This window comes from Lepisosteus platostomus, chromosome 2 (assembly GCF_059453375.1).
Source record: "Lepisosteus platostomus isolate fLepPlt1 chromosome 2, fLepPlt1.hap1, whole genome shotgun sequence".
Lineage (NCBI taxonomy): Eukaryota > Metazoa > Chordata > Actinopteri > Semionotiformes > Lepisosteidae > Lepisosteus > Lepisosteus platostomus.
Genome location: NC_142612.1, coordinates 3,805,664 through 4,060,592, shown reverse-complemented (window position 1 = coordinate 4,060,592; position 254,929 = coordinate 3,805,664). Strand labels below are relative to the sequence as shown.

The following is a 254,929-nucleotide window of genomic DNA, read 5'->3' as shown; positions in this document are numbered from 1 at the left end:
CATGGAGAGCCAGCTGGGGTATGCGAAAAAGACAAATTCCTAATGCAAGAAATTGTATAGGGCCAATAAAGTGATCTTATCTTATATTAATCTTCAATCATCAGTACCCACAACTCGTTCCATTGAACCTTACTGTCTGCCTATTTTGGTGAGTATTGATTTATTTTTAGTTTAGTGTTAATTCTTAATGTATGTTAGCATGTATTTATATGATTAAAAGGCATTTGGAACACTACATTTAACACTGTTCCACACAACCCCTTAAGGGACCATAAGACCCAGGCGGACAGCAGAAACACCACTGCATGGTGATCAAAACATTGACCAGAGGAGGTCAGAGGTCATGTCAGAAAATGGAAGATCATAAAATACCGGCCTCATTCCCATTCCCATACCCATCTTAAGAGCTACAGCAACAGCAGGAATTCAGGAAAAGGAGAAACGGACATAAAACGTAAGAAGAAAAAAATGTTTTCTGTAGACATGGCACTACGGAACTACCAACAAATTGTTAAGGCTCAGGTTTGAAGGTTATTTGCTGAGCTATAATCGCTCCAGGTCAAGGCTGGGGAATAAAAACCAGTTATAAGCTTCCTCTTCAACAGCTGCAGTAAATAAAGGTGAAGACTATCCTGTATTACTGTGTCTTGAGAATTATCTTCCATTCTGCAGCTCCCTGCACAGTATTAACTCATCTGACAAACTGAACGCAGCTTAATTTTATGACTTGGACCTAAATTTAAAATCAAAACGTGCACATATACAAAAGATAGGCATGATTTCAGTACTGATTTAATTAACACATAATGACAAAAACTTAATGTTTAGCATTTCAAGGTTATTTTCTGAAGCATAAACATTTTCTGGAGTGTTAAAACGACCTCCGATTCGAGGGAAGAATGTGTGTGTGCACTTACCCCAATATAATATGGAGGCATGGTCTTTAAGTAGTTTTCAAATGACTGTCGCCATTTCAAAGTGGGCTTCAACTTATGCACTTTGAACAAATCATCTGTAACAACAAAACTAAAGTGTAAAACAGGATCCGCATTCAGCCTCAGCCTGAAATGCAAATATTTCTCTCACAGCATAATAATAAATGCATTTAAATATTGCAGTAATGTACAGTACATTATAATACTGCACTGTGATTCACTGTGATATTCAGTGGAATATAGTAAATTCCTCCCAATTATATGACACAGTTAAGCCCACACGATCTCAAGTGCTTCACACGTCCCAGTTTCATTCACCACTGAATTACAGCAGCCACCTGCATCATCAAAATGTCCACTAGCAGTCTCACGACATGGTAGATCAGGCAGAAAAATAAGGAATCACAACACCAATTGAATTAAAGTGGAATGTTAGACAAGACAGACTGAGCAAGTCTAGAGTGATTTTAGCCAGGATACGCTGATGGGTTAACATTTACTCACAGGGAGTGTTCCTTTTGTATTGAGCAAAAGGATAGAGGGCTGTACTCATTTAGTACAAGCTATATTAATGCTTCTATACTCAGTGTGTCTGCAAACAAGGCACCAGAAAATTAGCAGCACTGTGCTTTGTATTCTTACACTGGTTCAGAGCAATTTCAGCGTGAGAGTGCAAATACACACAAACAACAAGGTTTCCTACTTTCTCCTTCTTGTTACAACATCCATTAAAAACCGATTCCAAAAAAAATTGAGGAAGAGTGTGGGCTTGTAATACTGTTGGCTGGAATACAGAATGTGTTCTGAAAACAGTCAGCTCTCACTTACCCAGTAGCGGCAGGAGCACAGGGTAGTTGTAGGGCATGACGAAGAGATTCACACAGTTCAGGGCTGTGCTAGCTTTCAGGTAGCCGAACGGATAACCCAGGTCACTGTATTTGGCACTATTGCAGACGAACACCTTCAGTACAAAATGGCAAGAGGGGGGGGGGGGGGAATCAGTTCTAAAACTGGATCGCCAGCTGCTGCAGCACATCCAGGTCGTCACACCGAAACAACAAGGGACGTCACCATCTAATCAACATCACCGGCGAACTACGGGCGACACTCAATACACCCGGTGCCGGCAGCTGCGGCTTTAAACCGGGGCACAGAAAGGTTCACGTGCGTCTCTGCAGTGTCCCTGCCGATCTGCGCCCTCTCTGGCGAAACAGGCGCGACGTACCTGCCAGCAGGTGTGGGGGGACTTCCTCTCCAGGATGAACTGCGTGAGGGGGGAGGGCTCCAGCTCGTACTTGTCGAAGGGCAGCTTGTCGATGACCATGAGCTCCGAGTCCACGCAGGAGAAGTGCACCTGGGGGTGGGCCGAGCGGGGCGGCTGGGGGGCGGGGGGGAGAAGGGGTTGGAAACCGTCAGCCGGCATGTCCCCACTTCTGCCCCCGGCTCCCCCCCAGTCGTGGTTGCAGGGTGATTTGGGATTCTGGTGCTTTGAGAACCGGGAAGTCAGGACCTTGACTCCCCTCCAAAGGCTGGTACCACCCACAGCACCGGATTTATCACCTGTTAACACACTGGGGCACTGGTTTGGAAAATCTAGCCTAGAGAGAAGAGCGCCACCTACTGGTCGCCCAACACTGCTTTCGGTACCAGCCTGGCTCTTCTTTGGAAGTCTCCTTTCCCATTACTGACAAAACAACGCCAAGCTCAGGTCCTGAGATCCAACGAGATCGGGCTAGAAAGCGGCAATGCTGCCGGTCAGGGTAATATTCCCTACGTGCTATATTGTCTGCAACAGTCCAATCACACCAGCGTACCATAAACCATAGAATGAAACCATAACTCTCATCATAGCAAAGCAACAAAAGAACAGTGAGGTATTAACGATCGTTTTGCAGTTCTTCAGGAATACTCACCAGAGTGGGAGAGTTCTGATCGGGCCAGAAGGCCTCAGGAATTGGCCAGTGGCCAATGGGGACTCCTGTTTTGGGGTTGGGGCGCACATAAATCAGTTTGTGGCAGCAGTGCCATGGCTGAGGCCCGGGGTTCACAGCATCAACAGGTGCATCTTGGAAGTGGGGGGGGGGGGGGAAAGGTTAATTTCACTCTCATCTTAGCATAGAGTACATAAAGACAACGATCTTACTTTCAATACTAAATACACTATGAAGGCTCTTATCTATACTTCTGAGCTGGGTTTGGAAAACAAAGAAACGCATCGGGTTTCTGTAAGGTACCTTCTACAGGTGGAGGATCTGACCCCGTCTTCTCAAAATTGATCACCACCCCACTCTGAATTTTTTGTACCAGTGATTCCAGGCATTGGTTCAACATTCTCTGGGAGCACACACTGTAGGAACGGCCTAAAAGACAAGGAAATAAAAAAAAATGTTCCTTTAAACATTTAACTTAACTTCTTCATACCAACGCAAATGCAGTACTTTGTGGCTACACTGAATATGCTTTGGGCAGTCACAGCTACTTTTGCTGTTCAGCGAAAATCAGCAGCTCATATGCGCTATCACAGCGTAGGGCGTCCGACAAAAGATACGGTCTGAAAGGAGCTGTGCTTTCAGAGCAGGGAGTGGGAGGTCTACTGCTGCCTGACTGCTGTCAAGTACCATTGCCTCTCACTTTTCATCAGCACCGTATCCACAAACACTGGGCTTGAGTGCAGCCAGTGCTATTGTCTCTAGTCTTTCATCAGCAGTGAGCTGACAAGTACTATGCTTGACTGCACCCACAGCTATTGTCTTTATATTTCCCTACTCATTATAGAGACTAGTCCAGGCCATTTTACCTTACAGATCATCAGATCATCAGCATTATTTTCACAATAGCTGTATCGAGCTGTAGCCAGTCTCACTATCTCTAGCCACTGAGCCCAATGACCATAAACAGAGACTGTAAATGGAGGAGAGACAGCAGTGCTCTGGAGAATAAACCCAGGCAACTAAAATCCATTTTACTTTTGAAGAGGGCAGGAGTACAGGTCTCCGGAAGGAAAAGGCAAGAAAATGAATACGGAGTCAACGCAGGTTTATCACTACGCCGAGACACCTCAGGCTACAGCCTTGTGACTGCTGGAGGCTGGGCACTTGAAAAAGGATATCTAAGCACTGACATCAGGGCGAGTTTTACAGGCTGCCACTGTTCAACAAGCCGGACCGACGTGCGCACGGTTTTAAATACGCACAACTGAGAGCCTCGCCGCCGTGCCGTGTGAATGTGGAGGGGAAAACTGCAAACCGGCCCGCTCGGAACAAAGAAACGGTCGTTCGCTTTTGTGCTTTTATTTTGTGTGCGTCTTTTGAACGTGCTGATGTAGCAGTCCTGGAGTAACATGAGAAAGTTACCTCAAAGACAGGAGGGGGAGGGTGTCGAGAATGGTATCCCCTATTGGTACCGATAGGTACTATAACTATTATGGTCCTGATTGTGGTTCCTTGTATGCACACAATAAAGCTTGGCTGGACGAACGAACACTTCAGGCTCGAATTTCTTGGTTTCTACAGTGCCTACGTACAGTAGGGACGCTCCGATCGCCTGCGACCAGCCAGCTCTGGCCAGGGCTTCGAAGAGACGGAGCTCTCCGGGTTGGCATTTCAGCCCCCCCCCCAGGCCGAGAGGACGGCCGTCTCAGCCGCCGGTCCGGAAAGCGGCTCACCTCCCGTCACCTCGCACATGGGGGTGATGGCGGAGTCATCCTGCGGTACCCCTGCTGCGGCCTCGGGCTCCGGGGCTGCGATCCCGGGGATCCTCAGGACCAGCGCAAAGAGGCGCTGGTCCCAGCGGAAGGGCTCCTGGGTCAGCTCGCTGCCGGGGAGCGGCGTGTTGAGGGGCAGATGAAGCTGCAAGACCAGGGACAGCAGGGGGGGAGGTCCAGGATAACCAGTGGCGGGTTACTTGGAACAGCATCCTCAATTCACTTTTAAAGCAATCCCGAAAGACAATCCCGAAACAGCATGACAGATTCCTTCGGGATCCTCCGCTTGCAGATTTATCTAAACGTGTGTTTGTTAAAAGCAAACTTCGACCAACTTAAAAATGAAGTTGAGGCTCAAGCATTGTACTGAAGATGCATACTATATAAACCAGCACTGCATTTCCTTTTGTCTCAATAAACAGATTCCATTTTTTATGCTTTGCATTCTATAATTTTACCTAAATAAAGAATGCTAAACCACCTTCTTAGCCCACTGCTGCAGTACATATAAGTGAATGTCATTGTTTATTCAGGTCTTTCTTTAGCTTTGTTTTATACCACTAATAATTACGCCCTCATATCCAAACAATGCCTTGGCAAACGGAAGAAACTCATCTAGAACAAATGTGATCATTTTCTTTAGAGGAGCTGTCTGACCTCTTCCTGAACTCCACTGCTGCTGGTCAGCTTATTCCCATCTGTGATTGTGACTATAATCGCCGGCTCCAAGAAAAACGGATTCCTTCCCTGTGAAGAAATTTGAATTAAGGTGAAACGCTAGCCACAGAGTTCACAGAAAGTTTCAAACAGGAAAACATGAGCAATCAGTTGTGCAGCACGTTCCCCACTGTTTCAATGATATAACATACCCCGATCTCTTTCATCTGAGATCCCCCTTAATAAAGCCTATTGAACCGTTCATTAAATTATTAGTTTTTTTCCCCCATTTTCCCCAACAGTGTCAGGTCTTAAATTGTTCCTTTTAAGCCTGTGCTACCATGTGCAACATTTGCAAGATGGCAGATTTCAGACCTCCGCTCCGAGACTGAACACAAACTAGGAGGCACGGGGCTCCTCCAGGACAAGGGCTGGGATTTCCCGAGGAGAGAAGTATTCCCTTCCAAGCCAAAGCCAAAGAAAAGACTAAGTGCAACAAAGAAAACAGGGGCACGTCATTAAGCACCACCGGCCCAGGGAGGCAGTGCGCTGCGATTTGAAAGCAGGTGTCAGTCATAACCTCAATGGTAAGGTTTCACAATCCCTGTAGCACCCGAGGAACTAAATCACTGGGGACACAATGCAGCCGCAATCATCTTTACCGTATCCATCACATTTAAACGCACGAGCCTGGTGACGCATCCCAGCGCGGAAACCTGAAGCAGGGAGGAGTACGGGAGAATGATGCGCCAGGAATCGCCGCAGGCGGGCGGGCACTCGGCCTGCTCGGCGGCTGATCCGAGTAACGACCCAGGGGGACCTGGGTGTGGACGCCTCAGCTTAGAGACGGTCCTCTGGGGGGGGGGGGGGGGGCAGACTCCTGCAGTGAGAGCACTCTGGCCCCTGGAAACAACAGCGCAGCCAGACCCAACACTACAGCTGGAGTCCACACAACCACAGGGAAAGGGCCGGGGAGGCCTGCGAGTGTACAGTTTTGTTTTCATTAAGAAAAAAATCTTAAACAATTCCGTGTCCAGGGAACTAGAAATTAAAGAGTCCTGGAGTAAACCTCTCAGACGTTTAAAAATATATAGTTTTTTTAAACAAATTTGTACATGAGTGTTAATGCCTTTCTAGATGGGAAAAAAAAAAGACATTCAAAACAAGGAGGAAATGGCACTGTAAGCCCTTAATCCCCATTTTCACCCACGGGCTCCAACACGCTGTTGGTTTCATGCTCAACAAGCACTAAAATGAAGTTAACAGCACAAAGGCTTTTCAAACTTGATGACCCGTGGGGCACTGCAATCCCGTATCAAAGCAGCACTGTTTGTTAAGTACAGGAAGGGCCCACTCTTGAGTCTCAACACACCAGCACTTAGTTTCCAAGCCAAGTCAATTTCCTTTTTTTTTTGTTGTTCTAAAACACTGCAATGAAAAAAAAAAATCGCTGTGCAAACAGTAGGATATAGATGCCCAACTGCATGGTGAAGTAACCATAGCAACCTCCATACTGAAGCCCGAGGTTGAGGATACAGAGGTTGGCTTCAGACCATTTGGAAGGAATCCGGAGGTCCTCTGGGACAACCTGAATGGGATGTACAAAATGATTGCTCCTTTAAACGCTCGAAAAGAATCGCCACTGTGCAGCCCCAGTCCAATCCCGATACGGACAATATAATCGGTGCCCAATTAAAATCGTGCTCCGGCTTAGTCTCCTCATATAACAGGCATGGCTTTGAACGCAGAATCATGCCGCCTTTAACAGTTAGCTGCTTGAACACTCTTAAAACATGCTGCCAGTGCTTAGCAGACCTTTGCAGTTTTTTCAAATCAGACGTTTCAATACAGTATGCTGCCACATGTCAAAATGTGCAGAAACAAAATACTAAATAACTGCTACATATCAGATCTACCATGTCTACTTTCATCAGAGTTTCTGTACAGAACAGCCGTCTTCCTTACTTAAAAAAAGCTGCCTTTAAATGCCACTTATGTCAATATCTACTGTAAATTCATAATAAAAATCTTAATTCCTACAAACTGTGCCTCCTGGTACTATGAAGTACACAGATGGCTCAAAATCAGTTTGATTTGTAGGTGTACTGGAGAGCAGATACACAAAACAGGAAACAGGTGCACAGAAATGAATATAATGAAGACTTATGGTGGAAAAACCCCAAGGAGAAGTGTCAGTCAGCTCTAAAGCCACTTCACACAAGGGTGAGATGAGATACAACAGATCCACTGCCTTAAGCACAAAATATAATTATAACCCCATCTAGACCATACACATGTACATGGAAGAAAGATTTCTGCAGAACGTAAGTTCCACTAACAGACGTCAGCTCAGATACATGTTAATTTCTGAAATTACTATTTTAGCATCAGACTAGATATTTCAGTCCTTCAGTTCTTAAATCGCCTGAACACCAATCAGTTTCAGTCTCAGAGAGAGAAACCGCTTTTAAAAAAAATCTTGTTTTTGCAATAAAGGTCAAATTACGTTACTTGTTATAGAAATAAAAGTTATTCATACGAACAAAGACAGGGGAGATAAAAGCTTGATGCCCGTGCCTGTTAAGGGAAGCCTGGATTTTCCCCCACAGACTACAGTGCTACAGAAATCATACTTTGGTGGTGTTTTAAATAAAGTTAAAGTCAAATAAGTTATAATTCACAAAATTATAACACAGAACAAAACAGAATATTGCACCACCATTCAATGCGAATAGAATGCCTGAAGTCGTGGCAGAACCCAGTTTTGGTGAAAAAACCTGTGAAAACAACTTTTTGGCGTAAAGCAAACTGTTCCTTTTGGATCCGAGGGGTGAACAAACGGAAAAAAAGCAGCGGCTTGATTTGTGAAAGGAAACGACGCCCGTCGTATTCTCAGAAAATGCTGCAAATTCGGTCGACACATTCTGTGTGGCGATTTACAGTTTCAATCTCTAGCCTGCGACTTTAAGCTGAGTGAAGACGTCTGGGTGCCCGTGAAAACTGTATTACCTTTTAACGATGGTAAGTAAAGCATTTTTGCCTTTTTTTTTAATTTTTAAAAAGAACCATATGTGAGGAGTGGGTCCCGGCGTGTCATCCGGCCACGCTGACAGGTGTAATGCTTGGAAGACTGTGAGATTGAGAGGGGACAGGAGGCGGTGTGGGGGGTGGTGGTGTCACACAGGCTATTCGGGGAGCTACACATTCTCGAACCCTGCTGTGAATGACATACCTGTCCATAGTTGTCTATTCCAGTAACTAATCTATTGAGATTTAGTAAATCAAAAGCTGTCCTTAACGAATGACCGAGAGTTGTGAGTCCAACTGCCTGCAAGTTCTTCAGCTCACTCATAAACGTTGCATGGTTTTCTTTCCATCCAGCCTGCAAAAAAAAACAACATATATATCACACAAATATACACATTTAGGCCAAAGGGGAAATACTGGGCTACGCATCTACATCTGAAGTAATTTGAAATGTTACAGCCGTGCAGTGCACATCTTGAGAAACTAAGAAAAACAGAAAACACTGAACACATCGATGTAGATGGCATCTGAACATGAATCTTTAACAAGTGTTTCTCGCCATTCTCTTATCATATCCTGGGTCAATGCAGGACTCTGAACTGCTTAAAACTTGACACGTAAAATAAGACCCCACAGAGACACGGCCAAGATGCCCAAACACCGTCGTTTCCCTTTAATGCAAAGTACCCCTGGCTCCCTCTCTCAATTGGACACTCATCTGTTTGGGTAAATATCACCCACAGTTCATTGCTGTACACTGGAACAAGATGTCGGCCATGTTTTAGTACGGACAGAAACACTCTTCTGAACAATTTTTCCGAAATAAGTCTCGCTAGTAGCGCCGGGGAGCGCGAAAGGCCGATTCCAGAGCGGGCGATCAAGAAGGATTCAAACGGGAACAGAAGAGGAAAAACCAACCACAGCTTTTACCTTGATCCCGCTGGCCGCTTCTTCGAAGGACAGCAACATGTACCTGTCGCCTCGGCTCGCCGGATCTCGGGATCTGAGCTGTCGAGAAGACGAAAAAGATTAAAAAGGTGCAAAAAAATAAATAAATAAGGCAACCTCTCAACTTTTGCACTAGGAATGAAGGAAAGGCAAGGCGTGCTGCCACTCCGGGGATCGTTACAGTACCTTCATGAAAGTCTCAACAGCGCCCTTAGCAGTGTCCAGATAGGAAGTACCCAGATGGGTGCGCTGGTTCATGGAAGCGGACGTGTCTATCAGGAATAGCAGAACGGGCATTGTGTAGTAGGCGATGACACGTCCTGCATGGACTCACTGTCGGTACATGCCGCCCCAGTGAGAAGGAGGAAAAAAAAAAATCTTTTTTTTTTGTTCGCCGCCCCGCCCGCTGCTTCGGTAGTTATGAAATCCTACACACTGTTTGAAGAGTGTTCAGTGACTGTTGAGAACCCCTTAATTATTTTAAAGATACCTCTGACTCTGGGGGGGGTGGGGGGAGGGGGGGAAGTTATAGATTTGTAAGGGACAGTTGTTGGTGGTGGTGGTCTTTCTTTATTGGTTCTCCTATAATTTTTACGTCTATTAAGTTTTTAAGGAAAAACAATAAAACTACACAGCGCCACCCCCCCCCCCCTGCCTGCCTGTCCGCCGCCTCACTCTCCCTCCAGCTCTCCCAGTACTGAAGTCGCTCCGTCCGGCTCCCTGGATTTAAGTCCAGCTCGAGCCGTGGCGCCGCCTCCGAAGCGGCGCCCGCGGGGACCGCGTGCCCGGCAGGGCGGCCTCTGATTGGCTGGCGGGCGTCCCGAAATTAACATATCTAAATGAGGCCGGAGGAGGGGGGGGGGGGGGGAGAGGGAGATTGGTCCTGCGTTCTGCGCATGCGCCAACCTAAGGCGACTGGAATGTGTTAAAAAAAAAGTCGCTGACTGGCGCATGAGGTCTGTCTTTTGTGCGGTGGTTTCACACGTGCTGTTAGACAAATTCTCTTGTGAAGTTTATGGTTCTGTTTCAGTGTGGCTGGGGAGGGGGTGCACGGTGTTTTAATTCTCACCTGCGACGGTTTCTTTGCCGGGTGACCCACTGCCTAGTTGTGGCAAAGCGGTGGGAAAAAAAAAAAGTTAAATCCGGTGACGATCTAGCTGAACTAGCTAAGCACGCTGTTGACAAGCTTTAAGCGTGAAGGTGTGCAACCCGTGTAGGAATTGACAGTATCAGGACAGAATGGTAAACGTTTTTATTTCTGACGATCTAAAATCGGATTTGAGAGCGTTTCATTCAACGTCTGTGCAGGGCGCCGGTGGTGATCCTAAAGGCAAGGACGTGAAGCATTAACAAAACCCTTTTTTTTTAAATATCCTTTTATAGCGTTCGTTATGTTCTACATACAGCGCCAATAGGAACATCACCATGTATAGCATTCTCGTTATCTTGTAACACGTGGCTTCATGTGACTACAGCCAAGGCCTGTGTCATAAAGTACAGTGTGCTGCTCAAGTCAAAATCCTTCACATGTGTGCTGTCTCACCTCAGTTCACTGAACTGTCCGGTCTCCTACCTGAAATCTGTAGGAATTTCAGAACTTAAGCTCTACCGGCAAAATAAACAGGAATAAAAAGGTGGTTTTCTCTCACCCAGTGGTTTAGTTAGTATAAGTGACTGTGAGCTGTGTCTCTGAACCAAACAGCTGCCTCTCAGTGGATCCAGCACCTTTTATTGCTGTGAAAACAGTTCTACATCTCACAAACTGGCATCATTTTCTTCTCATTGCATTAAAGATGACGATAAAGATGGGCAACCTTATCCTTAGGGTGACCAGCTTTTGTAAGCAGTGGTTTACACTTGCTTTCAATTGCCATTCCAGTTGTTCGGCACCAGTACAAGACTTTGTATCTCTATCTGGTCCAAGGAGTTCATCCTTGCAGAACCAGCTTGACAATGCTTCTGACCCTGACTTATGTGTTACATAATATGCTGGCTTGCCTCTTATCTAGTACACATTACTGAACAAGAGGAAAATAACAAACACTATACTCATTGCTTCCAAATTCCACTGCAAACCACTGGGAGTTTTGCTTAGCGTTGTCTGTGGTGACTGTGACTGTGACTCCTCTGTAGCTCGTCACAACACAATTAGCCCAGATCTTTCCCGCGTGACTCACTGCAGTCTGGACTGTCATTTCCTCTGCTTGTTTTAGTTTTCGTGCTTCAATTGGAGTTAGCCTTTTTTTTGGTTAACATTCCTCTTCGTCTTTTTCTGCAGACTGATATACTTGACTTGTCGGTTTTTCCAGTTTGCTGGAGAGCCGTTTGCTGTTTGCATTCCAGCTTCTTGTCATTTTGCTGTTTGCATTCCAGTTTCTTGTCATTCAAAGCAGGAAGGCGAAAGGAAAAAAGACGCAGCTGAGAAGCTGCCCCGAAGGTCGATGTGTTGAGAGGGGGGCTGGGGGAATCGCAGCACATCTGAAACATCTGAAAGCCAAGTGGTAGCAGGGTCCTGAGTAATACTGTTCACTTCCCCATCACACCAATGATCTCTCCAGAAGATCTTCCTATGTGTTTTTAATTAATTAGGACAAAAATACCCCATCTTAGCAGAGGAAACCAAGACCGAAAGTACAACACCCATATAACGATCAGTCAACATAAAAATTCTACCAGATCAAACAGACTCGTTGGTAGAAATTGAGTGGGGAGCTGCATCATTGTGCATTGGGTGGAAAAGAGCAAGTAAGGATTAATTCCAGGCTGAAATGTAGAAAGTAAAAAAAGCACAACCGTCCAGCTGTCGAGCCGTCTTCAGGTGACCCAAGCCACCTTGTGTTTCGTGTTTGGGAATTAAACTTTCTGTGTTTTCAAACAGACCCGTTGTTTTTAGGAAACAAATTGCAAAGGTTTTTTTTTTCTAGTCCACTCCCTGGATCAAGATCCAAGGCCCCTGAGCAAGGCCCTTAACCCCAGCTGCTCCAGGAGTGCAGTATTAAATGGCTGACCCTGTGCTCTGACCCCTAAGCTTCTCTCTCCCTGTCTGTGTCTTTAGACACTCAATCTGTATATACCTTTGCACATTTTGCACATATTTTATTGTTTTTACAATGCACACACCTATGTATTTATTTTATATTTATTCTGTATTACTGTACGTATTTTAATTTTTTTGTCTATTCTGATGTCTATTTTTGCTTGTCTTGGGCTGGGCTGCTGTAACACATCAATTTCCCTTTGGGATATAAAGTCTTATCTATCTACTATCATGCATGACATGTAAACTTTTGGTCTACAAAGGGTTGTGGCACCGACACAGAGTATTGCAGGACGTGACTCAACATCAATCAAAGAGATTCCCTCCATCCACTGTCGCAATAAAGCCCCATCCATCACTCAGGACCCCAGCCATCCCGGCCACGAACTGTTCTCCCCCTGCGCTCTGGCAGACAGTACTGTGCCATTAAAGCACAGACCGCTAGGCTAAAGAACAGCTTCTCACCCTGGGTCCTCCAGTCTTGCCCCATGACTTTTTAGATCATGTTTATGCTAAAGGAACTCAAATCTTTCTCTCTTTCAGTCCCAGGGGTGCTGTCTGCTCTCCCAGCACCCAGGGGGGGGGGGGGAGTTTGTATACTCTCTCCGTCTTCGTGTGTGTGTGTGGTGCCCTGCGATGAACTAGTGTCCCATCCAGGGTGTACCCTGCCTTGCCCCCATTGCTTGCTGGGATAGGCTCTGTCTCCCCCCAGACCCTGAATTTGAAGAAGCAGTTAGAAAATGGCTGGATGGGTCAGCCATCACCCTACCCCCCCTCCTCCTCTTCCAGGAACCTCAGTGTCCCTCTTGACCTCCTGGCTCCTCCTGTTTCCTACTCCCTGCGGGTGTTTTTTTCCCTGCTATGTGCCGTTCAGAGACTTCTCCACAGCTCCTCGTTAGTATAGTGGTGAGTATCCCCGCCTGTCACGCGGGAGACCGGGGTTCGATTCCCCGACGGGGAGAGGATTGTTTTTATTTTGTAAAATAAAATAAATAAAGCGAAACTCATACCAACGGCAGTAAAATGGACTCAGCCTAAGTTAAACTACAAATCTAAAACACTTTAAATACACGATGGGGGGAAGTCCCGTACGCTTCCATGCCACGCTCGCACCAGGCCTGTGCTCTGACTGAGTCCATCGCTTCCAACGCTGCCTACCCACTCCGCAACTTTGCAGTTCGCCTTGCGTGTTTCTCACTCCTCGTTTTTCTCATGCTACGGCCTTAGTCCGGTGCCTCAACTGGCTCCCGCATCCTAAGCACAACCCCACCGCTGTCCCACCCGTCTCTGTCTAACGCCAGGCCCCGACCTCTCCTGCCCCCTCTCCGCGCCTCCTCTCCCACCAGACCTTTCCGCAAAAGCCCTCGGTGGGGGAATGGGATAGTATTCCCATCCCCCGACATCAGAGCTGCTTTTGGCAGCGGCTCAGGGTTCATCCACGACAGCACCCGCGATGTCCCGGCTCCAAGAGACGTCCTTTAATAACCCATAACACGGTGGCGCTCTCGTGTTTTTAACGCTCACATAGGCAATGTAAGCTGCTGTTTACACCCCCGTGAATAAATGATCAGAAAGCCTCTTATAATTATTATCGGGGGCTGAAGCAACGCCGTTGGTTATGTCGTGAGCACAGGATGTAAGTAAGGCAGGGACTAGTACCACCCATCCTGGACCGGACTTCCGTCCATCTCGGGCCCCGCACAGACAGAACCACCACCAGACAGGGGATAATGAGAGATCATGCTGACAAGCATGTCCTTGGAAAGTGGGGGGGATATTTCCACAAACACGGAGAGAACACGCAAACTCCACACAGAATGTGCTCATCGGACGTATGCACTTCCCACGCACGACGTTAAAGGGGGTGCTCACGCTGCATTTCTGAACCCGACTCCACGTTAGGTGTGCACCGCTTCTGTCCTGACGGCGGTACTGGCTCTTCCAGATAAATTGTTTTATGACCCTGTGGCTTGGCCGATCGCCTCTTTTACTTACACTTCAGGTCAATTTGCTGTCTTTGCCCTAGATACGGTTATCTAAGCAAATAAAGCTATTTACAGAAAAAAAAGCTTGATGCAGTTTATTGGGAGAAAAAAAAAGCCGTCCTGCCTTTTTAAGAGCCGGCTGTGATGTCGGTATGCCGAGTGCGCAGCCTCACACGGTGTTTTCTGTGGAATGATCTATGAAGATGGACGCAGAGAGCACACTAGTCAGCTGACAAGCAGCATCATTGACTGCACCGCGCTGTGTACAAAGAATTAAGGTTTCAGACGAGGTCGGGCAGGGGTGTTATGCCACTCAGGGAAAAACGGCTGAAGGGACGATTGCATCTCCATGGCGGCGGGAATCCACCCCAAACCTCTGACCCGCAAACCCGTTCTCCTCAACAAGATCGAGGCGTCGCAAGACGTCGTGAACACCGCCGTGATCATCCCCAAGGAGGACGGGGTCATCAGCGTCTCGGAGGACAGGTGAGACAGGCGGAGCCGCCGGACCAACGAGTGACCGCACACGAGAGCCGGGGCTGACCGACTGTACTGTGCGTTAGGGAAGTCGTGGTTCATAGGAATGCCGCTTATCACGCCACTCAGTGCCTTCCATAATTCGAGTGTAAAATGTTGATCGTATACTTGGAGTAAGAGCAAGGGTGACCGCTTTGCATTTGATTAACTTGAGATCCCGGAGCCTTCGGTCGTGATTAAGCTTGCGATTGCCATTGTACGTGACCTCAAATAATTCATGCATTTAAGAATATCAAGGGCTGATCTCGAAGCCTCCGTAGAAACGTAGTTTCCCTTTCTGACAGCTAAAAAAAAAAAATCCGACGTGACTGTAGTGTGCCAGCTGCCCGACAGGCTCCGAGGAGCTGCGTTAGAGACTGCTCCGGTCCCAGTGCGCTTAGCTATGCAGGAGTCAAGTTCCAGCACGAAGCCACAGCACGCCAGCCTTGCCGCCGATACGCAAGTGTGCCAACTATACATTAGCTGGTTAATTTCATTTTCGGCTGAGCTCTTACTGACCCATTATGGGTTGCTTTAAGATTAGGATCGATGGGGCATTATTTCGTGTGGGAGAGCTGAAATCGAAAGTAGTGTCTAACCTAAAAAAAAAAAAGTAAAGCCCAGCTTCTCTTCCAGTGGTATTTGTGGTGCTTAATCAGCGCTCCGTGTATTAAGTCGTGTACAGTGTGTGTACTATAATGATTCCCAGTGCAGGGTCTTGGCAGTGCACTCATGATAGGACTTCAATAGTTCATTAGGGGAACAGCACCTTGGCATCGCCACTGGGCCCAGAAGGCTGTCTCGCAGTAGCCATGTAGGAAAATGACTGGCTTTACATTTAAAATACAAATTATTGCACAGAAGATAATATGCAATGGAGGTAGTACAGGCAGTGGACGAAAAGAAATGGAAACGCCAGAGTGAACAAGGGACACCAGATATATTGGAAGCAAGGGCTTCTGGACAGGTGTGGCTCCCGTATTCGTTAATCCGAAACATCCCAGCACGCTTAGGGTTATAAATAAATCTGTTGGACAGGCTTGACTGCCGATAATCATGGCTGCAGGAGGAGATCTCAGGGACTTTGAAAGAGGGGTGACTGTTAAGGTGTCCGGGTGTCCAGGACAGCTCATCGTGCTGATGTCTCACAAGCAGTGTGTCCAAGGTGGGGTCAGCATGGGACTGGAACTGGACTGGAAGTACGTGCGCTAGGATTGTGATAGCCTTGGCTTTTTCTCAAGCTCCTTCATGATCACAGCTCCCCATCGCTGCATGCATCCGATCCAGACCCCGCATCTGAAATTCAGGGGCAGAACAACGAGTGAACAAACTGCAAAACCCGGTCCGCTGAGGACCCTGCACGGGACCACCGCTCATCACACCTGGCAGCACACGTTCGAGATGACACTGGTGAAAGAGCACAGGCAGTGGTCTGCTGACCACTGGAGAAATGTGATGTGCTCAGACGCACCATCTTTCCCCGTGATCTCGACAGAAGTGGCTGAGCGCACGCGTGGCACTTGCTTCAGGAGCTCTGCCGCTGGGTCTGTCGTGTTGGTGGGAGCGTGTTCCTGGCATTGTTTGGGTGTCCTCGTTCTCTAAGAAGGCAAGGGCTTCACCCCATGATGCATCATTTCCTTCGCCGAGGAGGGGTGTCTCCCAGAACGACAGTGTCTCCTTTCACAGAGCGCGTGTGATCACCTGAATTTCAAATGCTGGTAGCCACTGTGCCACAGTACATGACGTCCAGCTCCTTGATAAGTACTCTAACTTTACATGGGTTTTTACATTTTTTTGTCCACTACCTGTATATTCTCAGCTCTGTATATGGACAAAGAAAATCAATGCCCATTACTAATGTGTTTTGTATTATGTAAAGTGGTGCATTGTACATGATTCTACAACTGCTCATCTTAAACCTCTTTTGAAAACCTTCTATGCTGGGTAAAACAAGCATGGGCATGCTGATATTTATTGGTTCAGCTGAGTAACCTGGGACAACCACCTTGATTAGCAACATTTGTTTTCCATATTTGCATTCATGGTGTTTGCAGACAACCACAGAAATACAGGCTGCCCTGCAGCAGATGTGAGGTTGTTTGTGAATCCTTGCACACTAGATAGGTAATGGGATGTTTTTTGAACCACTTTGCTTTGTTTTCAGGACCATCCGAGTATGGCTGAAGAGGGACAGTGGCCAGTACTGGCCTAGTATCTTTCACTCTATGCCATGTAAGTGCACTGTTACTCACTGCTGGTTTCCTTGTACCAGGAAGCTGTGCTCTGCTGCGCACTGCACTCGGTGCTCTGGTGTTCTCTGCTGTGCTCTGTGCTCTACAGTGCTGTGCTCTGGTGTTTTCTGCTGTGCTCGTTGCTCTACAGTGCTGTGTTCTGCTGTGCTCTGTGCTCTAGAGTGCTGTGCTCTGTGCTTTGCTCTGGTGTGCTCTGGTGTGCTCTGTGCTCTACAGTGCTGTGTTCTGCTGTGCTCTTTGCTCTGCTGTGTTCTGCTGCGCTCTGCGCTCTGTGCTCTGGTGTTCTCTGCTGTGCTTGTTGCTCTACAGTGCTGTTTTCTTCTGTGCTCTGTGCTCTGTGCTCTGCTGTATTCTACTGTGCTTTGCTATGGTGTGCTCTGGTGTGCTCTGTGCTCTACAGTGCTGTGTTCTGCTGTGCTCTGTGCTCTGCTGTTCTCTGCTTTGCACACGTGCCTGTTGTTCATTCTGTGTTCCTCCTGGTGCTTCGGTGGTGTTGCAGCATTTTGCAGAGCAGACAGATGACTGGTTTTCATAAAGCTCTTCTTCAGCACTCTTGAATGAAAAAAGGAATGAAAAATGAAAACCAGCCTTAGTGTCACAGATTGAAAAAGAAACTTTGACACACGCCAGGTTTGCTCTTTAATTGGTGTTAGGAAGATTAAACCCTTTTATAGCTTGTCTGGACTGCTTTGCAAGGAGGTGTAAATAGCAAGGCGGTAAATGTTTTATGAATATGGCCAGGAACAGAAACAGACACCCTGCTTAGCCTTGCTGCTTTACTAAAATTTAATAGCAGAAGTAACAGTGTAGTTCCTGCCTAAATAAGGCTGAAGGTTAAATGTTTTTTGCAGAATTTCTGAGCATTTCAAGTTACTAAATAGCACTTACTAAATAACGTCAGCCTCCTCTTTCACATTACCTGGACTCAGCATTTCTTAAGGACAAAGGGATATGAAACTATTGCCTGTCCTGATCATGAAGATATAGTATTGGACTGCACTTTGCTCTAATTCCCAAGGTGCTTCTGGTGATGATTTCTGGATTGCGCTTCAGTTTTATTTTCCAGGGATTTCTGTCTGTGAGTGTAGAACTGTATAGGAGTGGTACTGTTTGTACAGGCTCATTCTAAGTGTCTGGTTGACTACTTAGTATTTGAACAGGTAAAGGTTTATTCCATGCTGAAAGATGGAAAAAAAGGAACACTATGTTTTGGCTGTGGAGCCTTCAAAATGTTTATTTTCTTGGCCTTTCAGCATGAAATACACCTTTACCTGTTCATTTGCAGTCTACACACACTGACACAGCTCCCTTCTTAAACATACTTAGTATTTGTTCCGAGTCAAAGTATGTATATTATTCACCAGCACATATTGTAATTAATCACACATTTAACACATTAATTAACAGTGCAACTGATTGTTTTGATATATTATCTATTGCACGGCATCAACCAGTATTTATACTGTGCATTCGGGGCAGTCAAGTGTTAGCGCTCATCAGTATGCAAGTACATTTTCAGTAGACCTTACTGATGCTTTTCTATGGGGAGTTCCATTGATATGCAGCAGTAAAAAGACAATATATTTCAAAATCCAATGCAATATTCTGCAATGTGAGTGATCCCTCCTGGTCCTGCAGTGCCACAGTACAGCACGTCCCCTGTAAATCACCATTTTGTTGCAACCTGGTTTACACGTAAGTTTGGATCAATTTAGTAAATTTATTGTAAATTAATATTAAGCAAAGTAGTTTAATTAATAATAATAATTATTATTATTATGATGTTAAGACGGGTCATGTAAGGCTGGTGCTGAGCTAGTGGCTTTTGGGATTTTCACTTTCATTTTGCATGATCATGTCTATTCATAATGATCTTCCTAAAATGACCACCCATCTGCGGTCTAACAACGTAAGGATGAGCTCTAGGAACTGTGGGGACTCCAGGAGAACGGCCATCCCGTTCATTACAGCGCAAAGTGCTTTCGAAATTCACCATTAAAATGAGAATTAAGACCATTATTTTTAAAGTATATCAGTTACATGAACAGTTCTTTGTGTGGCTGACTCCTACTGTTCTCTTTTCTTAGTCTTTAACAGAAATCTGAGCAGTGCAGTAAGTGCTGTGTTCTTGAACATAGTCTTTAATGTCTTATTTTTAAGTATCCTGTTGTGCTGGGGTATTTTAAACAACATAGTGGTGTGAATGGAGGTAGAGGGAACATGGGCCTTGACTTTCTCTTGTTGCTCTTTTGCCTCCTCTTCCAGCTCCCTGTTCCTGCATGTCTTTTAACCCTGAGACGAGGCGCCTGTCTGTTGGAATGGACAACGGCTTGGTTTCTGTAAGTGATGTGTCGGGAGTTCCTTCACTGCCCACAGTGAGGGTATTGAGAGGAGGCCAGAAGGAACCTGTACCCCCTCAGAGCAGCCCCTAATGTTATTCACCTACGCCAGTGTTGGGGGAAAGTCTTCATCAGAGGAGCAGGACACAGTCTTGTGCAGATTCAGTTTTATTCAATAATGACAACAACCCACACTGGGTCTGCCCCACAGAACAGACACACTGCAAGGGTTTCCCAGCTCTTATATACAGTCAGAAAGAAGTCTGTTTCACAATCTGAGTGCTTGTCCTGTTCTTTGATATGTAATTACTGCTTGTCCACCTCTGTCTTGCTCAAGGTTCTGTCCTTTGATAGGCAGCAGACATTGGTCTGCTTTGTCCTGTTTGTGGGTGTTGTTCCTGTCTTTTATTGTGTAGCGTTAAGCCACTGGGGCTGCTAAAGCCAGTCAGCTTTATGGCATCTTATCATAACTTTTGTTGAAGGCGAAATTAACAGACCCCAGCAACACCTTTAACAATGTGCTTAAGTGCTGATATTGCAATGCTGGATAAGTAAGATATATACATGTCCCACGTCACCAGTAAACTGTAGAGGATGTAAAAAGGTTAGGTTAATGGTTCTTAATTGTACTAAAGATAGTGAAAAGCATAAGCACTTAACTAATCTTTCATGAGTTAATTAAGAAACAAATATGCTCTCTCAGATGTGGAATCTACAAGTCGAATGATGCTACTGTAGAAAGGTTTTAACAGGTTTAAAGAAAACTGGTTTTAACAGGTTTAAGGAAGCCCAAAACTGTACTTTAATCCTAGGAAGGCTTGATTGTAATATCACACCCACTGATCGAGCTGTGTCAGTGAAGCTGGGCTTCTCATTTCCTTCAGCAGAGACGTCATTATGACAAATATTTTATTTCTCATCTCAACAGACATTACTATAACCCATAGTATAAAGATAAGTTACAACATTCTTAAGATGATAACGTGACAAGACAAGGGCATTTTTTAAGATAAGCATGGAAAATTTGTAGATTTGAAGAATGCTTGTTTTTTCTTTCACTGCTTGATAGCTTTCGGTTTTGCATCTCTTCCAACCTGTGTTAGCATGTATTTTTCTGTCAGGCTACCTCAGTTCTAAAATGTGATTTTCCTTTCCTCAGGAATTTCTTCTTTCTGAAGATTATAACAAGATGACCCCTGCTCGGAGCTACCAGGGTGAGACAGGATGTGTTGGTTTATATAACTAATTTCTGCAAGTTTTCCCAGTGGAATGGTAGCAACGATACAGATGAGTTTGATTATTCAATGAAAATGCTATTTTCCCCTCCACAGAGATACTTGTGTTTTCACTTATTTTTGGGATTTGTCTGCTAGTTGGTTGCGAACAGACCCATGCGATTTCTCATCAATGCGAAACAATTAATTGAATCGGTTCAATCAGGAATGACCAACTATGCTCCACGAGAGCCGAAGGTTCTCTTTCTTTCCCTTTTAAAATAACTTCCAGACTACTTCACCTTGCAAATCACCTGCGTAGGTGGTTAAAAGTGAAGTGTTCATGGTGTGTGTGGCTGATGAGGATTTAAGGATGACCTCTAAAACATGTTGGATTGTGACTCTTTAGGACCAGGCTTGGCCACCCTTGATATAACGTAACAAAGAAATAACCATTCTAATAATTTTTCAATAGCTAATTATGAGAAGTTTACAAATGACCAGGCAAGCTGAGGAATGAAATTTGTCCTGCAGTGTCTAGTTCTACTGTGTGCAGGGGGGATGAGCTTCTCTTGTCTTTTTCCTGGTTTCCCAGGACAGGGCGTCGGGTTACCGTGAAGTGGACATGCTCCTCTTGTGCTTCTCCTTGTTTTCCGTGAAACGGATGTGCTTCCCTTTCCTTTTTTCCTGGTTTCCCCGTGACGTGGCCTGTTGTGTTCCGCAGCTCACCAGGGCAGAGTGACGGTGGTGCTGTTTGTGCTGGAGATGGAGTGGGTGCTGAGCACTGGGCAGGACAAGAACTTCACCTGGCACTGCTCGGAGAGCGGGCAGAGGCTGGGCGGGTACCGCACCCCTGCCTGGGTGTCCGGCCTTCAGTATCTTTCTGCTGCGAAGCCTGTGTAGCGCTCCTGCCTGAGTCTGTATGACGAGCTTGTTGATGTACTGGGGTCATTCTGAATGATTTACAGTATTTCCTTGCTTCGCGTACCTGCCTCCTGGAGTGATGGGTAAAAAACAAATGGGAATCCCAGTTTTGCAGTTATCAGACACTGCTTAATACAGAACAACCAGGCAGCTTGCGGAAGAGGGAAGTGGTGATAACAGCAACCAGCACAGAGTGGGAGAATTGCAGCCTGTGAGATAACAGCCCAGGCCCTGTTATTCACTCCAGGACTAAGCTAATGGTACTATGATACAGTGGTCCGAGTCATGGACCTGAGACCTTCATGTCATAAATAAGTGACCACTGGCCCTTGATTCGTCCTTTAAATAAAATGGCACGCATATGAGCCTTGCTACTCCTTTCGTGATTTATTTGTGCTGATGGATTGAACCAGGATCGAGACACAAATCTAGAGTCCTTAGTCCTTAACCAGGGCTCCCCAGGTTTGATGTGGAGACGAGACATGCCTTCGTAGGCGATCACTCGGGCCAGGTGACCATCCTGAAACTGGAGCAGGACAGCTGCAGCCTTGTCACCACATTTAAAGGGCACACAGGTCTGTATCAGTTTCGTCATCTGTATTGACACCTTGTCAGACACAATAACAAGAGCAGTTATTTACTGTCAGGGATGCTAGTACAGTACATTAACCCTATTCACATGTCTAGGCTTGTATCTGATTTGCTTTTGCAAACATTTGGCAAAAGTCATTTGTTCATACATTTCTCACTCCCTTCAAGTTGATGTCAGGCATTTGCTTTACATACTGTAGCATCTTGCCAGAGATTTTGTTGAGTAATTATTTGTATATTTAAATTTAGGCAAATGTTAGTCTGGAAGTGAATATATCTGTCCTGTTCTATGCAGAGCAAGCAAATACATTAAAACAATAATATTATATATAATATATAATTATAACAATAATAATAGCAGCTTATATATATCTCAGTTATATGGCACTTCTCAGGTTCTCAGTGCACTTTACACTTACTGTAGGTGACTCACTTTATCCTTTGTTGAAATGTGTCATTCCTAATAGTTTTCATTTTTAAATTTGTATAACCATCATTTATCTCTGTTTTACTCAGAGTCATGGTCAAGAGTTAAGCTAAATTTGTCTATCACAGCCCCAGAGAATCATGGTCAAGTTAGCGTCACCTGCTGCTGCCCCAGAGAATCATGGGCAGGTTAGAGACACCTGCCGCTGCCCCAGAGAATCTTGGTCAGGTTAGCTACACTTGCTGTTGCCCCAGAGAATCATGGTCAGGTTAGCGTCACCTGCCGCTGCCCCAGAGAGTCATGATCAGGTTAGCGTCACCTGCTGCTGCCCCAGAGAATCATGGTCAGGTTAAGAGACACCTGCTGCTGCCCCAGAGAATCATGGTCAGGTTAGCGTCACCTGCTGCTGCCCCAGAGAATCATGGTCAGGTTAGATTCACCTGCTGTTGCCCCAGAGAATCATGGTCAGGTTAGAGACACCTGCTGCTGCCCCAGAGAATCATGGTCAAGTTAGCTTCACCTACTGCTGCCCCAGAGAATTGTGGTCAGACAATTGTTGTCTTGACAGACCTCAAGTTGTGCCGTTTATCTGAGTCAGTCAGGAGGGGAGTCGTGCTTCTGTTCGGAGGTGACCAGTGTTGTCTTGCCTCTCCAGGCAGCGTGACAGCTGTGTGTTGGGACCCAGTTCAGCGTGTCCTCTTTTCGGGGAGCTCGGACCATTCGATCATTATGTGGGATATAGGAGGCAGAAAAGGAACAGCCATTGAACTGCAGGGTCACAAGTAAGTGCTGAAAGATTTCCCTCCATTTTATAGACAGGAGCTGAATATGTCCCCTTGCCCTGCCAGACAGATAGCCTGACCTTACAGGGCTAAAAACATGTTTTGCTTAACCCCTTAACTGACTGGAAGAAATTATCTTTCCCTAAGGTAGATTGCTGGGCAAATAAAGGGTTTTCAGCTATGACTGCTTAATAACAGCTTGTTTCAACTCTGCTGTGCTGAGGTTATCATCAGTGTTTCTGAATCGAGGAGAAAATCATTTCCTTTCCCTCACAAGGGAATTTAAATGCTGTTTACTTTGGAAGTACAAGTGGGGTACAGGTGGAGGATCAGTTCACAGCAATCGCCAGCTCTGGGGTAGAAGTACAGGTTTCAAGACCACTTCTATTGGAGTTGGATATGTTAACGCGTCCTGTCCATTCAATAACTCTGCTGCGGATGGAAACTCCTAATGGTTTACGGCGGAAGGGGGGATCCACCATCCTTGTCCTTAATGTCCAGACAGTCATACCTCAAACCAAGAGGGGTACGGCCACAGATCAGTAAGGGCTCTTTCTGCAATCACATACGAGTGCTTGCCTGTGTCATCTGTCGTCTTACTTAGACATGCCCAGGAAAGAGCTCTAGGCTTTATTACAGTCAAACTACATTCCTTTAGGAACACACACTAGGTGAAAGTAAACAACAGGAGGCTGGCAGTGACAGCGGCCATCTGTGCAGCGTGCCAGAAGGAAGCCGGGTTTAAGTCAGACTTCCTCTGCTGTTGACATACTGTCAGATCTGCTCTTTCCTTCCGAAATGCAGGCCTGTTTTACATACAGGGGGTCCCCATCTCACGTCCTTAATAGAGACTGTAGAACGGCGATGTCAAGCCAGTCGATAGTGAGGGGGAATACTGGAATTCGGCGTTAATGGGACTGAAAATGGGGAAAATCAGGAAATGAGCCAAGAGGATAAATCAATAAATAAATTAATCGTAACACCTAACTTTTCCAAGAATGTACCTGAGCGACCAGTGTAGATAGAGGCATGTGAATTCTTTGTTCTCTGGCACAGCTTTGGTGAAAAGAGTAATAATTCAGAAACATTTGGTTAAATAAATATTTATTAAAAATGACAATCCACACACTTAACCACACACAACATAAGCACACAACATATGTTGCGCTAAATTTACAAACAAGGTGCCCCAGAGGCCTAACGTCCCAACCACCCAGAAAAATCCCAGACTTACCAAGTATTCAAGCTCTAACATACATAAGAGATGAGGTGCCTTCTAAACTAAAGAGAATACAACTTGCGGTTAAATCTCTCTCACTGTAAACCTAGATGTCACTAAATGAAGTGTAACCTACCTCCCTACTCTAAAAATGCACCCACTAACCAGGAGAGGACGTTTTTAATGGAGGGATTTTTTTACACAGGAAATCAGTGTTTCCTGAAAACCCCAGAATAGCGAACTCTTTTAACCAGGTTCAAAGATTTGGCTCCAGTCTGGTCTTGCCAGGTGATCTGGAACAAGGATCCCTCTTTCTGAGCTGTTTTTCTGGACTGTTGATCGACACTTAATCTTTTACCTAGAACCTAATTAACCCAGGCTAACCCAAGGTAAACTTGGAGATTGCTTTGATCACTGAATCTGGACCCCTTGTATCTCAGGGTTTTTCTGCTAATATTTCCGTGACCCCTTTCTTTTTAGAACAATTCACTTTTTTCTTCACTTTTTCAAGGCAGAGACTTTATCCGTTGAGTTCTCCCTAACTGTTTTCAGACGTTGAATGAAGGGGAGAAAAATGTTTGTGCTTGGGTTTGTTTGGCCTATTACAGGTCATCGGTTATTCGTTGGGGGCACTGGAGTAGCTCTTCAAGGAATAAAACAAGTAAAAATATGTTCTGCTGTGCTTGTGAGGCGCTGTGCAGGGCGGGCAAGTTAATATTAGACTGTGCTGAGCAATGTCACCTTTAACTAGGGGCCTGATTTGTTTTCTACTGTGTGTGTTTGCCTGTCTCCTCTGCAGTGAAAAAGTCCAAGGCCTTTGCTATGCACACCACACACGGCAGCTGATCTCATGCAGTTCTGATGGAGGGATCGTTATCTGGAACATGGATGTTAAAAGGCAGGAGGTCAGAAAGCTCTTCCTAAAGGCGCTTGGCTCCTGCCTATCACTGGAGCGACTAATGAGTTCAAGTCATGACTCGTGACTGGAAAGGGAGATCTCTGGAGCTGCACTCTGTATGATCCTGCTTAGGATATAAGGAGGTCCGAGGAATTCACTGCCGTTGAGGATCAGCACACTTTCCCTAGAGTGTTTTGGCTTGAATCTGTCTCAAGCTGCAGATTAAGTGGTTTTAGTCAATATCTTAAATCCGTGTAAAAGTTTTACCAGTAGTCCTAATTTTAATGCCACTAAAGCTGATCTCATTTTGAATTTTAAGCTGATGGGTATGTACTGTATCTATAGGGAACAAATATTGCTGAAATTTTCAGTTTCATTTCAGAAAGGGGTTGCTGTGTTGACTCAGTATTTAATTGTCTTTCTCGGGTGGTGCTTGTTGAGTGAGCAGTCTGCCCGCAGTGTTGTGTGTCTGCAGAACTGGGCTGTTCTGTTGCCCTCGGCTCCGAGATCGAACTGCTGTTCCTGTTTGGTTCCAGGGTGGATTATTGTGGAAGGATGCGATGTAACTCAATGTTCAGGAATTTGCTGCAGAAGGCAATTTTCGTGTGAGATTTACAAGTGGGACGGGTGATATTTTTATTAATATTCTGCAGTATACTTCAGAAAGTACAAGAGTTGCGGTCATTTCCATTGGCCCTGTGAAGTGAGCTCAGTTTTTGAGGCTCACTGCCCCATAAATGTCTTTATGTTTAAGGCAGTCTGAGCCCAAGCTGCTGACTCTTCCTGGGCCAGTGCGATTTAAAGCAAATACAGTAAAACTGACCACTATAAGAAACAGAAATACATTTATTTCCTGTTGCCTTCTGTAGACTCCAGAGTGGCTGGACAGTGACTCCTGTCAGAAGTGTGAACAGCCTTTCTTCTGGAACTTCAAGCAGATGTGGGACAGCAAGAAAATTGGACTGAGGCAGGTAAGCAGGTTGTTTTTATCGCTTACGTGGGCGTTAGGGTTAGGGTTAGGGGCTGTAAGGTGTTTGGGGCCTAAAATATTGAAATTTCATTCAGACTCCAACTCCGAATGAGGTATTTTAGAGTGACAATTCACGGGTATTGCCAAAGCATTTGTGCAATATGGAGCCGTATTACAGAATATTAAGTGTGCATCATGTGTTGTCATATAGTATAATGTATTGTGTAGTACAATGCATTTTAGTACAAAACACCACAGCCAATCAGGGTGCAATATAATGTAAGTGCAGTAAAATGGCTTGCATTTATTTGGTACATTTCATCCCAAGTGATCCCACAGTGCTTCACATACAGGAGGTCACCCACTTCATGAAGCAGATCCGGTGGAGAAGTGAGAAATGTCTTCAGCTGATTTAGAGAGGAGCTTTAAACAGGCCACATTGTGCAAACCCAGAGGCATTTGGACAATGGGATTATCACTCCCACTCTTACAAACAATGGAATACAGTATTTGCATCCCTACTCTTGTGGAAATAAAGCCCCAGTGCCCCCAGAGGACCGCACAGTGTTATTTACAGTTTTGGACTTCTTTGACAGGAACTCTCGGAACATGAAATACAGTGTATTATCAGAGTCCCAAAGTTAAGCGTTAACAGTTCTGAAGAAATGTTCCCTCCTCCACTCCTGGCATCTTTATAAATTGTTGCTGTCCTGCATCATTGGAATGTTTGAAATTGCTGCATTTAGCATGAGCACTGTAAAGTGAGAATCTGAGAAAGTGGCATGACTCCAGATTTCACCGAGAGCTGTTTTTTGCTGTCGGATTCGGGAGAATAGCTGGGAGGCAGGAACGAAGGCATTGCTTCCTCTGTGAAACCTGACATTGTGTAACCTGACTGTAAATGTAACTGAACACATTTCTTCTGTGAAGCACAGTGTTATTTATTGGCCTTTTGTATTGTGCAACACTTTACTTTTCTGTTATTACTTCACCCTAGATCATGGAGTTATTAGTAATGACTAATTAAAATGGCGTTTGCTCAAATGGACATGGACATCATTTCTGGTCTGTACTTAGGCTTCTTGAAATTCCAGGTGGAATGGGCACCTTTATTCTGTCACTTAACAGAGAGCACTCATGTATGCCAGGCAGGCCAGTCTTCACATGCAGGAGGTCTCCCTCTTCATGTAGCACACGAGGTGGAGAAGGGAGAGATCACTTTAGCTGAGTTACACAGGGAACTTCAGAGAGAGCAGTGTTACTGTGAGATTATTTGCCTGAGTGGTCGTAGGTGTGCAGAAAGTACTGTGGTGTGATTATCCCATAAAACAACTGTGTTTTATGGGAGTAACAAGACAGAATGTCAAAACACCACACAGGCATGGACTATGTCAACTTTATTTTCTTTACAAGGACCTAAATAAAATACCAAAAACCTTCATAAAGATGAACTGGCATTGTTTTTTTTTTCTAGTCTGAAATAGTGGCATTACCAAGCGCTAATCGTGCGAATGAATTACGCAGTAGGAAGCTTCAAACTACATGCTTTAACTATTTCTATATTTCCTTTAAAAAACACTGCAGTATTTACTTTGCAGGTGCTGATGTCTCACAATGATGTTGCTGTGCGGTCATTTTCAGGCACAAGGAGTTGTACAGTAGCACTCTGGTATCTCACTTGTTAAGAAAGAAATTGACTCTATTATTCACATGGAAATACAGTTTGTACTGTATGTTACTGAGGCAGATACCAGGTAAAGCTTTAGCTTTAGTACAAGACTGCACCATTCCTGTACGAGTGTTGCTTCTGGCTTCCCTCTGAATTCTGGGGGAAGTGTTCTGTTTCGGTAGTGGGCATGGCAAGAAAATGTTATCGGCATCACGAAGAAAGCAAAGCAGACATTGTGTTTCCTGCGTCAACTGAAAAATGGAAATATCTCCCAGCCCGTTCCCAGTCAGCTTTATACAGCCGTTATTGAGAACATTCTCACGGCGTCTGGCAACGTGTGTGTCCACTCTGGTGGCTAATTGCAGTGCATTGTATTTAGAGTCATTAGCAGCCGTTTGGCATATAAAGTCACGAGTAAAGAAGCAAGCAGAATAGATCGATGACTAGGACACCACCTGCTTCAAACATCCGCCACGGGGAGACGCTACTGGTCAGTCAAAACCCAAACCACCCGGCATCTGACCAGCTTCGTCCCCATGGCCATCACCCTGCTTGACCAGAACACAGGAATACAGACGTAGTGTGTGCCTTTATAACTATGGGCCTGTGCATGTTCTTTATCTGCAGTGTAGGCGCACTGTTGAACTGTTTCTATCTCTGTTTTTGCACCAAGACACCAGATCAGATTCCTTGTACTTGGCAAATCGAGGCGTTCTGCTTTTCCTGCTCCCTGTTTCCCTGATTGCGGTCTCCTGTCTCTCCAGCACCACTGCCGGAAGTGTGGCCAGGCTGTGTGCGGGAAGTGCAGCTCGAAGCGCTCCACCATCCCGCTGATGGGCTTCGAGTTTGACGTGAGGGTGTGCGACAGCTGCTACGAGTCCATCACCGATGAGGAGTGAGTGGCCATGGAGCCATCGCCGGCGCCCGCGCTGTCCTGGCCGCTCTGAACGTACTCTTATTATCCCGTCAGCTAAGAAAAAAATGGTCATCCAGCAGTGCAGGAGCTGCGCCGCAGGCCGGTTTGCACACAGTTGACCTGTCCCCCTCATATTGTCCCCCTTCACACCTGGGATGGGTGACCTTCACCCTTCCAGTTCATTCGCAGGGCTCCGATCCAACCACGGCCCTTCATGATTGAACTGACCTGGGACTAAAAAAATTAAAGGTCAGCTGGAAAAAGAGAGAGAGAGAGGAGTTTATTTGCCATGTGTACGTGTACATTGGGCTTCGTGTTCATCCTGTTCTCTGGAGACGTACACGGTACAATAGACAGCACTTTCACACCATGCGCATGGTGTGAAGGGAGAAAATCAATCATCAATAATAACGTAATAAGGGCTCTCAGGGAAGGATGAGCCGTCTGGGTTAATCGATCTGACCAGCTGCCTCTTGTCATAATCCTGGGCGGGGCTGTCAGCACCTGGTTTTGGAGGACTGCTGGCCAGATCTGCTACTGGCTTAATCAGACAGTTCCTTCTGTCTCTTCAGATGCTGCTGGTTTAAAGAAACAATTATATCTGTAGACACACAGACCCCCCCAGGACCCTGATTGGATAGCCCTGGTCCGGTTTATCAGCGTTGACGAAATCCATCCGTTTGAAAGTAGTTGATAGATCTAAGAATCTCACCTAGCTGCCGTCACCTTGCAGTCCTCCCAGTTACAAACAAAAGCATTAGATTTTAGGTTATCACTGCCGGACATTGCTTTGAGCAATTTGGAAATGTGGACTGATTCCAGAGCAACCAGATCTACTTTGTAACGTGAAAAATTATAATTATACACAATATTCTCGATGTGTTCAAGTAGGGAGCTGCGTCGGCATGCATAGGCTGCAAAGGAACAGGTAAAGGTCTATTCCATGCTGAAAGGAAAAGAAATGAGACACAACAATTCGGCTGTGGAGCCTGCTTCAGGTATGGCGCCTGAAGAAGGCTCTTTTCAGCATGGAATAACCTTTACATATTCTGAATGTGGTCTCAGTAGTGCATTGTATAATTTTAACGTAACATCCCCATTTTCATTTCTACACACTGAGCTGAATAATGGAACTATCGTCTTTTTATTGCTTCCCCACTTTGTCTAGCAAACAAAAAATACTCAGGCTGATTGTAAATACCTTTTAACCTCAGTGATTTCCATTGTATGTTACACACATTTTTAGGTGAGGTGAAATGGCTCTTTTCTGGACCCTCGGGGATCCTTTGTAGTGAGACATTACAGAGATTGCCCTCGACCCTGTGACCCGTCTGCGTACGAAAGCGATTCAGTTTCTTGTCTCCACGGTTTGTTGCAGCCGAGCGCCAACCGCCACATTCCACGACAGTAAGCACAACATCGTCCACATGCACTTCGAGGCCACGAGAGGGTGGCTCCTGACGTCCGGGGCTGACAAGATTGTAAAGGTACGTTACCGGCCAGGAACGACAGCTGTTTATCTGAGAGGCAGTGGAGAAACCTGAAGAGTCCTGCGTCAAGTCTTTGGTGTCCAGTAAAAGAAAGCTAGAGACTGGTGCTCCTGAGAGGTTCACCCAGTGAAGGCACAGGTCTGAACGTGCCATTAAGTCCAGAGGTCAGCAGTTTAATGCTACTGTGTAATGAAGCGAGTGTGACTGGAGGTTGGAAGCTGTGGTCCAGGTTCAGCTGGCATGCTGGGAGCTTGTACAGGTGACCCCTGGGGGCCTGCAAGTTGGCTGAGCCGTCGGAGAGGGCCCAGAGATCCCGACTCTGCTCACTGCACCGAAACGGTGAATGTCTCCAGCAAGTGAGGGTGCTTTCATTTGTCCTTGATACCTTCCTGCAAGCAGGAGAGTCCCAGCCCTGGGCTGGGGTGGTTGGCAGGTGATGATTTCTGAATGTGGGAAAACATGAAAAGAAAAACAAGAGCCAATACTAAATTATTAAAAAGATGTGTGGTGCTTCATCCCTTTAAACTATAGGAGTTTGAGATGCATCAATGTCAATTAAAAGAGTGCAATCTCCGGTATTTTGGTTATGTATTCAGAAGAAAAGTAGAGATTTGTATTTTAAAGATATTCCCAGCGATGAAATAAAGATGACCCTTGCGAGAGCTCTGTCTTAGAGCGCGACTGGAACTCCAGCACGTGGGCATTGCCTGTTCATATACAGAAGTGAGAAAGGAACACAGAAAGAGCCAAGTGTTCCTCACAGGCGTCTGTTTCCTGTTGCAGCTGTGGGACATGACTCCTGTCGTCTCCTGATTCCGGAGAGAGGGAAGAGCCAGCACTCAGCTCAGCCCGACAGCCTCTGTAACCCAGGCGGTGGTCACAGGGACAAAGTGTCATATTGAACAAGAAAACATACCAACAAGCAAAAAGCAAGTAATCGCACACCCTTGAAAACAGCAGGCCTTGTGAAAGGTGTTGTTTCAAGAGGGGTGCAGAGTTGTTGTTTTTATTATTGTCCTCGCATTTTATGAGGGATGATGCCATGTGGAGTCCTGGTTTCTTAATAATGTGGTGTAATATATTGCTGCCTTTTATTTTTATGTTAATTTATAAACTTCTAAAGATCTCTAAAGAAAGACAGTATCCATATTGGAAGCACAGGAGAAGTTTAACGAATGGCTACTATCTTTACATGTCTTTTAATAAACCATCATCTTCTCCTTCCTTTTCAATGGAACTTCACAGCAGTGAAATCTCTGGGAAGTTGGAGGGAACTTGCAGGGGACTGATCATTCGTGGCTCTTGAAAGAGGGAGGACACATTAAAGTGTTGCTCAGTTCCTTTTCCATGCTCTGTGAGAAAATGAGGCTTTAATCAGTGCAGATGGGCTGCCCAACTGTTTTTGATATGTGAAGAATACACTGACGTGAAGCTGTAAGATACAATATATTCACACTGTATATTTCAACAAAACGTTGAAACAGACTTTGGGAGAATACTCAAGGTTACATATTCAATGACTATCCTTTGGCATCTGGAAAACTGGTTAATTGCTGTGATGTATCAGTATATGACGTACTGATGCGTTGACATTTTGCTTGTTCACAAGTGCTCTTTACTTGCAGTGGGTGTTCACAGCTGGTTAAAAGAAGATATTCCTAGGGAGACATTATAATCCAGGAGACTTTTGTATGTGCTTGACAGAAATGGATACCTGTTTGTAAAGTAACACAGCGAGCACATTATCATGTAGCATTATTTCTCTTTGATTTTTAGATTTTGTGCATTTTGTAGTCTAAACCAAGGGTTTCAATCACAGTTTTTGGAAGGTATAGAGTGTTCTGGTTACATAGCTGCTCTTATTGTTAACTGCATCATTGTAATTCTTTTAATCAGGCTCTGACATATTCAGTAGGTAACTAAAGTGATAGTTTTGAATAATCAGCTCTAAAATGTCTTAAGAAAAGTTCTAGACATGTTTAATTGTTTAATTGACTTATCTGGTAGTACAAATGTAGACAAGACGGTTAGCCCTCCAGGAACTAAGTTTCTGACCATTGGTCTAAAAGGTCCATAAGGGTTTGATTTTTTAAAAAGAAATATATACAAATTAAAGCACACAATTGTACACTTTCAACTTTTGAGAAAAATCCTTTGGTTTCATTTGGATTCTGTGGCGACGGAGCTCAAATGAATGACTTGGCGTACTGTTTCAAGACTTGGTCCTTTTATACCTAATCAGACTTGTGACCAGGAAACTACAGGATCACTTAATTATGGCTCATGCACACTAGGGTTTTAGTCAATTGCAATTATTTACCTACTTCAATATTTGTCACTTTAATTAGAGGTACCACAACTTATTTTTCTAACGGCTAATTAAGCTTGATAGCGTGGGGTTATGTGCACTGTAATTGGCTACAACCCCATATAAAGAGACTGATATGCAGGGGATTTCCACAGCCGTCGTTCAATTGGCAGACAAAGAGTTTTTTAATAAGATATTGGGCTGTGAAAAATAAAAAATCTCAAACTGGTATATCGCTGAATATCGCTGCTGGTAGAAGAGAGAGGGTATCGTACAAAGCTGTGAAAAGCAAATGTGGTTGAAACAGGTTGTACTAAAAGAACCAATTGCAGACAAACAGATATCATGAAAGTTAAATTGACAAATGATTCTGAATCTGCATTAACAGATTTAAACTGCAGTTGTAAACTGTAGGCAATAGTGATTCTTCCATCCATCGCTAGAAAGTAAGGATTGCAGCAAGCTGGAGCTTATTCCCAAAACTGAGGGCTTAATAGCAGGATATAAACACACATGCACACATACACAATGGACACTGGGACAGGGGGACAATTCGAGACACAAGGTTACCCACCCAGTGTGTCTTAGCAAGCTGCGCTGAGCGTGGAGGAAAAGTTAGGAAACTGAAGTACCGAACAAAAACCCACTTTACAATCCCATTTACACAAGTACAGCAAATCTCATACATTAAAACCAAACGCTTGCTGTTTACCCGGTTCAAAATGACTTTCTCAGAAGTATTTGATATCACTTTATTTTGGCCATGGCCAGCAGGGAGGGTCTCAAGATCCCATCAAGAGTAAGCAGACAGGAGAGGTACCTGTCAGTTGTCTCATGTAATAAGCCATGAGAGACTACAGCCCAGGCAAGGAGAGTCTGACTGATCAGTAGCTGCTGTCCCCTCTCGGTGAGGAACAGGGTCTCTCTTTGCCTGTTGCTTTGTTGGGTAGCAGTTTACATTCTCATGTGAATCCCGTTTTCCCTAACACACAAAAAGTGCACAAACAGTAAAACAAAAAATATATAACAAATCCTGAGCTTGCACTCAGCTGAAGAATTGTAGTTTGACACTGTGTTGCTATCTGCTAATTACAGTCCTCTTTCTTTACCAGTCAGCTTAAGATCTTTCAGAGCAAAGCAAGACAGTCTTTGCTCCTGATTGCTAGGCACTAGAGGGCGCCACTGCCACAGATACAGGGCAGTGGGTTCTGGAGTAACGAGCCTGCTACTGTACACATTCTGTCTGTAATTATTCTGCATTATAGCAGAGCTCTTTAGTCCAGAACAGAGAATGTTTTTAGAAGATATGTCTAAATGAAAAGCAAGTTGCTGCTCATAATTAATAATTCCTTGAATTCCTACAGTGCTTTTCATCCCTAAGGATCCCAAAGTGCTTTCATACAGGAGAGGAGCCACATCTTGTTTAATTGCAAAACAACACTGCTGAAACAATATACATTTAATCAAGGAGAAACATTATATTCTTATGTACTCTTTAGGGCACTAAGCTATGTAACATTAGATTTTCAGGAATTGATCCTTTAGCAACAATCTTGCATGTTCTTTTGTAGTGTTACAAAATTGCAGCTACCTGCATGCTGTTTAACAGCCCCGAGCATTTAACATAACATTGTGCAGATCTACTGTAACTTTAGAGTCAGCTGGAGTGGAGTTCCCTTCAAATTTCCCTTTCAGAAAAGCAACTGTTAAAGTTAACACTACAGTTAATAGTATAATGGAGAAGCCATTGTAAAGAGCCAGTGTGTGTCTTTTCTTTTCCTTTAAGCATGGAATAACCCTTTACCTGTTCCTTTGCAGCCTACGCATGTTGACACAGCTCCCTACCTAATGGAGAAGCAGTGTCTTGGGTCTGTTTCTTTCATTCTTCAGCCACCCTTTGTGAAAGGGAGACTTGTATAATTGAGCAGGAGTGTAGATCTAGGACAGAAATATTGGATATTTGTTTAATGATTTTGAATTGAATAAATTAAAATATGTAGTTCCTGTAAAACAGGACTTAAATCCAGGATGTATAAATTTCTGTATGTGAAAGAATGAATTGTAACCACCTTCCCATGGAGGGTGAGAAGGTTTCCACATGAAAGGAATAATAAACATGTCTATTTCACAATGTAAACAGACTGAGGAATAGAGTATGACAATGTCCAGCTCTAGACAACGATGAGTTGGACTGTTCAGGTACCTTTGGAAACCTGCTGTGTTGAGGACAGCAGGTGTGGTTGGTTACTGACAAGGACTTGCTGTTCAGAGGGAAGGAGCTGATAGTTAGACAATAAGTTGTGAGGCTGCATACTTGAAAACACTTCAAACACCTAAAATGAGTAACAGTTACAATACCTCTGCAAATATTTACTTAATGCAAAAGTATTTTCAGTTACAGTAAATATTTCAAATGGAAATGGGTTGCGTTCAGAGTTTGGAGTGGATTTATGTCAGAATATTATAGATTATAGAGGAGCAAAGGGAATGCCTGTGAATTGTGTAACATAATGGTGTGATAAGGTGCTGCCATTGAGGAAAAAAAAAGATTTACAAAGCATTGATAGCTTCTACTAGGTTCCCTGCACTTGCTTATGTTCAATCATACCATTAAGCAAATGCAGATCATCAACAGGAGTGAACATCAAACAGGGAAAAAAAACCTCCTGCCATTTCTTGGGGGCAAGCAACTTGAGAGGCAGTTTTTTTAAAGCAAAACTATCTATGTAAATGGTGTGATTTCTTACAGCAATCTCGTGGGCAAAATACCAAAACCCGGTTTCTCTGAATCTGTTTTAATAACACAATGACTTACAGCCTCCCTGCTTCCTTTTGGAACTTTCGAAAGAGAAGAATCAATGGGATTTTGTAAGTGCCACACAAGGGTGACTCACCATGGTGTGTTACACAAATACTTGGACTGGGCCTGGTTTTCTTCCAGCTCTGCTCTTAATGGCCTAATTGAGCTCATCAGTAGCTTAACTGGACTGATTTAACACTTTTCAAAGGCTGACAGCTGTTGATCATTTTAAAAAGAAATCCAGAAAACTGGAATTGTGTGTGTCTGGATCATAAAGGACTACATCAACATGAACACTTTCAGTTTATTTTAGTAATGGCAATCCTTAATTGAAAAAATTATCTTTGGCACCAGCACCTGGTTTAATTAAGGATTAAGAATGAATTCAGTAATTAATTTATTGGATGTTAAGGACTTGTAAAGGCATGGAAAACAAGTGCCAGAATTAACTTACCCCAGGAAGTAGGCAATGTAACAATGTTGCTCTCTAGAACTTTAATCCTGCCAGTTGTGTCCAGAATATTCCATACCAAAAACTTGAAGATTGTATTTTCGTAACTGTTACTTTTATCGTGGACTGCACAATTGCAGTGCCAAGCGTTTTTTTTTTCTGGCCAAACTAAACTGAGGTTGTTTCCTCAAACAGTCCCCCATGCTCAGAGAGTGAGACTGAACAGCACACGCGTGTTTCCAACAGAGGCTTGGGGATGATGGAGTGTAGAGTTTTTAGATGTTGTTTTAGATGTTGCTGCTAATGTGTGTGTATTCGTTTTAATTCTTGAGATGGAAGACGTGACCGAACATGAACATTCCTTTTTGGCCTTTTGGTTTGTAATATTGAACGTGTTTTAATTTTCCCCACTGAATTGCCTGACCATTCATTCTGCAAATAAGATTTTAATTTTGCTCCCCCATCTTAAAAGCAGATGGTAAAATTCATTGATAATATGGATTATCATTAATCCTTAATGTGGATTTTTAAGACTTTATTTAAGACTACACTACTGATAAAAGATCCAAAATTTATACCATACAGTATGCTTTGAAAAATCAACTTTAAGGTTTCTAAATAAAGACCTTGGTCTACCAAAAACTGGCCATCAAGACTCAAAATACTGATAAAAAATAAAATCTAACGAGGAATATTGCTAAATATAATGGAGGCATTTCTGAGTGTATTTGTTCTTAAAAGATCAAAATTTGCTGTTTTTTTGTGTTTTTAAATTTTCTACAAGCCGCTCTGTGGCCAAGGCCACTTCTGTGTACAGACGGAGCAGTGACAGTGTGCTTTCTCAGGCAGAAATTCCTCAGACGTCTATGAAAAGCGCACGCCGTGGTTCTTGAACAGGCAAACCAAGGCAATTTCAGAGCCCATGAAGACTTCAATCTTAACTAATGTGAAAGCAGTTCCTGTAGGTAAACAAATACTGTATGTCCAATAGGATCCTACTGAAATACAGGCTTGTCACCTACTGTAGGTGCACTGTTTGGGTAAAATTATATACATGTAGTATAATGTGAATACTAACTTAGGGGGCCTGCAAAGTTTTGGATTGTGAAAATTGAATACGTGTTTTTCCATCTTGCCGATGTGAAAATGAGTTGTCCCATTAATGTATGACATCCATGTCATCCGCCATCTTTTTTTGTATTCTGCTATTAAGTATTATATTAGGTATTATGTATTATTATTGATAGTAAAATACACAGGACATTCCAGTTCCGCTGCTAAAAATGTGTAAACATGATGAACTGCATAATAGAATCAGTATGTTTTATCCCTGCCTGAAATTCCTGTAACCATACTGTCACATTAAAAAATAAACCGTAAGTTATTTTTTGACACCTCATCTGACTTTTCTTTGTGTAAAATTTGCCATTATTTCTCAAAATAGTTATATTGTTTTACAATTGCTCACAGACGTACATGAGTTACATCTAAATAAACAGCGTCTTAGAGATGGCACAGACATAAGCACTGTATTATTCAGCTGTCAACTTCCACAAAGTTAGTCAAACATACTCACACTTTGATGTGGCCATGTGAATTGCAACCATGTGGCTGGAGAATAAATATCCTTTTCACATTGATGTGGAAATGGTTACCATGCTGTTCTAAAGCGACCCAAAGTTATTACATGTAGCCGTTTCTAGAAGGCACTTTTGTCACTCTGAAACAAGTGACTGCTTTCAGCTGACTGACCCTATACTTCTCCCCAGCGAAGAAAAGTCTGGCCTCGTTCAAACTCATTATTGAACACAATGAGTCACCTGTTTATCAAACCACTGCAAAGTATTTCTGCCGATTGAGCAGCCTTCTATAAAGGTGGAAAGTCAGTACTGAGGTTTTCTAGTAAAGTGGTATTTAAGGTTGCATTATAATAAATTAGTTCTTTATTATGATGATATGAGCATTTAACACACCCTGGACAGCAAACGTAACATAGTATTAATTTGATATTAATGTATTAAACAATCTAGCATTAATAATAAGTTGCTTTTCTGTAACAATTAATATGTGTATTTTAAAGAAACAATGCAAAAACAAAATCAGTTGATCAAGAATTTGTCATCTTAAAGCAATTACGTAATGGAACGCCTGCCTTTTCGTGAAAACACAAAATGAAAAAATATAGTACTGGTACCAAAAAGTGATGAACCATTAAATACTAGACTGGGAAACAAAAACAGAGTATTTCTTGCAGAAGTTTTGACTATAAAAAGTGTGCAATGAACTGTGTAGAGTGACCAAATGACATGATATTCTGATTAAAGGTGTATTACAAATGAAAGCAACAAAAATTGACAGATTTCACAGCATCTGCATAAGACCTGAAAAGTCTCAAAGGGACACCAAAACAGGTCACTTCATGATGGATATAAGGCTGAAAAAAGCATTTTAAAAGTGTTATTTGCCTCCTTCAATAGACTTCAGCTCCTGTGTTTTAGTGTTGGCATTGTTTTGAGGTTCATATTGCAAATTCTGTCTAGCATGTGCAGCTTAAAAAAAATGAAAGAACGTTCTACGCCGCCCACGGTCTCGCTGCTCCGCGGATGACGGTGTGGGGCGTCAGCAGACGGATGGGACACCCGTGGGGGCGCGCCGGTGCCCGCGCTCCCCGCCGGCCCGGGCCCTCACACGCCGGCAGGCTTGAACTCCTGCGCCAGCTGCGCCAGGGCGTCCTGCAGGCGCCGCCGCTCCTCGGGGGACGCCCTGGTGAAGGCCAGCGGGAGGTGGGTGGAGACGGCCTCGCGGTCTGTCGGGGAAGAACACAGCCCGTGAGCGCACGGCGGGGCACGGCCCTGCTCCGACGGTGCCACCGCCCTCCTGCTCCATGCACAACACTTCGGAAGCATCTGCGTGGGGCGTCCCCCCCTCCCCTCCCCTCCCACCTCGTTTTTGGCAGCACGACCTTTCCCGTTGACAGCAATGCGAGTCTATCTTGTACTGATACGCCGCGGGTGGGCAGGGTGCCAACCACTTGTCAACTGGTGCCGGTGCTTGTCCACAACCCCACAACCCTCAGCGGGGAAACAGACCAGTTTTCTGCATGTCACCCCTTCGTACCGGAGCCCACAGAGTTGCGCGATTTAAAAAACGAAGGGAACAGGGGAAAGGATCTTTCGAACGAGGTGGGGGAGGGGGACAGTGGAGCAGCGACAACACAGGCCGGGCGGCTGAGCAGAAATCACCCCCCCCCCCCCCCTTCAGCCCATCTCCTCACCCTGGAAGAACTGCCCGCTGGGCTGCTGGACAGCCGCCGCCGACACCGCCAGCCACACCACCGTGTCCGCGCCCTGGGCCTCCGTCCGCAGCTTGTTCTTCATCTTCTCGTAGAAGTCCGGCATGGACGACCTCACCGCTGCCACAGAGACAGAGACACAGAGACAGAGACACAGAGACAGAGACACAGAGACAGACACAGAGACAGACACAGAGACAGACACAGAGACAGAGACAGAGACAGAGACAGAGACAGAGACAGAGACAGAGACAGAGACAGACACAGAGACAGAGACAGACACAGAGACAGACACAGAGACAGACACAGAGACAGACACAGAGACAGACACAGACACAGACACAGACACAGACACAGACACAGACACAGAGACAGACACAGACACAGGTCAGACTCGCGTCAGCGGACACCCCACACTCCTCAGCCAAGCGCACGGTCGCGTCTGTGTTTTTAAGGGCAAAAGGTTCTTAAACAATGTTCCCTTTCTTTTTTTCATGGCCTTTCTGCGCCAAAATTTCAAGTTGTGCCATTTTTCCCCCCCAGTGACAAAAACGTTATGATTTTTTGTCATTTAATTTTTTGGGCGCAGTTCAATTTCCTATGTCTGCTAATTTCATAGCCTGTGTGCAGGCGCACAGCTTAGAGGGAACATTGTTCTTAAATTTCTTCTTTTTTTTTTTAGGAAAATTACTAAGTTTATGTCCAACACAATAAATTGTGATTTAACCGGACCTTTGGTTATTGACATCCTTTCTTTACCTTAAAATCTTTATTTTAACACAATATTCAGGTTTCAACCCTGAAAAGGGAGTGGTTTTCAGTTCTTTTGGGCATTCTACAAAGATGTCTTCACCCCCTTATTATTGGTCGGGTTAGTGCCGGTACCTGGTGTGTCTGCCCAGCCAGGATGCATGGAGGAGAAGTGGATGTCTGTGTGCTGCTCAGACCACAGCTCTGTGAGGATCACCTGCTGCCTCTGTGACCGAGAAACGGGAAGACAGGTTCGGTTATTCAGGTCTTAAGCCAAATTGCAGTGTTGCAGGTGCAGTTAAAATACTCCCTTCTGAACAGCAGTCTAATTCCCATGTTTTTCCCATTCCCAGGCAGAGCGGTGGCTCTGTGGCTAAGGATCTGCGCCTGTGACTGGAAGGTTGCCGGTTCAAATCCCGCGGCCGGCAGAGGAATCCTACTCCGTTGGGCCCCTGAGCAAGGCCTTAACCCCAACTGCTCCAGGGGCGCCGTACAATGGCTGACCCTGCGCTCTGACCCCCAGCTTCTCTCCCTGTCTGTGTCTCTGTGTCTCCATGGAGAAAAGCTGGGGTATGCGAAAAGACGAATTCCTAATGCAAGAAATTGTATAGGGCTAATAAAGAAATATTATTATTAACATTATTTTTATTATTATGTTAAAAAGGAAGCTGAGTTTCAGACAGGACACTAGCTGGGAGAGTATACACCTAGAGCAGAGAGAGGAAGGAGCAAGGACGTCATCTCCATCAGACGTCACCACAGAACCCATGGCATTCTGCTGCTCTGACCCCGGGACACACAGCTCTGGCCAAGAGAACCCTCAAGTGGGACATAAATGTATATTGCAGATATCCAGCACTACAATGTCACCATTTAACCACATTGTGGAAAGTATTTGGGTAATTCCTGGGACCTGTTAAATCAGCCTTTGTCAAAAGGTATGTGAAGACAGAATAAAGCTGTCTTGCTTTAACTGCTGCATTAACTAATTTCCTTCTACACGGTGTTAAGAGTAAAATCACTCACATATCAAAGGACAGAACTAACTTACAATGTGTAAAACCAACTTCTGCCACATATCATTAAACAGGGCAGTCACTCCCAAGTGTGACATGGAGTCACACTTGTGCCTGTCCTGAACATACTGTAAGAGCTGGGAAATCCTTCTGGGGGAAAGTCCCGTATTTATTAAGCCCAATAAAAACCAAGTCTACAACAAACTGTGGACTGGTCTTTTTGTGAAAGATTTCCCACAACAGCCTTAATGGTGAAAGGACAAGAAATATCACACAAAACATCCATATGCTCTCACTTTGTTCTGTGCATAGGCCATGGTCCCATCAAACTGCCCCTTCTCAAACTGCAGATCATCCACATTTAACTTCTGAACCAGCATACCCCCTGAAGACACAGTGATCTGCAAAAGAACTGACATTTCAGTATCACATGCTACACTTCGTGAAGAAGCAAGTTGACTTTAACATACTTAAACCTAATAAAACAAAACAATTTAAGTGTTCACTGGGAAAAATAGCTTAAACATGCTGAGAAGTAGTGTGTGTATTAGATAAAAGAAAATGTAATTCCTACATTTTATTTTATCATGACATGCTCCTATGCATCTGAAACTACACTCAAGAGATGCCAGATAATTTTTTTTTTACTTCATTGTTGAACAGTAGCTTGTCATGGATTTTTAAATTCTCTCTGAACAGTAGCATGGCTTAAATACCACAGTTTAGGTGCACAGCTGCACATGAGGTTTACTGTTTCTTCTTTGTGACTGAGCCACTTAGACGCACTTCTTCTGTGAATGCGTTCATACTAATGAACATGAAATCAGAATTCATACTGGACATTCAGAACAGACACATGTTACACACAGTCATGAACTCACCACTCTGGGGTCACTGGATGCTTTCAGGGTTGGTATCAATGCTTGGGTCAAAATATATGTTCCTAAAAAATTAACATGGTCATACAGCATATCAGTGACCTGCGGTACATACTGTATATGAACATTAAGAATGGTTATAAATGACGGGAGACCAATTTGCCCATCTAACCCATTTGCTCGTTAGTTTTTAATTGATCTAGTGGTCTCATCCAGCCATTTCTCGAAAGAAACCAAGGCGTCAGCTTCAACCACATGACTGTATTTTCTTCTTCCATATTCTCACGTACCCTATGCTCCCTGTGCTCAGTTTAAATGCACTTCCATAAGGTTTCCACTTGTGACCTCTGGCATGTGATGTACTGTATAACAAATCAATTCATAACACTTGGTTTTTTTCACAATCACTCTACAGACTTACTAAGAAGTCCCGACATTTTAAAGTTGCCCCTGTGAGCTGCAAGCGAGCCGATGATTTAACATGTGAAAGGCCTCGTTTTGTCATTCACAAGAAGGGAAGACTGAGAAGAGGAGATCACAGTCACAAGTTAAGGCGATCTCAACAACAACAAAAAAATCGGAGTGACCTAAAATGAGTAAAAAGTCGATGTCTTGTACGTGTGCATTGAAAGAGAAGTGAGTCGTGATCACATTTAGTTTGTAATTCTCACCTAAAGTGTTGGTAGCAAAATTCTTCTCCAGTCCATCCTCCGTCAGCTCTCTCTGGTTCACCATGCACCCTGCATTGTTAACCTACAGACAAAGACTTGACTTGATCATCTGGGCTCTCGCTCCACACAGCAGTGCGACTCCACCTGGAGAGCCCCGGTCACAGTCGGCAGGTGGCATGACCAGGGGCAGACCTGCGACCAGACAACAGCCTGCGCTCGGGCAAGTGCCTTTAGCAGGTGGGTCACCCACGACACCCCAAGCGACAGCACTTTCAAAGAAACATTAGTTCAAACTCTGTTTATTCCAATTCTGATTACACATCCTGCCATTCTTGAGAGACACAGCACTCGTTCCTTATGTATGTATTTGAAAAGGGACCACACATAATGGGTTTGTGTTTTCTTAGCATTTATTCAATGATTCCAGCATGCTTTATTAAAATAGGGAGTCACGGTATATCCATAAAATAAGAGAAACAAAGATGTTTAAGGATAAAAAAGAAGAATTTTAAAAGGTTTTATTTTGATTTGTTAAAAAAATTGCACACATCTACATACATAAGGACTCACAGCATGAAAATCAGAAATATTTTGTGATTTCAGAATGAAATATATCCAAAGGAACAAGTAATAGGTTTATTCCTTCCTGAAAAGAGAAGAAAGAAAACACAACGTTTCGGCTGTGGGGTCTTCTTCGGGCATTTGGGTAAAGAAGGCTCCACAGCCGAAACGTTGTGTTTTCTTTCTTCTCTTTTCAGAAAGGAATAAACCTATTACTTGTTCCTTTGCAGCCTGCGCATGCTGACGCAGCTACCCACCTGAAATATATCCATATCATTTTACAGGAATGTACAGTATGCATGAGCAATAGCAAACAGTAAATGTACTTGACTTACCAAAACATGTAAATTGTTGTCCTTCTTGAATTGTTCTGCAAACTCCCAAACCTTTCTAGGACTGGACAGATCCAAAATGTGAACATGGATATTCTAAAAACAAACATTAACATTGTAAATGGCCTGGTTGAACTATCTGTCATTAGGAATGGAAAATAAATACAAATGTTTCTGCAAGATCAAAATGAAAATGATCCGTCAGCCAGGGCCCATCAGTGGCTATAAACCGTAGCTTTAAACCATCCGTTACGAAAAAGTAACTGACTGCTGGAAAGGGTGCAATGTGAGAGACTTTCGACGAGGAATTAGGAAAAAATTACTAAACATTTAATCTTATGAACTATCAAAAAAAATTGGCAACCCAGATGCTTTTCGCATTGCAACATACTATATAAATATACATTTTATATAAATGTATGTCCTAATGTTGTGATATACACACAGGAGCTGTCACTGGACAGTATCCCCTTGCTTTTCTAGGGTATAAAACTAGCATTTTGTCGTTTACTGCTGAACACTGTAGTACCACCTCATTGTTACTGTTCTTCACGATGTCTCCCTTCGCCTGTTCAGCTCTGTCCTTGTTCCGGCAGACTAGATGAACGGTCCCGCCTGTAAAACAGCAAACCCGATTACCACACTGCCCCAGAGGAGGCCCGGAGCCCGCGTCCGAAGATCTTCCAACTGCTTGTGCCCTGGGCCAGCTGGGCTGCCAGTTGCCTTGACAACAGGGCTGCCCGTGTGGTTTCAGCTCCCGTTAGCTCACCAAGTCAATGCGCCACATTCACGTCTCACTCGGGCCCCCCAGACAACACTCTGTGTTAAACAGAGGCCAAGGCGGGATGTGCATTCGAAACGTTTCTTTCGGGTCTGACGGTGTTCCACCAACAGTATCAAAAGAAACGAGATGTTATTCCCTAGACTGTTACCAAAACGCTCCCAATCACAGGGATAACTGACTAGCCAGACTCTAATCCGCCCTCCATCCTCAAAGCCCTGAGCGAGTTTGCTCTGGCACCACCCAGCAGGCCGGCTGCTGGGGACCTGGTGAGCACTCGAGCGGCAGGGTTCCTGCACGGCCCCGGATCCGCACCTCTCTTTGCGATCTCAGTTGCTGCAGTTTTTCCAATCCCGCTGTTCGCCCCGGTGATCATGAAGGACCTCCCGGCCAAATTCACATCCAGGTCTGCTTGGGCAAAATGTTTTGCGGCAGCTTCGTAGCCTCCCCTGCAAACACACACGACGTCCGAAACACACTGAGCTCACAAGTAACAGACACGTGTCCCCTTCCACCCCTTCCCTGCCCTCTTCAGCCTTCGAAGTCATTCACATCACATGCTTCTTTAAGGCTCACAGAATGTGACAGGAATACAAAATACAGACAGACCAATGACCACTCTCTACCAAGAGCACCGCCAAACATGTGTCAGCTTCAATCAAAGTGAACCTGGGAAAGGGGGAATTGTAGTCCTGTGTAATTGCTTGAGCTCAACTGTAAATTCCACAAACAAGCTTTCTGAATTCAATTACCTCATTTCTCTGTCCCTGCAACAGATTTCATGAGCGGAGGAGTCTATATGAACAGACCTTGCACCCTGCAGGAGAGTCTCTCAGGTGTACTTCTATTCGTGACCTGTGGGTAAACGCTGCCATTCTGTTAGGACCTACAGGAGACCTGCTACTACAGCAAGGATTTGTGGATCTGGAGTGTGTTCTGTGAGAGGGGCATTACCAAACAGCACATGACTGACACAGTCTGCTTATCAGTGCTCTTACTGTTGCAGGATTTTTACACTGCTATGATGCGGCAATAATCTGTCTAAAATGCAGGACGATCCTCCTGAAATCTCTTCAGAAAGCATGGCAACGAGCTTGAAAAGGACTTACATTAGCAATCATAATTTTCCATGCATTACACACCGTCTTTTACCACGAACAGCATACAGTGGGTTCCTTGAAGATACAGTACATCAAAATGACATAACAGAGAATACGACAGATAACTACTCACTTCGTATACTCCTGAAGTCCTTTTACGAACCAGACAGCGTTCCTATAGAATGTCATGTTTCTCTCGTCTTTCGGGGGTTTTGTTTAATGGAAAGGCTGAAATGAACTTCTCGCCCGAAGAGCACACACGCACACAGAGGCGCGCCCTCCTGCTCATATGTAACGACGCCTGGTTGAGTAACAGCGTTGCGCAAAGCGACTGGTTGTGCTGTTGGCACGTGGTGAGATGTTGTAACAGGGGTCGACGGGAAGACCGGCGTTGCGGAAGCCGGCGCGCTTGGGATGAAACAATGTAACCTCCGCTGTTCAAAAACATTCCGGATCGATCCGCAATACAGTGGAAACGAGGACGCTTCCCTTAGGGAGATGGGTGTTATGTCACCTTTTATGCACGCGGAAAAAAAACCCAGTAACATCGTTTTGTTATTGATTTAATCACTGCACTTGCTCGTCATTATGTACAAAAAAAATGCAATGGTTTGAGAAGAGACCCACAGTCGGAACAGTTTTAAAATACACATAAGCGCGTACACCTCAAAACCTTTTCAAATTGGGAGAATACGAAAGCTGTGCGTACTTTATAATTACCTCACTTAACGTTTTTTTTTGTAAGCAGCGACTTGATGATATTTGTCATCTTGCACGTATTTGTATCTGTTATTGTTGTTGCAATAAAAAACAACTTTACAAGTAAGAGCCAGGACGTTTGGATGGTGTCCTTTCGAGGTACTGAAGTGCTGGAAGGCTATTAGTACGATGGATCAAAAAGAAACATGAAAATGAATAGTTTAAGCCTGTTGAGCAATCAATTGACTTAAAAAAAGTAGATTATTAGCACTGGCAGTAGATGCTGTTTTGAGGGTAAACAACTAAGCTCTGACCATGTTATAGTGAAATAATTTATTTTGCGTCAGTCTTAAGTATTGCAGACAATACACACCTCTACAAGAATGCTCGACATGCTGAAGGAAGAGGATTTAAAACAAGTCAAATTTGTTATTGCATGCCATTACAAAATGTACCATTAAAAAAGAAATAAGTTACAAATGGAGAAGAATTATTGGAAGAGTGCAGACAAATAAATCAGGAAGAAACAAAAATATTGACCATCCTTTACAGTATAAAACCTATAACGCTCGATATTCTCATAGCTCACATACTGTTTACGGTATATTATTTTGGGCTGTCAAACCCTTCCACGCAGGGTTTGTGTGAGTGTGAAGCTACCCAGCCATCTTGTTGAAGTCATTACCTCTCAGGAGACAGCTGGGTGAGATCTTCATGCCACCTACAGTAGCTACTAAAATCCAACTGATCTAGATGGGCCACATCAATTGCTAACTTTCAGATGCTCTTATCTTCTTAAAACGCTGGTTAAACCATTTGTGAAAAGTTTAAAAAAAAACCTTCGGATGTTTTCTTTTGCACATAAGCACTGCAATGTGGATTATATGAGTACCCATAAAGAATGATTAACAGATTTGCATTAAACACCAGCATCCACTAAAATTACAACATTCAATTGTAGTTAAGCTGATGTTAAAAACTTTAAAAGCTCTGTAGCGGTTGATTGGCACTAAAGTCATTATTCGTGTTCTTGAATGAATACATTGCAGTGTATTCCTCACTAGGAATGTTTTGATTATTGTACTTAAAGTTCAGACAGGCTTTCTGCCTCTCCCTACTTACAACACAGAGCAGACAGGTGAAAAAAAACTGCCATTTTAACTAAGATGACAATTTTCATTAAAAGCCCCATGCAGTTTTCACCTACTTTATATACCAAAGTAATACAACAGCAGAGCAAAAACACCACTAATAATAAAAAAAACTACTTTTGATCTGACCCTTCTCATGGGCATTGCTGCTGAAATATATTTACACAAGAGTGTAATCTCTTTCATCTTAATGCACACTCCTGAATGCAGAATTTCTCATTACAAGAGATGAGAAAAAAAGCCAGACCAAGTTACATTTCAAGTGCGATTAAAAACATCAATGCAATCTACCCCGCATAAAAAAAACAAGACTTGTTAAATCAATACATGAAATGCTATAGAATCACACAGCTTTTCTATTAAAAATTAAAGCAGCATTTTTCACATTTCAAGGCCACTTCTACAAGCAAATGTCTCACACAAGACCTTCAACACATTAACAAGCAATTTCCATTCCAATATACAGTATAAACCACTAGGTCTGTTGTGCCCCCCCAAAAGTATTGGGACAACAAAGTCAAAACTTATTTTTTAATATAAGCTGTCACTTCCTGTTATTTTTTATTTACAAAAGCAATTTTCGTTTGTGATTGTGAGACTGACATGTGAATCGATCCCTCCATTTTCTAACTGCTTCTTCCAATTAAGGGTCGCTGGGGAGCCAGAGCCTGTCTCATCAAGCAAGAAGTGCATTAACAGGGCACCCCAGATCCGACACCAGTCCATCGCAGGGCACACACAGACACTCACACCAGCGCTCATTATCCAAGAAGGAACCAGTATGTTTTTGAACCGTGGGTGAAGCACCTGGAGGAAGCCCACACCAACACAGGGAGAACATGCAGACTCCACACAGACAGCACCCCAGGTCCAGAACTGAACCCAGGGCCCCAGCACTGCGAGGCAGGAATGCTGACCACGTGCTGTCCAGTACTGTGTATATTGATTGGGTAATTCACACTCAAAGTGGCTGTAGCAAAGCTTAGCTATATTGATTACCTTGCTTATTGAAGTACCTTGCTGTCCCAGTATTTTTGGAAGGCATTGTAATGCTGTGCTGCTGTTACTAAAATCTGATTGTAATAGGGGCAAACACCCTGATAAACTAGCCAAACTGCTCACGGCTTTGGAAGGAATGTTAATTAACATGAGTCCTCACATGCTATATAATATCAATGGTGAGAAAACAACAAAACCCATTTTACACATAGCACTGTAAGGGTTAATTTGTCAGAATGGGATGGGATCTGTGTCAGTTATATTGTCACATAAGATTATTACATAATACCCTTTTTGTATAAAATGTAGAACAGCACTTCATGTGACAAATGACATCCTTTCTTTATATCATGCATATTTAAAGGACTTTCACTCTGCTGAAAATATGAATCCTTGTCAAGGTGTTTAAATATTAACGTGACAAATACGAAAGGTGGAGTAGAGAAACCCTCTGACCGAGAATTGATACTCGACTTTTCTCACTGAAACAGCTTTCAACCTGCAAATAAGGGCTGTCAAAGACATGGCAAATACTGTAAAACATTCAATAAGCTCCACTTTCTCATTCTGCAAAGCATCCAAGTCAAAGACCTGATGGCAGAATGGAAATGTACAGAGGGAATTACTCAGTATTAACACCATGATTAGTGGTATTAACCACCATGACTTTCCATTGTCCTCCGTCCGCTAAGGTGCGGAAATCAATTGCGTGCCGATACAGCGTGCTTCACTGGGAATAAAGCCCTGGCCCTTAACAGCTGTATGTGTGTTCTGGTTTCACATTGCTGGAGAGTGGAAACGACTCCTCAGCGCCTCCCCCTGTTTGCAAACACAGAGACGTGCACCGGCAGGGCTTGACCTCTCCAGCCGACCAGAGCCTCAGTCGTCCTCCGCCCGGGCACCGCGCCGGGAGAGGACGTGCAGGCAGGCCGTGCAGAGCAGCAGCAGAGCCAGCACCGTGTAACTGAGGCCCAGGACGCAGACCGCGAAGACATACAGGGACTTCTCGCAGTAGTCGCTGGGGCGATGGAACGGTGGAATGAAGTTGGGCAGGTAGACGGAGAAGACCCAGTAGTTTCCCAGGATGAACCAGATGAAGAGGAACAGACTGAGGACGATGTGGAGGTAGTACTTGTGCGCGTTCAGCCGCCAGGGGTACTCGTCGTCGTCGTCGTCGTCGATGACCACGGACTTGGAAAGAAGCGACCTCATCTTCGTGATGTCATACAGCAGGAGCGTCACCTGTGAGCGGGCAAGCAGAGCGACACGCCATCTTAGTAGCTGCAACCAGCGGCCTCTCGCACTCTGGAGTGTCTCGCGGTCCTCTCTAAAAGAGGATTCCCAAAACAGCCACGCTGACATCGCTGCCGAAGCTGAATGAGAGGGTGGCATTTCACAGTGGGACAAACAAACTGATCCTAAAACTTTTCAGAAATCAGGGACAGGGCAAAAAAAGAATTCTAGTGATAATGCAAACAGGCTTTTGACAGCATAAGAGAGCACAACGCAGAATGTGTGCCATTAACCTTAAGCCCATTGAAACAGGCAGAAATAGTCAGTTCTCTAGTCACTGCTCTTAATCTTATTCAATATGATGGCTGAATAACGAAACTCAGGCCAAATTAAATTGATAGAATTGAATTACACAAAACATAGCTTAGGTTGATGGATCAAAATAAAACCTCTATTACATAACACTGTATTAGGGATCTTTTCCTTACTCTTTATTTACAAAGAATCCCCCAGTATGCTGAGAATTGCAAGTTCTTCCAGTGTTTTTCAGTGCTTTTTAAGTGGCAAAAGAAAATCCCCACTCATGTTCACATATACCACCTATTTTTGAAACCAATAGGATATCTCTCCCAGAAAGGTAAAAAAAAACTCAATTGATTCGATTTCTGAATTTAAGCCCTATTGAATCTTCCAAGAATGAAAGCAGGCCATGTGTGTATACGGTGATATCTTTGAAATCTCAGATTAAGATACCTAAAAAACTTGAACAAATCACCTTTAAACTGCCAACAACTCCTCCGACTAGCAAATACAGAGGTATCATGGGCTGAACAGGACAGTCCTCCAAATTCTTTATTCCTGGAAACAAAATAAAAACCAAACAGTTCCATAAACATTATGCCCTCAGAACCAAACCATATCATCCTACAGTACTATAATGAGGCTGGGTGGAAATTGTTTTTTACTTTAAGCAATGTTGGTATGGAGGGAGTCCTTCTCTTACCTACTAAAGCCATGGTGAGAGGCACAGCCAGAAACGCCAGCAGTCCAAAAATAAAGCATGCTGGAAAAAACAAGGATTGAATAATCAATCAGGTTCTTATTTTGGATTTAGCATCGGGGAATTCTTAAAAAATCGAAGAACAAGTTCCCAGTACATGGTGATCTGTGCTGTGGCTGATCCTTCTGCCTAGAGAAGCTCAGAACAGCACCTGGACTGGGTCAGACTTCTTCAAGGAGATTCTTTATGGCCCCACTCCCCTCCCCCAGCATTCCTTTTCCACCTGGACTGGTATTAACGAATCACACTTTGAATTGCTTCATGAGCCAGTACCAGCACACCATTGACTCATGACACTCATTTCACATCCTGAGACTCCGACTCCTCCCAGCACACATAATGGGCCTGTACAGTGGCCAGAGAGCTTTTCGACCTCCGTTCCTCTATTGAGGCTCTAGGGAGCTGTAGTTGAGAGCAGTCCGCAGGAAATCATCATTAAGAGCACTGAGTGCAGTTCTGGTGCAGGGCTGCAGTGTGTTCAAGCTTTCATTCATACTTTGTTCTGGATAACTCGTTATGATGAGCTAAATTGGACGAATTAAAAAATATCTACCAGCTCTTCAGGTACTAGTGCAATAAAGAGGTGTAACACAACCACACATACAGTGTCCCTCTACGGTCCAATCTGGATTAAAAGTTTCAGAATACATCAAGGACAGCAAGCTATGTTATTTTAGTGCTACCAGCACTCACAGCAACCATTGAATTTACAGAGGGGTCAATTACAACTTGTTTATGTTTCTTTTTCTGACATTTCTTTCTCTCCCACATCTTCCAAATGATAATTGATAAGTCAGATAGATTTTCTGGCCTATGCATGTACTAATCAGCAATAAAAAAATAATGAAATGTGCTAAAGGCGGTGGAGTGCATTTTGGAAAATGTCAAACAGGAGCTCGGTGGGTAAGTGCCGGCTGAGGACGAGCTCTCTCATGAGATTAAAAAAGTCACGCGCCTGGGAGAGGACTCACCGTTACTGGCAATCCGGGAAATGCACCTGTGACAGGCTTTCTCCAGTCCAGCAGTCATCCTGGAAGCTAATCTGATGTTCTCTGCTATAAAAGATAAAACAACAGTTTCATTTCGGTTAATCAGATTGGCCACAGAACAGAGAACTCTTAATAAATGGATTAAGATTCCATATCCCTCAAAAGTCTTAAGTGGAAAGAATACAAGTTCTTAGTATTCTGGGAAACGATGTGGATTGAAAACGGGCTAATTCAAAGAAAGCTCTCACATGGAAGCAAACAATCCTTAGTCTACAGTTGGGATGTTCAGGTACTGCAGCTGCTGGTGTGACCGGTGAGCTGGAACATCCTGACTCTTGGAGGACCACTGCAGTGTCTGTTATTACATGTGAACCTTCAGTTCCTGAATTGCTCTAATTACTCTATTGAAGTGGAAAATATTAGGTTTTTGGAAATGGGCTTTCAGTAGTTAATAATTTGTGCCAAACAGTACCTGTACTTTTCCATTCATGGTTATTTTACAAGTTAGGCTTTCTTCTTTATGACCTGTCCTGGACATGCTGTTGCAGTCTTCTCATATTGTGCCTTTCCCCTAAGTTATCATTGCCTTTTTCTCTTGAGTTTGCATATTTCTGGATCTTGGGTTGCTTTTCACAACCACATCCTTGAAAGCTGCTGTCTGAACCTCCTAGATTAACCATTCTCTGACCCTGCTTGTAGAGAGAAAAGTACATGTTCTGAAAAAGCACCTGTAACAGATAGCTGAGCTGTAATCGCTACAGGTAGAGCCTGAGGGGTGAAAAACAGTATCTCTCTTATTCTCCCTGAGCTGCGGAAAGCTGTAAGCTGTTTACTAAAGCTTCCTGAGTGGCGATTTCCCCATAACATTCATTAATTATACAAGATGTATATCTCCCTGTAGGCATCAAACAACTTTACACTGTATCTAGAACCAGGCATTGCTTCCATCACAATCTATTTTTTTAAGTTGGTAAAGACTAACATACTTATTTCCCATGTCAATAGGCATCAGCTCATAAATACAGAGATCCAAAAAGGGGGTAGTTTCAGAACTTGCATACTCCTTATGATGACCAAGAACGTGCTTATGAAAAGACTGAGCTAGAATGTCAGCTTTTTTGCTATGTAAAGGCAACACTTTTAATCCATAGAGATGGCTTGTTGCAGAGGACAGCATGTTTTTTTTGGAGAGAAGTATATGTACAGCATATGACTAGTACAGTTCTGTAAATGAGACCTGGAAGCTGGTGAGACACCACGAGGATCCTGTAGCTCTTGAAACTGGAGCTTAATGACCACACTGAGAATTAGTTAAGAGGAACAGTAGAACTTAATTAAGCACTTGAAAAGGAATGAGTACCACAAACCTCCTATCAAAAGTTAAGCTAAAATACCTGATCCAAAACTCCCTGGTGCATCCAGGTTATTTACAGGTACATGCCAACATCCCCAAAAACTCCAGCGATCAAAGTCACTTACATGACGCATCTTCAACTTTTCCACTGTTTCCAAACTTACATCAACAGATCCTCACCATCACGTACTGTACTCTATCAATGCAGTGAGACACCGTACTATACTTTGCAAATGTTGCTGAGCAGTTTCCTTGGCCCTCACACGCTTTGCAAGCAGAGTAGAGAGTGAGGTTACCAGTGATCACAGAGCTGATCATACCTGCTTTAACACCTGGGAAATTACCAATGTCAAAGCCGAACTGCGCAACGCCTGTGAACTGGAAAGATCGGCAAAATCAGAAATATGCAAACTTGAAGATGTGCTACAGTGACAAGCACGTCTACAATGATGACATACAAATAAGAAGCAGTGTGGTGGTGACAAGGAAATTGAAAACAGGGCATTGCATTGTGTGCAGCTCCAACATGCGAGCCAAAAAATGTGGTTCTGCAAACCAGTTTAAAAAAAGGAACTACCCCAGTGTACTCCTGATTTCCATATCCCATGGAATCCCTATTCCCCGTGAGTTCTCACTTGCATTAAAATACACATTTGATTATTTTCAGTGACAGCAATTTGCCCCTGCTGTGTATTTTTAAGTTTATATGGCACACATTTAATGAATGGGAATGGCAATGGCGTGATTGATGGTGATAAGAATCAATTGCAATGCACAAACACACAGGAAAAAAACTGCATTATGCACCATGTGTAAGCTGCTGGCTGTCAACATATGAGAGCAAAGTTAGACCTAATCTAGAAACCACTAGTTGCCCTCCCGGAGGATATAGGAGAACCAGATAATTTTTATCATTGAAAGGATCATAATAACAGGGTGTCCATCAAAGGTGACAATTTTGCATTTCATATGCAAATGTCTTACAATGAAGAGCTTGTGTGAGCACTCTCAGGCACTCATCTGATAAGCTGCAAAAGAACTAAATGCACTATTACCAAAACATCACAGACTGGGAGTAAAGCATGTACTGCCCTCATATAACTGAGGGTGTTTGTCTCTTTCTATAGAATAATGTAGATATAATGGATTTGGAGTCCTGTTACTTGATTTAAAAAGTCTCAGTTATTTTCTTGAAAACAAATTACAGTACATGCAATGTCTCAGAAACGTTGGCACCTCTTTGCCAAAGTCAATCCATTTTTTACTGTTGAATTTTTTTAGTAGTACAGTATTTAATATTGACTGACTAGCAAACAAGGCACCAATGCATACCTGGAGCAAGAATGGATTAGGTTACCCTGCTCTCCTATTTTCATGATGGAATTAATCACATCAAGAAAGAAACGATCAGCAGACTCATATTTATTTGTGGGTGTATCAAAGGTGCAGTAGAAGATTTGTAAGGTTTTCAAGCCAATACCAGAATAGTGGTCATACGTATATGTATAAGTATATGGACCTTCATTTAATTAAATACACTGTCATTTCAATTTGCCCCAGAGATGATAACTGTTCCTCTTTTCATAATATATACATTAAATACCGCGGCACTGACTTCAGAAGGTCCGAAATAAATACCATATTAATATTTACTGGGCTTTATGAAATCATGTTCCACGACCTGTCCAAATCAATCGTAGGTGAGAAACACCGGGTCAATCTGATAGGTCTTGAGGAAGCCTTCCACCCTCGTTGGTTATTGTTTGTTTGGTTGTTTTAATGAGACCAATGATTAGTTCATTCATTAGACTTAATGAGTCAAAACCGCCATTTGCACAATGGATTAACTGGCTGGTCATACGTGCATCTCACTGGAGATATGAGATCCTATGAAACAGCGCTGGACACAGCCCGGGTCCCTGTACTCTGGACGCTCTTCCCGATTCACCAGGCAAACCTGCACCTACTGTACTGTATGCGCTGGAAAACGCTGCGAGATAACAAGTCTGTTCCCAGCCGACTTCTGACTGAACCCCCTCACAGCAAACATACACTTTCTACCGCAGGCATCGCGTTGCGTTGAACGGCTGAATAACTTGAACCTGCATGCACAGAACTTGACATACTGTATAACACATTCTTTATATCATTCTCAACAGTTCCTAGATATACAGGTTCAGCTTTTGAGGGAAGTCGTCTTGAAACGAAATAAAATAGCAAAGTGTGAAATGGCCGAACTGTGCTTAACATTACATTTTACATCTGTATTAGTCTTACGGCAACCGACAATAAGTCTTCATGAAAGATGAAGTATAACCAGTGAACATCGACCCAAAGGCTTATATCAGGCGAGATGTGTCGGTTAATATCATCAAGTAGCGCTTTACTTGTAGAAGGAAAAATGCTAAGTCTCTTAAAAGAATGAAGTAGTGAAAACCAACCTTGCAGAGGATTTGTAGCAAAGATTATTCACTGAAGGCAATCACTTGGAAATACTGAGCGATGTGAAGTGCAGCATTTATCAAAGACTCGACGGATTAAACGATGCCAGAATAGTTCCTTTGCTCGACCTGCCACCTTCATGCGTAGTTTTGCCTTCATTTATTCAGAGGTGAACGCAGCCGCTGGATATCCTCTGTGCTGCAGCTTGACCAGACGCATCTCAGTGCTCCACTGCGCGAACTGAGGCGACTGGGAGTCGTCCTGCGGATTCGAGGCTTCAAGACAGTTTCCCACGTTGGTATCGACATGGGATACTCGCCCTTCAGGCACGTTAAACATCGTGTGACATTTGTTAAAGATATTCTTGTCTTTGACAAATGCCTCTAGCAAATTACTTATTTTAGACTTAATATTGCTTTTCCACGAATGAACACGTATGAGAAAGAAATCTGTCGCATTTCTTTTTTTATGTTTGCGTTTGGTTTTAGGGGTGCAAAGGAAAAAAAACGTTATCCTCGCAGTGTATAAAAGAACTGATCATGAAAATGATAGCGATTTGTGGGGGTAAATCTGGGACCTCTAAACTGTACTACCGTTTAGACTGAAATCAAATTTTCGATATCTGCAGATTTCGTGCGAATAGAAATATTTTAGTAACGGTTTAATCGTAAGTCACTACAATTACGAATATAACTTACGGCTACAAGTTTCTACATATACAGTAACTGGGACATACTGTATCTATAAAAACATAAAGATGATCGTAAAGGTTGTACGAAGATGTCGTGCACTGTTTCAGCAGAGTTTTAATATTCACTTGCAACTCTGACAATGGAAATCGACAAAACCTGTCCTAATGTTAAAGGGAAACAATAGAATAGTGTAGCGTTTCTTTTCATGGAATATTCTCTGATGTGCTAATACCAAACTGTTTAAACTCCCAGTTTTGAGAGCAGATCATTTGTATTTCAATCAAGTGCGCCCACACTATGAATAGATTATGTAATTTTTTTTGTCTTTCTAACATTCAGTTAAGATCCGAGTTCATGAATAAGTGGAGTCTTTTGCCTTTAATGAATGAGCAGAAAGATGGGACCCTCTGTTGTAAAACCTGATACAGCGGGTTAAGCAGAGCGACTGCAACAGAAACCTGTCAGCACTGTGTGTCGGATGTATCCAGTCTTGAAGGAAAGACCTCAGGAAGGACCCAAACCCAGAATTTTAACGTACAATCAAGCTGGAGACTGCAATTCCAATTTTATGGGAAAAAAACACACGCGCTATTAGGCTATTAATTATACTTCATGCGTTGCTTTTCATCATATCCTTTCCTGAACTGAACACTATCTTGGGGTCAAAGATAGGGGTCGTCGTACTGTACACCTTACTACAGTACACCTCTAGCTTCTGGCGCTCCGCAAAACTGCAGTAAAAACAAAACAAAATGATACAAATACATATCAGTCATCATATCATTTTCGACAGCCGCTTGTCCATTTCTGGGTCACGGTGGCCTGGGAAATATACCCGGAGGAAACCCACCTTAATACGGGAAGAACGTCTCATGCTCATGCTTTCATCCATAGCAGGAGAATGTGAAAGAAAATACAAGCTTTCCGATGTTCTTATCTTCCTGTACAAAAATAGGCTGGCCGCATGAACAGGCACTTGAATGACAGTAGTTAAACGTCCCTTTATGAATTACAGCATTCATTGTAGAAAGAGATGTTAAAACAAATGAGGTCTGTTTCGCTTTTCTCTTACAGTAAATACAGTTTCATTGAGAACACTGAGAAGTTGAAAAAAGTATATTAAGAAGGTAAAGAGCTGAGATTTTGACTACACATTGAAATGCAGTTTCCTAAATAAATAAGAGATAAATATTCCTAAATAAAAATATTTTTTGGGAACAACACGTTTTTCCCCTCTTCATATAAATCTAGATAATAGAGGTCCCATGTAGGATACCTCCTCTGCAATCTTTAAAAATCAGATCTTTATAAAGCTTTAGTGCTATTCTCACCTTCCCAGAGCAACAAACAACATCCTCTGAAAATCACATGGAGAATTAGGATCAGTATAAAAATAAAGTTATTACAAAATTGCACAGAGAAAAGTGTTCACCAGGGAAAGCAACTACCTGCTCGTTAGTGGTTCTTTAGTGACTATTACAGAGACAAGCAATCCACAGCACTGCTTGGGAATGCATGAAGCTTCAAATACCATCCTGGGATTCTTTTAAATTATTTTAAAATCTAAGCTCGTTATTTAGAGGCTCAGTTAAGTGTTATCACGACCAATTCAGAACAATTTACTTCATGATCATACTTATTTTGAAACAGAAAATGCATAGATCCAGTATAACTTACTTGCAGTAGCTGTTGCATGCACAGCCAAGTCTGAACTAACGAAAAAGTCAGAAATAAGAAAATAAGAAATAAGACGTAAGGTTGTGTAAAACAGTCAAAGAGTGAGCAGTGTTGACAGGTTTTGAGTTTGGAGAAGAAATTCCTGGATGAGGACTGCTCCATTTTCCAAGTGTGTTCTTCTTAATCACTGGAATGTAAACGTACACATTCAGTAATAAATATATATACAGAACCTTACCACAACATCATCTCTCAAACCTACTGCACTTTAACCTGTTTACAAACGAACGTTGTACTGTGTGCAGAGTGAGGACCTGAATCGTTGACTGAGAGTTGAGGGTGGAGTGGTGGCTCTGTGGCTCAGGATCTGCGCCTGTGGCTGGAAGGTTGCCGGTTCAAATCCTGCGGCCGGCAGAGGTATCTTACTCTGTTGGGCCCCTGAGCAAGGCCCTTCACCCCAGCTGCTCCAGGGGTGCTGTATAAATGGCTGACCCTGCGCTCTGACCCCAAGCTTCTCTCCCTGTCTGTGTGTCCCATGGAGAGCAAGCTGGGGTATGTGCAAAGACAAATTCCTAATATATATATAATACATTTATCATATAATATATAATAAAGTGATCTTAGATCTCTGCACACAGTCAAATCTCTTGCTCTTGTCTATATTAAGCAGTGCATTGCATAACAAAGCACACAGCAAGAAACCTCATTAACGTGATATGGAAATTAGAACTGACTAGAGGCTATGATGCCGTACCACACTGGTATTTTATGCACACACATAATTATAAGCTTGCTTCTTCCACACTTAATCAAAATGTCTACTTGAATATTAATAAGAACCAATTGAGAAGCACAGCACAAGGATGACCACCAATCAATGGTTCTTTACTCTGCTGCACAAGTGTTCTTGCACCTGCTGTAGAAAAGACTGAGACTCATGTTTAAAAGCCTCTGGATGTACAGCTCCCTCCAGATTTTTTCAGATTGATACCCCTGATGAAAAAGCAACAAAAAACATAAAATATCAGATTGAGTTATATACTGGTTTCACATGCTACAGTACGTGGAATTGCACCTCAAACATCAAAAAATGATTTGTTGTAATTGCGATAGTGCACAGCCCAAAGTCAAATTTGACAAAAAACTGAAGTCCAGAAAATGTGAGAGCAAAATTCACACACCTAAGTATTCCTCTCAATAAAATCCAACAACAACACTCTGATCTTCAGAGTTACACTGGAAACCCCTAGGACTGTACAGAGGCTCTGAAGTTTTCCTGTTTCCCTGGGTTAAACATGGAGCAGAGACACATGGAAATCATTCAGCAGTAGCGTGCTTAAGGTCAGAAAACTCTCCTAAGGCTGCAGGCAAACAGTCACTTATCTCCACAAGTTGGAGAATGTCTTCAAAAGAATCCACATAATGCAGAATCCACAGCTCCACTTTGTAGTTTAGGGACTGAAGAAGTCAGGGCGCAGTTCAGTGTAGTTTTGAAGTATGTGTTTTTAGAAGGCCCTCCAGAGAGCCAAGCAGAGAGAGATCAGCACATCTCCTCCCACTCTGTTATAAAACACAAGCGCAGTTTACTGTATATTCACCCTAACAACCACTCGGCAGTTTTAGACCTGGACACATGTACTATAGCCTGAAAATGAGAGAAGAGAGAGGGTGGCCCAGTGGATCAGCGGTGAGCATTATTGCCTCTCAGTGCTAGGGCTCTGGGTCCAGTTCTGGACTTGGGTGCTATCTGCAAGGAGTTCGTACGCTCTTCCTGTGTGTGCATGGGTTTCCTACAACAGTCCAGAAACTGTTAGGTTCTGGGAGAATTGGTCCAGGTGTACGTGTCTGTGTGTGTCGGTGTCTGTCTGAGCCCTGTCCAGGGTGTATCTTGCCCCGAGCCTGTCTCCGGCTCCCCCACAACACTGAATTAGCTGAAGCGGTAGGAAAACGGATGCATGGAGGTAAAAGGTATAAACATATCTTTAAACACCAAAACATAGAACAGAAACGCAAAAAGAGGAGACACTTATTTTCCCAGCTATGCCTGAAAGACATTTAGGAACTATGTCTTAAGGTAAAATGAAATGAAAATTGGGCTTTTTGGACATGGTTATCAGCATGTTAATTTAAAAATGTTTAAGAAAGGTGCTGGGAAAACATTCCCTCTGTGAAATATGGCTCAGTGTTTACTATGTTTTGGGGCTGTCTTGCTTCCGTAGGTTACATAGAGGTTATAGCAAACTCAAACCAGGACATTTTGACTTAACAACCAGCCAGGCCAGTAAAAGGGGGATTACAATTCTCTTTAAAATAATGTCTATTTTTCAGAGCTTTACGGCAATATTATTTTTCTTAAGAGTCCTATTTGAGCAAGAAGATGTGATGAGCTCTACGGTTCTGCCAATGCATAGTTCAGCACAGCAGGTGAGTAAAAATATCTTTGGATATTTTCTCCTGGCTCAACATGTCTTCCTCATGCTCAGGCCACATACTGTACAGCAGCAAGTGACAGCAGTGGAAACAAAGCAGTACTGCTGTGTACATGACACGTTATTCTTTGTAGACACAACAAACCAGTACAAGAGATACTGTACAGGGAAGAGACAGGGCATGGTAGTGCTCTGTTACTGCCTGGAAATGGAAACTGCTCTGTGGTAATGCTAAGCACACCCTGTAAATACTGTGGCCGTGAAGAAAAAATACTTGTTAAGTAACGACCATGATCCATTGATGGAGAATAAAAAAACTGAAGGGGCGGAACGCACAACAGCACCAGAATAGGATACATTCAGGGATAACCAATCGCATTGTTGCCACAGAACAAAGAGAAGCTGTTTGTGCACAAGGCTCATAATTACTGTAATTACTGTCTATTGTGCCACCACGTACATGAGCACAGCTTCTTATAATGAGACACCTTCAGCTTTTAAAGAAGGAGGTTTGCTATGAATGCCAGTTAAATGTGAAGATTTATTTGATTCAAATTTTAATGCAGTGGAAAGAAGTGTGGATTTTTGAAAAATTGTAAGAAGGTTTGTACCAAACCTCTCTTTTTTTTCCAGTCTGAAGAAGTAACTGGGCAGCTTTACCAGTGAACCGCGAACAGCAAAGGAACATGGACTGGTTCATTCCACATTGAAAAGCATTCTGGCCGAGTACCAACTTTACAAAATCCTATTTCTGAACTCTGTCCCTCTCTACCAACACACCTGAAGAAAACCTTGTCTCCACAGCCAGAATTTTCTTTTTTACTTCTTAGCTTGACATTAACCCTTTACATGCCCCTTTATCAGATGCATTAGCTGGCATCTTGTGTTGGAAATAAATCAATTCACACTCTCGAGCTTGCCCAGTCGTTGATTTTTTGTCATCGTTGCTTGTCACACGCTGCAGGTAACAGAATGCATTTTACACGGCTGGAAAAGGGTATTTTGCTCAGACAGCACAGCGGTAACCCTTTAAATCCACTTTATTCATAATTTTGTGATGCATACTTTCAGATATACTGTACCATCTCAAACAGAGTACAATGAATTATACCCCCCTCGCCGACAGCTCACAGAGCAATTTCGGTGTTATCAACTGGGTGATTGAGGAGCATCAATAAAGAGATCAATAAATCCTGCACTACTTTGCACTGATATTTATCAAACATCCTTCTTGTGGTATAAAATGTACCAACCATGTACCCGTATTATCTTCAATTTACATATTGTTGGTCTAAAAGTAGATTTTGCTTCATATATAACAGCTATTAATCTTCATGTCTATATGCAAAAAATAACTTTGTTCAAAAAGCAAATGAAAACATATTTGTGTAAATTCACATTATATGTACATCAAAGACAAATATTAAAAAAATTCCTTGAAAAGCCAAATACAGTAGAATACAGTAGAAAATAAAAACACAAATATTGCCAATCTGTATATGGGATTGTCTTTGAGTCAAGTATCTTAGGTTCTGTTAAAAGATAACTTCTTATACATTTTCATTAGGACCCTGTTTTTAACATTAATTTAAATTCACAAACACAAGAAAATGTCTGGATCATACCTGGTATTAAAATAAATCCCGCTTATATATAACAATAGAGGTTTTCCTAGTAAGACCTGCAGCACCTGAAAAAACCGAGAGACGCTGTGGAACTGGTCCCATTCAGCCCAGAACAAGCTGGTTCAGGCTGTGACAAGCCCTCAATCAGAACCAGGGATTCCCGAACCAAAAGAAAGAAGTCGAAGATGGTTTAAAACATGGCCCTCAGTCCTAGTCCTGCAGTGCTTTTTGTTCCATCTCGGCTCTTGACAGCCTGAGTTAGCTCATTACTGGCTGGACTGGGCCAGTTTTACATCCTCTCCCAGTTACTAGAATACCTGGACACATGCTGGATCCCCCAGGCGTGGAATTGGAGACCACGGTGATGAATCACTTAGAAACGCGGCTCTGAATCAACTGGTTCAGCCAGCAGCCTTTTTGTTCACTGGGTTTATAGCTTGTTTTTCCCTGGTGCTATCGGGTGCTAAGAGCATTACGATCCTTCTTATTGCACTGAGTGGATAACGCAGGCTATAAATTAGCACTATTGCTGGGCATTTAAATGTACTTTATGTCAGAGTGCCGTAAACAGCAAGTTCAGGCTCAGCGAAAACTACTGGTATTACAAAGACATATCCAAAACATGGCAGTTTGTCTGTCAAGATGTGTGAGACCACCCATCTTGGACATCATGTCCCATTAAACACGTTTGAAAAAAATGTACGATTCCCTCGTGCACTTAGTGTTTTAGAGGGATCCAAATGCAAGTTTCAATGAAGGGATACAACTAACAAAAAAGCCAAGATTGTTGCAGAATCTTTTTTGCAGGCTTAATGGCTTTAATTCCTCCATGTCATGAACCTTTGCCAATCAGTAAGCATGGCTAGATGACTATTTTAGATAAATAACCAGTACCAACCACCTAAAGTAGCACACACTTATATGTTCTGTCATGGTCTGGGAACTTGATTTCATTCAGTAAAACTTACATTCAGTAAAATATGTAGTCCCAGACCTCTCTGACACAGTACTTAAATAAAAGCCTTTCTGATAAGGCAGGTTTGGAGTCTGCATTTTAATGCACTCAGAGTAGATGTCTCTCTGATATCCTTGGGGACAGAATTCCAGAGCTTTGGGGCGCGGCAAGGGAAGATCCTGTTACCCACAGAATGTAAAGGAGCGTGAGGGACACATTGAAGACCAGAGTCAGATGAACGAAGTTTTGCGAGGTGGGGAGAAGGCAGATAATAAGTCAGACAGGTACTGAGGTGCCAAGCCATGTAGAGCCCAATGGTGAGCATGAGGACTTCCAAACCTGGAAAGTCCACTCCAAACCTGATAGGAAGCCAGTGCAGGGACTCCAGGACAGGAGTAATGTGATCACTTGCATGCCACCTGGTCAGGATTCTGAATTCTGAACATATTAACGTTTGTTCGGTGTGGATTTAGACACCCCAGTAAGTAGGGTATCGTAGTAATCAATTCTGGAAAATACAAATGTGTTGACTAGCTTTTCTGCAGCAAAGACAACAACGGACATAATAATAATAATTCCTTGCACTTATATAGGTCTTTTCTAGTTGATTGGTAGGGGCCAATGGGAAATTTGGCCAGAATGCCGGGGTGACACCCCTATACTGGGGAACACCCTGGGATTTTTAATGACCACAGAGAATCAGGACTTGGTCCTCATCTGAAGGACGGTGCCTTTTTACAGTACAGTGTCCCTGTCACTATCCTGGTGCATTAGGACCCACAAAGACCGCAGAGAGTCAGCGCCCCCTGCTGGCCCCACTAACCAATATCTCCATGACTGATAATATTTCTGAGACAGAAGAATATTATTTTTATCACATTCTGTATGAGGGCCAAAATTCAAAAGGCTGAGATCAAATATCACACCTGAATTCTTCAATTTTGATTAACTTGAAGCACACAATGCCATCCACAGATAGGTTAACTGCATTGGCTTTGTAGAGATGGTGCTCTATCGCCCTGCATCTCACAACTGGCAACCCACTGGAGCTCAGCAGGTGTGAGCCTGGTCAGTACCTGGATAGGAGACCTCCTGGGAAAAACTAAGGCTGCTGCTGGAAGAGGTGTTGGCTGGACCAGAAAGGAGCACTCAGCAGATTATAAATTGAATCTGTAGGGAGCTCACCCTGCAGTCTTGTGAGTAGTCAGTGAGCATAGGGACATTATGTTGTAAAAAAGGAGCCATCCTTTGGGTGACTCTCTGTGGTCATTAAAAATCCCAGGGCACTTCTCGAAAAGAGTAGGGGTGTTACCCCGGTGTCCTGGCCAAATTTTTCCATTGGCTTTTACCAGTCATGGCCTCCTAATAATCCCCATCTCTGAACTGGCTTCATCACTCTGCTCTCCTCCCCACTGAGAGCTGGTGTGTGGGGAGTGTACTGGTGCATCTCACAGGTGGGGCTGCACACTGGTGGTGGGGGGGATCCCCATGACCTGTAAAGTGTCCAGTACAGCGCTATACAAGTGTAAGGAATGAATTAACTGCGGTCCCATACCGCACCACCTTAATGGAAAGCCAAGCTGCTGCTGCAGGCGGTGCTGGTGGACCAGGAGGTGGCGCTCTTTGCTCTGGGCCAGAACTTGCAAGCCGGCGCCTCAATAAGACACCTGGGGATGCCCAGCTCTAGGGGGCGCTGTCCTAGAGAAGAGATCTAAGTCCTAACTGCCTGGCTGCACGGTCATCCTTTGGGATGGAAAGTTCTGTTTAAATGCAAGGATTTGTTATGACTAAATTTAGGACTAAATTTGGAAAATAAACTTAAAATGTATGGTAGAATCATGACAATGACACAGAGAAACATTTAGCAGACACAGGAGGACGTTATGATGGCACCTGTGTGTAAAATATATAAGCTGCTGGCAAAACCTTACTTTCGTCGTGACACTGTATGTTTTTTCTCTACCAGCAGCAAAAAAAGCACATTCAACTTGAAACATGTTGTTACGGTAAAGCACTTTTGGCGGGATATGTCTAGAAAAAGCAAAGGGTGGGAAATGGCAGAATGCCCGTTTGTCCTGGGGCTAGAACTTCAAAGCAGCCTGGCGACGCCTCCGGCCCATCTTGACCTGTCCTAGCGCCACCGGGGCCTTCAAATGACCAGAGAAGTGCTGATCGAACCCGAGACTCCACAGGACCGCTCCAGCCCTTTCCCCGAGCAGAGAGCGCCGCCCCCGCCGCCGGCCAGCCGCCTAGACGATGAGTCCTTCGGTCCTCTCGTGGCCCAGTAAGGAGCGAGTGTCGCCGAGGGAGCCCCCCGGCCCAGGACCCCAGTCAGCGCGCGAGGACAGCAGCCGCCAGCTGGCGCGGCTCGACCGGTCCCACCCGCTGCCGCGATGGCGGTCGTCCAGTCCTATGTGCACGCTGACCTCAGAGGGACTCAGGCTCTTCATGTGACCCTGGGCGCGGCTCTCGTAGTGCTCCACCGAGGTCTTCTTGTAGCTGGGGAAACAGAGGCCACATCACACCGGGCGAGTGAGAGGCCGACCTCTGGCCTGCCCCTTGCAAATCAACAACAAGTACGTGTGGATGGATATTTGTGTTTTCTTTAGGCAGTTTAGTTCAAGAATGGCAAACATCTGTGGCAGACAACCCTGGTTCCGCAGGGCCGAGTGAGGTTCACGTTTTCACTCCATCTCGAACCCCATTAAGTGGAGAGGAAGACGACTTAGCTGTGCTTTTCCAGGTGCTATTGGAAAGGTGCCTGGAACACCTGCAGGAACCCAACACTCGTGGGCCAGAGCTGCCTGTTCCTGGTGCACACGAAACTCACGGATTGAACTGTTGAGCACCGTGATGACAATAAATTGGCCATGAGAGAGGCCGTCTCTAAGACTGCTTCACATGCTGGAATCAAGACACTCGTTAACTGGAAAATAGGAATGCTTGAACGTCACATGGGACTGTTCTATGTAAAAGTTATGTCCGTATGAACAGTTAACCAGGCCTGTCAGACCTGGAAATCTGATGGGGTACAGTAGGGTAAAAAGATTGCATCCATCCATCTTCAATGATTTAAAAAAATTGATTATACGATTATTGTATATTATGAAATGACCAATGTGCCTCTCGGTCGTTGATCCAGTGTTTGTAGCCTGGATCTCTCACACATTCATGGTCCAGAATATGTAAATTAGTAAAGGACCACCTGATGTATTGTTAACAATTTATTTAATAAAGTTGATTTTATTCATTAACAGGAATGTTTGGGACTACGTCAGCGCATGAGAAGTAAATGGTTTTCGGGAACTGACATTATCTTCACCCGTGAAATAAGAAATGGATAACTGAACAGTCAATAAAAACAAGACACTGGTAATATCACTGTCCTGAAAGCAATTGCATTTAAATTAGTAATGAGGCAGAGTGTAAATGTCAAACAGCTGTATAGATGTGGGAAAAGGGCAGTGCCCTGAGGCGAAGGCCCCTTTTATTAAGTGCGTCCGAGGTGAGGCTCCTACCGAGAGTGCAGGCTGTTCGCTCAGAGGAAATAACATTTTCTGTGACCGTGACACCTTCTCAATCTAGATTGCTTTCATTAACGGCCTATCACAGAGTATCAGCCCTCTCCCTGACAAGCAGCTCTTTCCTGCAAACACTCCATTTCAGAATTACAATGCTGCCCGGTGGGGAAGAGGGGGTTTTACTGTATAACATTCAAAAATGTTCAAACACAAATCTCTTCTTTTAAGAAATTTCCAGCTACAGTAGAACCAATGATCAAAGTCTCTGGGTCCCTTTCGCTCTTACTCCTTGCATGGTTCCTTGTCTGTTCTCATTTATTGATGGTTTTTGTAGTGGCTGGGATTGTGAATGGCCATTTCTTGGACTCTGAGGTAATGTGAGGGAGACAGAAGAGGCTGTGGGCACTAGGTTTTGTCACAAACGACTCGTTTAAAGATTACAACTCCTTACAGTATGTCAGACTCCTTTCTCAGGGGCATTGTGGTCACATCCCAAACAATCTAACAACATTATTCTCATGACTTCCTTACAAGGCGAATGTAGCTCTAAAATGCAAAATACTAGGCCTTCATACAAAGAACACCTCGGGGGTTATTACTGTGCTCAAGGCAGTGTGAAATTCATTTTCACATCATGTCATTATTCTCTCTGAACTTCATAAAGTCCTGTTAACCTGACGTATACCGCCAAGCTGGTTGATTACTATTGTGCCTCACTCAGTTCGTGTCTTAATCAGTGAGAGAAAACAGAATTAAAACTTCAACAAGTCAAAACAGGAGAGAAAATAAGAGCAACACAAGGCACATGGGGATATATTGCATAATCATTATCACTTCAATGGAATTCCCAGGTGCGACAACCAGTAAGGGTGTTTGGATAGACAGCGGGATAATCTCTATAATCCGGAAGCTGCAGGTTTGACTTGTCACTAGCCAATCGTAACTTGGGATTCCCAAGTGTCAGTGTGCGGCTGGTTACGGGTTAGGGGTGGAATTAGCCTGCTGTGGGCTCTCTCCATTCTCACACAAATAGGGACTTCTGTGACCTGTCGGACACCTGCAGACTCGCAGTGATGTCAGCAACTGCTGCTGCTCCAATCAGGTCTCACTCTCCTGTCCACCGGGGGAGTAGCTCTGAAAGGCGGGTGCGTCGAGGAGCATGTCTCACTGTCCCGTTCTCTGCTGAGCACTACAGGAGCAGCTCCCAGCGATCTTCGAGGGAAGACCGCCTACTGCGATTCGGGTGGGCACTAAATCCAAAACAATTGGGCGATTCTAGATGAAGGCCGTCACAGGGACGTTAGCGCGGACTCACAGTTTGAGTAAGAGCGAAGACACCACCACAGAGACAGAGGACGCTGCCATAGCTGCTGACCCCATCCAGGGCTGCAACACCAAGCCTGCTGGCATGAACACACCTGCAAGACAACACGGACAGTTCTCGTGACACACACCCACAACGCCCTGCGCCGGCCTCACACGGCCGTGCAATACAGACTCGCAGCACGTACTGTACACACATCTCGCAGCACAGCGTAGGAGAGAAATTCATAGTGTTCGTACAGTAGTATAGGGCTGCGAAAAAGCCTTTACTCAGAACAGCAAAAAACAGTCAGAAAAGGCAATAGTTTAGCCTAGAAGCTAAAAAGACTCCTCTGGGGAAATTAATAAGCTTCATTTCGAAATACACAATTGCGGAGCGATTCCTAAGTCTGTGGGGCCCGGAGCTAAGAAGGTTCATTTTCCTAGTAACGGTTGTTAAGTTGTTAAAACGCATGATTTCCCACCACAAAAGAAATAAAGGGGAGGGCAGATTCACACTTGAGGATTCAAATGAAGCTGTTTCCAACTGAGATGGAAATGAAAATTTTATTGTGTTGCCAATTAGATACAGAACTTTCTCTTTTAACAGGCTGGAACTTAATTATTTTCTATTCATAATAGCACAAATAAATAATTTATGTTCTATCTCACTGTAATGGCGATAGAATTATTATCAGATGATCTTGATGTTGATCTTGATCATCTTAATTGACGGTTCTTATTACGAATTTCCCTTCAGTGACTTTGTGAGATTTCACTTGAACTCAAAACATGCTTTAGTATTTGATGAAAAACGCATCTTAAAACATTTCACAAAATGTATTACAGGGGACAACTTTTCTATTGTAATAATTCACAAATTTTTGGTTTTCCATATTTTGCTATAGCTCATCTTTTATAAGTTCAATTAACTACATCCAACCAAACAGAACTGCGATCAGCCTCCTCTCTTTTTTAACCTTTTATGTAGTTATAGTGTAACTGTAAACATTAGTTCTTAAAATCTGATTTTCGGTGCTCTGCTTCATCTCACTTCTCTACAGAAAGAATTCACTGTATTACAGTGTCTTAGAATCTCCAGATTAGACTTCTACCCACCTGCAGCTATAGGTATTCCCAACAAGTTGTAAATCAGTGCAAAAACAAAGTTGATTCTTATTCTTTGCACTGTTTTCTTGGATACTTCAATACTGGCCACAACATCTAATAAATCATTCTGAGGAAGAAAACAAAATATTCTTTAATGTACACACAATTATATACAGTATATATAAACGCTTGTGCAATAAAAATCAATTTAGGTGTTGTTCTATCCAGTTCTCAGGAATTGAAAAAATAGGAAAAGAGGAGATATTATAAAGAAGTATACAATCATCTGAAACTGACAATGCATAAAATATCCTGTCGACTATATGTAGATTTAGAGCAGATGCAAACTACAAATGTAGAAAAGTGGCACATTTTCTGCACAAGCAGTTTAAGGGCTCAGCCAAGAATGCTGACATCCTCATCTGATTCACTGACCTGATCAGAAGGATGTGTTGTTTTTGCTAGACTTTGGTGCACAATACGGTACCGCCACCTGTTCATTAATCAACCGTGATGATGGCTTTGTTGCCCCAGAAAAGGCTGTTTCTGGGACCCAGCCAGAGAATCTAAAATATGGCATGTCCCCTCGTGACATTGGACCGCACACTTGTAGTGAGTTTTTTTGGTTGCAGTTCCAGGTCCAAATCAAGCCTGGTTTCTACAGTGAGGTGAAACGGGAACTCGGGGACACTGGGACGCGAACTGGACCTTGGACCCAGCCCCGCGAGCCGCGGCTGCCCCGCGCGCAGCCCAGTGAGACGGGGGGGGCGATAGCTCACCCGGATCAGAACCACGTCGGCGGCCTCGATGGCAACGTCGGTGCCGGTGCCGATGGCGATGCCCACGTCGGCCCTGGCCAGGGCGGGGGAGTCGTTCACCCCATCGCCCACCATGGCCACCTTCCAGCCGCGCTCCTGCAGCTCCCGCACCTTGGCTACCTTGTGGGACGGCAGCACCTCGGCAAACACCTTCCGGATGCCCACCTGCGATCCGGACCGTCGCCGTTACCGACCAGAACACAGCACAGCTGCCAGCTTCAGCGCCGCTCCTCACAAAGCACAAACTACCCGTGACTGGGACCCACGAGACACACACGTTCACGTGACTTAATGAAATCCAACCGAGTGTAATTAAGTTGACACCGGTGAACCTGCCCAGCAAGGTGAGATTTTAACGAAATGCTTTAACAGTAGCTTGCTCTCAAGTACTCTTGCACGCTAGCTGGCTCTGCACTGGTGAAGGAGCATTTCAAGCGAGTTCCGGTCCTGTGTGTGAGAAGGCAGCGGTTATGGGAGCTTCCTTTTAAGACAGAATCTAAAACAGGGGGGACCACAGTCCAGAGAACCAACAGAACCAACAGAACCAACGGAACCAACGCATTGCATTGTGGGGGAAAAAACAGGACTAGTGTTGGTAATGTTCATGGCAATCAGGAACAGCATATATAATATATAGAATTATATAGCACCCAAGCTTTGGGTGACTTGAGATGTGTCTCTTAGATCTCAGATACAGTTTGTGACACTGGGAAGAGTAAATACTTCTAACTTCAAAGGAGAGAGGATGCTTGCTGAGCTCTGGGGGATCCCTGTGAGCAGAAACAATAGTAACGTTTATCTTGGTATGCCTAGGCAGGCTGTGGATTGATGATTGCAAAGGAGCAGGGCAGAAAGACACAGTATAAGTTCACATTAAGAGAAGCGGGAGAGAGAAAAGAGGAGAGGCAGGAGGAAGAAGCAAGGGGAAGCTGGGAGAAGAGAGAGGAGTCCAGAGGAGTTGGAACCTGAAGCTTGCGCCAGGCAAGGGCTCCTACTTCATGATCATCCAAACCAAACCCGACTGGAGCTGAGTATTTGAACCTTATTGGAGAGAGCATGCTATTCTGTGTTTTTAGGGGCCTTGGGTTCCTGGTACTTCACTTAGAAACGTCTTTCCTGATTAGGGTGCATTTTATGGACAGGGATATAGGCTCCCATTTATTTTGTGGCCTTTAGGGTGCAGAGAGAGAGATTCAGTCAATTCCTGATTTTCACCAGTTTCATAGCCCCCCAATTTGCAACAATATAATATAGCGTATATAATAATATTGTGTATTAGCCATGTCAAGAAGTTCCTTGTTTTCAAATGAGAAATTCTAATTCTAATCAGGAAATTAGCCATCAGAGCAGAAATATCTGGAGGCAGCCTGTTGTTTTGGTCTTTCGGGGCTGGTGGCTGTGTGCCCCAGTGTCCGGCGGCCGGCGGCCCACCTGCGTGGCGATGGCTCTGGCGGTTTTCCGGTTGTCCCCGGTGATCATGACCACTTCGATGCCCATGCTGTCCAGGACGTGCACGGCCAGGGCCGACTCCGTCTTCACCGTGTCCGCGACGGCAATCATGGCGCACAGCACGCCTGCAGCGAGAGAAGTCGCGGCCAGGGAGCAATTAGCCTCCGCTGGCGAATCCTGCTTGCTGTGCGAAGCCATAAAAAACAACAACTTTGTGCCAAAACTGCAACTGAAGCTTCCCAAGAACCTGCACATCCTTCCAAAGCCGGGGACCAAAGCAGACATGAAACAGGGTCTGTGCTCTCCTATGTCTGGAAGAATACCTGTGCTTCTTTCATCCACGTTATACATTTCTCAGGCATTAGTGTACAATCAATATTTCTAACCTTCTGACATGGTGTCATCTCTTTTGTGCAGGGGGAACGTTAAAATGAGCCCCCAAAACGCATACGATGCAACAAATTTAGTACAGCTCTCAGCAGAAGACAGCGTGATGCGCCGTTAAAACAAAATCCCACTCTGAACAGGGTAAGATTTCTGATTTATAACTGATCATTTTTTTTTTCTTGGTCATTCACACAAGAACCTTGACTCAGATAAAGTGCGCTTCTCCTCGCAGCTGGTGTCCACTGTTTAGTGAAAAGCAGGGATCGGCTTCCTGGACAGAAAGCCTCCGGCCGGTATACCGTTAATGGCCACCAGAATGGCCGTCTGCCCTTTAACCTCATGGCTGCACATGGCGTCATCCACGTCTCTCCGGACAAGCAGCCCGTTGCGTCTCATCCACTCTCGATTCCCGATCAGCACAGAGTAGGTGGGACAGGGGGGCGGACCTGGAAAGACACCGTGAGCTGATCAGTGCACAGCGCCGCACGCCGCCAGAGAAGAGCACACAACAGCAAACGCTCCTGAGCTGTGAGCCCTGCTAAGTGGTTTGCTCTTTCAGGAATCTCCAGATATTGCAATTTGCCTCTCATCAGGAACAGATGCTGTTTTAGAGCTGCTAAATTTAAATTAAACAAAAGGCAACACAATTTATGGTGGGCGGTGGGCTATTTATTTGAATAGCCCACCGTCATTCACTGTGGCTCATTTGTGTTATTTTGATAAAGGCGCTTCCATAATCTTCTCTCTTTCTGAAGATAAACACCAGGATTGGTCCCAACACCTCAGGTCATGACTCCAGTGTTGTGTGGCAGGGTGTGGCAGGAGAAGAGCGAAGATGCGGAGCAGAGGGAACTCCACAGACCTGCAGTGTCAGTGTCGATGACCAGGAGGCTCTCGTCAGTGGGGGCTCCTTCACTGTGGGTAAGCTGGGTGTTCTTGGTGTTCTTGTTCCCCTGGTGTGTCTGCAGGAGGGCCTCAATGTTGGTGACTTTGCAGCTGATCCCACATCCTGGTACGGCCTGGAAATCTGTGCAATATCCCAGCGCGTCCGTCTCCAGCTCCTGAAACAAGGCCGAACAGAGGCTGTTCATTCTGGGAGCCCTTCCTCTCCGTCTCAGGGGACGAGGACAGATTGTCACAGTCATGCCACAGGGCAGTGGTTCGCAAGCCTGCTCCTGGAAAGCCAAGTTATCATCTGGTTTTCATCCAAGCTGAGCTCTGAATAACATCAATGGAAGAATTACTTTCTTGACTGGCTGAATTTAATGCAACTAAATTAAACTAAATGCAACAGGTCTAAGAATAAAAATTAATAATTCCTTACACCTTCTCTGGACACTCCATTCAAAAATACACCGGGGTTACACCCCTACTCTTTTCGAGAAACTCATCTGGATTTTTAAAGACCACAGAGAGTCAGGACCTTCAGTCTCGGTGCCTTTTTTCAGTATAGTGTCACCGTCGATATACTGGGGCATTAGGACCCACACAGACTGCAGGGTGAGAGCCCCCTACTGGTCCCACTAACACCTCTTCCAGCAACAACCTTAGCTTTCCCAGTCTGTACTCATTGACTATATGAAGCTCCCTACAACTCCTGCAGGGTGAGAGACCACTGTCACAGGGTGAGTGCTCTCCTATGTTGGGAGGAATTCCTGTGCATCTTTAATGAAATATTTAAATATGAAATATTTCTCATGCATTACTGCACAATCGATATATCTATAACTTTCTCTCTGACACAGCTCAGATGAGATTATTATTAAGGCTTTCTTTTGACAGATGTTGATGCAAACGATGCCGCTGTAGAACTATAATGACTACGTGCATCGCCACCTTGAACATATTATTTCTTAGCGGCATGCAGAGGCATGTGGGCTTTCAAGCAATGCCTTCTGGGAGAGGCTGGTACTACTTTATTACAATGTTTTGCATTAAGATTATAGGCAATCTAAAACAATAACTTTTAAAGCTGCCTCACGAGTCTCATAAATTCAAGTTTATACTATTATATACTAATTCTCAGTGTTCCATGTCAGTGGATCTGGTTCCTCTAAGGCAGGCAATGAAAGGCACCAGTGCTTCATTTTACTGACTACTGAAAACAATCGCTCACAAACATTCCTGAAGTAAATACAACAACTAGCAAGAAAAAGAATTCAACAGCTCTTCCTGAGTACTTGGAAACTACCTATGCAAGACTGTTCCTGCTCTCCAGCTTGTCACAAAACACTTCCCTCTTTCACCTTTTAAAGCCTTTTGTGTATACGCTTTAACCAACTTAACCTTAACACATTTTACCTTGAGACAAAATCTCTTGCTTTGCTTGAACAGCCGAACATTTCCATTATTCATTTCAGAGTGAACGACTAATGATCAGAGCCTCCAGATGAGAAATATTATTTTTCTTAAATGCATGATAGTTTTCGACTGCGACCTCTCATTATGCACCCAGGTGACTGTGGTCTGTTGTGCTTTTGTTACCAGTGTTATTCCACATCTCCAGGGAGATCTGGGACACCCTGAGGACACCTTCACCAGTTTCTTAATGAAGGGTCAAGAGACTAATCCTTCTGTTTACCTGTACTGCAGAGAGAGTGAGGGATGTCTAATAAGGCAGCTAGGAGATGAGTGTATGTATATCCCTCATGCAAGGGCTGTTTGAATTTGCAGGTGCTGATGGTGGAGGCCTGTACCAGTCCTGGGGGGTCCTTCAGTGACCGAAGGCGGCTGTGCACTTGCCTCTTTGCAGTACTTGGCGACGGCGACGCCCAGCGGGTGCTCACTGCTGGCCTCCGCTGTGCCCACCACTGCCAACACCTTCCTGAGGGGCAGCAGCCGCCCGCTGTCCGGTAGGATCAACACACGCATCACCCGTGGCACGCCGTTCGTGATTGTGCCCGTCTTATCAAACATCACCGCCTTGATCTGAACAGGCAGGGAGAGGGGCACAGAGCAGAGACTCAGGACCCTTGAGATATCCAAGATTACAGACTCCTCACCGGTCTGCCTCTGTACTGCTGCAAGACCTCCGGAGAGCATGGTTTTAAATTATAACACGAACATTATATTTCATTCCTGTAGCATATTAGATATTTATTGTAAATGATATTTATACTATATATTAGATGTGTATTGTATGTTTATAACATGAACACGTAGTGCTTATTTTCCACCCTGGGCAAAGTGCCCCCTCCAAAGCAACTCTAAAGAGTTAGAGCAGCACTTTGAAGTTTTTTTCTTTTTCCCCTATAAAAGAGGAAGTTTCCAGTCGTGGGGCCACTACAGCCGTTGGCTCGATTGTCCGACGGCTCACACAGAAACGCAAGAGGCAGGACAAGACAGCGCTTTGCGCTTGCTCTGAAGCCGCCGCCTCCACGGTGTGTCGTGGGGGGAGGAGGAGGAGGAGCAGGAGGCGGGCGCAGACTCTACCTTGTGGGCCATCTCCAGGGGCTCCCCTCCTTTGATGAGGATGCCGTTCTGCGCCCCCACCCCGGTGCCCACCATGACGGCGGTGGGGGTGGCCAGGCCCAGGGAGCAGGGGCAGGCGATGGCCAGGACCGTGATGGAGGCCTGGAAGGCGAAGCGCACCACGACATCGACGCGGGGGGTGTCCCTGTCGTAGCCCTGCCGACAGCAACGCCCGGCGTCAGCCCAGCGCCCATCACTGGGCTCCCGGAGCAGCCGGGATAAATCACAACACGGCTGTCGCTCAGCTCCGCAGAAAGCAAAGCGGTAAGCAGATGCATGTTAACTTCCTCACTGCAACTCTCTGTTTCACCTTAAATCAAATTTCCTACATATTTAGGGTTAAAAAAGCTGTTATAATTTGCATTTCAAATTCATGAAGTAGCTGAAGAGACATTAGGCATTTCCACAACAGACACAGACACACATTTTTAACAGAGAGGTTAGAGAAGAGTTTATGGAGATAACAAAAAGATGCACCAAGTCTTCTAAGATTGTGACATTTCTTTTTACACTGATTTAGTTGCTCATGAACAAAACAGCCTCATGAACCTAATCTTTCCCATTGTACTAGGTTTTAAAATGTAATAAACTGTGTGATACTTACGGGAAAAAAATCAGCTACTATACTGAAGTTCACGAAACCAATGATGAGCCAGACCACTAACGTCAGAACAGAGATGATGACAATGAAAGGCACAAAATACCCGCTCAACTTGTCTGCAAACTGCTGTATAGGTGCCTGTTGAAAACAAAAAGTCACACTTCTGTTAAAGGAATTGATTCAACTGTTATGACTATACCTTTTCAAGTTTCAGGGGTAGATAAACCAAAACATTTCTGCCTTCAATCAGGATTATGGCTGTAGTCCTCATGGCTTAATTTAGGTATTGTGAAACAAGATTTACGCTCACTTCAAAGGTCTTAAATTAGCAGGATGGAGGATTCAACCTAAGTACACAATTGTACTATGTCTTCCAACTGCAGCCTGCCCCAAAATTTAGTGAAGGTGTAATACGAAACAACACTCAAACTTTGTTTATACTACTATTCCAAATGCGGTTTTAATATTATCAGGATGGTAGCGTTAGGTTAAATAGGATTAAATTATGGGGAAGTTTAACCCTAACCATAGCTTCGGTTCTTAAAAAAACAATCTACCTGCATGGTTTTTGATGTATTAATGTTATAATTAAGAAAAGTTTGAACAATTTCTATCACTTTCAGAGTTAGTTTTGGAAATGATGACAAAAGAGCACAGAAAATAAGTTTAGAAATAGTGGCTGATTAAGGTTAGGATGAGTAAATCATAAAACTTTCACTTCGGTCAGGGATATGGTTGTTTTACTCATGGCTTACCCAAGTGTGGTATAAGATTTCATCTTAGGTTCATCTTAAATGTTTTATAGCTATTAATCTATAAAAGCACTCTAACCAACATGAGCCTTCCAGATGAGTAAACTCGATTAATTCTTCTTGACGGCTCATGAAACGACCAGCTTCCCCACGTGTGTTGGGAAGCTGCTCCATGCATTCTAAAAATGTTCTTAAAAATTCGGAGAAATGAATTTATAGTTGTAATTAGAACCTATGAGTGCTCTCTAGTGCTTTAGGGAGGTATATTACTGTTTTCTAAATGCTGCTTGCTAAACATAAAATACATTATGTGTGACTTTTATATCGCTATACTAAATTATACATTTCTGTAACATCTTTAATAGTATTAACCTGTAAAAGCTTTACAATCATTCCTGCAAACACACTAATGTTCTTAGAAACTAATTCTGGTTTTGGTTTCACTGACACCATGAATACAGAGGACCATTAAGCAGGTAGATTTTGTTGCTAATTACCTAGAACCTCTCGTTTTGTGGTAATATTTATGAGGGTGGGGCTCATTAACGCTGCTTTTCCCATCTAAATCAATAAGTGGAACGAATGTTCACTAAAGGCCTTCGGAATGCCACGAAAATTTTTAAAACATAATTAGCCAGTTTTTCAAAAACCTTAATGTGCAATGATTTTTCTTCTTGTCCACACAGGCCTTTAACCATTTGACATGAACCACGTTAGCAGGGAAGGCGTTCGGACGGCTTTCTGTTGGTATCTACAGTACCTTGGATGTCTGGGCTTCCTCCACTAGTTTCACGATCTGGGATAAGGTGGTGTCGGCCCCGACGTGCGTGGCCTGGACAAGCAGAGAGCCGTGGGCGTTGATGGAGCCAGCAATCACCGTGCTGCCTGGCTTCTTGGTGACGGGCATAGGCTCCCCTGTGGGGAAACACACACACTGCAGCCCCGCTTCCTCACTAGACAACAAGGCCATAAAGACATCTTCATTTTAAAAAAAACAACCCCATTTGATTAAAAGCTGCCTCCCTGCGCTTGCAGCTTGAGACCCTGGTGTTATCTCACACAAAGGTCAAGGCATCCAATCAGAAGGAACGAGCTGAAGCAGGAGCAGGAGAGAGAGGGGGTTCACTGCCTACCCTCACCCGCCTCAAGCTTGTATTGAAAGGGAAGTGAAGAGAACGACACCCAGTTCCCCCAGGGAACGCAGAACCCCACTTCCAGCAGGTACCCTCAGTTGCTAGCTGTGCCGAAATTCACTTGTGTTTTCGATCGTCATCCCCCGGCAGAAAGAACGATTAAAAAATAAACCTGAAATCTCTTCCAATTGACCCGGGTTAAAAAATTCAAGCAGTTGCAGACTCTTTGGAAAAAAAGAACAGCTGAATTCCCCTGAGGCCAAGCGCAGGTTCTTGATTGTGAAGCAGGCTGAAGCAGGGTCTGGGTGCCACACCAAGTTATCGTAAGCACAGCTTTCTGCTGCGATATTAGCCAGATGGGCGGTGGGTAACACTGTATTCAGTGCAGTTCAGTTTGTTTGTCATCTGCACACATGCAATGAAATGCTTATTTCCATGAATGCGCTGCCACAAAGACATTTAAAGATTCACCAAAACATAAACACAGACCAGCAGCAGCAGCAACAAGATCAACAACACACAACGTAAAAAAGAGTCAGACCAGCAGCGTGAGAAGAGAAGACAAACGTCAGCGAGAGCAGTGATGCCGATGTAGTATTGCTATCTGTGCTTCATACCCAAGGACCAGCAACACTACCTGTGATCAGAGACTCGTCGGCCATCGAGCTGCCTTCGAGGACTTTCCCGTCCACAGGAAACCTCCCTCCAGGGACCACCTTCACCACGTCTCCTCTCTGCACCAGCTCCACCGGCACCTGCTCCTCGCTGTAACACACGCCACAAGGCTCGCTCAGTGCTGTCGGCTCATCCCCCCGCACAGCCCCGGGGAACCCCAGCAAGAGTGCCCCACTCCCGGGGCTGATGCTGGTCCTCCAGCCTCTCACCTACTGCACATGTCAACACCAGCCGAGAGGCCAGGCCCAAAGCATCAGATGACATCGTCCATCATCAGGTAAACCTTAGCAAAAGCACGCGCAGATGTAACTGAGCGGACTTGGAGTTTTGAGGCCTGCACCACACAGGAAGGGGCTAGAACTATAATGTCTATAGCAGACATGCAAGTTCATGCCCAGGGCTGTTTCTCTGATGTAGCAGGAGAGGCCAAGTAGAGTTTTTTTCAGCAACTTCACCTGGAGCTGGGTGCAGGCTGGCACAGAATTTAAGTGCGATGTTAGAACAATATTAGATATGTTGGAAATATGAAAAGCAAGAAAAGATTCTACATATTTAGGAAAACTGTCCATTTTTAATTTAATTCTACCAATGGGAATGGGTTAAACTACAGCATCCCTGTTCCTCTTTTCCCTAGTGGTGATTTGTCCTTGAGAGCAGAGTCGAGTTCATTACTCTTTCTGTCAGCTGTTGACTCTCAGGTTACACAACGGTGACGCAGGAAATTGTGGGATCTGTTCAGGTTTCAAATGCATCGTAATTGTTATTTTTGCAACTCACGTATCTTCTGCAATGTATTTCTGGATCTTAATTAGATTATACTGTGGGAAGTAGTGAATTCTGATTCATGAAAACAGTTTTGAAGTGCAAGCATCAGAGAGATGCCACAAGTGAGACAAGTGTAATTAATGAGTGTAATTAACACAGATTGAACAGCTCTTTTTTTGTTTAGTGCACAGCTTGCTGGTTGGACAGTCTAATGCAGTAGGTGCTGTTCCTTGAATCGAACGTTATGAGGAAGAAACAGCTGAAGGAATGAAACTCCTGCAGACACATTCCAACACATTCAGCAATGAGAGACAAATCTGAAGTCACCCGCAGGGCAGGCACTCCAAATGACACTCCAAATGTGTGCTGAGACTGCAAGTTTAGATTCTTCCTATGACATTCCTCTTATAATAAAGCCCCTTACTTTGATCCAAAAAGTATTTTTCTGTTAATTTTTTTTATTTCTGCATGGCGGACGTCTTTAAGGAAACATTCGCAAGCCATCAGTTAATGGCATTGTTTCCTGCTCTTTAATGTCCAGTAGAAGAAGTGTCTGACAGTAAGAAGGCCCATTACCTGAGCACAGAGTTGTCTGGGCCCATAGTTACTACTGTGGCGTCTGTGGCCTGCAGGGACATCAGCTTAGCCAGTGCTTCAGACGTTTTACTCTTTGGAACAGAAAAACAAAATGAAAAAACTCCTACAATTAAAGGCAGAGTAAAGTCCAGTACTACCTGGAGCTTAGCCCACACCAACTTAACACCCTACTACAGAGTAAATACAGTATTTCTTCAAAGGCTAATTCACAATAACAACAATACTAATTAGGGAAAGAAGAGCCCTGCTTTTACATCAATTTGGTTTTATTCTGAGATTTCTTTTTGTGTGCTTGAGGACTGAATTTCAACACATCCTGGTGAATCTGCTTAACCCCTCACCACAAGAAAACACAACTGGGAAGTGAAATAAAAAAAGGAATATAAAACTCTAAAATTAGATCAGAGTGTGACAACAAAGCCATTACACTCTTTTGGTAGCACACTGCTGAATTAGGCCACATGGACAGGCTAGGAAATGATGGATAGGGATATTCCACTGGAAAAGTGTACTACTTGCTACTTGCTATAATTGTTTATACATTATATTTTATATACATATGATATACAAATAATATCATAATATATCATTATAAATACAACAGCTTATGCATATAATCTGCCGAGCGTGTTGCTCCATGATTATGAAAAGCTTGGTCAGTGTATTGAACGTGGTTACCTTTGCTACATGCTCCAGCCAGCGGCCCAGGGCAATAAAAACAAACAGCATAGGAGGAGTGTCGAAGAATGTGACCGGACTTTGATCCGATTTCTCCACCATGGCCACTATCAGAACCACACAGGAGTAAACATACGAGACAGAGGTCGCCAGCACTATGAGCACATCCATGTTGGCAGCCTTATGCTTCAGGGATTTATAGGCCTGGATGTAGAAGTACCGGCCTCCAAAAACCTGAAGAACAAACAGACGGGTGTGAAAACTGTACAGGCGCAGGCCGGCCTTCACCTGCAGCCCCCGGGGAGCACAGAGCGGGAGAACCACACTGTCACAGCTGAGGAACTCGCTCTCCGGGCTAATTGGTATTTCTGTGGGAGTCTGGACTATCTGAAGAGAGCTATCTGAGCTATCTGAAGTCAGAAGAACACGGAGATCCAGCACCTTGGTCGTCAGAGGTGACAGGAGCTGTGGGGCAGCGGCTCTCTGGCAGGGGAAAGTGCGCCGCGTTGCGCGATCAAGGGCCCAGCAGAAGACAGACTCCACTGCAGATCGCACGCGGACCGGCCAGGTGGGGCCACGGCATCCTCGCGTGGGAAGAGCTGCAGGTCTGCTCCCCGTACCACGCCAGAGGCTTGGCAAATAACTCCTGCAGTAAAACCTGTGCTTTCCTGGAAACACGTCTTTCTAAGGCGCTTACCTGGACGGGGGTGCAGAGGACAAAAAAGGCCAGGTTGAGGATGGAGAGTCCCGGCACGATATTCTGCTCCTTGGGCATGGAACTGCTGTGCTTGCTGTCCATGACAATCATGTAGATCATGAGCCCCATGACAGGGATACCGAACACCAGACTGAACAGGAACGAGTTTTTCCACCTGAGAGACACAGCACACGGGCAGGGGATGACTCAAGAGAAACAAGACCATTGCACTGAAAACACAGAAGCCATGCCACTGCCGTTCTTTTAAAACTTCATTCCAGTAAATGAGTTGACCTCCGCTTTCTGGAGATCATCCATATCTCAAAACACCACCACGTGGGACTTTTTTGTCTGCTGTGGAGAGCACCCCTTTTGCAAGACTTAATCGTTTCCTAAATTGCGTGAAAGGTAACAGGAGCTAAAAGTGGTTAGACTAGATGGAGAGACCATAGCTGCTGGCGCAGAGTGGTCATCAAGAATACAGAGCTAGTCCCAGTAACACAGCCTCCTGTTTTCTGTCATCTGTAAACAGTATATGGCTTTAAAATAGAAATGTATTAAATCAAAGACAAAGAAAAGGAAAGTGCAGCAAAGACCACACCACTTACTGTTTTATCTCTTCTTGGTGATCCAGGTTACTGCCCACACCTTCATTTTTCATAATGGATGCACCAAAACCCAACCCCTTCCATGAAGAAAAAGTAATAATGAGACAACATACCCGGACTTTACAACACTGAAGAAAATATTTCTAATGTGCAAGTTTTCTGGTGTGTTTTAAGGCAAGTTCCATCCATCCATCCACTTGGTAACCCATTCTTCCAATTCAGGGTTGCAGGACACATCAGAGTCCAACCCAGCAAGCAATGGGCACAGGGCAGGGCACACCCTGGACAGGACGCCAGTCCAACACAGGGCAGGCCCACAGACACAAACTCACTCACACCTGGGCCAAATATCCTAGAAACCTACCAGTATGTCTTTGGACTGTGGGAGGCAACCAGAGCACCCAGAGAAAACCCATGATATCACTAGAGGAGCATGCAAACTCCACACAGATAGCAGCCTAGGTCGGAAATTGAACCACCATGCTGCACTTTGATGCCAGTTAAACACTATAATTCAAAACAAATAATGTGAAATACAGCAAATGTAGCACCAGCTTAATCCACTGTAACAGAGCCGTGGGGCCTAGAGTATTAGTCTTAGGTTAGAGCACAAGAAGAAACACTCCAGAGACTGAAGAAAATACTTTGCTTTCTTTGTGAGGTTGTTCAAGAAATCGGCTTCACCTATAGGCGAGCCAATTCCTCCGATTTCTCTCTATAAAAAGGTACGACAGACGACAAAAGGTATCTACTCGCTCTCGGGCATAGACAGGTCAGTTCTCTTTTTATGAGACAACAAAAAAGCATGGCGGTGCGAGATGGAGAAAGGACTTTAAGCCAACTAGGTGACGCGACCGTGAAATTATGACCGACTGCTGCCGTGTCAGACAGGATCTGCCGGCTACCATGGGAATTGACAGCTGGGAAAGCAGAACCAGGGTGAGGGACCAAACCAAGGAGGGAAAGAGTAAGCATCAGGGCTGGTCTGAGCTCAGCTGATTAACGACTTTCCCAGGAGTAGATCATTTCTGTGCCACCCTGGACTAACACTCCAGATTACTCCACTCCATTACAGCCACAGTCCCAACAATAAGGTGCAATCTCCTTCAATGTCGTTTGGAATTCCTTCAAAGACATAGCTGCATGCCGTATGTAACAAGGTGAGCAATGAACTTTATACCGTACCTCTATAATCCGGATGAGGTCCCGAGCTCCCAAGATCTCAGGGTCAAACTTAATGTGAGCTCTACTGGTGGCCAGAGCGACTGAAGCTTCCACAACTCCCCTGGTTCCCATCAGCTTGGCCTCGATGTTGTGCACACAGGACGCACACGTCATTCCAGTGACCTGGGGGCGGCAACGAGAATATCCGTGGAGGATATTAGACAGAAACTGCCTTGTGCTTATTGATCACGTTATCGGGGGAACCACCACTCTTTGAGGAAAGAATATCCGATGTGAAGAATGGTTAGAACTGTTAAGGAGACATGTCAAGCATATTTACAACAGCAGCAGCCTGGGTTAATGAATGGCAAGCTCCATCACCCTGCAGCCCACTGATGCTCAGCAGGTGTGAGCCTGTCCAGTAGCTGGAGGATAGACCTCCTGGGAAAGCTAAGGTTGCTGCTGGAAGAGGTGTTAGTGAGACCTGTAGGGGATGCTCAGGCTGCTGTCTATGTGGGTCCTAATGTCCTAGTATGGTGATGGGGAGGCTATTCTGTTACTAATGCAGCAAGATTTCTCTGGCTTCTGTTAATAGTTATTCCCAACACAAATGTAGGAAAATAAAACTGAAAACTTACTGTTCACAAACTAAATTTCATTGGTACTGATAAATAGTATGTAGTTTTGCTATGTACTTATTGTCTGGGATGGAATCAACCCCATCATTTCGTCACCTCTCAACTGCTAAACGTGGTCACATCCTTAAGAAAGTAGTTTCTCTGGAAGTGAACTCACGCCTTGCATCTGCGCTAAGCTTCTTCTCCAATTAAATCACACACATGTATCGCACTTGGAGAAGGACCTGGAGACTTTTATTTCCATGATACTTTTCCCAGCAATGGTGTTTAGACGTGAGTGCACTGAAGCTGTTTCAGAAAGCGGCAGACCAGTGGGATCTGATGGAGGAATGTTGCCACAAGAAGCCCTTGAGCACAGGAGGGTGTCTCAGTGCAAATGTAAAAGATAAAACCTCCTGTTGAAGACAACGGAGATGCCTGCTCTCACTGCGAGCTGAAATTCAAGAAACTGTGTGCCTGACATAAACATAAAGGTTTTCTTTGAGGTACTCGAAATAATGTTTTCTAAATCTGAGGATATATTTGTATGCTAACTAGATGGAAGACCTGAACATTATCTGTCCTTTTTCCTCAATGGTGTAAATCATGGCTCTGACCCACGAAAGACAGAAAGCTGGCCTGGAACAGGGTATTTAAATTCTTTACTTATGTAGCGGTCTTCCACATGGTGTTGAAGGACCTTGCAGTACCCTGGGGCTTTTTACTGGCTAGTGACCTCTGGCCTGGGTAAAAGATCAGGCTCTACTCACCACAAGGTCCAGCTTTCCGTCTGTGATGGCGTTGTCCTCAATCAGAGTGGCGCCAAAGCCAAGGCCGATAATGAGCTGTGTTATCTGTAAAGCATCCAGAAGCTCCGGATTATACTTCACCTCAGCCTTTCCCGCCATGAGGGCCACCAGCACAGACACTATACCTGGAAGACACAAGGAGCCCGTCAGGAATATGCTTGAGTTCTGAGAGATCAACCTCTGGAAAGAGCATCTTCCAGAAACATATATAGCGCTGCCAGATTGAGAAGGTGTATTATGGGCACAGTGTCTCATGCATTGTTGAGCTATTGTGACATCCTAAAACATTTTTAGCTGACGCTTTTGCAGATATTGGTCGAGGGTGTCACACGCGTGCGTGTGTCAAGTGAGAGGTCAAGATCATGGCAGAGTTCTGATTCCTGCATTTTCCTTCCATGTTCGCAATGTGCAAACAGGGCAAGAGCAATATTCAACCGTTTTAATTCATCCTTACAGGCGACTTAAACTGACCTTCAATAGAGTTACATAGAGAAAACCACTTTAAAAAATGGAAACCCAGCCACAGGTGTCCTCGCGCAACGGGTTTCAGGTTTTGTTCAGATTTTCCAGGAAGAGAATAAGATCATCCAAGGTCATTTGGTAATGTTTACCTCTTTACTTCACCACTTATTACTAGTGCACATAACCAAATCAGCAGTTTTTAAAAAACTGTCGTACAAAGAATGAAGAGGCCCTGCTCAGAAGAATCTTACTTGGCCTCACTTCCCTCTACAACTTCGATGAAAACACTTGAGTGGTATTTTCTGTCACCGCTCGGTCCTCTAAACTCTGTTTCGAGCAGCGTGCTGGTAGTTACGAGGCTAACAGATGGCTCAGGCGTGGCTCCTCCCCTGGCTGTCGGCGTGCTGCCCACCCCTGTGTTTCTGCAGGCTCCTCTCGATGTTGGCCACGCAGGAGGTGCAGGTCATGCCCGTCACGTGGATGAAGCACTTCTGGGTTCTCCCGTCCTCTGAGCCCTGGGGTGCTGCCTCTCCCGTGTGCGGGACGACGGCGTGCTCTGGGCGGCGGGGGGACCGGGACTGGAAGGACGGGGGTGATGGGCCGAGGGGGGGGGGCCCGGGCTGGGATTCTGAGATCTGACCGTTGGACCACAGGGCTTCCGGAACAGCTGCTCCAGTGGACCCTGCATGAAAAACAAGAGGTGTCAGAATGACGGAATTACCAGCACTTAGAGACCCGTTTTCAGGCAATAAAACCAGTGACAGCCCTCTTTCACAGAACTGCTACAATAAATACACCTGACAGTGTTTCACACAGGACTATTGCTCTGCATGAGACTGGGCCTTTCACACTTATGTAAAACACAAATGTAAAAAAACCACATCAGATAAAGACTTTAATTTCTAATTATGAAATTAGATGGTCAGCAAATATAAAATGACAATTTTACTTTGGTATTTTGTAACACGCGAAAAAAAAGGAAATGATACCTGCTATTTGTATTCGAGCAGGTAACTGAAAATGACTTTTAGCCCAGAAATTGAAATACATAAAAAGGTATTACAGTGCAGAGGTTATATCCACACTGAGAAGTAGAAGGAAAAAAAGAAAAAACACAACATTTTGGCTGTGAAGCCTTGTGCAGGTACATGACCTACGTGTTTTATCGTCATTCTTTACTTTCCAGCTGGGAACTAACCTCTGTTGCGCATTTGCAGGTCACTCACTGACGTATGCATATGATCTCCTCATACATACATAAAGTTCAGGTTTAACCTGAAGAGCTTGTGTACAGAGAGGAAACACATTCTGTTCATAATGTCCTTCGACTTTGAGGCTAGCAGTTATAGATATTCTGGGCTCTAGTGCTCCAATGTACATTGAGAGCTACAGAGTAATCATAAAATACTTGGTAGTAAAAATAGAATAGCTCTGTCTGATGTAACCATGGGGACCTGGATTAGCTGGAGAGCCTATAGCAAATGCAGTGCAGTTACTTCCAGCCAACTCCTACAGCTTTTCCATATTAAATTAAATGGACTTTTTTTTTTAAAGATTATATAAAGAGTCTTATTTTTCCACTTGACAAATAACTGAAAGGACGAATCACGGATTTCTGAAGTACACTTAGGCTCTTTTTCACGCTATACTTGTTGCACATTCAACGGTAAGTGTAATGAGTGGGCAGACAGGGAATTAATGAAAAGGCAATTTAAGAGGAATTCTGTGCAACACCAATGAATATCCCCATGAAGCAGCCTCTTAGCCATGAAAGAGGCCAATGAATTGTAGAAATACACTGATGCTATAAGTGTAATCCTTCCATATTTCTCAGAGTTCCTAACACACTTTTTTTGTATAAACAACATTGTCACACCGGAGCGCTAATAAACGAGCTGGATCCTATGCGAAGTGGGTGTCTAAGATGGCAAATAAGTCTGTGAGGCGTAGTCCGAAAGAGCTGAATCCCAGGGTCGAAAGGAGAAGTCAAAATCCGTGAGACCATTCAGGTAAAGCTCGTGGTGAGAGAAAGCAAGCAAGCAGCGAACTGACTAGCCTTTGAGTCAAAATACCCAGCGAGGAAGTGTGGGGACAAGGAGTTTAAATAGTGAAGAAAGGGACGTGATTGGATAATGAGGTAATGAGTGCAATTAATGCGGTCAGGTGTGGTGCCTGGTCATAACAAACATGGGGTGAAAAGGGTAGACAGAGTCTTTAGCAGTACCTGCTATGGAGGCCTCAAAGCCCATGTCTTCTACGGCAGCCCTCAGCTCCTCTGGGTTGGTGAGTTTCGGGTCATAGTGGATGGTGCCCCTCTCGTCAGGCAGAGACACCTTTATGGCATGCACACCTGCCCTCTGGGAAACCACGCCTTCTATGGACTGCACACAGGACTTGCAGGTCATGCCCCCAATGTTAATCACAACCGGCGAAGACTGGTTCTCCCCAGGGCTCAGCCCGGGCTGCTGGCCGAAGCCAGGGTCGGTGGCCCACAGCGGGGCAGCCGCAGGCAGGCCGCTCACGTCGCTGGGCAGGGACACTTCGAAATTCCCCGGCGGGAGGCTTTCTATCCGCCGCTTCACAGATTCCAGGGTGATTAAGGAGGGATTATATTGCAGCGCGGCACTTCTGCGTCCCAGGTTAACGGCGATGCTCCGCACCCCTGCCACCTCGGAGAGGTGCCCGGTGATGTTCTTCACACAGGACTCGCAGCGCATCCCCTGCACGCCCAGGACCGCGCTGCGCCACTCTCCCGCCGCGTCCTGGCCAGCGCCCCGCTCCGCCGGCGGCCCTTCCTGGGCCCTGCCCCCCGCCCGCAGCCGGGCCGCCCCGGGGGGCTGGGGCTCGGTCCCGATGGCCGCCTCGAAGCCCATCTCCTCGATGCAGTTCCTCAGGTCCTCGGGCTGGACGAGGTGCGGCAGGTGGGCGACGACGGCTTCCTGCCGGCTCAGGGACACCCTGATCTGCAGCACGCCCCGCAGTTTCCCCACCTTCCCCTCGATGGCGCTCGCGCAAGACCGGCAGGTCATCCCCCTCACCCGCAGCCTCACCGAGGACCCGCCGAGGGGGGCGGGGGCGCCGGCGCCGCACTCGCCCGCCACCACGCTGGCCCCGAAGCCCATGTCCTCAATCCGCCGGCACACCTCCTGCGCGGTGAGGGCCGAGGCACTGTACTCCACCTGGGCGTGAGCCTGGGCCAGAGACACCTTTACTCCCACCACGCCCCTCACATCGGACAGCTCGCCCTCAATGGACTGGACACAGGACTGGCAGCTCATGCCCTCGATCGCAATGGTGGCCTGGCTGGGGTCGCCCAGCGGAGGGTGGACCGCGCCCGGGCTGTCCGCTTCATACCCCTGGTTCTCGAAGACGTTCCCATGTAGCGGCCACATGGCATAGGGAGAGGCATTCTTCCGAGATAGCTAAGGAGCAAAAACAAGACAGAGTAATACACAGAACTGGGCAGCATCCATGGAGTTGGGGTGACCATTTCTCTGGAGCATCTACAGTACAGTACATCCAGCAGACTGACAGCCAAATCCATTTCCATCTCGGTTGGTGAACCAAACTTAAATAAAATATTTCATGTACTCAATGCACTTAGTTACTGTAAAAACGAATGACTCAGTGGTCGTAATGACGTAGTTTATATCGTCACATCAAATCATACGGCATGTTCAAGAGAAATACTTATTCAATGAATGGAATAAATAGAAAATTCATTCCAAGGAAACTTCGCAGGGTTAGTGGTTTAAGCAAAAGATCATCAGCACCATTCCTTTGGAACAGAGTATACCTGCAGCATCCTTCTTTTAACCTTAACCTTTTCACATAAAAACATTTTTTGTACCAGCGCCAATGACAGTTGCTTAATTTACTAGACAATATACTATCATTTAAATCTTTATCCTGTTCACCCTTGTAAATAAATACTTTCTGTTTCAGTGAAGACAATTTGAACTCAAATACATGATACGATTAGTGGAGTGCTGCAAGGATCTGTACTAGGACCACTGCTTTTCTTAATTTTTAATAATGATCGAGGTTCTGATATAGTTAGGAATCTATTCAGGTTTACAGCTTATATCAAATTCGGAGGATTAGTGAATACTGTGGAAATGGCAAATGAAATTAAGACTGGGCAAACAGCTGATAAAAAAAAATATACCAAAATCACAAAGGTGTTGACAAAGTCAAGTCGGTGTCCACCTTCAGAATGAACAGTGAAGCGTGAACCAGAGTACACCAGTGGAAACTACACGGAAAAACGTTTAAAACTGAGAACATGCAGCAATTTCTTTTTACCCCAAGGGCTGTTGGAGTATGGAACAAGCTACCCGCAGTGTTATTTAAGCCAATATCTGGCCTCGTTCAAGAAATGGCAGGAGGAGATTCTTCTATCAATAAGCTACTAACGTCCTCATGGCCCAAATGAACCAAACGTCCTCATTTGTAACCTTTCTTAGCCCATTTGAGTCCCCGTTAAGCTGTTGGAACAGGACAAAAAGCTTGACTTCTCCAGCTGCAAACCTAGATGGAGAGAATGGTATTGAATGAACACAAGCACAGTGTGGAACAGGGTTGATCAAACTGTTGTTAAACTGTTAGAGGCTCTTCTAAGGTACAGGAAAGGAGCCTGATCGTCTCCCAGCACTGTGATGCTACTTAAAGTCAAACTCATCTGTTTGCCCTGACTCCTGACTCATGAATGAAGCCGTCACTTGCAATCGGCCTCTTACCAAAACATGGATCTCTCTTTGTAAACACTTTGGTAACCCTGCTGTACGTTTTCTTGGTTCTGAGAAAATAAAGTTCAAAGGTACCCCTCTAAAAATTGCCACACATTTTAGGACACTAAGTTTCAAAAGAAGCAGTCGGACAAAAAGTCAATGTTTGTGTGTGCCTGGTAAACTCTTTGCACACTGTGAATAAAAGATAAGTTCTGCACTCAGGAGGACTTTTGAGAAATCACCTTCAGAGCTAAAACTCATTTGGAAGTGTTCATGCAAACTGAGGCATTTTGTTGTTATAATCAAGAGGTAATTTATTATATAAAATTAAACTGCAATAATTTCAGAAGGGATCATATCAATCTTGCAGCCTACTGTATGTAAAGTCCTCCGTTTGCCCGCTTATTTTGTGAGGCTTTAGATAGGGAGAAAAAATGTATTATTTATATATTTTATATTTACTGTCTTATTCTGGATTTATTTAACAAACAGAAAACAAAACCAATTCACAGTTTTGATCCCAGCGTTTCAAACAAAGAAATACTGTACATGGGGCATCTTTCAGGCCTCTTGAAACTCCTCTGCACGAAGGCAGATGATGCGGTTCAATCAGCTATATCCGATCCAAACCAATTCCCCTCCACAAGAACCAATGCTTACAAAGCTTGTGAGGAAGCCATACAGGACACCTCGCTCATGCCTATAAATCCTAAATGACTAATCAAAGGTTAATTTGGTGAAACTGACAGTCTTGTGCACTGATTGTCTCACACTTTCTCTCAGTACCATACTAACAACTTTGCCTGTGTTTACTGAGCTTATTAAAAACCGCAAACCCACATACTGTAAGAAACACAGATCTCCTCTCACACCTGTTCTGAGCTGATTCCTTTCTAAATACGCCCAATGTACATGATTTGCAAACAATTTCTAAAGAAGACACAGGCTAGCCAATCGATGAAATCCTAACCTTCTAACCTGAACTGCTTAGACTGCCTTTTTTTTTTTTGCAACAGGTAATCATATACATAATCCAGTATATACAGGAGTAAATATATAGTAATGATAAACCTCACCATTCTGACAAATCTACTGAGTTTACCAGCAATGAAACAAAACCTTTAAAAATATAAGCTCAATTCTGCTGTACAGAACTTGGGCGCTGCGTTGAATATTTTCCCCCCGTGTTACCATGATTGTTGCACTGACCTGGTCTTTGTCACTTTCTTTTCCTGAACAACTCGCCTCCAGTTGCGGACGGAGGTCCCTTCGCTCGCCCGGCTCAGAGCCCGGGCTGCCCGCTGCAGCGGCGCAGCGCGGCCGGCCGGAGGGACAGGCGCCTGGCGTCGCCTCCTCGGCAGCCCGTCCCGGAGCCGGGTTCCTGAACCCCGCGGGGCTGGGCTTCTGAACGTATGTGGATAAGCGAATCACGCTGGGTGAAGACTCTTTCATCTTGTTGTTGTTTGAAAAAAAGCTGTAAATTGAATGTTACGGCCCCTGCGGTACAGCGCCTATAGGCTGTCACCTGGGCTCCGGGCGGGCGTGAGCGTGTGTGCTCGCTTATCTGGCTCAGCGCTGCCTTTTGAACTGTTGCAGACCGCACTTCACGGCTCTGCCGAGCGCACGGCGCTCTCAGCTCCCGATCACTCCCAATCGGTGGAGGTCGACGGTACTGCTCATCGTGGCACGGGTTTTTTTTTTCTTCCTGTTCTGCACTCGTAACCTCTGTCAAATCCGTGTCGTTCCTACCAGCCGGGCTCTCACGACGGGCGAGCTCCGCGGCTCAGTCTGGGCGGAGAAGCCGTGTGCGGACGCCCGGCTACGGAAAGGGGTTTCTGAACGTTGCGCGACTGAGTGCCGCAGGAAAACCCGTCTTAGTCTGCAGCCTTGTTGCTACAAACACGAGAACTAGCTCGAGTCTTGCTGTATTCATAGCAACAACAACAAAAAAAACAACCTTACTAGAAAACCTGACTTTAAAAAAGCTGCTCATGTTTCTTGGGACGAAGCGCTACGTATACATTCAGATCCTAACATACTGTATATCGCTCTGTTCAATCCCCCCCAAAAAACATTTTGGGCCATTCTGTTTTACACTGTACTCATCCTTGTCCTTGTCATTGTATTTCCATTGCAAGGCTGAACTATGCCTTCCCGTGCTGTTTTAAACTACTCTTAAATAAAAAAAAATGACCCAATTGTAACCCCCCCCCCAAAAAACAAAAACAAAACAAAAAATAAAACAAAACCTACGTGGGAAAAATACAAACGTGTTGTCAGTGTCTTTGCCCTTTCTGCAGAATTCCCCTTTACAAGCGACACGACCAAATCTACACGAACTGCAAGTTTCGAGCTCTGGTTTGGTCTTTTCTTCCCGTTGAATACACACATATCCGATCCAAACCATTTCCCCTCCACAAGAACCAATGCTTACAAAGCTTGTGAGGAAGCCATACAGGACATCTCATGCCTATAAACCCTAAATGACGAATCAAAGGTTAATTTGGTGAAATTGACAGTCTTGCGCACTGATTGATTCTCTCAGTACCATACTAACAACTTTGCCTGTGTTTACTGAGCTTATTAAAACCGCAAACCCACATACTGTAAGAAACACAGATCTCCTCTCACACCTGTTCTGAGCTGATTCCTTTCTAAATACGCCCAATGTACATGATTTGCAAACAATTTCTAAAGAAGACACAGGCTAGCCAATCGATGAAATCCTAACCTTCTAACCTGAACTGCTTAGACTGCCTTTTTTTTTTTTGCAACAGGTAATCATATACATAAGCCAGTATATACAGTATATACGGCACTCAGTCGCGCAACGTTCAGAAACCCCTTTCCGTAGCCGGGCGTCTGCACACGGCTTCTCCGCCCAGACTGAGCCGCGGAGCTCGCTCACAAACGAAAAAAAAATGGACAAACCAGCGGCAGAGGTTTCTGCTTTCATGCTGGAAACAGCTGGAACTGCGGCACAAACCAAGAGCCTTTTCGGAGCCGCTCTCTCTCAGCTGTCAGGATGGCCGAGTGGTCTAAGGCGCCAGACTCAAGGTTTCGATGCCTTCCGTGAGCGATGGGTGTTCTGGTCTCCGAATGGAGGCGTGGGTTCGAATCCCACTTCTGACAAGAGTTTTACTTTTTTTCCCCTCCCCAGCCATTCACATTTTTGTTCTCCCTCAATCCTGTACTCAGAAATTGCAAAACCCTGAGATTTTACCAAATAAATCGACGTCGCGTGTAAAAGGCGCGGGACTGAATACATTTTATACCATACGATTTTGCCAGGTATTCAAAGGGTTTAATCTAGATGGGTAATTTTGAATTTGTTGGGAAAAAAAACAACCCGATTGCGTTACGTGTGTTGTAATAACGAATATAATGTGATATGATAATTTAAATATATATATATTCGGTATTCCTCTTTAGATCGAAGATCGTTCTTCCGTGTTTGCAGCAGTGAGTCCAACAGGAGGCGCCAGAACAAGGATTTCAGGTTGAAAAAACATTAATGAAATTCGTGTAGGCTAGTGAACTGCAGTGATAGTAACAGTCGTTGACCTTTAGCGCAGAGCAGTGAACAGCGCTGAATGATTGTCCTAAACGTAGCTGTCCCACTTCTCCAAGCGTGACTCAATTTAAATGCAACGCACTACCTCAAGGAAAGCAAGTTTTTTCATTACTCTAAATCTGAAGAGGCAGAAGAGATATGATGTAGGACGAAAAGCAGAAGTTATCGGGAATTGTTTAAAAAATCGGTATCTGTCAATCTATGTTAGTAAAGTTTTTTTTTTATATAAGACAAAGTTGGTCTGCGTCCTTCTTCAGAAAATAAACCGTATTCCTGACTTGGTTTTGTCCCCAACAAATTATCCGAAGAGACAGATTCAGCTTATTCATCAATGTTCACCTAAAACATTGTCAACTTGCGTTCTGGCCTACTTCACTCGCAACCTCGACTTCTGAATTCAACACTTTCAAAACCAAACAAAGATCTTTTTGGTAGATGCAGGCAGCGCCTTCTCGCTTTACCATTGCGTGTAAATGTGAAGTCGAAAAACGTGTAAAAAAACGTAAAAATGCTCGTCAAGAGCACCGCAACCGCAACACTTAAGTCAGTGTAGGACAGTGTCATAAAATGACATGCTCTAACCGAAGAAAAAAAAGTGCTGCTTTCGCACTGATGAGTTGTATCATATCGTATGTAAAATACATGCCCCGGTGTTTCTGTCGACATTGCCTCCCATCGCAGATTACAATAGGAAAGTTGAAAATCACAGTTGGCACATGACACAACTACACCCAGGTTTTATCATGCAAACTGCAGAATACTGCAAAAATATTTTCTTCGTATAATAGTTCTCCAATGAGTACTTCGCTGTAGCCAAAAATATATCCACCACATTGTAAAATGCTGGTATTTCCATCCTTTTGCGTACTGTCAAAACATATGTGAAAACAAGACAAATTGTGCCCAAAAGGATAGCGTTTTGCATGAAGCAAAAAACAATAACAACAGTTTTATTTCTGCACTCAAATAAGTGCAGAATAAAGTGTTATATATTTGTGTAAACAACTTTTTGTCAACATTTAAGTTAATAAACCCTGATGCTCGCTTCCTCTACCACGATAATTATTCACAGCACACAGCCTCTGTCTTCGGAATCAATTTTCCAGAACACAATTCTCTGCTTAAAAGTGAAATGTCACGGGAAATAACATTAAAGTGTCTCATTTTATACAAACAGAACAAAGAAACAAAACACTGTATTGGTAGTAGCTATATTTTTCATTCCACATCGAGGTATTATTGATTAAATCTGTCAAAGATCTCTGCATCTCCGGAAAATGCTTTCCTTACGGAAAAAAAAAACTAATTGTGTTCATCATGTAGGGCTAATGTAGTGTGCTGCCTCTAATTAGTAGCAAAACGTAATCCTGCTGTAAATGACATCTTTATGAAGCGCATTTCCAAAACACGATGGAGTGCATGCATTTGAGTAGGCCTATAGCGTTTTCCAAATAACACATGAAATATTTTCAAACATATTTTCCTTTTGGTCGAAATGTTTATTCAGAGACCGTCATGCAGTTTAATTACAAGTTCATTTTGCCTGTCACACACATAAACCACCCAGGCATCTAAATCTCTCTACTAATATAGTTAAAAGAGCTTACCATGTATATTTGGTGTTTTACCCGCAATGTTCTTTCGAAGGCGCCGTACATGGTGACTGGAAGGGATTTTAATTTGAGAAATCAGCGAAAGCCGATCGTGACTTGCCTCGCTACATTCCGTCTGCGAGTAGCTCATAGGGCCTCGAAAAGTAACTAGCGCTGGCCACATGACTGTCACAGACATCTCATTGCTTTCCAAATACATTATCTACTTAAATTACAAAGAATGAAAGTAACTGCAGGAATGCTGTTACATGAATCGGGACAATGATTTGTCCGTTCAACAATTCACGAAAAGTTCAACAACAACAACAAAAAAAACCCACTGTGAGACCTCTTGTTACAGCAGACGGGCCATTAGCTGGTGACTCGTCAGGGCGCGATTTTTATCCAAGAATTGTGGAAAACCATGCACGAGTGTGGCAATGGAAAACGAGGCACATCTTTATCACATTAGAGGGACTTTCTGCCGGTACAACCGCAGAACAATACATCTCATCGCACTTAAGTGGGCTATTTAATGTCGATAAAGCGTTATAAACAGTTGTTAAAATGATCGTGGTGAATAACGAAAATAAAAACTGCTATTTATAAAATATCCTTCCACACTCGAGGACGAGGAGATTATGTCAAAATGTAACCTGATGAAAAAACGAAGCAACGCTCAATCAAAGCCACTTGTGTTTCCTTGGCTGTGTCGCTTTTCTTCCAAGAATCGCAATCAAGAAAACAATGCACCATATTATAGAAGCTGCCTTTGGCGTTAACATGACACCTTTTGTGTGTTAAGATGTTTTCTTTTTGCGAAATATAAGACCCATTGCGGGCCGCGTTCCGTCATTCGGGGTGCCGGAGCTTTGTCCGAGTTCAGCTGTATGAATGCGCAGGCTTTCAGAAGCGGAGAAAACTCGCTCCTCCACTCTTTATTGTTACGGGCACTAACCGAAGTGTGTGGAAGAGGCTCCTTGCTAAAATAATTTAAAAAATAAAATAAAATGAGCCAGAATCAAATCAAATCAAATCAAAGTTTATTTATCCAATGCACAACATTACAGCGTGCAGCAGTAGTTGCTGGCAATGACGTCTTTTCTGCGAGCTCACAAAAATCACAAGAATCACAAAAATCACAAAAACAAAATTAAGATTACAAAAATTAAGGTTTTATTAGATGTAATAGAAATTGAATAAAACTCTGTTAGCTGTTATGTGGCCATGGTGTATGCAATATATAGTAGTGCAGATATTCTGAATACAGTGAAAACTGCGTGTCCATGTAGCTATTACAGGTGATTTGCTACTGAGAAACAGTTATTTGTTTCTGTCATGAAATACACTCCTAGACACAGCTCCCTACTTCAAAACTCTCAGCTGTAAACAATTCGCCCGCTCCACTCCATACTGCAATGTAAACAACAGCTGCAATGTTGATAGCATCCTTTTGCTTTTCAATCCCTTTTCGGTATTTTGTAAAAATGGCCGAAGCAAATAGAACATATGGACGGTTGTGAGGTATTTGTGCGCTCGACCATCTGTAATTGTCAGGATGGCCGAGTGGTCTAAGGCGCCAGACTCAAGGTTTCGATACCTTCCGTGAGCGATGGGTGTTCTGGTCTCCGAATGGAGGCGTGGGTTCGAATCCCGCTTCTGACAAGAGTTTTGTTAGGTCATGCAGTTCAAAACTGCTGTTTTATTGTAAGACTTCAAGTTCAGTTTAACACATTACGACCACGGTTGCAGTGGTATGCACCATTTTAATCGCCAGAATAAAAACCTACCTAAACACAATTGGTATTTCTAAGGACAGCATGCATGTAATTCTCCTGTCTTGCTGGGATGCCCGGGCCTGACAGCTCCTGATATGACTCGCGGTGAATGTTGTGTTTCGGAATCCCCAAAAGTATTAAGAAATTAAACTCAATGGATTTCATGGGATCAACAGTGAAAGTTTGAAACATTGAGACCGTACAGAAAACAAATGCAAATAAACCTAAGTGCAGTACATTTGAAGACCTACAGATGGCAGAATGAGATTCGCGGACCAGGTAGCTACTAGCAAAAAGAAAACCAAATCAAGTTCAGTGGTCTCATTTCTAAACCTTTAAAACGTTTATTATCACAATTTCTATGGTTTCCAAAGAGGAAATGTAAGCAATACCTTTACCTACAACGTGTGTTACAAATGAGGCGGCCCTTCGCCCCATCACGGTCTTTGCTTCCTAAGAATTAACTGACTCGAGGTTTTCGAAGAGAACCGGCTTCCGAGACCTAGCAATCTTTGTGCAAAAAAAAAAGATTATCAATCTAACCAATATTTTAAAAGACCAAACAAGAAGAACCGATACTTTCACGCTGCGGTACACCGAAGGATACAATCCAGGTATTTTAGAAGAACTTCAAAGTGTGTGCACTGGAGCCCTCGATAGCGACACTGGCTGGTCGTAATCAATAATTCACCGTGGGTGGGTAAAGTGCTTAGAGAATGGACAGTATTAAACAAGTATTGTTTCCAGTTCAATACTGGTATTATTCTCATCACCCAAAGGCAGAGTTATAATAAAAAACTTTATTTTATAATAATATAATAATAATAATAATTATAGCACCTTTAAAGCACTTTATTCCAGTCCTGTTTCTCTTCTCTCTGTCCCATTGTCCTCAATATAATACATTAATCCTTGAGAACCGGCATTGTACCAACGGTCCTCAAAACTGCTGCTATTACCCCAGTGCCAAAGAAGCCTAACATGGCTCTCGACAATCTTAACAGCTTTCGCCCCATCTCCAACTTACCCTTTCTCTCTAAAATTCTAGAACGTGCTGTCACACTTCAGTTACATAACCACCTCATGACAAACAACCTTTTCGAACCCCTCCAATCTGCCTTCCGTCAACTTCACAGCACAGAAACCGCCCTAGTCAAAGTCACCAACGATCTCCTAATAGCTTCTGATTCTGGTTCTCTTTCCATACTCATCCTTCTTGATCTCAGTGCTGCCTTTGACACTGTTGACCATAACATCTTGCTTTCTCGTCTCGAGACTGTGTTTGGAGTCTCTGACACTGCCCTCAAATGGTTTAAGTCTTACCTCACTGATCGCTGTCACTTTGTCTCTCTCAATGGGTACAGGTCTGAAATTGGTCTTGTCAAGTCTGGTGTCCCCCAGGGCTCAATACTGGGCCCCTTGCTCTTCAGCATTTATATGTTCCCACTTGGTCAGCTTTTAAGATCACATGGCCTCAGCTTTCATTTTTACGCTGACGATACTCAAATATACATCCATACCAAACCCGACACTGATGTGGCTGTCTCTATTCTATCTAATTGCATCTCTGACATAAAAATTTGGATGACTCAAAACTTCCTTCATCTTAACTGTGACAAGACTGAAGTCATGCTTATTGGTACCCCCCATCAACTTCGTAAAGCCAGTCCTGTAACCCTGTCTGTAGATGGCTCTGTACTTGAGCTTCAATCAAAATTGAAAAACCTTGGGGTTATATTCGATTCTGGCTTAACATTCGACCCACATGTACAGCATACTGTCAAAACATCTTTTTTTCACCTTGGAAATATCGCAAGACTACGCCCTATGAAGGAGTTTAGAGAAGGTGACTCTCTGATATCCTTGGGAGAGAGTTCCAGAGCTTGGGGGCATAACAGGAGAAGGCCCTGTCGCCCATACAATGTAGACGGGCTTGGGGGACAGTAAGGAGAGCAGAATTGGAAGAGAGAAGGCTGTGAGGTGGGGAGTAGGGTGATAATAGTTCAGACAGGTACTGAGGTGCCAAGCCATGTAGAGCCTTATAGGTGAGCATGAGGATTTTAAAGTCTACACGGACTTTGACCGGAAGCCAGTTGCTTGTTAACGACACTGCTGCGGAACGTCTCACCCTATCTACAATAATTCGGGTCTACATGAAACAGTCTTCAGCAGGCGATACCTTTACCCAAACGTGACACATTCAAACTTATTCATCCTCTCTGAGACTGTACTGGACTAACGTTAACCAGGGTTACTCTCTAAAACAACCAAGTTGTCGAGGTAAATATTCACTACATGCTCAGCACCCAACTTGACCCACTCAGCATGTCATTTCGACAACAAAGTAAAGCGTCATTTCCTTAGCAACTACGAATACACGTCAGCAACCCGGTTCTAACCAATCAGAGAAGCGGAAGAACGGAAACGTGAGGGTTTAGTTTCCGGGGTCGTAGGTAAAACACGTAAAAAAATGGCTGAACATGGGTCTCTGTGCTTATGCGAATTAGTCCGGTAAAGTTGATTTCTAATCTCTTTCGTATTTAATGTTTTTAATGACATTAATAAAAGGCAATAAACCACTGCTTTTCAGTGCTGACAAAAACAAGATAAATGCTCAGCTAGGTAGTTATACTACATTAGTGATACTCTCATCGTCGGTAAGATGTTAGGTGTGTAGGCTGTTTTTTTATCAATGAATGTACTGCAACACGGTTTATTAGCACGTTCCGAGTGCTGTGTCTATACAGTATTGAGCTTAACTGACTGGCTTGTTAAGTTACATGTCGTTCGAAGGCATCTGCAAAAATGGCCTGGTCTTCAAACACGTCGGTGTCTGTTCATATTTCGGTTGATGAAAGCGTGCAGACACAGGCTCCTACAGGCTTGTGTCCACTGAGTCCGCTTATGACAATAGACGGCTGATGTTTTCTGCTCCAGGTTGCTGTGGTCGCTCGTCGTGCCTTGCGTGTTCCTCAGCTTGGCGCTTACCGCCCTGCTCCTCTTCCTGATCCTGGGGACACGGCTGTGGCTTCGGCGGAGGAGGACCGACCGGCAGCAGGGACTCAAGTCCCCCGTTGTCGCTTTCTTTCACCCCTACTGCAACGCGGGCGGCGGCGGGGAAAGGGTGCTGTGGTGCGCCCTGAGAGCGCTGCAGAGCAGGTGAGCACCGGGAGAGCGGGAGCTCGGCGTTTGTCGCCCGTTTTCCCAAATCCAGAAAGTTCAGGCTTAACACCCGGTTTCAGTTCTTTTTTTTTAAACTTGCCTTCAAGTTCTGACTGAGACATGTTTATTTGATCACACCTGTAAAAACAAATGACCCTAAGGTTAAATTTGCCAGAATCAGGAACTCGGTTGAGGATGGCACAGTAGACAGATTTGCTGCCATGCAGCTCCGTCCTGGGTTCAACTCCTGGGGTTCGGTTCTGTGTGGGTTCTGTATATTCTCTCTGTGTTTGCATGGGTTTTCTCCGGTTATCCAGTTTCATCCCACAGAGCTACAACATTCTGGGAAAACTGGCCCTGGTGTGTCTGTTTGTGTGTCTGTGTCTGCGCTGCGCTGCTCTGGACTGTCTGCCTGACCAGGGTGTACCCTGCCTTGCACCCGTAGCTTGCTGATGTTAGAAATAAATGCACCGGAGATCAGGTTTCGAGTGAGAAGATGATCAATCTTTTTATTGATGCGCATAAAGATCAGAGTCCAGAGCTGTTCTGTTCTCTTCTAAAGAGTAGTTCTGGAAGGGCTAATCTTTATACTCTGTTGTTACTAAGTGGAAGTACAGGTAAGCTACAGAAGCAGAGAGAGCAAGTCAGTCAAGCTGCCACTTAAATTTCACTGAAGCTGCGTCTAGCAAGTGTTTCAGATGGTTTCCTGTGACACACTTACATTCTGTTCTTGAATCGGTCTTGCTTTTTTAAAAACAAAGTATTAGACCTGCGAGAGACTATTAAATCTCGTATACGAAAGATCACTATAAAATGAATAAATTCTGAAGCAATATAAAATTGACCTTCCCTCAGACAGACTCCAGCTTCCCCGTGACCCTGAATTAGATGACATGGTTAGAGAATGGATGGCAGAGCTTGGCTAAACTTGAAGATGTTTTTTTTTATTTCCTTATCTATTCAGTGCAATAGTAATACTTTTCATACATTGTTTTAAAAAGTCACAGAAAGGAAACAATACATGTATTTACAAAAAGCAGAAATATTATATATGAAATATTATAGTGGTTAACCTTGTATTTCTGCCAACATGAAGATGATTATACACGTGATCTGCTTCCCTCATTACCGTTTATGGTGCTTTTCTAGGTACAAAGATGCTTCCTATGTGGTGTATACTGGGGACCAGGGCGTCACGGGCGAGCAGATTCTTGAAGGAGCACGAAGAAGATTCAACATCAGACTTCCTGGGCCAGTGAAGTTTGTTTTCCTCAAACATCGTTTTCTTGTGGAAGCCAGCCTCTATCCTCATTTCACCTTGCTGGGTCAAAGCCTCGGCTCGATTTTCCTGGGATGGGAAGCGCTCGCAGAGCTTGTCCCTGACATCTATATAGACTCTATGGGATACGCCTTCACATTGCCACTGTTTAAGTATTTGGCAGCGTGTCGCACTGCGAGCTATGTGCACTACCCCACCATCAGCACAGATATGCTGTCAGTGGTTCACAGTAGAAACCCGAGGTTCAACAACGCCGAGTATATTTCAAGAAACCCTATTTTAAGTGCCATCAAACTAGTCTATTACTGCATGTTTGCCTTTCTGTATGGGTTGGTTGGCTCCTGCAGTGATGTGATAATGGTGAACTCCACCTGGACGCAGAACCACATTCTGACGCTCTGGAGGTGCCGTGACCGCACCAGTGTGGTGTACCCTCCGTGCGACGTGCAGGCCTTCCTTGACATCCCCCTCGAGAGTGGCCAGGCAAAAAAGCGCCGCTCTGTCGTTTCGATTGGCCAGTTCAGGCCGGAGAAGGACCACCGGCTGCAGATCCATGCGTTTCAGAAGCTCCTGGGAAAGACGGCGGCCGGGGAGGTGGAAGCCCCCCGGCTGGTTCTGATTGGCGGCTGTCGGAACCAGGAGGACGAGGAGAGGGTGCGGCTGCTCAGGGGGTTGTGCCAGGAGCTGGGCGTTGAGGACAAGGTGGAGTTTAAATTAAACATTCCTTTTGAAGAACTGAAGAAAGAGCTGGCTTCCGCCACTGTGGGCCTGCACACCATGTGGAACGAGCATTTCGGGATAGGTAATGAGATCGCTGTATTGATTTACTGTTAATATCCAGAACAGTAGGGGAATAGATGTCAGGATGCCTTTGCATGTGCTTTATGCTCTTTTGTGATGGACGACTTTGATTTCTAGCACAGGCTGCTTGGAATCCTTTGTCAGAGCTAGTTATGCATGTGCGCAGCAGGAAAAGAATAGAAGATGCACCCCGACAGATGCAGGTTGCTCTTGAATGCAGGGCTCTCAAGATGTGCCTCTCTCGTTCGCCTGTGTGCAGGGATCGTGGAGTGCATGGCCGCGGGGATGGTCGTTCTGGCCCACCGATCCGGGGGGCCGCTGTTAGACATTGTGGTCCCCCACGAGGGAGGGGCGACCGGGTTCCTGGCAGATGATGAGGACGGCTACGCGGAAGCCCTGGAGAGGATCCTCGCGCTGTCGCCAGAGGCCAGGCTGGAGATCAGGCGTAACGCACGCCAGTCTGTATCCCGTTTCTCCGACCGGGAGTTTGAAGCCTCCTTCCTGTCCGCTGTGGAGCCTGTTATGGGCGCAGCGCAAAGATAGGAGGCGCTGGGGGAAGGGAGACGGCTTGCAGTTGCCTCTGCGCTGTGTCTTTAGGCCAAAGGGGAACAAGCCGAGACGAAGCATGTTTGTGTTGGCACTTTGTAGTGCAATCAGAAAATAGGCCCAAAAGCACTGCATGCTCTGATGGCTAATCACACTAACAGCCTTGATTAGTATTGTTCATAAACCTTCCGCTTTACTGAAGAAATCGCCTGTCCTTGAAGCTCTACTTAACGGTTCACCCCCCTGACATGATTTAACACCACTGGAAGGGGCTGTGTCTGAACTGAGAAGTGCTGTAGCAGCAGACAGTAGAAGTTAGGACAGAGAGAAATCTGTTGAGCAGTTTTCCTTCTCTTGCTACCCCTCTCTTCACAAGGACAGGCATTCACATATACAGTGTATAGATATACGGGCATATAAATGCACTGGAAAGATTGCACAGATAACGGGAAACTGTCAGACATCCATTAATTTATTTAAAAAAAAACAAGTAGCCAAACATCACATCATTAATGTCTGCTGCCCTTTTTTGTATCCACATTTGGTATGTGTGCCAGGCACAGTGCGATAATGAGAATTGTACTACGCAAGGGTGCATGACTTTCACTTAACAACAAAGACCAAAATCTGTTTTTCCGAAGCTTAGCCCTTTGAATGATAGCCCTGTGTATAGTGTGTACATTGCAGTGGGTTAATTGAAGGGTTAGGTGGGTTGCATAATTCTAAATTCATTTTTTGCAGATGATATAATGATTTGTTTTTAATCTGTCAGTTTGATGTTGCATATGTGTGATGTACTGCATTAAATTATTTAAAGAAATATTTTTTAAATTATGTTTAAAATCGCTGAATACTTTAAAGAGACACAAGCAGCTGGCATCGATCACAAAACCATCGTGTAAACATTTAATGACCTAAAGAAAAGCAAGCTTTTGTGTTAATCTGGATTTACATTTCAACCTCGAGGACAGCAAGGAAAAAGCCAGTGTTTCTGAACACTGAAAGATGCTACAGTGTAAAAGTATGGTGAGTTTCCTGCTGGAATTGCAGAGAAACAAGAAGAGCTTCAATGCATTATACAATATTTACAACAGTTCTGCAGTAATCTAGTGGGATATGGAATCCTTCAGTGCAGCATTGGTCCAAGTGACTTTAGTTTTGAAGCTCTGCAAAACTGTCCCCCCCCCGATTTCTGTTTGCAGCTTCATTATAATTTATAATGCTAGACAGAGACTAAACCTGGTCCTGTGTCCCATTGCGATTGTTCTGCATGGGGTCAGGCGTATTGTTCTCTAGAGCCTGCGTTTCCCGAGCCTCTGTCTCCTCGTTGTGTGACTGCGCAGTCTGAGCTGGTGTATCTCCACTTTGCGGCTCAGCCAGCTTCACACCCTGCTGTGTTTGTGCAGCCTGCCCCTCCTCTTCCTCATCTTCCTTCATTAAGAAGAAGTTCTTCATGGAATCAGCCACCTCTCCTCTCAGCTCGTCTTCAGATTCTTCGAAGTTTCTACCAAAAATAAATTTCGTTCTGAGCACCTGTTCCCCAAATGTAAAAATGCCGACTGTGAGGTTCTGGAGCCACTTACGTGTCGTCGTCATCTGATCTGGGCTCCAGCCGTTCTTCATCCATATCGATGTCAGAGCTCACCTCCTCATCTTCACCCTCCTCCACGGGTGTCCAAGGTTTGAGGGTCTCTGAGTGTTGAGAGAAGAGCCCAAACCATCACACAACGCTGGGTAAACTAATCGTGTTGTTTTAACAGACACTTTGACCATGTATGTTTCTAAGGAGTCAGTAATAGGTTTATTCCCTGCTGAAAAGAGAAGAAAGAAAACACAACGTTTCGGCTGTGGAGCCTTCTTCGGGTGTGAGACCCTTTTCAGCAGGGAATAAACCTATTACTTGTTCCTTTGCAGCCTACTCATGCTGACGCAGCTCCCCACCTGTATGTTTCTAATGCACACATATGAAATACAACAAATCGTGGTAGGAATTCTAGTTTACCTGAAGGTCTAGTTTTGAAACGCACTATAATCAAAGTTTTTTTTCATGAAAACATTTGACTAAAAATGCGCTGATTACATTTTTACTAAAAATGACCTTCTGACCATTCCCCAGCGAGAGCAGGACTGAGCTTGTAGAATATTAAAAACGATTCAGTCTTGCGAACATTTTAACATCGATCTTGTGTTTTTTTTTTGTGAAGTGACGGCTGACGGGCCAAGCAGTCAACCATGTGCTTCATCACAAGGTGTCGTCGCATTGTGTTGAGCTCTTTATATGAAGGGAGGGAGGGAGGGAGGGTGGCGGTCAGCACCAGGCCAGCGGTGTCTTACCCAGGGGACCTGTGTCCAGGATGGTGCTGGCAGAGGTGAGCTCGGCCTCTGCCAGTGCCCTCAGCAGTGTTTCTGGGGGTCTGTCCTGCCACTGACCCCTCGGTCCTGCAGGCTCCTGATCGTGTCCATCTTCCCCTGCTGGCAGAGGGCAGATTTCATTTCCAGGGCACAAACAGAAGCGTTATCATCATTGACTATCATGATGGACCCCTGTATAGCTAAACACTTTTTTTCACAGGTTTGTGTCTTTAATGTCCCCAAAATGCAGGCCTGTCATTTCTTCCTTGTACTTTCTACCAATAGACTTGGTATCATTCGTCTCAATAACCTAAAGGGAGATTTTCTTTACCACATTTTGCAGTTACAAGCTATGTCAGTGAAGGTGTTCTTATCAAGTATTATCAGTTTGAGCCCCAGTTTAGCTTTAAACACCTGTCAGCTGCAGAAAACAGAGCTGAGCATTCTGGCATCAACAAAATGGTCTTGTACCTCCTGATCCAATATTTTGCTTTAAAGTACCCTTTTAAAAGCAGGGTTTTGTAAAAACCAAATTGCTGGCGGTATCATGGAAAACGGGGGGTGTGCACAGCTTTGGCGTGGTACAGTGGCACAAGGCAGGAGAGTGAAAGATAGGTGCTTACGGAGGCTGTGCTCAGACATGGTGGGCAGCGCAGAGGACACCTCCAGGTTGGCCATGGCATTCAGGAGGGTGTGCGGCACTTCCTGACCCCACAGCCTCCTCCCTCGTGCGCCGTCTGCTGGTCGCTCCTGTGGGCCGCCCTCCAGCCCCACAGGCTTCCAGTTCACCTGTCTCAGGTCTTCTCCATCTTGGAAGGTCAGGGTCTGGTTCAACATGTCCACTTCCTGAAAAGATGCCACATGCAGTAGTTCTACTGAGGAGAAGGCATTTAGAAGACATCGGTATGAGAATGGATCTGCTGCAGGAGGGCTGACTGGCTCTGAGGTTTCAACTAATTTACCTCTGTCACGCAGATCTGCTTCAATCGAGATTTACAAGTTCTGTATCCCAATTACAAGTATAAATCTGGTGTCTCCTACATATGTGCAAACATACCTCTTCTGTGTTGTCATCTTGTTGTAAGTCTTCTTCATCTAAACGAACTTCAAACATGACCCCTTTCTGGCACAAATAAAAAAAGTATACAGTTTGTTGTTGTTTTTTGTTTCTTCTGTATATAACAGTTACATTCCAATGAACCTTATTCATTACACTTCCAAACAATGCCTAGGACCCAGGGGATCTTCAATAACCAAGCAGTCAGCACCTCAGTTTAACGTCTCATTGCAAGGACGAGATGTCAGTCATATAACTCAAGGCCCCAGGTTACTTCACTAGCTCATTTGGAAATTGTGTTTTGGAGAGATGTCCACTGGTACAGTAATACAGCTTACAGCAGTTAACATGTTTGTTACTGACAGGATCCAGTGTTAGTCTTACTTTGTTCCTCAGATGAGGTTTAGTGCATGTAGTGTTAGCGTTTTACCTTTGCTTTGTGTTTTATCTCCAATGCTTTCCTTGCCTGTCTGTCTTCATCACACGTGATGTGTCTCAGGCGCTCTTCAACATTCTGTTTGCATGTAAAAAGAGAGCATGTGATGTCTAAAAACTATTTGGTGTGTAAAATGTCCACACTGCTGGAAGAAAAGACACACTACCTGAACATGTTCTGCTCCATGGTCTTGTTCTTTTGCCTGGGAGGGAGATTCAGTTGGCTCGGACCGTTCAACCAAATATGTCTCTGCTTTGACCTCGGGCTGAGGCATTTTCAGAATTGCAAAAAAGAACAAAGTGATATGAAGAGACAGGGAGTTGTTCTTGAACAACTCTCTTGGGGTTGAGAATGGGGAGTACAATAGGAAACTGTTTAAAATGAAAGGCTGCATGCCAGTGAGGAAGTCACATTGGGCAGTGTGGCGGCTCTGTGGCTCAGGATCTGCGCCTGTGGCTGGAAGGTTGCAGGTTTGTATCCCACGGCCGGCAGAGGAATCCTACTCCGTTGGGCCCCTGAGCAAGGCCCTTAACCCCAGCTGCTCCAGGGGCGCTGTATAAATGGCTGACCCTGCGCTCTGACCCCCAGCTTCTCTCCCTGTCTGTGTGTCTCATGGAGAGCTAATCTGAAGTTGCTAATCTTGTATTAATTCCTAATACAAGAAATTGTATATGGCCAATAAAGTGATCTTATATCATGACAATAACAACTTTCCAAATCCCCTTGAAAACATGCTTCTTTTAAACTACTGTGTCAGACCCAGCTGCATACAGCATTTTAAAAAAATTGGAAAAATAGATAAAATGTAAAAATGTCTGTGTTTCTCATTAATTTTCAATCAGACATTTAGAAGAGATAGAACTGGAGTTACTACTCAAGTTTGAATAATTTACAATTCACTCATGTTTAGTTTCTTTGGCTAAAGACATCAATCAAAATAATAACTACACTCAAGGCCCCTGTTTAAATATTTTAAATTCTTCATTCTATGTGCCAGTGAACAGTGTGATTTATGTAGGATTAACAACTGTGGTCTACAGCTCTGAAACTCTGAGGTCAGAGTGGTGAAAATTAAGGTGTCAATACCAGTCTACACCATAATATAAAATATGTAATTTAAAGACTGCATTCTGTATTTGCCAGGTGTATATTCAACCAAATACAATTGTGTTTGTATAATTGAGAGCCGTTTTGTTTATATAGTCCAGGCAAACAAAAAAACATCTTTCAGATCTGCTGCTGACACTTGTTGTATTTTACAGTGTTTGTCTTATAATATGACTACATAATAAGACAGGAATTGTGCATAACCTCATGATAAGAAACACATGCAAGAAAAAAAGCGTGACTGATCTTTAACATTTGAACAAACAGTAAAAATTCAGTTTTGTTAACTATTAATTTTTCACTTCTTACACTGAGGTCTTGCCTGTACAGTGTGTTTCCTGATGAAGAAATCTTCGCGGGAACTCCTCTGATCTTTACCTGTACTGCTGCTTTCATCCTGAACCCCTTGACCTCATTGTGATACTGCTGCCTGATTTCCTCAAGCTGTTTCAGGTACTCCTTGAGGAAAGACAAAATCACAGTGGAGTCTGAACGGCCCTTACGAGCTCGTTTTATAACGGAAAGAGATTTTGTTGGTTTTAAAAAGAGCATTGGCTCTAGGAAAATGTTTGCTGAACACTGCAGTAAAGTTAAAGCTGTTTTTTCAAAAAGGGTACTCTTAGAATATACCTCTCTGTTGATCAAGTGAGCATCTGTTATATACATGATAGTTTAAAGAAAGAACATGATTTGTTTATAAATCTCCAAACCGGTTTTGAATGGAGTTTCCATTACAGTTTTTGTTTCTTTTCAATTACATAAAGTAATGTTTATATAACATCCTCATAACTGCGTGTTATCCCCTGAAATACAAAGCCAATTAGTGGTCAGCGTTTTTTGAGAGAAACACTACGGATCCCTTTGTGTCAGTCAACAACAAACAAGTATATCACATAATCAGTGCTCACAGAGTTCATCTCCTCATTTCGCAAGAGGTACACATGCACAGCTGGCTCAGCTGCTGGGAAGCAGTGTTGATGTCATTCCTGTTTAATTTATGGGAATCCAGAACAAACTACCTAGCCACACTGTCAAAACTTATAGCTGCTTTTAAGAAGCACCTGGCAGTTAACAACCAGATAAGCTAGAGGCAGAGAAATTCAAAAACACTTAAACTAGAATGGAGATGGAAGAACACAGAATCTGTACGGGGATGTACAGAACTCAGACAGAACTCAGAAAGCCCCCAACGAACGTCATGCAGTGATCATATTACAGTATGCTTTTGAGTAGTATATTCTACCTGAAACCTGGGACAGATTCATCCCAAGAATAAGTGGATGAAAATCTTAAAAAGTGTTGACCCAAATGGTGTGATAAATCTTGGCATAAGGTCAAGAAAAAACTAAGTTCTATACAAAATAATAATAGAAAAGATAGACAGGCAGAATGGTTACCGGCTCTAGAAATACAAATGATAAACAGATCTTCAGGTGGTATGCTGTTATAAATAGACCATTAGCTAAACTAATAAACCAGTAGTCGCTCAAGCTGGGACTGATGCTTGTTAACTGGAAAATGAATAAGATACTGGCTATGCAGAAGGATTGAGTTGGTTTCTTTCCAGGGTCTCCGGCAGTAAAATGGTTTCCTAGAACCAGTCTGCAGCTCTCTTACCTCGTGAACGCTCTGTTTCCTGGAGGATGGAGGGTGGTTGCCTCTCTGGGGAGGCACAGGCCGCTCTAGCGCTTGTGCTCTGTGGCAAACAGCGTCCCCTGTGGAGGGACGCAGACCCTGCAAGTTGAAGGTCAGGCTTGTCAGTGATTCTGCTCTACAGCAGTAATGTAGGACGTGGATTTCGAATGCTCTGTTCTGTGCTTGAAGGTTCAGCCTGAAGAAATTTTAATACCACAGAACAAAAAATCACCACTTCCTGGGATAAATTTATGGAACTGAGACACTGGTTTCTGAATTCTGAAGTGCCAGATTATGTTTGGGACCATAACTGCTATTTTACCTCTGTTATAACCCCCTACACCTAACAAATATTCTACATTAAAAGAAATGCTACAGGTAATAAATAATCCACACGTATAGAGATAAAAGGGAGAGAAAGCTCAAGAATAATCGGGATTGAACATTTCCAGAGGTCGTGAGCCAATCAGTCTCATACAACATACAACTTGTCTATCAACTTGGGCTGCTTAAACCTTGAGGTGAACTTCTGCCCTTTAATTAAAGCTCTTCTCCTTAACACAGACTTACAACACCTGCCCTGGGTTGTTCCATCTACAACGAGAGAGAAAACAGAACCCTTTGGTAATATCCAATTGACTGTCTGTTGAGGTACAGACTGCAGCTGAGTACTTTCTGCCAGTTAAACTGGTGCAATACTAGAGTCTAATAATGTTGAACAAATGGACCTCTGGAAACCCCAGTGATGACATTTCAACATTGCTTTCAGCACCAACTGCAGTCCTTCTCTCTTTCACTGAGCCCTGTGACTGCTGCAGTGTGATCAAGCCACCGAAGCTTTGAGCCTTATATAAAAACCCATATCGCATCTTCATGCAAAAACTCACACGCGTGCCCACATGGAGACACACCTTTTTGTCATTCCGTAATGACTGTAAGAAGGAGTGCAGAAAGAGTCCACATTCTCATTAACCCCCATGCTATCATACTCAGACCAGCATTGAATATGAATAATTAGGAATATAACGATTCACACTTTCAAGGTGTTGCAATATAGAGGCAAATGCAATCAGTAGTAATAGGAAAAGTGTCTTACCAGCTGCTTTTCTACTTTGATTTTGTACTGATTGGCCTCTTGTCTTCTTCGTAGGTATTCATCATGTGCCTCATTAACCCTGGAAAGACAGAGGGCACATAGTCAGCTGCAGTTTTCAATGACCAGCTACTGATTTTGATTAAGTGACCATTGTGTTTCTCTGTCCTCCAAAATTTTAAAACAAATACCCACCGTTTTTTTAATACACCACAGTTCTCACAGATGTTACACGCAGGCTAGAGGGGCCAAATGCTTTATGCAAAGGATTGTGGGAGCAAAGGATACATGATAAGCAGGACATCAGTAATATGATGTATTTTGCAATATTAAATGATGACATTTTTGACTTATCAGCTTCCTGAATTTGTGAACAAACGTGTTTCAGACACAAGGTGCTCATGACTTACCAAGTCCCTGGGCTTTCCTGAAAAAGTATTCGTGTAAAGTCTATGCTTTCTGTACTTCATACGGATTCTTCGTCGGGTCTGAACACTTTAAGCTTACCGCCGGTACGATGGAGGGACGTGCGCTCTGTCGCGACAGGGATCTTCATCCCTCTCGAGGAGCGGAGCCTGGGGAAGAGCGGCTTGCTCCTGATGCCGGTTTCGGATGAGGTCTAGCTGAGCGTGGTAGTGCTTATACAAGCCATGCTCCCTGTTGTTTCCATTCCTCCCATAATCGTCATACTGCTGAGCTGCCGGCCTGCCTGCTCCCGCTGCTTTAGGGTAAGCGGGCTGTGAAAACGAAATGGACAGTGAAATCCAGAGCATTTGATGTCACCAGAAAAAAAAAAAAAGTTTAAATCTTCATGGAAAGGAAATGAACGTTTCAGGTCTTAAACTTTAAGGAGTTTCTTGTTTATTGTAATGCAACATATCTGTGAATCGTAGGTGTAAATATTCATTGTCTTTCGCAATGCTAGGGAGTGGAACCATCTAAAGAACATTGTTTATTACTCATGAGAATAATTATAGCTCTGAAAGATTTATTACTCTTTATCCACTTCAGTGCTGAAAATTAGCCAGATTATGCTGATGAGCTAAGGGAGGAACAGCTGTCTGTGGCTGCTAAATTGGATTTTACATGTATGCAGTAGAATCAGAAGTGTCTTTGGACTATTGTGCCTACATGCAATAGTCAACACTGTGAAACAACAAGAGCTAGATCATATTCAGACCCATTTTTCAAGCATTTGTAAAAGTGGACTTGAAAGCTGGTCCTGGAGATCCCCTAACAGTTACTCTTGTGGGTCACCTAGTTCTAAACATTGGCAACACCTGTGTGATGCTATTAATATGAATTAAGCAAATGATCTGTTCAACTGAGAGGACTCTGGGTCCATGGAAACAGAGGTTCTGGTCCCAGATGGTCTCTAAATTACCTAGTGTAACAATACACCTGTTCTCTGTAAGACTTGTCTGTGTCTGCATGTTTTGGTCAGCTGATCGTTACCTTACACTCTGGCGTACAGGCCCTTGCCTGAGGTTTCCACTGAGGCCTTGGAGAGAGCTTCCTAACTGGGTTTCCTGCTTTCATCCGAGGAGCACACTTCTCCTGAGCCCTGGGCTTCACACCCTTTGGTACTGAGAAGAAGAAATACAGCAATCGCTGTCCGTTCTTACAGTCCAGAAGTTATCAATAGTATGTCCAGTAAAGGACACTGTCTCTGCTTTTTATAATACTACTACTACTACTACTACTAATTGATTACACTTATATAGCACTTTTCTGGACACTCCACTCAAAGCACTTTACAGGTAATGAGGATCCCCTCCACCCCCAACAATGTGCAGCTCCACCTGGATTAACTGTTATTTTCTAGTTTGTTCAAGAAGTAGACACTGTAGCTGCTTCATGGAATGTTTTGGGCATTGTTAGTGTCAGTGAAGGGTACTCACTGTCTTTATGCATTCAACTTGGCTCAGCATTAAGGATGAGATGTTGGATTATAGCTTTTAATCCATAATAACCAGCACGTTTTAAAGCCATTTATAACTACATTCCAGACATCCTGAGCATGTGTAATTTAAGATTAAGCACAAACTAGAAAATGAACATGTAAATTTATTCCCTGCTGAAGAAAAGAAACACAACGTTTCGGCTCTGGGGCTTTCTCTAGGCTTGGGACACAGCTAACGTATCTACTTCTTGAACAAACTAGAAAATAACAGTTAATCGTTTTAAAAAGACACTATCAACCACTAGATGGCAGAACTGACTACTTTTATACTCAGACATGAGTTGGGGGTGATGTCATACCACACTAAACTGGTGTGGTTTTACATTACAGTATTAAGGTTCTTCTTCTTTAATTAACGGTGAACAAACAGTTAATGCAAGTAGCCCTATATGTCTTACTTAAATTGTCTTTGTTTTCCAAGAAATGTTTTCACAGTTGAAATATTAAAAAGAAAAGTATGGTAGGAGAGTTGGTTTTAGATAGAGTCAGTACCTTGTGCCTTTGCTGCAGCAGGTCCCTGAAGCTGTGGAACTGAGGGCTTCACTCTGTGCAGAACAGTGTGACTGAACTCTTCTTTAATCACCTGGCCAATGAAAACACTGTGAACACATGGCGTGGGACAGTGTTTCTAATTTATCTGTTGACCTCCAGAAATCAAGGTTTGCTCTCTTCATTAAAAACAAGTGTGGTAAAATTCAGTGTATGAAAACACAAGTATAATTAAATGAAAAGAGGCATCTAGAGCACAGTCTATCACAGAACCTTAAGACTGAGTTCACTCAATGTTGATAAAGAGTGAGTTCACTTATCTACGAATTTAAAGGCGAACTCAGCTAAACAAGGGCGTGGAAGCAGAACATTCCACATGGGGCTGAACCCACAATTGTTTTTTAATCGTCAACAGGAAGACTAAAGTCAAAGTGTTGCTGACAGGAGAGGTTCCAAGTTCACGGCCAAGTCAGAGTACTATTTCCTGCACATTAGGCGGTACTGAGTTACTGGGACAGGGGCTTAGCGATGTAGACAGGGCTGCAGGAGGAACAGGGAGTGAGGCCCTCACCTCTGGGTCCAGATGCTTCGCGATGCGCTTCTCCAGAAAGGGCCTCTTGAGGACAGAGTTCACGGAGGGCCTGTCTCGGGGGCTGACTTTAAACAGCTGGCTCACAAGGAGGCGAAGATCGTAGGAGTACCTGGTCGCAATGGGCCCGCACCGCCCTCTGCAGATCTTCACCACCAACTGTCTCAAGTTACTGCCTTCAAACTGGAACCAGAAACAACCTTGCTATGTCTCCTCAAAGAGACCACACTGTTCAGCAGTCACATGTACTGTAAACCGTAAAGCTCCAGACTATTTCTTGAACAATATCAGCGTCTTAAAGAAATCTATTTGACAGTGCTACCGTATGTTCTGGCAAGACCGATAATTAGCCAGTTACGTGAATATTAGTAAGTAATTGTACTCTTATGGCTTTGAGGACTTGTATGAGTCTTTTTATATTAGACATGCTGAGACACTGCACGATTTAAAACAGAGGCAAAAAAAATTATTTTATTGCTGTATCCTTTTTTTAACTGAATATAAACTAAAAGAAAGGCTAAGACTAAAGGTCTTATTGAAGAACATTGAATAAATGTAAAATGTTTTTGTCAAACAATTCTTGCACCTTTAAGAAAATTCAGCTGGCAGTGCCATCTTCTGACTAGAGTGATAATTATCTAGGTACTTGAATTATAGTAAGAAATTATACTTGGCTACAAGCAGTATTGGTAACTGTTCGAAGCAACCCTTGAGCTACAGTCATTCAAACAAATCTTACAATTGCAAAATACTTTGCAACATAAATTAGGAATATACTGTATGTCCTTCTACGGTAAAACCAGGCTGTTATTTTAAATTCCATGCATACTGTTTTCTCCTTTCAGGTACATGATACATGGAACTTCAATGTGGAACAGTATAAGGATGAAATAATCTTTCCTTTGTGCATCAGATACACAAGGGATGTGTTTGGGTGGCGTGAACCAAGTTCAAATTATTATTTTATAATTTAAATATATTTGCTATCTTAGTAATAGTATCTACAGTAACTGAAGGATTCTCTGTGGTACAGTAACTCCATACTGTACCGATGCTATACAAACACAAACATCCTAAAGTATGAGGCACAGACTATGTGATCTAGTGGTTAAGGAAGAAACACTTTACCTGCGATTTAATTGAACTCCTGCCATACAAAAAGTCGACAGTAGTTGTTAATACTTCCTCCTCTTCTCTAACCATTTCTTTTAGTTGTTTTGGATAAAATGATCTACTAAATGGCTTATTACTGGTAGCATTGTTTACAGCATCTTTACTGGTTTAATGTGGTTCATTTTCTGCATTTCAGCAGGACTGATGTACCCTGTTTTTTGTTATTGGTTTTAATAACTCTTCATGTATTCAAACCAATGGCCACAGAACACTTGGACTGCTTACCGGATGCTTAAGGGTGCAGAGTTCATACAGCACACAGCCTAGAGACCAAATATCCCTGAGCAAGACAAAGTTTAACATGATCATTACAAAACAAATCTTACGATCCACATCTTTCAAACAATACCAAGTTTTGCCATGGTTTATCAAGGTCATTGACTGTACAAATCTTTCTATGCATGCTATCATTCTGTCTACGATACAAATACGATACAGCTCTTACTCATAATACCATTTGAACTGATATGTTCTTCTCACAGATCTAAAAGCCATGGGCAAGAACAGGTTTAGAAGATGCAGCTTTCGAACAGTGCTGCTTGGTCTGTTTCTCTCCTATGTGTGGTCTCTCAACAACACAATAGATGAAGTACAACTACTTCTTCAGATAAACTCTGATTACTCTATCAGCCTCTTGCTTTACTGAAACATGGCTCAGTGCCTCGGTTTCCAACTAATCAGGTGCGCTACCGGGGCACCAGCTGTTTAGAGCAGATCACACACCTTAGGTGGAGGAGTGTGTTTGTACAGTATGTGAACAGAAAATGGTGCAATGATGTCAATCTCCACTGGGTAACTCCTATCTTACCATAAGTTAATTCCCCAGCTTCTCTCCCTGTCTGTGGTGTCTCATGGAGAGCAAGCTGGGGTATGCGAAAAGACAAATTCCTAATACAAAAAATTGTAGATGGCCAATAAAGTGATCTTATCTTACCAATAAACTGTCTCATCTGAATCTTCCCATCAACTTCCTAACAAACAGAATGCAATATGTGCGGACGGGCTCCTATTTGTCAGACTTCTTATCTGTGAACACCAGTGCACCTCAAGGCTGCGTTCTCTCCCCGTTACTCTGCCCTCTGTCTACCAATGACTGGACAGCAGCCCCTCTGTCAAACTACTGAAGCCTACAGATGACACCACCCTGCTGGGTGCTATCAGCAGTGGAGAGGAGACCAGGCACAGGAGGGCAGTGGATCGCCTGGGGTGTCAAGAACAACCTTCAGCTCAGCAGTCTGAAAACAGTGGAGATGTTAACTGACTTCCAGATAAAAATCTGCACAACCCGTCACCCTCGAAAGAGCCGAGGGCTTAGTGAGTATGGCAGATGTTATCATCACACAGAAAGCAGAGATTGTATTTCCTGCACTATCTGAAAAATCTCAGTGTTTCTCAGCCCATTCCCAGTCAGTTTTATAGAGCCAACATCGAGAAGTTTCTCACGGCTTCAACTGGTTGGGTGTGGCCATGCATCTGTCCACTCCAGAGGCAAATTACAACACATTGCCTCAGGGAGACGCTACCAGTCAATCAAAACAAAAACTTCCCCATGGCCATCTTCCTGCTTAACCAGAACACAGGAATACAGATGTAGTGTGTGTATACAACTGTGGACCTGTGCATGTTCTTTGTGTGAAGTGTAGATGTATTATTGATTGTTCTATGTTTCCTTGTACGTGTAATGTACTTGGCAAATAAGGTTATTGCTCTACTTCAGTCAAACACAGGATGGATCAGTAACAATACAAGACCTTTAAATCCCTTTCAACACGAGAAATACACATTTCTTTTTTTATTCTGTTTGTGTCTGTGTTCAGAAATAACTCCAAACTTTAAAACTGCATCTCATTCTAATGAAGAAAGTGTAATGAAAGACATCCCTTAGAATTGCCAGAGCAGCTCCGGCTTTGCTGTCAGTGGCTACCACAACGAAAGGTATTCGTTCAGTTTCAATCTGGGTTGGAAATGGAAGTTGCAATAAGACAAATGTCAATCCTCAGGCTGCTCACTCGTGCAAACCACTCATGCTCTTCTGCACTGCCGTGTTAAAGGTCGGCAAACAGGTACAGAAGAGAGTGAAAAAATGAAACTGAGATTCATGCTTATCCTTAGGGTTAGCTAAAGAGGACACTAAGTGAACGATTTCATTCAATGTAGACTTGGACCACAAACCCGTATTTACAGAAACACCTACAATCAGCTTAGGTCAATCACAGTGTGTCAGAGCTAGGCTGGAACCATCTCTTTCCCTTTTATCCCATTGAGACATCACTACAGCTCCGAAAACGTATAATTCATGTTATCTGAGGCACTCAATAAGATACAAGTAATAGGTTTATTCCATGCTGAAAAAAAGAAGAAAGAGAACACAATGTTTCGGCCGTAAAGCCTTCTTCAGGTCTTCTTCACACCTGAAGAAGGCTCCACGGCCGAAACGTTGTGTTCTCTTTCTTCTTTTTTTCAGCATGGAAAAAACCTATTACTTGTTCCTTTGCAGCCTACACATGCTGACGCAGCTACCCACCTGAACTCAATAAGATATACAGTATTTATGAGCTTTAGCACTTACATCATCGAAGTTCTGGGGTATTCCACAATTGACATCTTTGTACACTAAGATGTGTGGCACGCTATTAACTGCTTGGTGGGGCAGGATTTTGATCTGGTAATTGACTCTAGCTAACAACTTAATATCCCCACTAAGCCCACAACACTGGGTTATAGCAGGTGGGCTGACCAGCCGTGCTTTGAACACCTACATGAACCAACCTCAGCAGCATAGCAAAGAAGCAAAAGCAAGCAAGCGAAAGCGTCCCGAACTGACCCTCACGGTTTTTACAGGCTGCTTTGTTGCCACATACGTTTTGTTGTTGTAGGGCCTGTTCTCACAGATTTCCGGAGAGAGGTAATAGGGGGTTCCCACACACGTACGGGCCAGCTCCATGGTGCTAATCAATAAAAGATAAGAAGGTGAGTGAAATTAGCAAAGCAATGAACAACACCAGAGGAACGATCTTCGGTGGACTGCAAGCGCAGGAAACACGATGAGCCAAGCTGGACTGGACAGCAGATTGGCTACATGATGTCATCACTGTATATCATTCCAAAAATCCCAAAAGCATACGAAATAAAGTTATGAAATCTGTTTCCTCTACAAATGTTTTGTGTTAAAAAGATATCAAAGAATTGGTCAGATTTTTTAAGGATTTATACTTATTTTGCAATCCTATTTAAAATTATGGATAGACAAAACAAATAGTTTAAATATCAAGTCATTTTTCTTAAATACCTACACAGTGATGAAGCACAGCCAATGGCACCTGTGGGCATATGTGAACTCCACTGAGAGATTTTACAGCTGTTCCCCTTTCACACAACGCTCTCTACCAGATAGCTGTTGCTCTGAGCTTGGCAGCCACTTACTTGTTTAACATTCTTGCTATTCCAAAGTCCCCAAGTTTTACTTTCATGCCATTATTGGCCAGGAATATATTCTGAAAAACAGAAAGTCTCCAGCAGATTGTAAAGGAATACCACAAATAACCACAAAGCTGAGACTAGGCCATTTTTTTAAAAATGGGTAAATGTCACAGGTGAAGCACAGCTGTTTCTTGAGCCGTATGAGCAGTGAAAAAAAAACATAACTGGAAGTTGGTGCATGTCCATTTTTGGAAACACATAGAATTCCAAACATAAACAGTTTTTCAAACATACAAGTCATTGTTCCTCAGAAACCATGAAAGTAAGAGATGCAATTTTTAATTTTGAATCGTATGCCCTGTACAGAGCTAAAACACCGGATCCTTGCTTTTTGAGAAAACAACAACAAAGCTTTCAGAGCACAGTGGGATTTTCCCCTACAAGACAGCCCATTTCAGCACTAAAAATGTAATAGAAAAGCACAAACTAGGTTTACATATAACCAAAGGTAATGAAGTGTGTTCATTCTCACTCTGGTTTATAATTAATTAATTAATTAATTGCTTACACTCATATAGGGCTTCTCTGGACACTCCACTCAAAGCACTTTACAGGTAATGGAGATCCCCTCCACCACCACCAATGTGCAGCATCCACCTGGATGATTATAATGGAATGTTGTAGATACCTGAGCCTTTATATCTCTGTGCAGGACTTTTCTGTCATGAATGTGTTTCAATCCGAGACAGATCTGTACAAACCATTCCAGTATCTGTGGAGACAAACAGCTGGAAGATAGATATATCCCAACCTGTTGGAGAATGAGCCCAAGATCCTTGTATTCAACAGTACTGTTAAACCTTATCATTACTTTATTATTGTGTACTTTATTACCTTTATTATTATCAAAGGTAAATTCAGAATTGCTCTTATGTTTTTACTGCAGCACATACAGGCAGAATTGAAATTCACAGCAGTGTCAATATTCTGATCCCACACAGTCACTGTATAACAACTTTAGATTATTACCTTCATAAGACAAGTGATTTTAGAACAGTTAACATTTTAGAATTAAATTCAGATGCCCAAATTAAGACTTAGTATGACCAGTGTAGCCCTTTCTATCAGGTGTTAAGAACTTGCTGGATCAAGGCCTTCAAGGACCAAAATAAGGAATCAGTGATTTAGATTGTGGAATTTTACATTTTATTATAAGATACTAAACAACTAAACACTACATACTGTGCCTTACCAAGGTATTCACCTGCTTTCAGTAAAGTACTTTCAAGATCAAATGGAATACAGTATATTTACTTGATATTGCTTAAGTATTCATTCCCCCCCCAAAAAAAAAATATTTCGATTTGGGATTTTTCTTTGCCATTTTTTGCTGACTTACTTTTTCCCCCATATCATCTTTTTGAGCTGAGCGTTCAAATTGTGATTAAACACATTCACTTTAGAAAACAAAATAGATAATTTGTAATTCAACAAAATGGACCATTATGGAGAGTGGTGAACGCTTAGGAATGCTTTACAAGGCACTGGATGTTATTTATATAAACATATTATACAGAATATAAATAGATATAAAACAGTTTCTATCTGGTCTCTCAGCTATCTCCCTGCAGTGACTAATATGTTGCACTGTAGTACAAGAATTCACCTGCTCCAATCTTTTCACACTGCCTGCACTTACAAGCACCAGGGTCCACCGCTATATGAAATGAAGACCTAACATTAATGTGACAGAAGACAAATAAGTTGGGAGGCATCTCTTTCCTATAAACCATAACTTGCACCAAGCCTGAAACTTAAAAAAGAAATAAACTCCAACCTTTTCTGGTACAATACAGTTCTCTGTTCAAAAGCTGCTCGATTCCAACATCGGGGACTGAGCACAAGGGTTCTCCTACCTGCTCCTCAGCAAACAACTTCCCCCGCTGCATGTTGATCCTCCTCATCAGGTCCCCACCATTGCAGTACTCCATCACGATGTAGAGCTTCATCCTCTCTGAAACAGCCACAGCAAGCCCGGCCGTGAGGCGAGAGGCGAGCCGAGCACCACCACAGCTCACCCAAACGAGCCTTACATGAGCTTACACCCTTATACGGGGCTTTAATGCATTATGTCCTGACTAGAGAAATTGTTCATTACCCATTGATTGAAAATTAAAGTGCTGAGAGCTTCCGTTGAGCATCACTCTTAATTCCAAGATAAAAACCGTTCATCTTTGCCAGGGTGGGCCTTTTTCCTTCCCATACGGAGATTTCATTTTGACATAACTGCTTGTAAGTCTCACAGGTTCAGGACTGCCGCTGACGGAGGCTCTGACGTGCCTAATTACTTCTCTGATAATGAACTTTGGCGGAGGCAAAAGAAATCCTCGCTTCCTGAGCCGCGCTGACAGAAAGCATCATCAGCGCTGTGGCTCAAGACTGTGAATGTTTGTTTTCAGCAGATACAACAAATCCGTTAAAGCCAACACTAGCATATAATCTCCTCGACTCTCTCCCTCTATGTGTGGAGTGTAGATCCATAAATATTGATTACATTTATTTTCACCAGCAAACTTGATCGCCTGAAGATTTTGCCAAGCTACTGATCTCAGTACCCATGGTCTGGCCAGTCCCAGGGCTGCCTGTACTGAATGTAGCTCAACACCATCCTATAAATACCTATTTTCTCTTTTTTATGCCTCCAGAAATGCAGTGAATAGAACTGAGAGATCCATACAAACCCTCAAACGAGGTAAGGAAGGTGACAACATTGGGGTGTTTCATCCTGGACAGCAGCGTCACCTCCTTGTGAGAAGCCTCTTTTTCTTTCGTAGGCATCTGCAGAGGAGAGGGGTCAATCAAGAGAGGAACTGACCTGCGGAACAGAGCTGGGTAGGACCTACACAGAACCTGAGTACACGTTACTGAAAAGAGATTGAGGCAGCCTTCAATCCACACTCACAAACACTAAACAGATGAAGGGGAGTCATTAGCAAGCGAAGAATTCAAAGCCAGGAAATGGTGCTCCGGATACCTTTCTAAGATTGACCTCCTTGATCACACACAGCCTGTCGATGCGCCTGGGTTTCACTAAGAAAGCTTTCCCAAACGCCCCTTCACCAATGAGTTTAACAACCTCGTACTCCTCCATGACAGAGTTCTGTTGAAATGCTGAAAGGAGATAAAGACCTGTGCTGAAACGAACAAGGAAAGAAAAAAAAAACAGCAGTAAACATGCAGTATAGTGAAAGACCAGTATATTTTTGTTGATAAAATTAAGATAACACAACTTTAGAGTCACAATAGCTCATACAAGAGAAAATGTTTATTCTTCAACTTTTTTTTTTTTTTACTCCTGTGTGATCAGTTAGGGAACATTGACAAGTCAGCTAGACCACCAGAACACAACAATTACAAGAATAATTAATTTTCAAGGATGAAATAATGGTTCCCGGGTGCACATACAGACAACTGTGCACATACAATAGTGGGCAGTAAAGGAACAAGTTATATGTTTATTTCATGCTGAAAAAAAGGGAGAAAGAAAACACAACGTTTTTTGTTGTAACTGCTGTGTGTAACTAATAACCCTTGGGCGTCAGACTTCTGGATAAACGTCATAGTTTAGCAGACGCGCAGTTAAGATATAAAAGAACAGATCAAAGTTAATTATCATTTTGTTTTAAAACTGCTTATGTGTGTTACATTTTGTATTACATTTCAGTTGTATTGTAGCGTTATAAACCAGCCTACTGCAAACTGAAAAAAAAACATTTCAAAATGTCACCTGCAGAACGGTATCCAAGGCGACCGGTACACAAAAATGTCATCCTTAGTTCAGCAGACCTGTCGATCGCCTACTGCTACACTGCTACACTGTGAAGGAAGTGCGCTTAGAAAACACTTACCGGCTCCAGTACCGACAGTCCCGGAGTTTTACAAACTTGAAACAACGCCGTGCGCTGGTCAGACAACAACCAGAAGATGAAAGGTTACCCGTTGCTACTGTACGCTGCCAATCTACATGATCACCAGTCAGGGGGAGACACTAGTCAGCAAGGTACTCTGGGACTTGTATTCCTGTTAGTTTTCACAAAACGCTCAAGAATTGTTGCTTGGTAGGTACCGCACATCATGATTATCACGCACTCGGTGACTGGAAATACAAAAGAACTTTTGTTCTTTAACATTTCAGGTTATGTTATGGTTTTTGAACTGTTTCCCTGGCCCTCTTTTCCCTCTATACCTTATACTGTATGTGTTCAGAAAAGGATGCTGAAGTGTCTTCATTTTAATTTTTAACCTACTGTACCATCTTCATTAAAACAATCATGTATCGTCTAAAAATGAATTGTCATTAATGAAATAAGTAAGTCTTAAGATGTCTGGGTTATCAGATGCTGTTGGGACGAACGTCATACTGCGCCGATGGGTGAGAGTGGAGGAAATATCTTTTGGTGCTACTGCTACTGTTGTACTGCAGCTTCTGTACTGAATGAAAGTAGTAAATTAACGGTTAGTCGCATTAAATTGTTTTGTTGAAATCACGCATTTTACGATGAAAATCTGGTGGTACCCAGAAGTTTCCATCAGTGTCTTAAGTCCACCAGAAAATAAAAAGTCTTGAAATCTTAAGTGCATCATCGCAACAGTACGAATCAAGTAAATGTAAATGCTTACTTACATTTTTATGGTATTCATATAACTAATATAGACATGGCTATCATAAATTGTTCTGTATTTTCCCTGCAGAACTGAGTATTTTAATACTATCACCTGGGATTCCTAGGATCACCACAGTTGTCTTAGACGTTTTGATGTTGTGTTTCCTTAAACTAAAGCAAATCTTATCAATTGAGAGGTAGAAGGTTTTGTTTATTCTGAATCTTGACATCACAAATGACCGTTGGGCATATTTTCATTCTACAGTACGTTGCAAATAATAGCTTGAACATTGTTTTTAAAAACATCAGGCCTCAGGCCTCACCAGCCTGTACTGACATTACCTTCACATCAGGACTTCAGCAGCAGAGGAAGTTCGTTTTGTATTCGCAATCTCTTTTTTTAAAATGTGTGGGAACAAAAATGTATTCCCGAGCCACAGAGAATCCGTTCGATATCCGTTCGAGAGCTGACAACACGATTCAGAGATTTCAATGCTTGTTTTCCTGAGAAAAATCGATGAAATTTTAACTTCTTGATCTGAATAATTTTGCATGGTGCATGATCAACATGAATGAAAGTACCATGATATAGTAACCAGGGAAACAGAAATATTTTCCTCTTGAGCAGACTGGATATCTCCTATTCCACACATTTAACTGTCTAGAGTCTTCACCCTAGCAGGGCTCGCAAGCTTGAGGTCTCACCGCTCTCTGGGATATCTTCAGTCACCAGAACTGCCTGCCTCTTCTTTCTGTCTCCCGCAAAGCTCACATAAACACGGCACCCACTGCTTATCTTGGCAGGAACCAAGCGCATCGTACAGTTTTTTTTTCAGTGATGAGCCATTGTTTTGTCGAAATCATAAAGGAAATTGTGATGTATGCTAGCTGATCACGGTTTCATTTCGGTTTGATGTGGGATGTAGTAAAAGAACATAAAAGCATATCTTTACAGACCAGAGAAGGCTATTTGTCCTTCGGATAAGACGTAAAACCGAGGTCCTGACTCTCTGTGGTCATTAAAATCCCAGGGCGTCTCTCAAAAAGAGTAGGGGTGTAACCCCGGTGTCCTGGCCAAACTTCCCACTGGCCCTTCCCAATCATGCCCTCCTAATAATCCCCATCTATGAACTGTCTTCATCACTCTGTTCTCCTCCCCACTTATAACTGAAGTGTGGTGAGCGTTCTGGCGCACTATGGCTGCCGTCGCATCATCCAGGTGGGGCTGCACATTGGTGGTGGTGGAAGGGAGTCCCCATTACCTGTAAAGTGCTTTGAGTGGAGTGTCCAGAAAAGCACTATATAAGTGTAAGCAATTATTATTATTATTATTTGGCCAATCTAACAGGTTTCGGCTTTAGTATATAAATAGTAGGATGAAACCTGTGATCATCAAGATGTTTATTAGCTGTATCAGCCATAAGAGCATAGCTGGGTAGCTTGTTCATGACTCCCACAACTCTTCGCAGTTTTTCATGCTTGTCACCTTAGGTTTCAATCATGCTGAACTATTACAGGCTTGCATGTTTCTACAGTGGATGTAAACAGTCCACACACCCTTATTGAAACTGCAGGTTCTTGTGATGTAAGGCCAGAAATCAAGATAAATCATGCCAGACATTTTTCCATCTTTAATGTGATCTTGCACCCAACAAAATTCAAGAGAAATTGAATTTCAATTCAAGGAAAATTGAAATACAAAAAAAACCTACAACATCCTGGTTGCATAAGTGTGAACATCCACTTATAATGGGGGGTGTAGCTGTGTTCAGTTAACCAATCACATTCAAGATCATGTCCCAAGGTTAGTCGCTCCACAGCTGTACTTGACCTCATCTTGTTGATTGACACAGCTACAATAGCTTGGGTCCAGGTGGCTAGTCAGCATTTACTGACCAATACCCAAGACCTGCTTAGGTCATTCATGGTATGGTAACAAATGCATTATACATAAGATACATAGGTTGTAGAAGAAATACAAAATGAAAAAAAAAAAATACAGTGAGCCACGGTTTTTGCAGGCAAACTACACAACCCTTCTAGTTTTTGCAAGTACTTCAAACACTGGTTTTAACACTTGAAGGACTGTTGCTTTTTAGTTATAGAAATATTTATTCAACGTTTGTGTGGTACGCCGTTTGCAGTAGGTAAAAGGGATGCCAGTTGTTAAGTAGTGGCTTTCTGTGTGAGATCTTTCATTTTGATAAGAAACATGTTCCACTTTGCCTCCATGGTGTTTCGGGCTCCTTTGCAGAAGGGTCTATGGAAGGCACACAGACAGGTACTGGTGACCTCGAACTCCAACAATGTTGTTAACTAAAGCCGTCAAGTTCAAGAACCGTTTGCTGAACTGCATGCATTCCACAGTCAGAAGTAGCTCAAGCAGGGAGCTGCGTCAGCATGTGTAGGCTGAAAAGGAACAGGTACAGGTTTACCCCCTGCTGGAAAGAGAATAAAGGAAGCACAACGTAGCACCTGAAGAAGGCTCCACAGCCAAAATGTTGTGCTTCCTCTCCTCTCTTTTCAGCAGGGAGTAAACCTTTATTGGTCCCCTTCCACAGTCATATGTCTTCTGGATTTATTGAACACTTATTCATTCCTGGTATAGCTGATCCTTGGCAGGAGACAATTTGGATTTCCAATGGATGTTTGTGAGTTATAATAATAATAATAATAATAATAATAATAATAATAATTGCTTTCACTTATATAGTGCTTTTCTGGACACTCCACTCAAAGTGCTTTACAGGTAATGGGGATCCCCTCCACCACCACCAGTGTGCAGCCCCACCTATCAGTGGGGAGGAGAGCAGAGTAATGTAGCCAAAGATACTTCTACAACTCTGGAAACTGTAGAAACTGAGTTACAGGCACATACAAAGCCATCTAGGGAATGTCCTGAACTTTACATTTCAGATATTCAAGTGCCCGGCGTCTCGGTAGGTGCTTCTGAGGACTCCCAAGTCCAACTTCAGTGCCTGGACAGTACAGTGAATGGTACGCTTCCAGTGTACACAAGCGTGCTAAACTGTGGAGTAAGTATCAGGACATTTTGAAACTGCACATAATGAATTTAAGAGTGCACCAAAGACCTTCTCCAGGTTTCTTCAAGACTTTCTGCCGATTTTGATAGGACACGTGGAAAAAGGAAATACAACCAGCTGAGTTCCAAGTTTTCCGAGGAACTGAAAACACCGCTAAAGAATGTGACTCCAGTTTCAGTACCAAGTACTGTGATTGTAACTGCCCCCTTGGGACGGCTTGTGCTTACGACGTGGCCATAATCATTTACTGGAAAACATTAAAATGCAGGCTTGATCTGACAAATGTTAAGCAAACAAAAGATGGCCACTTATTTTGTGGACATATAATACAGGACTTAAGAACCAAGAGAGACAGTCTGATGTGTCCAAGTTTTATTGTGGTTTAAGGTATCCTTTTACACACAGGCAAGTTATATACAAATTAGTAGTGTAAGCTTTACATTTTCTGAATTTTCTGTGGTATTTTAAGTTACAGCAGATAATTAAAATATAAAACCTAAAAAACAAATCCTGGTGGATTCCATTCTACAGCCAGGTCAGTGGTACAAAATTTTATGTGAATTGCACTTTTTTTAAAAACTGATTAATGTGTATTTTAAAAATACAGTTAAACTTTATATACTTTCCAGTCTATAACATTTTAAGCTGTAATAATGTGTTACAGCGCTGTGTCACAGGTTCATTTAAATAATCTATATATTTTTCTAATTCACCTGGTTTTCATTTAAAGCACACATTTACCAAATTAGTAGTTAAACCCTGAAAAAAAAAAGATACACGTAAGGTTGATATTCTTTACACTTAAGTAGAATATTGCCAGTAACCTTGAATTTTAATAGTCACTTTACAAGTACTGTATTAGCTTTTAAAATGCTAGTATTGCTATGAGATGAGTAAAGAGAAAACAGTTACGTTACAGCTCTTACATAACTAGTTCTTTAAAAAAAAAAGGTGACAACAAAAAACGTGAGAGGGATTAAAATCACTCACTGCACACAAGTGAAAAAAGTGTGGCTTCAACACCAAGCTGTGACTCGGTCCTGGTTTGCTCTAAGGCTCACAGATCGTCGTTTCTACGACAAACTTGTTCTCAAAGTGACGGATCTTGTGGCAGGTCAGAGCTTCACGTTTCTGCATTCCTGCAATAAAAAAAAGGAAGACAAGTCCGTAAAACGTTTCCTGTCATTGGTTTGGTTTTGTGACCAAAGGGGAAACAAGAGTTCCTGCTAAACCAGTGTTGGTTAGAAGTCACATGACTTGTTTTAAAGGGGACAGTGTGCCGACAACAGTGTCGCTGGAAATTAGTGCAGTTTAACCTGACCTACATTCACCCCAACTACATGCTTTTCTCAGTGCTGCTGTCCACACTATCCTATGAATGTCAGACACCATCAGATACTCTTCCCACGTACAGACTGCTGTAGTAGTACGGAATTGTCTGGCAAAATTATTTAGCAGCTGAAGTAGCAATATGTTCAAATATTTTGCGGTGAGCTCACTGGACTACAACTTAGCATGAAATGAGTAAATATGATGTGATAGATTGTTTACTCAGGTTTTCCTTTAAAAAACACCAATTCCTTTCCAGGGCCTCATCCGAAGATTCCTGGACCACCACTCTCAAGACTGTGAAGCTACTTAATTACCTCTCCTATCACTCTTTTGTCTTTCTTAACAATAGTATACGTACCGATAATGGCATCCCTGCGCTGGAGCTTGTAAGTCTCCTTGCCACGGCAGAGGCTATAGATGAAGTAGCCCAGCTGGTCCACATTGTCTATGCGCTCAGTCACGATCATCTGTTCATGGATCAAATATGACTGAGGCAGGTACGTTCCAGCCTGCAAACACAATGGAAAAAAACATTCTGATGAAGATCACTGTAGTACTTCAAAATGACCACCTTCTAGCCTGACCTCATTAGATCTCAGAGGGCAAACAAGGCTGGGCCTGCTCAGCGCTGGGATGGCTGACTGCAGGTCTAGGCTTTACTTGGGACAGGATCACTAAGTGGCAATGTTCCCACTGGAAACCAATGCCCCAGTATAATGAGTGAACAGTGTGCTAAATAAGGGGCTGTCCTGTAGATAGGACACCATGACCCTGCAACTCACAACTGGCAGCCCACTGAAACTCAGCAGGTGTGAGCCTGGTCAGTACCTGGATGGGAGACCTCCTGGGAAAGCTGAGGTTGCTGTTGGGGCCAGCAGGGGGTGCTCACCCAGCGGTCTGTGTGGATCCTAATGCCCCAGTATAGTGACGGGGACACTGCACTGTAAAAAGGCACCGTCCTTCGGATAAGACGTAAAACCAAGGACGTGACTCTCTGTGGTTATTAAAAATCCCAGGGTGTTTCTCAGAAAGAGCAGGGGTGTTACCCTTGCGTCCTGGCCAAATTTCCCCCTGGCCTTTACCAATCATGGCCTCCTAAGAATCCCCATCTCTGAACTGGCTTCATCACTCGTGCGCTGGTGTGTGACGAGTGTACTGGCGCATCATCCAGGTAGGGCCACACCCTGGTGGTGGTGGAGGGGATCCCCATTACCTGTAAAGCATTGTGAGTGGAGTGTCCAGAGAAGCCCTATATAAGCGTAAGGAATTATTATAGATCCTGACTATTAATTTTTATTTATTATTATTTGATTATTAGGGGGGTCCAAGGCACTTTTCATACAGTCAGAGCAGGGTGTGTCTGAACCCCGGTGTCCTGGTTTGCCTTGCAAAATCTGGCCTCCTTGAAGTCCCCCCTTAGCTGAACTGGTGAAACGATCCCTCTCCTCTCCGCGCAGCGCAGTGGGCCTGCTGGGCCATGATGCCTGTCAAGTGTCACCCGGACAGGAGCTGCACTCCAGTGGTGGGAGAAGTGAGCCCCCCCCACCCCTCAGTAAATAGGTTTGGAATCCTTTAGACTGAAAAGCGCTAAATAAATGTAATGATTATAATCTGTTTTTTAAGAATCCACATTTAACACTAATACACCTTTCAAGAGTGACTATAATAATTGTTAATTACAGGATAGTTCTAAATTTCCTGAATCATGCCTTTTCTTTTCCACAGACCTGACCAATACTCAATAACATTTATTTTATCTCCATGGAAAGTTTTTTTTCTTAAATTCCAGCTACAAGTTTTTTTGAAAGCCCTGGCGCGTACCATCGTAAAGTCCAAATAAGGCACCTTTGCTCCTGACTGTTCTGATTTCTTTGAACATGGTGCCTTTTAGGACACTTGAGCAAGAGTAGGCTAGGTGGTGAAAGCAAAGCAAAAATATTTTAGCGAGAGGCTCGTACCTTGATGTTCATCAGCAGCTCCATGAAGTCTCTTGGTGGCATAACAACAGACGTGTTGAGGGGAATCACATAGCACTTGTTCAGGCTGAGATCCAAGTAAGCCGTCAGCCTCTAATCAGACAAACAGCACAGTAAAGGCGATATACCATTAACTCATTTGCCCAAAATAAAGGATTAGAAAACGCTACAAAGAACTACAAAGAAACCCTGCGAAGGAACACGTTGCCCGGTGAAAAGATGCCTGCACCTCTACCTGTTCTTCTCCAGCCCACACAGTGATGTCTCTCTCCACCTGAATATCTCACGTGACATACTGTCCTACTACTTCAGGCGCTGAACTACACGTCTCATCTCATTTTTATCAGTGCAAATCTGTATTTTAAAATGTTTCTAGTTTTATGGCTGCTTACATTTTTTTTTTAATTATAAAGAAATAAAAAAAATCCACACAGGGTAGCTATAGGTGCAAAACACTGTACAAGTTTTTCATTTCCAAGTGCACTGTCACCTCAGCTGAAAAATACTGGAAGCCTCAGTGAAAGATTTAGCCTTAGAAAGTGTTTCAAAAGCCGTAATACACAACAAAAAAACCCATAAGGTTGGCTCTGCGGCTGCAAATTTTCCTTTTCGGTGTTTTTGTGCACGATGTAGTGTGGCGCTATTCCATGGTTACACAAAACACAGCTAAAATAACAATTCGGGAGCAGCCTGCTAAAGTACCGCACTACTCATTTAATTAAGGTCCAGATGAAAGCAATCTCAGGTACGCCACGAAGAAGAAGGGGTTCTGCGTCCCTACCCTGTGAAAGTCATGGACAATGTCAGCAGGGTCACTGCCCGCGAACTCCGGCACGGGAACGTTGATGAGCTCCACCTCCTCCTGCTCCAGCACGCGGATGGTCTCCTCGATTTCATGCAGGTAGGGAGCGGGGGTGGGGATGTCTCCTACGTTGATCCTGAAGTCGTCCTCGCGGTACTTCACCCCGCAGATAAACACCTGCCCCTCCTGGAACGGCACGGCGCACGTTAAGCCGCCACTCCCCGGCTCCGCATTTGCAAAACCACAAGAACCGGTTTCTGCCGGAGAGACATGGCACGCGATCTAGCACGCAGAGCTTGGGGGGGAATTAAGACTAACCCAAACAAGTCCATTCTCAGTTTACTAGAAACATGTGAAACCCAATTTTCCTTCTTCTCTCAAGCGTGAGTCTCCAGGCGATATCCCGCTGGGCGAGACACAGGCTGAATTATAAAGCTAACTGAAGAAACTCGGACATCAGCGAAGGGGGCTGAGAGGAGGTGAATGAAATCGGATCACGGCGAGCCTGTGAACATTCCAGCAGGATTACCTAGGAAAGCACCTCCAGGCAGTGTTTAAACCACCAGTTTACTGCACACTGTTCTATCAAATTAAAATATTTATTGTACTGTACTTTATGTTTAAATCTGAGGACGGTTTGCTGCCATGAAGTCATGACAGGAACAGCCTTGGGATAAAAGTGCATTTAGGTTAGTCCTACAAGCCCCTCCCGCAGAACCTCTGCAGAGAGAGCACCACTCTGTCCCCACTTAACTATACACTGCATCTTCAAAAACACCGAGCTTTATATAAAATTTCACACTTCGCTTCTGGGAAAACTGGCCCTGGTGAGAGTGTGTGCGTGTCTGTGCCTCTGCCCTTGGCATCCTTGGAGTCACCCATCCCCAGACGGGGCAGCTTGAGAGGACATTTACCTGCAGCAGGAAGTACCTGTAGAGGTAGGCGCCTCCGACCACCACCCCGGCCAGCATCAGGGCCAGGCCCAAGCACATGCACCAGCACCAGGTTCGGGACTGGCGCCGCACGCGGACCGCGCCCTCCAGGTCCTGCAATCACACACGCAAACACACCTGTCAGCTCCGCGGACAGGGCAGGGAAACACACACAGGAACCGTCACTGGGCTGATGCTCCAGTCACACACGTGGGTCCTAAACCCAGTAGACAGTTACTGAAAAACCAGCAGCAGCAGCACCGGTGCTGGGAACTGTTAGTCTACAAACTAAGTTTAGAAAGTCTGCCAAAACCTTTATTTGCTGCTTGTTCATTGGTTCTTCGAGGGGATGTGCTCATACATCTGATAAAGTTTACTTTTATGCTGCTGCTTGACCAAAGGCATCTCTTTTAAATAAGGCGGTTCATGTTTGTCTGGTTTCCAATATACAAATAAAAAACAGCCTGCTGGTATTGTTTAAGCTGTGCAAACATCTTGAATGGATGACAACTCCCAATCAATTTCCTCTCCAGCTCTTCCAGCCTGCAACGCCCGTGCGTTAAAACTGCAGGCTACCACTGCCTCCATCTTACCATGCCTCCATTCTGCTGCAAAGAAAATCAGAAGGTTATCGTGTATTGTAAAGGGCTTTCTAGAAAAACACAAAGGAGCAAAAGAAGTAAACAGCACTAAAATGTATAGCACTCGTCTGACCCAGTAATACCAAGAGGAAGTTTGAAGCGAGCAGTAAAATCTGTAGGGAAAAGAGGTCTTTATGAAAGCCGACATGTCATGGCGTCTAACGCAGTGGCTCTCCAAGTTCTATGGTCCGCGGACCACTTACACCAAGTCACAGATGCGCTGGACCACTTATGCCTGCTTTACCCTGTAAATCGTCACCTATGAATGTACTAAAATTAATATTGAATCACATTTTATGAAAGTACTAATATTCTTCCAAACAAAACTGCATATTTTTGCAAATGTTTTTATGACTTAATAGGTTCATGTGAAGAATGGAGCTGCGTAGACCTGCTTTAAGAAAGATGACTAGGTCGCGGACCACCTGGCGCACGCTCACGGACCACTGGTGGTCCACGGACCACACTTTGAGAACCACTGGTTTCTGGGCAGCACTACTGCCCATCGTGTGGAGCATGGTCTTTGACCAAATCAAGAGATCTCACGCAGTGTATTGAAATGTACAGCAATAATCCCTTAAAATAACCCAGAGCCAGACCGTTCGGTGCTTTATCGGTGAGCAGAAGAACCTTAGAATCCAAACTAAATTTCAAGTTTCGTGCTGGTACAATTTAGAGAGGACAGGAGCTGTACTAAGTACTTTTAGTTAGCACATCAGCTGGAGAGTTCTGGACATCCAGTCCTAACTCAGGAGCTACCCTAATAATCAAACCTAATACAAACATGCAAATCCTTATCAGGGAGTTACATTTTATTTCATCCACTAATGAGTCAGAAGGCAAAGAGATGCCTAAATTACTGTACGTCTTCGTTTTGATCTGCACACTGTGCTCACTCCCTTGAGAGTGTATGTTAATAAGGAAGGAGTAAAGAATAAGCTACTTTTGCACTACTGATCTCTCATCTCAGAAACTCAGCTGTCTATGAGATTTAGTTAACAAAGGGCTTTGTCTGAAGCTTATCAAGGGTGCTCTGCATCGCTGAGAGCAACAGTCACAGACCACACAATGTGTCATTACCAAGAACAATACCACACTATTACACAGTAGAAAGGGGACACAGAAGAGTTAAAACAATTACAGTTTGTGAAAGCCTCTCTAGACTTAAGCCCTAAGCTAAACGGTCTTAACTAAATCAAATAGTCCTCTAGAAGGCAAAATGGTGTAGCACAGGGGTTCTCAAACGTTTTGGACTAAGTACCACCCCTGATCAACCCAAAGCATCAAGTACCACCTACAAGTCATCTTCTCAGAGGAACCCCAGAAAATCTCAATGACCAACATGAGCGCACGCGCACACATGATAAAAATAGCACTGAGCACTTACCATTTCAGTGAGAGGGGCGAGCCTGTTTAGTCGAGCAAAGCCTTGCAATGTCAGGGACGAGGGCAGTGAGCTTCAAACGCAGATCTGGCTCGGCATCCATTGTGTTGTGGTACTTTGTCTTCATTGCAGTGAGAGCAGAGAAGCCTTTCTCTCAAAGGTAGGTAGTAATAAAAGGCATCAAAAACCACACAGCCTTTAATGAGAGGGCTGGGTATTCACTTCGTCTTTGGATCCAGAATTCCAACAGTGACTGTCGTTTCAATTCTGACATCAAAGTTGCATCAGATGATAACTCGAGCAACTTCTCTTGCTCAGCACAGGAGAGATGCTTGGGTATGTCTTAGGCATCAACAGTAAAGGGGTTCCTGATCCACTCTGGTGTGGCCTCAACTGGAAAATACTCTGAGATCTGTTCTTCCAATGACAAGAGGGGCACTGCAGCATCAAGTGCCACACCATATCTGTGCAGATGGTTCTCCAAAGTAGGGAGAGCAGGGGCATCACTTGCATTTATTTTATTAACAAAAAGCTGCAGCCTTTTCTTCATAGCAGGGATCTTGTCAGACATGTCACAAATTGTTAAAGAGAGCCCCTGCAGTTTCATTTTCAGCCCATTCAAACGTGAGAATATATCAGCCAGATGAGCTGAGTTTACCAGTCACATTACAAAGCACACTGAACAGATGTGACTTCATTGGTTGAGAGTCTAACACAGATTTTTCTTAACACAGGCATTTTCTTGACTGCCAAGGCCTTGCGGTGGATGCTGCAGTGCGTCCACTTCATACGTGGAGCAACCTCTCTTAATTCGTGCGACTACACCGCTGTGTCGGCTTGTCATCGCTCTAGCACCGTCTGTACAAACTCCGACGCATTTTATCCAGTCGATGCCATTCTCTTCGATACATTCATTCAGAAGCTGAAATACGTGCTCTCCTGTAGTTCCTGTTGGTAGCGGCTTACAGAACAGAAAGTCCTCATGGGACGTGCCCTCAAACTCGTATCCAGCATAAACAAGCAAATTGGCCAGCACATCAACGGCATCTACAGACTCGTCTAATTGCAGTGAAAAGCATCTGCTCATCTGAACGCGTTCTATCAGCGTACTTTTGGCATCATCCGCCATATCAATCATTCTATGAGTGAGTGTCATTCGAAAGGGGCAGCAAATCCACTGACTTCTCCCTCGCCTTCTCCACACCCGAGCGCCCACTGACTTCTCCCTCGCCTTCTCCACACCCGAGCGCCCACTGACTTCTCCCTCGCCTTCGCCACACCCGGGTGCCCACTGACTTCTCCCTCGCCTTCTCCACACCCGAGCGCCCGCTGACTTCTCCCTCGCCTTCTCCACACCCGAGCGTCCACTGACTTCTCCCTCGCCTTCTCCACACCCGAGCGCCCACTGACTTCCCCTCGCCTTCGCCACACCCGGGCGCCCACTGACTTCTCCCTCGCCTTCGCCACACCCGAGCGTCCACTGACTTCTCCCTCGCCTTCTCCACACCCGAGCGTCCACTGACTTCTCCCTCGCCTTCTCCACACCCGAGCGTCCACTGACTTCTCCCTCGCCTTCTCCACACCCGAGCGCCCACTGACTTCCCCTCGCCTTCGCCACACCCGGGCGCCCACTGACTTCTCCCTCAGAGGCCTTTCCCTGTCCCTGGATGAGACCGTCTGACACGCTGCAGAGCTGCCTGGGCTCTCTCATGGCAGCGCACGGCTCACTCCTGAACTCCGGTGCAGCGGGCACTTCCACACACCAGGCTAGGGCTTCCTGTGACTCTCCCCACAGCCGGGGAATTAAAAACACTCAGCAGGGTATGATGGGAAGTGGGGGGGAAAAAAGGAGGTGAAATGGAAAATGCCCCAAGGCTGAGGAAAACACACACAAAGAGCCGCCCATACAAATCCATACTGTTTAAGCAAGCTGAAACCCAAGCTGTGTGACGTGGAAGCCATCTGTGTCTCTAAAGAGGGCCCAGGCTGCAGTGTCCAGACTCTGAGGTAACCATCACCCTGCCACACTCTGGTGCAGCCCTGGCAGCGAAAGAACATGTGCAAAAAAAAAAAATAGTATAAAAAACTTGAAACAAGAAGAAATGCGTTGAAATAATGAAACCCTGAAGGCTGTTACATTTGATGTGACCCACATTGACCAATATCAAATAACGTGAATGAATATCGAACAGAGATCCAATCGGGCTGTACTGAAACGTCCAGACGCCCTTGATAACACGAGTGAAACTGTGAAGGTTTATTACCCTGGACCCTCTCGTGAGCTATTCGCCCCAACGCAGCTCTACTGATGTGCACTCGTTTCACACCACTGAGAACTCTCCACCCTTCAAGCTCTCGGTTCTAAAATTAACTTCCGTTTACTCTGAACATCGCCTTCACCGCAGCCTCCCACTCATCCTGCCTTAATTTGAACATATTCACTCTTACTGTTGAAACCTCCAAGTGGATCAGTAAAAGTTTATTCAACAGTGCGACTGGTCGATATGCTTTGGCCACGTCTGTCATTCTGATCTGTACCACAGGCCTCCATGCATTCAGATCTGTAGCACAACACTCGCGTGTAATTCACCCATCTGTGAGGATCAAAAAGCAATTCATTCCCAGTAAGTGTAACGTCAACCTGGAGCTTAATCCACATGTACAGACAGGACACAAAAGTCACTCACACGTGGGGGCAAAAGACAAGACACTGATGGTCCTGGAGAGGGCGAGGAAGCCAGGCCCAGTGAAAACCCACATGGACATGAAGAGAGCAGGCAACTACACCACTGTACCGCCCGCATGACATTTACACCTTTAGAGACTGCTTCTATGCACAGAACTACTTTCCATTACCAATCTAATCATGTAGGGTGTCGGTATATTCCACAATACCACACAAAGCCTCACGAGCTACACTATCCCTCTTCACACATTACAGCGGCATCATTTCCCATTCTGTTCTGGTCCAAGACAGCACAACAAATAACATTTACAGAACACAAACTATGAGAAGTCCCAAAATCAGCAGCGATATGTTGGAAAGGTGAGCATATTTCTATTCTCGTCTGAGAGCCAGTGAGCTCATCAGAAAACACCAGGCACACACCTTCCCGCCCAGAAGACCCTCCTCTACGCCCGCATGTCTCAGGGCAGCTCGAGCATGGTGCAACACAAACACGACCCGACATGAGGTGTTGATTATTCAGCTTGCTCCTGAATCCGAACACCGACAGCTCCTCTTGTAATCCAGAAGACCAGTTCTCCTGGGCTAAGAGAGCTGCGGAGAGCACCGGTAAGCTATCGCTGAAGTGCAGTGCCTGCCATCACGAGTGCCCCTCGGTAATGAGCTCTTTTCTTACTGCTTGTTCTTCAAACCCAGCTCATCCAGGCAGAGGACTGTAATCCGGTCAAATCAATCAAGAGCAACATTCAGTCCTTGTGAGTCCCCACCCCAGGAAACAGAGTTTAAACAAACAAGGAGGCTCCTCCAACATGGAAGATATTTCAGAATTATTCAAACCAAACCAAGGTTTCTACATGCAGTAAGTTATTTTTAGTACACTTCAAGGCCTTTCTTGTTTCAGCACTATAATTCACTCTCAAAGATGATATATTATAACTATATAAAAGAATATGAGCAGAAATCATATTCACACACCTTAAAAAAATCCCCACAGCTGAAATGTGTGGATTTCTTTTCAGATTTCAGCATGTAATTAACCTCTACTTGTTACTCAGACATCTACAAAATATCAGTGTTTCCAAGAATTCTATCTGTGCTTCTTGTGAGTCAAATAAATTCCAATGTGCTGCTATCTCACTAATCTATTTACCTTTTATGCTTCAACAAGGGTGAGCTACAATAGTAAATGACTTAAGAATACACATTTAAATAGCATTATTACCATGTGGCCTATCTATCTTTTAGTAGCTATTCAGGTTTACTGTCATTGAAGTGCTTATTTGATTGGAGTAACTCATCCACCAATGTCTTTAAAAAAAGGTAAACAGTATGGAAAGCTTGCAATTCACACAACCTTCCCCCCCAGAAGAGCTTCCTGTTGACTCTTAAACACTCTTTCCTAATGGCCTCTTACATCCAAGGTTTCAACTGTAATAACACCTTTGAGAGTTGTGAATACTTGAATTAGTCTCTTCAAAGTCTTATCTGTTCAAAATCAAAAACGATTCAGTAACCCCATCGGTACAATAAATTACTTTAGGGAAGGTAATAGTCTTCTTGGGACTGATTATTGCAAACAGAACACAATATTTTACAGGAGGTCTAACTAGTGAATTCTACAACTTTTACACTACATCCTCAAATCGCCTTTTTATTGCTCCCCCACATTGTCTAAAAGATGTCTTCACATAAACACCTATGTCTGTCTCACACGTAGCCTCTTCCAGCTCAATATTTCCATAGTTTGCTTTTGCTACCTGCGTGTAACACCCTACACTTGTCCGTCTTAAACTTGTCTGAGAACTGTTTCCCCAGTCCTGACTTCTTGCTGAATTTCACAAGTTAAGTTCTCCGTGCTTACAAATCCTTGTATTTTGGCATCACCAGCTATAGAATCTCTAGGTGACTGTGCTGAATCAGGAAGAGCTAAGGTCCTAACGAATACTCCTGTGGAACACCTGCAATGACATTATTACAGCATTTTCCCCTCTAGGTCCTGTTTGTTAATCGAGTCTTAATTTAATGAAACACTCACTCTGCCTGCCCTCTAATAAATATACTGTACCACAGCACATGCTCTGTAGCTGTTATTGTTGTTTGTCCAAGTAACTCTTAAATGAAGTAGAACCTACCTTTCCTGAATTTAAAGGTGACAATCCCTATGAATCTTATCGGCATCCAGATGACCAACTTGTAATTTAGATCCTACTTTTGTTTTAATCAAGCTGCATTTAACTGAAACAAGATCTACGGGTGTATAATTTCTTGGAACATGTAAACATAAATTCCACACTTGAAAAGAGAGAAATAAATTGTGGTTGTTCAGCATTCTTCGGGTGTCACCTGATATCTTTTTCTCTGGCTTTCTACAGCACCTTACCAGTCAGTGGGTATTACCCTTGTCTTACAACTCTTCAAGGGCTGTGTTAACGACCTGTGAACAACAAATTCACCGAACATTCGCAGACCACTAGCTGAACAACAAAGAAGAGTATCTGCCATTTCAGCAGATTCATAACTCTGCTATCAACAATTTGTTAAATCTCTCGAAGGCCTGCAAACAAGTCCCCGTGCATCCACTTTAACACTGAAAGTGAAATGTGAGCAAACTAAGCTGTAAACTAAAATGATACTTATTTTAACTGTATAATTCAATGGTCAAACATTTTTGAAATGCAGTCAGGAGCACCAGGAATGATTTATCAAGCAAACGGATGTGCCTGCTGCCCTCCTGACTCATGAAGGAACCCATTTTCATTGCACTGCAACTGCATTTTCGCTACAGTGACACCAAATCTGGAGTTCATTGATAAAACAGTAGTTTTTTATGTCAGTGCTATGGGTTATCTTTTGCCTAGGGGGTGAAGAGCCCATGCTAGCATGTAAACTATTGCTGCAACCTGCGAGGTACAGTTCTGAAGCAGGCGTGACAAACTGAGAGGCCACCTTGTCTTAACGTTTCATATATCTTCTTCCTCATTACTAGAATTGTGAATGAAGCTGATAAATTACTGGCCAAACAAATTTTGTGCAGGTGGGATCTGCATAAAAATGCGTGCACGGATGGTTTGACCTTTTCTGGAGTCAAAATTATTGCAGCAATAATTACTGCAGCAACCTTTTAACGCCGAAACCTGCCCAGATTCAAGCCAATCTCCGCAGCACCAAGAATGTGAACGTATTCTGGGATATCTGGGGCGGGCAGCCATCCTGGCTGAACAGATATCTGCCTGACATGAGTCTGCCTGGTCTCTGAACAGCAGCGCCTTCTAAAGTGGGAAGAGAAAAAACAACCCGATAGCAGCCTAATTAACGTGCAGAGCGTACATAACCCACACCCAAGATACAAGTCCGCGCATGTTTTCACAAGCTGCTCGTGAAGTCATAACGAAAGGTGCAGTTCATATAGCCAAGAATCTTTCCATGCCCACACCCCCTTTACCTATACTTTTTTATTCAGTATTATTGGGACATTTCATAATCACAGAGTTAAGTAGCAATTTAGTCCTCTGCTGTAAGATATAGGCATTTCCACGATGACCCCTTGAGAAAACAGTTCGCTGGTCAAGTTCTTAAGTACCAGATTAGATGCAGTATACCTGTATCTTGTGTCACTGATGAGAAGAAGACCGTAACTATCTAGCCTGTGGAATGTGTATGCTACCTTAGGAGCTCAAAACAAAGCATGCTTGTATATTTCCCATACTGGGATAAGAGTATACATCCAAATCCAAACCTTGATAACGGACATTACTTTTAATTGCAAACTACCTCATGTTTTTCAGAATAGCTTAGGTTTTCATGCTCAAACCACTCTGCAGTTTCTCCAAAGCGTTTTGCTCGCGTCCAATTCAGTCTCCCTTCGAAAAATACATCTGCTGACCAGGCCCCTGTGTCACTGGTGCGATAATCACTCTTCTCCACACTGGCACATACTGAGGTGAAACGTCTTGACCCGTCACAAAAATAAACGCTAAACCCAAACTCCTACCACAACACAACCACAGCACAGCACCACCAGGATCGACATACTGTGCCAGCCCATATCAATGCTCCTTTGTTGTCATTCTCCGAACTCGTTCACGCCAGAAACAATAACTGACCGAATCCCGAAAGTTAGAGGCACCTTCGGGGTTTATTTGGCTTCCGTTTTAGATGAGCAGGTATTTCTTTAAAAGAATAGAGCCGGGGTATGCTACAATGCCATTGTGTCTTTTGGCTCTTTCACCATAGGCCACGTTAGCAAGACTACGCTTCACAGTTTAAAGTACGTCTTGAAAAAACCTGGCTCCTTACTTACGGATAAAGTTCACGCCACCATCGCCTTGGCCTGTCTGGGTGACAGACAGTTGGCAGCCGTTCACTTTCCATAAAATAAACCATGTCTCAACACACTTTGGCTGACGTTCGAGTAATGGTACAGACAGGATGTCAAAGACAACAGCCACTGTACTTTTTCACTGCAGCCTCCAAGTGTGGGGCTGCTCTCATTACGGTAGAACCTGGACATTCCTTTGTATGTCGCAGTATATTCAGGAGGAAGCAGAATGAAAATTACTTTAATGCACTAGATCCTTGGTTTTGGCAGACCTCTCTTTCAATTTTGGCATCCTATTCTAATCAGGAATAGAGACCTGACTATGTCATATGGCTATCGCACAACAATGAGAAGAGGCTCACAGATACCTGCAGTAAAAATAAAACATCGCGATGATTTCATTATATCCTTAATATCCTCCAAATAAAGATAGCAGTGTCAATGTTACAAAGAAAGCACTGAGCGCTTCCTGAGTTTTAACCTGAATGGAGCAAACTCCTCTACAGTCATTCATCATGAATAGTAAAACCTTCCTACATGTGGAGAAGGCTTGTGCTCCCATATATTACCGCAGTGAATGATACATGTGTACAGTATGTGCTTCAAGTGATGTCCTTCTGTGCTTTTTTCTATTCTTTTGATGTTCCCTTCTTGCACAAAATAAGTGCGCATATCAACTGCTGCAATGCTGAATTTAAGAACATCAAAAACATCCCTAGTTATGTGATTTTTATGAGATCGCTACAAGGTTCACTCAGAGTCCTAAGGATAATTCAACACTGTCATAACCCATTAGAGATACAGCCCAATGTGAAATTAAATTTAGTAGACAAAAGATTTTCTACAGAAAGCAAGAATGATTCCTCTTCTTTCTGTTACATTCGATCATGAGGATACATGGTGAAACAGTAATTATGACTGCAGTCTTTAAAAGCGCCCTTGCAATGAGTGGTAGGTTTTAAGTAAATTAACTTTACATAATGAAATCATACTAATATGCTCATTTCAAAACAGACCTCGTGCATACAGATTTGTCCTGAAGCGACTCAGAAATGAAAAACAGCATGCTGTTTTTTTTTAATTCAAAATCATCTCCTTTCCTCTTCTAGGCCAGTCTTGCAAAGATTACAGCCAGCAGCTACGCACAGTCCTTTGAAAGCAGTCATTTTGCAATGCTGTAAAGTCAAGTGGTCCAATGTCTGTTGATTTGTGGTCCACACAGAGCTAAGACAAGGTATTTGGCATAACAAAAATGATATTTTCCATCGCAAAAAGTTGAATGTTTGAAAGCTGTATCCCTGCGTTGCTTTCTTCATGTTACTTTAGTTCAGCATAAGCATTTTCACACCTTAATGACAAATAATTCACATTTTCCAAGACAAAACTGTACATGCTCGCATTTATTTCTTGATATGGGTCCTGTAAACACGTTTACAGGACCCATATCATATCATGCCATCTAAGGCAGATTGACAAGGTTTATCAGAGCTCCAACACGTGTGCGAAAATGAGCTCACACGAAACGAAGTCAAGCCCTAACACCTTTCACGCGTCTTTATAAGACATCCTGCACCGCTTACTTCATCGAGCATCACAAACGTGTATCGAGCGAAACTGGACGGGTATCTTCTAACCCCATAACCCATTCCTGGAGGTCTTGACCGCTCCCTCACAACACACAAGGACGAGTGAACCTGCGGTGTGTTACTTCGAAGGTAAAACACGAATGTAAATTGACAATGCGATCAGACGAATGCGCAATAACCGGAAACCCGCAGCGCCACGGCGAAAACGACTTCGCCCGGCAACATATGAGCAGCTCCGTCACACGAAGCGCTCGAAAGAACAGGCTAATACGCTGGCCAAAAGAGCAGAGGAAATTTAAAAAAAGAGTACAGTATATGGACGAGAAACACCCCCACCCCCCCTTCTCAAAGGACAATTCTTTCGCTGCCAGACTCTCTGCCGACACTGATCGCCGTAGCGCCTCAGCTGCGAAAACGATCAGCCACTTCCCGGTTCAATTTTCACAACAACAAGGGGACGTTCAGTTTTAGTCAGCCATGTTTTATTCTCCACACACACACACAGACAGACGTGGTCGACGTGTAAAAAAAACAAAAACAAAACGTGAGGGTGGTAAAAAAAGACCAGAAGAAGAAACGACGACGGTAACTTCGGGACGGGAGGCGCGGATCGCCCGTCGTCCGCGCGGCCTCCGCGCCCCGTCCGCGGTCGCGAGCGGCAGAGCCTCGAGCCTCGAGCCCGGACGCGGACGGGGGAGGGCTCGCGTCGTCGCGAGCGCAGCCCCGGTCCTCCCGAGTTCTCGCGCCGCCGGCGAAAACAAAAGTAAAAGCGAACCGGATACAAGCCGTCGAATAACCACAGAACCCAGACCGCTCACGCCAGCGTCGATGAGACGGTTGTCCTTTTTTTTTTCCTGTGTGTGTGTGTGTGTTGGCTCGTTTGTGTTAAGAAAAAAAAACACAAAAATGAAAAATCAGATCGAAAAACAACCACAACGACGACGACATCAACAACAACAACAACAACAACAACAACAAAACCTCACCTTCTCGTCGGGAATGAGCGCTTCGCCCTTTTCGCCCTCCTTCTTCGGGTCTTTCTGCCCGAGGGCCGTGTTAAAAGAGACTTTCACCATGGCGAGAACGGGATGGGAACGACACGCCGGTCCGGTCCGTCACTGCAGCCTCAGGTTGTCTGTGTGTCGACAGCGCGGCTCGGTGCGCTGGGGCAGCAGTGACGCAGCTGGAGACGCACAAGGCACCTCAGCCCTCAGCCCGGCAGAGCTTCCTCGCCGCTCTGGTGCTCCCTCTCTCGCCCGAAACGACACAAAACACCGAAGGAAAGAAAAAAAGTTAGCAGCCTCTCGGTGGTGATCAATTCAATTCAATTCAGGGTGCTTGATTGGCATTGGCCGATGGGTGCAGTCGGTGTTGCCAAAGCAAATAAAAATAATGAAGTTAACATCACACAAAACAAAAGCATTACAGACATTTACAACAAAGACAGTTATCTCTCTCTCTCTCTCTCTGCGGGAATGAAGATAACCTCCAGGATCACGAAGCCGTTCTGGAGTCGGATGATCTGTGAATCGATTCAGCCTTTCCAGCAGCGACGATACGAGTTAGCAACCATAACGACAGAAACTAAAACCCACCCCCTTCTCTAATCAAAAGTGTTATCAATTTTAAAAAAAAATCACCATCATGAAGTCCGGGGGAATAAAAACTCGAGTTTTGAATCAAGTGCATTTATGAAGACGTGAAAACTGCTTGGAATTAAGTTAGACGTACTTTGTACTATCAACGTTATTTTTTTCCCCAATGCAATTCCCTTGGCTACTTAAATACAAAACAGTTACTACTTTGTGAAAACTACCTTGCCTTGGATAAAGACGTTAGTAAACTAAAAATATGTATGTGTTTCGTCCTATATATGGGAAGACCTTTGTTTTTAGTAATTCAACATACGTTTCAGAACAGCTTTTAATCACCTCTCAAAGGTTTACAAATTAACAGCAACCCCGATTAATGAAGAACTGGTTTAGTTCTAGAGCGAAACAGTAAAAAAATCAATTGGAAGAAACACCGTAGATACGTCTGGTTTTCAAGGAGACAATTCAGATCGAGTCTTGCTCTCCCTGAAGTTAGGAATGGCGTTCTTCCTTGACTCGGGTCTGCCCTGTACTCCACGTCTTGCATCTTGTACACCAGTGACAACCAATTTCTTCCAAGAATGATTTATCTTTTATCACTGCGTCTGATTGATCTAATTTGAATGAGAGCTTTCTAAAAAGGTAAATATTTATAATCCATACTTACAAGAATGGCATATCACCCTACAACTCACAACTGGCAGCCTAATGAAGCTCAGCAGGTGTGAGCCTGGCCAGTACCTGGATGGGAGACTCCTGGGAGAAATTAAGGTTGCTGCTGGAAGAGGTGTTAGTGGGGCCAGCAGGGGGCGCTCACTCTGCGGTCCATGTGGGTCCTAATGCCCCAGTATAGTGACTGGGACACTATACAGTAAACAGGTGCCATCCTTCGGATGAGATGTAAAACCAAGGTCCTGACTTCCTGTGGTCATTAAAAATCCCAGGGTGTTTCTTGAAAAGAGTAGGGGTGTAACCCCGGCGTCCTGGCCAAATTTCCCATTGGCCCTTCCCAATCATAGCCTCCTAATAATCCCCCTCTCTGAACTGGCTTCATTACTCTGCTCTCCTCCCCACTGATAGCTGATGTGTGGTGAGCGTTCTGGCGCACTATGGCTGCCGTCGCATCATTCAGGTGGGGCTGCACATTGGCGGCAGTGGTGGAGGGGAGTCCCCATTACCTGTAAAGCACTTTGAGTGGAGTGTCCAGAAAAAGCACTATATAAGTGTAAGCAATTATTATTATTATCACAAGCATACAGACAGGACAAAGGTGAGAGATTAAATAGCACTGGCATTCCTCAACTATGGCTCTGAGATTTTCCTTCTGGTGTATTCTGCACTCATGTGTAATTGTGAAACTAGTGGAGTACCACAGGGATCTGCACTAGGATAATTACTCTTCCTATCCTATATGTATCTCAATGACCTACATTGTGGTGTAGCTAGTAAAACGGTTTGTAGTAAGGTTTGTTAGATGATATCAAATTAGGAAGATGAGCAAAACCTGTACAAGCACCTAAAAAAGAAATAGATAAAATACAAGACCAGACAAACACCTGGCAGATGATGTTTAATGTTGGCAAGCGCAGAGTTTCTTCTGGCAAAATACCTAAGCTAAGAATACAAAATGGGAAACACAGAGAAAGAAGACACGGCATATTAAAAAGACTTACAAGTTTACGCTGACACCTCATTTATATCTTCTATGATAAAGTAATTAAACATGTAAGCAAAATGTTAGAATAAATATTTATGATATTAAAATTAAAACAAGATGTGTTGTGTTGAATTTGCATGATGCACTAGTAAGCCTTAAATGGAATATTGTGTATAATTCTGCTCAGCACATTATATCAAGGTTGTGCTGCTCTGGCATCACTGCAGCCAGGAGCAGTCAGATACATCCCAGGGCTTCAGGGACTGTCATGCACTGACAGCCTGTTTAATCATGAACAGAGGAGACTACAATGGGACTTAATGCAAGTGTCCAGCATCCCCACAGACATCTTCAATATCTGATAAATCCAAATCCGATCCATCTAATGAATTGGTTTTCAACAAATTACTGTGGCAGAAAGAGAGCTCCTCACTGATGAGCTGTTTTCTTTGAAGCTTGGTCTTATAGTCAATGATCCAATGAAACCCCCCCAAAATTCTTGTGAGATTGGTGTGTGCAAGCAGTAGTCTACATCTGTTGTTGTGAATAAAGGGCCTGTTTTGTGCTCTTAAATGCCAAATTCTCTAATTCTCTGATTTCTTTTTATTTCATTAAGAAAGATTCTGAATCTGGATTGCTCATTGGCTAGAGGGAGCTCTGTCCTAAAAGACATATTCAGAAGTGTTTCTGTGCCGGTCACTCATCTCCCTTGCTTGGTTATTTCCAAATGCCCAAGTAGCACTCACTATACTTCAGCTATTGCCAATCCCTATGTATTGAGGCATAGTTTACATTACTTATTATAAAAAAAGCCTTGTCAGGAACATGTTAATCACATTGAACACAGTGAAATGAGTCCTAGTTACGTGTGGTTTGTGGGGGACGTTGCAATCTATTGTAAATTAACCCCCTCCTGCACTAGTATTCTTGTATATTAGTGTGTATTTCATTATTGCCTCTAGAGACACGTATTTACTGTATGTGTACAAATAAGGTAAATGCGGGTAATACATACAGAGGATTTCCAGCCATAAACAAACCCTAGACCCAGCTTTTAACAAACAAACAAACAAACAAACAAACAAACAAACAAACAAACAAACAAACAAACAAACAAACAAACAAACAAACAACAACACATAAAAAATGAAAAACAATCAGGTTTATCGTATTTAACCCCGGACGATGATCGACCCCTTGTTGTTCCCAGGTTATAAAGACATCTCTCCACTAGGTGTCACCACTGATTTTTAGTGACGACTTTTCTGTCTTGTCCGGTCTCTCTAGATTTGTTGTCTGTGTGAACATGCGCACTATGAAAGTTACTCTATCATGGCGGCTTCCGATAGATCAACTAAAGATCGGTTATTGTCTGTTTTAGACGATTTGGAGGTGTTATCCAGGTACGCTCGCTGAGAAATACAGTATTTACGCCAGAAAGACTTTACCCTGTGGAAGTAAAGTGGAACAGAAAAGGTCTGAAAGGATTTCGGGGACTCGGATGTTGGCCTGTGTAGGCTATCACAGAGCAACTGATTTTACCTGAGCTTCAATGCAGTTTGACAAACTAGACACTTTGCGTGTTAAAGGTTATGAAATGTTATATTTATTTGTCACGTTTTGTGGAAAAAAAACAACAAGAAGAAATTCTTATAAAAAGTGATATTTACATTTACTGTATAGTATCTGTATTTCTTTGTTAAGTTGCCTCGGTCATGTGCAATAGTTGTTACGATCTGCTTATGTTAACTGTATATATGAACTGCAGGGAACTGATTGAGATGCTGGCGTTGTCGAGGAATCAGAAACTGCCCCAGCCTGGAGAAGAGACTCAGGTATAACTACGTTTTCGTCTCGAGTAAACTCCTTTGGAAGGTGATCTTATTTTGTTTCAACAGCACATCATTCACTTTCAAACGAATTGTTGTAATAAAACAAAAAGCGTGCCTGCGTAAACAGCTTACATTTTAGGAGGAACAAATACTCGGATCCCTACCAATCACACAGCCTGTCTCAGTGGAGCCGGGCTAACTTATTAAAAAACACATTTACACTACATTGAATATCTGTCAAATTATTCCAGTGGGTGGTTACACGCATATCCATAGGTTTATTCCATGCTGAAAAGAGAAGAGAGAAAACACATCCGTATGCTTGTTTAACGATGCTGACTGGTCCCTGCCGAGACCTTACAGACAGAGGTGCAGTTGTACCAAAATGGATGCATCCAGTACTTGTTTTCCATTATTTTAATTTTAGCCTAGGCTTTCTTCGAGCGAGGAGGACCTTAGGGAGCTGGTCCCTGACATACAAAAAGGTTTAGGAACAGGGATTTAAAATATACATGCTCCATGTGTGGACATAGACCCTCTTGGGGGGCCCACCTTGTTTCTGGGTAACGAGACGACTTTAGTCAAGCCGCTTCTGAGAAAGAACTGTTCGTCTCCCAGTGGAAATCCCGGCTCGGCAGTGGAGCGTGTTTAAGAGGGCGTGCTCTTGTGCAGATCCTGGAACTGCTGGTGCAGAGGGACACTGAGTTCCAGGAGCTGATGAGAGTGGCTCAGGAGCAAGGTCAGGTCCACCTGGAGATGCAGCTCCTGGAGAAAGAGGTGGAGAAGAGAGACAGCGATATCCAGCAGCTGCAGAAACAGCTGAAAGAAGCCGAGCACATACTGGTAAGCAGGGTGACTAAAACAGAGACATTTGTATTGCCATCGGACCCCTCTGCTAGGAATTTTGGCTTTGAACTGGTTTTCTTGCAATATGTATCTAGTCAACTGCTTCTTCATAGTCAAAAACAGTTTATTTAGATTACAGATATTTCTAATAGTAGCGCTGGGGCTGCATTTTTCTTTCCTTACTAATCTTGACAACAGTGCACTTGGTGAAATGTTGAGGTTTTGTTGTGAAGAAAAGTGAGAATGTAAAAACAAAGGAACAGGCAATGGGTTTTAATCCCTGCTGAAAAGAAAAGAAAAAAGAAAGGAAACAACGTTTCGGCTGTGGAGCCTTCTTCAGGTGTGAGAAAGACAGGGCAGACAGCAAAGATTAAATGGCACAGGAGAACAAAAGCTGGACAAGTGGAGGAGGAGGCAGAGAGGCCACTCAGGAAGTGCAAAGCAGAGAGGGGTGAAGAGCTGCCTGAGAATAGAGAAGATTACACAAGAATAAGTCAGTCATTGAGAGAAGGGGAAGGTGTGAACCTAGTTTCAGGATGAGTTTCGTTTCTGTAGTCTTTCTGCTGTGGGAGTTGAGAAACCCTTCTTTGAGAAAAGAGACCGAGAGATCAGTGTGATCATGGCCGTCTGAGGCGAAATAATAAAAAAACTATGGGCTTGGAGAAATCTTTCATCTTCACAGCCCTAACATGTTCTCTGAAGCGGTCTCCTAGTCTCCTTCTGGTTTCCCCAACGTAGATAGCTGGGCCTTTTTTGCAGGAGATACAGTATAGGATGTTGTCTGGGTGATCTGGAATTGACCTGAGGCGCCCTGAATGAGCGTGTTGTAGAAACAATGCCATTTTGGATAAAGTTTCCAAAAACTTCTGCAGGGAGTTTCTAGTATATAATAACACGGACTATGTAGTTGTAGTCAACTAGGTGTAGTCAAAGTATTCAAGTTTTTCCAGTCATGTGTTTAAAATAATATAGTAAGATTCATTCATTTATTCTTTCTTTTTAGGCGACTGCTGTATACCAAGCAAAGGAGAAACTGAAGTCCATAGAAAAAGCAAGAAAAGGTCAAGATTATTTTTATTTCAAAATATTGATAGGTCTTTCAGTAAGTTTCATTAATAATTTCTCAAGTTAATCAAGCATAGAAAAAATCATGAGCATGATGCACGTAAAAGAGCTGCTTTTCAAAAATGTTTCTTTTTTTTTTTTTGCTGAAGATACTTTACATGGTCCTGTAGGTAAAGCACTGGTAGGAACAACCGTTCTGGGTCAGAATTTCCAAACCGATCCCTTCAAGTAGCCAGTGTGCGGATGGTACATACTGACGTAGAATGTGCTTTAATGGTGAATGTCTTTGTTTCAGGAAGCATCTCCTCCGAAGAAATTATTAAATATGCTCACAGGATCAGTGCCAGCAATGCAGTATGTGCTCCCCTCAACTGGGTGCCAGGTAAGGCTGGGTACTCTGGAGAACTTGGGTTTGGGGCTTCCCTTCCGACTGGAGCTGGGGACAGAGTCCCAGCAGTGCAGATTTTTAATTGCTTGACAGTCTGGCAAGTTAATTAATAATTAAAATTGGTGCAAAGTCCCATACAAATCTTAAATTTATGAAATCTCCAGTTTTGAAGAGGGCTGTTTTTACAGTAAACATTGATCTGCACTGTGTTGCTGACAGTTATAGCTATAAAACTTCTTCGTAGTTAGTGTACTGGACTAAATGGGCGATCATGTTGTTTTAATTAAAGGGTGTCACATGCAGTTGCTTTATTTAGGATTAAGGATGATCTTGTTTTTTACCTGATATTTTCCATTTAAAAAATAGACTCTCTGGACTGAGTCTAAGAAAATAAAAAAGGCGGCACTAGATGTAATAAATAACTGTATGAAGAGACGCTGTGATTATTTATTTTAATGTGAATGATGTTAATGTTAATCCTTATTTAGTTTGATTTGCTGTATGATCCGTCCTGGATTTCTGTTCAGTTGAATTAAAAAACATAATTATCTGAGAATTTGTGAGAAAATGATTTGGTCTCGGAAGAGAAACGTTCTTGTGTCCGTTCAGGACGTGATCGGTGACTGTGCCGTTTCAGGAGATCCCCGGAGACCCTACCCCACAGATCTGGAGATGAGGAGCGGCATGCTGGGGCACATGAGCAACCTGCCCACCAACGGGGTGAACGGGCACCTGCCGGGGGACGCCCTCGCAGCCGGAAGACTGCCTGGTAGCCTTGTCTCACCTGCGGCACCAACATGTCTCTTTGCTTTAGTGGAGCAATGTGATTTTATCACATAGATGGGTGTTTCTTTCCAAAAAGGAGGACTTACGAGTTTTGTCAGCGCCTGGTTCCATTGTGTCTCATGGGGAGCCTGTCCTACAGGAGGGATTGCACCCAGCTTCTGACCGTAGAATCCCAGTAATATAATACCAATATTCACGTGGGGCTGTGGCATTTAGGATGTGGATTTGCTAATTGTTTTAAGTCGCATCTCTCCAGCAGCCCTCCTCACGGTCTCTTCTCATTCCAGACGTGCTGACGCCCCAGTACCCCTGGCAGTCCAGTGACATGTCTGTCGGCATGCTGCCCCCCCACCACAGCAACGACTTCATGCTGGAGCCCCCCGGGCACAACAAGGAGAACGAGGACGATGTGGAGGTCATGTCCACCGACTCCTCCTCCAGCAGCAGCGACTCGGACTAGGGGACCGGGCGCCCCGCCTCGCAGTTGGATCGGTCGTTTCCGACGTCCCCAGAGTGGGTCTTCGAGTCTTTGGAAAGCAAACCGGCATCTGTAGTGAACTGTAAACTGGTAATGACAGGACTCATTACGCAGGAGAACAGTCTTACACTATGAAGACAGACGCAACTTAAAATGTTGCCTTTTTACACACAGGAAAAATTCAAATAACGTGGCCGCAAAATGGAAAATCCTCTAGCAGCATTATAAATAAAGAGGGGTCTGGAGATTTACAGCCCTGTTATCCAGACGTGAACGAGGATGTACAGATGCCACTTTATTTAGATTTTTCAGAAAGGCAATGGGGGGGCTTTTTGAGTGATCTTTGATAATAGTGGCTCAGGACTGTGCGTTCAGGACAGCTCGATGTCTTTGGCTTTGTGAATCCATACGAGATGCCGAACATATCCTGAAGGGAATGAAGCAAATGATAGCAGGGTGGAAAGTAAAGATAAAATACAGCTATTACACTTCTCACTGCTATTCTGTCCCTGGCACTGATGTACTAGCGATCCTTTAGGTCTAAAAAAACCAATCAGAATGTATCGCTCTAGTTCCTAGAGTTTCATGTTGGAGTCGGGGATGTAAATGAAGTTAATCTAATGGATAGGCTGGGCTATCTTGGCCACAGGGTGCACGTGGAAGATTGGTGGCTGTGTTCTTGAAAATGTGAGTTGAATAGTAAATTTGAACTTGTCACTCTTAGTTGAGTGTATAAGTTCCCCGTTACCAGCTGACTAAAGGATACAACCTAAGTGCAGTATGTAAATGTGAGAAAAAACAGCCACTAACATTTCAGATGTGGACCAGTGGTCCAATTGGTATCTGGTTTAAAAAAGGAATATGGCAGTTTCTATAATTGGGATTGCTGATTATGAAAATGCTAAAGGTCTAAGTTTCTCTACGTCCTGTACAGCCGGACAGCTCGTGAACGACAAGGAAAAGAAAGCCTATTTTTTGCGGGTGCTTTGTGATTGTCATTAAGTTAACGGCGTCAAATACGCAAAAGTTGGATTCAGTTTTTTAATTAAAATACTGTAAAACAAATATGTAGTCTTCAGAAACTCAGATGTTTCATTTCCACAGGCCCGTTACCTGTGTTTGTTCCCTAGTGTCCTGAGATGAACTGTGAAACATCAGAGTGAAAGGGCAGCCCTAGCTAGCTCGTCTCAGAGCTGTGACTCTCACTGCCTGGATCAGACTGCTGTCTCTGCGATGACTCTGGCCCCCTGCTTAAAGGCTAAATGCAGAGGTAGTGCTTGCTGAAGATGGCAGGGTAGGGAACGTGGCTTGACACGAAGTGTCGTTCAGTACATTCAGAACGAACCGTCTCAGTTGCTTCATTTTTCTGACGCTTTAGCCTGCTGCCAGTGTTTGAAAAAGAAAGACGATGGGTGATTCTTGAGAAGGCAGCTTTTATCCAGTGGCCAAATGGAAAATACTGCGTGGTTCTGCGGATTGACAAGAGGGAGTCATTCAGGTCATCTGGAGTTTAAAACACAAGCTTGTTGCTCATGACAGTAAGGGAAGCTCAAGAGTCCCGTGGTGAAAAGGCTGTTTCAGGGCTGATCAACACCCATGTCTGTTAACACCTATTGTATGTGTTATGAATTTCTTTGTATATTTTGTTTTAATGTTTTTGCTGTATGACTATCTAATTGTAATATTCGATACAGTGGTGGGAATCCCTTAGGTTATTATACCTCACAATTTCATTTTCAGTTTGTTTCTGGATAAAATAAAGGAATGGTAAAACCTGGCATTTATTTTACAATAGTTTTGAAATTCTGCACAACTGTATATACTGTACAAAGATTTGCTACTTTGTAAATAAAAGTCTTGTGGTAATTAAGTGTCTGTGGTTCTTTCCCTGTACAAGGGAAAACCTTAATCATGAAATACACTTTGTTGCCATCTTTCAGATACTGTATAAAGGTAGTGCTCGACTTACAATGAATGCGACTTGTGACCACTTGCATTTATGACGGCCGTCCCCTTAATTGAATTACTTTTTATAGGGAAAAGAAAAGGCAAACTGTTCAGTCTAAATTGTTCTATATTGTTGAAGAAGCCCCTGAAGGTGATCCGAGTCCTGAGGACCATGATGTTGAGGATCCACCCTCACAAGTCTCCTCTTCTGCTTCATCCGATGGGATTTACAAGCTTCATTAAGAAATCGCTCGGGCCCAGTGTGGATTCACGGTTAGTGCAAAGCAGCGCCTTTTTATTCATTTTTCAGCATGGATTACTTTTAGTGTATTTCATTTTAGAATATCTTTTATTTTACCATGAGTGAAGAGTAAAATGTGAAAAAATATAACAAAGCCGATTACACGATTGTAGCATTTATGCTTGTTAATTCTTTACACATCCATATGGTGCGTGTGGTATCGCGATACACGCGATCGCAGATTTTTCGACTTGCGATGAAATCGACTTACGACGGGGTCATCGCAACCTAACCCTGCCGGAAGTCGAGGACCACCTGTGATGATTCTAATGCTGCTTCCTCATTTCGTTTGCAAATGTTCAATGTGAACAATAACAAAATGTGTGGTACAGGAGTTTGTGACCCAGCAATATAGCGGTTCAGTTTTCTTTACAGAACATATGACAATAAAAGAGAACACTTCTTTTTTTACACAAACGGGTAACATAAATATTTAATTACCATTACATGACACATCAGCTGGTTTCGAGATGTGAAGGCACACAGGTCCCGCAGGCTTGTGATTGTGATAATAGAAACCCTATTTTGGACCAACCATTAAACCATTCGGTTCAAAATAAAAAACACTTTTCATGTACCCTTCACTTTAACAGTACATACTGTATGCTGTCCCAATGATTTATACAACAAAGCTCTTGAACTAACATCTGATTTTGGACACCACCCTACTTTTTCACAAAGTTCTCCAGAATTTGTTTTTTACACCGTAACCTACCTAGAGTCCTGCTTCACCAGGTTTTAGGTGCAACAGGCAAAGTTTACCATCTCAACGGTACGTTCCAGCTTGAAGGCGGTTTGTCCCAGTGTTGTTGTCTGTGGTGCCCTGTGTGCAGTCTTTGAAAGGGTGGTAGCCTTGTTGTCTCAAGCAGGCGAGAGGCAGGAATAGCTGACTGTCCGGTGGAAAATCTTCCCATTTAATCCAGGACCATCCTATCAAAGAAAACAGTTCTTGAAATCACTGCTGCCGTCTGGAACACATCACACTAGGTCAGCCCCACCTACCCAGCCTCGTTTCAATGATGGGGGCAAGCGTTTCAGACAATTTCTAGAGGGCATAGCATCTTCTGGTTTTTCATCCAATTTAACTGCAGTGGATATAGAAAGTCACCACACCTTTTCAAAATTTGTGCCTTTTGAAAATAAAAACAAATTAGGCTTGTTCCATTTTTATTAACACACAGTAACCCACATTAGCCAATTGAAAATAAAATTCTAAAACATTCTGAAAATAAATTAATTTCACTTTTAATTTTATTTTATTTCACTTTCTCTGTGCTGAAAGCTTCCATGTACACCTGCCTTCGTTTTTCTCCGGCTCCACGTTGACAGGCTCGGCAGGGTAGTCGGCGTCCACCTCTCCTCTCATGATTATGGTGACATAGTGGTAGCTTTCTTCCACTTTGATGGAGTTCACCACCGAAGCAAACTGGACGTTCTTCAGCCGGAGTCCCGCTTCTTCCAGCACCTCCCTCGCGGCGCATTCTTCCCACGTTTCCCTGTTTCCCACAAAAATTTCCACGGTTTGAGACGGCGGACAACAACAACAAGAATGGGTCCCCCGGCAAACGCAACCGAAACCCCGCGGAGAAAGGGAAACGCCGCGGGGGCCGTGGTCCTGTGCCAATGTTAATCAATCCATTTCAGTGCGTGCTGGTGCGCAATGAGAACAGGCTCAGGTGTACAGCACCAGCTCAGTGGGCGGATACAGCAGATAAATGTATTTACATGTTAAACGGTGAACAGACAGACCTGTTCATTGTCCGAATAGAATTTCTTTTCGGGGAATAACAAGAGACTCGGCTCAGTCACGTCACACGGCTTTGTATAAATGCCTGGTGTTTATAATCTGGTATACGAGTTCTAAAATCGCCACAGTGAACTAGGAATGTGTGTGTGTGTGTCTCCATCCCAAAAGACGTGATTTTCACCGACACCCGTGCAGTTAAATATCGGGCCGTGCTGTACTCTGTGACCACTGATGATCGCACACACTGCTGGTGGCTGGACCTGCTACTAACAAGCCCTCTCCTGCACCTGCCTCACAACCACCTGCTGGCCGTGTGACCGCTCGATCATGGGCTCTGCCGTGCTTCAGCATATAACAACAACAACAATAATAATAATAATAATAATTGCTTACACTTATATAGCGCTTTGCAAGTAATGGGGACTCCCCTCCACCGCCACCAATGTGCAGCCTCACCTGGATGATGCGACGGCAGCCATAGTGCGCCAGAGCGCTCACCACACACCAGCTCTCAGTGGGGAGGAGAGCAGAGTAATGAAGCCAGTTCATGGAGGGGGATTGTTAGGAGGCTATGATTGGGAAGGGCCAATGGGAAATTTGGCCAGGACGCCGGTCCATTTCGGCAGTTCGGCATCTCCCCCCCCCCCCCCCCGCGTCACTTACACTCCCGCACCACAAACTGTAAAAACGGACCCAAGTCACAAGGTGACTCGATCGATCTGAAACCATGCAAGGCGTACAGTAAACAGACAGGTAGGTATTGTCATCACAAAGCTGACCTGTGCGGATAGGGTTTACTTTTCACTACTAGAATAATGACCCCCGAGTGACCAGGTTTTAAAACTGAAGCACCGCTTTCCCCCTTTGATTCATGTTAAGGACCCTTAATATTCGTCTTTTCACATTTTAGAGGTCTAGAACAGGAAACTGAAAGACTGCGGTTTTACATACTATGACGGGGGTAACCAAGCACAGACAAGGCCACGTAGCGCTCAAGAAGTACACGCGTAAAATGTATCCAAGATTAGCGAGGGGTAGCTGAACTTCGAGTGAAGAAAACTCCGCAGTCTGGCAGAAACTCCTCGATGTCAGATTGTTCTTATCAGGTGACGAGTTCCTAACACACAGCACTTAAAATGAACGAACAGCCCATTGTTGAAATAGTCTTATTTAAAAAAAACAAACAAACCTAGACGCCAGGTCCAGTTGAGATCGTTTAATATGCAGATACACTTATCTACCATCCTTGACCGAATCCGGCTTTGGCAGAGGTACTGTAAATCACCACATGATGCACAAGTGATTTTTTTTTTAGCTCAGGGATAACCCGTCTGACTTCCTGCGCAAACGATTTCGACAACCGGTCTAAAAGCAGGCTTACCCGAACTCCAGATGCCCCCCGGGTAACTGATAGGTACCCTTCCCGACCGGACCCTTTCTCTGTCCGAGCAGGACACAGCTTGCGTGGGCGCTGCTGGTGACGAGCACCCCGACCCCCACACCGGGCCGCCTCCCGGTTCCGCTCATACCGGGCGCAGTCACGGCACGGAACCGCCTGACGCGACCCTCTCCTTTTGCGCCTTGATGCTTGCAAGGGGTGGGTGGGGCCGCGATATGACTTAAGCGGCGTTAGAAATTTGAAAAATAGCACATGATAAAAAAAAAATAGTGTGTTCAGATTTAAAAATTCTCTCTAGCAGCGTGTCGTTTTGCGGTTTTTTTTATTCGTATCTAACGTTTTTGGATCCCTTTTCTCCTTTGTATCATTCCATGATCAATATAACACCGGAAAAAAAAAATTACATCGACCAATCCGATACAGTGAGAAGCGACCTGCGGCTACGACATCAAACGACAGTAGCAACACTGTCTTCAGGCGTCTAGTTTTCGCTACGAAGTGTCTACAGCCCCTAGATCTTATCCCGATCACAGCAGAGTCGGGTCCAAACCATGTTCAAAGACATGTCCAAACCCGGCAGGGTTGTGTTCTGGTGGCACCAGGACAGTACACCCAGCACCCCAACACCGGCTGCTCCCCTGCTCCGAGAGGGGAAGGTTCCGCTTGAAGATGCGTTATAGTTTATTTAAAGAATGACCTCACCTTCCAAAAGTTCATTCACTAGCAAACCCCAGCTCAGATCGCACTCAGCTATGCTGAGGTGGTTTTTTTTAGAATAATCTGTGCACTGTCTGCATTGCAAAGCGACGAAATTGCGTTTTTTTAAAAAAAATCTCAATCACTTCAATATCATTCAGACACTGTGCTGTTATTGGGCCTCATACCGCCAGGGGGAGTCGCTCTGTGTTCGTGGATCGATCGCGCTTTCTGACGGCTCAGCCCCTTGTGCGGATCACATCAATGCGCCCAGCCCCGCCTGGTGACCCCCGGCGTGCTGCAGCTGACCCAGGCGCGACGGTCAATATTTCAGCCCCTTCACTCCGAATTGTTTTTTTTCCTTCCAAGAGTTTTCGCGCAATGTATCGCAATTAAACTTTGTTGAGATTATGTCTCCGATATGATGTTGCTGCTGGAAGAGGTGTTAGTATGGCCAGCAGGGGGCGCTCGCCCTGTTGTCCATGTGAGTCATAATATAATAATAATAATAATAATAATAATAATAATAATCATAATAATTACTTGCTTACATTTATATAGCGCTTTATTGACATTCCACTCAAAGCGCTCTACAGGTGATGGGGATCCCCTCCACCACCACCAGTGTGCAGCCCCACCTGGATGATGCGCCAGTCCGCTCCCCACACACCAGCTCTCACTGGGGAGGAGACCAGAGTGATGAAGCCAGTTCAGAGATGGGGATTATTAGGAGGCCATGACTGGTAAAGGCCAGGGGGAAATTTGGCCAGGATGCCGGGCTGACATCCCTACTCTTTTTTGAGAAACACCCTGGGATTTTTAATGACCACAGAGAGTCAGGACCTTGGTTTTACGTCTCATCCGAAGGACGGCGCCTGTTTACAGTATAGTGTCCCCTACCAATACCCCAGTGTAGTGACGGGGACACTATACTGTAAACAGACGCCGTCCTTCGGATGAGACGTTAAACTGAGGTCCTGACTCTCTGTGGTCATTAAAAATCCCAGGGCGTTTTTGAAAAGAGTAGGGATGTCAGCCCGGCATCTTGGCCAAATTTCCCCCTGGCCTTTACCAGTCATGGCCTCCTAATAATCCCCATCTATGAACTGGCTTCATCACTCTGCTCTCCTCCCCACTGAGAGCTGGTGTGTGGGGAGCGGACTGGCGCATCATGCAGGTGGGGCTGCACACTGGTGGTGGTGGAGGGGATCCCCATTACCTGCAGAGTGCTTTGAGTGGAGTGTCCAGAAAAGCGCTATACAACTGTAAGCAGTTATTATTATTTAGCTACATTCTTTAGTCAGAGCGTCGTATATCTAATCTGGCGTACTGCAGGAAATGACAGCTCAAAACGTAGCGTGATATTTGCAACATAACTCGGTTAATACAATATTTCACTACACGACCCGGATCAGAAGAGGACCTCGAAACCGTAACGGGTCCAGGGTGAATCACAGCCTCGGCAACATCTCTATACAACGCTGTCAACATTCAGCGCCTCGGCGCCCGTCGGAAAAACACGACACATTCCGAAGGCTGCCGAACCAGGAGGCCGTGTTGGGCAAGGCGTGCGCACAGTGCGGGTGCGTCGCATAAACAAGGGAGCCCGAGCGCCGGTTGGCGAGCTGGTGCGCAGCCGCACAGCCAAGTTGACGACGACACTGCGCAGGCGCGGCGTTCCTGTGAGGTTTTTTTTTCCCCCTTCCCCAGCGCAGCGAGAGAAACATGGCGACGTCCCTGATCTGCAGCAGGTTATCGGCGGGGCTGAGAAACTCCGGATCCAGGACGGCTCTCAGCGCCTCAGCCAAGGTACCCACCTCTGGGTTTCAGGGAAAACGAGCTCGGTTCTCCGTGAGACGAATCAATTTGCTCCCATAACCCGGGCTGGTGAACGAGACGTGCTGGAGAATGACAGGGTCACAGTTGACACCTACCCTTCTGTACCACTGATTATTATTAGTTTTGACACGTTCAGAATGGCATTGAAACACTTTTTCCCCCCCACAAACAATAACTTAAACCGAAGAAACGTTGTTTTGAAAACCGGTCCTGCAGAAGAGCGCAGCGTAAGGGTCTGTGTCCCCTTCTTCGCCGTGACCTCCAGTGTCCCGACGAGATGCAGTCCTGCGGGCTCCGGACAGGGCGACGTCGCCCTTCCTGGCTTGCGGGCAGCTTCTCCATTTCGTTCCGGCCGCCCGCTGGTTCGAGATGGGTTCAGCCGAGAGGACCTTCTGCCTGGGACAGTAGCGCTGGTGATGCACGGTAGTGAGCCGGCTAGGGCTGGCCCCGCTTCCCAGTCAGATTGCGCGTTGGGGAGCCCCACTGGTTCTGGTCGCTTTCCCACTGGACGGAAGCCGTCCTCAGGGGGGGTTTCGTGCACCCTCATTCTGTGCGTTTCATTCATGTCGAGCAGTGGTGAGGTTCCCTGGCCTTGTGTTTGAAAGCTGGCGAGTTCAGTTCCTGGTGGAGCAGTCCCCTCGAACTATTTTCAACTGTACCAATGCTGGTGTCCTTTTTTCTTTCTTTCCACGGGAACTGACCTGTTTGTTTAACTATGGAACAATATGGCTTTAAATGTTTTATATATCAACATGACTTTTCATAGTAGGCTGTTGAAGGACAGCTATATTGGTTAATGTGTCTAGACCCGAATCACAATTCTTGTACGTTTTGTATTTTGTTGTACAATGATTGGTGTAGGTGCAGCAGCGAATGACTACGAATGAAGTACAAGTGATGCTGTAGTAGATAAATCCCATTTACCTCTGCAATGTGACACTGTGACTGTGCCTGCTAGTTTGGGTTTATGGCTTAAACATCAAGCATCTAGATTTAGTGTGAGAATCTGTTTGAACTTGAAATACATCCTCACTCCTTTTCTAGCCAGGGTGAAGGTGTTAGTGCCCTGGCCTCGTAACTGGAGGGGTGCGGGTTCGAGCCCCACAGGGCACGCTGCTGTTGTGCCCTTGAGCGAGATTGAATGGTTAGATTAATTAATCCATTAATTATTAATCCGATCAATTAATCAATTAATTAATTAATCTAATTAATGATAGGTTAACAATGATCTCTGTCCTCCTCTCTCTTGCTCTTCCCACTCCCACCGTGTGTTTCTCTTCAACAGGTCACAGGCTTTGGAAAGCATTTAATGTGAAACATGTTCTCGACTAATACAATTGACCACAAATCTAAAAAGAAGATGGCTCGCTTCCAGCAAGAGAGCGGTATTAGGTGTAGTCTTTTGATTCGGCTAGAAAATCCCGGGAGGTAAGGGCAGTGTGAGCCTGGGTGAAACAGAAAGGAGCGGAAACTGGATTGTCCTTTATCGTACCAACCCAGAATATAAGCACAGAGTAGAACGGAAACTGGATTGTCCTTTATCGTACCAACCCAGAATATAAGCACAGAGTAACGGAGGCCCTGTAAACGCATCAGTGTTGGGGTCTTGAGTTTCCCGGTTTGTATAATGAGGTCATATGTCTGTCTGCCAGGTCCGTAGACTCATTTTCTTGCACCTTTTCTCGTAGCCATGGCCAGAAGTACACTGTGCAAAACGTCAGCTGTCTGTGCAACAAACAAACCTCTTCCCCTCGCATGCTCAAGCAGGAAAGGTGCTTGTTCTGAGCTCGTGTGGAGCCCCCTGCCTGGGTCGTGCCACCAGCCAGCTGTGACCAGTGAGCAGAGCGCGCTGGTGTCGTCGGTACGGGGCCTCTCGACTGGGAGTGATACTGCGGCTCCTGGCGCTCGCTGGACGCCTGCCGGGCTGCACTTTAATCCACAGGAGGCACATCAGCCCTCTGGCTGGTGCTGCTCTTCTGCGCGCCGCATGTCAGACGATGCCCGGTCCAGGCAGCCAGACATGTAGGCAAGCTCCTGTAACAGCTCCCCGTCCTCTCCCTGCAACACCGGCCTCAAAGCCACGAGTCGGAGCCTAAAATAAACCAGCAGTTCCAAATCTGTCTCCTGCACTGCAAAAATATTGGTTATTTTTCCATAAGGGAAAAAAAAAATGAAACTTGGATTTTTTTAAGCCATGCGATGCTGCGGTTTTCCATGGGTAGCGTATGTTGTTAAGGAAGCCATTTGCTTTGCTTTTTCTGACATTGAGTTTATCCAGGTGCTTTGTCCATGTCAGTTGTGGTTGAATGTAGCAGGTTAACTATGGACTTGGGGACTAGTAGCACCTGTATCTCAAAGTCGAATCCCAAGGATTGGGTTATGGGACTATATGTTCAGCACTGGACAGAAAGGTCCTTCAGTCCATTTTGACCACAGCATTTTCATTTTCCTGACAAAATAAGTGGAGATAAGAATGCTCCTGTTAAAAGTGAGTCGGGGGTGAATGAATGTAGGCGATGTGACCTATTAACACAGCAGTTGCTGTGCCCTGCTTGCCAGTATCTTGACCCAAGAGCAGCGTTCCAGAGGTTCCCCTTTGCAGAACCACTTGGGGTGACGTGTGCGCTCTGTGTTCTCAGGTCCTGGGTGGAGCTCCTGGACTGTTTGCGAGTCATGGCCTCCAGCAGCAGCAGCAGCAGCAGCAGCAGAGGAACCTCTCACTGCACGAGTACCTGAGCATCGGGCTGCTGAAGGACTCCGGCATCTCTGTGCCCAAGGGAATGGTAGCAAGCACACCAGAGGAAGCCTATTCAGTAGCCAAGCAGATAGGTGAGTGTGACTGTGAGAAGGAGGAGGGGCAGAAGGGTGGGGTCACACCTGCCGAGGAGAAAAACTGTTGGTTTCGTAGAACCGTGCTGCTTTTCGCAGATAGTCAGTGACCCCCCCCTTTCTGTGGGGTCTTTCCTGCCTTTCATGCTCCAAATCGTAAGATCCTCCTTCGCATTTTGTGACCCTCCCTGGGAAGTAGTAATAATAATTCCTTACACTTATATAGCGCTTTTCTGGACACTCCACTCACAGCACTTAACAGGTAATGGGGATCCCCTCCACCCCCACCAGTGTGCAGCCCCACCTGGATGAGGCTCCAGTCCTCTCCCCACACACCAGCTCTCAGTGGGGAGGAGAGCAGAGTGATGAAGCCAGTTCAGAGATGGGGATTATTATGAGGCCATGACTGGTAAAGGCCAGGGGGAAATTTGGCCAAGATGCCGGGCTGACATCCCTACTCTTTTCAAAAACGCCCTGGGATTTTTAATGACCACAGAGAGTCAGAACCTCGGTTTGACATCTCACCCGAAGGACAGCAAATTTTTACAGTAGAGTGTCCCCGTCACTATACTGGGGTGCTAGAACCCACACAGACTGCAGGGTGAGCACCCCCTGCTGGCCCCACTAACACCTCTTCCAGCAGCAACCTCAGTTTTTCCCCAGGAGGTCTCCCATCCAGGTACTGGCCAGGCTCACGCCTGCTGAGCTCCAGTGGGCTGCCAGCTGTGAGTTGCAGGGTGATATGGCTGCTGGCTTAAAGTGTGTGTGCCCTGTGATAGACTGGCATCCCACCCAGGGTGTACCCTGCCATGAGAAGTGAATAGACCGTGAAGGAAACCGCTCCGCATGAATGCAGGGAGGGAGATAGCAATATTAAAAATGAGCATGAGGGGCTTTAACCTGGTACAATGTGAGTGTCTTTTTGTAGTCACGGTTTCAGAAGCTGTAACAAGTTGGGGGCTGAATACTTTTTCAGCACGCTGTATTGGTAGTCCCTGCTACAATGTATGTAACAAGAACCACAGTCCTTTTTGTTCTTTTAACAAAAAGCAGAAAAAAAATGAAGTTCAGCTGAAAAGCTCTTCATCTCCGTTTACCATCCTCCTCTGAAAGTCTTTTAGCCACTGCCTGCGGTGGTTCAGGTCTGCGGCTAGATCGCGTGGTCTCTGTGTCTGTCTCAGGGCGCCCTCACACAGCGCCCTTTGCCCTTTCCCCTTTCTGAAAGAGCGCCAGTGTATATTGGGGAGGACAGCAGCTGTGGGAGGCCGCAGCAGTGATGATCCCCAGCTGCGTGCTTCTCCGATGCTCACGAGCTGACAGCCTGCCACACGCTGTGTTTGAAGAGGCTCTGATGCCATGCATGTACAGACTGGGCTCTTAGCCGCCTCTTGAACAGGAATACTAGAGAGCTGTACAGTTTCAACACATACAGACCTGGCTTTTGTCTGGTGCTGCTGGTGCAGGGTGTGTTTTATAGAAACACAGAGTGATTCCAAACTCCCAGCCTGGGGGATTGCTTTCTCTTTGGTTTTTAATTGAGCTGAGATCTTACTCCACCTTTGCTAATTCATGCCTTTATTTATATTGCTGACGTATTTGGAAATTACTGCGGTTGGTTCTTGGTTTCCAAAATGCCCTACTCTAAGCCCATTGTTTCTGTTAACTTATGTAAAGTGAAATTGGTCAATTGTCAGCCTGTTTTTAAAGGTTTGCCCATTTAATTCTGACTAAGCAAATAGGTTATAGTGAACAGAAGTGATATTGTCTCAGCCACTCCTGCAATTACTAACTTTTCCTTCTGCCACGGGTCCAGTTGGTGGAATATTAGGTTACCTACCTGAACGAGAGGAGCCGATGCCAGTTACCAATCGCATTGAGCTTCCGCCGAGGAGAAAGCAATTTCTAATTCTCTGACCAAAAAGAGACCAGAAGTCAATTAGCCTGCGATGAGGAAAGACTAGGAGAAGAGCAGCCTGTGAGGGACAGGGCCGGGAATACAGAAGCATCATGTTTCTGCTATACAGACAGCTCTGCTCCAGTCTGTTTTTATACCTCGTTGTCCTCGGGGGTGCCGCTGTTTCTCATTGACAGCCAAAAATATCCCAGAGGCTCTCAGTTACACTTCTTTCTTAGCCCTGTTTGTCACCGTTGAGATATTTTGACTGACCAGCGATTTAAGATTGGCACAGCATAAAATGGCTGTGTCAATGGAAAATATGCAAAGTTTTGCATTTATGTGTGTAGCTTCTGTGGTATTTTCTTGCTGATGAACGTGAGACTGTTCCATGATCTGAATTGTTTTTATTTAATGATCATGACCTTTTTGGTCTTTCTTGCTGTTGGCTTTCTGCCTCCTGTCCTAATCCCTGTACTCAGTAAGCTTCTTGAGATCGGAGGCCATTTGAATTTTCAAATTGTTTTTCCATGCTTGTTTGAATATTGATCTAAGCTGTTTGTGAAACAATGGCAACACCTCTGTGTCGTCTTGCCAGTTTCATTTCAAATGTGTTTTTGTTTTGTGCAGTTACAGTATGTGACTCAACAGTGATTAGCACAATATGAGCACACCCAGTCCTCCTTATTTGCAGGGGATACGTGCCTGAGCTGCTCATGGACAAAGAGAAACATGTATACTGGGAGAACTTCTACCATACCTATATATGCCATGGTTATACTAATACACTGTGCAAATCGACGTAAATATATCAGAGGAGAAAAGACCATGACAGATGATAAATCTAGTGCTGCACAGTTTTCTATATAAAAAGGAGTATTATAAAACATGACCGGAAAGCACGTACTTAAACGGTTATCGAGTGCGGTAGATGAGATGAGACTGCAGTGCTGTCATGAATGTTCCTGATGTGTCTATGGTGGCGGGCTGTGAGTCCGATGGTGGGGTGAGGGTACCGCACCGTATCACTGCTGCTCATCTTCCTTTGTTTACTTTGTCGGCGTGGGTAAAACACTTGAGACAGAAAAATGAAAAAACAAGAACGACCGGACCGACGGAGAGCAGGGAAGAGGGAGAGATGTGATCGGGCGAGAAGCAGAGGGCAGTTGTGAATTGAGCTTCGGGCACAGTCTGGGTGCAGGGGGAAACTTCAACACTGCCTCTCGGGCCAGGCTCGTCCTGACAGTAAGCATTCCAAACCTTGAGTCAAGTGGAAGGGGAGTATTATATTTCAGGCAGCTGTATGTTGAAAGAAGCCAGGGTCTCGTCTTCACAGCACGGCTTGGTTATCTGTTCCACAGCTCTTTGTTTAAAGAAGTGCCTCTCCTCTTCCTAGATTTTAAAAACACTTCTATGTGGTTTACTTGTGATCTCCTGGTTTTAAAGATTTTCAATACTTGGATCAGGTTCCCTTATAGTCTTTTCAGTTCTAGTCGAAATCTAGATCTTTCAGAATGGGATATCCTCTGAAGCATGGGAAGGTATCAGGTTACTCTCCTCTGCACAGAGTGCAGATCAGGAATATTTTTTTGCAACATGGTGACTGAGCTTGTACACCAGTTTCCTGTTTGTCCTCTTACTAGTGCATAGTACAGTCTGATCATAACATCGCATCCCTGTCACAAATACCCCTTACAAGTGAGGGAGACCCAAAGGCCAAATGGTACACAGCTGGGCAGTTAGCAATTTTGTCCTCAAATGCTTTGGGTGGTTGGATGTCCTTTGGTAAGAATGCCTGTCGTGTTGGAAAACTGAATTAGCAGTAAATTAACACCCTTTTCTCCTGTGAATGTGTTTGGTCATATCCCGAGCTTAACCCCAAGGTCCAGTTTCCAGCAGCCAGCGAGGCCACGTGTCTGATCCGGAACGGCCGTGGCGGAGCCTGTTGAGGAGCGCTGCGTGTCCTACCCCGCCTGTGCGGCTCTGAAGCCTTCGTTTCTCCCCCCAGGCTCGAAGGATCTGGTGGTGAAGGCGCAGGTGCTGGCGGGGGGCAGAGGGAAAGGCACGTTCGAGGGAGGCCTGAAGGGCGGAGTGAAGATCGTGTACTCGTGAGTGCCCGTGCAGCCGCCCCGCGGCCTCTCCCCCTCACTAGACTAGGGAGCCCGAGACGATCCAGTCGGCAGCTTTCCCCGTGCACGTGTCTGTCCGTCCGTCCTGCGTCCGTTTACCCACAGGCTCTCGTGCACGTGTCCGATGGTTACAGCTGTTCTCCGTTCCACCACTTTAATTGCTGGCTGGTTTGCTGGTTGCAACCCACCTCCTGAGCATTAAAAATGAAGCCAGTTCTTATCGAATGTAATTGCGCTCCGTCATGTCTCCAGTGATTTTTCTGTATCGTTGCCCATTCGTTGCAACGTCAGTCTTTATCTTCCAGCACACGCCTTTTCTTAGTCAACAAGCTCAAGTGCAAAGTTCCTTGATGTACAACTCCCATGATCGTGCATTTTATAAAAACAATAAAATATTTACAATGCGAGTCACACATACTGTAGTCAAATTCTTTTTTTTTTTAAATAGCACTACATTTTTCTCCGCTGCAAGCAGAGCTATAACTATATTTAAAGTGTAAACAGTATTGGGCTGGTCGTTCTTGTACTGGTTTTGCTTAACAGTTGTGAAATAGGGTCGCAATGATCCTTTATCTGACACAGGTAAAAGATAAAATGAGTAGCTTTTGAAAGTAACCACCTGCAGCTCCAATATTGTTTGCGTTTTACTGCTTTACTGCGATGGACTGGCGTCTCGTACAGGGTGTATCCTGCCTTTGTGCTTTTTGCCGGAAAAGACTCGGACTCCCCTGCTGTATTGGATAAAGTCCTAAGAAAACAAAAAAAATCTCTGAAAACAGTCATAATTTAAGGCGTTTAAGTGCCAGTGTTTTTCACCATCACTAGCCATAGACATTTTATTTTACCCCTGTGCACACTTGACCGAAATCCATTCCATCTTGCTTAGTGTGCAGCCTTTCAAAAGACAAAGATCGATGCCAGCAAAAATCCAATGTGAGATACCGCACTCGGTCAAGTGAATTTTGCATCTTTGCATTTAATAGTAACAAGGTTACTTACAAAAAGGGTGCTACTGTATGTTGTTGTTTTACAGGTTCTATTGTTTTAGTTTTAGCATTGCTTTGACTTTGTGTGTAGCACATAGCCATGGGTTCTTAAAGTTATACTCCATTATATACCCCTCTCGTTGAACCATCATAAGCATCAAAATTGTAAGGAGTGCAATTTTCATTTACATCTTTGACGAAATACCTTGTAGGGAAACAGAAAGGTGTAAAAAAATGGAACCAACAGCATTGAAAGTTTTATATCTGCCACCTGAGATTATTCCTTTGAAGACATATTGTAGAATCTAATAGAAATATCAAAGCTCGGTGCAGATGTGTCCTAAACTGAAGAATTTTGCTTGTTGTATCTGGGACGTCCTGCCCTTCCTGGCTCCCGTGAGGTGTAAATGAGATGGCCTGTGTGGTTTGTAGCCCCGAAGAAGCCAGAGACATCTCCAGGCAGATGATCGGGAAGAAACTGTTCACGAAGCAGACGGGAGAGAAGGGCCGGATCTGCAATCAGGTGTTTATCTGCGAGCGCAGGTACCCGCGCCGGGAGTACTACTTTGCCATCACCATGGAGAGATCGTTCCAGGTGAGTTCCAGAGCACAGGAGCCAGTCGGATCTAATGGCATCATGCACCCGATGTTAAAAAATTAATCATTCGATTGATTATATAATTAATTTGCTGATAAGTATAATTGAACATACCTAGGTTATTTCTTCTTTGTGGTTGTTTATTTAACAGTACAATAACTTTTGATCTGTGTTCCTGTGCATTATTACTCCATCTGCATTTTTGAATTTGCCTCTGCTGCTATGTCTTTTCTTTTGCAGTAGATGGCAGAAGAGTAAAGGAGAAAGATTCCTCAGTGTAGTGCTTCTTGCCTAAAAGCAAACCCTTTGACTTAACGTCACAATTATGTTCATTTAAAAAAAATCAGACGGCTGATACTTCACACTAAAAGACAAGAACGTTTTAGGGTACATATATAGTTAACAGAAGATATTTTAAATGAATGGATGCTACATTACATTTTCTAATGCACGAGTAAGACCTTGTTTAGAATTTGGTATTCAGTTCTGGTCACCATCTTGCAAATACGACATTGCTTTTCTGTAATCGGTCCAGAGATTATCACTCGGGTACATTCCAGGTCTGGTTTTGAACAGTGCAGACTATGAGCAGACCTAATCCATTTAGAATACTCTGAGATTTTGACAAAGAGAACCCGGCACATTTCTTCAGAATGAACTGTGGGAATTAATGGATAACGTCGTTGCCTGAAGGCTTGTGGAAGTAAGAAAAAGGCTACTCACCCATGTTGATGAAGCTGATAACCTGGCTTTCTTTCTGCATATTTACACTACGTTCTTGTGTCTGTCTTGAAAGGGTCCAGTTTTAATAGGCAGTTCCCAGGGAGGTGTGAATATAGAAGATGTAGCAGCAGAAAACCCAGATGCTATTGTGAAGGAGCCCATTGACATTGTAGAAGGAATCAAGATGGAGCAGGCTGTCAAGGTACAGTGCATCTGCCTAGGTTCATCTGATTGCAAAAGAATTTCAGTGGTTTTCTTTTTTCCCCAATTCATCTAGAAGAATATTTTTTTTCTCTATGCTTTCTTTGTTTGCATTACATTCAGTTCACTTCATTGGTTTTAGATAAAACACTGAAACGTGACTTGTTCCGTGATTTTCTTAAACCCTTCATTGCCTCTTGTGAAGTGCGGTGGCTCTGTGGCTCAGGATCTGCACCACTGGCTGGAGGGTTGCTGGTTTGTATCCCGTGGCCGGCAGAGGAATCCTACTCTGTTGGGCCCCTGAGCAAGGCCCTCAACCCCAGCTGCTCCAGAGGTGCTGTATAAAAGGCTGACCCTGCGCTCTGACCCTAAGCTTCTCTCCCTGTCTGTGTGTCTCATGGAGAGCAAGCTGGGGTATGTGAAAAAGACAAATTCCTAATACAAGCAATTGTATATGGCCAATAAAGTGATCTTATCTCGTGAACATCGTGTTTGAATTGGAAGCGAAAGCTTGTTTCAGTCTTCTGCTCCACTTGGGAGCTCTCCTGTGACTTGTCCTATGAGCATGTGCAATTTTCTATCTTCCTGTGACTCACCCGGGAAACGTTTTCTAACGCATTTTCCGTTTCTGTATGTTGACAGGTTGCAAAGAAAATGGGCTTCCCTCCAACCCTGATAAATGAAGCTGCGGAGAACATGATCAAGCTGTACAATGTGTTCATCCAGTATGACGCCTCCATGGTAGAGATTAACCCAATGGTGGAGGACTCTTCGGGAATTGGTACGGTCGCTTTTTGCACCAGATGAGCGGGAAGTAGCTTTTGCTTTCCTTCTTGTGTATCTAAATAGATCACTCCTGTGTGAGGTTTATGACCTTAATGGAAAAGGAACGGAAAATAATGGGAAACTACATCTGGATGTTTGACGCCAAATTTATTCCATACCTTTGATAACGTGTAACTAAAACTGGTTTTAGTTTTTCTTAAAATAATACAAGGGTACAGTGAGTTTTGCATAAATTAAAACATTAGAAAATTGAAGACATGGTGATAACATATTTCTCTAAGTATCCAGAGTTGAAAATTACTCACAGCCTTGTAATCAGTATTCTTTTGGTTCTTCTTGAGCTTTGATAAAAGAGAAGGTGCTTCTTGTAGCTTTTTACTAAGTTTTTGTCTATTGCTCTATGCACGAGTGGTGCTGATGACCTGCTCTCTGTAGTCTATATCACAGACGTTCTACCTGTTTGAGGCTGGGAGACCTGAGGTTGGCCAGTCTAGAACGTTTGGCTGTATATTTAGTGGTGTGCTTCCTGTGGTCGTCCTTGAGAAGTCCATTTGCGACCAAACTTCAGCTTCATAGCAGAGGGAGCCAGGCTTTTGGATACAACATCCTGTTTTACTTTGGAAGCCATCTGTCCCTCAGTTCTGAGCAGTGAACCAGATTGAGAGGATGCAAATTAAAGTCACTCCCTACTGAAGACAAGGGATGTGTTTTATTTTCCAATGGGAGCCTCATCTTTCAATACTAATCAGGAGTTTCTGCCAAAAGGATGCTCAGAAACTAAGGATGTGTCTCATCCAGCCATGTCATGTGGTGTCATCTGACCTTGAAGTTTATTTGGCAAACACAAATATTATTTTTCAATTCGTTTACAGTGAACATCAGAATAACAGAATGAAAAGTTTCACATGTTTTTAGAAAAATAATAAATGAATATTGGATATTGGTCAAATGTTTTTAGCATCGTTCTGACCAATTGATCATCCAAGACTGATACAGTTGAGTGAGCTTTGCTGTTCAGTGAGCACTGAATTAATTAATTTGTGAGTGAGTTGACTGGGGACAAGAGATGAGGTCATTTAACCTTTTGAATGTTAAGCCTGGAATACATTAAAAAAGAAAAGCCAGTGTCTGCTGCATATCAAGAGAAGTTATCAAGTTATGGTATCATACCAACAGCTGGTATGTTGGAGGCTGGAATGTGTTTGTGTATGTTTGCACAGCATCAGTGTTTTTCATAGCCAGTAATTTCCAACCTGGCAGGACATTCAAATCAAAGGTCATTCATTAGCCATGATTTGGGAGAGCATGAGCTATAACCCAGTTGTCCTTCCTGTGGGCTCATCCTGACCTGACAGCGTTCCGGCATGACAGTGACATCACTCACAAAATTCTAAATTGTGCTATAAAGAGATCTAGGAAGGAACATTTAAATACCTTAAACCAGGGGTGCCCAACCTTTTTTAACGTAAGATCTGCTTTTTCATTTGCCAGTCCACCGTGAGTTACCAGCTTGAATTTGAAGCTCTGATATAAGAAAAACAGACTGTGGGCACATCAGTACAATAACAATACCCATCACTAAAATGACAGCTAATAAGAGCAAGTGACTCATGCTACAGTGAACATGTAATGTTCCCCATTTTAGAAAAAAGAATAACCTTAATATGAGCATTGGTACTGAGAAGCTTCCTTGAGAACACCTGTAATTCTTTTGGGAACGTGTTGACACTGCTGATCAAGTCGATGACATTTTTATTTTGTCCCTGCAGCTCGACATTCGGCTCATTTAGCTGTTCAGCCAGGTCTGTGAGCAATGCTAAATCCAGAAGGCACTGGTCGTCCTCTCATTGGGCATATTCACCATGTTTAGACAACTTGAGAAACTCTGTGATTTCAGGCAACAGCTGTATGAACCTTGCCAGAAATGTTTGTTTTTGAAATCTCCAAACAGCAAGTCAGCAGCCTCAGCAAACACTTTTTTTATTACTTCTCGATCCCTGAATGACTTTTTGTGTGGAGCCAGGAGTGGCTCACACAAAACGACGATTGATGATTGCCGCTTTCCCTCTTGTGTTAGGCCTCGTGAAAACCGACTGCTGCTAGTTGAGATTTTAATTTTTCCACTTTTCTTTTCCGTAACTCACTTTTAGAGGGAAAGTCCACATCATACGTTTTGTGTGCCGTTTTGAAATGTTATTCTACATTTCCCTTTTCCGCGTAGGCGCTAGCATTGCAGATTTGAATGGAAAAGTACAAAAAAATAATCATGCTCCCATTCCTTGTGGGAACGGTAAGTTTCAGTCTCTTTGCTTCATCATTTTCGTTCAAATACTACAACTATCAAATAGGGAACAAGTAATAGGTTTATTCCATGCTGAAAAAAAGAAGAAAGAAAACACAGCGTTTCGGCCGTGCAGCCTTCTTCAGGTGAAGAAGAGCCTGAAGAAGGCTCCACTGCCGAAACGTTGTTTTCTTTTTTTTCAGCAGGAAATAAACCTATTACTTGTTTCTTTGCAGCCTACGCATGCTGACTCAGCTACCCACCTGAACTACTATCGAATAGGCAATCAAACTTATCAAACTGTTGGCGAATTTGTCGTGGCAGGTTTGTTTGCACTGTGGCAAATGTGGAGTTCTTAGGTAGCACCTCTTAGGTAACAACACTTTATTTACAGGGCTCCTGTCACCTTTTTTTCCAGTGTCAGCCAGCACTCAGCGAAGAGACCTTTACAACCCATTCGACAAGGGTTAAACACACACAAGGGCAGTAAAATGTATGACATTACATGGACAGAATTCATGAATGAATTTTTAGGCTGTCGGAAAAAAGTAAATAATCAAATAGCCCATTTATTTTTTGTGATGATCAACTGGTTGGGCACCCTGCCTTAATCTGTCGGGTTATTACTGTAAGCCTGTTTGAATGGGGATAAATCTCATTCCTAACTCCACAGCCTGATTGCAAAGACATTTCTCTAGTATATCTGGAAGCAGCTTTGTGATTTTTCTAATAAAACCTTTTAAAAGAGCAGTTAAGAGCTGTGTGCTCCTCAGAGTTTGGTGATGGTTGCTTATTTTGAAATTGCTGGGATAAGACTAATGGGGGTTTCAGGTATCACGTAAAGTAGTAGTTATTTCTGCCCTAAAAAGTTTTATCCGAGCTCAGAAGAGGAAGCCTATACCAAGGACTTTAATTACCACTTTCTGTAAAGCCCAGTGTCAGAGAAACAGTAAAGTGGGACCATCAGAGGCTATCATACTGACAGCTTTGTACAGTGAACTAGAAGGCAAATTAAGTTTACATGCCAAATGGGAATAGGTAGGATGGTCACAAACATCTTATGGCCCTGGAGGCTCCAAGCCAGCTGCACAGAAACACCGGAGACTAATGGGAATATGTCTTGCTAGTTTTATCCAGCAAAATCCCTAGGCCCTCTATCAGTAGCTGAACACAGAAGTGCGGTCCCTACACTGTGAGGGTGGCCAGGAAATTAACTGAGTGACAAAAAGTAATGAGTTCAGGTGGGGAGCTGCGTCAGCATGCGTAGGCTGCAAAAGAACAAGTAATAGGTTTATTCCATGCTGAAAAAAAGAAGAAAGAGAACACAACGTTTCGGCCGTGGAGCCTTCTTCAGGTCTTCTTCACACCTGAAGAAGGCTCCATGGCCGAAACGTTGTGTTCTCTTTCTTCTTTTTTTGAGCATGGAATAAACCTATTACTTGTTCCAAAAAGTAATGAGTACAGCATCGATTCTTAATTAAAAAAAAAAGACACAGATGAGGAGGAAAGGTATCAAATCAATACAATTTGACAGTTGCTAAACAACATGAGTAAGAGGTATCAGAGCCAGGTGCAATGTTCAGGTGTTGAACATGTGCATAGTGCCTGAAGGAGATGCTCCACAGGATAGTACATCTGATCCGAAAATCCAGTAGCACTGTTGACGCACCACATGCTGATGTTGCAAAGGATCTATAAGAAACCAAAACCTTTTGGTGTGATTTTTTTTTTTAAAAAAAAGGTTTGCTGCATAATTGTTTACCTGCTGTTTTCTGTTACTTTTATTCTGTAGCTAATAGCAGCATTAGCTACAGTGGTATTCAGTCACCTGTGTATTAAAGGGTAATGTGTGAATCACTAATTTGCTATTTTTAGCACGGCTGATTATTCCTGGCTTTGTAAGCCCACCTGAGAAATTACATGTAAAAGTCAGCACGTCTTTTGGGATGAATAGCATTTTAGCCTGACTCCTCTACCCTCAACTCATCTGACAGGTTTATCTTCACTGTGCTGTCTACTGGGCATCAGAAATTGATTGTATTTTTAGCATTTGGTCCAGGAAATGAGAACAAGGGAAAGTGGGCTTAGTTCATTCTGTGCTCCTAAAACACCTTGTGATCAGACGGGAACTACCCACTTTTGTGCTTTCCCAGACGGGGGTATTCTGTTACCAGAATGAGGGTGTGTGTGCAGTCGGTTTGCGTTAAATTCTCTTCCGTTTCCTGCATGCATTGTTAATTAGCAGGATAGTCAGTACACAGAATCTAATTCTGTCATCCATTTCATGCCTGTGTGGGAACAGAACAAATGTCAGGATGAGCTGTTGACGCAGGGTTGCCGTGGTGATTCAGAGGTTATTAACCTTTATGGCTTTCGACAGCCTTTCATGGCTCACTTTGAAAACAAGGCTAACGGCAAGAAAAGTACAAAGAGGCATTCGGCAGAGGGCTTCCACGTTTTTTTTGTGTTCATTTCACACTCATCACTGTGGCCAGCAGCAGCCTCTGTTCTGTCCTCCCAAAGTGCAAATTGCATTTTTGGGCAGGTGTGCGAACAGAGCCCTGTTCCTGTCGACAGTCTTTCAGATGTCTGAGGATAGCCTTTCTGAGAGGAGCGATTGTGGGTAGAAATTGACGAGGTCCAACTTCACTTTAAAAAGATACTCTCCACATCAGTAGAAAGCCACTTAGACCAGGTAAAGGTTGTAGAAAATCTTTCTTGGACGCATAGAGCACAAGGCTGGACAGCACCCTAGATGGGGTAACAGCCTATTGATGGACACACTCATACATGGGCACCACAAACACCATTTAACCCGGCCAGCATACTTTGGAAGGTGCCAATTTAATTTAGGACTGAATTCAGACCCAAAGGGCCATGAGCCTACAGTGCTAATTGCCACACCACCATCCCACCCCCAATAACAAATCTAAATAATAAAATGACAATAAAAGCGTTCTCACACAAATAGGGCATGTACAGTAAGTGTGTGTGTGTTGACAACCCACCACCTCCAGTATCAATGTTTTGGCATAACATAAAGGGACTTGACGTGTAAATATCATTTAAAAAAAACCCTTTGGGTAAATTCCAGTTGATGTAGAATGTGTCTAAGAACAAAGTAGCTGTACCTCTCCAGGATTTCCAGGTAAGTCTTGGAATCCAGTGTGCGTCGCTCCACGGGCCGTTTCCGTTTAAAAATGTGGCCTTGCGTCCGTCAGTTATTCCAGAGCCCGAGAGCAGACTTATCTCCTGGCGCTTGTGATTCGCAGTGATGTGCATGGATGCCAAGATAAACTTCGACTCCAACGCTGCTTACCGTCAGAAGAAAGTATTTGAGCTGCAGGACTGGAGCCAGGAGGACGAACGAGACCGGCAGGCAGCCGGGGCGGACCTCAACTACATCGGCCTGGACGGCACCATCGGCTGCCTCGGTAAATCCGCTGTCAGGCAGGGGGTCGGCGGCGCGGCTTCGCCTGGATACACCTTTACTGAGATTCTGCCGCCTCTTACGTGACGCACTTTTAAAATTGTTTCTGGGGACGCTGGGTAATGACGGAAGGGCCGATGGGAAGGACGGAGGCTCTCTCGGTCCAGCGATGCTTTTCCATATCCATATGGGGAAAAAAGCGATCTCTGTTCCCTATCGTTTTGAGTTAGCGCTGCAGCTATGAACTCTTGAGAGCCATGATTTGTGTGTCAGTTTACTTCTGAACTTGCAGCTCAGGTTTAGTTGTATGTTAAGGGGACAGTTTTTGAAGGGAGTGTATCGTTCTTTATCTGACTTATTGCAGCTCATTTTGAGTTGGCTAGTCCTGGCCATCCGTGTGACGTTTCAGAGTCAACCCGTCACTCCGTCATATAGCTACACACTCGTGACGGAGAGCAGGCTTCAGTTTTGCGTCGTGTGGTTTGGTTTTATATACGTGTGTGTGAGTGTGTGCTTTTTTGTTTTTGCGGTCTCTCCAGTTAATGGAGCAGGTTTAGCCATGGCCACGATGGACATCATCAAGCTCCATGGAGGCACCCCGGCCAACTTTCTCGATGTGGGCGGAGGCGCCACAGCCCAGCAAGTGACAGAGGCTTTCAAGCTCATCACCTCAGACAAAAAGGTGAGAAAACCAGAAATATATATATATACACACTTAATTGCTCAGTGTGTAGAAGCATTCCCCCTCCCCCTTTTGTGTTTCTGTTGATCTGTTAGAAATGCCTCTTTTGTTATTTGTAGGCTTTGGACTCTTCGCTTTAGTCCAAAGTCTTGAGGGGAGGGGGCAGTGGGTGTAGGAGTGAGGGGGCGTGGCTCCAGCAGACTTGACCTGCCGTGTGAATGAACTGCTGTGTTGTTGGGGGAGCAGGTGCAGGCCATACTGGTCAACATCTTTGGGGGCATCATGAGGTGCGACGTGATTGCACAAGGGATCATCATGGCCGTGACGGACCTCGAGCTGAGAATCCCCATCGTGGTGCGGTTGCAAGGTAATTCACGTTCGCTCGGCTCGAGCTTCTCGGCCCCCGCGAGGGATGATGCGCTGTGCGGCCGAGTCGAACGGGAAGGTGTAGTGCAAACCAACAACGCCAACGGGGAGTTCAGGGCAGCGGTACTTCAGGAGATAAAAGAATGGTTTGACGTTATCTAAGATTGAGATTGCAAAGGGGCTGGCTGATTTTCCCCAAGTCTGTTTGCTTTACACCCCATGGCACAGAGGTGTATCCTGGGCTGCAGGAGTGGATAAACCACAGAGAAGGGGGAGTGCCATGCACACTCTAAGTTTAAATAATTTTATAATTACTAGGTAATGACCGCAAATCATTTTCAAAGTTTATGAAGTAGTTACTTTTTTCAGAGCTCAAGGTGCTGGTCACAGTTGTAACATAAACGGATCTCTTTACAGAAAAAAGCAAATGGCACCAGAGCTGTAGTTATTGATCTCTAATAGCTATCCTTGTCTTGTTTCTAATTTGTAGCGCGGGTCTGCACTTACTCTCGGCTGCTAAAACCAATGCGAAAACAAACGGGCCAGTCTTGTTGGTATTTTAGATATACTTTTTGCCCACAACAGTGGAGAAAATGTTATGGTACATGAACAAAATGCATTTCTGCTAATGTTTGGCTTCAATGTATAAATATATAACAGAGTGGTTTAGGAACTCTGTGCTTGTTTATAAAGTAGTGTTAGTTTGTCTTCCTGCATACAGCAGAAGATGAAGGTTATTGTTCCAAATGTGGGCAACACAGTCAGGAATGGGTGCTGGAGTTGGAGATTGTGTGGCACAAGTGCATTAGTATTTAGTAAGAACTGATTGTATTTTTAGTACAAAAGTGGTATCATGTAATTAATTTATGTATTTAGGTGAGATATGCCTGACTGTAGGAAAAAAAACTGTTGTTTTATTCACTACACACCCACAAGACACTACACTACACACCCAAAGTTTGCTTATTCTCCACTTTGCTCTTCTTCCCCCACTGGTTCCCCCTGTGGGGATAAACTCCCTGTTCTCTTTCCCTGTGCATCCTCTCCCCTTAGTACCTCTCTGCTCTTGTGCTTTTCCCTCTGCATTTAAACAGGAATGTACTACACCTTCAATTAAAAAATCAACCCTTGATCCCTCACCCATTCAGAATTATTACCCTGTTTCCATTCATCCTGTTCTCTTTAAAACTCTTGAGCAGACAGTACACCTCCTCCTGCCCCTTTCTCTGGCAGCGCTTGCTGCTTGATACCCGAAGAAGCTGCTGCCGCTGTTACTGTCATTCAGGTTGCACAGCCTTCCTCTTCTCTGACTTAAACCTTCTTGATCTCTTCGCTGCCTTTTGACACTATGAATAACTCTGTTCTTCTGCTGTCAGCTGGTTCTCCTGCCATGTTGAGTGCACGTACCAGGTCTTCTCATGAGGCCCATTCATTGCTCCTTGCTCTCTCTCTGCTGGTGTTCCTCAAGGTTCTGTCCTTGGTCCCCTCCCAATATCCCTCTTCAGCAGTTCCCTTTCATCTCCTCCAACAAGGTTTTGTTGATTTTTAATGCAGATGATGCTCAAATCTTCCCCTTGTCCTCATACTAATACTCATGTCTCCTCCCATATCTCCATGTGTCTCACAGCTGTTTTCCTTCTGAATGCACACCCATGATATTAAACCCAGATTGAAGGTAGACCTATTGTTTTCTCTTCCTCTACCCTCTCTTTGGACCTTTCTTTTTTCCTCGAGTCTCAAACACTGTCTAATCTCCCGTGCCATGACTCTGTCACTCCCAACCTCTCCCTCTTCTGCTCCTAACATACTTCTTCTCTGGCATGCACCTGATGGTTCTTCATGAACAGGATTTGCAGAATCTTTCACAACCTCAGCAACTACAATTTTACACAATTTCAGTCCCTGGTACTCTTCTGCCTCTCCTGCTTTTACTCACCTTGTGTTGTTTTTTTTCCTCCTTGCCTTTTGAAAGCTACTCCATTACTGTCCTTACTCCACCAGCTCCCTTTTGCTGCACACTTCTGATTTTAAACCCTCATTTTCTTCTGCCACTACACTGATAGACCAGCCTTTCACTTTGGCTGTGTTGTGTTATGTAGATGTTTTGGAATATACAATTATACAATGACCTTAGGTTATGGGCTGCAATCTAGGATGGTTTATATTTGATTTTGCCCCTTCCTCCCATTTTTTCTATTAGTACTGATGCTCTTTGTTTTTTAGCTGTCTTGCCTTCTGTGCGACCTTTGACATTGATCTGATTGCTTTTGACAGAGTCTGTATTCTATTCTCTGTGCATTTTTCATTATCTCATAAACTGCTTAGGGCTCTTCATAATGATCTTTATACTGTATAATGGGCTCCTTAAATGCTGATTATGTATTCAGTATCTGCATCTGCTTTTTCTTCTTACTGTTATTAAGACTTGAATTACAGAGGAAAGATTGGCCGTCGACAGTGGGATTTTATTGTATTAATGGCAGGTGTTGCGATGTGAAGGCGTCAGTCTGGGAAGGGGGTAGGCTCATCTCTCGCTTCAAATAAGCAACTTCCTGCTGTGCTAGAGCTTCCTGCTCGTGAAATCTCCCTGAGACAACACCGCATCATTTTTGCAGCTCTCAAGTAATTACTCTGAAGCGTTGCTTGCCAAGAGAAAACTGGACCACCAAATGAATTGTGCACAGCGGGTGGGGAGCTCCAGGTAGACGAGCAGCTCTTGCACGCCTCTGTAACTGAGCGAACCTCCGACAGGCAGGCAGCATCTGAATGCGATTCGGTGAAGACTTACTGGAATCCCCCATGACAAACAATACTTAAGATTGACAACATTCATGATATTTGTTTAAATAAGCGAGAGAATCTTAAGAGCAAAAAAGGCCAAAATGTAGGTCTGTATAGGAAGTCGCCTAGTTTTTACGGGATACATGAACACCTGAGGAGGCCATGGCAGATTCTAGCCGTGCCCAGGAAAGCAACATGCCCATGCGAGACATCCTGCAGAGACCCTTCAGCACGCTTGTCACGCTTGTCACCAGAACTGAAGGCTATAAATATTTTTCAACAGCAGTGCCCTTTTCATTCTAATATATTTTGTTTTCGGGAGCCCGTCGTGAGCGGCGTGGTGGAAGGCTTCACACGTGGGATTAAGAGCCCGCGCGGAAATGACTCTGAAAATGAAAACTGCAGAATTCCAGGAAAACACTGGAATTGACTGCTGGGCTAATCGTGGCGCTTTGTCTGCCTTCGCGTTAACTTAGCCTGCGTTTCCAGCCAAGGGACGCCGGTCTGTAATGACCACCTTTAGTTAAAGTGTTCCGAGACGCTTTTTAAAAGAAAAAAGAAAGATGTGTTGTGTTGAGGCTGTGATTGAAGGCCTTTTTACTGTGTGGTAGGAGTATCCTGGTGAAATCGAATTGAAGGCACTCAGTGGGACTGCTTCCTAGATCATGTCTTATTTATTTCAAAGCTGTTTAGTTCTAGAGTACAAAATTAAAAAAAACAACAAAAAATGGTTTATTGATAACAGTGCTTCTTTAGGATAAAGGTGAAGGTTCTGTCATTGTAACTGCCTACCTAGGCTGACCTCGGCTTGTAACAATACATTGTATGAGTGTTTTGGATTGATCTGTCTAACCCGTGCATGACCAAGATTTGATTTTCTTTCTGCTTTTGGGTGTCTGTAAGGTTGGCTATTTTAGAAATGTCAAACAGGAGCAGTGTCAGTGGACATGGTTGATTACGATCCTTTGGAATAAGCTGGTAGCTCAGGTCATTTGCATAGTACCAAGATGTCAGTTTGCTAACAAACCGCTTGTACTTATACTGTGTTTTAGGGGAGCAGTTAGTGAAATAACAGGTTGTGTGACAAGTATGAAATGTTTCTGTGTGACATAATTGATTGGGGAAATAACAGGGCATGTGACAAGTAGAAGATTTGTTCTTTGCATTTCAGGTAGGAGATGTTTAACTTGATCACTTGCTTTTTACAGGGACACGTGTTGATGATGCTAAAGCCCTGATTGCTGCCAGCAGTCTGAAGATTCTGGCTTGCGACGACTTGGATGAAGCTGCTAAAATGGTATGCCATCCAGATGCTTCGATTAAAAACGTTTAAACAACTCGCTAATATTATTCTGATCACTGAACACAAGGTCTGTTTTACTGTGGGAAGTTGATATAAATGTGTTTCTCGGTGGGTTCCCACCCTGTAACGTTTTACAGCTGACTTCAGTCTGTCCTTGGGCATTAGTCCTACAGGTTTCTAATGAGGGTACTTGCAGAATACCTTCTCATTTTTTTTTAATCAGAATTTATAAAAAGCAATTATTTTCGATTTGCCTGCCCGCACCCTTTATGTTTTTTTTAAACCCGAGCTAGCAGCTATGTTCCCCATGGCCGTGCATGGGAGAAGAGAGAGACTTAAGCGGACTGCTCCAGCCCACCCAGCTGCACAATATGTTTCCCAACACGTCCGAGGCAGTGCCGCCCTGTAGTGGAGCTTCAGCGCTGACCGGCTGCAGGGCCCGCGGTGTTACCGAGAGCCCAGAGAGCACTGACCGGGTCATCTCGCCCGGCCGCCTGTGGCGCTCAGCTGGTTGTGTGCTGCTGGAGCGAGATGACCCGGGCTCGAACCTGCAGCGCTCTTGAGTGAGCGCGTTCTACCACTGAGCCACTGGGGTGCCCGCTGAGTGGCCGGGGGCTGCCTCTTAGCAGATCGCAAGCTCAGTTGGCGTGACCTTCTGAGCTTGACCGATGGGTTAACATCGTTTTTCCAAATGGCACTTGGATGACTTTTTCATCTCTGTTTTTCAACTGCGGAGTTTCAGTGAGGATAAAAGCTAAAGTTCAAGCTGGCGTTCCTACAGTTTAGGTAAAGATGAACCCATTCTCCTCCTCTTTTTTTCTGTTTCTAGGTTGTAAAGCTTTCTGAAATTGTATCACTGGCAAAAGAAGCCCAGGTGGATGTCAAGTTCCAGCTTCCCATCTAAAAGACCCACTAGAAGTTGCAGTGACTCCTCCCAAATACTGTTGATTTGTGTTTCTTTTTTTTTTTGCTTTTGTATTGTTGTTTGTTAGCATGATCTCATGTTCTGTTACATAGGACATAAGCAACAGCATTCACTTCCATAAACATACAATAATATATTTCCCAAACACATGGGTTTATCTACACATAATTATTTATGTCATTGTGTCTGAGACCTCTTGGGTCTGCTCTGTTCTGTTAAGGCAAGCTCATTCAGTTGCCCTGTCTTCCTCTCCTGCAGATATGCTTGTCTAAACTGGGTCAGTGTTACTCCTTTTTCTTTCGTCTCTGAAAGAAGGCAAATGTGAATACTCCTCTCAATTGTACGGCCTGATCAGTTTTAACGGGAAGAGTGGTTGGGGTGGAGGGTTTGTTCAGATTAGGTTTTTTGGGGGGGTCAGCAGAGCCCAGAACCCCGCATGTTTTCTGTCTCTATAAGTTAGAAACCATTATCACGAGGGAGAAATGTCAGATCGAGCCAGTTAAGCTGGACTGGACCTATTTACCCCTTCTCCACAGCCTGAATGTAACGATTTAAGGAGACGGATAACCTGTGGTGTTCCAGACCCCGAGACCTGGAGGTGGGTACTCTGATTTTGGATTGTGCTAGTGTTGGGTTTTCCTACTTGACAATGAGGTGTCCAGGTGCTAAATGTTTGATCCCTCCATTGCAACCTGACCCCATGAGACCCCAGAGTTGCTGTGCCCTAGAGGAAGCCTCTATCTTCCAGGAAGTTACATGGAGGTCATGGTTTGTTCATTTCTGGTACTTGTCAGGGGAAAAATAGCACTTAATGTAATAACATAAGATTTTTTTTCCCTTGGAAGCGTAAGTTACAATAAGTAACAGTTTCCACCTCAAGAAGTAACATCAATGGTGAGTCCTGTGGAATACTTGATGGACTGTATCTGTTATTCATGTGATCAGGTGAGGTGTGCCTTGTTTTAAAGACTTTTAGCATTACCTGGATTCAATGCCTGGATTATTGAAATGTAGAAAAACCCCTTGTCCAGCAATCCACTACGTGCTTATCTGTTGTAAAGAGGAAGCTCCCTGCCATTTTATTTAGGATCTTTGCTGTTTTCCTGTAAATATGGCATTATTGTTCAAGAGATGTGTAAATATGTTTTAAAAAACAAACTCTCTGCAAAGTTTATTCCTTGTAGAAAAACTCAGTGTCTGTCCTACAGATGTGACTCCACACACATCCTTGATGATTTCAATGTAAGTTTAAACTCATGAATAAATCCGTGGAATATTTTGAAAATCCAAAAATGGGAAAGCATCGTTGATATATGATTGTATTTACTATTTCAGACCTCAAGTATTTAATGCTACCAGTCCCAGGTCTTATGGTTTTATTTTATTTTAAACACCAAACACCATAAAAATAACCATACACAGGTTGTATCATTAAATGTAACAATATAACCAAGTTTGTTTCATTTGAAACCAAGAAGTTTATATTTGTTCAGATGTCATATTACACTTCAAATTAATAACCAGTGTTCATAAGAACCTTGACATTCATTGCAACACAACCTGCAGGACCTGTTGCCTGTTGTTTTTCTCACATCACTACTACATTTGTTATTCTCTGTTTCATTCATGCTTGTTTCATAGAATAAACATTTAACTTTCCGGTACATGCATTGATACTCCTAGGCCATAGCAAGAAATCCAGATATTTGAACTTCCTGTATTTTTCTGTAGGCTGTCAACATAAAAAAAAATCAGAGATTTGATGGAATGTGATCTGATTTATTGACGTTGTTAACTTTTGTCACGTTTGCCATAGGTTGCAGGTAGTCATGTGTCATTTAGGATAGTTTTAAGAAAGTGATTTTATTTTCCGAATCTATAGAAAGGTGGAAAATTTGCGGGTTTTATTTTTACTACTGGAATTTGGAGATGACAAATTTATCAAATTACCATAGTGGCAGGAATTCCTGCAATATACTTAACATTTTAATCAAAACAGTTTCCATCGGTGCTGAAATAAACTCTTTGCATGATGTAGGAATGTAAAATCGGCTTGTGATTTAAGTATAAAACTGCCTTGTACGTTGCCCATAGATTGGAGTAGTGTGATCACTTTAAGCTTGGTAATGTACATTAGGTTGCATGGCTGGAAGGTATTGCAAATCCTACTGCACCAACTACATCTCTCCAGCTGAACCTGTGGTATTTTTTTACATTGTTATTCCGAATAATTGTGTTAGAAAAGATTAGCCTGACCCTGAATAAGCAACAGCTTTGTCACATTTTACTGAAAGCTCCCTGTAGTCATCTTCCTTGAAAAATTATAGAAAAGAATTGGTCTTCTGTCCGTTGGACCAGCTGTGTTAAAAGAAGAATAAAAAATGCATATTGTTTGCACAGCTATGCTTTTCTTTTCTCGCTAAACTAAAACCCACAGAACACCTTGCGGAAATGCCCAAAGCTTTTTATTCTCTTGTAAATAGCAAAACTAATCTTTTATGAAATATTTAAGGCTCTCCAGGAACAATTTTAAAAAAAGGCTAAAGAGATCAAAGACGTTGCATTGGTTTTAGCTTGAAGAATAATCTCATGGTGAGAAACAATGTATTTCAGCCTTTGACTATTCTGCAAAGAACAATAGCAAATCTTTTAGGATAATTTGTCAGCATAGCTCCAAGCTAAACTGAGTCAGATTGGGCATCTAAAGACTTCACCTGATGTTAAAAACAGGTAAATGCCAAAATCGTAGTGACTGTGACTTTTATTTGCCTTGATGTAGTTGTGGCCAACCCTCTTCCTGCCAGACAGCAATTGTAATTGTCCGGACTTATTTCACTGGCTGTTTACATTTGACTTATAAACCACTGCACTTAAGATCCTATTGACATTTAGATGTTATATTATAAAAGAATGAGTCTCACCCTTATTGTACTATATATCACCGTAACGACTAACAGGAAAAGTGTTATACCATTGCAAACAGACTAAACTGTGTGTGTATATATATATCAATTATTAAAATCCAAATGCAGTAGATGTTTTGTTTCAAATGCATTGTATGATATAATAAAAAGTTAAAATCCTCTTCTAGTTTAGAATGGTTGTATTTGACAAGAAGGCTGTTTTTCACAATGCTGAAGAAAACCTTTCTAAGCTTGTTAGAAAGACGCTCCAGAGTAACGGACTTTGAAAGGGCGCTGCTGGTTCCTTTGGTAAGTCTTCTGTAGGGCGTCAGTCCTGCTGCTTCATAACAGGTGTGAAGGGTACAAAAACAGCCATTTGTAATACCCTGGGCTCTGGGCTGCTGATTCTGTGGCAGGTGAAGGAGTGGGGAGTGCAGTAGACCAGAGGTTCCAAGCCTTTACAGCTCGCAGCCCACAGGTTGAAAACCACTGCAGTAGACGGTCTGCTTAGACTTTTGAGTTTAGATGGTGGTTTGCAATATTCCAGATGCAAATTAAGTCACGGTGGGATTGGGATAGTGTTTCGGTTGCAGGTGTTTTTAGGTCAGCTGTTATCGACCTTGTTATTTTCTGAATGCAAGGCAGCCTGGCACTCCATTATTAACTCATCTTTGTGGGGGGAAAAAGGTGAAATTAAACTGTCTTGGCAGCATTTTGGTTTTGAAAACGGGGCTTTGAACCGTCTCCAAGAAGAAAAGAACGATTACAAACAAGGTAACTGAGCGGTGCAGTTAGCAGGTAGTTCAGAGGCGTCATTCCTTGAAAGAAGCCACCGGATGGTCTTCAACAAGGCTGGGTGTGTTTACCATGCTCCCACTGGCCTTTGCACTAAGTGCCTCCTGTTCTTGGTTTCATTCCCCATGGATTTGTTTCGTTGTTAACTGTCAAAGTGCACCCCGCATGTCGAATTCCACCTCCACTGAACATGATGAAATTAACCTTTACCAAGTCCTGTTAAGTATTGCCAGCTAGCTCTGTAATCCTTTGACACAGGCGTCAGACCTTTTCAGGGGAAAAATAATCTCAGCTCCTGAGATGGAAATCGAAACTAACATCTTTAGATCGCTTTTGATTATTCTCCAACTGGCATCCTGGCCAGGGTGTATCCTGGCTTGTGCCTGTTCCTTGCCAGGATAGGCTCAGCTCCCCCGTGATCCTGAATTGGATGAAGCAGTTGGAAAATGGATGGATGATTACGGATGATTATGATCCACAGACTAATGTTAAGGGTATGAGATCATGCACCGAATAACAATTGGAACTTCTAACCTGGAGCCTTTATAAGGAAAAACAAACCAGCTTTGGACAGTGTTTTTTCACAAGGTGCAAACGGCTTTAAAAACTAACTCGAAGCATATGTTATTTAAATAAAAAATGAAACCAGCTGTGTTCTTATTCCCATGCACTTTATCTCAGTGAGATAGTACAGACTGAGCCAGATGACAAGCAGGAACCCCAAAAGACAGACAAGTTTCTTCTCACTGCAAGAAGGAGTTTAATAGCACTCTGTTTTACAAACACAGGCCAGTCATGAGTGCCTTACCACTGCTCCCGTCGTGTTTGCAGATGTTTCTCACAAAGGAGGAAAAGCTGTAATTTCGCAAGTGCTGGTCGTTGTGTCGGGTTTTATTTTCTCCAGTCCAGTCCATCTGTATCCAATCGAAAATACAGATTTCAGATTTCCCGCTGCATGTGTTCAGCTGTGTGGTGCACACACATGGAATCATAGGAAAACTGAGGAGTCTGCTCAAATCCTTGCTGCGGAAACCCCGGGAAATCAGAACTCCAAATAAAGGAGGCTTCAATCTATTGTTTCAGTCTCTGGTGGTCTCGCCATTCATACATATGAGAAATGAGAATCAGTCCCAGCTTTTCCCACTGACTTTTCTTTTCCCATTGTAAAGTTTTATGAGGCTGCACTACAGCAGTAAAGTGTGCTTCATGGATATAAAGTAAGTAGAACAAATTTGTCTTGTAGTGGAATGAATTAGTGCTCAATAAACTCAGTCAAAGATCCTTTAACAAGTTCTAGGTAACTGCTTGAGAAATTGCAGGGTGCTATGTCTGTAAATGTAGAGTGTGCATCTTTCTTGCATATATGTATACAGTAGTGCTAGTGTGAATACTCATATTTATTTTAAGGTGGTAAGCAAATATGGCAAATGTTTGAGATAACAAATCTGTGCATCTAGAAGTATTCTTTGTAATCGAACACTCAAAAACATCTTTGATTGTCACTTGACAAGAAAATTCACCTTTTGAAGTAGAGATTACACATTTGGGTTGATTATATGCAATAGAAACAGTTTCGAGAACTGAGTTGAAAGGAAACATATTTTATCGCTGTTATCTCCGCGTGCATTTGTTAATGTGTAGATTGTGCTTTGAACATCAGAGGCACTGCCAGAAATAAACTTTTCATTTAAGAAGCTTTGAAATTCCAGATGCTGCAGCTACTGTATCATGCAAGTAGCTCTTATTTAGTCCATTCATGTAGTCAATCAGACAGCCAGAAGGGCAGCATCATGCCCCTGTGAATGATGTCAGGAAAGGAGACTGCAGCGCAGCTCTTTCCAAAGGAGACCGTATTTAAACGACAGATGGCAATCCGAGTAGTTTGGTCCAAACAGTATAATGCCTCCTCTGAAGGCAAAGGGAATGGATTTCTTTGCTGTGTTTTACATTTCAAATTTCCAGTCCCATTAACTTTACTCTCACACACAACACAATGCTGTTAAAAGGGTCTTAACTATTGCCAAACAAAGTGTTTTCAGCTGCTATACATCCTGCTTCTGTCAGCTTGGCTGCTGTGCTCTTAAATGCAGAGTGGATTGAGCACTAATAGGAGAAATTATTTTTATTTCATAATGGAATTAAATGTAAGCATCTGAAAATACAATTAACCCTATACACTAGTGAATTCTTAATACTGTTAATTTGGCGTGAGGTCACTTGTTTACAAGAGCGAAACTAGATTGCATACATAGTTTAAAATGTCTAAAAAAATAAATGATGAAAAAGCCAGGATGTTATTTCAATCTTTTAATATATATATGTGTGTTGTACTCTCTCCTGCTGGATTCCTGGGAAACACACAAGAATTACCACGGTAACTGGCGAAGCCTCAGCAGGATCAATCGGCCGGTTGCCGTGACTACACGCTCTGGCCGGAGATCTGTTCCACTTGTGTGCGATTAGTCGACACAATAGTACTGATAGTAATAGTAATCAATAGTCCGAATGAGACACAATAGGTGTATCTAGGATCAATCTTGGCGTTACTGTAGGCTGTTTGCATTTCTGACCCTGCTTTGCTTTGACCTTGCCATTATATTCTTCCTGTGCTTTTTTCCGTGGATCTTTCAGTTATAAACTTGCTTATTCCTCGTCTACATTTCTGGAACTTCCCATGGGCTGTGCTTTATCTGCCTGCTTGCTCACTGCTCCAGTTTGCCTGCACTTGGATTCTTTTAACTGCCCTGCAAAGCTGCATCCACTCGGGTTCAAGCAGCACTGTTACAATGTGCTGATGAAGACTGTGATTACGTTTTTTAGAAGTTCTCGCTACCTGGGAAATAAAATCTTATTGATACAAATTAACCTGGTTTGACCATATCCATGTCATATATCAAAAATTAAAAGCAACTTGAACATAGAGTAGATTTATATTTCCTTTTAAGAGATGCAAAACGGGTATGTATGAAAGGGGAAATGCAGTCCCAGTTTCCAAGACCGGTTATTAAATCTCAGTAACAAATTAAATTAATTGACGGTATCACAAAATTTGACAGATTCTGAATTAAGCACTAAATCGTGAACGTACTGGATAGTGAAAGTACTGGATAGTTGCCATGTTGTTGAAAACCCTTGGTCTTGCCACAGGTGAGAGCAAGAGTTCACATGAATTGTGACTTGAAGTGGCCCTTCCTGCTCACTAGTCACTGTATTGACTAATGGAATGTGACGTACGAGCGAATACGAGCAGGATATGCAGAAGACATTTCACCGCAGAAATGTTCTGACATGATCTGCTTGCAGAGTTAACAAGTAAGTAGCATTTGTCGGCAAAACCGTCTCTAAGTCAAGAGCAGTATTTCTATTGGATTAAAAGAGACGTATTCACAAGCCTGCTTGTCTACAATGTAACAAGGCTGCTTAACGTCACGGGGCGTCTTGTTGCCTCATTCTGGATCGCAGAATTAGAGTTGAAAATAATTCTATCTTAACATTTACACAGCAGTATGGTAGTTATTAAAAATGTGGCCTATGGAACAAAAACATTCATAGGAAAATGAAACCCAAATCCTTTCCTGGGCTTTAGAAAGGCAATGTTGGAAGTACATCAAAGGTTCTGTAGAAAAACAAACTGCAAGCAAATAAATAGTCCTGAATTCTGATTAACCTCTGTCAGCTCACCACAAGCAGAGTTTTTAAACAGAAGTTCTGGAGGAATAAAAAAAAATAAAACCCTATTAAATAGAATAAATAAATGGTAAGTTCATTTATAGTTAATTAAGAAATCGACATACTAATCAAGATCCTTGCTTCAGATAAGAAAACAGCTGTATAACAGATCTGCAGCTTCAAGCTGCCCAATCAAACCAACCAACCAACCAAATCAACCTGTATTTCTTTATAATTCACTTCAGACGCTGCTGCCAAATCACTTTGTGCATCAGTTTTACTTGTGTTCAGTTCGTAAAATAGCTAGGCTGTGTAAGTATTAGGGGCAACAAGACTGTTGGAGTGTAAAGACGTTTTAGAGTTTTTAGGGATATATGCTGTAAATACACTGTCAGCGAAGCTCAGCGAGGTTTCACCTACAAACTGTAATACCTGTGTGAATGTAGGCTCACACTCCCATGTTGCTACAGCAACCAGCTGCGTCTCCTCACAGGCTTATTAATCTACCGGTGCCGTAAGAACGCGGTATGGGCATTTATGAGTACCACCTGCCCCTACCTAATGGGAACTTGCCTCGTTAGCTTCACGTGTTTAAGTCCTGCTTCAAGTTTAGTTCCATACTCAGTCACTGGGTTTGCTTTCCTCGAGTCTCTCGTATTTCCAAGCTGTGCTTGGCTGTTACCCCCATCTCGAGCTTGACGCCTTGCCGAGTTTCACTGTGCTCTGACCCTCGCGATCTTGCTCCCCGATTCCCCACCGCTGGCCCCGGACCCTGCTTTCTCCTTCGACTTCTTCTCCTGGATTTGCCCTTTTTCACGGACCGAGCTTCAGCAAGCCTCCGCTCCTTAGTGCGGAGCGCTCGGTTCCGCCTTCGTCTGTCAGCTTGCCGTCTCCTGCTTTGCAACCGCCGCCCTCTGCAGGCCAGTGCGTGTCGTTACACAAACCCCTGAGAGTGCCGTGCACTAGTGCCGCGCGGGTTGACTCACACCTGCGGTGGGGGGGGGTTTACCCGCAGGTCGGGCGGGCTCGCGTAAAAAAAAAAAGATTTTAGATCGGGCCAGGCGGGTGCGGGTCCGTTTCTCACAACAGCGGAGGGGGGGGGTCAAAAAAAAGCAGAGCTGCACACTGTACGCTACTGTGCTATTGCATTTGGTTTCCAGTTGACTTGTGACATTCACAGCAAAAAAAAAATATTTAATAGGTTTATTCCATGCTGAAAAAAAGAAGAAAGAAAGCACAATGTTTCGGTTGTGGAGCCGCTGACACCTGAAGAAGGCTCCACGGCCGAAACGTTGTGTTTACTTTCTTCTTTTTTCAGCATGGAATAAACCTATTACTTGTTCCTTTGCAGCCTACGCATTCTAAGAATGTCTGTGATCTAAAAATACTGTGACCTCTTCTTTCACTGGGCCAGCAGGAGGATATGATTGTCCGCTGATCAGAGAGGAGACGGAAGTCCATATCCCTTTTTGCACCTTCTTCCATGCTCTGTTTACCATACTCGAAGGTTGAGCTGGTAGGAAGCAGGACCGTGTATCACTGTCTTATTTCACTGTTTGCAATGTAACAGTGATGTGAAAATGCCACATAAATCCTTATGGCAAATATAGTTCACTGGGGGAAAATTACCATGATCTGGTGCAGTGAACAACACCCCTCTTATTCGTTTACTTAACACCATTAAATAGATGCATCTTCACTGGCTTAGGAGCAACAGCATGTGATTAAAATGTGATGTCCATAACTGCTGTGAAGATAATAGCAGCAACTATAAACTGTCCCCACTTTTGCATTTTTACAACTGATTTTGCTTTCTTCAGTGATATTGCATATAGCAGGAGATGGACCATGACTCCAATAGCAATCTCATCATCTCTTTGGCCTTCTGTGCTTTTGTATTGCTCTATTGGCTGCTTTTCTACAATGAATTAGCTGGCAAAGTCATAAAGTGACTGGTTCATACATATCATATTTTTTCATTGTGTGGGCATTCAGACGTTTATTGATATTCCCCCTTTTCCTCTGGGATAATGCTGAGGCTGAATTAGCATGAAATCTAGGTAAGGCAGATCGTTTGATGACTAGACTTAAAGGTCACACTGCTAGTAGGTCAATTGTTCTACGTGCCAAGACTTGACGATACTTTCATGCTATAATTAATCATATTTATTTTGGCCTTATTTGATCTTCTGATCTCCACGCGCCATAGGTCAGTTTTATTAATGGGCCGTTATTTTTGAAAGAGTACTACACACGTTGCTTAGAACATTTTCCTGTTTGGAAAAATTAAAATGTCAAAGCCTCTTGCAAAACACCCACAACGAAAGAAAAAAAAAATACCATGCAGGAAAGCTGCAAGATGCAGGAGCTACGTCAAACTTGGAACAAACGACTTAAGAAAAAAACAGATATATGGACTGGAAATATGCATTTAATATTTTTTTAGCTTGTAAATATGGGAGCATGACACCTGCAGTGGTCTTCTCAGGAACTGGACTGGTGCCAGGTGCCACCTGGGTGCAGTGAGGAGGGCTGGGCATTGTGGGTACTTCTGGAACAAACAGGTGGGCTGCACTTTAACCACACTGGTGTCTACAGTAAGCAAGGGGACACGTTTGCCTTGAGCAGCTGAAGAGTATTCAAACTAGTAACCTGTGGGGCAGGGAACTTAAAACTGGAGAATTCTGTTGGGATCAGGGATACCCCAGGCAGCACCAAGAACAAATTTAAAACAAGAAATATAATATATTCTAATATGCCATGCCAATGCCAGAAGCTTAAGGACTAACACACAAACCTGGGGTTTACATTAACAGGTGACTATAACAGTATAGATATAACTAAGGTGGGGTGCTGCATCAGCATGCGTATGCTGCAAAGGAACAAGTAGTAGGTTTATTCCCTGCTGAAAAAAAGAAGAAAGAAAACAACGTTTCGGCCGTGGAGCCTTCTTCAGGTGTGAGCTTCTTCTGGAAGTGAAGAACACCTTCTTGTGTTTTCTTTCTTCTTCTTTTTCAGCGTGGAATAAACCTATTACTTGTTCCTAGATATAGCTAAGACATGGATCAGGTAGGGTGATGGGGATGAATATAGAAGTGATGGATATATTTTTCAGAAAGAGAAACAGGACAGAAAGTGTGGTGAAGTAGGACTATACATCATAAGCAACCTGACACAGTATGGCAATTTTTGATGTACATTTTAAATCTCTAAAACTTTAATTAGGGCTTATACAGTTAGAAAAGCAGATTGTGAAAGAAAGAAGCAGAGCGTACAAGTGGTGAATTAGGATTTGATGGATTCAGTCAGTAGTAGAGGGATGGTCATATTTCAAAACCAATGTTAGAGGCTGAAAACAAATTCATCCCTAAAACAATGAAGTCCCCGTCTAGGAAAGAGGTTTCATGGAGAGTGGTTTAATGACCTAAATGATTAAATGGAGAAACACAAAATCAGAAGGAAGAGAAAGCTCTGCATAGTGCATAAAAGGGCCCAAGATTCAAAAATAGAAAAAGAGTATGCAGAGCCACAGTACAAGCACAGCTGAAAAAAGATATTAGCATCTTTACCAAAAGAAACAATAAATAAATAAAAATATTGCAACAGCGGTAAAAATACTACCATTTTTTTAAACATTCCAAGAGAACTGTAAAAGCTGAAGAAAAATTGTTTATTGAGAAAAACAGAAAAAATGTGCTGTAAAAAGATTCTTATCCTCGCTGACTTGATTCCTCAGTCTGGTAAAAATATACAGCACATTCTTGGATAAAAACGTGTCATTTCAGATTAAATCACCTGCTGGTTTTTTTAATTAAGATTTTATTAAGATTAATCTGCATTTCTGAGACTCCACAGCAGAATCATGGGTATACAACAGATTAGAGTGAAATGATGGGATTATGGGCTCATCACTAAATAATTGAATTAAACCTTATATGATTAATCCAGTCTGGCCTTTTGTGTGATTTAGGAAACATTCCAAGCTTCAGAGATATTAATAATTCCTGATTAAAACAAAATCTGCCCTAGTGGACACTACTGGAGGTGACATGGTGTGTTTTAATGGGAACTCTGCTCGATGCCTCAAGCTTTCTCCAAAACCAATTTACTGTAGCAGCAGCAGGTGACCCTTGACTGGTGAAGTCAGTGAACTCTGTTTGAGATGTGATTTCAAAGACACGCGAGACAGATTTCAGCAAAGAAAAATGTATTAATATTTATTATTGTGCCCCATGCCTTAAACAACACCCAAACATAAATCAAGGAGGGCCTTTGATCCTTTCTGTTGGAGATCTGACCAATTAAAACATCAAAACATATCACAGCTAATGTGTCTGGTGTATACTTCCTGCTTTTAACACTTATACAACTGGAAAGGGGAGCCCCTCTTTAAAACTTCATCCATCAGGTGGAGTGGAGTTTTTTTACCCACAGTTTCCATAAAACCCACCTCACAATTAAATGTGAATAATTTTATAGTGCTGTTATGCATGGTGTGAACCAAACATGAAACAGCAATGAAGAAACTGAAAGAAAGATTTCTCTAGTGCAAGTGTAATATTACAAAAAATGTTACGTTTTTTAAAAGAAGACTTAAGGTACAGATTTGACCACATTTAAGTTTCTCTACTTCGCAGGCAACAAATGCACACAAACATCTGCCCGAAATTAACTGAACAAGAAGCAGGCATGCGAATAGACTGTTTTGGGACAAGGATGAGAAGAGATCTGATAGGAAAGGTAATTGAGCTATTTAGTGCAATGGTTTTAATTTATTTTCTTTAAGCTCTGAATTACATAGTAGAACATAGCTTCAATAACTACCAGATATCTACTACTTTCCTTGCCCGCTGTCTTTTAATTAGAGCTAAGGAAAAATCCTGACCATTCAGAGACATTCACAGGCTTTTGCAACATTGAGGTAACACAATGTGTCAGGAAATGAAACATGGTTCTTCCTGTTTAATTGTATTACTTTTTCTTGCTGAAAAAATTATACTTTTTTTTTTAAATGCAATCCTTAAAACAATAAACAGATGTTCCAGTTTTTTTGTTCTGATTTTGTTCTGATTAAATAATGTTTTCCAGTGCATAATTGTTTTCTACAGTAAACAGTATAAAAGCGTTTAAATTGCTCCCAGTTTGTTGCTGTACTCTGCATGAAATCAAATTGATGACTCAGAGAACAATATTGATGTTTTTTTGTTCAAATTATACAAACAACACATGCTCTGTTTTGAACAAGGTTTGAATATGCAGTTCCTTAGACTCTTAAAAGCTGTTTCGTGGAGTAATTTTGAAATACTTATTGAAAGATTTACAGAAAAAATAAATGGTTTAAATTTTAAGACAAAGTAGTCCAGTTATCTATAGAGTTAATACTATAGAAACAATTCTCACAGACAGCACTAACAGATGAAGATATGTTTATCACCTTACAGGTGTTTTCTTTGGTGTCCTCAGTGATTTATTCATATTCTGTGATCACAAACATCATAACAGAGTTCTGGACTAGATAATATTTACTGCTTCAAAGAATTAAAAAAACGTAATACCATAATCTTAATACCATTTGCCTGCAGTCTCTGATGTTTCTTTGTTTCCATTTAATCTATCATTCATGTGGTTAAGAATAAATCTGCGGGGCACATTATTTGCATTTGTCTTATGTATGTGGATAGACAGATATGACTGTCCTGGACTCTCTTTCAGTCTTTGTACTGCACAGGCAGTGTGAGCTAGTGTGAGCTAGGGCACCATCCCTCCATAAATATGATCCTCTCTACTATATGATCCTCTCTTGGCAGACTAACACTGGCCCAGATAAGCAGAAACTAAAAACCCTGATAAAACAGCTAGAAGTCGCGGTATCTTTGTAGGCCATCAGCTGACATTTAGTTGCCAGATTTGCATTGCATACTGGTGGATGGCGAGATGTCTTACTTTATCACGGTGTGGACACTGAGCAAGCATGAAACCTCTAGAGCCTGAATAGGCCATCCTTGAGAGATTTCTACAAATGTATTCCATTAAACAGATTTCTGTTAACGGAGTCAATGATGTTTAATGTCATCCACATGACATGTAAGAATAAACCAATATCCTTTAATGTTTGAGTCAAAGATTACTAGGAGGGAAAAAAAATATTCATTTCAGGGCTTTTGAGGTGAGCACCTACAGGCTAAAGCACACTCCAATACTTTAAGGTCAATTTACAAAGGGTTACAATGAGACATGACATTTCTGACACGTATGAACATCGCTGTGTACACCGTGGAAACAACTCCATGGTGACCAAAACAGGGAAGATCAACAGAGCTGCTCGTGTTGTGGCAGCACTCACGATCTAACACTATATCTCAACATTCATGTGGTGGCTGTGTAGTTTTCACACCATGGCAGGTCCCCCTGTAGCCCTGGAAACATCCTGTCTCTCCTTTCATCAAAAATGTGAAAAGAAAAACAAAGAAATTAAATAATTTCTTTGTCAAAAAACTTTCTACCCTCATAGTGAGATGGAGATTTTGAAATGGATAAATGGAATGCGCAGGTGTGTGCTCAAGATGAACTTATTTTTCACACAATAACTAAGAGTATAATGCCTTATTCCTCACTTTGGATTATGATTCTGAAAAGAAATACATTAACCTAATGTGGGTAAACAATTGTGTTTGGTTTATAGCACAGAAGCCGTGTTTCTGTTTCAGTGGATGCATGACATCATTTCCCCTCCAGGGCTGCTCGCTGTCTGTGCAGCTGAGAGCACTGGCTAATAAAATCAGACCATTAGGTAACCCTCTGAGCACCCTGGTGTCCCCACAGGACGACTGTCTGCAAAGCACCTTGTGTTTAACTTGAGCTGACAAGAGACGTGATTCTGGGCCTGGTGCCCACTAGGCACTTGCATCTCTCTCCTAACAAGCTGTTTGTACTCTTGATGATACATGCTGTTATTACTGCTGGGTAAAGAGGAAAAAAAACAGCTTTTGTTATTTTATCATCATGGGCAATCAGAGAAGACGGTCTTTGAAGCAACTGATATCCACTTGCTTATGTGAAGTGAATCGCCTGATTGTCTTTGGAAGAGGAGGGTCTCAACATGTGAATGATAGAAATTTTAAAAGTCATGGGAACAACTTGGCATTCTTCTTTGTTTGTTTGTTAAACCCTGATGATACTACTCACTCCTTACTAGAGTTTTTAAGTTTTACGAAATGACTGCAAACGGCAGCTATGCTTTTAGTCTGAAGAGTTTTGCTTTTATTTTCTTATGTAAAATGTGGTAGGAATAACAAAACCCAAGAATTAATTGTGCTGAAAGGATTATGGAGTGTTTTAGTAAGTTAAAATCTGGCTTAGCTAACTTGGCTGAGGGCTTACCTCCTGGCCACACGATGAGGTGGCTAGGACCTCCAAAAAGAACCAAGTGACACCCCAAGTCACGAAGACACAATAAGGGAAAGTATAGAGAAGGTGAGAGAGGTGTTCTGCGACTCTGCAAAGCTGGAAGACTGCTTGTTTAAGGGTATCAGTATAGGATTATGTAAACAAGGTAGGGCTCGGATGACCAGTGGAGACTTGCTTAATGAGGTAGTTAGGAAGATAAGATAAGATCACTTTATTGGACATATACAATTTCTTGCATTAGGAATTTGTCTTTTTGCATACCCCAGCTTGCTCTCCATGAGAGGCACAGACAGGGAGAGAAGCTGGGGGTCAGAGCACAGGGGCAACCATTTATACAGCACCCCTAGAGCAGCTGGGGTTAAGGGCCTTGCTCAGGGGCCCCAACAGAGTAGGATTTCTCTGCCGGCCACAGGATTTGAACCAGCAACCTTCCAGCCACAGGCACAGATCCTTAGCCACAGTGGCACCACTCCACCCAAAAAGCAGACACTCTCCCTGTTGGGGAATCAAACCCTGGTCTCCTGCATGACAGGCAGGGATACTCACCACCATACTAACGAGGAGCTGTGAGGACTATAGCGTTGCAGACGACATCAGCAGGATATCCTCTACGTCGTGTTCGCGGATGAGCAATTTAAGGTGCATGTCTGAGGATGGACATAACTTACTTGCATTATTTTTCATGAATCAGAGGTGCCGAGTAATGCTAAAGCCACATCCTCCCAGGTATGCATGATCATTCCTGCCCATGTCAGTGCAGGAAGCACATCACGCTGACCTTGGACACAGTTTAACGCAGGCCAGGCCAGGCCAGGCCAGACGGAGAAACTGAGCGTGCAAAATGCACATTGGAAACAAATTCTCAGAAACCCAGATCTCTGACATTCATAATAACAGGGCGGAATCTCTTCTAATCAGAGCCCTCATGTCCATTCCGTCACAACTATTTGTGGTCATGTGGACTGTAAGGAATGCCAGTTCTGACAGGCAGGTTAACGAGGTGCGTTGCCCAGTTACTTTCCTCACGGACATTGTATTCTATTTTTTTATTTGTAGGGAAAGGGAGTGGGGGGGGGGAGATTCCACTGTCATTTGCAATGTGGTGTGAAGGGAAATACCTGGAAGAAATCTGTTGAGGAGGTTTGCAGTGGTCAATAAGGCATTTCTTATTTAATGGTGATTTCCTCCTGCACTCCACTGTCAACTACGATAACACCTCTTCAAAAGATGAAATCATGCAACTGTCCTGTCTTCCATCAAATTTACCTGAATTGAATTTGACCATATTACCTAACGCAGCAGCTGGTCACTTCACCACTATAGGAGAATGTCTAGAATTAATCAGCTGTTCTTGGTTGGCCTCTTGTATCTGGGAAGAGATGCTTGGGCAGAGTTGAAGTGAAAATCAGTGCAGCTACAGTACCATGTCAAGGGGAAGGCTGGAATTCTTCTGCAGGTGCTCCTCTATTCAGTCAGCAGTTACACTGTGAGGTCAGCTCGCTCACATGACGGGCGTGATGACAACTTAAACACCTTCTACATTGTAATTTGATTTACTGCTAGAACTGACCAAAATAAAAACTAGGAGAACCTGTATTTGTGTTTCATGCAAACTATCACGACCATATGTCAAATGCTTCTTAATATTATGTACGGACTAGAATAATAGTTTAACAAAGAAAGTGTGGTGAATTAATTAACATAAATCATCCATATTATCTATAGCTCACCTGCGTTTTCGTATCCTCCTGGGAAACTAGTTAATCAGAGCGATTTCAGGGAAGTGTTTCAGGTTTCAGCTGGAAACTGAAGGCTTCTATTACAGCGCACAAGCAGTTTCCCGGTGTGGCATGACCTTTATTCCACCGTTATGGTCAGATTAAAACTATCATAGTGGAACACAATGATATCTGGCATGAGAGACAGCACAGAGGCCGAGCGAAGCCATGGAGGATGTGGTATGACTACAGGGAGACGACGCCAGCAGCAGAGCTTTCCTGCTCCTTACCTGCAGGCAACATGCCCTGCACGATCTTCTTTGCGGAGTTGTTGACCTGGAACCAAGGACGAAATGGCGTCAGAATTCAAGAGCCGACCCTGGCTGCCCGTTATGTATATGTGCACATGCATTTGGGAAATCAAAAGCAGAAGGAGGCTGCCCATGTACATGAAACGTGTTTTAACTTACTTTACCTGAACTTTAAGAAGTCAAAGGGTATGAATGTGATCAAGACTTATCAAATCATGGTGTTCACAAAGCTGCAGGAAGTATAGTACTGTGCATTGCTCTCTGTGCAGTTCTAAAGAGCTAAACACTCCTAGTAATATTTCTTGTTTTTCTGGGGCTGTTTGCGTACTTCTCTGAATAAATGCACGATGGGGCAGAACGGGGTGCTTCTTCCATGGCTCATGCGTAGCCCTGTGTGAATTTAACTTAGTAAAGAGTAAAATGAGATTAGCTTTGCACACCGCATCATAATGCAGCCTGAGATTTACCGCATTTCTTTTTGGAAACGGGATATTCTCCACGGAGAGTGGGAGCCGCGTGAGTGAGGGTGGAGTGTGTGTTTGTCAATCGCGCTGCCTTTCTTCAATGAGTGCTTGCAGGCTAACAGCAGATTTCACTGAAGAAAAAAAGTAAGACTTCGGTGTGGTTTGCTCATGGTTCCTTGCTGTCTGATTTTGCACAAGGTGATGAATTTATTTTTTCTTGTTTGTAATAATCTACGTACTTCCACCACTCTTTAATCTAGTACTAATCAATAATCTCAGATGTTAATGTTAAATGTTTTCTCCTTCCCACATAAACAGATTTGGGTGAAACCATAAAATGACATCGAACAAAATGGATCAGCGATCAGTGTTGAAATTTGATTAATCATTAAATCAAACATAAATACTAGGACCAAAAAGACTGAAATTAGACAGAGAGTTGAAACCGTGTGGATAATGAAGTACAAAGTGGGGACTTCAGTTTCCTTCTCAATCTAATGAAATACAGGGAGGCGATCTACAATCCTTTTTCTTCGTAATTTTCTTAAATGTGTTACTGTGCGGCTTCTGCTCCACAGTCCTCGCCTTGCATCATGACACCTTCAGCTAGCCGGCAGTGACAGAGACAAAGAAAAGAGAAGCAGAACTCTGAAAGTAATTTCTTATTTGTCAGAACATCATTACAATAGATTAACTGTTCTTCTCTAAAGAGTGGTGTTTCGTGATTTGTACCATCATCATTCCATGATCATCATTACTGAGCACAGCGATTTCCATCATAAATCATATGACAAATTCATTGCCATATTTGCACTGTGAAGACATGATTTCTCTGCTATATATGAGCACATATATGCGTGGGATGGTAGGGGTTATATATATTGATGTTTTCCTATAATAGATGGTAAATAACAGTGCATCTCCAAGGGCACAAATCAGACAAAAACAGCTACTGTACACACAGAAGGCCTGCTCTTGTGGTGCTTGACTGGTGCTTCTCTCAGTGGTGTCCATACTAGAAACTCCACGTAGTACATTCATTACCTTGTTTACGGTTTCTAACCCAGTTAAAACGCTAACATTCCTGAAGAGCTTTTAGCTGCGTCTTCGAATTTTTTTCTGCCTGTTTGAAAGGAAGCTGTAAAATAATTAGATGTGATGTTTTCAGATCTTCTTCTTCCCCGAAGTGCCCCTGCTTTGGGACTCCCAGTCAGAGCCTCAGTAGAGGCTCTTGGCAGGACTTCTGTGCCCCCTGACTGGTTAAGTGTTTTAATTATTGGATGCTTGACTTTGTGTCTACTCTAAGGGCACTCGCTGGGTGCCAGTACTCTCCTCCGCCAGCAAAACTAATTGTCAGAGCCTGTCAGCATCATGTGTCTTTAAATTAGGGTGATTACTAGAGACTCTGAACTTTATAATAGAGATGAAGATAGAAAATGAAGTCCAGGGTACCAACCTGAGTCCACACCGGTGTGGCTCTTCCTGTGACAGCATTCTTCCCAGACAGGAGTGGGAGGGGAGGTGGGCTTGACAGACACATGGGGGGGGGTTGAGGTCTTGTGATTAAGTGGTGGCCAGTATGTCATTTGGTGACCACTTATGCACTCTCTGGGATTTTGACAAAGAAAGGAATCATTAAAGCACACAGACAAACATTCTGAATGTAAACAAAGGCATATATATTTTGATGAGGCCAGTAGTTTCAGCGGGTTCCCAGGACGTTTTGGAAGACAAGCAGTGCTCCTTCATTCCAGACACAGCTCATAGATCAGAGAGGAAATAAAGACATTCAAAACAATTGCTGGTGAGCAGTGTTGAAGTTTCAGTCTATCAGTATTGCTACTCCAGTAATAAGCCTGCATTGAACCCCCCACACACACACACACAACTGATGTGAGGGGCGCATTCTGGAGGAAATTGGAATCCACATGCTCCCACCATTAATTGTAATTAGTTTAATTAGAACTAATCTAGGGGATCATCTATATGGAAATCTAATTTTTGGACATAGTCTGCATGTAGTCAGGAAAGGTGTGCCTCGCTTAATTAACTTCTTAGAGTTCTTAGAGCCAGCACAAGGCTTTTCATAAGATCTCATGAAATATTTGTTCTCAAAATACAGATAATTGGAACTTAAGAAAACATGCGTGTGCTACGCCAAGGCTGGCTGCCGCGGTCTGTCTGACTGGCTGAGATCTACACGGGCTTCTCCGTGAGAATCCCGGAGGCTGGAGGGTGAGAGGAGCGGAGCTGGCAGGAGCTGCTGGGCTGGAAAGATGGGAGGAGGTTGGGCAGGGTATCCTGGTGCTTTTAGGCTGGAGTGTCGAGGCTGGAATGTCAAGGCTGGGAGGGAGAGGCTGGGGTGTCGAGGCTGGTGTGTCGTGGCTGTGGGGAGAGGGTGGAGTGTTGAGGCTGGGAGTGTTCAGGCTGCAGGGAGAGGGTGGCATGTGGAGGCTGTGAGGCAGAGGCTGGAGTGTTGAGGCTTGGAGGGAGAGGCTGGAATGTCGATGCTGGGAGGAAGAGGCTGGCGTGTTGAGGCTGGGAGGGAGAGGCTGGCGTGTTGAGGCTGGGAGGGAGAGGCTGGCGTGTTGAGGCTGCAGGGAGAGGTTGGTGTGGAGAGGCTGGCGTGTTGAGGCTGGGAGGGAGAGGCTGGCGTGTTGAGGCTGGGAGGGAGAGGCTGGCGTGTTGAGGCTGGGAGGGAGAGGCTGGCGTGTTGAGGCTGCAGGGAGAGGCTGGTGTGGAGAGGCTGGCGTGTTGAGGCTGGGAGGGAGAGGCTGGCGTGTTCAGGCTGCAGGGAGAGGCTGGCGTGTTGAGGCTGCAGGGAGAGGCTGGTGTGGAGAGGCTGGCGTGTTGAGGCTGCAGGGAGAGGTTGGTGTGGAGAGGCTGGCGTGTTGAGGCTGGGAGGGAGAGGCTGGCGTGTTGAGGCTGCAGGGAGAGGTTGGTGTGGAGAGGCTGGCGTGTTGAGGCTGGGAGGGAGAGGCTGGCGTGTTGAGGCTGGGAGAGAGAGGCTGGCGTGTTCAGGCTGCAGGGAGAGGCTGGGGAGCACGCAGTTCTCAACTGGAGGCTCGACTGGAGGATTGGCTCCTTGATTGAAAGAGAGGCGATAACAAGACAATCCTCTTCCTTGTGCATGTCATTGAGGAAGATTCTGGCATGATTAGCTCATCAAGGTCTGAGGTGATACCAAAAAGGAATGTAAGTTAATTCCTGGAACTTCCATAAGAGGTATAACTAAAGTTATGTAAGGAGTCTGATCGGAGAGATTTCAGATACAAGTTCAACACTTCAGAGCTGCTGTTATTGGGCTAAACGTTGGGCTAACTGGTATTGCTGTTATTGGGCTCACTAACTGCTAAACGTTGTCATACATCTCTTTCATGAAAGTACAAGGGATTCAGGACAGTAGGACTGCACCAACAGAGAATCGCACCATTGGAAAGATAAGAAAGATGCTATCTTTCCAATTAAAGACATAAGACAAGAGCCTACTTTTGCATTTTTATATTTCCAAAAAGCCTATTTATTAGGCTTCGTGGTCTCTAAAACTAAAATGCGTTTTGCTCTATCTGCTCTCTTACCGCTATTTATAATAATCTGTGCTATTGAAAACCATTTATAAATACACATGCAAAATATAAGCAATGGACTCAAAGATGCTGGGTGCAGGTTTTGTTGTAACCAACAGCCATTTTCAATTGTTTGAAGAAATGATGCTCACACAAACCAAAAATGTCATAATTTTGTTTCTGCAAAATAAATGAGAAGAAAAACACCGTCAGCTGATGTTTCACAGGATGAAAATAAATCCTTTGATTTATCTGAAATCTGAAACTGATGTGTGCTTTTAGTTTTAAATTGGACATGCAGTGGTGTTTGTTTTGTGCCACATTTTGTGCCCCAGTTAAAGTTAAAGTATTATAGAGAAAAAAGGAAAAAAGGATTAAATGACAACAGAGAGCTGGAACAGTGCATTGGCTGCATAACCTTGCAGAAAGAGCATAACTGTCTCATCGAACAGAGATTACAGAAAACAATTGCAATCCCAGCAATGAAAAGCATGCATGGCAATGTGTGCTGATAAGGGACTGTCACCACTGTAATCTACTTCCAGCTCAAAAGAAGCGATTCTAAAAGAAATACAAAAGAAAGCAGCAGCCCACATTCAGCTGTCACATCTTACAGCTTCACTAGGCTGACTTATTTTAAATGTAAATCAATACATCTAAAATTAATGGAGTGCGCAGCCACTAGGAATAACTCTCTGTCAAAACAACTTTTCTCAAAAAGCCTGGCATTTCCTGGGGTGTGAGAGGGATAAATGAGTTTCCAAACATCCACCCAAACATGTAAGCTACCAGGGGTATAAAGTTTTGACTCCACTCCAAAACTGAGTGATGATCTGTACCAACAGCAGTTAGCAAAACCCCTGAAAAAGAGAACAGACTTTTCTCTTCTCTTGAGGTTTTTCTTTCACTTAAAAACATCTTCTTGAAATCCACGATTCTTCGCTTTTTTGCTTTTGATTTCAATGACCTAGGCTGGCATGAAGGCATTGCAATCAGCACTGCTGCCTAACAGCTCTGAGGTCCTGTGTTCATTTTTTGGGGTGCCCTCTGTGTTGCCTGCCTCCTTGCGTCTCTGTGGCTTTGCTCCAGGTGTTCTGGAGTCCTCCCTCCTCCTACAGCATGGTGCCGTTGCTAGTCTGCTGCAATGGTACCTCTGAATGGTCACTGTGCACGCGCGTGTGCCGTGTGAGGCAGTGATGTCCTGTCCAGGATGCAGTCCTGCCTCTCGGCCTGTGCTTGCAGGACGCCCATACCAGGAATAAGCAGTGTCCTAAGGGATGGAAACTGTGGAACTAGGAGTTGCTTGAATATTATGCACACTGCATTGTGAAATAGATATTTTTTTAACTTTCATTTCACTTTAAATAAAACGTCACATAATTTATAATCTTCTCTCCGCTGGAGGACCTTTGCACTTTTTATGCTTATGACAGATGGACTTCATTTTTCTTAGAACAAGCCAAGTCTTTCGAGGCCTTTATTCTCATTCATATTGTAAAGATGGCATTATGCAGTGTATTAACCTAATTAAAGGAACATGGGGACACTGATAGCACTAGAGGTTTTGCTCTATAAAATGCAGATCTGCGCTTACAATAGGCTCATTTCAATCACAATGATGAAGGATCAGTGAAATCCAGAGGAAAGAAGGTCCAGAGACAGGCATGTTTCAAAGCAGACAGGCAAGGAATAACTGAAAATGAGATTATGAAGTCTGACTCAAGTTACAAAGACCAACATATCAATCAGTGCTGTTTCTGAATCATCTGCTTATTAAAATGTATTTAATGAGTATTTGAAGCCTATAACTTTGTGAGATGGTTACAGTTTTAGCTATTTTTTTGTCTTTCTATTATTAAATCTTTCTACATGCTTTCAAAAGTAAAGTACCATCTCCCACACGACAGCGTAAAGTGTGTATCAGAAGGTGAATATTATAAATTGCTCTTTGGTGCTAGTGAAGTCTGAAACTCGCTATGTAATGTGTTGGTTCCTGCACTGTGTATTTTGGATATATATACAGTAGATGGCTGGAATTTAGAAACTTATATATTTTGCCTCATCAACCTTTATAGGACATTCAGGATCCAATCATGTTCAAATGAACAAGTTCCAAACCAGACCTCTTTTTAACATCTTCATTAGTATAATGAAATCAAACTGAAAAAAGACCAATAATGCACTGCGTGACCTGGATTGTAAATGCAGTGAAGCCCTTCTGAGCGTCCAGGCTCTTGGGTATCTGTGTACTGTGTCACGATCACTCCTCCTCCCCTTAAGGGCGCTCCGGCCCTTTCACTTCGGACTTGATTTTCTGCACCTGTCCCCAGTCCACCTTAAAAGCCAGGCGCTGACGTCAATCCGGGCTCTGCATCTGATCTCCGTATCGTGCGAGTCGGGGACCTGGAAGCGCCTGGTCCCGTTAAGGTTTTATTCTCTGTTCTCGTTCCCCTTCCACCGGTTCCGACCCGGTTCCAGGTTTTATCTCGTGTTTGGATTCCCTCTTTGGATTTCTACTGGAATGTTTGCTCCGGACTCACTCCCCCTGAACACCAGCGCACCAAGGACACGCCCCCTGTTTTGATCCCCGTATTCCTGCATGACTTTTTTCCTAGTGTTTCCGCACTCCTCCGGATTGTGTCATCCGCATAGGGTCTGGAAAGAACTGTTCCGTTACATACTGGGCCTGTAGCGACATCCTTTTAGCCCCTGCTGCTCACATGTCAATCCCATAGTGTCAATTAATGAGGTTCAAAGGTCCACAGTGAAGCTGTGATGGTAACTCTGCCTGCGAATAGCAGTCTTTTCATGCTCGGTTCAGATCATCTAAAATGTTTTGCTTTAATTTCCAACATGCTTGGTCAATAAAAGCTGCAGAACAGATACATCAGTAGAAGACAATGCTAAAACATACCTTTTTACATATGATATAATAATAGCACATAATAAAAATGTTTTAAAAAGCATGCAGTTTCAGCTTCATTAACACAGCCATTATTATTCATGAGCATATAGTCCTATTATTGACAAGTCTTTTAATTACTTAAAAAGGAAATACAGACTATGTTGCTACATACTGAGAGGGGGCAGCTGTCTTTAAAATGTTTGTAATAATGAGTGCCCCTATTTGTCCATGACTGCTTGAGGAACCAGTATGTTATTTTCAGTGATAACTAGCTAAGATATCAGCCTGATAGACCAGTCTGAGTCATGTACAGTATCAGGCTGCATCGTTTCAGAGGATGACCAGCTTCTCCTGTGACCATGTGATATATTTCAGAAAGGCAGACAACATGAACGGAGCATGGAAAGATGACAGGAGAAGAGGAGCTGGAGTAGAGTCAGGAGTGAGTGAGTGAGATCCTACAACACATCCTCAGCTCTGGATTCCTCTTTGATGAATTAAAGCCTATTAGTTATTTGAGCATGGAAAGGACTTGTGGAATATTTGTCTTTTGTTAATCTGTTAGGCAGAGCTTGTCTACTTTTTCAGCATTGCCTTGGAGTGCAGGTCAGTGCCTCCTGTGCAAGATTACTTAGCTTCCTAAAGCAGCCCTGTTTACACTTAAGAAGATGGATCTCCCCTTCTGGGTATATGAAGGCAGTCAAAGACAGGGTTCTAGTGGAAAGAGATTGGATGTACTGTGATGGAGTCTCAGAGCACACTCCTTTTGTAAATAGTTTGTAAACAGTAGTTTGTGACTTGCGTGTCTATGTCTGTTTTATAAAAAATGTTTGCCTTTTAAGTTATCACCTGTTAATATCTCCTCCACCAGATTGTCATGGAAGATTAAAGCAGCCACATGTCAGAACTGAATTATTTTTAAAGATTGAACTATTCTCTAACTACTCTATTGTCTTTTGTCAAACACCCCCCCCCCTCCTTGTCCATTCACAAAATTGCTGATTTCTGCCAATGAGGGGTGCTCCTGACAATGTGCCACAATCTGACATGTTGTTTCATGGTAAGAACAATACCTTTCCCATGACCCTTTTCTGAGCTGGAGTACAGTTCTAGACCATTCTCAGTTTCTACTTCAATGAGAGGTTTGGAGTGAATGGTATCATTTGTGAATTGCCTGCTGCTTTAACCCTGTACTTGAACCTGAACCTCAGATACGTGCCTGCTGACAATCTGTTTCACAGCTCTGAGCTGACCAACTTCAATAAAGTAACTTGCTGTGTGCCCTGTCTCTAGCAGATCGGAAGGTGTAATTTCACCAAATGATTAAACCTTTTCTGGAAAGACATAATTTGTGCTCTTTGTGTGCATGCCACAATAGATTATGCTATTACAGTAATTGCCCAATCTCATTTCACCAAATGGATTTCTTAATGGAAGGAATTGATCCCTCCTTTGCCCTTCAGGTACTATGGCTTTTTACCGTTTGTATTTTCTTTTTGATAACCCAAGTCTGCAGATACTAAACCACTCCATTATTAACCAATCCAGGACATGCTTAAGTCCACAATTTCGCCCTAGTTTCTGACAAAAGAGTATCAGGCAGCCATCATCACCAACTGCACGTCAGACTTCAACAAAGTACGCTGTGTTTTTTTAAATACATCACACTTAGGCATGCTCTGTGGTTTTTCATCTATAGCAGATGATCAGTTGCTGTTCTACATGATGATAAAACAGTTTTCACCAAAGGAACAGTGGAAAATGCATAAAGAAAAGCTCCTAAAATCCTATTTCTAATAATAGGAGTCTCTGACAAGCTTGTGTCGCTTTGCCTCACACATGGGTACTGTAACTAAGTAACTGCACAGCATCATAAATGAATAATTTGTAGGTTGTGTGTTTGTTAGTTCATTTCTAGCCTGCTGCATGTACTAATTCACGAGTTTCACTTTGTTCTCTGATGATCTTTATGCTGTATGTCCTAGGTGAGATAGCAATACCTTCTCCTCGGTACGCAGTAATAATTGAAACAATGATCTATTATAATGTGTTGTAATTACAGACTTGTTGCAATTGCACAATTGAATAGGATGTGGCTGCTACTTATTTATTACAGTAGTAATGTGCTTTGTTCAGTACTAAGGCATGGTACTGGAGTATGTACTAGTACTGACAGTTTCTTCAAGCGCTACTGCTCCAGGTATGGGACAGGATAGGAGATTTTTATTTGAGGACTGGACGTTGGATCAATACAACATGGTTTTCAGTTTGTGACCACGGCTGCCATTTCTGAAATGCACAACTGCTGCCCAAAAAAGACGAAGATTTTCCATGGAGAAAATTGTCAGAATTCACAAATCACCAGAATGACCAAATCACAGCATTGGATGGTGGAACATAATTCCTTATTTCTTCAAATACATAAAACAATATAATAATATTGTAACGCAACAGAGGCTCAGGCGGGCGCCCTCGCCGCATTAGGTCAGCCCCCCACTGTCAGGGGCTCGAACCCGGGACTCCCACATCTCTCCGCAGTGACCCAGCTTGGTGAGCTCTCTGGCTTTGGTGCCAGTACATTGCTTTGGTATATTGGTGTAAGAAGTGGGATGGGATAGCCCTTCGCCGGGGACGGCGATTTAAGCGGGGGAGAGTGTAACGCTTACGGCCGACAGGCACTGTGTAAGAGCTGGTGTACCAGAGCAGGTGACGTCACCGCCCTTCCCTGTGATAGCAGGACTACAGCTACTGGGCTGTAGAGAGATCTCTCTTTGGCTCACTGGGCTGGGTCCCTGCTGAGTGACATGGGGGTCCTGGGTTTGAGCCCCTGATGGTGGGGGGCTGACCTAATGCGGCAAGGGCACCTGCCGGACCCCTGTTGCGTTACAATATAATAATAAACTTTCTTGTATATAGCGCCTTTAAAGGTGGCTTCTCAAAGAGCTTTACAGGATGACAACAGCAATAAATAAAAAGAATACACAAGATATTATATCTTAATACAAGAATATGAATAATATGACAGAGCATTCTTCAAAGTTACAACTTGATGTCAGCTCAGGGCTGTTTATCTGAAAACTGAATCTCCACATCCAGTGATTCTTTTATCCATTTTCAGTAACTGCTTCGTCCAATACAGGGTTGCTGTGAGTTGGAGCCTAACCTGACTGAGAGCTGGCGGAAAGGAAGATTTTATATCTCATTTTCTTACTCATTTCTTTACAAATCAGATATCGTAGGTCAACAAACAAGGTGAAGGTTTTTTTTTGCCATTTTGAAACTCTTGTTCTTTGAACCTCTTCTACTGGAGAAATGTTCTGAAGGTGGGCATACTATTTGTTTCTTAATTGTTAAAGTAAAAATATCTTGAGCACTTAACATGCCTTTCCAAGCCAAAAATTTTAAGTTGAAAATGATATTGGTATTATGTAAGCAATACATTGACAGAGTTACATCTCTGATTTATAAAGGTTATGTGTTTATTTAACGGGAAAATGGCCAGAGTAGAGATTCATGTTGCTATGCAGTTGTCTAGAGCTGGTTTATTTCTTCCGTGTGGTTGGGATTTAGTGCTTTAGTATTGGTGCTAGACATAGGTATTGATTTTGAAGTGTTAGAATCCCTATAGCTATAAAATATATTCAGGTAAATTTCTAACACATTGTGCTGCTCATGGCTCCAAACAAACATGAAATTGAGGGCAATCTTTCCAATTGTTATAGTTTTATTTTTATTCAGGCAGGAACTTTGACCTTTAGGATATACAGTGCCTTGCGAAAGTATTCGGCCCCCTTGAACTTTTCAACCTTTTGCCACATTTCAGGCTTCAAACATAAAGATATAAATTTTTTATTTTATGTGAAGAATCACCAACAAGTGGGACACAATTGTGAAGTGGAACGAAATCTATTGGATTTTTGAAACTTTTTTAACTAATAAAAAAATGAAAAGTGGGGCGTGCAAAATTATTCGGCCCCTTTACTTTCAGTGCAGCAAACTCACTCCAGAAGTTCAGCGAGGATCTCTGAATGATCCAATGTTGTCCTAAATGACTGATGGTGATAAATAGAATCCACCTGTGTGTAATCAAGTCTCTGTATAAATGCACCTGCTCTGTGATAGTCTCAAGGTTCTGTTGAAAGCGCAGAGAGCATCATGAAGACCAAGGAACACACCAGGCAGGTCCGTAATACTGTTGTGGAGAAGTTTAAAGCCGGATTTGGATACAAAAAGATTTCCCAAGCTTCAAACATCCCAAGGAGCACTGTGCAAGCGATCATCTTGAAATGGAAGGAGTATCAGACCACTGCAAATCTACCAAGACCTGGCCGTCCCTCTAAACTTTCAGCTCAGACAAGGAGAAGACTGATCAGAGATGCAGCCAAGAGGCCCATGATCACTCTGGATGAACTGCAGAGAACTACAGCTGAGGTGGGAGAGTCTGTCCATAGGACAACAATCAGTCTTACACTGCACAAATCTGGCCTTTATGGAAGAGTGGCAAGAAGAAAGCCATTTCTCAAAGATATCCATAAAAAGTCTCGTCTAAAGTTTGCCACAAGCCACCTGGGAGACACCCCAAACATGTGGAAGAAGGTGCTCTGGTCAGATGAAACCAAAATCGAACTTTTTGGCCACAATGCAAAACGATATGTTTGGCGTAAAAGCAACACAGCTCATCACCCTCAACACACCATCCCCACTGTCAAACATGGTGGTGGCAGCATCATGGTTTGGGCCTGCTTTTCTTCAGCAGGGACAGGGAAGATGGTTAAAATTGAGGGGAAGATGGATGCAGCCAAATACAGGACCATTCTGGATGAAAACCTGTTGGAGTCTGCAAAAGACCTGAAACTGGGACGGAGATTTATCTTCCAACAAGACAATGATCCCAAACATACAGCAAAATCTACAAAGGAATGGTTCACAAATAAACGTATCCAGGTGTTTGAATGGCCAAGTCAAAGTCCAGACCTGAATCCAATCGAGAATCTGTGGAAAGAGCTGAAAACTGCTGTTCACAAACGCTCTCCATCCAACCTCACTGAGCTCGAGCTGTTTTGCAAGGAAGAATGGGCAAGAATTTCAGTCTCTCGATGTGCAAAACTGATAGAGACATACCCCAAGCGACTTGCAGCTGTAATCGCAGCAAAAGGTGGCTCTACAAAGTATTAACGCAAGGGGGCCGAATAATTTTGCACGCCCCACTTTTCATTTTTTTATTAGTTAAAAAAGTTTCAAAAATCCAATAGATTTCGTTCCACTTCACAATTGTGTCCCACTTGTTGGTGATTCTTCACATAAAATAAAAAATTTATATCTTTATGTTTGAAGCCTGAAATGTGGCAAAAGGTTAAAAAGTTCAAGGGGGCCGAATACTTTCGCAAGGCACTGTATATACTTCGGTTTGAGGAAAATATGTTTTTGGCAATGGTGGTAGTCATGTACTGTACATTCTGCAATTTCCCTCACGGGATCAATAAAGTATCTATCTATCATCTATCTATAAAGAAGTTTTATCTTTCCTTTATTAATAATCATATAATAATGGAACAAGTAATAGGTTTATTCCATGCTGAAAAGAGAAGAAAGAACAACGTTTCGGCTGTGAAATAGTGTACACCAATGCACACACACACAAGGACTCGCAGATGAAAAATTTGGAGACGGTAAGTTATAGATTCAAATAAGCATAAATGCAAAAGCAAAACCCACTGGTACAGATGACAGTAAACATTCAACAATAAATCCTCTCTTAGCTTCAGGCCTTGATTTGAAGAGAGTGGAGAATGTCGAGTGAAAAGAAGAAATAATATAAAAGGAAAAAGGAATGCCTGTTTTAAGTTTGTTTGGAATAACAATCAAGATTCACAAGGTTCTCAAAGAATCTAGGGCAGCACTGAGACTTTTGGGTTACCTCTGGGTGTTGTTAATCATGACTTCTGTAGAATATAAAACTGTTTTTCGTGTTACAGTCTCCAAACAAACCAGCGAACGTGAATATGTGCTGTGTATATAAGCATCTGAAAAACTTTGCAATGTTATCGACATGTTTCTACAGGAGCTTTGAAAGAATGACTAGGGTCATCCACAAAAGTACCTGAGGAACTGTGGAACACATTCAGGCGCAGTTTTCTATTAGAATGTGTGGCTTCAGTTAGGCTCTTTTAACTCCTTACGCAAACACGAGACTTACGCTAATGACGTTATCAGAATTGCACACATTTAGACAATGTACAGTAGGTGTTGCTTAACTGACTTGTAAAAGGGTTTTGATAAGGTCCTTATCAAAACGGTTTGACCTAAAATAAAACAACTTAGAAAGTCTATTGTCTAGAAATCCTATGTTGCACATTAAGGGAGAATACTGAGATTGGGGTGATTTGGTTACCATAGGACTTTAAAATAGGACTGCTGATATATCGTGATTCATATCCATGATCTAGAGTTTGGCAAAGCTAGTATATGAGTCATATTCGCAGGTGATACCAGGACAGACAGATTAGGAAGCACTACAGATTGCAAAATAAATCTAAATCTAGATAGAATCTAGATAGAAATCAAGACCTCGCAGATGGCATTTAATGTAGACATGAGCAAAGTGTCGCATGCCGGTAGCAGAGACAGATATTAGATAGGAAAGACTGGACTTGAATTACCCATCTGTGGAAAAGGCTTAGGTAATTATGACGTGATGTACACCATTTCGATCTTCCAAATCTAGCGAGGTAATTGTCATATCGATTCTACTGATTATCACTTCATAAAGAAGTCGGTTATAGCATAATCCTGAATAAGAGTGAATAGTAAGGGCTGTAAAGTAAGGAGCCCTGATCTGCAGTGGGAAGAAAAAAAAGTATAGTAAAAGTGTAGAATTTCAATCAGGGGATGTTTGTTAAAACACCAACATAACAATATGTTAAAAAAAAGAAAAGTGCTTCTGGACCGGAACTGAGACCGTGTACTTTACATTGAAAGAGATGTCTTATGCCAATAAGCTAAAAACAAAATCTTTTTAGTCTTGAGTAGACTAAGACAGGACTTTAAGCATTCAAACTTTGTAAAGGCACTAAGTTATCGCTTTAGAAACACTGAAACTTGATCCACAGGATGCAAACTAAGACACGTAGTGTTGCAGGAGTATGGGACAAGCTAGCCAAGCAACATTGTCAAAGTCAGTACCTGCACTGCTTTGAAGAAAAGGCTGAATGAGATCCTGGGATCAATTAGCTACTAAAAACGAAATGCGGATGATGGGCCAAATTAACTTTGACTTTCAAACTTTCTGTGTAGTAATTTCATGCATAATAGTTTGTGCTGCATTTTTTAACTTTCCTTTTATTGCATTTATGCAAGGACAATGGTCTATAATACTATGGTTTATTCTTTTTGTTCCTCTTAAATTTGTATTCTTCAGCTTCCCCTACCATGAATGTTCGGTCTCTGAACTACATTCATTGATTAAGCAGCTCCTGTAGTGTCTAACTACACCTATCTCCATTAATTAAAAACTTTTGAAGCCAGCAGCCATTGGGAACACAAGGCTGCTTTTGTAATGTAGCATTTCCCCTTTTGATTAACTAAAGAATTACAGTACACAAGGGATAAACATTCAATATTAAGAGGAACTCTTCATGCATTTTTTATGCATGCGTTCATGCACAAAAAAGATTTGTAATTAAATTGACTCGACAAAACATTTATTACGAAATTAAACACCATTTACTAAATTACTTTATCTTAAATCACAGATTAATCACATCAGCTATTAATCACTGATTTGACTGTAGTTCCTATGAAAACATTTTTAGGGTGTGAAGCATATGCAATTGTCCATTTCGAATGTTAGCAATTCATACATATAGGAACATTTTAAATATTCAAGATTTCTATTCAAAACAGTTTATAAAATTTAAATAACATTAAATGCCTTTTTATTTCAGAAGATCAGAGCCATATAAAACGTAGTATAATATTTTATTATAATGTTTTTTTTTAACTATGACCTTTAAAAAGAATACCTCCTAAGCTCCTAACAGCATTCTCCTGAGAGCTTCAAAAAACATTAATATTCACTATGGCCTTTTACTACAGATATTGTTCTGGTGAAAATACTCATGCAAATTAATGTAAAAGCTATTTAATTAATCAGTCACTAACTTGAAGGAGTGTTCTGGGTGAAAGGAGGTGTAATTGATATTTCAATCTTGGTTTTACAGCACATTAAGAAGGCTTTAAGATGCCAGACTCTTCTGCATTTCCCTGTGACTCCATGTTCATGAAAATATGCCTCTTTTACTTCACATTACAATTCAAAACAGGAAGAGCATCTCCTCTCGCTTAAAGCGATTTTCTCTGGCAGACTTCGGTAAGTGTTGAAACCGCTGTTCTAGTGTTTTCTAGTTTGCAAGACTTGCCAAATCCACAATAATTAAGAAATGCATCAGCAAAAAACAAATAACTGCATCATCATCCTGTTGAGCAATAATAATGCAGGAATTCTACTTTAGAATGTAGACAGAAAAGAGACAAAAGACTTCATAAACGAGATAACTGAAGAAATGGTGAATAGAAATTGCAAGGTTCAGCCCCCGAATTGTAACGTGCACCTGATGTTGCTCAGTAACTCTATCTCCTTGACTTCTTTGCCATTTCTTTTTAAATTTTTCACCAACACTGTTGTAGGGACACCAATGAAACTGTATGTCCAAACATGTTTAGTAACTACACAAAGGGTGGTTTAATGAATGAAGAGTTTGTTTTGAGTCCATTACTACTGCATGTTACCACCTAGTTCATTCAATACAACATGTTACACTGTGGAAAACCAGGGACTGAGGTGGATGGGTTTCACAGACATCTGCTCTTTAGTGTGCATGTCTTCGAACTAACAGCGAACGGCAAAAAGGCACCTTAGTGCAGTGACGAAGCACAAAAGTGTTGTAAACACAAGCGGACGCTGTGTGCGACATAACACAATACGCAATACAGGCTTTTTAGTGATGTTAGTCTTCAAAGGACTTCAAGGCTTGTAGAACACTTTGTAAGTCTTCGGCCGTGGAGCCTTCTTCAGGTGTGAAGAAGGCCTGAAGAAGGTCCCTTCACAGCTGAAGAAGGGTCCACGGCCGAAACGTTGTGTTTTCTTTCTTCTATTTTCAGCCTGGAATAAACCTATTACTTGTTCCATTAAAATTGAACTCTTTGTTAGTATAGTATACAGTATACTAATACATGTAGTAAAGGGTAGTTCACCCTTTTAAAGATTAATCTCTGTCCTCTAGAGAGGCCTAAACCAAAATTCTAATTTTGTAAATTCTCTTCTTTTAATTACTGCAGACTACAGGGCAATTAATACTACACAGAAGTGTTGTAATAACGCTGAGCGACAGATCACCTGCAGGGATTATTAGCCTTTTTAACCCATACAGCAGAGGAGCAGTCTTGTGTGAGGTGGGCTTATAAATCCCTCTGATGCCAGTGCCACAGTATATTGTGGTCTTCATCACAGGAGGTGACATGTACACATTAGGCATTGACTGCTCAAACACTGGAACGAAACACAACAGACAAAATATTTGGAAAACAGACAAAACTTTCCAATGATCCTAGGTAAATGCATAAAAAACAAAACCATGACATAAATAAAAGAGACACCGTATAACAAACATACAAGAAATCCTCAAGAAAATAAACAGGAAATCAATGCTGTAGAAAACTATATATGATACGTAAAATGATAATAAAGATAAAGATGATGTAGTTATAATTCTCCATTAAAAATATTTAAAATTTTCAAGAACAATTCTTACAATGTTACAATGTTCTTACAATCTTACAATGTTACACCAGGGATTGTTGGCTGGTGGGGACATTTGGGATAGTATAAAGAACAAGTTAAGTACAGTATCTAAATTGAATTGTATATCTACTTTTTAGGCTTCACTTACACACATTAAACTGTACAGTAGCCTCGTGTTCTCCCCTTTCTTCCCTGCAGGGAGTGTTGTTGGTGTGGAGGAGCCAGCAGCTCAAGACAGGTGACGATGCTCACAGCCCTAGAGTAGTAGTTTATTGCCATGTGTACAGGTACATTGGAATTCTTATTCATGCTGATCTCTCGGGACACACACAGTACAGCAGACGACACCACACAATGTAGACAGTACATCACAAACATAATAAATAATAACAACAGGAGCAATAAATAGTGTGGCAGAGAGAAAAAAAAACATGGTAGACCATGCAATAAGTGCCTAGTGCAGATGTGTATTGAGTCTGAGGCATTGAAGTTATTGCCTTTGCATTGCTTTGCAGGGGTCTTTAATCTTTAACAGGTGCGTGCTTATCATGGAGAGTGAGGCCTAGCATTTATGACGTATAATGTGACAAAAAGTGCGCCTCACGCTATTTATTCAGCATCAAGACAGTAGTCCTGGATGTCCAGCTCTGGGGGGAGGGGGGGGTGGAATGCTACAGGACTCTGTACAGTACCTATGCATAGTCATAATGCATTGTTGATGATAGATCATTTGTGACAACAAAGGAACATGTAAACAGACTGTCAAGTGCTTGCTCAAAGAAGGTGACTATGACTATTCATGATTGTTTGTGTCGCCTTTTCCAGAAGATGTCACACGCCTGCCTTTGAGACAAGAACATCAATTCCTCACCAACAGACTTTGCTCTTTTTGGATTAGTCATCGTTCTCTTCTAAGTGATGTTGGTTTTCGTTTGTTAATTTGCATAGCAAGGTATAAGTCTGAGTCCCTAACAAGGATCTAACGAGCTACTTGCCAGCTTGAGAAGCTAAGTGTCAAAAGGTTTCACTTCACTGTCAAATAACAGAAGAAAGCCTTTGTAATGCAGTTTGCACATTTTCTGTATTGTGAAAATACATGAAACAGCTCATGAATACAAAATCAGGGTATTGCAGGATACTGTGACAGCTGTTGGTGGTTTATGAGATCCAGAGGCTTAATATTTTTCTACTAGCTGCTCAGAAGGGTGGATGCTAAACTTTTGCGGAAGGCCTACAGAATGACAGGTTGCAGTCACACCCATCTTGCCACTAGAGGACATTATTCAGTCCCTAATTACTCGTAAATAGCCACACCAGGGGTGACTGAATTAATATTGGATAATTGGAAACATTTAAGAATTTTACATTGTAATTAAGATGTGGTAGTTAAGCACGTGGTGCTTAGTGGTGTTTTTATTTTAGTTTTGGTTTGCCTGGAAAGACAAGCAACCAAAGCCTCCAGGACTTCATTTTTTCGTGCGTTTTTGTGTATGCAGACCATGGTTATGCTGCCCTGGTTAAGGGTAGTGTTGTCAAAACTTTATATCAAGGTGAGCCTTACATCTTATGTCTTCCATCCTTTCATTATCAGAAACGTGTTGAGCCTGGTCAGGGTGGCATATTATATAACAAAAGGGAGCAATATGCAACTGACAGCAAAGACTCGCACCTTTATGAAAATAGAATCTTGGGCATTAAATTTGCCTGTTTGAGCTCCGTCACCGAGCTCAGACTTTCTGTATGGTTGCTTTAGTAACAGGCCACACAGAGGTCAACTCCCAATTTACGGTCTGTGGTGTACCAAGGCACAGAAACAATTTGTACTCTCAGAGCTGATTTTTTTGTTAGTCTTACTTTAATAGTGGTATTAATTTAACCCCATGTCAAATGGGTATTATTTTAATGTTTCAGTTTTTCAGTAAAGTTCTTTTTGAGAAGAGATCAATTATGATTTGTTATAAAAGATTAGTTTAATAATTTAGGGACATAACAGCTCTCCACAACATAATGAATCAAACAATAAAAGGAATAATACGTCAACAAAATTATTTTCTTGAATGTGTTGTAGACTTCATTTGGTAGGAGCGGTATTGAATCAATTCTCTGTCGTGATCAATATTTTTTCCTGTATTAAGTCGCTAAGCAGGCAAAAGCATCCGACTGGACACATCCATTGTGCATGTGTGACTACTCTGCATCTCTCCCCAGTGAAATGTGCACAGCTCTCTACAGTTTCCGCATATGACTAGTGTGTGTCTCTGTCCTGTGCAGTGTGAGTTTGCATGCCTTGCTGGCTGTGTCCTCCCAAGGGACAGAACCTACAGTCTATAGACTACGATCCCTAATTTACAGTAAATTACCTTTTTAGCTAACTGTGGTGCACCCTAAGAGCTGAGCGCTGTCCTCGTTCAATAAACTCCTGCTACTACACTCCTACTATACACCTTTACACAAAACTTTTCTTGTGGGTCACAGAAGCTAAACCAGGCTGATTTGAAGGGCTTCCTTTGGTAGAATGTTAGAAGTAGAATGTCACTTGTCAAAGGTATAAAAGTCGTGGTTTATTTTTGTTTTGTGATTAGACGTAACAAACTTTAGATGATACATACAGGTCAGAGCAAGGTGGTATACAATGCTTATTCCTGAATTCAAGAATCATAATGCTTGGTAACTGACCATTCAGAGGGATACCAGGTTTGTTGAGAATCTTGCTAATGTGCTTCTGTTGTAGAAACTTGCTCAAGACCAAGGGAGACCGGGTTAAATAGTATGAATAATAAGTCCTGAGCAGAGCTCATTTTTTTGCTTGGAGACCTGCAAGCACATTGTTGGTGTGTTAGCTGAAACACTATGTTGAGTTGAACAATATTTGATGTAAATTTGATAGGTGTCTGCTTTTCAGTTCTGCAAATGTGCTCATTTTCTGCACTCATGACTTGATTCTCAAATAACTTGCATCACAGTTGATAGATATCTTTGTAGATACCCTTAGGAAAATCCAGTTTCTTTCAGAGCCAACATCTGTTCTAAACTCTGTAGTCCCTCTGAAAGTTACTGGTATGTGGAATGTGAGAATAAATGTACTTATATGTACTAAATGTACTTAGCCAGCAGCCATATCACCCTGCAGCTCCCAGCCGGCAGCCCACTGAAGCTCAGCAGGTCTGGGCCTGGTCAGTACCTTGATTGGAGAAAAAAAACTAAGGTTCATGCTGGAAGAGGTGTTAGTGGGGCCAGCAGGGGGCGCTCACCCTGCGGTCTAAGTGGGTCCTAATGACCTAGTATAGTGACGGGGACACTATTTCCCATTGGTCTTTACCAGTCATGGCCTCCTAATAATCCTCATCTCTGAACTGGCTTCATCACTCTGCTCTCCTCCCCACTGAGAGCTGGTGTGTGGGGAGAGTACTGGCACATCATTCAGGTGGGGCTGCACACTGGTGGTGGTGGAGGGGATCCCCATTACCTGTAAAGCGCTTTGAGTGGAGTGTCCAGAAAAGCACTATATAAGTGTAAGCAATTATTATTGTTATACGATTGGTGGCAAAATAATTTGTTCTTAGCAACCCCTCTCAGCACTCTAAATAGGCTTTTAAATAGATCAAATAAACTATTTTGTTTATATAATGTAGGATTACATACTGTAAGTTTGAAAAAAATGCCTGCATCTCTTATACAAAGATTGGAAACAAAAGCAAAAAATAGGTACTGAAAATATTATCTTTCAGTGTTAGATAGATTCATGTGCATATCCATTGGACTAATGAATGGATAAATATGCATTGAAAATGTTTCTTTCACACTGTGTATCAGAGGGCTAATTATTTAATCATTAAACTGATTTGTTAGTTTCATGTGTTTTAAAATAAAGAAACCCATGAGCCAAAGTGTCTAGAATCACAGCTTAATCAAATGCAATTACCTATCATAGTGATATACTATGTCATATATACTGTGTCATATCAATGCATTTTCTAAATGTCACTAAAAGCAAATATACAGTACATATTAACTTTACAGATTTTGTTTAAAAACAGTTTACAAGACTGATATGTTTGTCAGTATAACAATAAAGTAAATAATACTGTGCATTTATATAGCTTTTTAACAACAGGAATATTATTTTGCTTGACCCCATGCTATCAATGTAAGAATCATTCAGTTGTATGCTGTATTTTATCTAGAAGCTGTTCTGATCCTGTGCTGATACTAGTGTTACCCTTTGTGGGATATCTTTGATGACTACAAGCAGATCATTTCTATTATCGGTGTTTCTGATCTTAGGATGTTATTGTCATGCCATGCTCAGTCGATTTCTGTGTTTTGAATAGTTTGAAATCAATTAGCAAATATAGAGGAACAGCAGTAACAGATACCTATATGCCTTTATAAGATATAATCTGCTGTTCAGATTTATATAAAACACATAACAAATGCTACAGAAAGGAATTGTACTATTTCCTAACTGTTGAGCAAAATGTAGCACCGTCAGTAATACAAGATGATCAACTTGACTCACATTTCTGATCTGCTGTCTACAGTGGGTTATGAAAGTTGTCAGGACTTCTTCCCTGTTATTGGTCAAGCTATGCATCAGTGAAATCATCAAGGTCACTGAAACTGATAAATTATAGTCTCCTGAAAAATGACCTCATTAAATAACTCCTATTATCAGCAAGTCCTCATCTATTCTAATTACCTTTGGAGGTGTACTGCATAGCTGTTTAATTGCTGGTACAGCCAGGGTATGTACAGTTGCATGTTTGTTCACTTTGGAAATGCTAAATACATCTAGGGACTGGATACCAATATGCACTGGATAGAACACATACTGTATTCTTTTCTTTTTATTTCTTTAGTTGTTAGTGTGTATTTACACATAAAAATTATATATAAGAAGTGCACAAAACATTTAATGATCATTCACACCTTGTCTGATCTCTCCATAATATTTAAATATATGTTATTATTATATAATATTATGTTTATAATGTTTTAATATCTCCAAAAATCATTTAAGAGTTTTTCAGTCTGAGCACAGATTTCATGACAAAAACCGAATATTTAAAAAGAAAATCAGTAAGTATTTCAGAAACAAAAAGCAACAGGAGTGTAAAAAAGGCAACATATTGCTATGTTCTTTATCTCTTCCTTTTCAACAAGTACATTCCTTCATTGCACAAAGATCTATGGGCGCAGTAGAGATTTTAATTCACCTACTATTTTCTTGTTGAAAGTAAGCTGTGTGCTAACTGCACATGCAAAACACAGAGGAAGTGTGAAAGTTAATGCTATAAAATCGGTTGTGTAAACGTGCAGCAATAATCCTCAATCCTTCAAATGTGCCACCATTTTTAATCCTGATTGAAAGTGGATCCCGTCCACAAGAAATCGGCTTTTAAGAAGGACTTTGACTTCCTTGTAGCAGATGAATGCATTGTGATAGGGAGTAGGGATGATGAGTACAACCTTGGCAGAACACAACGGAAGATTATGTGTTTTGCAGCTGCAGGTATTTTTTTAATTGCTCACAGTGCTATTTAAGCAAGGACAAACAGACCCTAATAAAGTGCAGTCTCAGTGACAACAGCCTTACCACAGAAAAGGGATGATACAGGCTGAGCTGGCTGCTCAAGACCAGGCTGTGCTCCCACTGCCAGCAGGGAGAAGCAGAGACACACTTCCTGCTGAAATACTCAAGAAATACTTCGGGTTTAGACAAAAATAAAATAAACAGCCTGAAGAACAGAGTGTGAGCCTCCCAATTAATGGACGTTTTTGTAAATGTTTTCTTTAATTGTTCCTGCTATGGCAACAGAGTAATCCATCAGACATCCAGACCTCTAACTGAAATTTGTGGAAGCTGTTACCATATTTTAAAAAAATGTCTGGTTGAGACTCTTGAATCAGTTACCTTCTAGCAACCAAACAAAGGAGATGGTCCTCGCTTGGCCCTTTTCTTAAAGGGGAACTGCAGTCCTAATTTCTCAGACCGGTTATTAAATCTCGGTAACAAAATAAATTCATTAGCGCTCTAGAAAAAATGGACATATTTAGAATTAAGCACAAAATTGTGAACTTAAAAAAAGTACTGAAAATCGCCACGCTGTTGCAAACTGGCATTCAAGTTTCCATGAATTGCAAATTGAAGCTGCCCTTCCTGCTCACTAGTCACTGTAATGACTGATGTAATATGATGTACAAGTGAATAAGTACAGGTTGTGCAGCAGACATTTAACCCCAGAAATTTGCCAACATGATCCGCATGTTAACAAGTAAGTAATATTTGTTGGCAAAACGGTCTTGATATCGAGAGCAATATTATTTATGGGATGAAAAGCGATGTATTCACAGACAATGTAATAGGGCCACGTCATGTCACCGGAAGTTTGGTTGCCTCATTCTGAATCACAGAACATGACGCTGTGCATACCTGGAAGTTTCGTCTGTTTTGTGATGAAAGCAAGCTTCTCTCCCTGTCTGTTTGTCTCATGGAGAGCAAGTTGGGGTAGGCAAAAAGACAAATACAGGAAATTGTATATGGCCAATAAAGTGATCTCATCTACATTGGAGGTTTTACAATTTACGATGTACATTTTACTTTCATTGTGGTTTGAAATGCACTCATCAATGCTAATTCTTTAAGGTACTGAAATATAAAAATAGCTTTGCAGTTCCCTTTAAAGTAGAACCCAACCCTTCATACAAACCAGAAAGCTAGTCCACAAAGACACATCCTAATCTGAAGCAGCCTTATTGACTGTCCTTAATGGATGCTTCTATAAAAGCAGTACACTAGAGTTGTAAGAGGGGGTGGAAGTGGGGATATATTGGGTCTCTTCACGGATTTGTGCCTCCAGATTAATTCTGAATATAACACTGAGAGCTCTACAGCTACAATATGAAATTTCGAGTTATTAACTCCCAAGACTACCTGGAGTGTTGGAAAACCTTCTGATCTTTTCCTAACGTGTCTTCTGGTTTCCGCTTGAAACGCAGGAGAATGTGCATCTCGTCTCGGCCAAGATTCAGCCATTGTCTCTCCAGGCATCTCCCAGCCCCCATGCCAAGACATGGCCCCCTTCAACAGCAGTGAAGAGGAGGTTAGAGATAGACAAATCCTCAGAGGAGAGAAACAGCTGAAACCCCAGCCTGCCACAGCAGGGGGTTTTAAAGCTGTTGGGAGCCCCAGGGGGTTACGTAACTGTAAAACTCCTATTTCACACTTTATGAGAACCCATTACAAAGACGTTATGATGTCCTAATTTAAAATTAGCACCATGACTGGAGTCTTAAAGAATGCTTATAGGATGATCTGCACTGTCTGTCATTGCATTTGGAGGCTGTTAGAAATTGAACTTCACATCAGTTGATCGGTCAGTGTTCAAAACACTTTTACGAAAGATCTTGACTATAAAATGTACTATAAAAGTAAGTTTTATGGGTAGCATTAAACATTTTTCTAAAAATGTACTGAATAAGGATCCAACAGTAAATAATAATTATTGGAGCATATTGAATGATATTAATTAGCATGTAATTGAGGCCTTCAAAAATGTAAATCCTAGTGAGACCTGTTGTCCTAAAGGGATTGTCAGTGAAGCGAAAGACTGAGATTTTTAGGCCTCTTGAGTTCACTAAGAATTTCAAGCAAACCTTTTCGTTCTATGATTGGAGTTAAATATTATCTTCCTAATTGACAAAGACTTTCAAACACAACATCCTCCGGGCTGGAAAACAGCCAGAAGCCCTCATGTGAATCTAGAGAATTGAAATAAATTATTCGGCAGTTTGCGCCTGTTTTTAACTTTGAAGCCTTTTGGTGTCGCTTCTGCATAACGTGGGATTGAAGAGTGAGCAGACAGCAGTCTGACGTTGCCAGCACACTGAGCAAGAGCAGAGGAGGATGGGAATGGTGTCGTATTGGGATTTTAACCATGGTCGTATATGTACTGTAGAGTCTATTGTTTGTATTATGGATAAAACACTGGGCTAACTTGTGTAGTGTACTGCTTAGTAAATGACATAGATACACCATGAGTGATACAGTATGTGAACATTATCTCTAACCATTTCACAGTGCTAGAAAGCACAGCGCAATTCCTTTTGTGTAATTTGAGACCATTAAAAGAAAAACTGGCAGCTTTTGGGACCATTTTGGGACTGTTGCTTCTCCCAGTTAAGGGTGGCGAGGGCGCCAGAGCCTGTCTCATCCAGCAGCGAGCTCAATGCAGGGCACACCCTGGACAAGATGCCAGGCCATCGACAGACACGCACACACTCACACCAGGGCCAGTTTTCTCAGAGTCCAATTAACCTACCAGTATGTGTTTGGACTGTGGTAGGACACCCACACAAATAGTACAAGGGGGGCATTTCAAATCTGTCACAGCTAGTACCTTCTCCCGTAAGTGCCCTGGCATTCCCACGCGTACTTAATTCCACACACGTGGAACTCATTATCCAACCAAGTCTCTCTCTCTCTCTCCGATATTTAAAGACTCTTCACATTATTGAGAAGTCTTCCACAGCTTTCTCTTGTGCGCACTACTATTCTCGACCTGACTCCTTCGATTACTCTTACTGGTTCTCCTACTTTTGACTTCGCTCTTGCCTAACGACTTGGATTTGGAATCTTGGATTGACTTTTGCTCGAACTCCCTGTCGCGATCGTTACTCCTCCTCTTAAGGGCGCTCCAGCCCTTCCCCGTTCTGTCCCATTCCCCACACCTGTTCCTTATTCCAGCCCCTCTTTAGTTCCACCTTTAAAGCCAGACGCAGGTGTTTGCCCGGGGCTTCTCATTGAATCCTGTTTCGTGAGAGCCCGGGGTCCTGCTGCGTCTGGCTCCGTTATGCTTTTAGTTTCCTGTTCCTGATTCCCTGCCTCACTACAATGCAGCTCATCATAATTAAATGGGCTGCTGTCATGAGACAGATCAAAAGCAAATGTATCACAATCTATAAGTGCATTGTTACAGTAATTCTCCTACTTGACACACACTGTATTTTCAACACTTGAAACTGGAGAATTATGTACAGTACCAATTAGTAATTCAATGGTTATGTCACCTATGACTTATAAAACAATTTCCTAAACAGAAACGTACAACAGCCACTTCAAATAGATTGTGACCTGATAAAGCACTACATTTTATTATAAAATGCATGGTAACAAAAGATCATCAGTGTTTTTATACTAGGTATTAAAAAAAGAAGAAAGTTGATTTGGTTGTTATAGTCAGATGGAAGAATTTAAGCCTTTAATCCCCGTTAAATAACTATTAATTTAATTCATCCCTCTTTAGGTCTGCTACATTCCTCAGGTTCAACATTTACCTAAATTCAATTGTAATGCAAGAGCATGAAAAAATGAAAGTAGCAAGTTTCAAAAGAGAAGAAACCATAACACCACAAAAATAATTGTTTCACTATGAATGTAATTTATTGTTTGCAAAAACAAATAATTAACAAAGTCAATTAACCAAATGCTGTGGCAAATGAAATGTATCCTACAGTTGTTTGGGTTTATTTGTGGATGGAATATTGAACTCAAGCTTGTTTTAAACATGGATCTTTGGCCTTATAGTACAGCACTTAAAGAAACGTGGTGTGGCCGCCGGAGGTGACCTGAATCCGGACTCACGCCTGCATGTCACATGAGCCATGTGAAATGAGTAAGAATGGAATAAATGCTGCTGGGTTTTCTTTCTTCCCACCCTGCTACACAGTTCTTCAAAACGCCTGTCCGAAAATATTTGAAAAACATAGCTTGTGCTCAAGGTCCGTTTTTTTCCTATGTCTACTTTCTCTTCCATCGTCTTCTTTTTGGTTTCAAACACTAGTCAGTAATGAACGCTCATTGAGTCAAGTCCGTCCTGTTTTGTATGGTGTTTAAAGAAGCAAATATCTCTGAATTGTAAATCATATAACAACCACAGTGGAATTAATGCTTGGAAACTGAGCTGTTGTGTAACTAGTTCATGTGTCTAAAAAAAAAAACTTTTTTTAGATGTGGATACTGTTTCTGCCTTATTTCTAAATTACTGGTGACATTAGGCATCAAATGAGGGAACCAAGATGTATGAGAGGATGCTGGTCTATATCTTTGTTCATAAGAGACAATTTTTCATTGCCTTCTGTTTCACACGGTTTAGCGTTGCTGTATAACTGTACATACTTCAACGTATATGCAGAAGAGGTTATCAAGAGCAGTTTGATTGGTTTCAGAGCAAACCAGAGGTGCCTGTTCCCAAAACTAAAGGGAACCACAGCATAAAAGAACCACTGAATTACTTATGGACGATAATGCATGCCATGGTTCTGTTCCTTAAGATTTTCATTTTGCATTCTCTTTAAACATGTGCACCATCTGGACCGAAAGTGATTGAGGTGTTGAAAAAACCCCATTGGTGAACTTTTATTCATCAAAGAAACTCGGCGAGGCTGTGATGCAGAAAACATATTTCTGGTCTCCTTGGAATGTCTTGTGACATCCGTAGTAATAAGACATTCATGATATGCAAGAAAGCTGTTTTAGATCATTTCAGCTTATACCGTGGCATTTATAATGCTCAGTGTTAAGTGTCATTATTTTTTGTGTGATGGAATATTTGCATAAGCCACATTTCATGTGGAAAATTGCAGAACCTTTGCTACACACATCTTGAAAGATTCACCTGGTGCTGAATTCAATTTATTTAAAAATGTAGTTGTGGAACTAGGCAGAAAAATAATAAGTTGATTTTTTTTCTCCACCAAAATGGGATTCTGTGGTTCTTTGAAATGCGAATCAGCTGTGAGGAAAACTATATGAGATACTTTCACCTCCCACAAACAGGCAAATTATTGAGGCGGTTACACTTTACACAGCTATACCAACAGTGGCAGTCATATGTTTTCTAAGTAAGTTAAACATTGATATATACATTTCCTATTAAATGATAGCAAGGTAATTTAAAGATACTAATTGCACATGTTAAGAACAATTAATTGAGTTTTAAACAAAGGTTCAGATTTCTTCTTTTTTCAGGATGGAATAAGCCTAATACTTGTTCCTTTGCAGCCTACGCATGCTGACGCAGCTCCCCATCTGAACTATTAAAATATAAAGCAAATCAAAAGCAGTAATTATGTTAAGAACTGCAAATATAAAGATGAAACTGATTAAGTTATTTTAAAGTTAAACATTTAAGATATTTAAAGGGCCACTATTAAAAGCATGATTTTTGTTGGAGTTTACCGTTTCTGAAAACAGGATTTTTATACAATAATTCAGGGATATCACTTGTTTCCACCCATTTTCCGACACAGGACTGTTAGGTGTGAACACAAGACCTTGCAAAAAGCAACAACAATGTTGCAATGACTTTCCTGAAAATGACTTAAGCATCAACTGGCTCTGGCTCTTACAAAATCTAAAACCCATCAATAAAAGTCTTCTATAGCTTATGGTGAACTTTCTGGTTAGATGCAATGAGGTGGGTAGGGCTCTTAATTAATAAGTGAATAGTTAATACATGTTTGACTGTGGTATACTGCTTCAGGGATAGAAAACCCAGATAAGGGAAAAAATTTATTAAGTCCCTGTTGGTCTTAATTTGTACCAGTGATCTAGATTCTGGTATGTTTATTGAAGAAGTCACATTCTCATATTATACCAAAACAAGAAGACCAGCAAACACTCTCAGTCCTTTAAAGGACATGCAAAAGATTTAGACAAAACTCAGGAAAACACCTGATGGCAGTTAATGTAGACACTTGTAGAGTGTTACACGTGGGAAGCAGCAATGTAAACTACAGATGTAAAATGGTTAACACTGAATCAATGTTGACACATCATTTTCATCTACTATGTGGGGAAGTACTGTAATAAAACAGCAGACAGAATTTGACTGTGTCAGGATATATATTTGAAAATGTGTAGAATTAAATCAAGTGGATGTTATGCAGAAATTGTACAACTCACTAGTGGGAGTTTGTTTAGAATATTTTGCACAATTCTGGTAAAGTGTTACAAACCAAATACTGCTGGATCCTGTTATGAGAAGAACTATCAGATTCATTCCCAGGCTAAAAGAACTGACCCTTTTTAGTCTTGAACAGAGAAAACTACTGTGACATTTTATGTGTCTTTTAAAGACACTACTTCTATTTAATGTTAGTGCTTGCTGAACCTTTCTAATTTGCACTTACAGGTGTGAAAGACAGCGCAGTGTTTCTGTAAAGCGATGGAAAGTTGGCTTTAACAGGCTCTTTTGGCCTGGGTTTGAACATGATTCACCCTCATGCTTTCAGAGAGTTGCCCATGTGTTCACATGCCAGCAATCCCATGGCTCCAGGACTGCTTTTTACAAGGAAGGATTTTTTTTGGTGCATTTTCAGCAGGTTTTGTTTGATTCTTGTCTCGTAATTATGTGTACATCTCAAGTGACCTCATTAAATAGGGCATTAGAACAGAACACAACATGAGGCTGATTGGGAACATCCCAGAAACAATCTTTTAACGCTACAGTGTTAAGTTATAGTGCTGATTCTGGTACTGTAACAATTCTAGAAATGCAATACAGCACAATATTAATGCACTGTAATCAAATCGCCCTGAAAACAATTCAAAGTTTGCAAGCAGCTATATCACCCTGCAGTTTACAACTGGCAAACTTGTAGCGGAGCTAGTTCGGACACGGTGACGTCATCACCCTCCCTGCGCGTAGCAGTGACCTCAGCCGCCTGGGCTGGGGGGGGGTCTCCTTCAGCTCACTCGGCTGGCTCCCTGTTGCGTTACGCCGGAGACCCGGGTCCGTGCTCCAGGTGTCGCGGGACGAATTGGCGGGGTGGAGTGGCAAGGGCACAAGCCTGCGCGGAACCGCGACGCTCACACACTGAAGCTAAGGTTGCTGCTGGAAGAGGTGTTAGTGGGTGTAGTTGGGGGAACTCACTATGCAGTCTGTGTGGGTCCTAATGCCCAGGTATAGTGATGGGGATGCTATACTGTAAGAAGGCACTGTCCTTCAGATGAGACATAAAACTGAGGTCCTGACTCTCCGTGGTCATTAAAAATACCAGGGCATTTCTCGAAAAGAGTAACAGTGTTATCACAACCAATCGTGGCCTCCTGTACATTGGTGGCGGAGGGGAGTCCCCATTATCTGTAAAGCTGATTTCAAACAGTGAGCTAAATGCAAGTCAGTTCAGCTGCAGTTTTGCTATAAGTGAGCAGGTCGTGCTTGTGTCAAAGATTGAATGAGAAGCACATACGATGCAGGTTTGAGCTTGGTGGGTTGTGTAGATTCGACCATGCAGTGAATGAGTGGTGCATAAGATGCAAGATTAAGTTTTTCTGAATGAATATATTCTGAGGGGTGATCACTTCTGTAGCACAGAAGCACTCACAGAGGTGAATAACAGGTAGGAAGCACTGCAAACACCGAAGGCATACTGTAGATCTGTTTTTTGAGCAAAAAAACTGTAGCACTTCAATGGAGTTATCTAAAACCACAGTTATCAGCAGGGCTTAAACACAGCCCTGTGGACAATATGCTGCTGGTAGCGATGTACTTTGGACATTAAGACTACTTTTTCAGAGCCTACGGCACTTCTTGAAAGTGTAGTGCTTTTGTGTTCTTTATGTTTATACTGCCTTAGCTAACTTCCACCTTGAATCTATACAATCTGGCTTCCCTAAAGGTCCCCCTTAATTTAATTGGTGAAGAAAATTCCACCTGATCTGTTTTACAGACAACATGCAGAAAATGAGAACTATCAAAAACTCAATTCAACATATATATTTTGGACCCACTTCAGTGCTTTGCGTGCTCACCATTTGCTTCCTTTAAAGTTTGCAGTTTTTTCTTTTATTTGTATTTTGAAACAATTTGTATTGTTTCTGGCACTTTCCAGAGTTTTCCTCTCCCATTCTGGAGCACATACAGAGCTTCAGTAGTTCTGTGCTTCTCAATGATAACCCACACAGTGCCTTTCAGTAATCCATGCTTTTCAGAGTCCATCTGCTAACTCTCTTTCTCTGTTCATGTGTATCACTTCTATGTTTGCAATACTATTGCTTTATTGCTTTGCTGTTTAATTTTCTTTGCGTTACAGAATCACAAATTTCCAGTTTTTTGGTTATGTATTGATTTATTCTCCAAAAACCATCAACTGATGGTTATCAATCATTGTATCTATAAATAATTAGCAACTAATGGGTTTCATACAAATTCTGTTGACTTCCCAAATACTTTCAGTATGAAATTATTCTTTCCCATAATTGCCTTTGTATTGGTTATGTATTGGTATAAAGCAGCATCTCTGATTTGACTGATATATTTTAACAGTGCAACTAACAATCACATAATACTTCATTTTCTTATTGTTTCAGGAAAATGCCAAAAATTATTTGGTCTGTGACTGAGCTACCTTAAGTTATTTTTGTTATCTGAAAAGGAAATGAACGTAGAACAATTCAACTGATTTTATTAATTATGCTTAACTAATTGCACCAGGAAAGAAATACTACATGACAAGACAAAGGAGTAAACATACAGAAGAATACATTAAGTTTGACATGAACCATCTAAAGCTGAAAACAAGAGCTGAATAATGCATTAAGAATCAGATTGGATTCTGTTACATTAGATGTGTTCTCTAAGTTCAAACACATAATTAATCATTGCATCGGTAATAATTAATGGCAATTAATTATCATCAGTACCAAAGTACAAGAGCCACTTGGGATTTTTCCTTCCTGAAACAAGAAGCTGCATACCCCAAGTCATCTGTTCACAAAGATATTCTTTATGAGCCAGTTTACTCAATCTTCAGAAGATACTCCTGTCCAATACAGATATATGTTTCCTCCCACCTCTTTGGATAAGGAGATGCACCACTCATTGTAGCTGTAAAAGCTTCGCTCTGACAGCTGTGACAAATCAGCTTGTACACACTGCAGACAAACATCAGAAAGGTTTAGAGTAAGAGAAGACCATACCTACCTACATGTGTACATGCTGTACATCTACTGATAAACAACATGCAATGTTAGAGGTAACAGACCACAGATCACCTCTTGCAGTCCGAAGCAAAATAAAGCAATTTATTCAAATCATTTAAAGTTATTATTCAGTCATTTGAAACAAAGCAACCTATGTTGTGACACCAAATTGAACTTAATAGACTAAATTATTTTACTGATAAGTAAGGAAATGACAAATGTCTGCTGTCATAGTATTGCTATCATGTTAATATTTAAACCCTAAATGGTAGCTACTGAACTTCAGCACCTCTGAAGGAATACAAAATCACATATATCTGTTCAAATATTCCAATATAATAAGTAACTATCTAAAATATAATCAATGTGAATTTTTCAAAATATTTACATGTCCCTACGCATTAATCGTAAATGTACCCACTAAATTATACAGATAGAGCTCTATCTGCAAAACAAGTGGGATTCACACTGTAAGAATGTGGCAGATTTTCTGGCAATTCTGCAATTAAAAAATATCAGGAGAAAATAACTGATTACATTAAGCTTTTTTACATGCCACAAACCTTTTTCTTTTATTTTCCAACTATTATACAAACTGTCTTTAGTACATTCCTGTTGTCATGTGTTCTGTATGGTGTTACAAAATTTAAAACTCATGTTATACAGTAAACAGGAATAGTTACAAATGAGAGGAATATGTACTGTAATATGTGCTCATCTTCAACAGTCATCATATCAGGAAAAAAACACCTAATATTTAATAAGATGTGAGTTTGTAAATTCACTACTTTTTCCAGCAGACAAAATTTCTTCTCCCGTATTGTTTAATGGAACAAATTATAGGCAATCAATTCTTTTTCATTAAAAAACATGGTGCAATTCAATACTTTGGGAAAGTAATGATGTGACAGATTTGTTACAGACCGTGTAGAACATGAAATAAAATTGAGTGTGTAAGTGACAAAACAATCTGCAAAAACACCATACTTCAGAAAATAAGAACCTGGAATTGAAAATTGCCTTCATGAGCCTCTGAAGTGATGTCATTTGAATAAAAGCTGTTATGAATATTAGATCTTCAATGCAGTCTATTACAGCCCACTGATATTTGCTTTCCCACAGTTAACGTAGGAGAGAATCAGCATTCTGCTGAGTCCCTTGTTCTTATTGGTGCTGAGATGGCACTTAGGCGCCCAAAAGGAAACCCTGAGGTACATGTGGTTCTCTGTCAACCCTAGAGTCACTGAGCGGAGCGAGCAAAAAAGCAGAACAGAGTGTCCTCACATTTACAGCAAATGGATATGCAGGATCCAAGGCTCAGAAACAAAACTGAATTCTGAAGCTGAAACAGTTCGGAATTCTGGATCTTACTTTTTTCCAGACTAGTGAACCATATTGGGACACCATATTGGCATGGTATGATGCAAAATAAAATACGTTGCATTATACAGTTACTGAGTTTTTTGTTTTTGTTTTTGTTATGCATACCGTAGATGCGTAAAAACAGCCTTGAAGAGTAAAAAGACCAGACAGGAAGCAGAGCTGCTGATGCGTTGTGCATGTTATTACTGGAGATTGCAGAACTGACTTACACTGGGCAAGTACCAGGAGTAGGAGACGGATGTCAGATGCAGGTAAGGCAGGTAAGCTAATAGGCTGTGGTAAGATGGGTGCTGGAGCTATAGAGCCCTCCTGGTCCTGCAGACCCACACACCTGGCAGTTGCACCGCTGATTTTGTCATTGACTTAATAACGGAATCAATTTGCAACTTTTTTTCAGATTTGAAACCTCCTGGAGATAACCTTTTAACTATCAGATTAAATGATTACATTAAAATCAAATCCCTAAAAACCTAATTAAAATCAAATCCCTAACTCTGCACATATATTTTGTCAATTCAAAATGTTACAGTTAAGCAGCTGGCTAATCCAATTAAGGCTCCAATTAAGTAATAAAGCCTAGCGGGTACAAAAACAAATACAGTAGGTATACGGGGTTTCTAGGACCAGGATTGGGAACCCCAGCTGCAGAGCTGTGGAGAAGATCACGCCAAAGCCCCCCCACACAGAAGAGTTAAGCAGGATAGTCAGGGTGACACAACGAGTCGACATCAGAAATGAAGAAGTGCCGGTTGGCCTGAAAGTGGCTGGGAACACAGAACAGGCTGCTGTGGTTTGGACCATGTGACAGGAAGTGAGGAGAGCCTTGTGGGAAGAAAGATGCAGGATGTGCGAGGGGGCGGGAAGAGGCTGGGGGGGGGGCAAGTAACAGCAGGAGGTGAGGTGACAGGCCAGGTCTCTGTCACCCCCAGGGGAAGTAGGAAGTTTGTGAAGGACAGTGCTGCATGGGGAAAAGAGACCTCGATCACACACCCTGCATGAGGAGATAGCGTTTGGGAGAAGAATGCAATGTTTGCTCCCCTTTTCCGCAATCATTACTAAGCCTTGATATGACGAGGTTATGACAAGACATGACGCCTAGACATTTCGGCAGTGAACGTTATTTTGGAGACCTGGAAAATCTGGGGTATCTTCACTTTGAATGTGCACTTTTTAAAACTGATATACATCACATCTATCAGCAAACAATAATAACCGAAGCATTAGATTGGTTGCTGGTATGAAAAGAGCTGCTCTTGTTATTTTATTTCTTATAGGTTATTTTTTCATAGTGTTGTACAGTGTGTTGGGTGTAGCTAAAGATTTGGATTTCCCAGCAAACATACTATTCTGTACATTTGAAAAAATGGAGATGGTTTGAATATTTTAACAGGTAGGACATGATCTTTTCTCTGATCATCTCGCTTGAGGCAGTCTCAACGGCCAATTATCCGGGCGGTCGGTCAAACGTTATGCTATTCATTAACATAGAAATGAGCAGCAATTCTCAGATACGTCACAAGTGAGCCCTCTGAGAACGTCAGACAGGGAGCACAAAGGAAAGAGACAACTGGGCTCTGAAAGAGAGAAACCTCCTTCAGCTGACAGAGAGACTAGATCCTCTGAGGAAATCAGAGCACTAGAGGAGTTCTGGACTGAGTGTCTTGACCTTCCTTACTCTGTTCCTGGATTTCCTCTTTGTGGAACGTATATGCTAAGAGCATTTCTCAGTGTCAAGGCATGCATTATTTTGAATTGGAAATAGGTTCCCTTTTGTTTGAGCATTTGTTATAGGGAGAGAATTAGTCCCGAACAGGATCCCCTTCATTTCATGGGATGTGGAACCTCTTTGCTCTTTTAAGTTTTTTTCTGTCATGATGTTAGAGAGAGTTCTGTGTTTCCTATTTCTATAACCGTAAATGCAGTAGCAGGAACACTGTAACATTCTTAGCCATGTATTTATTGTGATAAACATTTATTTGTCCTGTTTAAGTCTTCTGCCTGTGTTATGGTTGACATCCCTCCCTTAGAGGGCACTCCATTTACTCCTGCCAATGGTCCCTTGTGATTGTTGATATGTGTTCCAGGTGTGCCATGTTTTGTCTCCCTCTATTGAAGCCCAGCTCCCCCAGTGCTCAGGGCTCAGCATTAGGGTACGGATGCCGCGAGGCCCGCCTAGCACCAGGAAACCCTACGTCCGTGGCCTGAGGGCATAGGCCTCATCCCTGACACCTCCCGTTCTCTGAGCCCTGGGTCTGGAGGACCTTGCCCCATTATCCCAGGACCTCCATGTTTTCGGTGTGTTCGTGTTTTCTTCCTTCCCGGGGATGTTAACATTGTCGTGTCAGAGGATGGATCTCCTGTCACGATCGCAAACCCCTCCTCTTAAGGGCGCTCCAGCCCTTCCTTGTTTTGCCTCATTCCCCCCACCTGTTCCTTGTTCCAGCCCCTTTTCTGTTCCCCCTTAAAAGCCAGACGCTGACACTAATCCGGGCTCTGCATTGGTTCCTGCATCATGCAAGCCCGGGACCTGGATGCGCCTGGCTCCGTTATGGTTTTAAGTTTCTGTTCCCATTCTTAATCAAATTCAAGTACGCAACCCACTTTGCAAAACATTTAAAAGAATAAGAGCACACGCAAGTTTGAAATGTTTATCGAGCAGGTCGATTAATTTTCACATTGCACAGCTGAGAGCCATTCCATTTCAATTACACACTGCTTGTGTCTTTCCTGAAGGCAGCTATTGCCTTGACATGTATTTTACGTGGGCTTAATTAATTAAAACTTCAGCTTTCATGGAGATATTTTCAGTTTGGGAGGTCTCCTTAGAGACGTAAAAAAATCCAAATCAGCCAACGTTCTGGACTTATTTACAGCATGTACTAGAAAGGGGAAAAAGATTATACACAGGATTGAATCACCAATTACCAGAATTTACTGAATACATTAAGTAATCTGACAAGTTGCATCAAGCATGAAATATTGCTACTACGCATTATGCCCACATACTTGGACGTTTTACAACCCAATGCTATTGAATGACTTGTAAAGCAAAATCACTAAATATGGAGTGAACAGAACACTATTTAAATTGATGAGGAGGAGCATGGACCTAAGACATGATTAAGCTTTTTCCCCCCTCGTGCAAACAGGAGATACAGAAAGCAATTAACTTTTTGTTTTATCTTGTAATTTTTCTGACAAAAGAAAACAGCCAATGTTGGCTCTGCAGTTCAACAAAGAGAATGTCAGGGATCAAATCAAAGCACTCGCTCCATCTAGTAGCTCATTTGCTCCTTTGTTAAATACTAATCAATACATTATGGATTTTATTTACTTGTTTTTAACTGAATATAAATTGCGTACTTTGTGGAATGAGGTCGCCCACTCAAGAAAAGAATCATCAGGTAAAAATAGGTCATTTTGAAGCCTGTTTCCAATTTGGAATAGATGGTTGGTATAGTAAAGGACTTCAAAAATGAGTCTTTAAATGAACAATTATTTAAATAAAAGAGATTCTTGGACTTCCAAGATGCTTTTCCATTCTGATATGTCTCAGGTCCTGTCAGTTGTTTGCCTTCATCTGTGCTCATAAAAAAAGCTTAAGACAGATACTGAAGTGAAAGGCTTGGAAATGCTATATGGAAATTTAGCAAGTAAAATTCAGACTCTCCAATAAAAAAACAGGCCAGGGCAACATACAGTACTGTATATAATAATAATAATAATAATAAACTTTATTTTATATAGCGCCTTTAAAGGTGGCTTCTCAAAGCGCTTTACAGGATGACAATAACAATAAATAAGAAGACTACAACAATAAATAAGAAAATTTCACAAGACAGGACACAATTATAATTACAACAATACAACAATAACAATAGAGGAGACCGTGGAAGATGGTATTAAGAAGAGCAGAGGGGTGAAGAATGGAACCAGTTAAGTAAAGGCTTTTCTGAAAAGGAGGGTTTTGAGTCTGGATTTGAAGGAGTTTAGAGAAGGTGACTCTCTAATATCCTTGGGCAAGGAGTTCCAGAGCTTGTTCCAGAGCTTGTATCCCATAAGAGATTTGTCAAGTATGTATAAAAATGTAAGACGTTTTGCAAACCAATCACATATGATATAAAAATAACCAACTCTAATTACAGCAAAGAAAACAAATCAATGTAACGAACAAGTTCTTTCAGGCCCTATGCAGACGACACAGTCCGGGGTGGAGTGAGAAAACACGGGGAAAAGAGCCGGAGCGCCTTTAATGGGGAAGGGCTAAAATCGTGACACATAGTTCTACAAAGTATCCTGAGTGCTTAAATACTGACAATTAGAGCCCACTGGTCACTCATTGCTTTCAGAAGTGAATGAAACACACACTGAGACTGTCACTGTGCACTGACACCAGAAGAAGGCTGCACAGCCGAAAAGTTGTGTTTCCTTTCTTCTCTTTTCAGCAGGGAATAAACCTTAACTTGTTCCTTTTCAGCCTACGCATGCTGAAGCAGCTCCGCACTTGAATTAACATTACAAGCATCACATATACTGTAACTGTACATACTGTAGTTGTCCACTGGAATGCACGACACTTACAGTATATACTACGATGTGTTCTTTTATATACAGAATGTATATCTAAAAACATACTCCATGCCCCGAAATACATCTAGGACCTAGGACAGGTTGTGCTTCTGTAACATTCCACATATTTTATAATCCTTTGAGGGCATTTTTTAGAAAAAGATTCTAAATCCAAGAAAAAGTAAAGAAAACTAGATCAGGATTTTTTTTGTTTCTTTCATTCCCTTATACGATTTGTAGACTGATTTTGCCTACAACGATTTTAATCAGCTGTCCATCAGTTTTAGAAACTGCAGAGCTACAGTATCAAGAAAATCAACTGAGCATTCATGAGCGGTTGGTTGCAATGTTTCACTCAAAATCATTTTAACCTTAGCAAACCTAAAGAGCTGTATTGTCACGATTGTAATCCCTCCACTTAAGGGCGCTCCAGCTCTTTCACATTTTAGTTGATCATGTGCACCTGCCCTCTGTTTGTCCCTCCTTATTTCAGCCCGGCGCTCTCGCTACTCCTGTCTCTGCATTGGAAGACGGACGCCCGGAGACCCGCCTACCATCCAGTCGCCCTACGTCTGTGGCTTGAGGGCACAGGCCTCTTATCGGTGTCCTGACCCTTCTGAGTCCGGGGCTCAGAGCGCCTGGCCTCGTGATCCCCGACTCAGCAGGGATTTTTATTCTCTACCTGCACTGGATCCCGTTCCGGTTTTTATCCTTGTCTAGTTTTTGTTTCGGATGGATCTCCCGGCTATGGACTTTTGGACTGCTTCCTGGTTTCCCCTTCTGGACAGTTTTGGACTTGTTAGCCTGCGCCACGCCCCCTCAAGCACCGGAACACTGCCGTCATGCCCACCTGTCAGTCATCCAGTCCTGATCCTGTCATGTTTCCCCGTTACCCTTCTCCAGTCTCTTCCGGATTGTACCGTCTGCATAGGGTCCTGACCTATGCATCGTTACATATATTCATACAGCTTTTCACTTTAATCCTTTAATTATCAATAGGTGAGTATAATTCAATATGTATTTCAAGATGGACAATTTTTATCTACTTTCTAAGCATGTAAAGTAAAAAGCATAAACATTTTTTTTTCGGGCATGCTGCATTAGTTTTGCAAAAAAAATACTTTATATTCAGGGGACTACTGGGGTGAAAACAATACTGATACATTTAAAACCAAATTAATTACTTGTATAAGATACATTTTGCATGTAATTATAAGTGATGTTTATGAAAGTGTGTTATCTTTTCAAATTAAATTCACCCATTACATTGATGCATGGCATTTATAGATGTTTAAGTGAATCTCATTTTCATATGAAGCATCTTTGGGTTTTGCAATTTAAATTAACCAGAAGCAGTGTTGTTGTTTTTTTGTTTGAAACAAGAAAAAAAAAGCTCTGTTTTCACATAAACACAAGTGATGTAGTGGATTAACAGTGGTATACTGGTGATTTAGACATTATATATCTCTAAGCAACGAGGATTAAATGTCATATCTGCTGAGCTACCCCAGGGTTAGGGAATACCAGCATGAATATGAATCTTATTAGCAATGCCTGGCTTGGGCACTGTAATACTGAACTGCACCTGAGCATGACCAAATATTCTGCAGCCTAACTTGTTGGAGATCCATGCTAGCTGCAATCCTCTAATGTCTTATTTACGGGATATGCTGTATTTCTGTACCAGAAGTCATTAAATTAAATAACATGGCTTCTGGATGTTTTTCATATGGTTCTTAAAGGCATTAGGTATTTTCTGGTGTTACACAACCACCATGTGTGATAAATTGATAAGAATCTCTTAATTGCAGTCAAAGGTGCTTGATACAAATATTGTATTCGTGGATCATGAAAACTTATAAAAATCAACTTATTTCATTTTTTTCTCTTAAGTCTTCACTGACAGTTTCTTTGACTCACTGTATCTTACCTGTAAAAGTCTCCAGTCTGATTATTCATGTTTTGAATAAGAAAAGGTCTTAATTGAAAAGGGTCTGAATAGTTTTGCAAAGGTACTGTATTTATTAGCTGCAGGAATTGGTATAACATACAACCATTGTACATACAGTAGTAGTGCAACTCCTCTGTAATCTGTACACTGCATTGGATCTCCCTTTTTGAAAACTGGACATACCTGTATAAGATACTCCTTCCGTTCATCAGGAATTACTTCCTTTCCCCAGATTAATTTGATGAGATGCTGCATCTTCCAATGAAGTGTGTATCCTCCCTACTGCAGTATTTCAGCATGTATGTTATTAATTCCTGGGGTCTTCCCTTTCTTTATCTTCTTGATCACTAACTTTACCTCTTCCCCTCAACCAGAAGAAGAAAATAAGATTAAATCAGAATTTCAACCTGCCCAACAATCACAAATTCCAAAACCTGCCACTTGAAGGTAGGTTTCCGGCTACAAGCAGCTTCTTGTGTGTGTGCCGTGGGCTGGAGCCATAAAGTACAGGGTCTGGAATTCACCATTGGCAGATGAGTTCAATCTTGAACTTAATCCAGGTTTTAGCGTGTGTAACGTAAGCCCCTTCTTTAGCTAATATGTATTGTCTCTTAATGTTCATGAAGCAGCAACAAAACACAGTAATCCCATAAACCTAAAAAATATTAAACTGACTATTTTCATTGATCATATTAAGTATTATTGTTATTGTCACATGTATGCAGTTCCCCATGCAGTGTGTTTAATTCATTCAGCTGTCATCTGCAGTACAAGGGCTCACCTGTCATCTCCCCTTTATTTATGTTACTGCCAATGCCCTTTTTGCCAAATTAAGGATTGGGAGTTAGAAAGCTAATCTTTTGTCTCAGTGCTAAACACGCATCAAATCCAGTGTATTCCTCTGTAGCATTTCTTTCAACCATTATGTCTGCGTAGCTAAGAGGGACTGAGCTGTCTTGTATCTGCTTTAGAAGCTTGATCCTCATTACTATTGTAGGAAGCAATTTTCTATCCTTTCAACTGCTAAACAATTCAAACTACTTATACACAGGAAACATCATTTATAGCACATATACTATAAGGCTATAAATAGCTAAAATAGTACAATAGCTAAAAATTGAATGTTGAGAATCATGAACTACACATTAGGTGTGCTGTAAAACTGCAAAATGTGATCTGATGTACTCTATTTGATTTAACAACACATTAATATCAGTGATACATATGTTGCCACTCCGATTTGCATCAGTAATGATTTCTTTAATTGGAATGTTTTGATGAAATCATCTGGTATTTTAATCTGACTTCTCTCCTATTGCAGAAGAAACTCCAGCAATTCTGAAATAATTTTTTGGGCACTAGCCTTAGAAACTAATACAACTTTTACTGTTACCAGTCACGTATATATTTTACCAGATGTTAAAAAGCAGTTCTTCATCTCATATGGGAATTTCATAAAACATTTCATTTAAAATATTTCGCTTCCTGGGTTTTGCAGTGTTTTAATGGGATGCCAGTAGCAAGAGGCTCTATGAGAAGGAAGAGAGTTGCCAAAGACTGAAAGATTTTAACCAACTTAAAGGGAACTTTGAAAATGATTAATGACTTCTGTGTGTCAGGTTGCTCCTTTAGAAAAGGTCTGTGCCATCTTTTGAAGAAAAATAAACTATTCACTTAATGAACACAGTGTTCTCTCCAAACTTATTTCAGAATATTAAGCAACGTGTCTATTAAAAGGTGCAGTTAATACTACTTTATATTCCTTTGTGATTTTCAATAGTTCCAACCAGATCACTCTTCACAATATTATGTATTTGCAGCCTGAGGCTTGTTCCCCTCCTTATTTCTATGTATGACATCTGAACAGGCTAAATGAATCCTTTTAAACGCTTTACTTTTAGTCTGAAGATCGTGCACTAAGGTGAAGTGTAGGCCAACCACTCAGAGACCTCAACTGTAAACAACGTGCCTCTGAGGACAATATACTTCAAAGTCCCTGGGAATGAGATTTAAACACCATTTAATTAATAGCCTTGTTCTGCGGGGTATATTGTGTCCTCAGAAAGGATGAGGAAACATAACTCAAATATACACTAAAAGGTTGTGAATTTTGTGCTTCTGAAATAGGCATTCTGCCTCTTTGGCTCACACTAGCCATCAGGGAAGCAGGGTAGTGTGGGTTTGTGGACATCAAGTTCTTCCTTCTTGTGATCTTACACCACCTGCAAAGGTACAGTACATATAACAAAGATGTATTTTGCGAAACTCTGAAGTAGCTTCACCCAGAATCTTCTCTGTTATCTATGTTATTGATTAAGGATTGGAAGCCTTGCAAAGCTTCTGCCACTAAACAAAAACAAATATCAAGTCCCTGCCAAGTAGAGTGTTTTTTTACAAACAAAATATCAAAGCAAAAGTTTGAATTCTAAATTCCCAATGTAAATACGGCGAGTTATGAATCATTTGAAAAGCTGAACTCACCAGAGTAACCCATACAAATGAGGAATAAATAATACATCCACTTTCAGAGAGCACTGTGAAGTCAAACCAGCAAAGTGGCGTGCAAAGAGAATACTGTAATTAATTTCACTGTGTAGCTACATTTCAGACTTTTTCACTGCTGCTCCTCATCTCAAGACAACTGTGTTAATATCACAGCACCAATCTGTTGCTATGGCAGATGGTTCTGAAAGAGTATCATGAATTAATCTAACGAATAACTAACAAAAAGCAAAGAGGGCATGTGCACAGTTGTAATCCAGCAATGTGTTTCACTGGTACTATTGTGGCCCATTCGAGTTCATATCACCCGCATATTTTTCATCCAAACATGGGTGCTTAACAATTAAAAATGGAAGCACACAAATAAAATAAGCAGTTTAAAATATAATCAAGCATGAAATATCATAAGTGGCATGAGTCTTATTTGTGTGCAGCTCTGAATCTGGGCTGCAGAGTGAAGCATCCCCTAATCTTACTCAGAAGGCTACCGATCTCAGAGAGAGAAAGTGCACACAATGTGGAGAGACTGAGAGGACTGGGCTCAAACTAAGAATTAGTTTGGGGATTTAGCCTAGCAATGCATGTAATACATTTATACACACAGATTCACACAGAGAGAGGAAAACAGAGACCAAGACTGATTGAAAATGATATAAGGAGACACAGACAAACACTTTTTGGAACAACCAGTTACGCCTGGATTCAGACATAAGAAGTATTGCAGATCCATTTTAAAGCAACTTGTCTATGGCAAGACATAACTGTGAGCATGATGCTTATGGAAGGAAATGCTTTATTGCTGGAAAATATTTTTTCTTAAATGGTAAGTCTGTATATAACCGGATCTCTTCCGCTCAATGTGTAGTGATAAGTTTGCCTGTAAAGTGAAAACTGACATCGCCTCACAAAACTATCCAGAACTTTGTACAGTTTTTACATTTTGCTGCTTTAAAGCGTGCAGTCACAGCATATTGAAGCAGCAATTTATAGTTTTTTATCTACATACCCTACTGCACACATTCAAACCAAAAAACAAAAAAGAATGAAATAGGTAATTAACACAAAATGAAAATGGAAAATGTATAATTGCGTAAGTGTTCAATCCCTTTGCTTTGGCTAACCTAAATTGTTTTAGGTGCACAGAATTACATTAATGAGTCACAGTTAACACAGTTAAATAGACTGTCTGTGTGCACTAAAAGTGGTGTTCATAATTACAGAATAAATACGTCTGTCATCAGTCAGGTAGTGAATTTCAAGCAAGAGTTCAACCAGTCTGAAAAATGTTCATAACAACTCAATTATACATTTTTTTTGGGGTAGGACAGATCAGGAGAAAGGAGAAAGATATACTGTATAAAAAAGTCAAAAACAGTGTCAAAGGCCAGCAGCAGGAAGGAGAATGGGCACCATATCACCCAAACACTGCCTAGATCTGGCTATCCCTCCTGACTGAACAGCCAGACCAGGAGAAAACTGGTGAGGAAAGCAACAATAAGGCACAGGCTGACTGCGAGAGAATTCAAAACTTCTGTCAGAAATATCCAAGCCACTCCACCGAGCTGGACTACTGTATATGGCAGAGTGGGGAAAAAACGATACCCACAGGAAGGGTCTGAATAGTTTAAAATAATCATAAAATATTTTATTAATATTAGTGATATTTCTATGCACATGGAGAAATCAAAATCCTACTCCCTAACTAAATTAGTATCAAGAAAACAAGCTTTCGCCTTCTGAGGATTGTTAGCTTGCATGCCTGGGGCTTGCATGGTGCAATAGAGCCCGTAAGATTGGTCTCCAGAGCCTAAGGAATTCCTTCTCCAGGAATCAGGCTCAAGACACAAACCCAGTCCAGGCAGTCCAGAAGAAAGACTAAGAGAACCTTAGTCTTAGAAATAAAATAGTCCTTGGCCAGACTATCCATATTACCTGCTGGGGGTCAGCTGCTACTGAGACATTACTGCATACAGTATCTAAAGCAAGAGGAGCCAATTGAGTTACTGTAGTTCTGGCACCTTGTATACAGGGGAAAAAAATGCCTGGTTCTTCCTACTCAACATACTGCCACTGTAAGTCTCACCAGGATGGCAAACATTTTAACTTCTACAACATCATGTAATTAATCAAAGCAGACTGGACGTTCCCAGTAATCAGCGATAAGAATCAACAGACAACGAGCATGCTGTCAGCTGAAACCGACGACAGTGAAGTAACTTTTGAAATGACATTTTAAACAAATTAGATCTCATATTGGTTAACATGATTGTGGAGCTGTACATGCAATTGCAGCACTGCACTAATCACATTTCTCTTTTTCTGTAATTCAATAAAATGCATTCTCCTTCAGGTTTTACAGCTATGTTGACTTGAAAAGTTGAATCAGACTTTATCTGTGATTCATTGGGCGCTTCTATCTTCATGTTGTTCGGGAAAGAAAAACAAATTTAAGTGATAGGGGAATTTGTTATCATCAGTTTGCAACCCAGTCTGCTCGATAAACTGTAATAGCTGCAGGCTAATATTAGCTAGTCTGTTGTGTGGCACATAAAAATACATTGCTAAAAGGATGGCAGAAACACAGTTTTGCATGTACAGAGTTCCATACTGCAGTCTGTATTCCCAAGAAAACTTTCATTAAAATCTGAAAACAGAACAAAGCAATAAAATATCAACAATGGGAGCTCAAGAAGTTAAAACAGGCTGGAAATGGTGGTGATTCAAACAGGATGAGAAAATGAGAGAAAGTATCCAACCACACTTTAACAGTTTTTACACTGAAATACGACAAAATGTGACAGCCATGCTTCTTCACAGAAAGACAAATTGAAGAAAAGAGATTGCTTTTTAACTTTCCACAAACAGGTCTGTACAGCAAACGACCAATTACCAACAGGGACATGGTAGAAATATAACAAAGGAAGTGTTTTAAAGCTGTTTAACCAAGGTTTTTGAGGAGAGACACAGGTCAAGGATATACAGTATGCTCTAATTCATGAATATGGGTCATGACATAACACGGGAGCAACCTGGGCCATATGACCAGCTTGTTGTGACCAAGATGCCCTAAATGGAGGTACACAGTTGACTGTGATCTATCCAGAGGCTAGCAGGGCCTGACTTGGCCAGGGTCCTCTCTGCTCTCAACCTGTCAGGCACCTGTGCATTGTAGTTGTGCCAGGGAGAGGTTTACGTGTCACATTTCTTTAAAGTTTTGCACAAATTGTAGAACCTGCTATGCCCACAGAAACACCTCCTGCCCGCTCTTCATCAGTACAGTTTGAGCAATGAAATCACACAAGCTGTAGCAATTAACAAGGGTAAAGGTGTCAGAGAGGTAAGATAGTTCAGGTGGGGAGCTGCATCAGCATCCATAGGCTGCAAAGGAACAAGTAATAGGTTTATTCATGCTGAAAAAGGAAGAAAGAAAACACAACGTTTCAGCCGTGGAGCCTTCTTCAGGTGTCAGAGAGGTAAGATGCCTGTTTATGTCAGTTTGTTGGTCAGTCTAACATCTTGTTGTGTGCGCCTTGCTCGGTTTTCCTGGGCCATGTGTGGTACAGGCTACTGATGGCAACTGCCTCTTCAGTGCGACAGGACATTTCTGTACATTGTTCTTCACCGATAGCGCTCACTGCCATTTTCTTGAAGAGAAAAATAAATCAATCTTCTCAACAGTTTTGAATGTTGTCTCTAAGGCAACAGGAACAGAGTATTGGACTCCTCTTTGCATCTGAAAGGTCACCCCGAACAATAGAAACACACGAATTTTTATTTCTTGTTTGCCAATGCAGGAAAAGTTTAATTTAATAAGCTGTAAGACAGTAACAAAGAAGTGAACATAAATTTCAGTTATAACAAACATTAAAATTGATTTAATGATATAGGTCATGAGTTGTTAGTGACACCTTATAAATACACCACAAATGACACTCAATTATGCATTTACAGTGTGTCTCATTGTTTTAAAAAAAAGCCATATTTCACTAGGACAGAGAATTTTTAAGAGGCTTGGGAAAGCACGTGGATTTCACACTATAAAATAGCACAACATCACCCTGAAGCAATAGAATAACATCTAAAATTCACATAAAGACAGAATAAATGTGGACAATCATAAAGCTTAAAATTCTTCCATTTAAGGCTATCTAGAGGTAGGAGGAGATACCTTTGGATTAGAATATGCAACATAGTGTGTGTATTCAAAGGATGACTGTATACTGCGTAAACACTGCAACTCTAATTATATGTATATTAAAAGACACGAATACCTTATTTTATTCGTTACCTTCTGCTTTTTGTACCAGCTGAGCTCCAGCTGAACTCTCATTTACACGGTTGGTCTAAATGTGTAATTTACTGTATAATTGTGATCCTCTCAACTTGGGTTGTTTTATAGGTAATTGTATCTTTAGAAAAAGTGAATGTTTTAAGTGATCAACTTTAAAAGACTTTAATAAGCATCCTCTAGATATTTATGAAAATAATGACATAGATTTTGTATTGACTGCTCAAGTTGAAATGAAAGAAATAGAAGTCACTAAGAGCTAAGAAAATGGAGTGTTCTGGGAGGTAAGGAATAAAAGTCATGTTAACAACAATGTAAATACTAGCAAGACCACCTTTATTACACTTAAATAAAAGGTATCTTTTCTATTCTTTGAAGTTTTAGATGAAATAGCCAATGGCAATCGAACATGCTAAACATGTTTCATAAGGTTGTGAATGTCAACTTTTGTAACTCATTGTAAAGAAAAACTGTTACAACTTACAAGCACCTGTCATATTTCACATTATCTTGCTAAGCAAAATCAACCTCCAATACCTTGTGAAAAAAGATTTAATCATTTAATGATTGACAAAAATCTGCATGTTGTTAAATTGTTCGGTTACACTGTTCAGTGTTATTTCTAGTTCTTCGGTTCCAATAAAACAACAAAACAACATAATTTTCATTACTTTAATTTGTATGTAACTCAATATGTTTTAATAATCAAGAAATCAAACTATGACAGAGTCTCCATATATGAACATGCAAAATAGTTTGTGGTATACCGCAGTACATATCGTGGTACATGCATGTGTGCCGCGGTTTACCGTGGTACATTTTCCAGAGGCGGTACCCAGCCCCAGTAATAAGTTTCGGATCAGCTCTTTATTAAGAGGTAGGCTCCTGGCCATAAGCCAAGGAGGCTGGACTCCCAAAGAGAAAAACAAAACAAAACCACCAAATCACCAAAGCACAAACAGAGACCAAAAGGAACGTACAGACACAGTACGGAAACTTGGACATTGTGATAAAAGTCAAGGCAGACAGTAAAAGATGTAGGACGCCTGCTGACAGAGTCAGAGGTAGGACGCCAGACAGATCCAGAGCTGGGGAGATGACAAAGTTCAGGATTAGAACGTGACCTTCACCTGAACGTCTGTGCAATAGCACCGTTAAGACTTGGGGTACTTAAGCCACCCCAGTAGAAGTCCTTTGAAAGAAATCTCTTTTCCCAGAAAAGTGAAAAATCTGCAAGACCTTCCCTGGCTGATTTATTATTTTAACTATTGGAATTTATACATGCAAAGACCCCAGGAATTGTTTTCTTCAGGTGTGAAACTTGAGAACTATCATACTATAGTGCTTTCAAACATCCTGTTCAGAAGATCTTTCCCTGAACAGACTCTTGTCCATGTGATGGATGGAATGTTTAATGACCATACAAACAGTTTTTAAAAAATCATGTCCCCAAGTCCCAGGTATCACTTATCTGTGACTACAGATGTGGCATTTATTTGCAACAGTGTGAAAAATTGCCTGACTCATATAAGTAATGACACATTTTAAATCCCTTTATTCATCTTTTAAAGATCTGCCTCAATAAAGAATCACCATTATTTTTAATGGCATACGATTTGTTTATATTAACATGCCAAAAATGCAAAAGAAGGCATTTCCAATTTTAGTAAACTAATTCAAGACACAAAACTAATTCAATTTAAAATGTGACATTGAGCAAGCCAATATCAGCCAAAGGGCTCTGGCTCAGATGCACATCAGACTCATAACCAATGAGAATTATACATGGCATTTTGCCTTATTGAGAGGCATGCTGTTTTCACATTTCATCTTGTATCCTGAGAGGTTATTTCACCCACATACTTGTGCGATTCAGCCCACACTTTTGAATGAAGAATTTGACAGTGGAAAATGGACAGGTGAATAATGAATTAGTACTTTTACTATCATGAAAAATAAAAGCAAAATAAATCTAAAGAGAGAAATGGTCTTGTTTGACAAGTTAGCAGTTAGTAACCCCGTAATGAAAATCTAATTTTTTACTCTTCAAAATGTTTAAACCTCACTGATCCACACTGTTTGCCAGTAGCATCCACCTTTAATCATAACTGAAGTGATCTATTAATTCATGTAATTTTGGTTTATTTAAGGGTGTTTAAGGGTACAATGATTAAACAGAACACGTAACAAACCTTCTGGAGTTCAATAAAACCAATAAAGTTGGTTATCATTGAGGATTAAACTTAAACTCTGCGACATGTCAATTCCGTTTCACAAAGAAACAAGACACTCTGCAAAAATTCTTCTTCAAGTTGAGACTGAGCCAAGACTAAGCGGAAAAGTCCAGCAGCAGCATCAGTTCCGAAACCAGCTCTGGATGCTGACCTGGTGTACTGTATCTCCTTCTGCCACCGCGTAGACACTCTGTGTAGGTTTAGGCCTCCTCCTCCAGCCCGGCGTCCTGAACAGTGCGGTGCCTCATGCTTCCCTCTCTACCCTGTTTGTCTCCAGGTCCAGTCTTGAGGTAGAGCGGGGAGGAAGACGATGCTGGGGCCTTCCTCCGCTGCTCTCTGCTGGATCCCTGTTGCCCTCTCCTGGGTGATGTGGTGGTTCCCAGCTTCTTCTGTGTCCCCTGACTGGGCTACCAAGCCCTTATACTAACCAGGGTTGGGGATTTAAAATACTCATAACATCAAATATAATAACTTCAAGTAACTGTGGTTCAAGTAATGAACTTTCAGTAATAGATATATACGTTTTCTATTCATTCATTTCTTATATGTAGAGAGCAAACACTAACATCTGAAAATGATTTTGCACACTGTCTGACATAACATTTCAACATGCAAAATTAAAGCATATACAGTACTATCTTTAATTTTGGGATTATTTCTCCTGCAATGAATATTTATAAGGCAGTGATTGAAAGCTAGCAAGAAATAAAAGAAACCACTTTCATTTGGCAATTTCTCAAGCCATTTTTGAAACAGACCATAGTAAGGATTTATGCATATAATATCATGTATCATTTCACTTAGCTTTGTGCCATGTTATAACTGAGCATCTTGAACATCTCCTTCTGATGTTGAAAGCTTTTCCAGCTGTATTTCAAAGTGCTCCTGCATTTGCTTTTGTTGTCTTCACTGCCTAATGATTATGGTTTCCTATAATAGTGTAATTGCAGAGTTCCATATATCAGACCTCTCGCTGGGATAGCAATTCATTGCGTGACCCGTGCCTTCAAGCCTGAACTGTCAGGCATCGCCATGCTTTGTTGTTTTCAAATTTCTCTCCACTTCTTTGTGTTCCTCCTTTTTTGTTTCACATGTGACAAATGTATCCGGTTGAATCGTTTTAGGAAACAATACACCCAGATTTGGAATCAGCTGTGCTCACCCGTAAATTACACAGGAACTTAAAGTGAACGGTAAGAACAGACATTCTGAGATGCAACATTTACTATACATATACGGAGATGAAGAGATCATATTTAATATAATTAAATAAATTCAAGATCAATTTAAATATTGCATTAATGAACAGTCAGGTTTACCTTCTAAGAGGCATAGAAGTTTCCCTGGGGATACTCCTACCCTGATTGGAAACCTCTGCTCTAGGAGACCAGGGACTGCAGAAAACATGCACAGTATCATTCTCACAGAAACCATCACAGAAACCCTCTGCTCTTTATATTGAAGCCAATGCCCAAGTCTGGCCAATGATGTCTTCGGGTTTGGATCACCAGTGCTAACTGGTGGCTCAGGCAGTGCTATACTGCAAACTGTACAAGACAGAGAAAAAATCCTCGCAGATGTGCAGGTTGTATCAGCTGTCACATTGTAGGTATAGTGCCCAGGTCCTAGCCTGTTAGGTAGGCCTACGTAAACAAAGCTGGCATCATGCCTGTCAGCAAGGACATCCCAGTGGGTGTCCACTTCTCCACCTGTTGGATCAAACCACTAATCCAGTCAACACTCTATCGGTTAGCTTTGTATTAAAACAACGGGGCTGTATCTCCTTTCTGATTGACAGCCATGCAAAAAAGGGAACCGTTGCAACAGAACTGAAAAGCAATCAGCTTTTGTCAAGGCCTTCTTCAGTGAAAAAACAGGAGTCATCTGAAATTGATAACATCACAGCACTCTTCAAGGACCTCTCAGCAGGTGCCCACTGCACTGCCTGCCTAGAGGGCCATCTAGTGTGTGTCAGCGTGTTCTGTCATCTTCCATACTTCTTATTCTTCACTTGCCCTCCCAGCTGCTGTCCACTGGACTCTTCTCTGTTCCGTTGACCAACCTGCTGCTTCCAATTTCACGATGATCTCATAAATCCGGCACCCGGTCATTTCATCGTCTATTATTCCCACCTCTTTGCTCCTTCAGCTTCATACTTCTCCACTGTGTGTCTCTCAGAATCTCCATGTCCCAAGGCCCAGCTTCTGTCCTTCCACCCCTGCTAGCTTTGGCACTTTCAGTTTGGCCTCTTATCTTTGCAGATGTCCTCAGGCAGCAGGTGTCTAGTCTTTACTGTTGTACTCTCACCTGGCCTCCCATCTGGAATTGCATTGGCACCAAACCCACTTCCTGAAACCTATGCCTGGCATGGCCCCCTGCTGCTTATTAACCAGCCCCTTCACCGGCCCCGGATGCTACACCTGACACGTCAATACACCTGACATTGTCCAGAATGTGGCCCTGTCAGCACCAGGTGTCTGAGATTCTTTCCTTCCTCGATCTAGTTTTCTCTCAGGCCACACGTACACACCTGCTTGAGTTCCCCATTTATCAGCTTCCACTCCTTAAAAAGCATTCATTCTAGCACTAAATGTCTATTTAGTATTTATTTATATTTATTTCTGTATTTAGTATTTGTTTATATTCCAATGTCTATTTCACTGCCATTCAACATTTTAAACTAGTCCCTGAAGTTTCACATGCCACACTACCCTCTGGACTAATACGCTTCCAAAACCAGTAGGTCTGCAGTCTTCATCCTTGATTTGTAAACCCATGCATTTCTTGGTGCACACATGTCCCTTTAACAACAGGCATCAGAACTGTTGCACTGGCAGCAGGCCTCCAAGCGGAAATGTCCCCCTAATTCAAATGTGATCTGCCTTCCTGGCCTCTGCTGATAAACAAACTCCCCCATCCGTCTTCACTTCACATGCCTGTGATGTATTTCATACCAACAGTCCCAGCTGTGGCCCCTGATATCCTCACAGCACAGTTAGCCCCCATTCTTTCAGCATGATAGCATAACCTGTGGCACATTATTTTTGATTCAAGCATGCCAGAATTTTCCAGTGGCATCTTCTTTTGTTTTCTATGTAGATTGATTTTTTTTGTGAGAGCTTCATCCTCTTCTCCTGACATCCTCTTCTCCTTCCCTGACAGCATGTTTATGTCACAGCCTTTATGCATGAGCCCCAGCTACAGCCCCATGCATACTGCAGGTGGTGACATGTAGGAACGCCACTGCATCTTCAGTGTCCTACTCACGGTCTGGTGTCCCATCACCTGTTGTTATCCTAAGTGGAATATTCATTTTCTGATCCTATTAAGCTTACACTTTTACCTCTGTAATTTTACTGCCTGTAATTTACCTCTGTAATTTTACTGCTCAGTCCCTGAGCTTCTGGTAGTCACCTGGCCTTTTAGATTTTCAGGTGTCCTAATTGTGGTCCCTGAGTCTGCTGGAGAATACAATAGCATCAATAGCATCTTCTGTTTCAAGCTCACAAAAAGCTTATGCTCTCATCACTACTTTTCTTTCCTCTTAAATTAAATTATGTCTTCTGTGTCAGGTTGATGTCAGCAGTTCATTCTGCAAGGAAGTGCTTGATTCTCCTTTGATTTAAGAATTGGCCCTACAATAAGGTTTACCCTGATTCTTCAAGAGTCTTAAATTTAGGTCAGGTCTTCCGCCGATAGACAATTTAACATTTTTTTTCTGCAGTGGAGATATTGATGTTTACTTCGTAGTGGTGGTAATTCTGACTGCATTATGCTTATGGCCAGATTATCATTCTCTAAAGCCCAAGTCAGTATTTCACACAAATTGTACTAGGGTTAGACCAAAGCTCCTGAACCTCTGCCAATCCATAAGTGAAGCTAGGACAAAGCTTGGTGCTTCTCTCCTAGTCCAGATCTGAATGAGATATACTGACCCCTCAAGTAATGAAATTAAAAGGTCTCTGCATTTTTAAGAGTTATTGTGTTGTCATTAAACATTAGAAGGTCATTTTCTCAAAATAATTCTGCTATTAAGGCAAAGGGCTTCTCATTTCCTTGTTGCCAAGAGTTTACATGAGCTCTCCCCACAGCTTTCGGCCTTTGTTAACTACTGCCCAAGCTGAAACGACAATGTCAAGCAGCATTGTAATGTGAAATTAATTAACACTGTTATAATTGCTTTATTCTGCTCCTTGTCTATCAGCTGTTTTATTTCATTAAACATTCTTGGAAGTAATGTGATCTACTCATGTAGTGTATTTGCATTAGTGGTCCAATCCTTGTGTTGTCGCTTTCTGGCTCAGTAGTAAGAACATATAAATCTTTTGTGTGGCCTGATGTATTTTTCTTGAAAAAAATAGTTTTTTAATATTAACACGAGGTGATTGATTAGACATATTACAGAAGCATGTTCCACTTCTGGAAGTGTTAAATGATTCACTCCAGGTTTGCACCTGTGATCGTGCTAAAAGATGGATTCATTGTTTTCAGAATAAAAAAAGAAACTCCTTGACATCATTCTTGTCTAGTATTCCCTTGTTTCTTTAATCCAGTTATTCAAATGTAAACTTTGCAAACTTCAGTTTTACAGATAACAGGTTTTTACGGGGGTTTTTAAATATCAAGAGAAAAGATGATTTTGAAGCATCACACTTTTTTAAGCTTATCTTAAAATACCTAGGTTTCATGAACCAAAGTAGTTGTACTTATGTGCCTGTGCTTAATTTATGTTTTTTAATTTATGTTTTTCATGATTTCGGCACACCCAGGGGTTGTGTGCAATGACAGGTCAATAACCACTTCTCCCACCACAGCACCATAGACTTACTGTACACCTCATGTTCTATTTACAGAGAAAGACATCATCAGTATTAAACCTACTGATAATAAACACAGAGCCTGTATTCTGTGATACAGAGTTATGAGATATACAGTATATTGAGATAAACGGAGAGGAGAGGGAAGTGAACGCAATGTTCTCATACATACTGTACATGTATTTATTGAAAACTAACATGAAATTATTACAAGCATTCAGCTATATATATATGTGTAAAAGTAGCAAATACTGTATATGTATATATATATATTAATGTCAGTGTCAGGAGCAGTTCTTTCTGCTCCTGACACTGACGGGCCCTATGCGGACGACACGATCCGGAAGGTGGAGAAACAATAGTGAAAAATATCATGCAGAAGTAGGGATGGAGACAGGGGGGCGTGTCCGAGGTGAGCAGGTGTCCAGGGGAAGTGAGTCCGGGGCGAACAATCCAAGCATAAATCCAAAAGGGAAATCCAATACAGGAGACCAGGGGATCCATCCAAAGTAACTAAAAGCTGGGACCGGCGGGACAAGGGAACAGGAACAGGAACAGGAACAGGAACAGGAACAGGAACAGGAACAGGAACAGGAAACTAAAAGCATAACGGAGCCAGACGCGGCAGGACCCCGGGCTCTCACGAAACGGGATTCAATGAGAAGCGTCGGGGTGACGCCTGCGTCTGGCTTTTAAGGTGGGGCGAGAACTAAAACAGGTGCAGGTAATGGGGCAGAACAAGGAAGGGCTGGAGCGCCCTTAAGAGGGGGAGTAGCGATCGTGACAGTCAGCCGACAAATTAGTTCACTGCTACTAATAATTCAACTATTCTAAATCAGAGACCCCATCAGTTTCAGCCTAGCAGAACAATATCTCAGTTCTGAATATCGTCCTAGGAAGGGAATCAGCTACACCTTTCTTCCACAGATTTTTCCTTGCAGTTGTGCGTGCACCTGGAAATGATCCTGGGATAGTACTGTGCTGGAGCTCACCTCAGGACACGGCTCTGTACTGAATCGGCATGTCCATTGCGGTTGACTTTCAGATCCCCTTTACACCTAATAAAATCATGTCAGCTTTGAGCCAAAAGAGGTAAATAACTGGAGATAAATGTCCTTTTCCTCTTTCTTTAGCTGCTTACGAGGATTAAGTGAATTTATACTTATTTTTATTTTGATCTCTTACTCAGAAAATATCTCTGTTAGGAGCCATAGATGGTCTTGAGTTTGACGCACACTGAACATTTCCATGCTGGACTTCGGCACTGTTTTTTCTACTGTGTATGGTTTATCCTCTCAAACAATCCAACATAAAGTTTGTGTAATGATGTGATGTTACATTTTTTCTTACCCAAAATTAAAGATTCTGTTAAGCTTTTGTTCTTTAATCAGAAATTCTATAAAAGCCCTATAAATCATCTCAACAGTTCTAGAAAAACTAGCAGTATTTCATGTAAAAAACCACAGGAGAAAACCTTAATATACTCATTTAGAGCTTATAGCTTTCTAAACTGCAGTATAGAGCAGATTCTGTCTAACTATCTTAATAATCCTTGTGATAACTGATGCTCCTCTAATGCTATTTATTTTATGCTTATAAGCCTGATGTCAAAATAAATTACTCACTTTCCTGTGGATCATAACAATGCAGAATTTTTAAAGGAACAGCCCAATAATTTAAATATGGCCTAAGGCTTACTTCTGTCTTCAAGGATGCATGTGGTGTTATTTATTTCTGTACAGCAAAACTGAAACCCATTAGAGATGGTCTTACACACTCTTATCAATATAAGCTTGTTTTCCAGGAACTGCAGGAGGCTCATTGCCTTTGTAAATGAAAACAGGGCTTCAGAAACAGCCAGTGGTTGTCTTCTGTGCATGGCATTGGTTTGGTTTCGTTCATGGCACTCACAGAAGGGATCACTGGGATTCTTTTCATTGCATGCAGGGTGAGCTGATGGATATCAGTGAGGTATTCTGATGAAGGAACTGTAAGGGCAGCATAGTACACAGTATGTGTTGCAGGGTCTGTGCTAGAGATGTAAGTCTTCTGGTAGCCTTAGATGTTGTAGAGGAGGAGAGTAAACTAGCTCATGAAATTTAGGAAATTTGGTGATTTGATTAAAAACACAAACTCAGAAACAAAAAAGAAATTGAGAAGTTTTGGAGTCCATCGATACATTTGGTGGATGAATATGGGTCAAAACTGGAGCCAGTCTACTGGAGTAGACATTGATATTGGTAAAAGTTAAAGAACGGGGGCATATCTCATCCCTTGATACCTGCTTCTGTGGCCAGGAGCTTAAACCTGCATGTGTGGCAGCTAGATGACGACATAGGTTTGTTGATAAGAACATAAGAAGGGTTACAAATGAGAAATAATTTGGCTGATCTGGCCCTTTTGAAATTAATAACTTATACTGTAGATCCTCAGATCTCAACCAGCTTTTTCTTGAAGGAAGCCAGGGTACCCACTTCCCAGTTCAATAACACAGCTGGGTGCCTTGTTCCAGGCGCACAATGATGACTGTGAGTATGATGACGTCACAGCAAAGATGATAAGATCGGAATATTGCATTTTGATTGTTTGCCCGAGTATGATGACGGAGAACACTGTGCTGTAAGGACGTGTTATATTTTGGGTGATATGTTAAATTGGGGTCTTGATTACTAGTCATTGAGGATCCCATGGCATTGTTTGCTAAATTACCCCCTAATTAAATTTGTAATTACCTTGTTCTTGTGTACTTTGTTTGTTTCTTTACCAAACCTGCTGTGTATCCAGGCTGTGTAAGGAATCCCCAATGAAGAGATAAGTGGATCCTGTGCAGACGCAGGAGAAGGTAATGTCGAGGCAGGCAAACAATCCTGAACGTCAGGTGAGATCGTGGTCAAAAGGAGAAAGGTGGTTCGAAATCCAGGAAGTACAAATAGAGGCAAACAATCCGAATTGAAAGGCGAGGTCCAAGGTCGAGATGCAAAAGGGGAGTCCAGTATCCAGGAGAATGAGAAGTACAGAATAACCGCCAGGTAGAGCTCTCTAAGAGTAGACTCAATACCGAGCAGCAAGAAGCGGGTTTGAATGGCTTAAATACTGCAGCCTGCCACACGGTAGGGCGTGTGGTGCTGAGTTAACACGTGCGGTGGCGCTGGTAATTATTGCCCTGCTGCTGACACTGGTCAGCTCTCGTGGGGGCAGGTCTAGGCAGGCTGGCGGTCGTGACAGGCTGCTGGACTGATGTGCATCTCTCAGGTTAGAGCCTGATGTGGACATTACTAGGCACCAGAAAAACACCCCAAGATATGTACAGTACAGTGCTATGGGATCCATTGGGTTTTGAATATAATGATGGCAATATTGATAGATTTTATTAAGTTACTAAATGTGTTACTTCAAAGAACAAAAGATAGCAACATTATTTTTTATTTTTACCAGTTGCAAAACGAAGAAAAAGCCAGTTTAATTTATTTCAGTGCTAGAACATTAAAACCGACCTCTTGTACTGTAAGTCACTGTCCGTTTTCAAAAAGGTTGTAAAAGGAAGAGAACTAAAATTAGCAGACCTACATTAAGGGCAGTGTGTATGTTCTCTGGATTTCCGAAATCCTCAGTTAATTCCTGAACCTCTTAAATTAAGATGTAGTGACATTTTTGTTTCTGCTCATCTAAGAAGGTTCTGTCTCAAGAGCAGTAAGAACAGCTGTTTCAATTAGATGAACTGACCCCATGGCAGTGCAGGGTGTGGTCTGAAGCTAGTGAAAGACGTCTTGTTTCTCCGGGGCCACGGCCTGGGACTTAAGCAAGAATGTGTTTCTGAGAAGCTTGTCTTTATGATTTTTTAAGTGCATGTTTAAAAAGCGCATAATACGTAATACTCTAGAAATTCATCTTCCATTGGCTTCGTCAGTTTCCAACATACTGTTTGTAAACAGTTATTCATACCTGGCTAAAGTAAAAGTATATTTTATTGTTGAAATCTTAACTAATGTATAAAAATGCATTGCAGTGCCATACTAATGTAATAATTTGATATTTTATTTCCGCAATTATGTTTAGAGAAGCTTGGCGTGGTCAGCACTGCTGCCTGGCAGCGCTGGAGCCCTGGGTTCAATTCCTGGGGTGCTCTCTGTTGGACGTTGGACGTTCTCCTCGCGTTTGCGTGGGTTTCCCCCCCACAGTCCAAACACATACTGGGAGGTTAATTGGCCTGTGGGAAAAGTGGCCCTGGAGTGAGTGTGTGCGTGTCGGTGTTTGTGTGTGACCTTCGATGGACTGGTGTCTCATCCGGTGTGTTTCCTTGGGCCCATTGCTTGCTGGGACAGGCTCCAGCTCCCCTGCGACCCTGAACTGGATCAAGCGGTTATACTGGATCAAGCTTTATTTGAGCATTGTGTATTCTGTGTATACAGCATGTGGACAAATAATGCCAGATACCAGAGCATAATGTCCACTCAGCAAATAAAGAGCAAGCACTCAGGTTCTGGGTGGGACAATCATTCTGGGAAATACATGATCATACGTAAATTCCCATCTTCTCTCTGGCTGCCTGCCTGCACGTCTGTGAAGTTTTGCCAATTTGGAAGGGAGTCGTTATGTGTACTGAGTGACACTGTCTGTTAGTGTGTCACAGGCCAGATTTCTCCTGAAGCTTCAACCGGAAATGAAACCAGACCTCCATAAGAAACTGGCTGTATGGATTGTGGAAAAAAATCCTCACTAAGGACAATTTTTTAACTTGTCAAGTAGATGATGAATGGGCTTCGGGACTGAGGTCCTTTTTGTTTTAAAATATTTTTTAGGATCATCTTATCAAAGGATTATCCTGTGAAACCTCCGTTAAGACTTATTAAACAACAGAGTTTTTAATATAGTGCTAGTCAATACAAACTGGAAATAAAAAAGCATTTGCCAACCCAATTATTTTCAAAAAAAGTTAAATGTTATCATTTGAACAGTGAAAAGTTAAAGTTTGGTTGGAAAATAAGGGTTGTTTCAGATCTAATCATAATTCATGAAATAAAACGCTAACAGTTTTAGAATTATCTAACATGGAAACGGTCTCGGCCTTGAGGGCATAGGGTAGAAATAAACAATATAGAAATTGCTAAATAATGGGAAAGAGCTGCCATTTTGGAGGCTGTTTCAAATGTTTCAAAAGAAGGATCTTATATATAAATGGGAAAACTATGTGGAAAGAATATGGAAATCCCACAGACATTTTGGGAATCAGTGAAAAATAAACAGATGACAGATTTTTCAGTTGGGTTTACTTGACTGCCAAGAATTAATAACTTATCATGTCAAATATATACTGGTATAGTTTTTATACTTATGATAGGTCTTAATCACTTCCGGCTATATTTTGGAGAATTGTTATACACATACTGAGGGAGATTTTGGAAAATGGTGTCCCTATGAATCTTTGTGTTGAATTACTATGTAATGTTATTTTATTTAAATATAGATTTTTGTTTTTGCTTTGTTGTAACCAAAACATGACTAATGAATCTGCTTTTTTCTATATTGTAAATTGTACTGTAATAACCAAAATATAAAAAGCCTACCTTATCATTACCTTTACATCTTTTATAGGTTTGTCAAATGGAGTATCAACTACCTTGCTAAATTAGAAAAGAATTTAACACTTCCTTCTTAATTTTAGGAGCTGAAGCTA

The 254,929-nt window shown here is 42.8% G+C and overlaps 11 protein-coding genes and 3 non-coding genes across 27 annotated transcripts in view; 7 read left to right on the top strand and 7 right to left on the bottom strand.

The window, feature by feature from the left end:
- The window catches only part of ints6 (integrator complex subunit 6), an 18,259-nt gene extending 8,277 nt beyond the window's left edge, over positions 1 to 9,982 (bottom strand). For 2 of the 4 annotated variants that reach the window (XR_015941393.1, XM_088646593.1), the window contains exons 1-10: positions 9,457 to 9,981; positions 9,253 to 9,330; positions 8,528 to 8,677; positions 5,296 to 5,385; positions 4,600 to 4,783; positions 3,170 to 3,295; positions 2,849 to 3,000; positions 2,161 to 2,313; positions 1,764 to 1,896; positions 918 to 1,012 (exon numbers count right to left, since the gene is read on the bottom strand). Coding sequence is in view for 1 of the 4 variants with exons in the window: in XM_088646593.1 (XP_088502719.1) it covers positions 918 to 1,012; positions 1,764 to 1,896; positions 2,161 to 2,313; positions 2,849 to 3,000; positions 3,170 to 3,295; positions 4,600 to 4,783; positions 5,296 to 5,385; positions 8,528 to 8,677; positions 9,253 to 9,330; positions 9,457 to 9,567 (1,272 nt within the window). In the remaining 3 variants the exon portion in view is untranslated. Of the gene's footprint in view, positions 1 to 917; positions 1,013 to 1,763; positions 1,897 to 2,160; positions 2,314 to 2,848; positions 3,001 to 3,169; positions 3,296 to 4,599; positions 4,784 to 5,295; positions 5,386 to 8,527; positions 8,678 to 9,252; positions 9,331 to 9,456 lie in introns of all 4 variants that reach the window. The other 2 variants (XR_015941391.1, XR_015941392.1) reach the window with 2 other exon arrangements.
- Positions 9,983 to 13,196: 3,214 nt separating this feature from the next.
- Positions 13,197 to 13,268, top strand: trnad-guc (transfer RNA aspartic acid (anticodon GUC)). Its single transcript has one exon. It is a non-coding gene; the product is annotated as a tRNA-Asp (tRNA).
- Positions 13,269 to 14,432: 1,164 nt separating this feature from the next.
- On the top strand, positions 14,433 to 37,455 carry wdfy2 (WD repeat and FYVE domain containing 2). Its single transcript, XM_088646603.1, has 12 exons — positions 14,433 to 14,778; positions 16,973 to 17,040; positions 19,326 to 19,399; positions 20,559 to 20,613; positions 21,338 to 21,488; positions 22,000 to 22,112; positions 23,211 to 23,337; positions 25,356 to 25,461; positions 26,324 to 26,425; positions 28,858 to 28,988; positions 30,388 to 30,496; positions 31,283 to 37,455. The coding sequence occupies exons 1-12, from the start codon at positions 14,642 to 14,644 to the stop codon at positions 31,310 to 31,312; spliced, it is 1,203 nt and encodes a 400-aa protein (XP_088502729.1). The 5' UTR covers positions 14,433 to 14,641; the 3' UTR covers positions 31,313 to 37,455.
- A 528-nt stretch (positions 37,456 to 37,983) lies between these two features.
- Positions 37,984 to 45,766, bottom strand: dhrs12 (dehydrogenase/reductase (SDR family) member 12). Its single transcript, XM_088646606.1, has 10 exons — positions 45,573 to 45,766; positions 44,655 to 44,788; positions 44,091 to 44,173; positions 43,562 to 43,654; positions 42,666 to 42,747; positions 41,998 to 42,059; positions 41,413 to 41,517; positions 40,236 to 40,326; positions 39,333 to 39,470; positions 37,984 to 38,864 (listed from the first exon to the last, which is right to left on the bottom strand). The coding sequence occupies exons 1-10, from the start codon at positions 45,626 to 45,628 to the stop codon at positions 38,743 to 38,745; spliced, it is 966 nt and encodes a 321-aa protein (XP_088502732.1). The 5' UTR covers positions 45,629 to 45,766; the 3' UTR covers positions 37,984 to 38,742.
- A 220-nt stretch (positions 45,767 to 45,986) lies between these two features.
- LOC148675741 (transmembrane protein 272-like) lies at positions 45,987 to 56,955 on the bottom strand. 6 transcript variants are annotated; one of them, XM_088646621.1, is made up of 5 exons: positions 56,909 to 56,955; positions 51,553 to 51,636; positions 50,525 to 50,584; positions 50,297 to 50,379; positions 45,987 to 49,530 (listed from the first exon to the last, which is right to left on the bottom strand). In XM_088646621.1, exons 2-5 carry the CDS (start codon positions 51,608 to 51,610, stop codon positions 49,168 to 49,170), a joined length of 564 nt encoding a protein of 187 aa, XP_088502747.1. In that variant the 5' UTR covers positions 51,611 to 51,636; positions 56,909 to 56,955; the 3' UTR covers positions 45,987 to 49,167. The 6 variants fall into 6 exon arrangements, with proteins under 6 accessions (XP_088502747.1, XP_088502737.1, XP_088502742.1 ...); XM_088646611.1 differs by lacking the exon at positions 56,909 to 56,955 and adding an exon at positions 55,366 to 56,273; XM_088646616.1 differs by lacking the exon at positions 56,909 to 56,955 and adding an exon at positions 53,050 to 53,237.
- Positions 56,956 to 64,548: 7,593 nt separating this feature from the next.
- atp7b (ATPase copper transporting beta) lies at positions 64,549 to 94,406 on the bottom strand. Of its 3 annotated transcripts, none has more exons than XM_088646580.1 (21): positions 94,272 to 94,406; positions 86,585 to 87,782; positions 84,773 to 85,042; positions 83,860 to 84,023; positions 82,494 to 82,655; positions 81,309 to 81,385; positions 80,701 to 80,875; positions 80,004 to 80,237; positions 79,305 to 79,396; positions 77,926 to 78,053; positions 76,916 to 77,070; positions 75,407 to 75,541; positions 74,764 to 74,958; positions 74,074 to 74,259; positions 72,194 to 72,392; positions 71,631 to 71,777; positions 70,927 to 71,069; positions 69,457 to 69,660; positions 68,687 to 68,804; positions 67,581 to 67,683; positions 64,549 to 65,243 (listed from the first exon to the last, which is right to left on the bottom strand). In XM_088646580.1, the coding sequence occupies exons 1-21, from the start codon at positions 94,320 to 94,322 to the stop codon at positions 64,994 to 64,996; spliced, it is 4,386 nt and encodes a 1,461-aa protein (XP_088502706.1). In that variant the 5' UTR covers positions 94,323 to 94,406; the 3' UTR covers positions 64,549 to 64,993. The 3 variants fall into 3 exon arrangements, with proteins under 3 accessions (XP_088502706.1, XP_088502700.1, XP_088502705.1); XM_088646574.1 differs by lacking the exon at positions 94,272 to 94,406 and adding an exon at positions 90,300 to 91,862; XM_088646579.1 differs by lacking the exon at positions 94,272 to 94,406 and adding an exon at positions 90,300 to 91,859 and having other exon boundaries at positions 84,773 to 85,027.
- On the top strand, positions 92,110 to 92,222 carry trnal-caa (transfer RNA leucine (anticodon CAA)). The gene is made up of 2 exons: positions 92,110 to 92,147; positions 92,177 to 92,222. It is a non-coding gene; the product is annotated as a tRNA-Leu (tRNA).
- Positions 94,407 to 95,808: 1,402 nt separating the features above from the next.
- trnal-caa (transfer RNA leucine (anticodon CAA)) lies at positions 95,809 to 95,921 on the top strand. Its single transcript has 2 exons — positions 95,809 to 95,846; positions 95,876 to 95,921. It is a non-coding gene; the product is annotated as a tRNA-Leu (tRNA).
- Positions 95,922 to 98,452: 2,531 nt separating this feature from the next.
- On the top strand, positions 98,453 to 105,325 carry alg11 (ALG11 alpha-1,2-mannosyltransferase). Its single transcript, XM_088646561.1, has 4 exons — positions 98,453 to 98,545; positions 98,972 to 99,193; positions 100,346 to 101,277; positions 101,536 to 105,325. The coding sequence occupies exons 1-4, from the start codon at positions 98,505 to 98,507 to the stop codon at positions 101,817 to 101,819; spliced, it is 1,479 nt and encodes a 492-aa protein (XP_088502687.1). The 5' UTR covers positions 98,453 to 98,504; the 3' UTR covers positions 101,820 to 105,325.
- nek5 (NIMA related kinase 5) lies at positions 102,274 to 121,347 on the bottom strand. Of its 3 annotated transcripts, none has more exons than XM_088646532.1 (22): positions 121,045 to 121,347; positions 120,171 to 120,330; positions 119,878 to 119,974; positions 119,053 to 119,150; positions 117,825 to 117,908; positions 117,140 to 117,210; positions 116,578 to 116,664; positions 113,942 to 113,996; positions 112,526 to 112,726; positions 111,958 to 112,048; positions 110,958 to 111,088; positions 110,010 to 110,239; positions 109,506 to 109,584; positions 108,392 to 108,508; positions 107,153 to 107,233; positions 105,834 to 105,932; positions 105,662 to 105,745; positions 105,232 to 105,297; positions 104,798 to 105,020; positions 104,157 to 104,291; positions 103,406 to 103,514; positions 102,274 to 103,326 (listed from the first exon to the last, which is right to left on the bottom strand). In XM_088646532.1, exons 2-22 carry the CDS (start codon positions 120,285 to 120,287, stop codon positions 103,056 to 103,058), a joined length of 2,526 nt encoding a protein of 841 aa, XP_088502658.1. In that variant the 5' UTR covers positions 120,288 to 120,330; positions 121,045 to 121,347; the 3' UTR covers positions 102,274 to 103,055. The 3 variants fall into 3 exon arrangements, with proteins under 3 accessions (XP_088502658.1, XP_088502666.1, XP_088502676.1); XM_088646540.1 differs by having other exon boundaries at positions 120,171 to 120,325; XM_088646550.1 differs by lacking the exons at positions 117,140 to 117,210; positions 119,053 to 119,150; positions 119,878 to 119,974; positions 120,171 to 120,330; positions 121,045 to 121,347.
- A 3,854-nt stretch (positions 121,348 to 125,201) lies between these two features.
- itm2bb (integral membrane protein 2Bb) lies at positions 125,202 to 141,723 on the bottom strand. The gene is made up of 6 exons (XM_088646521.1): positions 141,488 to 141,723; positions 129,869 to 130,000; positions 128,934 to 129,140; positions 128,135 to 128,245; positions 126,535 to 126,685; positions 125,202 to 125,983 (listed from the first exon to the last, which is right to left on the bottom strand). The coding sequence occupies exons 1-6, from the start codon at positions 141,575 to 141,577 to the stop codon at positions 125,895 to 125,897; spliced, it is 780 nt and encodes a 259-aa protein (XP_088502647.1). The 5' UTR covers positions 141,578 to 141,723; the 3' UTR covers positions 125,202 to 125,894.
- A 3,327-nt stretch (positions 141,724 to 145,050) lies between these two features.
- On the top strand, positions 145,051 to 151,009 carry med4 (mediator complex subunit 4). 2 transcript variants are annotated; one of them, XM_088646493.1, is made up of 7 exons: positions 145,051 to 145,153; positions 145,519 to 145,585; positions 146,255 to 146,425; positions 147,432 to 147,489; positions 147,789 to 147,875; positions 148,519 to 148,650; positions 148,955 to 151,009. In XM_088646493.1, exons 1-7 carry the CDS (start codon positions 145,083 to 145,085, stop codon positions 149,125 to 149,127), a joined length of 759 nt encoding a protein of 252 aa, XP_088502619.1. In that variant the 5' UTR covers positions 145,051 to 145,082; the 3' UTR covers positions 149,128 to 151,009. The 2 variants fall into 2 exon arrangements, with proteins under 2 accessions (XP_088502619.1, XP_088502611.1); XM_088646485.1 differs by having other exon boundaries at positions 146,201 to 146,425.
- Positions 151,010 to 151,793: 784 nt separating this feature from the next.
- Positions 151,794 to 155,198, bottom strand: nudt15 (nudix (nucleoside diphosphate linked moiety X)-type motif 15). The gene is made up of 3 exons (XM_088646507.1): positions 154,522 to 155,198; positions 152,693 to 152,889; positions 151,794 to 152,323 (listed from the first exon to the last, which is right to left on the bottom strand). Exons 1-3 carry the CDS (start codon positions 154,665 to 154,667, stop codon positions 152,160 to 152,162), a joined length of 507 nt encoding a protein of 168 aa, XP_088502633.1. The 5' UTR covers positions 154,668 to 155,198; the 3' UTR covers positions 151,794 to 152,159.
- Positions 155,199 to 156,887: 1,689 nt separating this feature from the next.
- Positions 156,888 to 181,387, top strand: sucla2 (succinate-CoA ligase ADP-forming subunit beta). Its single transcript, XM_088646470.1, has 11 exons — positions 156,888 to 157,044; positions 159,714 to 159,903; positions 163,806 to 163,905; positions 165,345 to 165,507; positions 166,307 to 166,435; positions 167,077 to 167,215; positions 172,774 to 172,935; positions 173,471 to 173,613; positions 173,860 to 173,980; positions 177,969 to 178,057; positions 178,893 to 181,387. Exons 1-11 carry the CDS (start codon positions 156,961 to 156,963, stop codon positions 178,965 to 178,967), a joined length of 1,395 nt encoding a protein of 464 aa, XP_088502596.1. The 5' UTR covers positions 156,888 to 156,960; the 3' UTR covers positions 178,968 to 181,387.
- Positions 181,388 to 254,929: the final 73,542 nt, after the last annotated feature.

What these genes read in the sequence shown, in the direction of transcription:
- dhrs12 (XM_088646606.1), bottom strand. Translation starts at nt 45,628, where the DNA reads ATGACATTCTATAGGAACGCTGTCTGGTTCGTAAAAGGACTTCAGGAG. An exon ending in CATCCAGTGACCCCAGAGTG is followed by an intron (nt 41,518 to 41,997) that starts GTGAGTTCATGA and finishes GTTCTTTTGCAG; the next exon opens with ATCACTGTGTCTTCAGGGGG. An exon ending in TGGCTGGGCAGACACACCAG is followed by an intron (nt 39,471 to 40,235) that starts GTACCGGCACTA and finishes TCTCTGTGGCAG; the next exon opens with CGGTGAGGTCGTCCATGCCG.
- alg11 (XM_088646561.1), top strand. Translation starts at nt 98,505, where the DNA reads ATGGCTGAACATGGGTCTCTGTGCTTATGCGAATTAGTCCG. An exon ending in CTGAGAGCGCTGCAGAGCAG is followed by an intron (nt 99,194 to 100,345) that starts GTGAGCACCGGG and finishes GTGCTTTTCTAG; the next exon opens with GTACAAAGATGCTTCCTATG. An exon ending in GAACGAGCATTTCGGGATAG is followed by an intron (nt 101,278 to 101,535) that starts GTAATGAGATCG and finishes GCCTGTGTGCAG; the next exon opens with GGATCGTGGAGTGCATGGCC.
- wdfy2 (XM_088646603.1), top strand. Translation starts at nt 14,642, where the DNA reads ATGGCGGCGGGAATCCACCCCAAACCTCTGACCCGCAAACCCGTTCTC. An exon ending in CCCTGCTCGGAGCTACCAGG is followed by an intron (nt 20,614 to 21,337) that starts GTGAGACAGGAT and finishes TGTGTTCCGCAG; the next exon opens with CTCACCAGGGCAGAGTGACG. An exon ending in GAGTCCATCACCGATGAGGA is followed by an intron (nt 28,989 to 30,387) that starts GTGAGTGGCCAT and finishes GGTTTGTTGCAG; the next exon opens with CCGAGCGCCAACCGCCACAT.
- sucla2 (XM_088646470.1), top strand. Translation starts at nt 156,961, where the DNA reads ATGGCGACGTCCCTGATCTGCAGCAGGTTATCGGCGGGGCTGAGAAAC. An exon ending in CCATGGAGAGATCGTTCCAG is followed by an intron (nt 165,508 to 166,306) that starts GTGAGTTCCAGA and finishes CTGTCTTGAAAG; the next exon opens with GGTCCAGTTTTAATAGGCAG. An exon ending in CATCGTGGTGCGGTTGCAAG is followed by an intron (nt 173,981 to 177,968) that starts GTAATTCACGTT and finishes TGCTTTTTACAG; the next exon opens with GGACACGTGTTGATGATGCT.
- atp7b (XM_088646574.1), bottom strand. Translation starts at nt 90,542, where the DNA reads ATGAAAGAGTCTTCACCCAGCGTGATTCGCTTATCCACATACGTTCAG. An exon ending in AGGAAGCCCAGACATCCAAG is followed by an intron (nt 75,542 to 76,915) that starts GTACTGTAGATA and finishes TGTTTTCAACAG; the next exon opens with GCACCTATACAGCAGTTTGC. An exon ending in TAGTAGCTGATTTTTTTCCC is followed by an intron (nt 74,959 to 75,406) that starts GTAAGTATCACA and finishes TGCTGTCGGCAG; the next exon opens with GGCTACGACAGGGACACCCC.
- itm2bb (XM_088646521.1), bottom strand. Translation starts at nt 141,577, where the DNA reads ATGGTGAAAGTCTCTTTTAACACGGCCCTCGGGCAGAAAGACCCGAAG. An exon ending in ACAGGTACTTCCTGCTGCAG is followed by an intron (nt 129,141 to 129,868) that starts GTAAATGTCCTC and finishes GTGCCGTTCCAG; the next exon opens with GAGGGGCAGGTGTTTATCTG. An exon ending in GCGCAGGGATGCCATTATCG is followed by an intron (nt 125,984 to 126,534) that starts GTACGTATACTA and finishes TTTTTATTGCAG; the next exon opens with GAATGCAGAAACGTGAAGCT.
- med4 (XM_088646485.1), top strand. Translation starts at nt 145,083, where the DNA reads ATGGCGGCTTCCGATAGATCAACTAAAGATCGGTTATTGTCTGTTTTA. An exon ending in AGCCTGGAGAAGAGACTCAG is followed by an intron (nt 145,586 to 146,200) that starts GTATAACTACGT and finishes TTCGTCTCCCAG; the next exon opens with TGGAAATCCCGGCTCGGCAG. An exon ending in AAGAAGCCGAGCACATACTG is followed by an intron (nt 146,426 to 147,431) that starts GTAAGCAGGGTG and finishes CTTTCTTTTTAG; the next exon opens with GCGACTGCTGTATACCAAGC.
- nek5 (XM_088646532.1), bottom strand. Translation starts at nt 120,287, where the DNA reads ATGGAGGAGTACGAGGTTGTTAAACTCATTGGTGAAGGGGCGTTTGGG. An exon ending in GGATGAAAGCAGCAGTACAG is followed by an intron (nt 105,933 to 107,152) that starts GTAAAGATCAGA and finishes AAAATGCCTCAG; the next exon opens with CCCGAGGTCAAAGCAGAGAC. An exon ending in AGATCAGATGACGACGACAC is followed by an intron (nt 103,327 to 103,405) that starts GTAAGTGGCTCC and finishes TATTTTTGGTAG; the next exon opens with AAACTTCGAAGAATCTGAAG.
- LOC148675741 (XM_088646621.1), bottom strand. Translation starts at nt 51,610, where the DNA reads ATGACTGCTGGACTGGAGAAAGCCTGTCACAGGTGCATTTCCCGGATT. An exon ending in TCTCACCATGGCTTTAGTAG is followed by an intron (nt 50,380 to 50,524) that starts GTAAGAGAAGGA and finishes TTTTGTTTCCAG; the next exon opens with GAATAAAGAATTTGGAGGAC. An exon ending in GAGTTGTTGGCAGTTTAAAG is followed by an intron (nt 49,531 to 50,296) that starts GTGATTTGTTCA and finishes GCCCGCTCACAG; the next exon opens with GTGACGCTCCTGCTGTATGA.
- nudt15 (XM_088646507.1), bottom strand. Translation starts at nt 154,667, where the DNA reads ATGAGCGGAACCGGGAGGCGGCCCGGTGTGGGGGTCGGGGTGCTCGTC. An exon ending in GGGGGGCATCTGGAGTTCGG is followed by an intron (nt 152,890 to 154,521) that starts GTAAGCCTGCTT and finishes TGTGGGAAACAG; the next exon opens with GGAAACGTGGGAAGAATGCG. An exon ending in GGAGCCGGAGAAAAACGAAG is followed by an intron (nt 152,324 to 152,692) that starts GCAGGTGTACAT and finishes TTTCTTTGATAG; the next exon opens with GATGGTCCTGGATTAAATGG.